This window comes from Dysidea avara, chromosome 11, assembly GCF_963678975.1.
Source record: "Dysidea avara chromosome 11, odDysAvar1.4, whole genome shotgun sequence".
Lineage (NCBI taxonomy): Eukaryota > Metazoa > Porifera > Demospongiae > Dictyoceratida > Dysideidae > Dysidea > Dysidea avara.
In genome coordinates, this window is record NC_089282.1 from 3,435,311 (window position 1) to 3,723,668 (window position 288,358).

The 288,358-nt window shown below is 36.9% G+C and overlaps 19 protein-coding genes and 1 long non-coding RNA gene across 40 annotated transcripts; 7 read left to right on the forward strand and 13 right to left on the reverse strand.

The window, feature by feature from the left end:
- Nucleotides 1-834: 834 nt before the first annotated feature.
- Nucleotides 835-2,382, forward strand: LOC136239292 (uncharacterized). The gene is made up of 3 exons (XR_010693407.1): nt 835-1,420; nt 1,474-1,717; nt 1,769-2,382. It is a non-coding gene; the product is annotated as an uncharacterized lncRNA (long non-coding RNA).
- A 6,360-nt stretch (nt 2,383-8,742) lies between these two features.
- LOC136238594 (ectopic P granules protein 5 homolog) lies at nt 8,743-51,679 on the forward strand. 6 transcript variants are annotated; one of them, XM_066029152.1, is made up of 16 exons: nt 34,428-34,537; nt 34,892-34,939; nt 35,060-35,112; nt 35,452-35,566; nt 37,989-38,139; nt 38,292-38,483; nt 40,858-41,002; nt 41,600-41,760; nt 42,199-42,339; nt 48,223-48,285; nt 50,702-50,753; nt 50,799-50,975; nt 51,032-51,184; nt 51,234-51,302; nt 51,351-51,447; nt 51,497-51,679. In XM_066029152.1, exons 2-7 carry the CDS (start codon nt 34,912-34,914, stop codon nt 40,901-40,903), a joined length of 585 nt encoding a protein of 194 aa, XP_065885224.1. In that variant the 5' UTR covers nt 34,428-34,537; nt 34,892-34,911; the 3' UTR covers nt 40,904-41,002; nt 41,600-41,760; nt 42,199-42,339; nt 48,223-48,285; nt 50,702-50,753; nt 50,799-50,975; nt 51,032-51,184; nt 51,234-51,302; nt 51,351-51,447; nt 51,497-51,679. The 6 variants fall into 6 exon arrangements, with proteins under 6 accessions (XP_065885220.1, XP_065885221.1, XP_065885222.1 ...); XM_066029148.1 differs by lacking the exons at nt 34,428-34,537; nt 34,892-34,939; nt 35,060-35,112; ... (2 more) ...; nt 38,292-38,483; nt 40,858-41,002 and adding exons at nt 8,743-8,758; nt 47,883-48,156 and having other exon boundaries at nt 50,444-50,753; XM_066029149.1 differs by lacking the exons at nt 34,428-34,537; nt 34,892-34,939; nt 35,060-35,112; ... (2 more) ...; nt 38,292-38,483; nt 40,858-41,002 and adding exons at nt 8,743-8,758; nt 47,883-48,156.
- Nucleotides 9,957-34,050, forward strand: LOC136238601 (ectopic P granules protein 5 homolog). Of its 5 annotated transcripts, XM_066029158.1 has the most exons (9): nt 9,957-10,372; nt 11,712-11,763; nt 13,741-13,803; nt 28,168-28,685; nt 30,111-30,223; nt 32,242-32,334; nt 33,023-33,094; nt 33,376-33,512; nt 33,910-34,050. In XM_066029158.1, exons 4-8 carry the CDS (start codon nt 28,484-28,486, stop codon nt 33,394-33,396), a joined length of 501 nt encoding a protein of 166 aa, XP_065885230.1. In that variant the 5' UTR covers nt 9,957-10,372; nt 11,712-11,763; nt 13,741-13,803; nt 28,168-28,483; the 3' UTR covers nt 33,397-33,512; nt 33,910-34,050. The 5 variants fall into 5 exon arrangements, with proteins under 5 accessions (XP_065885230.1, XP_065885232.1, XP_065885231.1 ...); XM_066029160.1 differs by lacking the exon at nt 33,910-34,050 and having other exon boundaries at nt 33,023-33,136; nt 33,376-33,509; XM_066029159.1 differs by lacking the exons at nt 9,957-10,372; nt 11,712-11,763; nt 13,741-13,803 and adding exons at nt 25,062-25,166; nt 25,225-25,261.
- On the forward strand, nt 21,251-24,999 carry LOC136238596 (uncharacterized). The gene is made up of 6 exons (XM_066029153.1): nt 21,251-24,060; nt 24,105-24,281; nt 24,338-24,490; nt 24,540-24,608; nt 24,654-24,750; nt 24,802-24,999. The coding sequence occupies exons 1-6, from the start codon at nt 23,956-23,958 to the stop codon at nt 24,888-24,890; spliced, it is 690 nt and encodes a 229-aa protein (XP_065885225.1). The 5' UTR covers nt 21,251-23,955; the 3' UTR covers nt 24,891-24,999.
- Nucleotides 51,680-51,708: 29 nt separating the features above from the next.
- Nucleotides 51,709-105,682, forward strand: LOC136238591 (ectopic P granules protein 5 homolog). 2 transcript variants are annotated; one of them, XM_066029143.1, is made up of 54 exons: nt 51,709-51,847; nt 51,904-51,962; nt 54,522-55,053; nt 56,189-56,301; nt 58,140-58,232; nt 59,077-59,148; nt 59,312-59,434; nt 59,493-59,613; nt 59,865-60,001; nt 60,496-60,649; nt 61,312-61,420; nt 61,779-61,828; nt 61,951-62,003; nt 62,259-62,373; nt 64,199-64,349; nt 64,512-64,703; nt 66,129-66,280; nt 66,793-66,953; nt 67,370-67,510; nt 72,807-73,109; nt 73,272-73,603; nt 74,059-74,199; nt 74,356-74,476; nt 74,659-74,756; nt 75,424-75,526; nt 76,016-76,114; nt 77,174-77,311; nt 78,989-79,158; nt 96,427-96,591; nt 97,225-97,348; nt 97,597-97,738; nt 97,824-97,995; nt 98,059-98,149; nt 98,202-98,279; nt 98,476-98,618; nt 98,716-98,753; nt 98,951-99,069; nt 99,407-99,601; nt 99,774-99,905; nt 100,411-100,614; nt 100,663-100,846; nt 100,903-100,987; nt 101,152-101,246; nt 102,467-102,633; nt 102,691-102,782; nt 103,012-103,120; nt 103,442-103,503; nt 103,554-103,643; nt 104,046-104,100; nt 104,149-104,293; nt 104,364-104,537; nt 104,594-104,918; nt 104,968-105,174; nt 105,228-105,682. In XM_066029143.1, the coding sequence occupies exons 1-54, from the start codon at nt 51,784-51,786 to the stop codon at nt 105,574-105,576; spliced, it is 7,839 nt and encodes a 2,612-aa protein (XP_065885215.1). In that variant the 5' UTR covers nt 51,709-51,783; the 3' UTR covers nt 105,577-105,682. The 2 variants fall into 2 exon arrangements, with proteins under 2 accessions (XP_065885215.1, XP_065885216.1); XM_066029144.1 differs by lacking the exons at nt 51,709-51,847; nt 51,904-51,962; nt 54,522-55,053; ... (1 more) ...; nt 59,312-59,434; nt 59,493-59,613 and having other exon boundaries at nt 58,137-58,232.
- On the reverse strand, nt 79,622-81,218 carry LOC136238600 (uncharacterized). The gene is made up of 4 exons (XM_066029157.1): nt 81,103-81,218; nt 80,504-80,734; nt 79,907-80,104; nt 79,622-79,851 (listed from the first exon to the last, which is right to left on the reverse strand). The coding sequence occupies exons 1-4, from the start codon at nt 81,187-81,189 to the stop codon at nt 79,801-79,803; spliced, it is 567 nt and encodes a 188-aa protein (XP_065885229.1). The 5' UTR covers nt 81,190-81,218; the 3' UTR covers nt 79,622-79,800.
- LOC136238598 (uncharacterized) lies at nt 90,352-91,704 on the reverse strand. Its single transcript, XM_066029156.1, has 4 exons — nt 91,581-91,704; nt 91,104-91,331; nt 90,592-90,777; nt 90,352-90,537 (listed from the first exon to the last, which is right to left on the reverse strand). The coding sequence occupies exons 1-4, from the start codon at nt 91,674-91,676 to the stop codon at nt 90,472-90,474; spliced, it is 576 nt and encodes a 191-aa protein (XP_065885228.1). The 5' UTR covers nt 91,677-91,704; the 3' UTR covers nt 90,352-90,471.
- LOC136238597 (uncharacterized) lies at nt 92,336-95,884 on the reverse strand. 2 transcript variants are annotated; one of them, XM_066029154.1, is made up of 7 exons: nt 95,741-95,884; nt 95,329-95,529; nt 94,796-94,984; nt 94,155-94,734; nt 93,906-94,100; nt 92,811-92,990; nt 92,336-92,760 (listed from the first exon to the last, which is right to left on the reverse strand). In XM_066029154.1, exons 4-7 carry the CDS (start codon nt 94,332-94,334, stop codon nt 92,716-92,718), a joined length of 600 nt encoding a protein of 199 aa, XP_065885226.1. In that variant the 5' UTR covers nt 94,335-94,734; nt 94,796-94,984; nt 95,329-95,529; nt 95,741-95,884; the 3' UTR covers nt 92,336-92,715. The 2 variants fall into 2 exon arrangements, with proteins under 2 accessions (XP_065885226.1, XP_065885227.1); XM_066029155.1 differs by lacking the exons at nt 92,336-92,760; nt 92,811-92,990; nt 93,906-94,100 and having other exon boundaries at nt 94,539-94,734.
- On the reverse strand, nt 105,498-121,837 carry LOC136238593 (testis-expressed protein 9-like). The gene is made up of 16 exons (XM_066029146.1): nt 121,650-121,837; nt 121,534-121,597; nt 121,432-121,484; nt 121,350-121,380; nt 121,228-121,283; nt 120,780-121,084; nt 118,208-118,290; nt 116,759-116,845; nt 116,434-116,520; nt 111,980-112,044; nt 111,849-111,918; nt 111,661-111,795; nt 111,261-111,612; nt 109,731-109,937; nt 108,131-108,358; nt 105,498-105,780 (listed from the first exon to the last, which is right to left on the reverse strand). Exons 1-13 carry the CDS (start codon nt 121,781-121,783, stop codon nt 111,535-111,537), a joined length of 1,248 nt encoding a protein of 415 aa, XP_065885218.1. The 5' UTR covers nt 121,784-121,837; the 3' UTR covers nt 105,498-105,780; nt 108,131-108,358; nt 109,731-109,937; nt 111,261-111,534.
- Nucleotides 121,656-133,496, forward strand: LOC136238592 (UBX domain-containing protein 6-like). 4 transcript variants are annotated; one of them, XR_010693080.1, is made up of 13 exons: nt 121,656-122,102; nt 122,445-122,500; nt 122,659-122,799; nt 123,386-123,483; nt 123,726-123,801; nt 124,629-124,707; nt 128,428-128,552; nt 128,686-128,780; nt 129,760-129,893; nt 130,372-130,514; nt 132,050-132,359; nt 132,554-132,672; nt 133,258-133,496. XR_010693080.1 is itself a non-coding variant. In XM_066029145.1 (11 exons), exons 1-11 carry the CDS (start codon nt 121,871-121,873, stop codon nt 130,672-130,674), a joined length of 1,284 nt encoding a protein of 427 aa, XP_065885217.1. In that variant the 5' UTR covers nt 121,656-121,870; the 3' UTR covers nt 130,675-130,803. The 4 variants fall into 4 exon arrangements, 1 of the variants encoding a protein (XP_065885217.1); XR_010693082.1 differs by having other exon boundaries at nt 132,554-132,668; XR_010693083.1 differs by lacking the exon at nt 130,372-130,514.
- A 2,665-nt stretch (nt 133,497-136,161) lies between these two features.
- LOC136239070 (uncharacterized) lies at nt 136,162-147,045 on the reverse strand. Of its 2 annotated transcripts, none has more exons than XM_066029812.1 (2): nt 146,949-147,045; nt 136,162-136,836 (listed from the first exon to the last, which is right to left on the reverse strand). In XM_066029812.1, exon 2 carries the CDS (start codon nt 136,825-136,827, stop codon nt 136,240-136,242), a length of 588 nt encoding a protein of 195 aa, XP_065885884.1. In that variant the 5' UTR covers nt 136,828-136,836; nt 146,949-147,045; the 3' UTR covers nt 136,162-136,239. The 2 variants fall into 2 exon arrangements, with proteins under 2 accessions (XP_065885884.1, XP_065885883.1); XM_066029811.1 differs by having other exon boundaries at nt 146,939-147,039.
- LOC136239269 (trace amine-associated receptor 8a-like) lies at nt 138,556-139,566 on the forward strand. Its single transcript, XM_066029999.1, has one exon. It carries the CDS (start codon nt 138,556-138,558, stop codon nt 139,564-139,566), a length of 1,011 nt encoding a protein of 336 aa, XP_065886071.1.
- A 12,980-nt stretch (nt 147,046-160,025) lies between the features above and the next one.
- LOC136238952 (uncharacterized) lies at nt 160,026-171,470 on the reverse strand. Its single transcript, XM_066029673.1, has 2 exons — nt 170,862-171,470; nt 160,026-161,730 (listed from the first exon to the last, which is right to left on the reverse strand). Exon 2 carries the CDS (start codon nt 161,463-161,465, stop codon nt 160,326-160,328), a length of 1,140 nt encoding a protein of 379 aa, XP_065885745.1. The 5' UTR covers nt 161,466-161,730; nt 170,862-171,470; the 3' UTR covers nt 160,026-160,325.
- Nucleotides 171,471-172,585: 1,115 nt separating this feature from the next.
- Nucleotides 172,586-177,534, reverse strand: LOC136239500 (uncharacterized). Of its 3 annotated transcripts, XM_066030243.1 has the most exons (3): nt 177,454-177,515; nt 176,806-176,850; nt 172,586-173,268 (listed from the first exon to the last, which is right to left on the reverse strand). In XM_066030243.1, exon 3 carries the CDS (start codon nt 173,257-173,259, stop codon nt 172,672-172,674), a length of 588 nt encoding a protein of 195 aa, XP_065886315.1. In that variant the 5' UTR covers nt 173,260-173,268; nt 176,806-176,850; nt 177,454-177,515; the 3' UTR covers nt 172,586-172,671. The 3 variants fall into 3 exon arrangements, with proteins under 3 accessions (XP_065886315.1, XP_065886316.1, XP_065886314.1); XM_066030244.1 differs by lacking the exon at nt 177,454-177,515 and having other exon boundaries at nt 176,745-176,828; XM_066030242.1 differs by lacking the exon at nt 176,806-176,850 and having other exon boundaries at nt 172,594-173,268; nt 177,454-177,534.
- Nucleotides 177,535-184,494: 6,960 nt separating this feature from the next.
- LOC136239077 (protein NLRC3-like) lies at nt 184,495-192,619 on the reverse strand. The gene is made up of 4 exons (XM_066029818.1): nt 192,555-192,619; nt 191,939-192,263; nt 188,503-191,493; nt 184,495-184,708 (listed from the first exon to the last, which is right to left on the reverse strand). The coding sequence occupies exons 2-3, from the start codon at nt 192,243-192,245 to the stop codon at nt 188,876-188,878; spliced, it is 2,925 nt and encodes a 974-aa protein (XP_065885890.1). The 5' UTR covers nt 192,246-192,263; nt 192,555-192,619; the 3' UTR covers nt 184,495-184,708; nt 188,503-188,875.
- Nucleotides 192,620-195,256: 2,637 nt separating this feature from the next.
- On the reverse strand, nt 195,257-204,537 carry LOC136238704 (protein NLRC3-like). Its single transcript, XM_066029262.1, has 3 exons — nt 204,391-204,537; nt 198,616-198,843; nt 195,257-198,327 (listed from the first exon to the last, which is right to left on the reverse strand). Exons 1-3 carry the CDS (start codon nt 204,467-204,469, stop codon nt 195,566-195,568), a joined length of 3,069 nt encoding a protein of 1,022 aa, XP_065885334.1. The 5' UTR covers nt 204,470-204,537; the 3' UTR covers nt 195,257-195,565.
- A 3,864-nt stretch (nt 204,538-208,401) lies between these two features.
- On the reverse strand, nt 208,402-223,094 carry LOC136238730 (protein NLRC3-like). The gene is made up of 3 exons (XM_066029303.1): nt 222,938-223,094; nt 211,622-211,843; nt 208,402-211,327 (listed from the first exon to the last, which is right to left on the reverse strand). The coding sequence occupies exons 1-3, from the start codon at nt 223,008-223,010 to the stop codon at nt 208,575-208,577; spliced, it is 3,048 nt and encodes a 1,015-aa protein (XP_065885375.1). The 5' UTR covers nt 223,011-223,094; the 3' UTR covers nt 208,402-208,574.
- A 5,012-nt stretch (nt 223,095-228,106) lies between these two features.
- On the reverse strand, nt 228,107-229,310 carry LOC136238808 (uncharacterized). The gene has a single exon (XM_066029409.1). The coding sequence runs from the start codon at nt 229,290-229,292 to the stop codon at nt 228,378-228,380; it is 915 nt and encodes a 304-aa protein (XP_065885481.1). The 5' UTR covers nt 229,293-229,310; the 3' UTR covers nt 228,107-228,377.
- A 10,947-nt stretch (nt 229,311-240,257) lies between these two features.
- LOC136239042 (uncharacterized) lies at nt 240,258-242,497 on the reverse strand. The gene is made up of 2 exons (XM_066029779.1): nt 240,883-242,497; nt 240,258-240,362 (listed from the first exon to the last, which is right to left on the reverse strand). The coding sequence occupies exons 1-2, from the start codon at nt 242,432-242,434 to the stop codon at nt 240,352-240,354; spliced, it is 1,563 nt and encodes a 520-aa protein (XP_065885851.1). The 5' UTR covers nt 242,435-242,497; the 3' UTR covers nt 240,258-240,351.
- A 921-nt stretch (nt 242,498-243,418) lies between these two features.
- On the reverse strand, nt 243,419-260,796 carry LOC136239062 (nucleotide-binding oligomerization domain-containing protein 1-like). 4 transcript variants are annotated; one of them, XR_010693335.1, is made up of 5 exons: nt 260,629-260,795; nt 249,530-249,751; nt 247,556-249,235; nt 244,105-245,660; nt 243,419-243,759 (listed from the first exon to the last, which is right to left on the reverse strand). XR_010693335.1 is itself a non-coding variant. In XM_066029804.1 (4 exons), exons 1-4 carry the CDS (start codon nt 260,699-260,701, stop codon nt 243,692-243,694), a joined length of 2,043 nt encoding a protein of 680 aa, XP_065885876.1. In that variant the 5' UTR covers nt 260,702-260,796; the 3' UTR covers nt 243,426-243,691. The 4 variants fall into 4 exon arrangements, 3 of the variants coding, with proteins under 3 accessions (XP_065885876.1, XP_065885877.1, XP_065885875.1); XM_066029804.1 differs by lacking the exon at nt 244,105-245,660 and having other exon boundaries at nt 243,426-243,759; nt 260,629-260,796; XM_066029805.1 differs by lacking the exon at nt 243,419-243,759 and having other exon boundaries at nt 243,786-245,660.
- Between the last annotated feature and the right edge of the window lie 27,562 nt (nt 260,797-288,358).

Genomic DNA, 288,358 nt, shown 5'->3' on the forward strand with positions numbered 1-288,358 from the left:
CACCAGTAGTTACAAAACCCGTCTAGTAAAACTAAGGATCCTGCCTCTGATGTACCTGTTCGAGTTACAAGATATATTATTTGCAATCAAATCAATCAAGGTACAAACTAAACAGTTCAATATTCATGATCATATCAACTTCAGCTCAGCTAATACTAGATCCGGCACCAGCAACAAATTGATCATCCCTCATCATTTAAATAATGTATCTAGACATTCTTATTTCCATAGATTACCAACTCTCTGGAATGCCATGCCTATCCTTAACTTGAATCTAACGTTTCCTCTGCTAAAATCAAAACTAAAAACTTTTCTCTGGGATCATTTTATAACTAACTTTGAAGATAACAACAATTGCTCATTACACTATCTCTGTCCTTGCTCAAGATGCCACCAGTCACGTCCACCCACCTCAAACCTGAACTACTTGTAGAATCTGTATGTATGTGTGTATATAAGCAGGAGCTCATCGAGTCCGTAGGACGAGGGAGCATGTAACTCCGCATACTCACAACGTAAACAGCAAAATTCAAACATGGCGGACATATCTTAACATAGTATATTCCTTATATAGTAAAAGTTGTATCGTAGGGTAAAGAATTACGTAATAATCATGCCACAAATATGCAGCGCCTGGATTAATTCGTGAAAGAGATGGCAAGGAAGGAAACGTCGAGGAAAGGGACTCGATGAGCTCCTGATATAAGTAAGTAGGTAAATAAGTAATGTAATGTAATGTACTTTCGCGGCTGTTGGTACATGTTACCAACAGACCTTTGGTGTGTTTACACCATAAAGCAATAATAAATAAATAAATTAAAAAAAAAAATGTATTCCGAGATGTATTCTTGTGAAACTTCTTCCTGTTTTCATTTCCAAACACTCTGAAATGTCTCTGCACGGACTGAAAACATCTTGCTGTTTGCATAAACCATCACCAAAGGCTTCCAGAACGACGAACTTTCGAGAGTCGAGCAATTCACGTGATCGTCACCATGACAGTAACCACGTGATAGAAACGGCGGGAGCTCAGTTCAAACTGATGAAGACGTGGACGTCGTGCAGGATGTTTGCCTAAGCTTCACGAGGGTATTCTTTTAAGTCTGGGCGTTTTGATGGCATAAGTAAAGGAGATGTTATAGTTCTTCAGTGATGCCAGCCGGGATAAAACTGGCGGCACCAGAGAGGTAAGTTGCAATTGTGACTGAACGATGCGATTTAATCTAATTTTTATGCATACATGCACTTTCATTTGTATAACTGAAAATTTATTGTTAATGGTAACCCTATAGAATGGCTGCCATTGAAGTAACACAACAGGTGAGGTGATAGCTAGCTAATGCCTAACTTGTATGGTTGTCGAATGTAAAAATTTCAGGTTGTAGTGTTGGCTAACCAACTTAAGGATCCACTTCATCTGGTAAGCAAGCACATCAGTTCCTATTATTGTGTATGCATAGTATGTCATTGTAGTGAGTCAAAATAAAATCTATTTGGTGTGGGTGTACAAAAACCAGAAGAATGCTTTGATCTGGAGTGTATTTGAAACTATTGAAGTGTGTAGATGTTCCATCGAAGGAGTCTCCGTCAATTAATTTGTTGATGTTCCATTGAAGGAGTCTCCGTCAAATAATAATTTATACCCAAATGAGTGTTCTGAATAAAAAATCTAGAACAAAGGAAGGATTTCAGTGCGAAAAATGGTTGTCTAAACTTTGTGAGTTATTATTTAATTATATGCACAGCTGATTATATTATTATACTGCAGGGAAGAGCTATATTTCTGAGGCTATGGCCAATTTGCTGAAGATTTTTTATTCGAGCCACGCATTTGTAACAATTGGGATTTGTATGTGGAGAATTCTTCGGATGATCCAGATGGAACATTGTTGACTACTAAACAGACGAAACATTTGTTGATGATTACTAAACAGACGAAATGCTTGTTGATTTCTTCACAGATGGAACATTTGTTGATGATCACTAAACAGACGGAACATAATTTTATGTTGATCACTAAATTTGTTGATCACTAAGCAGATGGAACATTTGTTGATTACTAAACAGACAACACATTTGTTGATCACTAGACAGACGGAAATTCGTTGAACACTAAACAGATGGAACATTTGTTGATTACTAAACAGACAGAACATTTGTTGAACACTAAATGGACAGAAATTTGTTGAACACTATACAGACGGAACATTTGTTGAACACTAAACAGATGGAACATTTGTTGAACACTTAACAGACAGAACATATGATTACTAAAGGACAGGACTATAGCTATGTACTGATGCAGGACATGTTGTATCACTGTATGCTTTTAGTTTTGGTTGTATTTTTGTAAGTTTTTTGTGTCATGAAAAATTATAACAAAATTAGTAGTAAAACTGCAATGGGGAATTCTTCAATGGTTTTATAGAAAATTTAACAAATGAAATACAATAAGTTTGTCAGATGATTTGTGATAAGATTCACAGAAAAATGCATTGCAAATTCTATAAACAATTCTACAATAAGTATCACAATAGATTCCTTAGGTGATATTACTTGCTATAGTGTATTCAATTGGCCAACAATTCCATAGAGTATGTGGATAGTTATATTTGTTGTAAAATCTTGCATATTATTTATCAGTAACTTTTCCTGTGTGCTCAGCCTGTTCAGTTGAGCATTTTTTACCGAGGCAGCTGCCTCGGTTGCCTCAATGGTAGCTATGCCACTGCTGATGTTACAATATATACAACAAAATTATAAAGGGCTGCATGTGCAGTCTCACATATCAATGTTGTGTGGTTAGTTTTCCTTCTCAAACAGCTATGTATTCGATTACATGGTGTATATATATGATTAGTTGGTGCACTGTAAATTAATGACAGCTCATAGTTCCCTGGGGTCACTTACATACTTCAGTGCGACATACTAATTGACCACAGGAAGCTGTGATTTTGTGTGTGTATAGATGCTCATTGATTTTATTTGTAGAAATCCAGCAATCAGCTATAGCCATTCTTCCTTACAAGAGTTTAACAAGGTACAACTGATAAATCTAGAGTATTTCTTACAGATATCAGGGGCGGATCTATAGGGGGGTTTCTGATGTTTTCAGAAGTGTATTCAAGCATTCAAATAATCAAAATTATATTTTATATTGATTTGCAATGGTACAACAGTCCAGATCGAAATACTCTAATAGAGCAGTCAACCGCCCTAATAAAACAGTTACATTTTGTACCTCTTAACTTTAGAGAATTGTAAGTAGTTAGCTATAGCTACTTAATTTACCTGCATGTGCCAACTCAGTAAAAAAGTTTAAAATCTTATATCAGAGTGTTAAAATCTGAAAGGGCATGCCCCCACACCCCCAGAATACCAGAATAACATCATGTCTCTTGTATGCTTCAAACATCACATTGCCCTGTCCCTTTACTCTTTAGCCTGCACCTGATACTGTGCCAACAGAAGCAAGTACAATTAAGCAGCCTATACAGTTATATCATATTATATATATTGTTCCTAACATAATTATATTTTAGTCTGTTGAATATTACAATTTCAAATCACATAATTTTCTACCCCCATCATACCCCCCTAGATTTAAATTTGCATACAACAGGTTTAGAAACCAGTCACCAAAATTCCTAGGGCTGCCCTTGGATATAACTACAGTCTGTTAATTAACTGTTATTATTAAATGATGGAATTTTAAAGGACTTGTCATGCATAACACTGCAAAAAAAAACTTTAATTCATACAATCAAGGGTATATGTATATATAGTACACATGTATAATAGGCCAAATTTGCATCATATGTATGTGTTTGTGGAAAGATGTAAAATAGGTCAAAGTTGTGACTACAGCACATCATGATCACACAGTATTTTAACACATTTGCTTCAGTAGCATGTACATAAATGACATAATAATATATTTGCAACTTCACTACACACGTGTGCACATTGCACAGTATCTAGCAAAATACATTGACTATAATGTGCTGATCACCTACATGTAGTGCATAAAAGCAATTAAAGCATTTATTATTTTTTTTGCTGTGTATATATACGTTATATAGGCGTACTTTGACAATCCAATGAAGTTTAACCATACGTTTTCACAATGTTTCTTTGACTATCAGGCATCACAATGGTAGAACCACCTCCCTTCCCACTTTAATGACCACATTGTTAATGGTCAATATAAGCAATGATTATTATGTGTTTGTTAGATAAATTGTAAGTGTCCTTATTTTTATTTTCTATTATTTTCTGTAGATATTTTCATAGTATTTTTTGTGTATGTGTGTTTTTGTATTTTGTGAGCTTTAGTGTAGTATGAGTGTTTGTTGTTTTGTAGCTACCTTTTTAAACTCTTGTGAGGAAGCTAGAATGCATGGCTATAGCTGATTACTGGATTCTACAAATAAAATCAATGAGCATCTATTCACACACAAAATCACAGCTTCCTGGAGTTACTTAGTATGACGCACTGTACTTCTGAAGTATGCATGTAAGTGACCCCATGCAGGGAGCTATGAGCTGTCATTAATTTACAGTGCACCAACTAATCATATATACACCATGTAATCAAATACATAACTGTTTGAGAAGGAAAACTAACCACACAACATTGATCTGTGAGACTGCACATGCAGCCCTCTGTATTATAATTTTGTTGCATGTATATATTGTAACATCACTATATGCTGCAAACAATGCACTGATAACATACTCAAGATCTAAAATAATGATCATGCTAAACATATAGGGCACATATTATTTGCTTATACTTCTAAAAGCTTTATAAGTCATAATTGTGATATGACCTGTTATGTGATGGGGTGTAGTTTGTGCACACATGACTGGTTTTCACCGGCCACACTCAGTTAGTTTAGATTTTAGTACAGCAACTAACCAAAAACTCAGTCATTAAAAATCTATGGCTTTAGGAATGTGGCTACAATGGAACCCCTCTTAACAAACTCCCCAAAGTAAGGACACAATAGAAAAAAATCTCCATAATAAAGACAAAGATTTTGGCTTCAACATATACAATTTTACCTCTGAAAAGAGGACAACCTCTATAATTACAGCAAATATAGGCCTACAATTCTGGGTGGTCCCAAAGTGTCTGTTATAGAGAAGTTCCACTGTACACCAAGAACTATATATCCAGTGGGGCCCTAACCTTCTAACACATGCATAAGTCATGGCATCCCGTTGGTACCAATTGTGCATGGTATGTGGCCCAGTGTGTAGGATAATCCTATTACTAAGATCCAATGCATCAGTGATTGTACCTTGGAGATCCTGATAACAATCAATGCTAAGTGCCTTTAGGGATGGAAAGGGGCATGCATAGCTCCACATTTCAGCGCTTTCAGCAAAAGATTTAAGTACTCTAATAGAGCAGTCAATCACATTAATAGAACTGCCACACTGTAATTGGCTTCTTAATTTACCAGTTTAAAATACCATTTCAGAGCTTCTATAATTAGAAATTTTTCCCATGCCCCAGAATGGGTGTTGTATGTTTCAAACTCCCTTTGATTACCAAAGTTGGCCTACTCCTGTGATGTCTTAGGCATCAATACCCCAACACAGGGGATCACTGTACCTCTTGGGGTGTTTAGGGACCCGCCGATTATGCTCATAATTTTACCTATTATGCTATGCTGCACTGCTCAAAAATTTACCTATTATGCTTAAATTTATGCTCAATACTTACCTATTATGCTAAAATTATGCCCAATTATTTATGCCTCAGTTCTCATACTCTACTAATAATTTCCAGTTTATGGATAAATAATAAGTGGCTGAAGCACAAACTTACTTGTCAAAATGCGTATCACAGAAAAGATTGATATACTCTAATAGAACAGTCAGCTATGTGGTCGTTCTATTAGAGTTACTGACTGTTCTATTAGAGTATATCGATCTTTCTGTGATAACTATTTTAATAAGCAAGAATTCATACTATTACACAAATGTTCTACCTATTATGCTAGCATTATGCTCAATACTTTCAGGCACCTATTATGCTCATAATTATGCCAGCATAATCGGCGGGTCCCTAGGGGTGTTCACTTAAATAACTGTTGATCAAACTTGGGATCGGAGTAATGATTTCTTAACCATTTTATTGCAAATAGCTGATATTATAGCTACTGCTGACATTGGTCTAAATGCATCAACTATTTGACACTTAGCTAATAGTGGTCAGATTCACAATTGTCAAATAAATATTACAGACGGGGACTATGCTACCAGTAAGGTGGCATATCTGACTGACAATGTGTATTGTTGAACTATTGCCTCATTGCATACACCCTATATAAATGTTTGTCTCCATGCATTGTCTATCTGCAACTCTAGATCTGTTCCACAGTCATAAAGGGCTGCAGTGTTTCTTCTATCTTTCTCTTCGTTGTGGATCCAGGCAAGCTTTACAGTGGTGTACAGTGTTTAGACTATCTGGCTTGTATTTCAGGAATTCATTTTGGATTTTACACACTACTTCAGTGAAACATTAAACTTCAGGTTTTCAGATTAATCTATCATGAAACAGGACACATTAGTTAAGTAATACTTTCCCATGCAATAGCAACACTTGTAGCATTGTTCTGAACAATAATTTTGGTGAAAAATTGAGATACTCTAATAAAACGGTCAAGTAAAATGCTCTAATATAACAGTCACTTAACTATAGTGGAAACCAGAACCTCTTTTCAAAGTTACTGCATACATTCCTGCACAGGCTTACTGTCTGCTGCCAAAAAGCAGCCTAATAATTTAGGGGGTCTGGGGACATGACCTCTCTGTAGGAGATTTTATAATGCTAGGAAGGTAAATATTAACAGACATCAGGGCTAACAATTGTCAGACCAGATGGCTATTTGGTTGGCCACTGCTGAAGTTGATCTCACACATAGATATACTTTTTATAAGTACAATTATAATTTTACTGTGTTGTAATGTATACAGGTATTTATTTTAATTATGTAACACATAGATGAAAATGTAAAAGTGAAAGGATACAGTTTTGATAGATCCAGAGTTTGTGCTCTCCATAAATGTGTGGAGTATTATTAGTAGTTGTTAGCAGTTCTGTAAGATGGGAAAAAAATAGGCTTATTATCAGTCCTCGTACTGTCATCAAGCTTTTCCAAAAACGTTGTTCTTCCTTCAGTAACCGACTTTTTGACAAAGGTATTCCCTTCTGTAAACACTCAAATATCAAAGGCTTGAATCACAGATCAAGATCACCTGCTTTTGGTCAACCAGCTGAAGAACTGCTACATGGACATCAAAGTTGCTGGAATCAAGGTAACATTATCTGCATAAGCATTCACTGAATGCTTGGCAGTATCAGAGAAGACTTCCATTTAACTTTAACTGGTTCTGTCACAACCCCTAGCTCTTTTGGAGCATGGCTTTGACATCAATTTATTCAGTCACTATATGTGACCGGATTTGACAAAACCAGGCTTCCACACACATCCAATTCTTTGACTTTAATTGCTAATAACTTGACAACGCAGTATGTTATTGCCCTACAATTTTCACACAATGCTTTCATTGCTTTATGTAATAACAAGTCCAAATTTGAAACTGATAGCTCACTTTCATACTGAATTATGGTCCTTCAAAGTCGTAAATTTGGATGTGTGTGGAAGCCTGGTTTTGTCAAATCCGGTCACATATGATCATTATCTTCTCTATACAGGAATCACATTCATGGTGCTCCTCAACATGGGCTTAGTACCATCCCGGTAACTCATAATTATCCATTTCATTCCATTGCATGCAGTCAAGCATCAACAGGGGAAGCATTTCAGTACCCTTGATACACCTAACTGGAACCTGTAGCCAAAGGAGCAACTCAATGACTCTACTAATTTCCACAGTGGGTTAAACACTAAAAGGAAGACTATACTATGAGGGGAAGGATGTCTCCCTTAAAAACTTCCTGTTTAATTATGGTATAATATAGCTACTACTCATTATAAATTACTGAATATAATGTGCCGAAGAAGATGGTACCTTGACTGCTCTCAACATATCAAAAATCAGCTAGAGAATGCATTGGTAAGGGAAAGAAAATCATCATTTGTATTTTTTCTTCTTGTACCCCTTCTACCTAAAAATAAAAACAATCTACGTATATTCTGTTCTTGGACATCATACCAGGAACATCATCAAACAGTAGAGTAGGGAGGAAGTTATGTTCTCTAATTCCATTGAGTAGCACATCTAACAGAATCAGATTCCATTGGAGCGGATATATGTTTTGAAAGGTATTCACAGGCTTAAGCCTTCTCACAGGTCCCTAGTGGATAGCATTCACAGAATGTTTAGTGGCTTTAGAGTAGGAACCCATCGATTATGCTGGCATAATGGAGGCGCCTGAAAGCATTGAGTATAATGTTAGCACAATAGGTAGAATAGTTGTGCCATACTATAAATCCTTGCTTGTCAAAATACAAATCACGGCAAAAGATCACTAACATAGCTACTCTAAGGCAGTCAGTAACTTTAATAGAACAACCAGGCAGCCGACTGTTCTACTAATTACAGTATCAGGCCCGTAGCCAGGAATTTTGAAAGGGGGGTTCTTTTTGACCAAAAGTGGACCTTTACTTGCATGATGATTAATAAAGGTACTGAGACTGGGTGTGCGAAGCACACCCAATCTAGGGGGGGTCTGGGGGCATGCCCCCCCAGAAAATTTTTTGAAAACAGATACTAAAAGGTTGAATTTAGTGGCATTTCAGTCAATAAAAATAACATTTTTTTTAGGTAAGCTGAAGACCAGCTGTATGAATGATATCTGGAAAAATATCTCTACTGCTACTGTAATTATACCATCTGCACATGCATGTGTCTAAATATAATATATTGGAATGTCACAATGAATAAGAATGGGAAAGATTGAGCACTCTGCCATGATCAACAGGGGCAGTGTAGCAGAACAAAGGGTGTCTTAAACAATGAAATTTACACATTGCATGGAGTTAAAGCATGGATGCTATTCGTGGGCTCTGCATGGAGGGGCTTGTCCACCAAAATCTTATATTTTAATGAAAGCTCGGCTTAGACAATCTACATGTAAATTAAGTAGCTTTTAAAAGAAAATGTAATTGTGACTGTTTTATTAGAGTGGTTGTTCTATTAGAGTGGTTGACTGCTCTATTAGAGTATTTCGATCTTGCATTGCATTTAATGCAAGCACTGAATGAGTTACTCGGAGCACTTATTTTAGCCTCTTATTATAGTGGTATCTAGTAAACTGTAGCTAATGGACTTTTGCTCCTGAAAATTTGGACTTGTATACTAAAATTGTGGACCTTTTTGCTAAAATTGTGGACCTTTTACTGAAATTGTGGACCTTTTTTCCAAGAGGGCGGTTCTTCAGAACCCCCCGAACCCCCCCTGGCTACGGGCCTGAGTATATTGATCTTGTCTCTGAAATGCATTATAACATGCAAAGATTTATGGTCCCTACTCTGCTACTACTCAGCCACTTATTATTTAGCACCATAAAAGTGCACATTTATCTTAACATTAGTAAAGCATAGAACTGAGGTATAATTAAGGCCACTCCAAATAAATTCTCTGTTTCCCGTCCTGGACTCAGGCATATTTGCATGCGGGCAGGCGGTCCATTTCCATTATTTCATTATAAGATTGGCTAGCTTTTCAAGCCATTATTTGCCTGGCACTGCCAAAAAGGCTGCATAAAAGCATGCTTAAGCTTGTTCCTTCCTTTTTAAATTGCAAAAATAACACAAATGTGAAGTTTGTGCTGACTCGATTGCACTGCTGACACATGAGCTGACACTGTTTCAAGGTAGCTTTTAATTTAAAAAAAAAAAAAAAAAGACCTAGTATGGCGCCGCTCGCCTTTTTTGCGAAGGGGCGGGCGGCACCAGGATAATCAGTCTCACGTGATTTTTTGATGGGTGGTATTAATTGGAGTGTCAGTAAAAGAAGAAAGTTTGAACCAAATCGACAGACGTAAATAATAACATTCCGCTACTTACTTTGTGTTTACTGACTTACTTGCCCAGATGACAGTCCGAGGAGTGAGTCTTCCTACAAACCTTGTAATGGTTATCATTCACCGCTGAGGGTCATTACAGAACCTGGGAGTAGCAGTCTTTTTCTAAGTAATCAAATGCTGAGGGCTTGATATACCACAAATGGGGTTTTGAAAGTCATCATGATCAGACCTACAATCCTATGTGGATTATCACGCGAGATAATTGTATACACCTGTCAATGTAAAGGTCAGGGATGGTAGGGGATTGATTTTCCCGCTTTAGTGGAATTTGTCTTTACCAATGAAACTCACCAATGCAAGAGTGTATGTTTAGTAATATTTCAGTAGCTGCTTCATTTATATTACAGCCCATTTGCGTGACACACTACAAATTATGTACTGTATAGAGGGATACTTTGGAGGGGGGAAACTTTGTGTCGAATTTGATGATTTGCTATAAATTCGCCAAAGTGTAGTCCGCCAATTACTGGCATAGCACCTCAGATTAGCATCTATAGCTAAACATTGAGCTTGAATTTGCCAAAGTTTTATTTCGCTAAATGCAATTTAGCTTGCTATTCACCAAAGTTTACCCTCTATGTGGTATGCGTGTGATCATTATGTATGCATGATCATACAACTCCCTTCTGGAATAGGAGAATTTGACTGGGGGGTTCCATCCACAGTGTTGGCAGGGCTTATTTTAGTGGGGGGAGGGAGGAGGCATTTGCCCTTCTTGGAAACTGCTTGTCCCCTCTTTAAAGTTTAAGGATTTATGCTCTTACAAGTTCATTGTTTTACAGCCTAAGACATCTGATGTCATGATAGCTATTTTCAAAATCTGGTCCACCGTTTGGCTAGCACATTTAATCATTTGATAAAAAATTCTCACGATTGCTGTTTTACAAAGCACTATATTATCTGATTAAAATTGGCTCCAGATTCGATTTTTATACCATATATGTACAAATTTCCGAAGGACATAATTTTCATGGATTTCACGGTTGCTTGGCTGTCCACGGAATTTTCATCCTCAAAAATTAATGATTGTTAGGGTTAGCTCTTGCTTTCTCAGTGAAAAACGAGTGATCCTCAAAAATAAAACCACGAAATTCCTGAAATTTGTTGGGTTCACGAAAATTACGTCCCTCGAAAATTTGTATGTATACATGTATGTATACAGTAGATATTTTTTGAAAAATTTCCATGGGGGGCTATGTGCAGGACCCCTCAACTGCGTAGACCAAACCGAATCGGTAAAGTCCACAAAGAATTAATGTATTAATGCTGCCTCTTTGCTGCCATTTTTATTTCTAAAATAAACACTAGTTGGGGAGGGATACAAATCCCCACCCTCCCCATCTCAGTGTATATCAGGGATCCTCCTGGGGCAGCACCAGTACCTTGTAGGAGGCTGTACTATGTCTCAAGAACTGAGTTACTGGTACAGTGAAACCTCGACACCACTGAAATACCTGACATTGTTTGCTGCACCAATAAATCCTTTCTTGTGTAATACTAGAGCCCATGTGCGCTGCAAGGTGCAGGCTTCTGGTGCTTTGATGCCTTAAGCGCTTGCGAGGCACACTTATGGGCTCCTGGCAATACTGTACACCCCCAAAAAATGTATTGCTTTTACTCATGTTATTTTTCCACTCTACAGGAACAATGATGAATGATCATTATTAAAGACAGAAGTTACAATAGTATTTTAGGTATGTTATCTTGTATATTAATAGTTTTGTTATAACACTTAATATCTAATACAACACACACACACACCCCATGCACCATTTGAAAATTATAAATTTGCTTTGGTAAGAGATAGACTTAGTTTTGAGGTGTATTAATACTGTTGATTTGTGATGGTGATAACTGGTCCTTTATGGGACTGTTTTATTAGAGTATCTTGACCCCTGGCATTTACTTCCTTGTAACTCGGTAATGATCAATCTGATCAAAATTTGTTTAACATATACAGTGGTGTGGTGTACCAGCATTCTTGTCTGCATGTACTGCCGTGTGTCTTGATCTTCAAATATACCCAAGTGTCTTATACTAAGAATGTAAAGTATGTACAAGTTAAGCTGGATCCTGAAAAAACAGGTAGTATAAATTTTTTTTCTCAAAAGAGTTAACATTTCAGCCAACCAGATGATTAGTGGTAACAGCAAAGGTGTCAATAACAGACATGCACAGTTTGGTTCCATTACAAGTTTGGGAAAAGGTTGTAACGGACATTGCACTTTATGGCTTTATCACAGGAAATGTATGGTGAAAATTTTGATTGGCCATAAATATTGGATATTTGAAGGGAAAGATTTTGAAATATTTTTAGCGGGTCAAGCAGTGCTGCAAATGAGCCAAAAAATTTCAAGCCAAATTTCAAGATCATGTGTAATTGCATCCATGAGATATTAAATGTTTTTGACGATCCAGCTCAATGCGTACTACATACTATAGGATGTAGGGAAATTGTGGAATGTAAGTGTGCTAATCACATACTTCACATTAGACCAGTAACGTCAGTAATAGTCAGGCAGTTAATAAATTGCATTGGCAGGTCTTCCATACCAACTACTACCAAGTTTAGTTATTAAACGCTGTGGCTAGTGTCAAAAATCGATGCAACTAGTCAAGGATAGTCACTAATCGAGTGCAGCATTAGCAGCTCTTAAGTGCGGCAGTTATTTAGTATACAAATAAAATTGTTGTTATATGAAGAACATGTACTTGCTTGTATAATAGTGGTTCAAATGATGTGTACTAAAAGAGAGCAGCAGTTGAGAGGTATTACCTCCAGACACACAAATACTGCTCTATCCTTACTGAAAATATTACTGACTAACATTGCAGGCTAGACTACTTCACCTTTCTAACCCAAGGACAAATAGTTAACTATACGAGACTACAGTTGAGTTAAATAGTAGCATTGGTGTCTATTTAAGGGTAGCATTATGCTCATCTTTGAAGGCACAATGTGGCCAGTACTCAGATGTGACAACTATTAAAGGGGCAGCGTTTAACCGAGGGAATAAGGTATTCTGATTTGTGCATAGAGAAGGAAACTCTGCCTGCCTTGCAATGATGGAATGGTCACCATGATGGATCATAATGGACCATCAATGATTAATACCACCTTTAACGTCATCCAACTATTGTCAGAAAGCTTCTTTCCTCACACCATTATTGAATGGAATAATTTACCAAATGAAACAATTGAATGCTCTACCGTAGATGAATTCTCGTATCATCTAAGTTTTTTATGATCATATATAACTAGCGGCTGGACCGAACATTTAGACAATCATATATAACTTTAATTTACAATGTATTGTGTTTATCATTTGGGGTTGTGCAGTTGCACCCCTGTGTTGTATCAGCCGTATGGCTGTCTTACACAGTAATCAAATCCAAATAACAAATTCCAACTGTACATGGCTTTATGTGCACAGATCTTTGTATTCCTAAGACACAGCACAACCTCCTGCAGGTTACTAGTCTTGCCACCAGGAGTCGTATCACCTGAGTGGTACACAGGGGGGACCCCTGTATTCCACTGAGTAGGGTAGACCACATTATACCCATCAGATGAAGGTTTTAAATTGCTTCTTTTTTTTTTTCTTTTTTTTCTTTTTCTTTCTTTCTTTTTTTTGTATGTTTATACATATTATTTGTTGCTTATATTTTAGGGCTATTACTGACCTATGAAGCAGTCAACAATTGTCAAGGACACAATCAGATGACTTCACTGTGTAAGTTGATGTGTAATATAGTAACAAATTTTGTGTTTGGATTATAATGCTAAGTAGAGAAAAGTTTTTGTAAAATGATTTATTCTCAGCAAAAGTTTTTTTTTGTGTCCAATTTTTTCCTTCCATTTTTACCTTTTACCATAAAACATACTATCAACTCATTGTACCTATTAATGGTCATGGTAATTTCCTATAGCAGTATTTCATAAGATCATCATATAAAATTAAAATGCATCATGACCTCAAATTATTGAGTCCAAAATTTTCAGTTGGTTAGATGTCTGTTGTGTTGATGTAGTTTCAATGGCAAAGAGGGACACTTTATTGTGTTCTGTATATGCGACACCACAAAGTTCATTGGGTAGATGTTAACAGCACTTTTTATGGTGAACACTGTTAATGATATGGGGGGATTAATATGTGTGTGATTAGTTATCCCATCAATTAACAATATGTATATGTTAAAGCATAGCCGTGAGTGCTATATGAAAAATAATCTTCCTTACTTTGGCCCCTTTTCTGTTACACCTTATTCAGTCAGTAAGTTAAGTCACTAGGTCTAAGTCCTTGTAGGGTAGGTAATCCAAAGGCTGCAGCACATGTTGCTGTCAGACCTTCAGTGCTGGTCACTGTAAAGTGCTAATAATAAATACTTTAGGTTTAAGGAAGAAAATCCATCCCTCCCGGAGGAGGACTGAGTGTGGCCCCGACTAGACATTGGGTGACCTGCAGTTCGAATCCTGGGGTTGGAGGGATTTTTTTCCTTACTTTGGCCCCTTTTCTGTTACACCTTATTCAGTCTGTAAGTTAAGTCACTAGGTCTAAGTCCTTGTAGGGTAGGTAATCCAAAGGCTGCAGCACATGTTGCTGTCAGACCTTCAGTGCTGGTCACTGTAAAGTGCTAATAATAATAATAATAATAAAGTACGAGGCACACGGCTGAGTACTTTATTTTTCATATAGCACGAGCAAGGCTATGCTTTAAATGATTTATGGAACTTTCTACTCGTGTAGCTTCACCATACACTAGAACTATTAGCAGCCTGAACACACACAAACCAGTTTAACAAAGTAACTCACGCGTCATTCACCATAGTTTGGCATGGTAGACGTTCATCGCGTCCTTTGGCAGGTTTTGCTCGCAACCCACAATCGATTATATTATGAGTCACATGGTGAAGTATTTCCGTGATATCTCCAGGACTTGTCCGTTTACATTAACAAACGTAACTGCAACGTTGCCATCTCCCACCCATCATCGAAGCATTTAGGTATGTCTATAAAAGCAATCCAGTGGTAGAATTCGTATTAGCTGGGGTGATTGATCACTCAGCGTGGCGAGGCTATCAGCCCTCACCGGCTTGGGTTATTAGTCGTACTGGCGTGAGCCACTAAGGCACATGGGCAACTGTGCTTTATTGCCCACAAAGAGTGCTTTATTGCACCGCAAAGAGTGCTATATTCGTTCAATAAAGCACTCTTTGCGGTGCAATAAAGTACTCTTTGTGGTCGATGAAGTAGTTGGCCGGCTGAGAGTGTACGTTATGGAATTTAAAGTACACTTTTCCTTTGATCTCACCCACGCAAAGTTCTATAATTACTGATGATTTCACTTCTCATCATATTATTTCAAGTCCTGTAAACTGTTGTCAGACAACTCAGTTGACTACGTACGTACATACATGAGTGGTCCTAGAATTTTTACTAGCAGGTTTCCAACTCCAATATACTGCCATGATCATCCCTTTCTGACTAGTGCTTAGGTTACACCAACCTTGATTTATCGAGGTCCATCAATTTTTTGAAATAAGCATGACTTGTAAATTTAAATGATACGTACTCTAATACAACAGTCAACTACTCTAATAGAACAATCACCAATGTTAAAATTTCCTTGTGCGTTGTGTTGAGCAGTTTTGATAGCTGAGCGATTTTGATATTTCATCAGTGGTATGATATTGTTACTTGATATTGTGGCTATATTATCAGCAAGCAAAGAAGAGAACTATTAGACACTAGTTGTTGACATGATACTACTTCTCACAGCAGTGTACACTGCACATCATGAAAAGCATATGGTATTGGTAAGTTTCGCAGTTGCTTAGCCTCAATTTTTTTTGATGATTTAGTTTATGCTGTATGATAGGCAACTCATGTGGAAAATGAGCTATCCTCGACTGCAAAAAAAAAAAGAAAAGTATATATCCACACAAATATCATGTATCGTGGTTCATAATAGGGATTGGGACAAAAATTATCAAAACTCTCTAATAGAATGCACGCCAAAAGCAGCCTTCCGGACTTTGGATGTGTTTCAAAAACCTTCCAGACCTTCTTCTGGTGTTGTAAAGACTGATCTGGAAGTATAAAACACAAGGGAAGTGGTTTTGGGAGTTTTTAAAAATTTCCAAAATTGTTCTAATTCTCCATCTTCTTCTTCTTCTTATTTCATGCGTCTACAGCCCACAGGAAGTAGATATCAGTACTAAAAACATATGGTGTATTTTAAAATCATTCCTACCCAGGTCTTTGTGGTATTAAAATCTTTGTTTTCTAAGGCGATTGCAAGATATATAGCAAGAATCATGACTTTGAGACGCCATTCACTCGCAACGCCATACAAGCCAAGCAGCTTGATTTGTGTACATTGAATTTAATATTCCTATTTCGGCTTTTTATTTGAACAGTCGAAATAGGAATCTTAAATTCAATGTACACAATCAAGCTGCTTGGCTTGTATTGATGTATTAAGCAGTATTGTGAATCACCATCCCTATTACTTCTTGTTTACACAGTTTTTTTCAGAATCACAACTTCGATCCCTATTCTACTTGTTTAAAATTACAATTTTTTGCCCCCCTAGTATGTTGTTAGCAAGTGAAGCATAGCTAAGAGTGACAATTTGGTATTTGTTTAGGAAGTTCACTGTTTATTCAACTCTCAAATTGTGGAGCTGTACTAGTAGTTTTGGAATAGAAACAGTGAAAACCATGTTGTGTATAATTACATACGTAATTGGTCAATTCCGTGACACATGAAACCTCACAGTTAAAAATTAAACCAAAAGATTTTTAAACCATTATGTAATCATAAATAGTCATATGCCTTATAGTTTCAGTTAATACTATTGAACAATTTTTTTTTGTTCGAAACAGCTGAGTTATGGCGGTATTATGATGATCAATCTTTTGATGAAAAATTTCACCATTTTGACACTTCACAACTTAAATTCCAAATGATAAGGTCATTTTAGTCAATAATTGTTTAATGGATCAATTTTCACACGTTTTTCAAGAAATTATTGCAAAAACCTTATATTAATGTTTAGAGCTGCTATAAAGTGGTGAACGATTAGAGCAATGCGGTACCATACGTCCGTAATGCATATACACACTAAAGTTTTAGTAGCAGCAGATATACTGTTATAAATTTTGTGCCACTAATATACTTCCAATAAGGCACAACTATAGACCATAAAAATTCTGATTCTATGTGCTAGTACTGTTTGTACATCCGTAACATACATCCGTAACATGAATGGATAACATGTGGAAACCCACTAGTATGCTGCTTTTGAATATTGTACAACAGCTCTATGATAAACTTTGTTTCTTCTTGTCAACAATCAAGTACATAACTGAGTTCATCTCTCTTAAAGGGACAATGCGCTGTTTACATGCTGTATTATGTTTTGATGTATGGAAGCCACTCAATGCTTGTCCAAGACCAGCTGATTGCATTGTGTATCTTGTCAAGTTCATGTTGCAGGTGGTAAAGTACAAGAATCACATGATTTTGTTGGGCCCCAAAATAGTAAACAGTGCATTGTCCCTTTAACATGTGGTCATAGAATTCGAAGGCAAATTATTCTGGCTGGAATGATCATAAAATTCTTCCAGATCCACTAGAATCAGTTGGTAGCAGCCTTGTTGTCAACACTCTTTTAATGACAAATGAAAAGTAACTAAGCAGCAAATAAATGCAGTATTCAGGTGACCTTGATTGTAGATGTTTCTATACGTTATCTGCTGTTTGGCAGAGACTGGAATCACTGGATGTACAGGGTGTATCTCCAGGTTGTATCTTCAGGTTGTGGTAGTATCTGATCATGATTTGCTTTGAGAATTTGGGCTACCAACAGTTGTACAACATGCATTAGGACACTGTCATTGAATTCCCTCTTCAGCCAATGCTTTGATATTTTCAAAGAGGAGATAAAGGGAATGAACCCCTAATGTAGCCTAACCTGAGTAATCTGCCTCCCACCCTGCTTTTGAGATTTCTGTGTACATCAATTACACTACACTTTCTTGAACACTTAAAACTTGTAAAACTTTTTACAATATCCTGTTGTAAAATTATATCAGAAGTGATACAATGATGTGTGAATGTACGTCCGTAACAATGAAATGGACCATGCATATGTATATGTACATGCCACGTTATACTATAGTGTGCTTCAAATGTTAAATAAGTTATTCTGTGGAACATCTAATCAATCCCCCTCCCCCTCCAAAAAATAGCAGGATCAAGGATACAGAAGGGTACTGCTTTCAGTAATACTATATGAAGCTGTATGTATACAGCATGTACTTGTAGTACAGCTACACACAGCATCTGTTTTCATGTTTACACATTGTTCGTGCTTAGCAACTGTACAACATGTACTGTACAAGTCTTCACTAAGCACTGAGCATATAAATCTATTTTGTAAGTGAACTGAAATCAGAGCTGTACGTCCGTAGCATAAAATTTTTATGTCTGTAACACCATAAAGCAGTTACTAATTTCATATAAAATAAGAAACATAGTTCTTTTGCACTTAATTATAAAAGTCATCTCTATGGTGAGAATATCTTCAATAGTCATTGTTGAATATACTCCCATAGTTCACAGAATTTTAAAGTTTTAATCGTTGTATTGGAATTTGAGCAAGTCTTTTCCACGTACGTCTGTAATGCTTAATATTATCCTTTTCTTGTCCAGTTAAAGTAAGCGAAATGTGTTTACACTATGCTATGGTAGGCATATGTGTCCTTGTGATATTAGTATAGTGAAACAATATTATTATTATTATTATTATAATAATAATTGCAAGACCTCGCACAGCGAGTATAAATGCAATATACAAATCAAAATATATAGCTACAGCTAACTAATTACAATTTTACAGTTCATTTATAAGAAGGTTGTTAAACACGGTGATAGATGAAGCTTCAACAGTCTCTGGTTGCAAGTTGTTCCGTAGTATAGCAGTGGAAGGAAAGAAGCTGAATTTATATGTGTCAATTCTAGTGAATGTCAGGGTAAGTTTGTACTCATGACCCCGGGTAATTCCTCTATTAAAAGTGATACATTCTGGTAGAGTAAGGTCCACAATATGATGAATAATTTTGTACATCATTTGGAGTCTTAACATATTTCAACGATAATTTAAACTGTTCCATTTCAAGGTAGTTAGCATTTGTGTTACACTGCTGGTGGAGCGAAAATCTCCAATAACAAATCTGGCTGCGCGCCTTTGAACAGCTTCTAGCTTGTCAATATTACATTGGGTGTGAGGGGCCCAGACACAAGTAGCATACTCCAGTATGGGACGCACATACATCAGGTAAGCTTCAGCTTTCATTTCACGCTGGCATGAAGACAGATTTCTTCTCAGGAAGGACAAGGTATTGTTTGCTTTCTTACATACTATATTTACATGTGTGTTGAAAGTAAGCTTGGAGTCAATCATTACTCCCAAATATCTAGCTTCATTTACACACTTTAGTGGTTCATCATATAATAAGTACAACTTCTTGATGATCTGTTTCAGTGAAATGTGTAGATCTTCACATTTATTCACGTTTAACATCATTAACCACTTATTTGCCCAAAGCTGTAAATTATATAAGTCTTGCTGAAGAGTTTCTTGATCAATTTGATTGGTTATTGGTCTATATAACACACAGTTGTCTGCGAAAAGACCACAGGATGATGATATACACTCTGGTAAATCATTGATATAGACCAGAAACAATAAGGGACCCAACACTGTCCCTTGAGGTACACCACTAGTAACATTCACTGGGTGTGATATACAACCATTACATACAACTCTTTGACTACAGCCATTAAGAAACGATGAGATCCACTGAAGAGTGGTTCCCCTAATACCATAATGGTGCAACTTGTGTAACAGAAATCGGTGTGAAACCTTGTCAAAGGCTTTACAGAAATCCAAGAATATGACATCAGTTTGTACCTTGTGGTTTAAATTTAGAGCAAAATTATGGATAGTTTGTAGTAGCTGTAGTTCAGCGGAACGTTTTCCACGGAATCCGTACTGACATTCTGAAAGAATACTGAACGTTTCAAGGTGAGACATGATATTTGAATAGACAACATGTTCAAACAATTTACAACACACACTCGTTAATGATATTCAAAGGCTTTACAGAAATCCAAGAATATGACATCAGTTTGTACCTTGTGGTTTAAATTTAGAGCAAAATTATGGATAGTTTGTAGTAGCTGTAGTTCAGCGGAACGTTTTCCACGGAATCCGTACTGACATTCTGAAAGAATACTGAACATTTCAAGGTGAGACATGATATTTGAATAGACAACATGTTCAAACAATTTACAACACACACTCGTTAATGATATTGGACGATAATTACAAGGGTCATTTCGACTGCCCTTCTTAAATACTGGGGTCACTAAAGCAGTTTTCCAGTCATTAGGTAACACACTTTGCTTTAGAGAAGCACTGAACATAAGGCCCATACAGGGAGCAACCTCATTTGCCAATTCCTTAAGTAGTTTGGGTGGAATACCATCTGGGCCCATTGCTTTATAAGGATCTATTTCACCTAATAACTTTGCAATACCTGCAGTGTCTACTTGTATAGCAGGCATGTCTGGGTACTGGGCATTACCCATGTCTGGTAATATGGCATTATTATCTTGAGTAAACACAGAATAAAAATACTCGTTCAGTATATTAGCTTTAGCAAGATCTGTTGAATACATTTTTCCTTCTTTTTCAAGCATGGGGATTCCTCCTGGGTCTCTGCGTAATGATTTGACATGCTGAAAAAACTTTTTCTTTCTACCACTTTGGTATGAATCATAGATCATTTGGTGCATGTAATCATTGTAAGCTTTCCTACATTCTTTCTGCATCTGTTTTTTGAGAAGTTTGTAATCTCTCCAATGTACTGCAGATTTAGATCTCTTAGCTAAATTGTAACATTTTTGCTTTCTTCGCCGTAGTTGTTTAATTGATCTATTTATCCATGGTTTCTTACAGATCCCTGATACCATTTTTGAAGGGACGAATTCATCAAGAATTAACTTGAGGTTGTCACGCAATGAGATCCACAAGTTCTCAACAGGTGTGTCAACAGAATAATTTTCAATAAAACTGTTACTTAAAGTAGAGAACTCGTGACGTATCTGATCAAAATCTGCTTGGTTCCACATGTATAGTCTATGTTGCGTTCCAGGTGACTTCCTAATTTTACAGCATATAGATGTATGGATAATGTCATGATCACTTATGCCTGGTCCAATGTAGCAATGGTTTACAAGATTTGGTCTGTTTGTAAAAAAGAGGTCCAAAATGTTTTGGTTACGAGTGGGGGACTTTACCAACTGGCTAAAAGAACAATCTGCAGAAAGCTTCAATACTGATTGGTTGATAGACAGTGGATACCTGTAACTGAATATAGATTCACTATTCCAATCAATATCTGGGAGATTTAAATCTCCTGTACAACAGATAAAAGAGTTTGGATATTTCAGAATAAATTTGGTAGATAGTATCACACAAGCTTTCTACGTAGGAGTTATTTCTATCTGGTGGCCTGTACACACCAATAATTATCAATGACTGGTTATTAGGTAAGAGTATCTTGATTGCACAAAGTTTGCAGGAGTTACAACAGTGCTTGGCAATCAATAGAGTTATTTACTGCAATTAAAACACCACCATATCCATCAGCACGATCACAACGATATAATTTAAAATTTGATGATATAATTTCATTGTCACCAATTGATTGGTTAAGCCATGTTTCACAAGCCACTATAGTGTTAGGATGGTGATTGTCCAGTAGTTCCCAAAACACTTCTTTTTTATTCAATATACTTTGACAATTAAGGCTGATAATATTCAAACTGTCCCTATGTATGTTTTGTTGAGTGTTACATTGGTTTGTTAAAGTGGGATTGGAAGGTAAATTAATAGAGGAATCATTCATTACATTTACATTGTTCATTAATTCAGTAGGGTTGTCAGGAACGTTTAGCAGATTGATCTGAAACAGGACCAGTAGGTTGTGAACGACGGTTTATAACAACAATACTACCATTACGGATGGCCAGATTTTGTTCGCCATTTGATCTTCTCTGCTTCAATTCATTAACAAGTTTTTGGTGCTTTTCTCTTTCAAATTTAGTCCTATCAGGTGCAACGTACACATTTTTAAATTGATCATGGTTACAGAGCTTTCCAGATTGATACAGGATTGCATCTCGAACAGACATATCATCAAGACAGACCAACAATGGTCTGTGCTTGGTATCAGTTTTCCGACCAAGACGAACTGTTTTGCTTAGGTTTATAGTCATAACATTACTGAAAACAGTTGAGCGTAGTTCTTTGAATTTCTGTTGATCTGATTGAGAGTCAGAAGACTCTGGCATATTGTATACAATTAGGTTTTTCCGTCTACGCTCCCTATTAGTAAGTTCGTCAAGGATAGTTAGTGTTGTGCTGGTTGAAGGTATTTCAGAAGGGTACTGCTTTCAGTAATACTACATGAAGCTGTATGTATACAGCATGTACTTGTGGTACAGCTACACACAGCATCTGTTTTCATGTTTACACACTGTTCGTGCTTAGCAGCTGTACAACATATACTGTACAAGTCTTCACTAAGCACTGAGCATATAAATCTATCTTGTAAGTGAACTGAAATCAGAGCTGTACGTCCGTAGCATAAAATTTGTACGTCTGTAACACCATAAAGCAGTTACTAATTTCATATGAAATAAGAAACATAGTTCTTTTGCACTTAATTATAAAAGTCATCTCTATGGTGAGAATATCTTCAATAGTCATTGTTGAATATACTCCCATAGTTCACAGAATTTTAAAGTTTTAATCGTTGTATTGGAATTTGAGCAAGTCTTTTCCACGTACGTCTGTAATGCTTAATATTATCCTTTTCTTGTCCAGTTAAAGTAAGCGAAATGTGTTTACACTATGCTATGGTAGGCATATGTGTCCTTGTGATATTAGTATAGTGAAACAATACTGTGTGCTAGTAGAGTAATCAAATGAAGTGTGTGATTGTACGTCCGTAACAATGGAATTGATCAATCAAATCATTGTCACCTCTTCAGACCACAGATATCCAAGGTCGCTCATTTTTTGGGACCAAATACATATTTGGTTGCATAGAGAACAGTCACTTTGTCATTAAGTCAGGGCAAATGGTCTGGTCCCATTAGAATGCACACTAATGTTTTCTTCACAACATGTAATGAGAGTAATGTGACCGGCCACTGGTTGAGTGAGAAAAAGGTTCTAGTGAACATAAGTATTACGTGTGTTTCTTGTCAGTAAATGAGGCTCTGTCCTGCATTTATTGCTAATCAGAAGCTATACAATAGAGCCCCCAGGAGTCTTTCCACTGCAGAACTACAGTGGTATGTTTACCAGACTCTTTCCTGTCCACACACATGCACACAGAAAGGTGGCTATGCTGTATCATCATGCATTGCTAAAAAACAAGTATGATGGAACAGTTGAACTTTTTTATTTTGAGGCATATTATATACCTGGGTGCAATGCTCAAGTGTTCAATTCAAACACACCTGTTGTTTGGTGGGGATAAAATATTACGTAAGGTATACTGGAGTATCCGTATTTTTTTGTTTGGTATCATCACCTTGTTGTACATCACCTTGTTGTACATCGCCTGAAGGTACAAGACACCTTGCATGCAAGAGGCGTGGCTATTACCAAAAGCTACCCATGGTCCCATGCAGCTATAAATGCAGTAAACCGGTGGGGATTGTTCCAGTTGTTGGGTGTGCAGTCATTGTGTGAGATTAGTTGGATTTCTGTGATTGTTGGTTCTTAAGCTTGTTACCAAGATGTGGTGTTTACCAGTTTTGATGTTACTTGTGTGTACATTTTCTGTACAAAGTTATGAGCTACCTAAAAGGACACCGCTTCAAGCGAGAGACATCCGCCATAGGGTAAGTCAGCTATTTGACATGCAATTTTCTGAACTTTTGTTCAGTGTTGCCAGAACCATTGGACCAGATGTTGCAAGCGATACCCCTGGGAGGAGAACCGAGAGTCGTACCAAGATGACCGTGGCTCGGCAGCTGATATAATAGATGGGTCTGGTGTAATGAGGAACAACTCTGAGCCGCTAACTGATAAGCCGTACTGCCTCAGGTTCAGCAAGCCATTCGTAAGTCTATTACTGGTGTATGACGTGTGTGTGTCACCTTCGTTGTTTCACTGTAGTATAAGAACTACTACGGGGACATGTGTGTTAACAATTATGTCCTCTTGGCGGACGTGCGGCAGACTAGAAATATCATCGAAGAGTATCACAGGTGTGTGCGGGTGAAGGACCCCGAGTTCCTAGACCGCCTCGTAAAGCTGGAAGATGAACTGGTAAGTACGAAGCAGTATTAATTTAGCAGTGATCACCGATCAATTGCAGAGGCCGGGTGGGGATCGGTGCTGCAGAAAGCACGAAATGGAAGGATTGATTTTTGGCGTTATCTATTCGGTATGTAGCATTATACCTGATCGCTCATTGCAACTTCCTTTTCAGAGACTCAAACTAGAGGACAAGCTAGCTGCTTTACAAAGGGATTACGAAAGACAGACGAAAGGGCGGAGGGTTCCTTGCTTAAACTATGGTCATTGGCGTAAGTGTAGGACCGTGTATGTATGCAGTGTTTATATGTGTAACTATTTAGAGGCCATAGAGGATCGTATGGCGGATCTGGTGTGGAACATGGGCATCTACATCGAGTGCGCGGAGGAGTTGGAGTGCCCCAGATTTTAACCGGAACAATTTTTAGCTACTTAATTTTCAGTGAACTAGTAGTGTAGTATTAAGGTGTACACTATACCAATCTAACTTTTTTTCGTTTTTATCAAGTTGCAAATTTAAATTACGGATTGAAAGCGCGGTTGCATGTTTAGCTATGCTGAGCTGAAGCGCCTACTTCACCATGGCTTGAATCACGTGATGGGGTGGCATTAAATAGAAACATGATTAAGGTACAACGAAGAAGGTCGAAGGTTAAAAAGAGGAAAGCTAGACCTAAATCAGCAGACGGTAAAGAATTACATATTAGCGCTTAGTCATTTTCCGTTTACTGGCTTGCATCACCTAGATTTGAGGGTCAGGCAAACCAGGATTTAGAGCAGAAAGTGAGTGCTACAAACATGTTTGTAGTTGGCGTTCGCTTCCGAGCTCCCTTAATAACTGAGGGTGCATTGCAGAACCTGTGTGTAGCTGTCTGTAAGGGCTGTGGGCTCGATACGCTAGTGTCATTTTGCGTTGTTTGTCCAATGATTTTAGTTGGCCATGTGAGGTGAGGTATTTGCAGCTGTGAGTTACCTCATTGCTATTGGGTGGCTCTAGTATCCCAGAGTTAATAATGTATGGTGGTACCCTTAAGGACACTCAAATGGGGACACTTGCAACTGAACACCTGTCCATGATATCTTCTGTATGAATGTATAGAACCCTGGCACCTAAAAGATGTATGTGAAAGAATAATCATGTATTTTGATTCATGTGAGGTTTAAGCGAATTCTTATGGTTCCAAGGTGGCTCACTAAGTGTGTGTATATTACCTGGTCAATTAAGTTGTACGACAACAAACAAGTAAATGATTAATGGTAGGTTTTTGAATTGCCTGTACATACGTTTACGGGATCTTTGCAACACAAGGCTGCCAAGCGAAAACCGAAAACGTGATGCAACTACTTTGAAAATGTGGTGAATTATGTAACAAGCTTGCGTTTCCAGTGACTTCCTGTGTTGCATAGATTCCGCAGTCGTCTAGTAACTGCAGCATTGTTTATGTCTGCAGTGAGAGAAGCAAGCATTTAGTGTTGTGTTACCTGTTTCTTGTAAAGCATATGTAAACTCCATCACTGCCGAAGTCTCCAAAAAATTCTGCATTCAATAATCTGTGTAATGGACTCTTGAGGCTTGGGTTAACAGGCAGATAAAACTCAGAATATGAGTTTTAATCGACTAGCATGTTTTTGCAAAATTTGTCTTGCACGTTACACTTCCTATTTAGTAGTACTTGTACTGATAATGGTCACCAAACAGTCCTTCCATCGTCAGTCATACTACAGCAACTTGGAAGATGAATTGCAAATTAGCTAACCATGTACATTGATCCATTTTGTACAATCTATTAGTCCAGTACCAGTGGTATGATCAGTATAATTTCTACAGTAGAATCTAGGCTTCCTCACAAATATGTTAATAACGGCACATCTTTTCTGTAAAAGATCTGGCCACAATGTTTAATTTAGTGTAGTAATTTCTGCTATCAGCAAACTCTTATGACAATGAACTACAATTCTACTTAGCTAAGTATAATTTTGCTGCTATACCATATAGCCAGAAATTTTCGAGGGACAAAACTTTTTTGAAATTTGCAACTAATGATAGCTTTGTGAAACATTTTAGGTTTGTACACATAGCTATTAACTGTTTTCTAGACTTTCGTGGATTAAAAAATGTGAAAATCATATTTTACACAGTTACGTGAAAGTTTCATCCCTCGAAAATTTCCCACTATATGGTATGTAAGTCACCAACAATGATGTGTCCAAACAGCTTTTAAGACTTTACAAAGTAAATAAATGAAATGGTGAGGTATTATATACTAAGAGGTGATTGTTTGCTGCTTCAAAATACAGCAGCTAACAAGAAAATCTGCATGCTAATTTCCCCCAACCACTTACAACTTTGCCTGTTTCAGTTTGTGTCCCTCCCCTTGCCATCTCCTGGATCCGGCTTTGACCAAATTACATACATGTCTTATCTTCATAAACTGATTTCAGAGAACAGCTCGTCTGGTCCATCCATTGTAGTATCTCCACAAGCCCAGAAAGCAGGGTTGATCACATGTGTAACGTTTTAAATTGTCAGAAGTAACCAAAAAGATACTATCTGTTTTAAGACCAAACTTGTACTATATAGACACTTACCGATTGTCTGATGGGTAAAAACCAACACGGTTCGAGTCTTCAAAATGAACGCTCCAAACAAAGATGACCAGAAAGTACTTTTAAACAGTTAAAGCACCGCTACTCTTGTACAATATGAACATAAAGGCACCCAGGCTTGGTGTCAAGCCTAATATAGCACTCAGCTTCACTTTGTACTATATTAGTCTCTCACCCATGCCCCTTGTGCTTTTATACATGTGATGGTGCTTAACTAGTATTTGTGTGCAGCAGTGTACAGATGCCAGATTAATAATGGCCACTTGAGTTGTGAAGGAAAGCTTACATCTTTATGTCCTTACCAAATTCATGTATCAGTAGTACAGTCAGAGTAGAGTATATATCAATACTAGTACCAGTAGCATATTCTATAATATGTTGTATCAGGTTTGCTTCCAGAACTATTTCATGTGTGCATGCCCGACGCACATGTCAGATTTTTGAGGCGCAATGATTCAGCCTCTGAGTAGAGCCATCTCTAAATCCGTACAACATTTATGGTCTGGTGCATAAATAGTGAATTCTCTGTGTATTTCATCAAGTATTGTTGCCATTCAGGGAAGTTCAATTTTGTAAACCTAGAAAACATAGTTTGTGTAGCTAGTTGGCCATGAAGCTTGTTGTAGCCCAGTGACATTCCTTTCACCATTGAATGGAGATGGTTACCAACATTCTTTCAGTGCCTCATCTCATAATAGTACTCTACAGGGGGTGTTTTGGGCATCCCATAGTTTGTGGAATTATAAATACTCCAGTCAAATCCTTATTGGAATGTTAAAATTCTTCTGCTGCACCAAGAGGTGTGTCAACAAAAATTCTCTGTACGAAGCAGACGGCAATTCTTTACTGTCAGTCCCACTGCCACCAATAAAACGTGTGACCCATCTGAAGGTTTGTGAAAGGTTAGTACAGCATTTCACTGTGCTGATGTGTGTACCAAAGTGTTGTTATAGAGTTTAGTAGTACAATATTGGTAAACTACAAATTATATTTAGTATTAAAATTTTATCGAGTCACACTGTACTGTACTAAATGTGATTTAGGCCATTTTGTTATCCTGAGCATTTGATGTTTGTATATAGGCTATAACTAAAGTCACAGCTGATGATATTGAGAATCTACTACCCGAGTTACCGGAGGTGAAACAAGAAGGTGCTAGCATCACTGCCCCAGCAGAGGAAGATGTTAAAAATGATGACACGATTATGACACCTCTTGGTGAAGTGAAACAACAGTTACAAAAACACTCAAATAGAATTAGCTAAGCAACAGGATGAAACTACAGCTACTATTACTCCAGAAATCAGTCCTCTTGTTCGAAGCACTTCACCTAAACTCGAAGCAGCCATAATAGCAGACATCAGACCACAAGATGAAGCAGTTTCATCCAAACCAGAAATGACTGAAACTAAGTTAGAGCTAACTACTCCAACTGTGACAGATGATGTTGATATGAAGGATGAGGTTTTAGAGAGAACAGAGAAACAAGTAGTTGTCGCCAAGTTGGAGGTGTCAGAGAGTGTTGAAGTAGTAACTAATCCTGCAATGACTGAATTACCAGGCACTATAGCTTATCCTCGTTTGGACAGTTTGATAGCTGGTAAGGAAATTGGTAATGATGTAATTATTATGCAACACCATTACACAACATTGTGTGAATTTTTAAACCACAAACTATGAGCAGGTTGCACTTGCATTAAAACTTTTTTTTAGCAAATTAACTACAGTATTAGCTGTACAAACACTTTCAACTAGTACTGTATAACATAGTAATTTGATGGGAAAATTTTGACAAATTCTCTATCTCTTGAATATTGACAAAGAAAATATTGATGAATATCCTGCACCAGAAGTAACTAGTCATGTGGGGAAAATTTTGACGAATGGCAAGCATTTCGTCAAATTCGTCAAAATTCTTACACTGTACAGTAGTATATTAGTATATGCTCTGATGAGCAATATGTGGAATTCACCACTTGGTTATGATGTAATCCTCAGACTCAACTAGTTTACTAATTGCAACACTTCCTCTTCAAGTGGCTCCTAATATTTATTTTTACCATGAAGCCATATTATAGTGTGGTCATAGTTTAGCCTCAGTGATAAGCAGTTGATCTTTCAGTAAATGATGTCATAAAGTATTCCTTAGCTGTGTTTGACATTTGTCACTGTGTGGCCAGATTTTGCAAAACTGATCCGTGAGGAAAAACCAAAACTAACACTGCCAGTGGGTAGCTACAAGCCTCAGCATTAATTGAGGGGCCATTCGGGTGTCTTCTAGCTATAGGACCTGGCTTAGTTGCACTGGTGGGTGGCATGTTAAGTTAGTTAAATGTTATCTGTGTTGATTCTGCTACATACATATAAGCCACCATAGAGCCAGTACGGCCCTGTAACCTCGTGTCTGTGCTCCTACATTTTGAATTCTATCTCTCGCCTACCCCCAACTACTCATGATGCTATTCACTCATCCAGTTATTCAGATTTTTTCTTTATTATTTGGTTAGCTAGGGGAGAAGATTTGTAAATTTTCGCATTTTTGTAAAAAAAATTTTACAGACTTGCTGCAAATGAATAAATGTGACCTTAAAGAATCTCCTTTCAAGAATTTCAAATTGTGCCCTCCTCATGTCCGCAAGAGGCAGACTTCAACTATTTAGCAGCTTAATCACTTACATGATAAATTATATTGGCCAGTGAAAATATGCCTTTTACGATTAATAGGGCAGAAGCACACACTGTATGTAGTTGGTTCGTGTTCACCTTGAGCCCTTTTGTTGTTGTTTTTTTGTTTTTTTTCTTGTTACATTGGTCAGCTGCCCAAACATTTAGTAGCACTTTGAAGCCCTTTAAATGCTGGAACTAAAGCGCTTTGATATGAGCAAGTTATTAGCCTGTAGATGCCCAAACATGTCTACAACATGAAAACATACTTGTTCCAGTGCAAATCGATTGGGAGTGAACACATGTTCACCTCTTTGATATTACTGAACTTATATTACTTGCATATAATTGTATCACACAGTGGGTACTACTGATGTGGATGATACTGTACCTTACACTGAAGAAGAGTTAGCTGCCCTTTATCCTAATCCTCAACTTGATGCCAATGAGCAGTACATTGATCAGTTCATAAAGGTAGTTTGTCTGTGTCTGTCTGTCTGTTTGTCTGTCTCTGTGTAAGTAGTACAAGGTGTAACCAGGACTTTCTGGAAGGGGTTTGGATTTGGAAGTGGAATGTCTTGGGGGCCATTTTTGAATGAAAATAATGCTTCCACAATCTGCTGCTAGACAGCAGCATTAAAAGGTATCGTTTGTGCATCACTGTTGTTTATGCAGCTTGTAGACAATATACTGTAAACCTACTGTAATATACAAACTAATCTTTGCTTCCAGATTGGATACTGATGGATAACTTTAATCAGTGCCCTCCTCACTTAAGTCCCTTAGTTGGTAAAACTTTCTTTCGAGTACAAACATTCTTCTTGGTCAATGAAGTAACTTCAAATGTCTTGACTCTTGTACTCCAACATATTTGAATGCCCGAAACAAATCATATAATTTAGTATTAGCAAGAGTTCATAATATATATATATATATACTGAGGAGAGTATCCTACTCTCATATACCCCTATAGAAGGGCGTAGCGTGAAGTTATGATGTAGCACTTCTGAGTTTGCCCATTTTTCTTTGTATAATTAATGATGTCATTAGTTGAGCATGGTATCGATTGAATGCGTGCCTAACAACGTTGCTAGCAACCAAATTAACTCCAGCCCTAAACTTTTCTCACTGAACTACAATCGTTCCTTCATGGGTTAAGACCGCTTCATAGGCGTTTCTTGTTAAGCCGTTCACGAATACTGCTATCCTGAGTGTCGCAAGTGTGAAATGTTGCAAACGATTCTTGTACTTTTACGGCTTCCCGTATGTCACAAACCACAACGTCTTGTCATTATGTCATAACTTCACGATATGCCCTTCTATAGGGGTTTATGAGAGTAGGATACTCTCCTCAGTATATATATATATATATATTATGAACTATTGGTATTAGTGCAATGTGAGCAGAGCTGTGCCAGTGTGCTAATGGAGAGTTCTAGGGCTGTTAGTTTGGTATGATGTGTCCAATCCATCCAAACTACCTGGCTATGCCCTTTAGTGTAAACACTCAGTAGATTTTTCAGCTTGCATTTTTGTATGAACTGTATAGTGAGATAAGCACGTGTGTTACATGTAGAATGTTATTTTCTTATATCAAGTGTGTTATTCCCTGTAAGCTGTAATTGCAGAGATTTTATTTGGAAAACTGTACTATGGAAGCTATGTTGTGTTTTAATCGCATGTAAGAAGTGATTGTGGGTTTTGTAGATCAATACAATTTTCTGTGTGTAATGTGCCTTTCCTGAATGTACAACTGTTTGTAGGAGTTGATAAGGAATACAGTATTGCAGCAATGTTGTGTTTTAATAGCGTGTAAGAAGTGGTTGTGGGTTTTGTATATCAATACAATTTTCTGTGTGTGTGTGTTTCCTGAATGTACAACTGTTTGAAGGGGTTGATAAGGAATACGGTATTGCAGCATCCCATATGCTACCAATGGTACAAAAAGTAAAGAGCTAGGTGTCACTGCCTTATTTGGTGAAGTGGATCTCTGTTCTGAATGTCAAACAACATGACAGCAATCCATGGAATCTCTCCATTGCCCAGTCTGTTTCCACAATTATAAAATGCCACAGTATATTGACCAGTACACAGGAGGCTGGGTCTTGTAGTGTACAAGTAGTTTATCCTTTATGATTTTGGAATGCAGTTGACTTAGTTCTTGTTGCACATCTCACAGTAGGTAGACATGACCACTGGCCATATGGTTGGTCCTGTGATATGTTATTGGATGACATGTCTGTTTTGTGGAAACATAGTCTCTTATTCACATACAGTCTGTGGGTTACACTAACAGTTAAAAATTTCTTTGCTCCATAACTGTATGTGTCATCCTGAGTAACTCTTTCATGTTGTTGAGTGTGATGGTCTAGTTGGAATTGTATGTAAGTGTGACCTTTGCCTAAATATGGTGAGAGAAAATGAGGTGTATGTTTTGTTGTGCTTGGCATCCCATGTTAGCTAATAATATTAATATTTCACTATTCTGACAGGATAGCCAACAGGACAATCATGAGCTGTACCATCTTCTGATAGCATATTTGAGGCAGAGACAGTCAATTGTGGTGCTCCAGTGTAAAGTGGAGGTTAGTATAAGTGTGGGTGTTTGTGTTCAGTGAAACCAAGTCCTGTAATAAGACCACCTCATTATAGTGACCATGTCAAGTAGGTCCCAAAAATAGCTTGATGGCTTCAAGGCTGCCTGATTGTTAAAGCCATATTTTTGGTCCCAAACATGACCACAATATTGTGTAGCCAAGGTGTGAGCTATTGCTGAAGTTAAAGAGCACACCTGACTATTCTGATAAATTCCAGCAGTTGTTTACATTGTCATTGTGTTCCTGTGACTGGACCACCACTGGCTAAGTGCAGGCCATCCCTCCTTTTGTCTAGTGTTGACCTAATTTGGTAGCATTTTGTAAACACCATCCAGTGAGCCTGTCCCAGTTGTGACCAGTGTAGATGACCAGTGTAGATGACCAGTGTAGATGACCAGTGTAGATCAAAGGAGGTTCTTCCTTTGTTAGATGACCCAGTGTATCTACTGAAGTGAGGTCACTATTGAAAGGTTATCTGTCCACACTAATCTTTTGTAGTGAACCCCCCAAAATTCTATTGTGTTTAACCATGGCCACATGCTTAGAAAGTTGTGATGCATTGCAACCATTATATTGTGTGGGTGTGGTAGTAGTGGAACATCTACCTTTGTGTCCAGACATACACAGTGTTTACAAGTTGTACAGCAGCTTACCACTTTTTGTTTTCTTTCTGTAGGATCTCAACAAATCTTATGAGAGAAAGAAGACAGAGCTATGGAAGACAGAGAGCAGAACAATCACAACTCAGGTATTGCTATCCCATCATTGAGGGACATGACTGCTGTAGCTTGTGAGTATAATGTGTGTGTTGTGTAACACAGTATGTGCTGGAACAGTTGCATGCACGGTACATGTGCATGCACACACACACACACACACACACACACACACACACACACACACACACACACACACACACACACACACACACACACACACACACACACACACTACACAGCGCACTGCGCACTCAATGATACCACTTATCCTCCCAAGATTTCTATTTGTTAACTCAAATATTATCCACAGGTATTGTCAATGAAGGGATGAGCTCACCTGACATTGTCAAGTTAAGAGATTGTATATCAGTTCTCTTCATGTTTGAGAGGCGTCCCGTCGATGATGTTCAGTTTAAAACAGACTGTAGACAATGGTTGGACATGTTGGTCAGTCATTAGATTGTATGAACTTCTTTAATTGAAAAAAAGTACTGTTATGAAAGTTGTGTTTTGACATGGTCACTATAATGAAGTGTTTTGACATGGTCACTATAATGAGGTGGTCTTATTATTGATGTCATGAAGTACACCTTAGCTATGTTTGGGACCTTATTGACATGGTCACTATAATAAGGTGGTCTTTTAATTACAGTAACTAAAATCTTTGTGGCCTGGTTCCTTAAATGAGGTGGTCTTAGTAAAGGGTGGCCAGCAAGCGACTTTTCACTGTGCAAGTCAGAGAAAAGACCAGAGCACTATTATCCTAAAAATCTATGCAATTGTATCTCCTACATATATCAAAGGTTCCGATGCTTTTGTAATACAGTCATTCTTGTTCTCCTAGCTTGGTGTGTTACTGAGAGTTGCTAGCCTACAAGACCACCAGTTCATCCTCAATCACTTGCTGAGGTGTCCACCTGGTGTGGCGGAGTGGGGCACCAAGTACCTCCAAATGATCAGCCCCCTGGCTATGAATGACTATTCTGCACTATTTGCTGGTCAGTATAACTCTGTATACTATCAGGATATCTTGATACAGTATATATTTGTATTCAAAGTGTTTAATTGTTTGTTCATATTTTGTGTTTTGAGATTTACTACAACTTTGTGTGTATTGTTTTACTGTTTGTAATGGGATATTAGTTATTAGGTGGGGTTTGACCAATTACATTAATGGGATGTTATACAAACAGCATAATGGTACCACCTTTGTGTGTAGTATAATGTTATTGTCTACTGGTAAAGTGGCTTGCCACAGAGTAACTGTAGTGCATTGATTTTCACTTAATACAGAGATTGGTACTGTATGTGCTAGAATTAGATGTAGTTTAAAAAAAGATGTACATCACTACATATCTTATAGGGTCATATGACATTCAGGAAGGCATGGGTCAAGGACTACACAGAGACTGGGGAGGTCCCATACTTGACCACTTCATTACAATGTTAGCAACCTTGACACTCCCCATCAAGTAAGTGATCATAACTAACCGAATGTTTTGTCTGTTGCAACCACTTCATTCTGGGTGTTTAATGGCCTTATGATTTCAGGAATCTTAAATGATGCACACTTGTAAAAATAAGGACCATGGACAGTGACCTAGCATGCAATTGTAGTGTTTGGAGAGTACAATTACATAATAATGTGTGTGGCTTTTCCAGTAAAGTTTATTGAAAGACAAGTACAATATTTTTATAAAGAAGTTCTTCCCAGCCCAAGCTTCTTTATGAACCCAAGGGAATTAAGGTTAGACTGTTAGTTTTCACTCAACCCAAGTTTTGTACATACACACACATGTACACATGTTTTATACATGTACTTTTAGGGAGAGACAAATTTTTGTCAATGCTTGGGGTAGCTTCAACTGGAGCAAGTGAGTTAATCTATGTAGCAGTAGAATCTTCACATTTCTGTAGTTGTGTTGTTGGTTGTATTGTATACATGTGCAACATCTCTGCTAAATGTGTTAACATGTTTCTTTGCTTGTACGTAGTTTCAAGACAAAAGTCTACTCCATGGACATTTATTGAGGAAGATTTAGAAGAGGTATAAGATAATGGTACAGGCGTACGAATGTGTAGTTTTCTGCACACGCATGTGTGGTGTGTGTGTGTGCGCACGCGCTTGTTTGTGCATGCGTGCATGGCTTACAGTAGATCATGAAATATAGTGAAATCCATGAAATATAGTGAAATCTCAAAAATTAAGGAAAGCCTCCATAGTAAGGACAAAGATTTTGGATTCAACAGTTCTGGCTAAAAAAATACACTTTTACTATTGAAAGAGGAAATTTCGTGTTGCAGCAAAATAGCCAGAAACTCTCAGTCCTAAGGTGTCCACTATGGAAAGATATTCTACCTTATGTCATTTAATGTGTCGTTGTAGGAGGAGAATGAAGATCATCACTTATTATTGCTGAAGGAAAGTGATTTCACAGAATTTTTCGATCAGTTTCCACTCAATGACGTCTTCCAATACATACTACACATCACAGACAACGGTATGTGCCGTACTTCTGGAAAGAATATCATACTTGTAAACAAGAAATCTGCAATAATGTACTAGTAGCTAATTCATGTACTTGCAGTGTTAGTAGTTTTAAAGGTACAGGCATCTGTTAGCTGGCATCATCTTTGTCATTGAATAATTCTGAACAACCAAAACAATTTTCTTAAGTCAAATTGTTTGTAGCTGTTCTAGTTAGGTTTGCATCGATTATGCCGGCATAATTTTAGGGGATGAAAAGTATAAAGTGTACTTCTGACATAGTGGGGTAAATTTCCACCACAATAAGTATAATAACTTTTGTTGTAACAGTCACAAAGTCAATGTTTAGGACATCACGCTATGGCCGTTCTATTAGAGTGTTTGACTGTTCTATTAGAGAATCTTGATCTTTTTGAAATTTTAACCTCAGTCTTACTGCAGACCTGCAAAGACTTAAGCTATTTTCAGTATCCAGACATTTACTAGCTACTGACTCAAGACTAACTTTATTTATCATCAGAGCTTTCATCGTAGCTATTGTCTTACAATGACCATAAATATCATATCCATGTTTTATTCAAAATCAGACGCAACCAAATTCAATAACTGAAGCTCAATAAAACTGTCTTGCCATGCCTTGGTACTAGTTAACTCAAACTCACAATGAAAAGCATTCGTTACGTCGAGTGTGAACTGGTAGCAGGCTGTGGTACATTGTTTCCAGGAATAATTTCAGCAGAGAATGAGAACTATTTAAGTGTTTATCCCCAGGATACTTGGAATGATGCTGCAAGTGTAAGTTACATAATTGTGACCGGATTTGCGAAAAGGGGTCTTTCACACACATCCAATTTACGAACTTTGGTAATTCATAACTTCAGATTAGAAAAAGGTAGTGCTTTGAAATTTGGACAGTAGTGAGTAAAAACATAGGTTGATGAATGGAGAAAGTTTCAGATTTGTATCTTTCTTGAACACAAAGTTATGGTTTTCCAAGTTCATAGAATTGGATGTGTGTGGAAGACCCTTTCTTGCAAATCCGGTCACAATTATTATTCTGAGCAGTTTTTGTCCTTTTAATACCAAGTGCTACAACTCAGAAGATTGATCAGAATTGTTCAGAAACCATACATAATATTTTATTTGCATACAAAACTACTATCATATAATGCCTATAGCTTCTGAGGGACTATAGATATGCCTGCTCTAATATGCCAACTAAATCTAGAGTATTTGTTTTCTCTTTTCAAGCTATTGCTATTGTCTGTATGTGACCGTTGAAGTGACACTCCTCAATTCACATTTTGTCATATGAAGAATTTCTCTGCACAAAGAAAAAACACAAAATAAAAGCATAATGTATTTCAGAAAAGTATAATAGGCAGAAAATTGGGAAAATGCCAAAAAACAATAATAGGCAAATTTTGGAGCATAATAGACTCAAGCTTAGTTCTAGTTTGTACAAGTATACTCCCTAAACCTTTTGATAAGAAATCATTTATGAGGTGGTCTTCTGCTGCATAATTACACACGTATAAAGTGTTTAAGGTGGCGGCCACCCGATAACCCACGCACATAATAAAAATATTGGATTTTGTTTTTGCATGGGAAAGAAATTGTTGTTGGCTTCACTGTACCATTGTGAGATAGCTTTATAGTGAGTGAAGTTATCAAAGAAAATCTTGGTGCCAACTCTCATCCTATCCTGAGACAGAAGGGGATTTAATCAGAACCTTATTTTCTGAAATAACATGCCAACCCTGCTGGTTACAGTAGGCCTTTGAAACTTTTCCTAGGGCCTAGTATCATCATTTTTACCAGCTATATGGATTAAATATCAACGATCTGTCATTAGAACATGCAATCTGTCCACTTTGTGGAATCATATTTCTGATATGATACTCCAAAAGATTGATCCATAGGGCTGTGAAGATATTTTGTACCTGCCAATGCTGCCATCAGTCAAAGTTTTGATCGCCCAGTGTTGTTCTGGAGAGTTACAGTACTTGCTCTGATAGGGCCAATTATGTGCAATAAGGTTGAGAGTGTTAGGTGCCCGCTAATTGACTGAAGTCATACAAGTGCCATGGTGAATCTCGCTAGTGCAAGACACACATGGATTCGTGGCTTACTACAGTTACTTCTACTTGGTTATAAACATATCACAAAATCACTGCAGCAATCCTTTCAGAAGCTAGTTATGCTATCTTTCTTTTTGCCACCAATTTATTCATGGGAAGCCACAAACCCGACTTAAGGTTAACGTGGGCTACTGGGTAGCACTGTGTCGCCACCTTGATACATAAAGTACTGCAGTGCGTGTGTACAAATGGTACAACACAAGGAGGCGTGTCGAGAGACTAATACAGCACGAAGCAAAACTGAGCACTGTATTATTATCACATGTGTTGTTACTGTGTTTGTTCCTTTTTCAGACTATTATCAAGTGGAACTGACGTCAAGTTACTCCATGCTGAGGTTGATATCATTTAGTACGTGTGTGATAAGATTATTGGGGACGGCATTCTCTACTTTGAGGTTACAGCGGTACAAGGAGTTTAACAAGAGAATTGGTCGATGTATATGGTGTGTGACATGGTGCATGTGTACATGTATGACTACACTACATTACACACACACAACACACACTATACACACACACACACACACACACGCACACACACACACACGCACACACACACACGAACACACACATTACTGATCATCATTTCATACAGGTTGATAGTACAGTTTGTAGCAGACCACTGGTTAGCCTACAAGTCCTACCAAGTAGAACAGTTGGGACTACAAATGAACCAGTTCCCTTACTCAGTACTAGCCAATGAGCTGAGATACACTCTCAACAGACTACAACTTGAAGTGGACTATTTTATACTGAGAGCTACTAGATGGATTATGATGGGACACAAGTTAGTGTTTGTAGTATTCTGAAATGTGTACAGAGAATGCCTGCTTAATATGTGACTGAAAACTGTTGATCTACACACAATAGTGCTTTTGTAATAAAACACATTTTAAAACAATGAGTAAAAAACACAAGCTCCAGAAAAACTTATGCAAGTTTTTATCGCCTCACTGGTCGGTGAATTAATACTCCAATGGATAAATCCTGGGCATCATCGTGTTTGCTTGTTCATAGGGAGTTCACAAATCCTTGTTTCATCACCATACATGGGATGGTTTTTGAGTTACAGATGTTTGTTTACGTTGCAGTGACAGAAGAATTTTTCTTCAGTGAATTTGCTTTCCTTCTCAAACGCAGAAGCATACCTTGGGCAAAAGCTATACTCACATTGCAAACACAATGCGCCATGATTCAACTCCATACATATGTTGCTGTATCAGTAAGCTATGATGGTTTGTATAACATAGCGTAGGAAGGGGGGGGGGCAATAATTTGCTAGCTATTTCAATCATCTCTTAAGTACTCAACTGTCTTCTTACCACCAATGTTTCAGATTTCTCTATAATTTACCTTTCTTCAATTAGTAATCCGTAAAGAATTTATGAAACCATCAGCTTGCACAGTGACTCCTCAGTAGCATTTCAGATACACAATTATGACAAGCACCTCTAAAATTAATTTTCATATAAGTAATGTTGTATGGATGCTTTTGAGTAAGCATCAGTTGAGTTTCTGCAATGTGTGACATACAAACGTATACTTGTCATGGAATTTTAAAACATGCACTTCAAGTTCCAGCTGCCAATTTTGTGTTTGTATATGCCAGTGAGAGTTTACACCATGAAACTGAGAACTGATAAACTTCTATGATAGTGTAGCAAATGTACATGATATACTGTGGAATCTCAGTTACTCAGAATCATGTTTAGAGCTTTTTGCCAACGCAATTGTTCTGTTAGAATAGAAAAGAGTATATCAAGACACACAGTAGTGTGTTGTGCAGCCCAAGAAGCCAGCACGCCACACCGTGAGTATATTAACAGGAAGAAAGAAAATGCAATTTTCACACCTATGTAGCTCTGTGATCCCTAATCCGATTGGAACCAAATTTGGTAGAGAAGTGTCAGCCAGTTAGGGGAGTCTACATACCAAATTTGAAGAAAATTGCTCCAGCCATTTCCGAGATACGAGCGAACAAAATTTCGTTTTAATTTCTTCGTTTTCTTCATTTTCATTTCGCACACTTTGCAAAATCTGCCATACTATACGAATGCAAACTCGGATTGGGCTGAAATTTGGCACACATGAAGGGCTCATTAAGGCAGATCTCAGTACCAACTTTGGTAGGATTCCGATGAACATTCACGGAGATTATTTGCGTAAAATAATAGGTCATAATTGCCCACGTGAGCAAAATCGTTAAATGGAAAAGCAGCTTTTATGTCAGAAGTAAAAATTTAATGAAGTCTGTATTAAACTTCCGCACAGGTAAACTTTGTTCTGAGGTGGTTTCTTTTCGGCGGTCTAAAATACGGGTGTGGCGACTCTCCTCCGACTTCATGAATTACCTTCCCTTTGGGTTTTACAGGCACTTAACAACTGTACAGGCCTCGTAGACTACCAGGAATAGCCTATCCCTTCAAGTTGGAAGGGGGCGTATCCCCTACATACGCGAACGAAAATGAAGAGCGGCTTTGTCGAGAGAATTTGTGGAAAAAAACACAAGTCAAACTATAAAACAGTTTAGAAGATACTTCTGTGCGTAATGTGTTGATAAAACGGTTTGTTTAACAAGCGCTTCCTTAGCAGTGCATAGCAACGTAATTGAAGAATTACGAAAATTTCGTGAATTACAAAATACGAGAATTACAATAAATTAATTATGTATTATTGCGCAACCAAAAACCTATGTAATACATACGTCGAATACATATAGTTGGTTAATAACTTCATTTCAGATGAGTTAGCTAGCTGCATGGCGCCTGGTTTTTAGAAGTAGCACAACATCAACTTGTTCATCTTATTCAACCGATTATTCAACAGTTATTGTACAAGGAAAGTGTAGTAAGGACCCAAGATAACTCCAGTTTGTTCTTAAAAGCAGTGACACAAAAAAGTGTGTAGCCATCCACGCCTTCAAGAATCCACTTGGCAGTGCCAGAATTCTAACATTAATCATTTTACTTTAATGCCATCATGTTTTCACTCGGTTTAGTGGCCAAATTGGCAACCATTAACAGCAACATAATTGAACAATTGCTGAAATATCTGTGTTATCCTATGCAGTAATTAATTATGGGATAATATGCTGTTCGATACTTATTGCTATTCTTGAAATAAAGTATTGATGTATCTTTTATTGTCTATTCCATTTCCAGGTTAGGAGCATGGCAGTTTATGGCAGACATGCCGTACAGTGTATAGTGATGATGTGGCACATCTTTCTGATGCTCTATACTAACATCACTGACAGCTCACAAGACCAAGTGTGTGATATTAACTTTACCATACAGATACTAAAAGGTTTGTAGATAGAACAATTCAAACTGAATTTCTGTAGTGTAATTGTTTTATGTTAGCAAGGTACAGTGAAACCTCACTTAGTAGCCATGTCAGGTACTGTAGATATTAAACATTGCCAAGGTGTACTTCATGACATCATTAGTAAGACCACCTCATTGCTGAGTTCATATTATTTGGTTCCCTCAGAGTGTAGTGGCCCTGTTAAGGCAGCTTCACTGCAATAATCACATGGCCACTGCTAGAGCTTACCATGAGTGAACTGCAAAGGTTTTATCTCTTACTGTAATGATGTGTCATGGAGTTGACATTTCAGCTGGCATATTATTTTAACATCTAAATGCAGTGACTGCTCTATTAGAATATTTTCTAGGGGTTGGGCACTGGAACTGACTTGTACAGAAACTATATTAATTTTGTTCTTGCACAGTTATACAGTATAAACACCCTTCTATCCCAGACTCTTCTCTTCATTGTATTTTATGTTTTAGTGATAGTAGTACTCTTATATTACGTCTGTCTATCTAGTTTGCAGAGTGTTCGGTGCTGATAAATAGGCACGTGTCTGTCCCCTTGTATATTTGTTGATGTTGTCCACAGATCCTGCTGTATGAGAACAGTTTGTGGACCGCATGATGAGAAATCTCACTTCAGAGACCGTCTTTCTGTTAACCACGTTTGTCAACATGGCGTCAGCTTGTGCTGGTAATTCTGCTGAAGAAGTTGAGTTCATTAATAAAGTTGCCTCCGAGATTTTCAAGGTGTAGTATTTTTTCTTTTGTACTCATTTTTGAATATTTGTGTCTGCTTCTTAAAGAATTTCATTGTTGCTACATGCTACTCTTCAGTATGTAGAACCATTCACCCTATTAGAACTACACATGCAAATCAGATAACTACAGTCAGGGTTTTGGTAATACGTGATACACCTTTTGAATACTGCGATACTGTCTTTGCATACATTGTTTTTACTCCAACATTAATTTGTTGTTGTGCATCTGGTGACGTGTGCTATATATATATATATGTGTGATAAAAGAAGTTCTACATTTATTCACCAATTTAGACATTATTGGTTCTGAAATAGATTTTATTCCACATGGTTTTTACTCAAATATTGATATTTTTCCATCCTCTAGTAACAATTTGTGTTATTTTTATTCACTAGTTTGTGTACATCATCGTCTCTTCCCCTACAGTGTACACAATTGGTGGAGTTTGCTCGTGACGCCTACTCTGATACCGGCTCTATGTTACTGGACAGTATAGCCATCATTCACCCAACTGTCATCTCCACACTAGTACAGAAGACCAGGGATAATATTGGAGGAGCAGGGAAGGTGGGTGCTGTAATTCACTTTATTTTCATGCAAATATACTCTAATATATACTAGTAAACATTTAATCCCTAATCCAGTCATGGGTATAGACATATAATGGTATAATCTTAGAGAAGTAATGGATCCTAGAGAGAAGACGGGCTGGAAAGTAGATGTAAAATGGGTTGGTGTTAATTAGTCAGGTGACAGGTGCTTCATTATGGCTGGTTGTTTACAGGTGGCTTATAAATAACGCTAGCTAGCTAGTGTCAGGTTTCTCCAGCTCATCAGCCTATTGGAGTCATAACTTAGAGAGAGGGTGCTTGCAGAATAATGTAAGAAGGCTGGAAGTAAGTCTCTTATAAGGTAATGTACAATCGAGATACTCTAATAGAGCAGTCACTTAATTGTAGTAGGGCACACACATTTAATTACCCACAGTGTGCATTTGGTTACTGGTTAGTTATGTTATACTATTTACAACAAAGTGAGGTCGCTAAAGTAGTTAGTGTGTTATCTTGCAGACATTCTCTAATTGATATATACTCTAATAGAACAGTCACCTACCGTAAACTGTTGTAGCTGTCACATCTACAATTAGCTACCACCTCGGTAAAATCTATGTAGGTGTAATGTAATTGCATAGTACTGTTATATGACTGATGTTTATATAGTACCACTAAGAGTAGCTATATACTGTTTTATTATTGACTGTTTTATTATTGTCTTGGACGCAGTGTGCTAGCTACACATAGCTTGTCCCATTGGTTGAGTTGATTTGGAATTATAATTATTTTGATCGTGCCTTAACCACCTAATAACCTCACCAGGGGTTTGTCACGTTGGTGTATGTACTTGGTTGTATGTGATGTGGTCCTAGTAATTACATAACCAAGTACTAAGAATAATACGAAACACGGTTAAAATTATGTCATAAATAAATAAATAATTAATGTTTGAGAAAACTACGAGGCCTAGAGACATAAACTAACTGGGGATCGATTCGCCTGTGAACGAAGGCACAAAGGTATAATCGTTGCGCCTGATGACTTAACCATACGTGTAATTCTATATAACGCCCAGTACCACACCCTTACAGATGATTGCGCGAAGGAGAAGATTAGCGAATGTCTGTGAAGTGACTTCAGGAGAGCGAGAGGCCACTTTACACGTAAACAAGAAGATTACAAGTAAGTTTTTATGTTTGTAACATCTCAAGTCTCCATGCCAGCTGCCAGTCACATAAAATATTTAATTAATTAACAATACAAGAAAACATTAAAACATATGCCACGCTCTTTACAATATGAAATACAAGTAAACAATATTGTCTTGTGCAGCTGGCATGGCGAACTTCCTTTGTGTTGGTGTCAGGCAATTCAATACATGCTTAATCTTTTTTGCCTTCACCTGGCTTAGGCCACTCCAAATAAATTCTCTGTTTCCCGTCCACCGCCTGCATCTGGTTACTGCCAGCTCTACATATTCCATTATTCTGTATTCTTCCATTATTTTTTGGATATTCTTGCATACTAATAGGCTCAGTAAAAGCTATCTTGAAACAGTGTCAGCTCACGTGTCAGCAGTGCTATCAAGTCAGCACAAACTTTACGTTTGAGTCATTTTTTGCAACTTACAAAGGAAGAACATGCTTTTATGCAGCCTTATTGGCTGTGCCAGGCAAATAATGGCTTGAAAGGCTAGCCAATCTTATAATGAAATAATGGAAATGGACCGCCCGCCCGCATGCGAATATGCCAGTGTCCAGGACGGGAAACAGAGAATTTATTTGGAGTGGCCTTAGCTACTAGGTTCTGGCTGGCTTAGCTGTCTTCCTTTATCTGGTTCATCTGGCTTGCATACTCCTACAGCATTGTGTAGCTATCTCCTGCAAGTTGTGTATGCATAATTATAGTGTGTCACCCGTCACTGTGCCGTTGCTACACCACCGATGAACCTTATTTAGCTCTAGTTGATGTTGATACTTTACTGTATATTGGCTAATAATTTTTATCTGTTGATGTTGTATCTGTTGATGTTTCCTATAATGTATTGCTGCATACAATACTGCAACAATACATAGTTCTCTCCTGTACGTTTTGTATACGTAATTACATATACTGTGTACACATCACTGTGCCATTTCCACACCAATGATGTACTGGCACTTAGCTACTGGTGGCCTTTAGTTACGATGCCACTATTGTGTTGTATCTGTCACTACTGTGACATATTGAGTTGATTTGGGGATCGTGCCTTCACCACCTAATAGCCTCACCAGGGGGCTGTCACGTTGGTGTATGTACTTGGTTGTATGTGACGCGGTCCTAGTAATAATAATAAGTATAAGAAAAAAATAGGAATTTTAAATTAGAGTATGGACAGTGTACAGTGCTGCAATAAATGCTGAAACAAGCTGGATCGGAGTAGTACGTAATGTCCAAATACTGTAAAACAATAAGAAGTGAATATCCCTACTGTGCTACACTCAATGCACAGTAGGGATATTCACTTCTTAATTGTTTTACAGTATTTGGACATTACATACTACTCCGATCCAGCTTGTTTCAGTACTTTTTATTGCAACACTATACACTGTCCCTAATCTAATTTAAAATTCCTATTTTTTTCTTATACTTGTTTGTGATGTTTTTTTGCAAGCTCATGACCACAAAATAACCTGCTTTTCACAAAACCAGTCACAATACTTTAAGAGTTAATCACAGCACTATTATACTAGATTACGACTCATACAATAACAACTGATCAGTGGGCGTGGCTCTACATAAGCCTGCAGGCAATAATGGACATGGATTCATGCATACCTACAGAATGATGAATGGGCGTGGCTACCATATGTCTACAGACAAGTAATTTACATAAGTGGGTGTGGCTCACAAAGAAGCAGGGCTACGCTATGACATGTAGTAACACGTCCACATTTAGTTTAGCAAGTGGGATCAGACCCGAATAATCTGTAAAGCGGGATCTGGGTGACCCGACTTGGTTTAACATTGTTACTAAATAAACTATATTTATTGGCTTACACATTGCTATATAGTTCGCCGCGAGTTGCTCTCACTGATCAATATCAACAGCAAGTCACGTACGCGTGTATTCAAATAGTTTGATGCAATGTACACTGGTAGATGGAAGCCGTATTGTTGTCTATTAACACTCAGCGGTAGAACCTTGACTGATGGCCATGGTAAAGAAGGATAAAAGGTAAGACAATAGCACAAACATTGTATGTTTATCAATATACCAAAGGTTTTTTCTTAAGCAATCTAGAAACGTTTCTGCAAAAGAATTAGGGCTGTAGCTGTAGCCAGTTTTCCGCTACGTTTGACTGAAGGCGGCAGGCAGGCAGGCAGGCAGGCAGTAGAAAATTCCATTGACTAATTTTTTTTTAAAATTCTGTAGCAACTTGACAGAAACATTTCGGGTCAATCTGAAGACACTTTTGGGCTTGGTTTTACCTAACCAATACTGTCATGTCGTTGTGAGGAAAAATTGCAGCAGGTTTTTGGGTTATATTATATCACGGATCGCCCCCATAATTAATGTTGAGCATATAAATTGATAATTGTTAGCATAATAGGTAAAGATTTTTGAGCACCTCTCATAGGTAAAATAAAGGACATACGGCAGATCCCTACTTTAGCTGGGAGACCTAGTCTGGCACCCCCCCCACCCTTTTTGTGAAGGGGCTGGTGGCACTAGGATAATCAGTCTCATGTGATTTTTTGTTGGTTACTATTAAGTGCCAGTAAAAGAAGAAAATTGACAGACATAAATAATAACATTCCGCTACTACTTTGTGTTTACTGGCTTACTTGCCTAGATGACAGTCCGAGAAATGAGTCTTCCTACAAACCTTGTAATGGTTATCGTTCACCGCTGATGGCCATTACAGAACCTGGTAGTAGCTGTCTTTTTCTAAGTAATTATAATCAAATGCTGAGGGCTTTATACACTACAAATGGGGTTTTGAAAGACACCGTGGTCAGATCTACAATCTTATTTTGTCCTGTGGACTATCACGTGAGATAATTGTAGCTGTGACTTCCCTGTCAATGTAAAAGTCAGGGACGGTAGGGGATTTATTTTCCTGTGTTAGTGGGATTTTGTCTTCACCAATGCAAGAGTGCATGTTTAGTAACATTTCAGTAGCTACTTCATTTACATTACAGCCCATTTGAACTGACACACAACCCTAATCTACAAATTATGTACTGTGTAGAGGGAAACTTTGACAAGATTTGCTACAAATTCGCCAAAGTTTAGTCCACCAATTACTGGCTTAGCACCTCGGATTAGTATCTATATAGCTAAACATTGAGCTTGAATTCGCCAAAGTTTTATTTCACCAAATCAATTTAGCTTGCTATTCACCAAAGTTTCCCTCTAAGTGGTATGTGTGTGATCATCATGTATGCATGATCGTACAACTTCCTAAGTACTGGGAGAATTTGACTGGGGGTTCCATCCTCAATGTTGGCAGGATTCATTTTAGTGGGGCATTTGCCCTTGGAAACTGCTTGCCCCCTCTTTAAAGTTTAAGGATTTATGCTCTTGAAAGTACAAGTTCATTGTTTTTATAGCATAAGAAATCCAATGTCATGATAGCTATTTTTCAAATTTTGGTCAACCGTTTGGCTAGCACATTTAATCTTTTGATTAAAATTTCTCACAATACTGTAAAAAAGTGTGACGAAACCCCTCTGTTGAAAAAATTGGCGGAAAAAACTTAGGCGATTGAAATAATATTTGGCAAAGTTTTTACTGTACGGTATGTAAGGATAAAACGACAAGGTGTCAACTCATCAGTTAAGTAATGTAGTAAGCGTATAGGTAGCTAGCGTTGTTGTTGTAGCAGTACTTTGTAGCTACTGATCTAACGACCTGCTAGCAAAGACGTGCTTCTCTATCTCTTGCGATGCCGAGAGCGACTGTATTTGCTTTTTCAGTGAACTCCAGTAGCAGAGGTTATCAGTATTTGGCCAAATCCATCACGAGACGATGAACTAACTGACGTCCGAACTGGGAAGCCAGTTGGAAATGCTATCCCAAGGAGTGCTTACAACTGTGGGACGCATTCCTAGATCTCCTAAGTCAGCTCGATCTTTACTGCATGGTGGTAAGAGCTGACCTTCATCTCAAGTTCAATGTGCTCATGTGATCACCTAAAATAATTAGCAAAAAAAACTTCGGCAAATTGAATGCTATTCGCCAAAGTTTTTTACTATACGGTAGCCTTAGTTTTGAGGTGTAATACTGTTGATTTGGGACAGTGATAACTGGTCCTTTATAGAGTTCTTGTACAACTGTAGAACTTTTGTTTATAGGAGACTGACCAGCAAAATTGGCTCAGAGTTTAGGTATAGGGTATATCCCTGGTTTGAATCAACATTGTTTTTGTTTGTTTTAAATTCACTTTTGGGTGACTGTTTTATTAGAGTATCTTGACCCCTGGCATCTACTTCTTGTAACTCTAGATCTGTAATCATCAAACTGATCAAAATTTGTTTAACATATATATACTGGTGTTTATTCAAGGGCAGCATGATGCTCCATCTTTGAAGGCACAGTGTGGCCAGTACTCAAATGCGACAACTATTAAAGGGGCAGCGTTTAACCGAGGAAATACGGTATTCTGCAATAAGGTGGAAATAATGTGTGCACAGATCTTTGTATTCCTAAAACACAGCACAACCTCCTGCAGGCTACTAGCATATAGTTCTTGCCACCAGGAGTCATATCACCTGAGTGGTACACAGGAGTGTACACAGGGGGACTCCTGTATTCCACTGAGTAGGGTATATACATCAGGTGAAGGTTTGGAATTGCTTTTTTAAAAACTTTTTGTATGTTTATACATATTATTTGTTGCTTATATTTTAGGGCTATTACTGACCTATGAAGCAGTCAACAATTGTCAAGGACACAATCAGATGACTTAACTGTGTAAGTTGATGTGTAATATAATAACAAATTTTGTGTTTGGATTATAATGCTATGTAGAGAAAAGTCTTTGTAAAATGATTTATTCTCAGCAAAAGTTTTTTTTTTGTGTCCAATTTTTTCCTTCCATTTTTACCTTTTACCATAAAACATACTATCAACTCATTGTACCTATTAATGGTCATGGTAATTTCCTATAGCAGTATATCATAAGATCATCATTAAAATTAAAATGCATCATGACCTCAAATTATTGAGGCCAAAATTTTCAGTTGGTTAGATGTCTGTTGTGTTGATGTAGTTTCAATGGCAAAGGGGGACACTTTATTGTGTTCTGTACATGTGACACCACAAAGTTCATTGGATAGATGTTAACAGCACTTTTTATGGTGAACACTGTTAATGATATGGGGGGATTAATATGTGTGTGATTAGTTGTCCCATCCATTAACAATATTTACTGATAATTTCACTTCTCATCATATTATTTCAAGTCCTGTAAAATGTTGTCAGACAACTTAGTTGACTACATACATACATGAGTGGTCCTAGAATATTTACTAGCAGGTTTCCAACTCCAATATACTGCAGAATTATTGCCATGATCATCCCTTTCTGACGAGTGCTTAGGTTACACCAGCCTTGAATTTTTTGAAGAAAAAAAAAGCATACCATATGCTTTTTCATGATGTGCAGTATATACTGCTGTGAGAAGTATCATGTCAACAACTAGTGTCTAATAGTTCTTTACTGATAATATAGCCACAATATCAAGTAAAAATATTGATGAAATATCAAAACCGCTCAGCAAGGAAATTTTAACATTGGTGATTGTTCTATTAGAGTAGTTGACTGTTGTGTTAGAGTGTGTATCAATTGAATTTACAAAGTTATCATTAATGTTGCAGTTGCTTAGCCTCAAATTTTTTGATGATTTAGTTTATGCTGTATGATAGGAAGCTCATGTGGAAATGAACTATCCTCGACTGCAAAAATAAGAAAAGTATATATCCACAAAAAAATGTTGTTAGCAAGTGAAGCATTGCTAAGAGTGATAATTTGGTATTTGTTTAGGAAGCTCGCTGTTCGTTCAACTGTCCAATTGTGGAGCTGTACTAGTTGTTTTGGCATAGAAACAACAAAAATCGTGTTTATGTATCATTACATAATTGCACGTATCCAAGTTGTTGGTTGTGTCACCTCTTCAGACCACAAATATCCATATTTGGTAAGGTCGCCCATTTTTTGGGACCAAATACATATTTTGGTTGCATAGAGAACAGTCACTTTGTCATTAAGTCAGGGCAAATGGTCTGGTCCCATTAGAATGCACACTTATGTTTTCTTCACGACATGTAATGAGTAAGAGCAATGTGACCGGTTACTGGTTGAGTGAGAAAAAGGACATAAGTATTACTTGTGTTTCTTGCCAGTAAATGGGGCTCTCTGCTGCATTTATTGCTAATCAGAAGCTATACAATAGAGCCCCCCAGGAGTCTTTCCACTCAGAACAACAGTGGTATGCTCACCAGACTCTTTCCTGCCCACCACACACATGCACACAGAAAGGTGGCTATGCTGTATCAATGTATTACCATCATGCATTGCTACACCTCTCTTTTTATATTATGAACTCTTGGTATGATGAAACAGTTGAACTTCATTATTGAGGCATATCATATACCTGGGTGCAATGCTCAAGTGTTCAATTCAAACACACTTGTTGTTTGGGAATGATAAAATATTAGTAAGGCAGGGGTGGATCCAGGGGGGGTTCAAAGGGTTCCATGTAACCCCCCTTTGAAAGAGCAACTCGAGATACTCTAATAGAACAGTCACAGTAGTCTTTTGAGGAGCAGTGTAGCAAGCTATGTATCTAGTTATAAATAAGGAGATATAGTTGGTGAGGGCATCTATGGTGAGGGGCAGCTATTGTCAGCAGATGATGTCCTTTTTTTTTTTTTGGTCTTCAACTTACAGCTAGGCTGAAGTTGCAATTCCCTTTTTTAAAAGTCTGGATTCGCCCCTGTAAGGTACACTGGAGTATCCGTATTTTTTTGAACCGGTTCTGTTCCGGTTCTGTTTGGTTCCATCCATATATGTATGTCTTGTTTATTATCATCACCTTGTTGTACATCACCTTGTTGTACATCACCTGAAGGTACAAGACACCTTACAAGCAAGAGGCGTGGCTATTACCAAAAGCTACCCATGGTCCCATGCAGCTATAAATGCAGTAATCCGGTGGGGATTGCTCTAGTTATTGGTTGTGCAGTATTTTGTGAGATTAGTTGAATTTGTGAGATTAGTTGAATTTGTAAGATTAGTTGAATTTCTGTGATTGTCGATTCTCGTTTGCCAAGATGTACATGTGGCGTTTAGTTTTAATGTTACTTGTGTGTACATTTTCTGTACAAAGCTATGAGCTACCTAAAAGAACACCGCTTCAAGCAAGAGACATCCGCCATAGAGTAAGTCGGCTAGTTGACATGCAATGTTTGTAAAGTTTTGTTCAGTGTTGCCAGAATCATTGGACCAGATGTTGCAAGCGATATCCCTGGGAGGAGAACCGAGAGTTATACGAAGATGACCGTGGCTCGGCAGCTGATGTAACAGATGGGTCTGGTGTAATAAGGAACAACTCTGAGCCGCTAACCGATAAGCCGTACTGCCTCAGATTCAGCAAGCCATTCGTAAGTCTGTAGTACTGGTGTGTATAGCGTGTGTCACCTTCGTTGTTTCACTGTAGTATAAGAACTATTACGGAGACAAGTGTGTTAACAACTATGTCCTCTTGGCGGATGTGCGGCAGACCAGAAATATCATCGAAGAGTATCACAGGTGTGTTCGGGTGAAGGACCCAGAATTCCTAGACCGCCTCGTAAAGCTGGAAGATGAACTGGTAAGTACGAAGCAGTATTAATTTAGCAGTTGTCACCGTTCAATTGCAGAGGCCAGGTGGAGATCGGTGCTGCAGAAAGCACGAAATGGAAGGATTGATTTTTGGCGTTATCTATTCGGTATGCATCAATTGCGCTGTATGTCACTCGTTGCAACTTCCTTTTCAGAGAGTCAAACTAGAGAACAAGCTAGCTTCTTTACAAAGGGATTTCGATAGACAGACGAAAGAGCAGAGGGTTCCTTGTTTAACGTATGGTCATTGGCGTAAGTGCAGCACTGATGTATGCAGTGTTTTATATATCTAACTGTTTAGAGATCATAGAGGATCGTATGGCGGACCTGGTGTGGAACATGGGCTTCTACATAGAGTGCGCGAAGGAATTAGAGTGCCCGCGATTTTAGAACCTTATTTAGCTACTTGATTTTCAGTGAACTAATAGTGTAGTATTAATGTTTGTCATGATTTTTGTTGATTTTATCAAGTTGCAAATATTAACTATCAATTGAAAGCGCGGTTGCATGTGTAGCTATGCTGAGCTGACGCCTTCTTTATCAGCTTGAATCACGTGATGGGGTGGCATTAAATAGAGGAGAGGACTAATGGAGGTACAACGAAAAAGACCAAAGGTTAAAAGGAAGAAAGCTAGACCTAAATCAACAGATGGTAAAAACTTGAATATTAGCGCTTGGTAATTTTCGTTTACTGGCTTGCTCACCTAGATGACGAATTCGTGGAAATACAATCTGAGGGTCAGACAAACAAGGATTTAGAGCAGAAAGTGAGTCTGCCGCAAACATGTTTGTGGTTGTCGATCGCTTCCAAGCTTCCATATTAATAACTGAGGTGCACTGCAGAACCTGGGTGTAGCTGTCTAAGTGTTGTGGGCTCGACACACTTCAACTATTGGTATCAACTATTGTTTTTGTCCAATGATTTTAGTTGGCCATGTGATGTATCATGTGAGGTAACTGTAGCTGTGAGTTACATCATTGCTATTGGGTGGCTTTAGTATCCCAGAGTTAATGTACGGTGGTACCCTTAAGGACACTCAAATGGGGACACCTTGCAACTGATAACACCTGTCCATGATATCTTCTGAATGTATAGAACCCTGACACCTAAAAGATGTTGTATGTGAAAGAATAACCATGCATTTTGAGGTTTAAGTGAAATCTTATGGTTCCAAGGTGGCTGGGCTACACCACTATGTATGTGTATATTGCCTGGTCAATTAAGTTATATGACAACAAACAGGTAAATGATTAATGGTAGGTTATGAAATTACCTGTAGTAACTGCAGCATGATTTATGTCTGCAGTGAGAGAAGCAAGCGTTTAATGTTGTGTTAGTTGTTTCTTGCAAAGCATATGTGAACTCCAACACTGCCGAAGTCTCCAGCAAAAAATTCTGCATTAAAAAGTCTGTAATGAACTCTTGAGGCTTGGGTTAATTAGGCAGATTAAACATGAGTTTTAATCGTGTAGCATGTTTTTGCAAATTTTGTCTTGCACGTCACACTTCCTATTCAGTACTTGCAGATAATGGTCACCAACAGTCCTTCCATTGTCAGTCATAAATGCTGCAACTTGGAACATGATGAATTGCAAATTAGCTAACCATGTACGTTGATCCATTTTGTACAATCTATTAGTCCAGTGTGATTCAGTAGACTTACTCCAATAGAAGCTAGCTTCCTCACAAATATGTTTATAATACAAATGACAGCACATCTTTTCTGTAAAAGATCTGGCCACGATGTTTAATTTAGTGGAGTAATTTCTGCATGAACTGCAATTCTACTTTAACTAAGAATATTTTTGCTGCTATGTGTAGGTCACCAACAATGATGGATCCAAACAGCTTTTAAGACTTTACAAAGTAAATAAACTAAATGGTGAGACGTATTACTAAGAGGTGATTATTTGCTGCTTCAAAACACAGCAGCTAGCAAGAAAATCTGCATGCTCATTTCCCCCCAATCACCTACAATTCGCTTGTTTCAGTTTATGCCCCTCCCCTTGTCAGCTCCTGGATCCACCCCTACCCAAATTACATGCATGTCTCATCCTCATAAACTGGTCAAACAGGATTTCAGAGAACAGCTCACCTGTTCCATCTGTTATATCTCCACAAGCCCAGACAGCACAGCTGATCACATGCATAACATTTTAAATTATCGGAAGTAACCAAAAGATACTATCTGTTTTAAGACCAAACTTGTACTATATAGACACTTACCAATTGTCTGATGGGTGAAAACCGAGTCTTCAAAAATGAATGCTCCGAACAAAGACGACCAAAAAGTTCTTTTAAACAGTTAAACACCGCTACTCTTGTACAATATGAACATAAAGGCACTCAGGCTTGGTGTCAAGCCTAATATAGCACTCACCTTCACTTTGTGTTATATTAGTCTCTCACCCATGCCCCTTGTACTTTTATACATGTGATGGTGTTTAACTAGTATTTGTGTGCAGCAGTGTACAGATGCCACTTAAGTTGTGAAGGAAAACTTACATCTTTATATCCTTACCAAATTCACGTATCAGTAGTACAGTCAGAGTATACATGTATATCAATACTAGTACTAGTGGCATATTCTATAATTATGTTGTATCAGGTTTGCTTCCAGAACTATTTCATGTGTACATGCCTGACACGCTTTTGAGGCACATAGCTTTGTATACAATGATTTAGTCTCTGAGTAGAGCCATCTCTAAATCTGTTATGGTCTGGTGAATAAATAGTTGTACTGGACTGTGTATTTTATCAAGTATTGTCGCCGTTCAGGGAAGTACCTAGATAACATACAATGTGTAGCTAGTTGGCCATGGAGCTTGTGTAGCCTTCCACCATTGAATGGAGATGGTCACCAATATTCTTTCAGTGCCTCCCCTCATGTAACAGTGCTCTGGCAATAGGTGTACAATATAATGAGTGGGTTAAATCTCACTACAGGGGGTGTTACTTGAGCATCCCATAATTTGTGGAATTCTAAATAAACCAGTCATATTTCTTATTGGAATGTTAATTCTGCCACTGCACCAGAGGTATGTCAACAAAAATTCTCTGTACAAACGAAGCAAGCAGACAGCAATTCTTTACTGTCAGTCCCACTGCCACCAATAAAACGTGTGACCCATCTGAAGGTTTGTGAAAGGTTAGTACAACATTTCACTGTGCTAATGTGTGTACCAAAGTGTTGTTATAGAGTTTAGTAGTACAATATTGGTAAACTAAATTATATTTAGTATTAAAATTTTATCGAGTTAACTGTACTGTACTAAATGTGATTTAGGTCATTTTGTTATCCTGAGTGTTTGATGTTTGTATATAGGCTATAACTAAAGTCACAGCTGATGATATTGAGAATCTACTGCCCAAGTTACCAGAGGTGAAACAAGAAGATGCTAGCGTCACTGCCGCAGCAAAGGAAGATGTTAAAAATGATGAAATGATGATGACACCTCTTGGTGAAATGAAACATGACGAAACAACAGTTACAACTGAAAACACTCAAATAGAATTAGCTAAACAACAGGATGAAACTACAGCTACTATTACTCCAGAAATCAGTCCTCTTGTTCGAAGCACTTCACCTATACTTGAAGCAGCCATAATAGCAGACATTAGACCACAAGATGAAACAGTTTCATCCAAACCAGAAATGACTGAAACTAAGTTAGAGCTAACTACTCCAACTGTGACAGGTGATGTTGATATGAAGGATGAGGTTTTAGAGAGAGCAGAGGAACAAGTGGTTGTTGCCAAGTTGGAGGTGTCAGAGAGTGTTGAAGTAGTAACTAATCCTGCAATGACTGAATTACCAAGCACTATAGCTTATCCTCGTTTGGACAGTTTGATAGCTGGTAAGGAAATTGGTAATGATGTAATTATCATGCAACACCATTACACAACATAGTGTCAAGTTTTAAACCACAAGCTATGAGCAGGTTGCACTTGTAGTAAAACCTCTTAGCAAAACTAACTACAGTATTAGCTGTATTAGCTAGGACAAACACTTTCAACCAAGCATATTAGGTATATGCTCTGATGTTCCACTTAAAGCTGAGGATATGTGGAATTCACCACTTGGTTATGATGTAATCCTCAGACTCAACTTGTTTACTAATTGCAACACTTCCTCTTCATGGCTCCTAATATTTATTTATTTTTACCATGAAGCCTTACTGGTAGTGACCCCAGTGATGAGTTGAGTTGACCTTTTAGTAAAATGACATCATAAACTACTCCTTAGCTGTGACCAGATTTTGCAAAACTGATCTGTGAGACAAAACCAAAACTAATGCTGCCAGCTGGTAGCTACATTAATTGAGGTTTTAAGGCCCATTCAGTTGTCTTCTGAGTGGTGTGGCAAAGTCGAATAGCAATTTGTGGCCTTGGTAAGGATCTGTTGCACTGGCGAGTGGCCTGTTACAGTTGGCTAAATGCCTGTAATCTCGTGTCTGGATTTCAATAGTTGTCCCCCTCCATTTTGAAATCTATCTCTCGCCTACCACCACCCTTCTCTTTTTGAGCACTCATCCAGCTATTCAGATTTTCTCTTTTTTTGATTTGGTTAGCTAGAGGAGAAAATTTGTGAAATTTTTATTTTTGTGGTAAGATTTTTACAGAACAAATTATTGTGGCCTTAAAGGATCTCCTTTCAAGAATTTCAAGTTGTACCCTCCTCCTCATGTCCACAAGAGAGCAATTCACAGACTTATACACAGTACATGTATGTAGTCAGCTCACATTCACCTCGAACCTTCATAATAACACTTGTTACATGGGTCAGCTGCCCAAACCTTTAGCACCACTTTGAAGCCCTTTAAATGCTGGGAATTGGTTATCAAAAGCACTGAACAAGAACCAAGTGAGTTAAACATTAATTTTAGCATATGCACAAACATGTTTAGAACATTAAAACATACTTGTTCCCATTGGGAGTGAACACTTTGATATGACTATGGTATGTGACTTGCATATAATTGTATCGCACAGTGGGTACTACTGATGTGGATGATACTCTACCTTACACTGAAGAAGAGTTAGCTGCCCTTTATCCTAATCCTCAACTTGATGCCAATGAGCAGTACATTGATCAGTTCATTAAGGTAGTGTGTGTGTGTGTGCGTGCGTGCGTGCGTGCGTGCGTGTGCGTGCGTGCGTGTGGTGTAATGTGTGTGTGTGGTGCAAGGGCGTAGCCAGGACTTTCTTAAACGGGTTTGGATTTGAAGTGGAATGTCTTGCGTTAAAAGGTGCTGTTTGTACATCACTATGGTCTATACACACGTAGTGTATACCTACTGTTACTGTAATACTAGTTATAACTAATCTTTACTTCCAGATTGGGTACTGATGGACAACTTTAGTCAGTGTCCTCCTCACTTCCGAGTACAAACATTCTTGGTCAATGAAGTAACTTTAAATGTCTTGACTCTTGTACTCCAATATATTTGAGCATCCGAAACAAATATACAAACATAATTCAGTATTAGCGCAATGTGAGCAGAGCTGTGCCAGTGTACTACTGGAGAGTTCTAGAGTTATAAGTTTGGTGTGAGGTTTTACAGTGTGTATTTTAAAATTTCTGCATTATTTTGTACAATCCATCCAGGCCCCCCTGGTTATGCCCTTGTAGTGTAAATAATCGATAGATTTTTCAGCTTGCAATTTTGTATGAAATGTATAGTGAGATAAACACATGTGTTATATGTAGAATGTTATTTTCTTATATCAAGCGTGTTGTTGCATGACACAGCCCTGTAAGCTGTAATTGTAAATATTTGGGACAATTTTACTGTGGAAGCTACTGTATGTTGTGTTTTAATCACATGTAAGAAGTGATTGTGGGTTTTCTATATCAATACAATTTTCTGTGTGTGCATTTCCTGAATGCACAACTGTTGATAAGGAATACAGTATTGAATATGCACAGCAGCATCCCATTTAGCAATGCTACAGAACTACCATTGGTACACTGATCAACAAGAAGTAAAGAGCTAGGTGTCACTGCCTTATTTGGTGAAGTGGATCTCAGTTCTGAATGCCAATGGTCAAACAATATGACACTAATCCATGGAATCTCTCCATTACACAGTCTGTTTTCACAATTATAAAATGCCACAGTGAGTACACAGGAGGCTGGGTCTTGTAGAGTACAAGTGGTTTATCAAAATTTTATCAAAATTCTTCCTTTATGATTTTGGTATGCAGTTCTTGTTGCACATCTCACAGTAGGTGGACACCTTTATAATAAGACCACTGGCCATATGGTTGGTCCAGAAGAGAAGGCCACTTCAACTAAATTTCTTGTTTCTCGGACCCAACCGACCCATAAAATTTGTAAATGAAATGTTTTTGTTCATTTTTGATGATCACGTGTTCGATTGCGTGAGTTTGTGACGTCAATGTATTGTTGGCCATCCATATCTGCTATGTGTGGGGCAAGCTTGGTTAATACAAGAAGAGTTATAAAAACAGACTTTGGATGGACGTTTGATCACTAACTATAACTAATAGTTTGTCATCAAACACGATCAAACGCCATAGTTACACGTGTTGCCATAACTTAAGTTTTTTTTTAAATTATTACCACCTATTATTATTTTATTTATACCTATCGACCCATTTTTCAACTAGTTTCAGTCTGAGGAACAAAAGATTTAGTTGAAGTGGCCTAACTGTGATATATGTCATTGGATGAATTTGTGGAAACTTTGTCTCTTATCCACATACAATTTGTGGGTTGTACTAACAGTTAAAATTTCCTTGCTCCATAACTGTGTCACACTGAGTGACTCTTTCATGTTAATTAGTGTGATGGTCTAGTTGGAAATTGTAGGTAAGTGTGACCTTTGCCTAAATATGATGAGAGAAAATGAGGTGTATGTTTTGTTGTGCTTGGCATCCCATGTTAGCTAATAATATTGATATTTCACTATTCTGACAGGATAGCCAACAGGACAATCATGAGCTGTACCATCTTCTGATAGCATATTTGAAGCAGAGACAGTCAATTGTTGTACTCCAGTGTAAAGTGGAGGTTAGTATAAGTGTGGGTGTTTGTGTTTGTGTTCATGTTCAGTGAAACCAAGTCCTGTAATAAGACCACCTCATTATAGTCACCATGTCAAGTAGGTCCCAAAAATAGCTTCATGGCTTCAAGGCTGCCTGATTGTTAAAGCCATATTTTTGGTCCCAAACATGACCACAATATTGTGTAGCCAAGGTGTGAGCTATTGCTGAAAATACAGCAGTAGTACTAGTAAGCCTGAGGCTATAACTATTTGCTTTGAATAATTCTGTTGTTAGTGTGTACCATGATGAGTTGTACACTTGTATGTTGTGTATTCAGTTAAAGAGCACACCTGACTATTCTGATAAATTCCAGCAGTTGTTTACATTGTCATTGTGTTCCTGTGACTGGACCACCACTGGCTAAGTGCAGGCCATCCCTCCTTTTGTCTAGTGTTGACCTAATTTGGTAGCATTTTGTAAACAACATCCAGTGAGCCTGTCCCAGTTGTAACCAGTGTAGATGATCAGTGTAGATGACCAGTATAGATGACCAGTATAGATGACCAGTATAGATGACCAGTGTAGATCAAAGGAGGTTCTTCCTTTGTTAGATGACCCAGTGTATCTGCTGAAGTGAGGTCACTATTGAAAGGTTACCTGTCCACACTAATCTTTTGTAGTGAAACCCCCCAAAATTCTATTGTGTTTAACCATGGCCACATGCTTAGAAAGTTGTGATCCAGGTTATGAGCATTGCAACCATTATATTGTGTGGGTGTGGTAGTAGTGGAACATCTACCTTTGTGTCCAGACATACACAGTGTTTACAAGCTGTACAGCAGCTTACCACTTTTGTTTTCTTTCTGTAGGATCTCAACAAATCTTATGAGAGAAAGAAGACAGAGCTATGGAAGACAGAGAGCAGAACAATCACAACTCAGGTACACCACTCACTCACTCACTCACTCACTCACTCACTCACTCACTCACTCACTCACTCACTCACTCACTCACTCACTCACTCACTCACTCACTCACTCACTCACTCACTCACTCACTCACACATACCAGTATTACTGTTTAATATTTGTATTGTACTAATAGGGAAAATGTAGTGACAATAGTGAAGTGAGTCACTCACACACATACAACATGGCCTTGTTCAACAGAAATAGCTTGAACAACATCAAGACCATTTTACAGTCAATGAGAAAACTATTGGAAGAGGTGGGGACATGGGATGGTAGATGAAGTTGTGTAGCTAGTGTTCTGTATGATACTGCAGGAGTTGTGTTTGAAGCTCTACTCAACTCAGTTGGCTAAACTACACATAGACTATTACCTCTATCAGATGTGTATTGCTATCCCATCATTGAGGGACATGACTGCTGACTCACCTGTAGCTTGTGAGTATAATGTGTGTTGTTGTGTAACACAGTATGTGCTGGAACAGTTGCATGCACGGTACACACACACACACACACACACACACACACACACACGCACACACACACACACACACACACACACACACACACACACACTACACACACACACACACTACACACACACACACACACACACTACACAGCGCACTCAACAATACCACTTATCCTCCCAAGATTTCTATTTGTTAACTCAATCATATTATCCGCAGGTATTGTCAATGAAGGGATGAGCTCACCTGACATTGTCAAGTTAAGAAATTGTATATCAGTTCTCTTCATGTTTGAGAGGCGTCCCATCGATGATGTTCAGTTTAAAACAGACTGCAGACAATGGCTGGACATGCTGGTCAGTCATTAGATTGTATGAACTTCTTTAAGTGAAAAAAAAACACAACAAAAAATAAATTCTGTACTGTAATAATAACACCACTAGATCATGAAAGTTGTGTTTTGACATGGTCACTATAATGAGGTGGTCTTATTAATGAGGTCATGAAGTACACCTTAGCTATGTTTGGGACCTACTTGACATGGTCACTATAATGAGGTGGTCTTATTAATGAGGTCATGAAGTACACCTTAGCTATGTTTGGGACCTTATTGACATGGTTACTATAATAAGGTGATCTTAATAATTACAGTAACTAAAATCTTTGTGGCCTGGTCCCTTAAATGAGGCGGTCTTAGTACAGGGTGGCCAGCAAGTGACTTTTCACTGTGCAAGTCTTACTTCAAAGAGAAAAGACTAAAGCACTATTGTTCTAAATATCTATGCAATTGTATCTCCTACATATATCAAAGGTTCCAATGCTTGTAATGCAGTCACTCTTGTTCTCCTAGCTTGGTGTGTTACTGAGAGTTGCTAGCCTACAAGATCACCAGTTCATCCTCAATCACTTGCTGAGGTGTCCACCTGGTGTGGCGGAGTGGGGCACCAAGTACCTCCAAATGATTAGCCCCCTGGCTATGAATGACTATTCTACACAATTTGCTGGTCAGTATAACTCTGTATACTATCAGGATATCTTGATACACTATATGTGACCGGGCCTGCGAAAACAGGGCATGTGGGCACAAACTACACCCCGTCACTTTACAGGTCATAGCTTAGTACTGGAATAGACTATTTGCATTCTGTAACTTGCATCCTAAAGCCAATTAAATGTTTACTAATAGTTAAAAATTGCATTGCCATAGCACTATGGTACAAAAAGTTATGAGTGATGAAAGGTTGAAAAAGTAGGCAAAAATCATGTGCCCACATGCCCTATTTTCGCAGGCCCAGTCACATATATTGGTATTCAAAGTGTTTTTTGTTTGTTTGTTTGTTTGTTTGTTTGTTTGTTGTTTGTTCATATTTTGTGTTTTGAGATTTACTACAACTTTGTGTGTATTGTTTTATTGTTTGTAATGGGATATTAGTTATTAGGTGGGTCTGACCAATTACAATAATGGGATGTTATACAAACAGCATTAGAATAATGGTGCCACCTTTGTGTGTAGTGTAATGTTATTGTCTACTGGTAAAGTGGCTTGCCACAGAGTAACTGTAGTACATTGATTTTCACTTAATGAAGAGATTGGTACTGTATGTGCTAGAATTAGACGTAGTTTAATAAAGATGCTGTTATCTGTACATCACTACATATCTTATAGGGTCATATGACATTCAGGAAGGTATGGGTCAAGGGCTACACAGAGACTGGGGAGGTCCCATACTTGACCACTTCGTTACAATGTTAGCAACCTTGACACTCCCCATCAAGTAAGTGATCATAACTAACTGAATGTTTTGTCTGTTGCAACCACTTCATTCTGGGTGCTTTAATGGCCTTATGATTTCAGGAATCTTAAATGATGCACACTTGTAAAAATAGGGACCATGGACAGGTGATCTGGCATGCAATTGTAGTGTTTGGAGAGTACAATTACATAATAATGTGTGTGGCTTTTCCAGTAAAGTTTATTGAAAGACAAGTACAATATTTTTATAAAGAAGTTCTTCCCAGCCCAAGGGAAATTTTTTGAACTCAAGGGAATTAAGGTTAGACTGTTAGTTTTCACTCAACCCAAGTTTTGTACATGTACACACATGTACGCATGTTTTATACATGTACTTTTAGGGAGAGAGACAAATTTTTGTCAATGCTTGGGGTAGCTTCGACTGGAGCAAGTGAGTTAATCTATGTAGCAGTAGAACCTTCACATATTTCTGTAGTTGTGTTGTTGGTTGTATTGTATACGTGTGCAACGTCTCTGCTAAATGTGTTAACGTGTTTCTTTGATTGTCCGTAGTTTCAAGACAAAAGTCTACTCCATGGACATTTATTGAGGAAGATTTAGAAGAGGTATAAGATAATTGTACAGGTGTACAAATGTGTAGTTTTCTGTGTGTGTGTATGTGTGTGCACGTGCGCGCGTTCATTCATGCATGTGTACATGGCTTACAGTAGACCATGGTCCCAACAGTTCTAGCTAAAAAAACACTTTTGCTATTGAAAGAGGAAACTTCGTGTTGCAGCAAAATAGCCAGAAACTCTCAGTCCTAAGGTGTCCACTATAGAAAGATATTCTACCTTACGTCATTTAATGTGTTGTTGTAGGAGGAGAATGAAGATCATCACTTGTTATTGCTGAAGGAAAGTGATTTCACAGAATTTTTCGATCAGTTTCCACTCAATGATGTCTTCCAATACATACTACACATCACAGACAACGGTATGTGCTGTACTTCTGGAAAGAATATCATACTTGTAAACAAGAAATCTACAATAATGTACTAGTAGCTAATTCATGTACCTGCAGTGTTAGTAGTTTTAAAGGTACAGGCATCTGTTAGCTGGCATCATCTTTGTCATTAGTAATTCTGAACAACCAAAACAATTTTCTTAAGTCAAATTGTTTGTAGCTGTTCTGGTTAGGTTTGCATCGATTATGCCGGCATAATTTTAGGAATAATATGGGATGAAAAATGTAATGCTGGCATAATGGGGTAGAGTTCCGCCACGATAAGTATAATAACTTTTGCTATAACAGTCACAAAGTCAATGTTTTGGATGGTGAAATGATTCCTGGAAACAATGCACCACAGCCTGCTACCAGTTCACACTCGACGTAACGAATGCTTTTCATTGTGGGTTTGAGTTAACTAGTACCAAGGCATGGCAAGACAGTTTTATTGAGCTTCAGTTATTAAATTTAGTATTATCTATTGGTCTGATTTTGAGTAAAATGTGATATGATGATAATAGTTATTGGAAGACAATAGCTACGATAAAAGCTCTGATGATAAATAAAGTTAGCGTTGAGTCAGTAGCTAGTAAATGTCTGGACATTGAAAATAGCTTAAGTCTTTGCAGGTCTGCAGTATGACTGAAGTTAGAATTTCAAAAGGATCAGGATTCTCTAATAGAACAGTCAAACACTCTAATAGAACAGTCATCACATGTGATAGAGAATGAGTAAGTGTTTATCCCCAGGATACTAAAATGATCTTGGCATGGTGTTGCAAATGTAAGTTACGTAATTATTATACTGAGCAGTTGCTGTCCTGTGAATACCAAGTGCTGCAACTCAGAAGATTGATCAGAATTGTTCAGAAACCATGTATAATACTTTATTTGCATACAAAACTACTATCATATAATGCCTATAGCTTCTGAGGGACTATAGATATGCCCACAGACCCCCTGCTCTAATATGCATACTAAATCTAGAGTACATGTTTCCCCTTTTGAAGCTATTGCTATTGTTTGTATGTGACAGTTGAAGTGACACTTCTCCATTCACATTTTGTCATATGAAGAATTTCTCTGCACAAAGAAAAACACAAAATATAAGCATAATGTATTTCTGAAGAGCATGGAAGGCATAAAATTGGGAAAATGCCAAAAGCATGATTGGCAAATTTTGGAGCGTGATAGACTCACTAGTTTGTACATGTATACTCCCTAAACCTTTTGATAAATCATTTATGAGGTGGTCTTCTGCTGCAAAATTACACATGTATAAAATGTTTAAGGTGGTGGCCACCCTATAACCCACATACATAATTAAAGATAGGTGGTGGCCACCCGACTTCAGTCAAAGTTTTAATCGCGCAGTGTTGTTTTGGAGAGTTATTTGCTCTGATAGGGCCAATCATGGTCAATAAGGTTGAGAGTGTTAGGCACCCCCTAATAGACTGAAGTGATACAAGTGCCATAGTGAATCTCGCTAGTGCAAGACACACATGGATTCGTGGCTCACTACAGGTACTTCTACTTGGTTATAAACATGTTATATCGCAAAATCACTGCAGCAATCCTTTCAGAAGCTAGTTATGCTATCTTTCTTTTTGCCACCAATTTATTCATGGGAAGCCACAAACCCGACTTGAGGTTAACGTGGGCTACTGGGTAGCACTGTGCCGCCACCTTGATACATAAAGCACTGCAGTGCGTGTGTACAAATGATGCGTGTCGAGAGTCTAATACAGCACAAGGCAAAACCAAGTGCTGTATTATTATCACATGTGTTGTTACTGTGTTTGTCCCTTTTTCAGACTATTATCAAGTGGAGCTGACATCAAGTTACTCCATGCTGAGGTTGATATCATTTAGTACGTGTGTGATAAGATTATTGGGGACGGCATTCTCTACTTTGAGGTTACAGCGGTACAAGGAGTTTAACAAGAGAATTGGTCGATGTATACGGTGTGTGACATGGTGCATGTGTACATGTATGACTACACTACACAACACACACACTATACACGCACACACACAAAACACACACACACACATTACTGCTCATCATTTCACGCGCGCGCACACACACACACAAACACACACATTACTGCTCATCATTTCATACAGGTTGATAGTACAGTTTGTAGCAGACCACTGGTTAGCCTACAAGTCCTACCAAGTAGAACAGTTGGGACTACAAATGAACCAGTTCCCTTACTCAGTACTAGCCAATGAGCCGAGATACACTCTCAACAGACTACAACTTGAAGTGGACTACTTTATACTGAGAGCTACTAGATGGATTATGATGGGACACAAGTTAGTGTTTGTAGTATTCTGAAATGTGTACAGAGAATGCCTGCTTAATATGTGACTGAAAACTGTTGATCTACACACAATAGTGCTTTTGTAATAAAACACATTTTAAAACAATGAGTAAAATGCAACGCAAGCTCCAGAAAAAATTTATGTAAGTTTTTATTGCCTCACTGGTCGGTGAATTAATACTCCAATGGATAAATCCTGGGCATCATTGTGTTTGCTTGTTCATAGGGAGTTCAAATATCCTTGTTTCATCACCATACATGGGATGGTTTTGAGTTACAGATGTTTGTTTACATTGCAGTGACGGAAGAATTTTTCTTCGGTGGTAAGAAGACAGTTGAGTTGAAGAGATGACTTGAAATGGCTAGCAAATTATATTCCTACGCTATGTTATATAAACCATCATAACTTACTGATACAGCAACATACGTATGGAGTTGAATCATGGCACATTGTGTTTGCAATGTGAGTATAGCTTTTGCCCAAGGTATGCTTCTGCGTTTGAGAAGGAAGGCAAATTCACTCAATATTTCAGATTACTCTATAATTCACCTTTCTATTCAATTAGCAATCCGTAAAGAATTTACGAAACCATCAGCTTGCACAGTGACTCATCAGCAACATTTTCAGATACACAATTATGACAAGCACCTCTAAAATTAATTTTCATATAAGTAATGTTGTATGGATGCTTTTGAGTAAGCATCAGTTGAGTTTCTGCAATGTGTGACATACAAACGTATACTTGTCATGGAATTTTAAAACATGCACTTCAAGTCCCAGCTGCCAATTTTGTGTTTGTATAAAAGCTATAATGCCAGTGAGAGTTTACACCATGAAACTGAGAACTGATAAACTTCTATGATAGTGTAGCAAATGTACATGATATACTGTGGAATCTCAGTTACTCAGAATCATGTTTAGAGCTTTTTGCCAACGCAATTGTTCTGTTAGAATAGAAAAGAGTATATAAGAGTAATTATCCCACGATTAATGATTGCGTAGAATAACATGGATTTATGAAATGGTAATTTGAAATGTGTGCAAGGCAACAGATCCTTTGTTCACCAGTTTTTCGTGTTATTCAACCAATTATTCAACGGTTGTTATACAAGGAAAGTGTAATAAGGACTCAAGACTTAAAACAGCAGTGACACGAAAGAGTGTATAGCCATCCACGTCTTCAGGAACTTGGCAGTGTCAGAACTCTAACATAAGTAATTTTGCTTTAATGCCATCATGTTTTCGTTTGGTTTAGTGGCCTAATTGGCAACCATTAACAGCAACATAATTGCTGAAATATCTGTGTTATCCTATGCAGTAATTAATTATGGGATAATATGCTGTTCGATACTCTTGGTTATTACTATTCTTGAAATAAAGTATTGATGTGTCTTTTATTGTCTATTCTTTTTCCAGGTTAGGAGCATGGCAGTTTATGGCAGACATGCCGTACAGTGTCATCTCCATAGCGATGGTGTGGCACATCTTTCTGATGCTCTATACTAACACCACTGACAGCTCACAAGACCAAGTGTGTGATATTAACTTGACCAAACAGAGGCTAAAAGGTTTGTAGACAGAACAATTCAAACTGAATTTCTGTAGCAATTTTACCTGCAATTGTTTTATGTTAGCTTGTCAGCTAGTAACGACGGTTTATGGTAAACATATCAGGTACTGTAGATCCTAAACATTCCAAGGTGTATTTCGTGACCTCATTAATAAGACCACCTCAGTGCTGAGTTCAGGTTTCAGAGTGTAGTGGCCCTGTCAAGCAATAATCACAAGGCCAATGTTAGAGCTTAACTGTAATGGTTTTATCTCTGACTTGTCATGGAGTTGACATTTCAGCTGGCATATTCAATTATTGTTCATCTGAATATAGTGACTGCTCTATTAGAGTTTTTTCTAGGGGTTGGGCACTTGTACAGAAACTGTATTAATTTGTTCTAGCATACTTGTCAGTTATCCCAGACTCTTCATTGTATTTTAGATGTCTACTATCTAGTTTGTAGAGTGTTCAGTGCTGATAAATAGATACATGTTTGTCCCCTTGCATATCTGTTGATGTTGTCCACAGATCCTGCTGTACGAGAACAATTTGTGGACCGCATGATGAGAAATCTCACTTCAGAGACCGTATTTCTGTTAACCACGTTTGTCAACATGGCGTCAGCTTGTGCTGGTAATTCTGCTGAAGAAGTTGAGTTCATTAATAAAGTTGCCTCTGAGATTTTCAAGGTGTAGTATTTTTTTTCTTTGTACTCATTTTTGAATATTTGTGTCTGCTTCTTAAAGAATTTCATTGTTGCTATATGCTACTCTTCAATGTGTGGGACCATTCACCCTATTAGAACTACAGATAACTATATTCAGGGTTTGGGTAATATGTGATACACTTTTTAAATACTGCGATACTGTCTTTGCATACATCACGGGCTTGTGTTACTCCAACATTAATTTGTTGTTACATCTGATGACGTGGTTCCATATAATTTTATATTTTGTGTGATAAAAAAGTTCTACACTTAATCACGTATTGGTTCTGAAATAGTTTTTTATTCCACAATGTTTTTACTCTAATATATATTTTCATCCCTTAGTAATAATTTGTGTTGTTCATGAGGTTGTGTATGTCATCATCTCTTCCCTTGCAGTGTACCCAGTTGGTGGAGTTTGCTCGTGATGCCTACTCTGATACCGGCTGTATGTTACTGGACAGTATAGCCATCATTCACCCAACTGTCATCTCCACACTTTTACAGAAGACCAGGGATAATATTGGAGGAGCAGGGGAGGTGGGTACTGTAGTTTCGTGCAAAAAAATTTCATGATAAATATATTTGTAATAAAATATTTTTACATCATTAATACTGAACAATTTTTTTCACATGACTGCTCTATTAGAGTATCTTGTAACACTGGTAGCTGTAGTGGTATAAAATAAATAGCTCATGTTGTTTGATGCATCTTAGTTAAAAGCAGTAGTTACAGTATTAGAAACAGAGCTAATGTTTGGAAGGAAACCTTACATTGTGAAACGGGCTGAACATAGCTGAAAGCGAAGCATAATGGCCACTTTACTTTCGAGTCAGTAATTGATGGATGGGATGCACAAATTGTCTGTATTTTTCTTGGTGACTGGATTGATTGCAGAGCACTCTACTGTCCTTCATTTGTAGCACTGTTTAACAGACTGAACGTAGCTGAAAGTGAAGCATAATAGCCATTTCACTTTCGAGTCAGTAATTGATAGCTAGGGTGCGTGTTCAGTCACAACCATTACCTCTGGCATCATCCTTTCTTTTGATGCAGTATGCGAGAGTTCACCATCATAATAATGTTACAAAAAAGTAAACAAACAAGTATAAGGAATTCAATTAGGTATTGCAGAAAAAAGAGCAGAGAAATAAGGGAGGTTGTCTACACCTGCAGATATACTAGTGGACATTTAATCCCTAATTCAGTCTTGGATATAGACTAAATCAGGGATTAAATGTCTACTGCAAGTGTAGGCGACCTCCCTTATTCTTTTTTTCTACAAGCACAAAAAAGTTTGGAATTTTCAACTAGAGTAGGGACCATAGTACATCAATAAAAAATACTGAAACAAGCTGGAGAAAGTTCACGATACTAAATCACAGTAAAACAATAAGAAGTGTTATATCCCTACTGTGCTCAAGATATCATAATGGAAATGCACAGTAGGGATATAACACTTCTTATTGTATTACTGTGATTTAATATTGTACACTACTCCAGCTTGTTTCAGAACTTTTATCAATGTGCTATGGTCCCTACTCTAGTTGAAAATTCCAAACTTTTTTTTGTGTAGTTTGTAAAAATAAATTTTTATAACTGGTGAACCCACGCATACCGCATCAAAAGAAAGAAACGGTGCCATGTGCCCTAGCTGCCAATTATCATCTGAAAAGTGAAGTATCCATTACACTTCGTTGTCAGCTACACTGTATGTTCAACCCGTTACACAGCATTATGAATCAAGAACTGTTCGAAAAGCACCTCTGCAATCAAAGTAACCACTATGAAAAAATATGGACGATTTCCATTACGGAGGGAACCATGCATCACATGCTACCACTAAATCGACACCTTTTGCTGTCAGCAAAGATGAATGGGGCACAAAGGAGGACACTGGTAAGTCCATGAAGAATGCATTGTACGTAGTCAGTCAGTCAGTAGAAAATTCATTTTAATATATTTTTTTAAATTCTGTAGCAACTTGTTGAAAGTGTTTCGGGTTGATCTGAAGGCTTTTTTGGGCTTAGTTTTACCTAACCAATACTGCCTCATCATCGTCAGGGAACACTGAGGCTGGTTTTTGGGTGATGTTTTTTCAAGGGCCACGCCTACACCTTTGTGGTCCCTACTATACAGTACTGTATGGTGATTCGTAAAATTCTTAATTTTTCTTTATACTCGTATTATAAAAATCATTAATTCAAACAGTCCAGTTGACAACTTTTGCTATAAAATGTGTTGCAGTTTCAAGGTCATTTAGTGATAATATATCTAGATACAAATGTGATTGGCTCTGTTGGATAATTCAGGCACTACAATTACATTTTTGCAACTGTCACCTCCATGCATTCATACAGCTACTGCTTAATTGTTCCTAAACGTATTCATGTAATTCATGTAATTCATGATGCTAGCACTTCAGACACTGTAAGAGCATAGCATGAAAGATCACCATTCACTCCTGGAGCTGGTTATACAGTATACCTCTCAATCACTGTTATTGGTGGTGTCAGTTTTAGTCAGAGAACAAGAAAAGTTGATGGCTTGGCTTACTCTACTCTTCATTGTTATCCTTACTACAGTCAGTGAGGTAACATCACTTCACTGTTCTGATCAACAACTACCAGCTAGTGGTGATGATGACTCCCAACAAGTCACTACCCTACGATACTGCCTGTTTGATAACTGCACCATCAAGAGGATTGATACTGGAGAGAAACTGGATATTGTCTACACTACCGATAGTCTCATTGTTACTACCCCAACGGATGGCCACACTTCTACAGTGGTTGCCAAGAAAGAATACGAGTTTTCTTGTGATCATGGTAACCATCTAAAAGGATTTGGCCTTGTACTAGTAGTGGCATTTCCCTCGTTACACACGGTAATAAGTGTCATCCTAATTGTCATAATCTCACTGTTCAAAGAGTTCCGTACGGTAGTTGGAAATCTACTATTTCTATACAACTTGGCTGTTATAGGTTACTGTACCAGCATCACAGCTGTAATAGCAATGGAATTCGTCATATCGGTCAACTCACACGCGGTCTGCTACATCATCTCTATTGCCAGTATCCTATCAGGGATCAGTATTGATTTGTACGGTACTTGCATCCTTCAGTACACAGTGTACATCATGTATTGTAGCCACAAGCTAAGACGAATTACACCAGAGCAGTCAACGGTATTTCAGAGATATTACATCATTTATCACCTCAGCACTATCGTGATTGTCTTTCTCGGTATGGTAGGTTACGATATGGCTAAATACAACTACAACAGTATAATCCTACCAAACGGGCACTGCATTTATACTAATCGGCACCAAGACGATACGTTTCAAATTCCAATTGCTATTGATGGCATCAACAAGATAGCTCAATTAACACTCTTCATTGCTTATCTCTACTATATTTACTAGCTGAACAAGGACATCAGTAACCCTGCCATCTTAGAGAGACAGCAATCTCTTGCATAAGATCGCTCTAGCCATGGGAGCAGTTGTCGGCTTGTCATATATGGTTTATGCTGTTAACGTCATAACACGTTTAGACACAGTACCGTATGTTGCACTTATCGCTTCCCTTTTCCTCGTACAACAAAGCATCATCATTGCAATCTTCCTGTGCTCAAAGAAAATGCATCGCAAATACAGAGGGTGCCTTGCTAAAGAACAAACTGGACAGTAACAATAACTAAACATGTCAGTAAAGTTGTACATATAATCATTGTCTAGTGTGTACCAAGGATGTAGGTGTATTTATTACAAAACAAGTGTGCATTACACAAGAAATGAAAATCGATTTTCATGCATGAATTCAAATTCTTTGATGGAAAAAAAAAAAAAACTTGTGTAAGATACTGCACTTTTTTCACTAGTACGATCATACAGCATGATGTACCACATACAGATGAAATATGATGTTTGCATCAGCTGCACCATTAAATAGTTTGTGCAATTAATCAGTTACAGTGTGAAATATTTCAACTGTCATTTCTGTTATAATTGCAAATGTAAACGTACCTAGCGTAAGTGACATATTATCGAATGGTACCTATTATTGAACATTAGAATCACGAACATTAGAATCACAAACATTAGAATCACGTAACGTATTCTGAAGTTTACAATATTATTCTGCATACTCGTAAGGTGTTTATAATGGAGAATTCCAATGGTGTAGCCTATTCTTAATGAGCTTTCCATCCTTTAGAGTTTATGTGTGGACATCACAGCAGTCTTGATACTCATCGCCACCAACAAAGAAATCAAGAAAAAGAACACAGAAATCACCGTGAAAGAACTACAACTCGAGCGTGACTTTGGCGGTAGAATTGGCTGACTGTTTATCATTTTCCTGAGTAAAAGATGTATCCACAAAGACTGTACAGAAAGGGGTTGTTGTAAACAAGGACGATAAGACTGTGTTATGTTCGTAATGTGCCAATTTTTTACTGTACGCATTTAACACTGAACGATTCGCCGTTGTAACTCACAAGTGCATGCTTGTATCAAAACTATACTTCAGTTACAGTATCACGGTACTTCAGATAACACTACAGTATCATGGTACTTCAGATAACACGTTGATATAATAATCAAGAGTGTGTAGGGTGCACTGAGGTCACCAGAGTAGAATAGGTGCAAAATGTTCGATAATTGATCAACAGAAATTAATGGGTGTTTGATAATAGGTACCGGTGTTCAATAATTCGTATCATACGGAATGCAGAAATCCACTCATAGCACGGACACTAATCGGACACTATTGCTCAAACTTGCGTGAGGTATTCTACAAGAAAGGCGTTACCTCCTGGTAAAAATTCGAGGTTGATACTACTTTCCTGGAGATATTTATAAAGTAAAGTATAAACCTTGTTCAATAATTGGTCACTTATGTTACATACAGCAGTAAAAATGGAAGTTTAAATTTGTTTGTGCAATAGTTAGTCAACTTGCATTTGTTTATCATAAGTCATGGCATAGACTGGTAATTTTGATTTCTTCCTAATATTTTCTATTAATACAAGTAAAAGGGATTTATAAGGATTTGGGATTAAATGTCCACCAGTACATCTTCAGGTGTTCCTTCCTTTTTATTTCTTTGGTCCCTAATCAAACTTAAAATTCTAATTTTTCCTTGTAATTGATTAATTCATGAAAATATTGGTGATTTAATCATTTGGTGACCTGCTAATTTGTTGAGTTAGCCATAGCCATAAAGAGTGGTAGAATCGCCAGCTAGGAGCAGTCACTGTGTTCATCTGTCGTCATATAGAGCACTTAATATAAGTTTATGGTATTTTTTGATCATTTCATATATGGTTACATAGGACATGTATAAGTATAGTTATTTACTGATCTCACAATCATGGTAGCATAGTGGGCAAGCTTCACTGACAGAACATTTGCTTTGATTGGGTTAAGTTCTTAAGAATTTTTGTAAGGCCTTTATGTAAAGCAACAATGTAGCTAATCTGAACACCAGGGTAGTATGGCACTCCATGTTAGAGACAAAATGACCAGTCACGAAAAATTTGGACCCCCCTATTTTGGTTCCCTGGTCCTATCGAAATATTTGAGCCCTCCAGAACAAAAATGTTGAAATATATGGACTGGGATAAAATATTTCAAGAAAATGTGGACCAGGGGGTCCACTTTTTTGGGGAGTCCAAATATATTGTTTCAGATGTCATAAGTTGGACCAGCTTGGCTCAGAGTATAAACTCTACACAGTAGCTGTTGTGCAGACAATAACTGTACTTCATGTATATTTCATTCATGTTTCATGTGAAACACATGATCTCCATATAACTTTATTCCCAATACAGAATTGTCTAATGGTGTTCAAGAGGTTACCACTCCACTTGTGGACACCTTCACAAGATGACATGGAAATCATTAGAGACTGGTTGATCAGCTTTCCCCTGTCATCCTCTGAGACTACACTGGCCATGTTGATATTGAGTAATATGAACTGGGGAACAAGGAATGTAGCAAAACTAGCACTAGACTACTCCCTTCACAAGAAGGTTGCTCTGTTACTGGTTGAAGCACATGCCAGACATCTGCCTACCCATCCTGGTGGAGTGGAGTTTGGTAGTGGCTTAAATCCTGACTTGAGTCTGACCAAGGTAATAGTCACCGCTATTGTGAAACATCCTGACAACAGTGAACCTCTGTGCATGTGTGTAGTGTGTTACAGACGTAACAATTTTTGGATCAAGATGTACTTCCTTATTTCTAAAATAATGATATTTCCTGGTATTTATTGAATTAACTTATGTGTATTTCAGTATGTGACATCATTGGGAACAGGGATGAAAGAAGACCAATCTAATTTCTCTCAGTGGACTTGGGAGGTCTCCTTGATGCTGAAGCTTCACCCAATGCAGCAACCCAACCCAATACTCCAGCCAATGGGATTGCCTGAAGCTGCACCTGCTGCAGCCCCGCCTTCAGCCAAATCCCTGCAGTCTTATTCATCATGGACACCTGGTAGTAGTGCCATGGTAGCAAGTTTGCCGTCTTTGGCACAACCAGAGTTTATTGAGGTGCAGAATGCTGTGGAAAGGAAGGGTCTGCTAGCATCCTACCTTGCCTTCTGTCTGTCTAACATTGGAACGGAGTAAGTGTGTGTTGCGTGTATAGCGTGTGTGTGATTTTGTATGGGGCTTTTCTGTGCCAGAATAATGTTAATGGAAAATGGAAACAGAAAATTGTCCAATCTGGAAATTTAACTATTAAATTTGTTGATTTGTATTTGCTTAAGTAGTGATTGTTTTCCAAGTATGTGATACAGTATCTATTAGCTTTTCACATAGTATTGTTCAGTAAACTATTGTGTGCAGCGCTGAATACATCGACAACCTGGCTGCTCTATTAGAGTAATTATGTAGCTGTATACTTTTAGTGTACCAGATGGTTGCAGTAAAGAAGTTAACCTGCTTAATGAATACAAGTTACTAGAAAGAGGGTAACATAGGAAATTAGAATGTCCTTGTCCAATGAATTTGTAGCTGTGTTGTAATAGACTTTTAGTAAGTTACACTAATATTACTATATGCCATGTTGTATTAACAGTACTGATGCGTTCATGGAGTTTGGTGTGCCACTATTGTATGAATTAGTGGAGCAAGGCTACATCCTGCCTGCCATCAGAGTACTGGCTAACATCACACCGAGATTCTTTGGACAAGAGAAAGTGCTGCAGAGACAACAGAAGTCAGTGGAACTTTGTAGGCTGGCTGTTCTGTCAAGTGTGTGTGTGTGTGTGTGTGTGTGTGTGTGTGTGTGTGTGTGTGTCCATCCGTCCGTCCGTCCGTCCATTTGTCTGTTCAATCATCACTTATGCTACCCATATACATGTCTATTCCACAGGTTTATGGACATATTGTTCAAAATTGCCAACGCTGATTTTCGTAATGTCTCACTGACAGAGAAGGTCACCAATAACTACCCACCACCAGTATACCTTAGGAACCTTCTAGCTCTCATACAAGTAAGAAGTCAAGTATATAGTGATGAAGCACTTTTAAACTGCTTTGTAGAGGCTACGCATTATCTCAGTGTGTTAGTATCTGTTGTTTTGTGTAGTGTAACATTTTAAACTGTAAAAGAAGTATTTTGTTTTGTACTCACTATGCTGTGCACACCAACTAATTCACATCATCTGTTCACTAGACTCAGATACATAAAGCTACTGCTCCAGGCCATTCCATCAGTGAAGCTGTGTTAAACTTCTGGGTCACTTTGTGTGTGTCCTACCCCAACTGGTACAGGTTAGTGATATAGGTAATAGTAAATGAGTAAAACTTGACTAATTGTGTGGACTAAAAGAAACCAATTTAAGCTGAATTGAATTGGTTACATGCCAAATATATCCACTTAGTTTAATGAAGTGCTGGTATGGTAGGGGACTTGCAGAATGGACGTACTCACAGACTGAGCTGGAAACAGCCTCTTAACAGTAATCATGCTGGAGACATGGCTTTGTAGGCTGGTACATGGTATTCCCACATGGATTAGCCATAATTTATAGTGAATGTATACCTGCAGATGGGTATAATATTCAATATTGAGTAGTTAGGTGACACAAAACTACTTGGCTGTGCAACTAATAACACTTTCTGGCTGGTGCTAAATACTGGAACAGCAAAAGAATAAATCTGTTACAACAATACTCTCTGTCACATGAGTGCATGTGTTTTGTAAAAAATCTAATAAATTAGTGCACATTAATGATCAGTACGTGTGCATGCTATTTTGCTGTATATGTGCTGATAAGCTGCTTCACTGAAGTCATTGAGCTTGTGCAGGGATGAAGTTGTCCTCAATAGAGCCGTAATTCTGATGGCGTGACACTAGTTAATAGTATGAGACTGAAGCCTGCTATGGCCTACAGTTTTAATTTTAACTGGTATATACTCTGTGGCTTATTTTCTGCAGGGAGAGATGTTTGCTCTACCTTCTTGATGGACTATCACAAGTTGCCTTCAAGTTTCCAAAGTGGCAGATGATTATATGGGAGGTTTTGTTAGTATCCTACCTGGTAGGTGATGTCTAGTATGTGTGAGGGATAGAATTACTTAACAATGTCCACAGAATCTTACCATATTTCTCACATTTTTAATACACCCGTCACAACATGTTGTGTAGGGGAACTACTTGACATAGCCGTATTATGAGGTGGCCTCTTGTATAAAAAGATGGCTGCTAAGTGAGCTTCCACTGTATAGTGACGATACATATGTGTGTATGTGTCATACACTATTACTGTACGTGTGACCTTAGTTACACCTCTGTATTGAATCTCATCAGTGGAAGAGTTCTGAACAATGTTATTAGAAACTGGTGTATGCTCTATTAGAGTATTTCAACAAAGTATATAAATGTATCGTATGGGGTTCAGTTATCCACACAATTCACTTATCTGAACACTTTTATAGACCACTAATACACTAATGTTGAGATAATAGAGGTTCCCCTGTACTATCTGTAGATTGTGTTGTTACATTACATCACACATGTACACTTACAGGAAATACAACAGACACAGCCTCAGAAAAGTGGTCTGTTATCAACTCTGTGGTACCTGTGGGGTCAGGAGGGAGAACTACCGTCACTGTTTAGACTTGTAGTAAGTTACTTGTTGTGCCAACAGTTGAAAAGTAATATTGTAAACTTGAATTCTCGGTTATTGGCTATGCTTTTAGCTGGTAGAGATGTGCGGCTCCAAGTACATGCATGACACTAAATGTTGTTTATAAAATTTTTGAAGTTATGGTCCTTTACTTCTTGTAACATTCAAGCAACTATAGCACTACTTGGTTAATTGATAGTGTTGTAGTGTTAGCTGTGGAATAAGAAGTAGTTGAAGTAATTTCTTCAGAGCTTGTCAGCCATTACCAACTAGATTCCCAGTAGATGAAAAAGAGTTAAATACCTTTTAAAGATTTGTAATTCTGCAAGAAGATTAGCGGTATAATGAAATGATACTCAACTGTAGTTGTAGTGATTCTATTATTATGTATTAAAACCACACACTGTTCTTATTGAGATTCAATTTGTATGTGATCAAAGATGTGGTGTATATATACATATATATAAGTTTTTCCAACAAGTGCAAGATGATATCACTATCCTTAGGATACCAGAAAAAAATTTGTTCAGGATACTGAAATAGTAAAATCGCTAATACAGGGTTTTTCCCAGCAAAATAGAGTACTGCTCTATTGCTCTTTAAGGAAGACTCTGCAATAGTTGTTTCAGAATTAGTGTGGTCAATTGTCTATGGAATGAGAGGATCGTCTACAAGAGCTACAAGACACAAGCTAAGCTATAAGCTACACTGTGCATACTAATAGCGGGAATGTATCTGTTCACAGGTGCTTTTATGTTGATCAAGAAATAGCATAGAAGCATGCCAATTGTTCTTGTGGTCTCACAGTAATTATAAAGTGTTCACTAGTAATTGTTAGGTGTAAGTGTTAGTGTACACATGTTAGGGGTAATTGTATAATTGTATTGGAGTCATATCAGATTAAAATAATCTTAAGGAGTAATTGATTCTTCAGTGGTATATGTACAGGGTGTAATACATAGTTCATTACATGGATATTTTGATTTAATTGTTATAGTTACTATGTTTCTGTTATTTCTGGTATATTTATGCTCTATTTATTATTGTCTACACTAGCCATTAAAAGAGTTCCCGTATTTGGCCTATGATGCATTGTCAGCAGAACAGATGTACGAGCAGAATGAAGGTTACTGGACTGCACTACTGAGACAGCTAAAGAGCAATCACAAGGCCACCGTTGATGCTGCTTTAAAGGTGAGAGAAATGTCTGTGTGTTAGTGAGGCTAGCTAAATTGCACAGTGGTATGCATAAACTTTGGAAGTTGAATGTGTGTTCTTGTTAAGGTGTCTAAGACTCTTGATTTCAGGGGCTTAAATGTGTGTACACTAATACAAATATGTCATGATTATCAAGGTGTCAAGAGGTTTCTGTGTAGAAGTTTTTTTTCTGGGTGTTTTTGTTTTATAAGTTTGCGGCGTTCCTTTGCAAGACTTTGGATTCTTCTATAACTTCAGCTGTTTACTTCAGTTTGGTATTTGATGATTAAGGCATATCATTCTTATTTGAGTTTGATGTAGACACCTTACAGAACTTCCATTAGTGTAGTATGGTATTGACTGGTACATCAGCTGATAGACTATCCACCCTTAATAGCAATTATGTTGTCGGCATTTGTACATGTACTGTAACTGTTTGAAGAGAAGAATTTATTCACCTCACAAATTGACAATTTGTTCGTCAAAATGTTTAGCAAGGGCTTGTGAGAACAGCTTGTTCTGTTACTCTCTTTGTAATAACTTTGATGCACTTGGAGGCATTTATCCCATTGCAATGTATGATAGTTGCTGTACTGGTGTTATGCATGTCATATAAAGATTTTAAAATTTCCAGCTGTGTATATTAATGTGGTGTATTGGTCATGCAGCTACAAATCATGAAGGTCTCACATTTGTGCTATTCAGAATGCGTGTAACTCGATAGTTTACAGTTTACTATAGATTCTGTAAGCTTGCTATATGTGACCATCTCAGTGAAAACCTGTCTAGTTCGCACAACCTCCGATTTTTTTTTTCAAATTTCTCAGCATTCTCTGCATTGTCCAAGGAATGGTTCACCAAAGTTTCAGTCGATTATGGCGAGTAGTTTTAGAATTATAGTACTAGAAAATAAGAAGAACAAGGAAATCGATTTGTACAGTGACTATACTAAAAATAAACTACAGGCGCTTACATTCGCAGCCATAACTCCTATTTGGATTAGTTTACAAAGCTGGAATTTGGCTTACAATGTTCACCATGGATTGGTAGATCAACCAAGGTATAGTTTTAGCCCTGGAGTCATTTGCGCATAGGAGTATGAAGGCAGTTTTGTCAAAGAAACAGCAACGATTTTGTTTACGTCTACCGCATCGCACATGATACGCAAATCATTGAGGCTACAGAAATGAAGCAAAGATTTTCAAACTCCCCATGAGTAGGCGAATAAGATGGTGTATAGGTTTAATCGATTTAATACTTCCTTTCCTGAGTAATGGCTCGATTAAACCTTGCATTAAAAAATTTTTTTGTAACACGTATAATTTCACCAATCTTTTTTTTTATATTTCATTTTTCTCAAAACACATGCTTGTGTGAACTAGACAGGTTTTCGCTGAGACGGTCATATATAACAGTGCAATGGAGTAGTGTGTAGGTACTGAACAAGGAAGTCTACTGTTAGTCTATACACTTTTTAATTTCTTAGTACGATATATGTAATATCATATAATGATACATGTATCGTATTGTCACTCTATACATAGTACTGATAGTAGTGATGTATTGTTTGCAGTGTATCATGTATCACTATTCTGTATAGTGGCTTGTACTGATAATTTATTGGGTTTTTTTATATTTCTAGATTGATATTATTTATGTGTTGAATTCCTGTAGAGAGCCTTGACAGAGATGAAGAAGCCTGGTGGCTCGTTTCTGTGTAATCATTTCTGTATATACCGATGGGCCTCGTTTGCATCACAGTTGCCTCCATCTCATCCCATATTGCCTCTAGTGTGGCAGAGATTCTTCCTGCTCTATCTGCAACGACCAATATTGGAATCAAGGTGCTGTGTTTGTGTGTATTGTAAATTATGTTCATATGTGTGTACGTGCATGTGTGTACGTGCGTGTGTGTGTGTAGTATGTGTGCATGCTATGCAGATATGCGATGGTAACTAGAAGAGTCACTCAATGTGCTCACGTTGTTTGTCTCTTATCAACTTACTGTGTGTGTGATTAATTTCCAATAACTTAATCATCTTGTGAATGTGTTCAGTGTAGTACATGTTGTAGTAGTTAGTTGTTACCAGCCACTCAGCCCTGTTGATATGTGTAGTAATGTCCACTACTAATTGTACAACAATTTGTATATCAATATTGATAGCTGTGAATGTTGTCAATTGTTGTTCCAACACAAACCAAACCCTTTGATGTATTGGCTAAATAATCTACTATCTCATGTAAGTTGGCTCGTTACCTTGCAGCACAGTGAACAGCTGTTCTGTTCAAGAATGTCATTATAGAGTTGAATTACATATTCATATTTATTTCCATTCAGACTTACATGTAGTTACAGGATTAATCTTTACTACAAGGTATATTGAAACACGTATACATTACACTCTTACATACAGGTTACATAGTATAGATACAAAGCACTTCTTCACATATAAAAATGATATTTGGTAAGTAGAAATAAATTGCAGTTAATACTTTTTGAAGATCAACCGAAGCACTGCTATGGCTCCTAGCACAAACTGCAAAGAAATATGTGATGTATTTATCGACATTAGTAATCAGTCGTGATCTTACCCAGCCACCAAGACACACAAATCCAAGTATCGGTACTGCTATAAATCGTTGATCTTTTGATCCACATTTTTCACCATTATCCTTCTTCAATTCACAATACTCCCAGTATAATTCAGTCAGTAGTGCACTACTGATGGCCCATAAGACAATAGTGATTGCCTCAAATATTACTGATACGGATAACACCAGTCTCTTCCACTGTAACATAAGAAATTCTATAGTTACTTGTATGTGGTTTAGGTCAATGAGCAAACCATCATCAGGAACATTAAGAGTGGTGGATTGTAATTAGAATAGCCATCAACTTTAGATGATCACATGAAATATGTATAAATCAAAGTAAAATCTTATTTAAAGACCACCTCCTTAGTAAGACTACTTGGCATTGTGGAGCAATGCAATTGCGTACGAGTTACTAATCATGTTATGTACAAACACGTAACAAATTTCTCAAGGTCATATCAAATAGGGCCACTCAACAGTGACCTCATTAATAGGACCACCTCATTATAGTGACCATGTCAAACATGATGTAGTTCCCAAAGTGTACTTTACGACCTTAGTATGGTCACCTCAATACTTAATCGTACAACTTACAGAGTTACTGATGAGACAAGGTCTCAACACTTCTAGTTGTAGCACAACGGCTGCAGTAAAGATGGAGGTAATTGCTGTAGCTAGTCCATTGTTACAAACACGAGGAGCTTCTTCACGTCCATTATCATCACCATCGTCCATTGTGGGATAGGCAGCATTACAGACCCTCTTGTTCTCTGACTGGGAAAATCCCTCCTCAACTATCGCAGCTACTGCTGCAGCTGATGCAATCTAAAGCAACAGAGAGAGAGTGATTAAAATATTTCTTATTTTTCTATGCATAGAAGTGTGCAGGTTTGCTGGCTTTAAATAGCAACGACAATCTTGAAAGGATTTGTGGATTGATCTTATTTGCAATATTTTAATTTGTTCAGTTGAAACTTTGTTAGATTCTGTAACCCAAAACTGTTTGTCTTCCTTTTTAGTAAGAAATACATATGATGCTAAGATAGACAGTTGGAAACCTCAGTATGGGCTGGCTACTTAGCTGGAGACTTGAGAAGTACACTACTCGTAAGATTCTGCCATGCATAGCTAATCCTATTACAGCAGCTGGAATCACCTATCCTCACTAAAGCATACAATGTCTCATGACCTACCATTACTGCTATCTTTAGAATGAAGTCTGCCCTGACCAGTAGCCCTCTAATATACTTGGTAACACTGGGTAACATCAGTTCTTCCATTGTTAACTTGTCACAGAAGGATTGTGACCTAGTTTTGGAGACTGGTGGCTTTTTATACCGTGTAGCTGGTGATTATACAGCTGAGTTGATCAGTGTGTGGCTTCTGTTAATGGTTGCTTTGTTGTGGTGACTCTAACTGCTGGTATTCTATTGTAATTAGACTTATTTACATAAGATTTATTTGATTTCATTGCTAAAAGTATTGGATTTACAATTCTTGTTTGAATTATGTAGCAGATGTTCTCTGAATTAGTATGGTTGTAAATTAACTGTAAATTAAAATTAGTTGGCTAGGTAATGGGTGTTGGCTCCCAAGTTAAAAGGTTGCTTGTCAGACCAGTTTCTTGTACTAACTACAAAATGTGTTGGCTGAATTGGAATGTTACATCAATCACTCCACCTAATTTCATTTTAAATAACAGAATTGGTGTACCTTTCATAAAGTCAAGTGCTCTTTATTTGCAACTTTAAGAATATAAAGCGATTGCGACATATTTTAAACCAGGCGCATGCCCTACAGCCACCTTGTTACTGTAATTGTTTTGTAAAAAAAAAATGTCTGCGTGTGTGTGTACTTTTAAGCGCGATAGTCAGCACACTTCCCCGTAGTGATTCCCGGTAACGCGACCAAACAGTCAAGAACAGTTTTGTTGCGGTAAATTGCTGACTATTATGATCCCCCCTGCAGGTTTGCACCGTGTGGTGCAGACCAGATTGGACTTGGTGCAGACCAGATTGGACTTGCTGGTAACCCATCTTGGTGTTGTGAGCCAGGATGGAGTACCTCAGCACAAGAGAGTATGCAAGAAACATAGTGGCTCTTTTCACCTGCGCCACTGTAATAACTAACTTTGTGTGTGAGTGTGACTGTGAGAGAGAGACCCACATGAGCTAATAGTTTTTTGTGTCAAAAGTAGCCTGTATATGTGAAATAAAGGCTTTATAAATCTTTTATTACACTTTCAAGAACCTAAGCTTTATGTTGAGGCCGCTATTTCAAAAAAGTTAAACAGGTTAAAGAACACATTGTAAACAACTTTCGTAATGGGCTATGTGGATATAATATCACCAAAAGAACAGTGTAATAAGCTTTGTAGGATACCAGAAGTAACAAATTCCTTTGAAGAGAAAGGGGCATGTCCTGTACATACGTGAACAAAAATGAAGGACAGTTTGAGGCTTTCTCTAAACAATTTGCGTGAGAAAACATGATAGATACACCATAAAACAGTTGAGAAGATACTTCTGTGTATAATTTGCAGTTTAAAGTGGTTTGTTAGAGTTATGCTTCATTAGTAGTGCATAGCAATGTAATTACCAAATTACGATATAATTCATGAATTATGATATACGCTAAATTACAGTATTTACAAATCTGACTATCCAGCTGAATTAATAATAGCAATAGCATGGATATAAATACATGGTTGATTAATTACCTATTTACAGTTAGAATGGGATAGTATTAACTGCATGGGTGCCTGGTGTTTAGAAGTAGCATAATATCAACTTGCTTCTCTTGAAAATGTAGGTTATCAGTTGTTTAGTTCAACAATAAAATTATCATGCCTTCTAATTGTTAACTTTGTTATTAGAGATTGTTTGTAGTGAGTGTCATGCTCAGCTGAATTCTCTCATGATCGTTGTTGTCAACTAACTTGGTAGGTGATAGAGATACGATTGATATAAACATCCTCTGCATAACTATTTCAACATTTATTTTAGAAAAGGACTATTCTCATTGGTTATCAGATCATGTAGCCTAAAGGTCATTTGGTTTAGGACTAATATGATCTAATTGTGTTACCTCATATCCACCTGGTTTAGTGGTCAAACTGTTAATATGATGGGTTATGGATGGTTGTTGAAAACTGATAGAACAGTAGTACCATCTCATTTGTAGCATCTGTCAGTAATTATTTTAAGCAGTTACAATAAAAGTTGGTTGTAGATGGCAAACCTTCATTACCTTCACAGGCTTGTCTCCTACTAGAAACGAGTACGTTTTCACTAATTTTGTTAAAGATTATGCTCACATTTTTTAATTAAAGACATGAAAATGGTTTACACTAACAGTATCAAAGCCCAAGTAAAGCTAGTGCTTAATCACACACATGTGAAATTCTGTTCTCTACTTAATGCTCTACAAGAGTATATTAAAACTTTTGTTATAGAGTTGTTTAAATAACTCACACTAGCAACAATGTACTACCGTATGGAGGGAAACTTTGGTGCCATTAAAATTTGGTGAATTTGACGAATGACCATGAATTCGCCAAATTTTCCCCATCCGAATATTTTGCTAGTGAAGAAAACAGCAAACCAAGTCTCGAACTATTACAATTTTCTACTCAACCAAGGGCTACTGGGCCAGGCATCAAACTAGAGCCAAGCCTGCCTCGACTACTTCACTAGGTGGCTAGCTGTATCCATGACCTCACCTCGAAACGGGCATGACAAGTATATATAGCGAGTGCGAGCGAGTGCTACCATATCAAGTACAATATTCACTATTCCAGAGGGTGTAGATTTACGGTCTATATAGTATTACCTTTTAGTTGATCGCCTACTCCAAGTGCCAAAGAAGCATGGCACTCCAGATCCTTGCTTCAAGCACAGCGATTAGTAATCTAATTAATTAATTAGGGCGTGCACTTTGCTAACAATTTGCCAATTTTATTTCACCAACAATGATATTTTGCTTGATTCGCCAAATTTTTCCTCCTCCAAAGTTTCCCTCCGTACAGTAATATTGACATGTTTTGGCAAGTCTCAATTTTGTTTCTGGTCTGCTAGGCCAGCCATTTTTAGTTACTAATGATTTTTTATATCAAGTGATACAATATTACATGGACAAGTTCAGTAGTCATTTATGCCCGAGTTAGGGTTAATTTTCAAAAGCAAGCGATAGTAGAGAAGACGTTCCTCTTCTTGCCAATGGTGCTTTTACTGTTCGGCAACCTGATGGCTCCCAAGCAAGATCATTTTTTTTTAATTTTGCTGTGTAGTACTTGGTGGTTGTAATGGTATTTATTCAGTGGTGGTCTGATTTTTATGAAGCACCAGTATTTACCCCACAGCTATCTCTTAACTTGATTATGCTAATCTTATTATAACCCAATGTCTTAGATTGACATACCTAAATACCTAAGGATTCTGGAATACTGTTATATTCAGTATGCAATATGGTTTCTGTCTTAAGATTGTATGTAAACAACTACAAAGTTATGTTAATGATGTGAGTATGTTTAGTGTTCATCATGTCTTGTCCTAATCAGCCATACCAGAGATATCAACCCAACATGGATCTAGAAATTTTAAAAAAAAATTATTAGTACATGAATTTTACAGTAGTAGCTTGCCTACCCATAGTAACATGTTGACAAACCCAACTACAGGAACAGCGATGAAGTCATCTTCACTGGATATACACCTGTTGTCGGAGACACCTATTTCACAAGCATCCCTGAACAAATTTGCTAGCAAGGAGCTTGTGATCAACCAAAACACAGCAAGCATGGTTGAGAATATCACCAGTCCAGCGTTTGCCAATCTCTTCCACTAGTAAAAGTACTTTAAAATGATGCAAGTTTCTTTGTGTGGGAGATTACCTTTAAATACCCAATACACGGTATAAGAAGATCCAGCTGTATTAACACAATGGAAACAAATGAAGATCCGAGGCCTGCAGCCATTCCTATGAAACATATTCTCTGTGTTGTCTTCGTTATCAGCATTTTTGCCACTGCATAAATTTTCGATGAAAACTTGAACGGTGACATCAGTTAGTGCAGTCACATTACTGCCGTCAGCACGGACAAATTGTGACGTCGTTTCTCTAGTGGTTATCACCTCTGTAGTTCTAACACTTTCAGCCAGTATCATTACAAAGCAAATCAAGGAGAGAAGCTATAGAACAATACTTGTAGTATATATTACAATATAATAGAGTTTCTACTTACAAATATAGATATTTTCATTATGGTTGAAGGAGAGAGGATGATGTGTCTGATGTATGCAGTGATTTCAGGCAGTTCCAGATACTCAACTTTCTTGTTTGCTTCTTCAGCTCTGTCTTCCTCCATCTGTTCTTCCTGCTTGCCACAACATAGTTCCCAAGTTGTTGGCATTTTAGCTCCACTCCTCTTGAGGGTATTATCTCTGTAGATTTGCTAATGTAATGTTGGGTGCCGTCTAATATTTGTAGTATTTATGTGTGGATGAATCTCACCGTGGTATTGTCTCACAAAAATTCTCTATTCTTAACTGGCTGCCTTGTTATCATATTTGTAATATGAAGGCAGTGTCATGGATGAAAGTTTTACAGTTGTTTTGTGTTTGTTGATTATTTATTACTTTCTTTCTCCTTTTCGCTATGTGGTATTAGTTGTCAGTACCAAATTTTAAATGGATTTGATTGTATGCACAATGCTCTGAAGCCACATTTTATTACTGTCTATGAGGTATACATGTACTAGTAGTGTGTCGGGATAGGTGTCTGTTGACCATTACAATATAAACAAGTACACAGAAAATTTTTGAATTTTCAACTAGAGCAGGGACCATAGCACATCGATAAAAAGTACTGAAACAAGCTGGAGTAGTGTACAATATTAAGTCACAGTATAACAATAAGAAGTGTTATATCCCTACTGTGCATTTCCATTATGGTATCTTGAGCACAGTAGGGATATAACACTTCTTATTGTTTTACTGTGATTTAATATCGTCCACTACTCCAACTTGTTTCAGTACTTTTTATCAATGTGCTATAATTCCTACTCTAGTTGATAATTACAAATTTTTTGTGTACTTTGTTAACTTTTTTTGTAAACAATTATTATGACTGGTGAACCCATGCATATCGCATCTGAAATGGCACCGCGCGTCCCAATTATTGTCTGAAAACTGAAGTATCCATTACGCTTTGTTGTCAGCTATGTTCAACCCATTACACAGCATTTCAAATCAAGAACTATTTGAGAAGCACTTCTGCTATCAAAATAGCCACTATGACAAATACGGATGATTTCCGTTACGAAGGGAAGCCATCACGTGCTATCGCCAAATTGACACTTTTTGCTGTCAGCAAAGATGAATGGGATACATAGGAGGATACTGGTAAGTCCATGAAGAATGCATTGTACGTACTGCGGTATGCCAAAAGGCACCTGTCAGGCCGAAGCAACATCGAACAGTGAAAAAATCAATCCCGTATCCTTAGCCGTTATCGAGTTACACTTGTCTGAAGGTATCAGGCCGGCAGGCAGTCACTAGAAAATTTCATTAAATAAATTATTTTTAAAATTCCGTAGCAACTTGTTGAAAGCATTTTGGGTCAATCTGAAAGCTTGTTTTACCTACATCGTCAGGGGGAAATTGAGGCTGTTTTTGGGTGATATTGTTTCATGGGCCACGCCTACTCCTTTGTGGTCCCTACTATACAGTAACTATCGTACTGTATGATATCAGGAGCCCAAAGCTTACCTGTTGGGTGGCAGCTACATCTCTACTGGTGTTTGGTGAATGGTTACTTAATTCTTAAAATGACCACTTCATATTCCACTGTTATTTTGAAGATTCATGTGCTGCACCCATGCATGTACCAATGAGTGTTAGGAACCATTGGACTTGGAGTTTAATATAAACATTTACTCTCAAGTTTGACTACACTATTGTGTTTAATGTACTAACTGTACACACATCTTAATCACTTGGGCACATAGTGAAACAAAGCTCAAATCAATAAAACCTATATATCATCAGATTTGCCTGAGAGTAAAAAAAACCTTTATTACGTGTTTGTACACACACTTATTTATGATATGGTAGAAATAGAGTTTACTGTCATCATTCTATTGTTGAAATGGCCTTCTTTTTTGTGCACATGGGAAAAGCACTACACCATGATGGCTTTGTCAGTTCATAGTGAACAGATTGGGCCAAGTCCCATGTTTGTGGTTTGTTTCAGTCATGAGCTATGATTGATTAAATGAAGCACTTGTAATTTATTTGCCATATTGTTGCTGTACAAATTGAATTTTTTGCTGTTCCAAATGTCTAGCACTATAACTCCAAGACTATTCATCGTAAAAGACTGAAATATTGGCAGTCCTCTTACTAAGATAGCAGAGGAGCTATAAAATGAAATTTGAAGAATGTACAAAACAATTCAGCCAGCCACATCACTAACGTACAAGTGAATGTTCTATTAGAGTATTTTGTTGCTATTGTATGTTTCAATCCTAGCAATGATAGGTATGGTCCGATTGACATTTTCCTGACAGCAAAATGTTCATTCATCACAACAGCCATCTGCATGGAGTCTAGTCACATACACAAGATCTTCATCCTCCCCCACCCCCTACCCCCCACTACTAAAGTGACCAGTTTGATTTGTTTACAAGTTACTAACCTGAACCCAGGACCATTGAAGAACTTATCTAATAAAGCAAAGCAGTGACTGTTATTATTCCAAGTCTAACATTTTAAAGTAGTGCTTATAACATTTCCACTCTCCTCTGCAGTCAAGTATACATTTATCATTAGCATCCTATCATTTCTGTGTCACTAAAGTAAGACTGTCAATACAGAGTGAATCACGTAGCCCAGCATATGTCGATTCGATTTCTACTAGCTGAGACACATGTCCTTGTACTCACTGGAAGTACAGTATTGATTTGACGTTTTTTTTCCTTGATCCTACATTTAAACTACTCTAATAGAACACACATGTGGTTTTGCCACTTTGGTAACTGAGGTTCTACTATAATGCCAATCAGATTTCTTGCTTGCAGACATGTTGCCCTTGTATAGCTAAATGTGCTGGCATTTAGTATGTTTGTTTGGAAACTGTCCTTTGTCCTCACATTAAGGTAAGGTCCCGTTTAGCCATCGTTCCTAATCTGTGTAAAATTCTGTAAGAGTCTCTGAATATTCTTCCACTGTAGAATATATGAGTGTCTACTCTACAGTACCGTAGAGAAGATAGTGTATGAGTGGTACTCTACAGTACCGTAGAGAAGATAGTGTATGAGTGTCTACTCTACAGTACCATAGAGAAGATAGTGTATGAGTGTCTACTCTACAGTACCGTAGAAAAGATAGTGTATGAGTGTCTACTCTACAGTACTGTAGAGAAGATAGTGTATGAGTGGTACTCATACATTTGATGTGTGCTCTCCACACACTTACTATGTGCAACATACACACGTGCACACAATAAAGCAAAACACATCTGTGCGGACACAGCTATTCCTGCAGCACTGGGATACCTGTGTACCTCTTGAGTTTTGTGCAGACAATTACTCCTGGGGCAACACTAGTTAACCTCAGGAGGACTGACCAGGTCTCATGGAGAAGCCAAAAATACTAAACAAGACAAGGACAGTTGGACATTTGCTTCCGTAGGGTACCCATTGATGTTACAGTTAGGTGGGCTGCTTTCATCACCAGTTCCCCATCGTACAGCTGGGTAGATTGAAGCAATGCAAATAAAGTTCTTGCTTAGGAAAACAACAGAAACTTGGCATAGCCAGACACCAAACATTTAGTTAGCCTTTCCTGCCATGTACTTCTACCAACAGCTTAATTTGCTGTCACCTGAGGAATACTTTGATCTTGTTTGGAGATAAATAGGAGCAATAAGGGAAGAGTTTTGTGAGAATATTGTGTTGCTGCAAATAAACACTATTGGGAGTGCCTAACATTTGCACATTCTTTACTGGACACTTTACAGTACATCTCCAGATTTCCTGATAGTGTATAATTGTACAGCAATTATTACAGTACTGCTCAAACGCAATGTCGTCTCATGAGAGCGATTAAAAACACTTGCTAATTAAAGAGTGTGACACCCACAAATATTCATCCCATTTCATTTGGGACTAATACTCGCAAGCAAAACAGGTTCCATGCCCTTTAATTAGCGAGTTTTTAATTGCTCACACTCGCGAGGTGACGTTGCATTTGAGCAGTACCATATATATATACCCTTTTCTCACTAACCTGTTTGTTACCACACATTGTGCCAAAGTCAACATTGATGATATGATAATGGAGTAGATGTTACACTGTACACATGTCATACTACTAGTGCACATCCTCTCGGCATGATATCCCATAACATAGCCAATATGATTTTGTTGGGAATTATTGTTTGTTCATCATCCTCGACCATTACTGATGATGAATTATATAGCGTGAAACAATTAGAATATCCATCTGTTGAGGTCATACAGTACCATGCCAACAATCTTAATGAACAACTTGGGCAGTAACAGTAGCCTACATTGACAATGTTTAATAGTAGCACACAAGCATCTTGATAAGATTAAAGAGGAAACTACTTAAGATCTCTTGTGCTATACAGTAGGTGTAGAAGCCATGGCTTTTAATGGACACTCTACATCACTTAGATTATTATGAAAGTTACAAAGTTACCATGGTGACTGAGTATATTTGATTGGCTTGTGCCAGGGTCTTCCTGGTACAGCAAGTGGACATTTTTGTGTACAGGATATTGCATGGTATCTGTGATGTATTGTGATGTTGGGCCATTGATAATTTACAGTGTAGTTATACTGATTCACCTCATCTCCAGAAAGTTGTTTTGTGGTAGCATGGATGTACATTGTTAAGGTGTTGCTAGTGATGTGTGTCTAGCAATTGATAGTTATTGAACACATTAGCTCTTGTTCTGTTGTGCACGTAGACTTAAAGAACAGTAGAATTAAACATTTTACTACTCTTTGAACTAGATTGATTTATGCTGGTTTATTGTTTCAGCACCGATTGATCGTTCAGAGGAGGTATGACACACTCACATGTTAGGTCATAAGATTTGTATAGAATGATAAAAAAAACTACTTTAGAGGGTTTCATTGAAAACTAAGTGTCAATCAAAAGCTTTTCTTGTGCATAATGTAGGGACAAAATTTTCATGAATTTTATGAGTGATGACAGCTTCGTGGTAAGTATAATCGGTTAGATAGTATCACCATTGGCTGTTTCTGGAATAAAAAAGCACGAAATCACTTTACACATTTCATGTATGTTTTATCCCTCGCTATATTCAGATAATTGCATGGATTTGCTCAGATAAATGAAACCCAACTTTAGTTACTCTATGGTACTAAAATACTCTCATTGTACAGTCATTAATATATCAAGGTGTTTGAACAAGAAGAATCTCATGACAATTGTACTACACTGTATGTATACACATCTTGGAGAAGTCAAAATTTAATGTCTATGTTTGCAACACATATTCAAAATTGTCATTCACTTTTTTATCGAGTTAACAGCCTTCTTAATAGCTCGTAGTATCGGTAAGATTACAGTAGAAATCTGTATGGTAATAAAGTCTTCATCTTAACAAGCATACGTACATGTAATACTTACCCACACTAGTGCACATATTCCACTAACTGTTAACAAATAATAGAATGGGCTGTACTTGTTACAAGTATCATCCACTTTGTCACAATAGTCGATGAACTGTATCAGTAACAGTACACTGGAGACTGTCCATATTATGGCCATTATCAGTGATGTGATTGCTCCAGTGATTGTGATTAATTGTCTCCACTGTAAAATAGTATACACTGCGTAAATCTCTTTGTGAAATCTTGTAGTGTTTTTACTGTGTGCAAATTGCGAGAGAAGATGCTTGTACATGCATGCGTTCTAGCAAGTTTAACTATTTGCGAAGTTTATTATCACCAAAAATTTGTTTTTTTGGGAGCCATTGTTAATATGAGCTGTAATAATGCCATGCTACATTTGGTGAAGTGTACTAGAGTGATGTCTCAACTGGGTACCAAAGAACGTATAAGCAGTCCTCATTTTACCAGTGAAAATAATGCCCATCAAAATTGTGTGTACATTCATATAGTAATTTGGACACCACTCACTGATGGAGTTATAAAACATGGCGTGGTAAGATCCAGTATTATCAACAGTACAGCCACCAGTAGTGACACAATACCAGTAGCTAGCTCACTATGACACACTCTGAGGTGATTGTTGTATTCCTCTATGGTTGATCCATAATAACAGACAAGATTTGGATCATCTTCAAATGGATTATCAGTGTTGATGCCTTCCTCCGTGATCAGGATTACTGCAGAAGCTGACAGGGGCTAGAAACATAACAGTATATATACCTTGTTTTTTATAAGAGTTGTGCTGTAGAAAAGTAACTTGGTAAGCTCATTGATAAGCTGCGGCTTACCAAGCTAGCAACACTCCATATGGGACCAAAAGTATAATGCTGTTTTTTTGTTTTACTAAACTATTTTAAATTATTTGTGGACTTATCTTAATTCTTCCAAGTTTCTATAGACTTCACCTCACTATCCTGCTTGATATGTAGTGTACAATTGACTTACCACACTGAAGAGCTTGCTTACAATTTCTGGAGCAAAGTACAATCGTTTGTAGTAGGATCTCACTGATGGCACCTCACAATGAATTCCAGCTGTCATTTCTGTTATCCCAAGTGTCAACTGACTAAGTTATTGTTACTGTACTAATACTTTTATGCTTACAGATATACATTACGAATCGTTGTGGAGTATTATGTTCAGTTTCCTTTGCTTGTAGTGTTGTTGAATGTTATGTTGTTACTGTGTGTGTAGTTTGGAAACTTGAGGCAAATGAGTTGAAGTTGCATGGATGAGGAGTTTGCACAGGCTTACAATGTACCTCGGAATTGTCAGTCTTATTTAGCAGCGGTGATGCCACTTCATCACATGAGGAAATATTGAGTCCAGACTGTCTAGACCAGACACTAGTTCACTTTATATGCTGTTCAAACATCTTGCATTATTGCAAATTAAAGAACCGCACCTTTCTGTTTTGTGTAACATAGTTCCTGTGTGGTTTATACTCGTGATCCAACAATAAACTAAGTATTACCATAAATGATGAGTGTTAATGGATATTATTACAACCCAGTGTGGGTGTGTTACCAAAGTTCCCTGGTTGATTATGTACCCACAGTTATGGTCAATGAGTGTTTATTGTATCGCTACTCAGTAAAATATAGCTCTGTTTAACAAACATATGTTCACTTTCTCATTGAGTGTTTACTGCAAATATATATGGGTTTATAAGTTGACATGTAACACTTTCACACCTCAGATTGAAGGAGCCACCCGAAATGTAGACCAGGCTACAACTGGGCAGTGATTATATAGACATTGCGGCCGAAATGGATTGTGGGGATCGATTAATACTCACGTTATTAGGATGCACGACTTGGATTTCACCATGAAAACCATTCAGACGGAGAGAGTGGTTCAAGTTTGAAAGTCAATTTTTTTAAAACAAATGCCAAACAAGTTATACAGTATTCACTGCTAAGTAGAACCCTAGTCTACTACTCTATTGTATTATTAAGTTGTGAATATAATAAAACCTGCATTAGAACATCGGTAAATTACAGTCTGTCTTTGTGTCTACTATTTACGTTAGCTCATCATACTGCTGTCTTGTTTTATTACATTTTCCTTCATCACTTGTTTACCTGCACAATAGTTTCATCATACTGACCAGGGTTACCAAGAACTACAATACAACTTCATCATTTAAACACTCAGTCATTACATCATACTTACACATAAGGTAGCAGCCGCATATGCCATCATTGGGATCAGAGGAAATGATTTATCAGTGCAATTGTCATTACTGCAAGCAGTGACGTAGTTATCCGTCAGAAGACAAGTGGAGATTACTACTAGCCACACTGTGATGGCTGCACTGCATATGATGTTAACTATCCCTGCAATCTGTTTCCACTGCAGAGGAATAGTTATATAGTACAATAGTACTGTATAGTAGAGATCATACGTTTTGCACTTAGACGTTTATCATCCCAAAACCAGCCTCACTACTGTTATGATTGGTTGGCATTCACTACTGTTATGATTTGTTGGCATAAGGCTAAATTAATGGTTCGATGAGTCTCTGTTAAATTTAAAATATAAAATTTTCCAATAATGGATGCTTTCAGCCAAGCATTCTTAGAAGGTTATAATAGACTTGATTTCTTTACTGTTCAATGTTGCTTAAGCCTATGCCATGCCTTTTCACCTACCACAGCAGCAACCACCGTGTGCATCATGAACCACCTTTTGTCCTCCTTTTCTTTCTACACTACCACGTAGGTGTTGATTTGCAAGTAGCACATTTATGGTTTCTTGTGTTGACTATATCATATTTGTAATGGGATTCATCCATGATATTTGTAGTATTGCTGAGGTACTGTTCTTTACTTGTAGCACTTTGTGACAGGTGGCATATGCTATCATGTTACAAAAATGTGATCAAAAAGTGCCAGGAAAAATTTTAGTAAGTATCATAGCAATAATGAAAAGAGATTGCCTACACCTGCAGTTATAATAGTGGACATTTAATCCCTGCTTAAGTCATAGTTATACGATTGACAAGCTATATAACTGAAGTAGGGATTAAATGTCCACTAGGATAGCTGCAGGTGTAGTATGTACTTTTTATTTCTAAGATCTCTACAATTTCTGCCATTAGGCACATACGAAGCCATTCTGATTAGCTCAATTATTTGGGATTACTATTTGAATTTGTTGGTCATTACAATGTGCACTTTCTAGTAATGAGAATCCTGTAGTTAGTCCACATGACTTGAATACAATTTATTACTGGAGAATTGTATAGTATTCCTGACCATAACTGACCTCTTGGTTACCATACCACAACTGAGCACAGTCAAACAACATTAGCAAGATGGACGACAAGATGGCATGTATGTTAGAACTAATGAAATTGGTACACAACCTCTCAGCATGATATCCTGCCGTAACTCCATTACAATATGGTCCTGTGGTGAATCCCAGCTTGATCATCAACACCAAATTGACTCCAATGACAAACTGTTAAAGTAAGGTGAATGAAATAATAAGAATCAACTCCTTTGTGAAACTTACCATCACCAAAATCTTGATGTACAATTCAGGGAGGTGCAGTGAAGCATGTAGGTAATATTTAAAAGATTGTAGCTTGCCATCCTCCAACATGATACGTCTTAAGAAGAAATGAATGTTGTTTGAGTGATCTTCAGTTATTGTACAGGAAACATTGAAGCCATGAGCTGTATTGGATACCATAGTGTGGTAGACTAGTATGGTAGGAATCACAGCTAGTTCATCAAATCCTTGACAGTTTTGGTGAATATTTCTATACCTGCTGACCTTGACATGTTTTCAATTGGGTATTTCATGACATTCCAATTGAGGTTTTATGTGTTCAAGTGTATCAAGAAAATTGTTTATGATTTTGGTAGTCCATTCTAGTCCAAAGTTCGTATCATTGTTCCAGTTATTTACTGTATATATCAAAAATATGTTTGAATTTCAACATGGTTACAAAATTATGAATAAATTTGAAATATGCACAGCAGAAAATAATATATGAAATGAATTTTGAGAGTGTATGCATGTCATCATCTTTCTATCAATCATCTTGACTCAATAAGATTCTCAGAAAACTGGAAAAGGCGATTATCAGCTAAAATAGAATAGAAGAGCATTTTAAATTCAAATCAGTTCTTTAAAAAGGCGTGACTTACATAGAAAATAGCTGCAATGAATCCCACAATCGGGACAGCAAGGAAACGTGTGTCTACAATATCTGTACATCTTGCATCATTCTCACATACATCAATGTAATTTTTTAACAGTAGAGCTGATGACGCCAGCAGGTATCCAGCCATGGGTAGTGATACTATCAACACTAATGCTCCTACCATTTGTTTCCACTACAGAAGATTGAAGTCTTAACATGGTATCTGTGTATCAGTGTTTTACCCTCAATGGGTTTTGTTAATTAACTAAATTACTGAATAGGTTTTTATAAAATTATTGTATAAGGTTTGTTGTATTGTTAGGGACTTTATACCACACAAATTCTGAAGCCGTTGACTTGTCAGTTATGTGCATATGTTGTGGTATGTGTTCTTGGCATATTTTAGAAAATTACAGCTGTTTGGTAATTTGCCTGAGCAGGCACACTACGCACACATACACATACACACAATACACGCACACAATACATACACACAAACGCACACTACACAAACACACACTACACAAACACAGTTACCTGTCTGTTGTCAAGACATGCTCTTGCCAAGTCAATAAATATGAGTACCCCAGTCACCAATATGATTACAGCGTTACAACCAATGTTGTTAATACAATACCTAAATGCAATCTCTCCAGCACAGAATGTCTCTGGTATCAGTGTTATTTCATAGTCAAACCCAAACTCAAATGTCAGTGCTATACCAACAGATGACAGTATCTGCCAAACAATAAAAACTCATTTATCTTTAAGACAATAACCGCACAAGTATTCTACTGGATGGAACATCACGTGTGTCTAGTTTTTCCTCAAGTTGTGTACAGTATATATGTTGTGTTTCATTTATCAACAGCTAAATTAAATTAATTTCAAATGTCTTATATATTTTTCCTTTCAAGAAAGTGTTAATGTTCAATTATACAGTACTTACCAAGATGACAAACTTGATAAACAACTCTGGAAATACCAACAGTTTACAAATGTATCTCTTCACAGTTGGCAACTCAAAATCAACTCCCATCTTCACTAACTACTACCACTATAATATTTTACTAACTGAACTAACCATGCAGTGGTGTATGTTTTGTGGAATGGAAGATATACAAGTTGTAGTGTTTAGTAGTGATTCAATGACTAGGCTTATCCTATTATCCAGCTATGGTTTGGGTGTATCTGTACATTACCTATTGTAGTTAGTGTACTAACAAGACCTATTGGAGACACACCCAACTGTTAGCTACCTGTGAAATCAATGTTTGGTCTAGTTAGTAGTGCGAGCCCTTGTCTGTGTCAGGGTGTGCATGGGTGTGGGGTACAAGCTATTCCAGAGTGGAATTTCTTTCATAAAAAGCTCACCTTGTAAAGAACATTTGTTTTTTACAGAAAGTACATTTCATCTTTCTGTAAAAAACAGTTCCTATATACCTCTCAACAATACAGTTAATAATAAATTAACTCTCAGTTGTACCTTTAAAAAGGACAACCCCTCAAATTTATTTAGTGTCCATTTTAAGTTTTAAGGTGCGTATAATTTGTGATGATTTCATTTAGTAGCTCATTGGGTGTGTGCGGATTAGCTAACTGTTAATTCACAAACTAATATTTTAATTCTCACAGGCTTGCTGAGAGTGACAGCTATGGGAAGAGGTTGATGGAGTATTATGGAGATGTTAAAACATTAAAGTGTTCATTGTCACAAGCGACGTCTTACCATCAGAAGCAGTCCCAAGCGGAAGATCTTGATGAGTCACCAGACAAGGAGCATCACCGAGACTTGGCTAAGTGAGTGATCTTGTTATGTAACTCTTGAGGCTAATAATATGTTTCTAATTGAGAACTTACAATTTTAAGTATTAAGGTATTTATTTGGAATTCAGTGTATATATATAGATGAGGCATGTTACAGCATCACTCAACATGTATTGACAAGTTCATTATGATGTTTCATATCAGAAGCCCACAAGTGTTTCAAGTTGTACCTAGTGGTGTTCATGGGCTCCTGTTCATGACATGTCAATACCCAAAAAATGAATACTACAAGTCAGTCTTGTAATGTGATCAGTAGAGTACACACCTTGTACTGTTTTACTGGGTGTATCGGTCATGTGGTGCTGTTATCAGTACTTATCACTTGTTATATAATGGTTAGACACCAAGACCAAGGGAACTAAACAATTCTGTAACCCTGAAGGCCCGAGGCTGTAGCATCCCAACTGCAGCAAGGGTGTTACTACGGCTTGAGGGGTTACTAAATTGCTTAGTTCTCTTTGGCTGCAGTATCTTGTTAGTAAACTTCTAAAAGAACTGTTATATAGTCCAATACAGCATGTACAATGACCAATTGTGTATGTAGTGTACATGTATGTGTGTAGTGTGAGTGTACATATGTGCTTGTATCTGTGATTATACCTGCAGAGTTTATCAGACATTCTTGCGATGGTTGGAGGAGCCAATGCTGCATGAGAGCACTCTACATCTTCCCTCACTACCTCCCCAATATGACACTGAGCGTCTTCAACAATTGTTCAATTATGACAATGTATGTCTTGTACATGTGTTAAGTTAATGCTCTACAGTCGCTATAAGTCATGCAAATGTGTCAAACATTTGTACATTTACATAAAACCGAAACATGACCATTGTATTCCCTTTGCGTACAGTTTATTAGTCTTTTTAACTAGAAGGTTGTGTTCTTTCATAGATCTGGTTAAGACAGCGCTTACTTTTAAGTCTATACACATCCATACTAATAGTGTGGTGACAGTTGATCCTGTGGTGTCATTTTAGGCACAGCCATGGTTGGATCTAGTTCCAATGTGGAGGATTGAGAAAGAGACTTTAGAGTTTGTCTCAGACTGGGTGAAGGTGGCAGCATTCCAGAAACAAAAGCCATTTGTAACCCATAACAAAGTGCTGAACCCTGATACAGGTAAGATAGCAGTACAGTGGGACCGCAGGCACCTTGCGACCACACTGAAGTGTCCTTGTTATACATCTTGCGTTTGGTTTTACAGCTGGTACAAGGATTATAAAGAGACTACACAAGAAAGTATCAGGAGTTAAGCCACCTCCACTGGTGTTAGCTAGTAACCCACTGCCAGTGATCAATGAGCAAATATATGCTTCACGAGAATTGTTGGTGGCCACTGTAGCACGAGATATTGCAGTTGTGACACAAGAAGCCAGGTATTGTATGTTACAATGTAGTATAACAGCTTACTGTAATGTAATGTATGTAACATTTATTAGGAACTTCAGTGTAAAGACAAGTGCTGTTACACTATTGGATGAAGAGTACATTGAACTCGCTCCCAAACTGTACAAGAATGAAGCCAGACAGGTTAGTGAATCATTGTTGATGCTGCAGTTGTCGTTACTTCTTTTGTGTGCAGTTTCACGTTAACGTGCCGTGTAGAAAACGATTTAACAGAAATCATGTGTGTGCTGGTCCAGCTATACTAGTGTTTAGAGTAAGTGTGGGTGTGTGTGTGTGCGTGCGTGTCTGTGTAGTGCATGTATGTAAGTGTGTGTGTGCACGTGCGCATGCATGCGTAGTGTGTGTGTGTATGAGTTTAGACTGTGTATAAGTGTACGTGTACGTAGTTTCTGTATTTGTTTGTAGTGTATTGTGTGTGTGCTTATGATGTAGTATTCTTGTGTTCACAGTTTGAGGAACAGGTAGCAGTGACACACTGCCAGAAGTCAGCTGAACAAAACAGGAAGGAACACAAGGAGACAGTGACTGCCCTTCGATCCTTTGTCTCACATGACTTGTGTGTTATAGTAGTGAAGTTTGAGCACATCATAAAGTGAGTTAGATCTTATGTAGATGATCCGTCTTGATATTGTGTGATTCATCTTGATAGCATGTGTTTATGTTATTCTTTCGTTGTCTTCTTCGTGTAGTGAACTTATTAGACTAGCCAATCAACAATTAAGCAAACGTAAGTAGTGTGTGTACATTGTAGCCTCATTTGATGTACTAGTCCTGCCTCAGACAACATGTACCAGTTAGGTAATCATGCAACAGCATCAGATGAGGGCTTTGCAATTTATTTGTGTGTTGCGTGTGCATGCGTGTAGTCCACTTGCTTATATACATAAACTGTGTTCTCAAAATACATGTGTGTATCACATGCAGAAGCTGCTGATGCTGCTATTGGACTATTTTATGAAATGACAAAGTACATTTCAGTGGAGAGCAAACATTATGGTCCATCTTCACAATTCTTCACCTCTATTATTGAAATTCTTGGACAGGTATGTGTGCTACATGTGCGTGTGTGTGTATGTGTGCGTGTGTGTGTGTGTGTTTGCATGTGTGTGTTTGTGTGTGTGTGTTTGTTTGTGTGTGTGTGTTTGTGCGTGCGTGCGTGTGTGTGTGTTTGTGCGTGTGTGTGTGTGTGCACGTGCGTGTGTGTGCGTGCGTGTGTGTTTGTTTGTGCGTGTGTGTGTTTGCTTGTGTGTGTGTGCGCGTGCGTGTGTGCATGCATGCGTGTGTGTGTGCGTGTTTGTGTGTGTGTGTGTGTGTGTTGTGTTTTGTATAGTATGCCATACCAATACAGAATTTCTGGTTGTAATTTGTTCTGTATTTTAGGAGTTCATCCAGCGAGATCCGTTGCAGACTAGAGTCATCCTGGAGACGATGATCTCAAGTCCTCATCTGTGTGGACTACTTGCTCCATTGTTTAAGCCAAACCTCTCACCAGACATGTTCCTTGAGATGTACAATACCACCATTGAACTAGCTGTCAAGGAAGGCCCAACTATTGCATTTCAGTTATTCACTAAGGTACTATATGTGTACGTGTGTGTGTTTGTGCGTTCACATCAGCATGTGTGTACGTGTGTGCGTGCACTGTGTGTATTGTAGCTAGTGTGGTGTGCTGTTTACTGTAACGTTAGGGTTTATTTTGTACTGCTATGCAAGTTCCAATGATTAGTCTCTTTCTCTCCTCCTACAGTTCAACATTCAAGAGTTTTTAGACACAGCCGGTAGTAGCAGTAAAGAACAAGAGGAATTACTGGCTGCTGTCTACCAGGGACTACTGATGTGTGGCAGTGGTACTGATAGTGGAGCTGATGTGTTATTAGAAGTGAGTGCTACAATAACATACTGTGTGGATGGATTATATAGTTGTTGTACACCATTTAATCTGGTCAAGCATTTTTTTTTTTTTTTAAATTTGGTGGGGAGAGGGGTTGATACCCGTACTTGCTCTGAGAATCCCGTTCATGGTAACAGTCCGTTCAATCCCGTTCACATGTGCATTTTGAATAAGAGTCATAGTGCATTCTTGAAGTCTATACCACTCACCAATGCTCAAATAAGCATTAAGTCTGCCACTGACTTGGCCATAGGATTCCGGATATTCAGTGATGAACAGGCAAGCTACAGTATAAATGCTCACATGTGTAGTAACAAACACATGGGCCACAAACTAGGAGCAATGGTGGAAGTGTGTCATACCAAGTGTGGGCCACACCCAACCAAATGACAAAAAAAAGCAGTCTGTATTCTTCAGTATTTCCCTACATTGAGTGCTTTTAACTCCTACCAATTTATGCTTGTTTATTGTATGTGGTTTTTTTTTCCTCAAGATCTTCAGGCGACATTTCTGTGATGTTCTACGCTTCAAGTTCCCAAGATGTTATCACCTATCAGTGAAGGCAGTGTTAACTGGTACAGACAATGGAGGAATCAGTGCTGCTTGCTGGTACGACCTCCTCAAGTGTATCAAGAACAGCAACGAGAATACAGATAACAGCTCTGGTTGTATACAAACAAACTTGACTCTCAAACAAGTATGAAGACAACTCATTCTTTCAGATGTTAACATCATTTTGTTTTAGTTGCAAGAAACTGTTAGTTGGTTTGGTACCCACTTTGCTGAACAGCGCAAGAAGAAGCCCTCCTTGTACAGCTCTTATAAGAACTATATTGTTACAATGGCTGATTTCCATAAGTTCTTAATTCAAGCAATTTGTACTCGATTGTCTTCCATGGTAGAAGTACATAGCACAAGTGTGGATGAAGGTAACGTGTGACATGCTGTAGTGTACAGTCTTATTATGATCTGTTGTTTCTTTTAGCAATTTCTGTTTGTTGGCAATCGTTGCTTCACCTGTACCAACCTTGGATCACAACTATTACAGATCCCAACAGGCCTGATGTAAAGTAAGTGTGTGTGTGTGTTGAATACATGATGTACGTTGTAGACATCTCAGCACATCTGAGTTTGGTGTATAAGGATGTTACGCCTGTTTAATAATAGACAAAATAGTATCCTTCTTAAAGTAATACATGTGTGGTTCTTGATATCAATATATTCCCTTCTTTAGGTTTCACCCATGGTTGGATTATGAGGCTTCATGTGCTGAACATTTTGTGGACAGTTTTGTAAAGTGTGCCATCACCATGCAGGCCAACTTGAAAAGTTAGTTTGTATTGTGGTAACACCTCTATCTCCCATAAGATTCTTATTGTTGTGCATAAATTCGAACAATTGTTTTGCATTATAATAAACATGCCATATGAAAGTTTATGGACAAAAGTAATGTATGTATGTTCTATTAGATAGAATAAGCTGTGCTACTATGCCATAAAATAATCAACAGTTAATACAATATGCACATACATACATACATATGTATGTACAAGTACACAAAAAAAATTTGGAATTTTCAACTACAGTAGCTAGACCATAGCACATTGATAAAATGTACTGAAACAAGCCAGAGTAGTGCACGATATTAAATCAGTAAAACAATAAGAAGTGTTATATATACCATTTCTTGTTTCAGTACTTTTATCAATGTGCTATGTATGGTCCCTACCTAATCAAATTCCAAATTTTTTTGTGTACTTTGTTAACTTGTTTTGTAAAATAAAATTATTATGACTAGTGAACCCACGGTATACCTCATCAAATGAAAGAAATGCAAAAGATATGGTGGCGGCACACGCCCCAGCCACCAATTATCATCTGAAAAGTAAAGTATCCATTATGCTTCGTTGTAAGCTATGTTCAACCCGTTACACAGCAGTACAAATCAAGAACTATTTGAAAAGTACTTCTGCGATCAAAGTAGCCACTATAAAAAATACGAACGATTTCTGTTATGAAGTGAAGCCATCATGTACTACCACCAAATTGACACCTTTCGCTATCAGCAAAGTTGAATGGGACACAAAGGAGGACACTGGTAAGTCCATAAAGAATGCATTGTACATACTGCAGTATGCCAAAAGACGCCTATCAGGCTAAAGCGATGCCAAACAGTGAAAAAATCAAGCCCGTAGCCTTAACTGTTATCGAGTTACGCTTGTCAGAAGGCATCAGTCAGTCAGTCAGTCAGAAAATTCCGTTTAATAATTTTTTTTAAAAAAATCTGTAGCAATTTGTTGAAAACGGCTTAGTTTTACCTAACCAATACTGCCTCATCATCAACAGGGAAAAGTGAGGCTGGTTTTTGGGTGATATTTTCACGGGCCACGCCCACTCCTTTGTGGTCCCTACTATACAATACTATCATACTGTATGATTAGTAAAATTTGTTTGTGGTTGACACTACTGGCCTTCACAAGTACACTACAAAATGGAAGGTATCTTGTGTGGTAGCTCTCTTTATTTGTTTTCTTGTTCATTCCATACAGCTCCTAACTACTCCAACTCGCCGGTGGCACTGGTGTGGAGTTATTATTGTGAATACTTGTCAACAGCTACTGCTGATTATGTCATATCTGTTTATCATGATAAATTTGTCAAGTTACCATGGGAAGAATTCCTTCCTGACCTTGCCAGTATTGAACACATGATCAAGGTGTGCTTATAACACTACTGAGCATATATGTGTGGTTATGTGTTGATTGTCCGATAGTTGAAGTTGAAGGACTATCACCCATCATCTTTCTTATTCCTGGGAGAGATCTCGTCTAGTATTGACTGGCTGGGTGTAGTCCAGTTGTACAAGTTAGTGTCACCCTTGGGCAAATAGAGAGAAACTGTGAGAGAGGAGTCAAAATGGCCACAGTAAAAAATGTATTCTGGGAATCGATATATGTATCAGTTTACCGTCAAACAATTTGTAGTCTTTAAAGTTTTGATCAGGAAAGAGTTTGTGACAAGTCTATTCTTCTCCACTGGTTCCCTCTATACAATAGTTCTTAGTAACACATGTTGTCATGTCATGTTCCTATAGCAATACAGAGCCTGAGTCTGACAAGATCACTACACTTGCTCCATTACATGACCTGCTACTACAACTCTTTGTCATGTTGTCCAATGAGTGTGGGAAAGTGTCTAACTCAGTAAGTTATCTACAATATAGTGTACAAGTAACTTAGTATATAAATATTCCTGGTTTTATGCAGACTTAAACAAGTACTAGCCAGACAATACTAGTATTTGAGAGTATTGCAGGTGCTCTAGTGGAGGCTCAATAATCTGACTCCCTGGGGGGACTAATGGGTTAACTGACTCGGAGGTTTTACCGTATAGCAGAGCACTCAGCTGCTCTAATAGAACAACCTACCTAATATAGTAACACTGGTGTTCAATTAACTAATCTATGAGTTGACATTTAATTTTCTCATCACAATTGTCAATGTCAACTATTCTGTTCCTTACAGACTGATATACTACATGTTCTTCATAAAGCACACAATTTCTACTGGCACTACCTGGACTCCAAGTATGTGCAATAGCACTGTACACCTATCACTTGGTCATATCCTGCCACAGGTCATTCGCTAATGTAACTGAATGGTTGAAGGTGTACAGTGAATCTTCACTGGTGTTGTTTAGTGGATCGTCCTTATCAGCATCCTTGAGGTTACTGGTTTTGAATTTATTTTGTGAAGACTGTGTTTGTGTGCAGTGTAACCTGTTGGATATTGCTAAAGTGCTCTTAGTAGTGGAATGTTGGTGTGCATACTGATATTTTTGTCAGCGTTCTAATCATGTAACGTCATGTGGAGCTGTCAATGTGATGGCAAACTCAGCCTTTTGTGCTTACTTTTGCGGTAATGACCAATGCCTACAGTCATGCTGACGCCCCACACAATTTGAATGGCTGATGAAAACGTCAGTACTAAATGTTACCATGAGCAAGTGTACTGATTATCAGTGTGTCCGCATTTTCACAAAATTCAGAGTTTCTTTTTCAGGGAGTTTTACTATAATGTGTGTTGTACATATGCATGTATGCAAACTTTGTGTTTATTTGTATTGTAGACTATTAAGGGTAGCTGCAGGATTCCCATCAAAAGAAGACTTGCCTCTTCATCCTGTAAGATAAATAGACATCTGACTCAGTTTATTGAATGCTCACATTCAGGAATCTTCTGACAAACAGAAGAGTTACATTGGACTGCTAGTGGAGTTAGTAAGCAAGTGTTCTTACCTACCAAACATTGAGCAACACCAGTATAGCGAAATTGTATCACATATGTTTCAACTGTTGGTAGATACTGCAGCATCAGGTTAGAACTGCAACCCACAAAATATTAACCCTAGCATTGATAGTGAAGGCTTTTTTGCATTTTCTTGTAGACGATTCTGAGTCAGGACAACAGCATGTGATAAAATTGTTAGAGGATGTATTTAACTTGCTCAACATTTGCAACCACTCTAATAATTCAGTTAATGGTTTTATAAACATTATTCATTCTGTCTATGATGTGTTACCTAAAGTGCACTTGATCTCTCTACTGTCAATCACTGCTGGTAAGATTGTGTAATTTGTATATACACATTCTAATCTACCCATGATCTTATTATAGCTTGTAGAGCTATTGCTGCCATCCCCACGATGGTCGATATTATAGAGAAATCAATTGAAGCATATTTTACATCACTGACAAAACCTGTTGATATTGCTAGTGGAGCTGCCCCAGACACTAATGGATATGGTTGGTACAATGTTGTCGGCTCCATGATAATTCCTGACACGATAATGGCTAAGTTTCGTGGTGATTGCGTGATCAAGTGTGCCTGTTTGACATTACATGCTATAATGCTACAAACATTACCAACTTGCCAGAACTTCGCTCAGGAGAGACACATGCTTGCTATGGTAATGGATTGGTGTATGCAGATTAAACTTGAGTAAGTTTTTAAAAATATTTTTAGATTGTTGAAATTGTTCCTGTTTCAGAGCTGCACACGAATACAAGATGTTTTTACTATGGGAGAAAGTGATGGGGCTATTACTGAGACAGTGTAGATACCAGGGTGGTTCGTCAGATCTTGTAAACAGTTTCTCTAACCTTGTACAAATGTTGGTGAAGTTTGGAGAAGACAAAACTTCAGAGGGATTTTTAGGAGCTATTGGTTTAGGGAAAAAATCACAATACACTATCAAGTGAGAGCAAAAAAATATTTTGGCTAAGGAAATATTTTCATTTTTTCTAACAGGTTTCGGCTCATTGCAAGATCTCTTGCAGCATTTATTAGTGTCCAGATGCCAATGGATGCATCACACACAACACAGCTAAGATTAACACCTATTGCCCCTGGTCATATTAAGGGTCAAAAAGGTGGTATCTCTCCTACAAAACAGGCCGAACAAATCCACACAAGTTTAGAATCTCTTCAGAACAATAAGCAATACTTAATGTTGAAAGAGCACATATTTAGTGCGTGCTTATTTGTTAATGAAAGCAAGAAAACGCTGATGGACATGAATGACATTTTCATACATTTAGTGGCATCTTTGTATTCAGAGTATAGATCCCTAGACTTAATACGAGTACAAATAGCATAACAAATTGTCTTTGTTTATTGTTTATGTGTGTGTTCACACCTATTGTGTGCTAATGTGCAATATGCTGTTTACAAAATACACTATAAATATGTTAATGTATGCATCACCACATATGTTGAGTTTGTTTTTGAGAAGAGGTTACTCCTTTTCTGAGCGCCTCCTTGAGAGCACCATAGTCACAACTTGGCAGAATATTGCTCCCACCTATATGAAAATACACAGTTAATGTATATAGTCTCACTACTTCAAAATTGTTTAAAATGCTATATACTGTAGTCAATTGTGGTTACCCACAACTATAATAGTACTCAAGGTCACGTTAACCATATGTATGTGAATGTGTAGACTATAGTAATGTATTCATGGTTGAGGTCTTGAGGCTGATTAGCATAACTTCATGACCATGCATTTGTGTTGACAATAGCATGATTATCCATTAGACACTTTATGGTTTCAGTGGCACATTTTCAAATGTACTTTATTCTACTTTTTCTGTGCATGTCATGTGGGTGTAATGACTCCATTGGTGATTGTTGTGGATGAGGCATGGCAATATCAAGCAGCATAAATATCACTATTACAACATCATTTGGGATGAATATAGAAAGGCAGGGAAGATAAGAACAGAATATTAGGGAACCCTAACAAAGAAACAACCACTGTAATACTTAATAGTTACATTAAGAGAAAGATAATAGTTTTACAGAACTAGTGCATAGTCGGGCAGTTTTAACTTGAGGATCACACCCAAAGTTTTAAATTCTAATTAATGCCCATTGTATAATAGTATTAAACCTTCCAAGACTACATGCAGAATTTGAACTAACAAGAGGTAATGATAGTAGTGATAACAGGACAAATTCCAATGAAGAAGCAAGGAATTGATTAGCTTCTTAGATCAATACTCTCTAATAAAACAGTCTCTTTGTAGTGAATACACTAAAAAAGCTTTCACTGATTAAACTTTCCAAGGTAATTGTAAAAAATGTTGCTAGCATAGTGAGCTATAGCTATATAGCATAAAGTTAGCTAAATAAGCTAATAGTAAAGCTAATCATTTAAAGTAAGAATTCAGTAGATAGATATACCTATATCCTAGACATTGATATCAACTGCATAACTATTGGTCAGCTAGCATTAACTATAGTAGCCTGGTTAAAATTAATTTTGCAGGTACAGTGAGTAGCTAAAAGGGCAGCAAATGACTTTCATCAGTAGTCAAGATACCATTGTATTTCTGCATTGCAGAAATTCCAAGAACCACCTAGAAAATGATGGCATGAGATGATGGTAGTGAGGATCAATAGACTAAAATTTGAGCATTGTAAAGTTAAAGCCTTGCACATCTGGGGGTGCCTGCTACCACTGGAAACCCCATGTTAGAAATCCTAGATTCACCCCTGCAGTTAATACTGATGTTATCTATCAGAAAAATGTGGAACCAAGCTTGATTAGATATTACTGAAGTTTTGTGACAACAAATTCTAGCCTCTTCATTAATATTCAGCTGCAGATGTGAGAGAAGTGCTTTGTTCTCAAAATTAACTATGATATTAGTGCAAGCATTGGGGTTCGTAAAATTGAACATTATGCCTCCAAGCAGTGCTCTATCATGCTGTCCATTATTCCCAAAATCATGCCACTATCTTCTTTATCAAGTTTCTATTGTTCACTGGTTGCTATATTAGAGTATTTCATTCTATTGGGCCATTCTTTTAGGGTCTCTGACTGCTCTATCAGAGTATCTCAATTTTTAAAACGAAATGTTAGCAGATTTATCTTACTGTTAATTAGAAGTGGCTGGGAACGGTTTGTATGGCTTCTTCATAAACTCTGCATGTCCTGAAACATGCAAGTTTAGCCCTTCACAGTAAACGCTTTGCTCAATCTTTCTGTTAGACACCATTTACCTGATTATCTACCATTGTGTGGAGCTACTTTTCTTATCAGGTCTTTGGTTCACACATTTGTTCTACCAATGTTGCACAAAGAAATTTTTTTTTTAATTGCCATTACCAGCTGCAGGTGGAGGCAAGTACAAAAATCAGCTTCCGTACAAATGTAGCTTATCCAAAATTCAGTGTGGACGCTTGTAATGATCTTGTTAAATGCTCTGTGCTTACATAACATAATTTATTCATTTGCAAATGACTGGAACTGGTGGTCAACCACAGTAATGAATATAGTTCAGCTAATATTATGCTAACTGGTAATAACAAGCATTCACTTTATTGTGCTTCAATTCAAACAAAAGCATTGTGTTGCCAAGGTGATTTGTGTGTAAACATCATTATTGGCTACCACCAAATTTGAGCGCTAGAAATGATTTAGTATCTGTATTTCACCAGACCCTTACTTTTCGTGAAGGGGTGGGTGGCGCCAGACTACCATTAACCATTTCATATTATTATTATTTCACCATAAAAGTATTTAATGGCTTCATTAATGCTACACTTGCTCCTTTCTATACTGACTAGCATTACCAAAAAAGTATTACAAATTCTGACAATAACAAATCCTAGAATTCTGGCCAGCTAGAAATAACAACACTCACCCAGAGTACAGCAATGATCAACCCTATCACAGGGATGGAGACGAAAGAGTTGTAGTTCACAATATCATCATCTTCAAGCTCTTCACAAGTGGTATCACCAAAGGTTTCATCTTCAATATCTTTACAGAAGGTGGTGAAACGGTTGGCAACTCCTGCCCCACTGATTAGCATGTATATTCCAACAACTGACTCCACAAATATGTTGAAAATGTGGATCATCCATTTCATCTAGAAAATCACAATTTTACTCTTAGTAATGAAAGTTAACAGCATTGATTACTGCAAATGACAAAAGATTGGCGTAATTAGTTTGGAGAAGTTGGCAGAAATTCACTAAACTTTACTAATTTTGCAATTAGCTATATATTATTCAACATTAGCTGCATGGTAAATTCGCCGAACTTTTATCTACCAACCTACTGCTTAAGTCACGGGGAAGAAAAGGGGGACAATGAGTCAGATGCCCCATACATCGTTACTATTAATAGCAATACATGTGTGAAAGGTGCTGACGAAACTATTGGAGTTGCAGTTTCTATCTGGCAGCATCAGAAGCCCATCACACCCACCCATACATACACCTGGTAACCCAAGGTGAACAGGGCACAGGGAAGCTGTTTGACCAGGATTATGCTCACCACAATAAATTGTGATCTCATTAATATTATGTAATGAGCACAATCCTGTTCATGCTGGGTTACCAGGTGTATGCATGTTTGTATGGGTGGGTGTGATGGGCTTATGTTGATGCAGAATGCTGTCCACTAATTTGATCAGACACTTCATTTAGGCACATTCTGTGTTGCCAATGTTTTTACAACGCCAATTATGCACCAACACAATAAAACGTTAAATTATGGTTTAGTGGAGGGCTTCAGAAACCTTATAATTCGGAACTGAAACAGTTAGAAAAGTTCAATTGATAACCACTCAGATATATATAATTCTGAAGTCACGCATGATCTCTATTTGCAGTGGAAATGTTATAATAATATGTTTACCATTAGGTGAGCAATAATAACTAATTGTTCACATCACGATTAAGCTCCATTAATGCATTCCTATAGGAGAGCCACATTGTTGTGTGTCGATGTCAAAACCTAGCAGTTTATATACATTAACAGATTCCCATAAAGCATGCAAGTGTGTTCCTGTACATACAGTGTTCCAAAATAGATAGCATGGGAGCACTAACTAGTATAAAATATACAAACATGATCAAATTAGTACTTCCAATATAAAGAGGGTAAGCACAACTGAAGAACAGATTGAGAGGTGTTGCCACTCGATCTTCTAAGGGATAAGAGCCATTCTCTTATTACACAAAATTAAAATCATTTCTTTTTCTATGGGTTGCTCTCTACAACGCAGCTGGGTGGGGTAGAGGGATCTGCAAAGTAAAGTGAGTTGTGGCTTTTGGTGAATACATAAAAAGTGTTTAGGAGACAATTATCACTCATATTGAATATATAGTGTCATCAGATGATTACTAGTGAACAGAAACCATTGAATGCCTGTCTCAATCCAGGTTGAACTCATTTTGGGTGTCCATGTGAAAGCAGTGTTAACTACTTTGGAGGACATTAAGGTATCAACTTACCCTGTGGTCATTAAAGCAGGGAGCTAAAGCATCCAACTGCAGTAGGAAGATTGCAGTAAAGATAGATATGATCCCGGCAGCGATGGAGTTATAGCACCACCTGCGTCCATTGCCATCATCAGACTCACAGATCCTACCCCATCTTGGATCAGACTCTCCCTCAATACCTTGTTCAATGGTAATTGCTGGCAGGACCAGTGACAAGATCTGTAATAGTGAAATACATCAGTAACAACTTGCTAGTAAATCAGAGGGTCATGCATGAATGCACAAACAAACTGATGTGATACCCAGAATTGGTGCTGGCACTTTGAAATCCTTTTGTTACATTTGTACACAAACATTTTTCTCAGCTATCACATGAAGTGTTGGTTGGCTGAAAGAAGGGCTCTGACAGCTATGACATGTACATCATATGCAATCATCACTTTATATTGATACTGAGGTGTCCGGGTTTTAGCATTTCTTTGAGATCATGAGACTATATTAGCTGTAAATTTTCAAGGGACAAAACTGTAAATACAATTGTTTCACCTTTTTTAATTCACAAAAGTCTAGAAAACATTTTTCAATAGTAGTGTTCAACTCAAACATCACATTGCACGAAAGTTTCGTCCCTCAAAAAATCCTGGCTATACTGGTATTTGATGTGTTGACATGGCTTGTGGATCACAATGAGATTATATCATGACTGAGGAAGCTAGTTGACACAATACAACTAAATACCACTGGTTTGGGCCTACCACGCCCAATAGTTGTGGATACAATGTAAACACTGGTATTCTTTGGCTCACCCGTGCCCACACACACACATAATATACGTAAAGTATACGCACTGCATATATGGCTAAGGTCATTGTGTTGGGATAATATCAAGTGTTATATAGCTAAGCCATTTGGCATGTAGCCCTATATGATAAGTCGGCAAAGGAACAATAAACTTTCAGCACTAGTTGGGTACAATCAAACAAGGGCTGGAGCCCTGCTAGCTCCATGAATCTATCAGTCAAAAGTCTTAGTAGCCCTGGTATTCATGCGGGGTGTAGCTACCTGCATCGCACTTTATTTTCTCCAGAAAAGCCGTACTTTATGAATAAAATCATTAGCTATCCGGACGGTTTTTGTTGCGTTTGACACCATTGAAATGATTTTTTTGATGTACTATCAAATGACTGAAATAAATAAATAAATAAGCCTGCTCGCCAAATATTGCGACCTAAAACGCACAAACACAAATTCGTAGTAACATAGATTATACAATCCCTACCTAATAACGAGGCAGTGACGACGCTAGCGGCTGAAAAATCTCAGTAGCTATAATATTAAAGTCGATCATGCATGCGATCAATAAAATAATCTACACGGGCAAAATTTAACAACAAACGACACAACGCAGTCACACTACAGTACGCTTGCACAAAAGCCAATTCCAGCATAGGCAAGCAATAACGATCGCTTCTTCTTGTACCTGAGGTTAGTACATCAATGCTTGCACAACCAGTAATTACACGATAGCTAGTTATAACTTACGAAAATCACAAGTTTCACATAAATCTGTGGAGAAAGGATGAGACTATAAAGATACGTGGCAGCTTTAATGTTGATCGCCATTATTGCTTGCAATTACTCAACAACTCGATTCCCTCGCCTTTCTTTTTCAAGCTTAGAACGCCACGCCCCAGATTCCGGCACTTACGTGTTATAGTTACCACCAAATTGTGACGTCACAGGAAGCTCATGTGATATAGTAAACATGTAAGATACAAGTGATATGACTGCATTATATAATAATCAAGGTGTTATTTTATGATGGTGCCCAATCTAGTGCTTTTAAAAACTCCTCTTCTGTAAATGACAGCAACTTCGCTGCTTCAAGATGCATCTGTAAAGTCATTAAAACACATTTGCTAGCAGCCACCATATTTCTAACCTTTTGCCTTTTAAGAATGTCAATTAGCTTCACTTGCTTTTTGAATGCTATCATCAGTTCGTTTTTCTGTTTTTCAAGTTTCTTGTTTTTGTTATTCAAATCCTCTAATTTCTGTTTGTCTTGTTGTCGTGTGTCCTACACGATTCCCAAAGTACAGTAAAACAAACAAACGATGACCATATACTGACCGTCATATCAGCTTTAGCTTTCTGTAATGCATCTTTGTATTTCTCTGTTTCTTCTAGAGCACGATTCAACCTAGTACAGAAAAGAAAACACCTCTAAAAATGATAGTATAAAGTTTTAATAGCAGATATACCTAACTTCCACGGCTCCGTGCTCTGCTGACGTTTTATTGTGGGTTCTCTTCATTGATTCCAGCTCCTACAAAGGAAGGTTCACAAATACAACTATACCATTGAGAAAGCACGGTTGTGACTTAATCAGATAACAGGTAAATGTGATGAGATAACATAAGAGTTAACAGCATTACAGGGGTGCATAAATGAACATGTATAGGAGTGTTTCCTCCTAATGCATTACTGGTGAATAACATTGCAGTCATATTGGATTAGGAAGAAAAATTCACACACTATAAAATCCCTATACACAAAACCCACACTGATCATGATCACATTATTGTAGGGTGTCAGGAGCAGTAAGGATCAAATTTCATTTGATCATTATGATGCTGTATTGATCATTGTGATGCCATATTGATCATTATGATGCCATATTGATCATTATGATCTGTTTGTGGATATGAGTATATGTAAACTCACATGTATGCACCATGCTTATCTACACACACTTTTGTACGTATCTACACAAGCACACACTCACTACATAATCACGTGAACATACGATTCCACTCTTGCATGTGACACACACACACACACACACACACACACACACACACACACACACACACACACACACACACACACACACACACACACACACACACACACACACACACACACACACACACACACACACACACACGCACGCACACACTACTACTACTACTACCACACACACACACACTACTACGAATTTTCATAAAATTTCACATGTACACACAAAAGTACAGTAATTAATATGATATACCGGGCATACAGCCTAGGATAATCATATGCTCAGTCCTCGAAGGATAGATGTTGTTCCCAGTATAACGGCCATCTGCAAGGAGGCAAAAAGTCTGTCTTCATATGCTGGGATCTTCTTCAAATACACCCTCTGATTCTTCGAGGCCATCCCCGTAACTCCAAAAACAATAGGTATTACTTGTACAGGTTGGTTATATATTTGTCTCATCTGTTGGACAAGTAGCTGATATTTAGTGATCTTCTCTTCATAAGAATGTTCATGTCCGCTGGACATGAGACTTCCAATAATAGTATACCAGTAGTGCCCTCCTTTAAGAACACCACTATAACTGGACAGTTACTCCCAACTACTGTTAATGTCTGAATACTAAAGTCCCATAAGATCTTGGCTTGCTCATTCTCCACCACTGGTAAGGGCTCATGAGAATGCCAACTTGCAGCAGCAGGCAAACCAAAGGCAGAGCACAGATGCCAGTGGAGAGCCCGTGCTACCATATTATGCCTATTCAGATAACTAGAAGGAGCCAGCACTGGGCAGCCAGCCAGCAAGTGCTGAATGGTCTCCTCATGATTGGAACACAATCTACACATGAGGGTAGGGACATTTAACTTCATGATTTTCGCCTGATACACCCTCGTGGACAGCACCTGATCCTGAACAGCCATAATTGTGCTCTCAGTCTCACTATGCACTGACTGACCGAGCCAGTGGAAGCTCCGAGATATTTCCACATCACTGGAGCAACACCAGGAATAGAACTTGCCATGCAATGGCTTACTACAAAGTTGGTCACAGTGAAACTTCTGCTGTTGGCTACAAACAACACCCTTTAGCTCACTGATGGTAACAGAGGCAACTTCAAAATGTAAAGAAAGAGAAGCAAGAAAGCCATTAGCCTTGGCAACACCAGACTTACGAACAGGCATAGAGTCCAGCAAGCGGCACATCTTGACAAAAGTGTCTTCTGAAGTCTGTAGGTGGTGCAATAATAAAATCACACGACGATGGTGCAGATGTTCAATACACAACATTCCTCTACCACCCTGATTGTGTGGGAGGTAGACACGCTCAACAGCAGATCAAGGATGCAAGCTACAAGCCTCTCTCATAACTTTTCTAGCTAAAATATCCATTCCCCTCAACTATTCAGCGGTCCATTCCACTACGCCAAAACCATAAGACAACAAAGGCACACAGAAAGAGTTTGTAGCCTGCACCTTGAAGTGTCCATACAGAAGACTACCCCATATCAAACGAAGTCTGCGTTCAAACTCAAAAAGAACAACCTTCTTGCAATGCTGGTGATCCATTCCACCAGCCTCAGGAAAACCCAAGTAGCGATACACCCCAGAAACATCCAGCTCCGGGATTTCCAAACAATCAGTTAAAGGTAATGGTCCAGTTTGCCTACTACTACTACTACTACTGCTACTACTACTACTACTACTACTACTGCTACTACTACTACTACTACTTCTACTACTACTACTACTACTGCTACTACTACTACTACTACTACTACTACTACTACTACTACTACTACTACTACTACACACACACCACACACAGTGCACACTATACCAAACATGACCACTAAGTAATGAACAAGATGAAAAACAAACAACATGAATTAAGAGTTGACCACATTTCCCTTCTCTTCCAGCTGACAACTCTGCTAGGAGATGGGTACATACTACAGCAAATGTTGCTATTAACATTTATCAATCACCATGAAGTGATTGGTATTTGTGAAGTGATTGGTATTTGTAAAGTGTGTACAAGAGATAGTTGTTTAGAGAGATCAGTACAAAGTACTGCACATCAACTAGTTAATTAGCCAAACAATATAACCATATATGGTCCTTCTTGACCACATTTGCAATGGGCATATAACGTCACAAATGAATCTGGTTCCCTATACAGTAACACACAAAAGAGTTGGTGTGTATATAGCAACATCTGCCATGTTGATAATGCATATGGAATTAGTGTATATAAATGGGTAGGAACTGGCTGTCACTATTCAAAGGACTACTGGAATGGACTGACACATTTTAGGCCTTGACATATCCTATGGTTGAGTTAATTGGGAGTTTTGCTACTAAAGATCTGAGCAACAGCCTGCTGCAAGCCAGCTGTTAAATGCCGAATACAAGCAGTGGAATAAGTGAAAACCGTCTTCTTACTTTTTATTACACTTATCCCAATGCTCCAGGGATTTGATAGCGACGGTTAACCAGCAATAGAGTGTTGAGCCTGTAATCCTAATATATTTGGTCATACTGTAGGTCTGCTAGCAGCTAGCTATCGCAGGCAAATTATGCCACAAGAAAAGTTAACAAACAAGTGTAAAGAATTGTATACACCAGTAGGGATGGATCATTACAGTAAAGTGCTGAAACAAGTGAAATCATTACCTAAAGTGCAAAATTAATCCCTACTTTAGTATAACCATATAATCACAATGTTTACAGTTGGTCAGAAGGTACAATTATTATGATGAGTCTAACAAGCAATCACTTGCATTTACGACAAAGATGACTACAATAAATGGAAGCGTCCTTACATTTCCCTATTTTCCCATAATGCAGGAAATAGCTACAACTAATAAAATTAATGGCCCCAGCACAGGTGTCAGGATTTAAGCTACATGTTGTGAATACAAAAATTCATACAATTGTACATACATACACACACACACACACACACACACACACACACACACACACACACACACACACACACACACAAACATGTACATTCGCACCAAGGAGTGGTGCTATGTTTTGTCATTAAGTACATGGTCATGATGGATTATTGATCTTGACTCAGTCTTTGTTTACCATTACTGCACAGCATGTAATGTGAGCTGAGGATTACACATGCTGAATAGTGATGAGCAACTAGCCGGTGGGTGTTTTGGATCTACCGGAAGCACGGCACCTCTTGTGGTATTGTAGTTGTGTTGTACAATACATAGAGTATAAAATACTTCTGTATCCACATAGATATAACTATTTGTTGATATGATATGGCCAATGATGTAGGGGAGGCCAGACACGGTATTTAATGAAGTTATGTGTTGATGGTTTAGTGGTGGCCATAGTAATCTATGTATTGCCAGCCATAAAGTGCCATTGATGTCAACAAGACTCCCTTACTTGTATTATTATGAACTCTTGATGTCAATCAATGCAGTTACAGAGTAGAAAAACAAGTTTCCTCACAGCTACTATGTATCCACATGTCCACACCTTTAGCAAAGAGCACCATCACCAACCAAACTACTGGGATATAGTGACTGGAAAGTTTTACTATTAATTTGTCTAGACATCGTATCCATTTTCAGGATGCAATGTTGGCTGGCATCATTCACATTTGGTAATGGATTACTTACCAATTCAGACAATCTCCATCAGGGATTTTTTTTTAATATGACTACAGAATGTGTGTGCATTTGATGTAATGACTTGTATGGACTCTTCTATATCTAAATCATACATGCCAGGTGCAAATTATGTGCTCCTTTTGATACCACTCTAGTGCAGTTACCATACACAGAAATCATTTGACTGCTACAATAAAATGACTTCTGTGTATACTATGTACATAGATACACTAGGGTGGCATCAAAATGATATAAATATACAATGCATCACTCACTTTTTTCAGTGTCAACACTTGTGCTTCAAGGCCTTCACTTTTGCTTTTCAAGTCATCAGCAATGTTCTTGTACTTTTCCATCTGCACCTGTAAATATACAGTATGATCACATGATCTGTGTCATGGATCACATGATAATGCATTTTGGATCACATGATCATAGATGGTATACACAAAAGCTTTGATGGAAAAGTGATTAATATGATAGAGCCATGAGCCAGGATAACTGTTAATTCTACAGTCAATTTCTGAGCATTTTTGCAAACGCACTTTAAGTACAAACCTGGCTACATATGTATGTATACATAACATTTTACATATGTACTTGGTTTCCTTGCTGAGATTTCTTCAATCTACCAACTTCTTCTGTTAATTCTTTAACCCTAGCATCTGATGTAGCTAGTTTCTTGTTCTGTATAAAGACACAAATCCAACAAACTACATTCAGGTCTTCTGCTTCATTAAGCAACAGTACACTATACTAAATGCTTATATCAAACATGCTTGCAGCTGTAAAACTTAAGGAAACAATGATCTGATGGATGTTACAATGCAATCAGAATTTTTATAAGTTTGCTTTAAGTTACCATGCAACTAGTGCAAGACAATCAGCAATTCATATCCTTTTTTCAGTATAGAATTTCACTCGTCTAAACTCTTTACTGCGTATATAATAATCTATAATAGAGATTTGGGACCCAGAATTTTTGCCCATTTTTGTTTTTCAGATATAGTTAAAACCTTCATCTTATTACAGAGGGTTTTTAAATTGTGTCCACAGCTTTATGCTATGGAGCTTGCCTATGATCAATACGCAAAAAGTCTTGTAGTTGGCACACTTGATAGCTCATAACATAAGGTATATAAGCAACTCAAGTATCATAAACAATGTGGCATTCAAGGCACGGAGAAGTTGAGTTATAAACTATGTAGATAAAGGATATAGCTATATGTACTTTACACTGTCTTCCGGTCAAAAATAAAAATATTCATTGGGCAATGAATTCATCATGGAACCCATACCAAAGTACATGAGCTATAGATGAATGTATAAAACAAAGGATAATTAAATAACACATGTTGTTCCAGGAAAAACTACGGCAAACACACAAGTCCATCCATGGGTACCGCCAAATTTTCCAATAGGTCCAATGTATTTTAGCCTTCTCTTTCTATGCATGTTTCTAGGGCATAATACACAGTATTGGTGACTGCTGTGTAGCTTTATAAACTTCGTACGTAGTAGTACAAATAAATCACTGAAAATTAGTTGGGGAAGCAACACAATGCTTGTTAAAATTTCACCACTAAGTGCCTACCTCATAAAAAAGCTCTTATCTTGCTTATTTTTGACTTTTAAAAAATGCATACAATGGTGTCATAAATATAACACGTCACTAATATTGCTGCATATTATCTTCATTAGTGGTCCCAGTGCTATCCAACAAGTGGCTCAGGAATCTTCTGAAAATTCATAATTGCTACACCAAAGTATATGGATTAACAGCTAATCAAAAGTGATGTCAAAATACATTGGAGCCTACGGAAACAGGCTTTCACAGGAAAGCCGTACAAGAAGCCAAAAATTATAGCTATATTCACATGGTAAGCATGCTGTCACACCACATACACACACCAATATGTGGGGGAGTATAATACAGTGATCAAGTAAGAATGCAATATAAATCACTCACAAAACAACACCATTGCTTCTATCCACCAACATCCAATCACCCATATCACTAACCCAGCCCTACTGTTATCACTTGCTCACCTTAGAAGCCAGTTCTGCACATAGCCTATCTAGTTCTTCTTGCATTACTCTTAATTTTGCCTTCAGAAACCGAATTGTTGCCTCTGTAATAAAACACAATACTAAAACACTGAATACAATAATATATTCAGGCATTTATTCTGTATGTTCTGTAAGAATGTTTAACAGACTTTATACCAATACCTGTATGTCATCAACAAGGTGATTATTACCTATCCCATAGCTGCTAGCGCTCCCACTTAATTAACATTCACATGCGTACAAACATTTGAGGTATTACACACCCACGTGAGTCATAGGCTTTGCATGAAGAAGCTATCTTGGGAAGCTATCTTGGGAAGCTATCTTGGGAAGCTATCTTGGGAAGCTATCTTGGGAAGCTATCTTGGGAAGCTATCTTGGGAAGCTATCAATAAAAAACATGTGCCCCAATAGTTTGATATGTGTGAACATTTGGAGATGTTGTCATCATACATTATGGTAGTACTGTATATTAGCTGGGATCATGGAGGTTTGGGTTTTTCTGGCCAAAAAAATATCACTACTTCACAATATCATCCTGGTGCCTTGGCAGTATTGATTAGGTATAACCAAGCCCAAAAGTTCCTTCAGTACGACACTATGTAAGTGGTTCCAGTAGGTAGCTACAAATTTTTTTTTTAATTATTCAATGGATTTTCTACTGACTGACCAACTGCCTGATGCCTTCAGACAAGTGTAACTCAATAACAGCTAACGCTATGGGCTTGATTTTTTCACTGTTTGACATCACTTCATCCCGAGATGTACCTTTTGGCATACCACAGTACATAAAATGCATGCATCATGGACTACCTTTGTCCTCCTTTGTGTCCCATCTCTTTTTGCTGACAGTCCAAGGTGTTGATTCGTGGTAGCACAATGTGGCTTCCAATTTGTAAATAGGAATCGTCCATATTTTCGTGGTGACTGGATCGATTGCAGAGGCGTCTTCATTTGTAACACTATGTAACGGGCTGAAAATAGGTGAAAGCGAAGCGTAATGGCCACTTCACTTTCAAGTCAGTAATTGATAGTTGGGGGGAACGAATCATCCTTTTTTTTTGTGGTGGCTGGATTGATTGCAGAGGTACTTCTCCTGCTGTTCTTCATTTGTAGTGCTGTGTAACGGGCTGAGCATAGCTGAAAGCAAAGCATAATGGCCACTCAATAATCGATAGCTGGGGCGTGTGTTCAGACAAAAACATTAACTCTGGCACCATCCTTTCTTTTGTTGCGGTATGCGTGGGTTCACCAGTCATTAAGACTGAAGTATAGGGATTAAATGTTTACTAGTATATCTGCAGGTGTAGGCAACCTCCCTTGTTTCCCTACTTTTTTCTATGCTCCCTAATCAAACTTAGCATTTCTAAGTTTTCCTTGTACTTGTGTAATGAAGAACTTGCTTTATAAAATGGAGAAAAAAGAAAGAAAAGGCTACTGAAATCAGTTTCAAAGGAGTATATGATAGCATTCTACGAAGCCTGTTTAGATAGTGTTCATTTTGTGTCACACCTTCTCTATACATGTCTATTATGGACACCATGTTACACATACATACCGTATAGCAGGTTTTTACTGCGCCTATAATTGATCACGAATCTTAAAAGTGTGACACAAATTTCCGCGAATGCAGCTATCCACGAAAATAAAATCCGCTGATTATTTTATTTTGATTACTAGAAACGCATTGAAAGAGGATATGGAAGCGTTGTTAAGCAGTTATATACATGGCTACCACGTTATAGTCATTTTGGACTCTAGTCATTGGCGAGAAACTTACTTGTATTATAAAAAGTGGGGATGTGTGCTGCTGCATGACAACCCAACAGTAGTGGGGCACTTACTGCGCACCCTCTCAAGGATATGCAGTTCGTTTTCGTTTCATGGTGGCACAATAATACGTATCGAGTTACAGGCAAGAAGATACAAAAAATTGAAAACACGCGAGATAAAATAAGCACAAATTTAATTACCGCGGCTAACTACTGTTCGTGAAAATAAAGTCTTTGCGGTAAAAACCCGCTATACGGTACCTAATTATACAATACAAATATACATATAGTACAAGTATAAGGAAAAATTAAGAATTTAAAGTTGATTATATAGGGATCATAGAAAAAAGTTAGTGAAACAAGAGAGGTCACCTACACCTGCAGATATACTAGTGGACATTAATCCGTGAGATTCAGTCTACCTCCCTTGTCTACACCTGCAGATATACTAGTGGACATTTAATCCCTAATTCAGTCATGGGTATACTACTATACAGTATAGGTAGACAGCCGAATTATTTATCTAACAGTACTACAAGTGAACTATAACTTTTTAAAACATAAATAGGCTACCCCTTGGAAAAATGAGTATTAATGGGTTTACCTTAACTATGCTTGGACATGGTCACTATAACTAAGGTGGTCCCAATAAAGAGGTGGACGTTCAGTGAGTTTCACTGTACCATACATATATGTACATGATATCAAGAGTCATATAGAGGGAGGGAGTTTATCTCTATATATTATGGACTCATAGTGTACCTAAGGTATATACTTGCCTTGTCCCATTTCAGCTGCAGCTTCAGGAATGAGGTCATCGCTATAATCCTCTTCAATACTATCAACACTCTCGAGTAGTCCACTGGTCACAATGCTAGTAGCTGCTGCTCCAGCAATATCTGACTGGCCCACACCTGGGGTTCTAGTCCTCCCCATGATATCACTGTCAATATCAGTCTGTACTGACATGGCACTGGAAATGGATCTAGTTTTTGACTGTGGGCGGTTGTTAATAGGTGGTCGTTTCTTTGATGATGCTAGTTTAGCACTTGTCGCTGGTCTCTTAGCTTCTTGGCTATGAGCTCTAAACAGCAAGAATAACAAAGCAGTACACCAGAACCATTTGGGTCACAGAAATATACAACACGCGTGCACCATCCATATATACAACATGAATATAAAAACAAACATGGTTCAACTATACAATTATATTACAAATAATTTGACCTGTTTCCTCGTGGTACTGACTGTGGTCTACTAACTGTGAAGTGTCCACTCAGTTCCTGTGTATACACACCATGTACTACACATGCAATATGGTACAAGATTATGAACACACATGCACACACCTCTTCCATGTTCAGCTGTAACTGTGGGTCACTGTACAAATAACACTAGTGATGGTTACTAGGCAGCTAATATGAAGCATACCTTGTAGAAACGTCTGCTTCATTTCCATTGTCTGACAAATGTGAAACATGTTCCTACACACAAATCTACATAAAGTAACACACGTACATCAACTATAAATACCAATATATCATCTGCCTCTCGTAGCAGAGAAGCTGCTTTTGATTCCAATTCTTCATTAAGCCGTCTATAATTCGAAATACCAACAAATTACACTTAAATATTCAACACACACACACCTGTATTCTTCTTCTTTCGTTTGTAGGTCGACCTTTTCTTTCTTAGCCTTCACTTTACGTTGTATCGAAGGAGGTCTCGAAGTACTCACTGTTCCCGTACTTGGCCTTGACTTCTCCTTCGGGTTACTACTCATACCTCCCGCTTTGAATTTATTCTAATAAATGTGCATTGTTCCAAATAATGCCTCCCATATTCTAGAAAAGTACTGTAACGAATCAAAATGAAGAAGTTTTTCGAGAAGAAGAAATTAGATTACAAGTTTGCTAAGGCTGGCTCTGGCCATACTCTAGGAGAGACGCCTCCCCAACAGCAAGGTCCTGCTCAACCATCACCGCCTAGGGAGCGACATGTTCCCACTCAAGCTGGGCAGTTGGCGGGCACTGCTGCTCTAGCCAGACTTGATTCACAACCAAGTGGTGGAGCCTGCAAGCCAAAATTGAAAAATACAACAAGTAAGAGCCCAAGAAGAGTCATTTACTAACAGTCTAGATATGTCACAATGATATTGGGGCAAATTGTGTGGTAAAGTTAAAGTCTGATCCTCTCCAGAAACAATCTGCCTATGTAGTATTCTTAGCAAGAGTTTCAGGTCATAGCACACTAGTTTAGAGTACTTTCTGAGTAATACAGTAGCTAACATACCCCAAACTACCATATCAATGCCCCATATGCAGTAAGTTTTGGTAGAGAAAAGTAAGGCAGAAATGGTGCTGTGAACAGGAAACCCAAAGGAAATGGTGATAACTCATGGAGTGTTAAATGTAATGCTTTTATTTATTGCTTGTTTATTTCAGTGTACAAAGAAATGGAGGCTGAGGCCAAGCAGATAGAAGAAGTTAAACAGAAACTGGTGTGTTTTGTGTAACGTGTGTGTGTGTGTGTGTGTGTGTGTGTGTGTGTGTGTGTGTGTGTGTGTGTGTGTGTGTGTGTGTGTGTGTGTGTGTGTATGTATTTGGTTGTTTGCTTGTTTACATGAAGTCATTGAGGTGGTCACCTTACTATGTATAGCGACAACAACATTCACAAGAACAACAAGAAGTCACTTTAGTCACATCTCACAACTTGTCAGTCAACTTAATATGTCCTTTGTGTCATCATGTTCTACCCTATCATGAGATGAATCAACATCTTACAGTGTGTCTACAACAGGTTAGCTGTGATACATGTATTGAACAAGCCGGTAACCTGGTACAGTATTGTAGTACGTTGTTATGACAGATGGTGGTGTTTACTTACTAAGGATCTTAGCTAAGCTGTTTTGCATTGAGCAACTCAGGGAGCCCATTCATATCCTACCAAAGTGTTGTGAAATTTGTAAAGAGATATTTTAAAGGAATGGCTTTGTATCACTACTTCTGAACAGTCTGATGCTGAGAAATAACAATGAATGGAGCTGTGTGCATGTTTAGGGCTGGAACATTGCTCAGTTGTAAGCCCTTAAACATTTTAACAAGCAATCATTCTAAAGCATGAAGTGTCCCACTTACTGTATTGAGGAGGCAGTTAAAGGTCTAGATTGTGTGGTGTTACAATAGTGTAACTGTAATGTTTACTTCTGTTACTCCACATACTGGTGGTAGCACTTAATCCTTGGTAATGTTGTCCAAATGCCTTAATTGTTAATCAAGAGTTCTATTGTTGTATTGAGGTGCACATGCAGTTATACTGTACACACGTGTGTGTGTGTGCATGTGATTATGGTACTGTCAGTACAATATCTTGGTTATTATCATAGGAGTATCACAAAGAGCCGTTGTCTGGTTCTGTTAATATGATACACACACTATGTCGTGACTTGGACAAGAAAGGAGCATGTATTGATATTATCTGCAAGTGAGTAATTGTATTGTACCCACAGTCTATTGTATTCAACAAGTAGTACATGTTAGAACACCAGTTTAGTGCTACAATCAACAGTTGAGTAGTTTCCCAGACAATTTTGATGACATACATGTATTTTCAATGAGGGAATATAATGCTAGCTTAGAAAAGATGTCTGTATTTTCAATACTACTTGTCTTTAGTACTCCAGTTATATATGTTATATGCAATGTATACTACTTACACTGTTGCAGGTACTTGAATAATCTAATAGAAAACAGTACAGAGGAGAAGTACCGGAAAATTAGAATGAGCAATAAAACATTTCAAGTATGTGACGTGTACAGTATTAGTGATGTATCAATCAATAAAGTTACACAATGTTTACTTCATTATTTTTTGCATGCTCTCAACGAGTGGCCACAAATTCCATAGTGGTATGCCTGTAGTGATATTTTAGTTTGAAAATTTATTGGCATCTAAGTAGCAAAGTTTGAAGAATCTTCGAGTGTGTTACTGTGCAGCTTTTGGTTTGCTGCTCCTTGTAATCAACTTCACTATGGCTAACCCTTCAGTGTTACTAAACAATTACGGTTAAGTCTTCATCTTTACTTGGTACTTCTACAGTATGCAATTTTTTTTCATATCAGCTTTTATTGAAAATTAAACCCCCTTTTTTTCACAACTTGGCTATGTTAGTGTAGATAGATATCGCTTCGTGTATTTGCAAAGCCCCAAAGCTGGTCTTTAGAAAATGTGTCTTTAAAAATATATATCTTCCTTCATAACTGTAGACTATTGCTGCTCTAGAATCTTCAGTGCCGCATGAAGTTTCATGAATATTTTGTAGTGTGTTAGATGTGTGTGTATATGTGTACAATATAGAATGCTGGCTGCCCTTATGCCCTTGTTTCCTGAACAATGAGCTCCATGCTGATTCCTCTATTAGAGTAGACCAGAATTTAGTTGGACTAGCTTTTCTACAAATATCTTTACTTTTCAAAAATAAAATATCTCTTAGTGATAAATATAACCACAGCGTTAGGGTCATGGATGGACTCCTCAGTTAAGTGATCTTCAGGGTCTTAAATTTTTACTATAAATGTTTCACATGTGTGTTATGTACTACGCACCATTGTATGTGTTGTTTACAATAGGAGAAAGTTGCTAGTGTAAATGGAGCAATATTATTTCTGGAAGCAGTTGGTTTTGCACAGCAGTCACTACCCCATCAAGGTGAAGTCCCTGTATCATATGTATAGACATTATGGACCTTGTAAAACAATACTAACAGTAGATGTAATGGGCTTGTAGAGTAGTTCTGTGTGATGTCATGGGTATACCATTCATCTGTAACACACGTGTGGCAGTAGTGTGTGGCCCTTTGTACAGGGAAAATGCACATTTCCTGCTGTAGAACATGCCCAACTACTACTATCAAACAGTACGATAGTACTGTTTAAGTAGGGATTGGGGTGGATTTGGCGCGCGCCTCAAATTTCAATCCCTCAAAAATCATCCTAGAAATATCTCACACAGCAAATAAAACCTTTTACTAAAGAGTCTTCAAGTTTCTAACTTTATTTCTAGCATTATATATCAGGAAACGACTAGAAAAGTGCTGGAATTTTATTTCTAATAAATCGCTAAAACAGAAATTTTCGTCAGCCTGCCTGCCTGCCTGACCACATTCGCAAGGCTACAGGCCAAACGAAGCAGCGAAGGATCACCATTCTTTGCCACAATATTTAACTCGCTGCTGGGATGTGCCTTTTCGGGTTCCGACGAGTGTCTGCCTTCTGCGCTTTGCCTTTCCTTTTATCTTTAATTACGGATCGTCTTCTTCTTTTCCAGTCACGGAGGCGTTAATAATTCGTATCGACACTTTCCTTAGAGCAGCCGTATTCGGACGCCACAAAACTAATAACGGATTCCGTACTGTAAGGGCAAGTAGATGCCTGTATAGCAACACTTGCAAAGCGATTTAACAGCCTAGTGAAGTAAGAACACACTGCCACGCCCTTATCAATCAGAGTGCGCGCTCGTACTTAACGATCAGTGGACCATGCCTATTATTAATGGTCCAGCTGTAACTAATTGTAGAAAACAGGAGATAGAAACCCTGCATGCCTTTCAATTTAGTAATTGAGCAGCTTGCGTAAAGCAAGCAGCAAGATCGAGATACTCTAATAGAGCAGTCAGTGCCAAAGATCAATAATAGCTACATACCTATACCAAAAAAAGTTAACAAACTAGTGAATTTAAAAATTGTTAATTTAGAAATGGAAGTAGGGATCAAGCGATAAAAACTACTGAAACAAGTGATTTGAATGATGGCAACTATTACAACATAGCTTTGTGGGGAAATCCCTACTTTGGCATTGAACATATATGGTGACGTGGTGAGATGCCAATGTAAGGATTTCCCCACAAAGCTATGTTGTAATAGTTGCCATCATTCAAATCACTTGTTTCAGTAGTTTTTATGGCTTGATCCCTACTTTCATTTCTAAATTAACAATTTTTAAATTCACTAGTATATATATATCACCTATTATTACAGTAGGTGTTAGGCTATCTAGCAGCAGGATCGATTAATATGCATTTTTATGTATTGTGGCAAAGCCTCGCGCTGTGTATCTATAGAGCTTATTCAAAGGGTGTGTCTGTCAAGGTTGAACGTGCAGTAATCTAAAGCCTACCAGCCATTTTGAGTGAATAAACAACTGAGTGTATAAAGAACATAGCTGAAAAGTGTGACTGACAACACAGTTCAGTATTCTAAATATTGTGAAGAACTGGATAGCAATGCGAAGGCAAACACAAGGAAAAGATAAGGATGACTGGCCTTGTAGATCCCTATTGCCACCTAGAAAGTAATGTCAACTGCTTCAATGGTAGCCACTGTGGAATGGTGTGAGTGACCTGAAGTCATGTAACTTTTTAATCAGTGCGACAAGCTACTGCTGAAGGCATACAAAAGTCTAGAGTATTCAGTTTTCTTGTCAACCAACATAGATTTGAGTGGCTACAAGAAGTTATATGTGTACATTGTTCCTGTATGGCTGGCTTGGGAGAAGCCTGTCTCACATTGTTTCTTTGTTGTTTGTGGCACAAACTAACACAGAGCTGAAAAGTTAGTTCACACACACATTGCTTTGTTAGCTTGTTCGTGGTTGCCGCCATCATTTCTATCAATACCATTAGCACAAATTGACTTTTCATCTTCATCACAGAAGCATAAACGCTTGGTGAAAGCCAGTGTAGCTGACAGTTCTTCTAGTAGCGATTAGTTGCTGCAAACAAAGAAGGTAGCATCGATAGTGTTCAAGCCAAATGAAGAAGACAAGCATGCTTTTTGAAGAATTGTCACAATCTAGAGGTAGCCCTATTATTTTATCACTGATTGTTGACTATAATGAGGCATACATACCTTTTGTATGAAGCAGGGAAAGTGATGAAACCACTCACAGAAGAACTACACTCTGTAGTAACTTTGAAATGAGAATTACTTCAGAAGCGTGAGGAAATCTATGAAACATTTAACTTTTAGCCAAGTTGAGGGGATGACTAGAACACAGGTAGATTCTTAGCTGTGCCTTTTGTAAACAGTGGGATGTGAACCTCCGCACAGTATAGTACAGCAGATTCCTGAATAGTGAATCCTCTGTCTGCTAAGATCATATCACCAACTTCTTAAGTAGACCACAGTTATCAGTCAAGTGAAAATCTGACACTCTTCCTTCCCATCTCTTGGAGATGAATGCCACAGAACCTTGGGGAGTGATCCCAATTATAATTTTCACCATTATGTTTCTTCTAATTTGAGCACATTTGTGCCCTTGCCAGTAAGTTGTTCAATAAACATCTCAAAACAATCGATGATTATGGCACATTATCTAATGTGTTTTCGGAAGCATGGTTTTCATGAGCTTTGGGCGTTCAGGCCAACGGACGAGAAAGGGCATTCTGGTGTACAGGACATCTACCCATTTATGGATATACCTTGAAACGCTAAGTTGAATAATTCCCAAATCTGTAAGCCAGGTCTACGTTGCCAACATTTAGCTGCAGTTTTACTATCGTTAGCAGATGCTGCTGACTTGGGTAACTCCTTTACAGCCAAGTTATAAATAGCCTTCAACACTGCAAAACTTGACAGCCCTGTACCTTTTTTGCATCATCTTTCTTTGATGTTTTATTTAGATGAAATGCTACCTTTTTATATGCATAGCTTCCTTTTCTCCTTGCTAACTTACATTTGTTGTTTCAAACCAGCACACTTGGATACAAGCTCTTCGTGGCTGCTTTCAAATTCTCTGATTGTCTCGCCGTTTCACTAGTTTGCTGCTCCTCCAACTACCTTGCTTATCCCGAATGCTCACTTTTCCTCTGCTCTTCTTCAGCATTGTGTCTTTCTCTTTGTATTTCTTGTAACTGCTTTCTCTCTGCTTCTTTAATTTCTCTCTTCTTTTTGCCTCTCACATCTTTTCCCTTGCTCTAGTTTCCTTTGCTAACTCTTGCCTAGATGCTTCCTCAATCCTTATTCTTCTCCAGTAATCAGATTATCTGCTTTCCAAGGTTCGTTTTAGTGGGCTTGGTATGTGTTTGGGGCTAGAGGATCATTACTCTCTTTCTTCCAGTGACAAAATGTTTACCACATATGTACGTGTGTTCATTTGGTGTCCAGTTCTTCCTGTTCTCCGCTGCAATCCATCACCTCCTTCAATTGGGATCTATAGGAAAAGGGTGACAACTAACCCCACATCCCTAATAATGACAATAGAGCAATCAGCGGCACAGCAGTTCTTTAGCATCAATACACTCAAAATGGCATCAGTAAACTACGTGGTACTTTGGGGAGATAGTTAATACTCCAGCTCTATAGTGTAATTATTTGTGTAACCACTGGATACCTTACAATTTCTTATTGTATTACCTATGTACCACTAATAGATGGCGAGGAACAGTTTCTAGTGATACCGGAGGCAACAGCTAAGGATACTCAGACACTAGAAACCTGTAAAGAATTGCTAGAGACTTCACAAGCTCTGGTGCCTTCACTAGACAGGAATGCAAAGGTATGCACTACACAGTATACTCTGTTGTGTGCAACGAATTTACTGTTAGGAATCTAGAGCAAAATGTTTAAAGTACAAATCCATTGAAATTCTCTATGTGGACCAATGTTAAGTGTTGTGTATGTTATTGTAGCTCTTCAAGCCTTCATCCAAGGCTACTCATTTTGATTTACCCAACGATTTCTACAAGTTGAAAGTGGAAGAAATTAAGAAAGAGATGAAAGCCAGGTATTTTACATGTGAATACAGACACGTCAGTGGTGTGTATATTTAGTGCCATTAGTGGAAGAAGTTTTCATCCAGTCAAACTTTTACATGTTGTGTGATTTTATGCAATTCACTAAATCAGCTTTCATCTGCTATCCATGTTTATTAGAAACAAGTTGATGTTGTGCTACTTTTAAAAACCAGGCGCCATGCAGCAAACAAACCTAACTGGAATTAATTAACAGTGTACTAAACTATTGAGTTTTGCTTTGTTGCTATACATACACAATTGAATCATAGTAATTTGTATGTTGTAATTGATGAAATATTTTGTAATTCTGTAATTACATTGCTAAGGAGGCGTACCTCGAACAAAATGCTTTAACCCACTAATAATGCACAGAAGTATCTTCTTAACTGTTTTATAGTTCGTCTATTTTCTTATGCAAATTCTCCAGGCATAGCCTCATAGCTGCTCTTCATTTTCATTTGCGTATGTATGACACGCCCCCTTTTCAACTCAAAGGGATTTGTTATACCTGATAGCCTAGGAAGCCAGCTGTGTTGTTTTTTGGCTGTAGAGCCCTTTGGGTAAGGCCTTCACCGCATCCTTATAAACTAGTTTCACCTATATTTCAGACTGGCACATAATAACTGGCTTAAACCAAAGTTTACCTGCCCGGAAGTTTAATACAGGCTCTATATGGCCTTATTTATCACACAAAGACTGTTTTTAGTGAACAAAATTTTGCTCATGTAGATACGGAAAGACAAACAAATATACATACATACATACATACATACAAACACACACACACATGCTCTTTTCGGAAAACAATTTCATAAACCAGGCGTGCGCCCACAGCCGGCAGTGTGGGCGTGCGTCTGGTTTAACAACAAGGCCATCCACAATTTACTCCTTGGCAAAATAAGTTTCTGGATTTACAGTAGTGAAAATGTGCACAACAAGTTATATACCTTCCTACCTGTACTCTTGTAGGAGTGAAGCTGTTGAGAAGGAGCTACAGTTGAGGACTAAGAAGATGAGGGAGAGAGATGAGATGAAGATGACTGTTAGACATTATCGATTTGTGTTGTTAAGAATTAAATTTCTTGATGGTATAATATTACAAGGTGTGTGTGTCTGTCTGTGTGTGTGAGTGTAGCGTGTGTGTGAGTGTAGGGTGTGTGTGAGTGTAACGTGTGTGTGAGTGTAACGTGTGTGTGAGTGTAACGTGTGTGTGAGTGTAGCGTGTGTGTGAGTGTAGGGTGTGTGTGAGTGTAGCGTGTGTGTGAGTGTAGCGTGTGTGTGAGTGTAGCGTGTGTGTGAGTGTAGCGTGTGTGTGAGTGTAGCGTGTGTGTGAGTGTAGCGTGTGTGTGAGTGCGTGAGCGAGCGAAGGAGTGTACACATTGTAGTGTGTGTTTGTCTAGTTTCTTTACTAACTCATGGAGGCTACAAAATATCCTAATTAAACAGTCATGTGTTATTTGACTACTCTTGTGCCCAATGTGGATAATTTGAGTATCCACTGTTTCATGATGCTTATGTTAGCTGGCAGTAATATTTTTCAGCTCAAAGTTATGTCTGGGTACAAATGGTTATTGTATACAGGAGTATTTAAACCACTGGAGACCATATTTGACATCCGACAGTTTGTAACGAGCAGTTTGGAGCGTGAAGAATGTCCATTTTCTCTGTCAGCATATTCCAAATCTCTTGATGATGAAAGTATGAGTATTGCTCAAAGTGGGCTGGTGAGTTACAAATAAATGATTATATTGTTTGCATATTCTTATGGTTCATTTTTAGGCTCCCGCTTCAGTAATAAATTTAGCATGGTCTACTCCCGATCTTGTTCCCAAACCTCCATACTTCAAAATGGACCTCTTGCAAACTTTAGCAGAATTAACTTAGATATTTGTGCATATGGCTAGCTACATGTATTGTACAGGTTTAGATGTGATGTGTTTGCGCTAAGTTTTTTGTACACCATATTCTCATGATTGCATTTCATTTCACTTTGCATTAAATGTGTTCAGTTGTGTTGTGAGTATACAGGGAGGGGTTTTAGTGTAGTGTGTTTCAGGTAATGGTATTGTGAGTTGCTCATTCATGCTATATAGCCAGTGTCACATTCTTGCTTTTGACATTTTGTATTTTCAGTGCCAAAGTTTGAGAACATTATGTTTATTGTATACTCCCTAATGTATATGATTGACCACCCCTCATCGATTCTATGAGGAAAGCTTGGCCCTTTCCACTGTGTAAATGCTTAAAACACAATACACCCCATACAGTTTTTCTTTTGACATACACTATAACTACATAGCTATATAGTACCGTATAATGGGAAATTTTTGAGGGATGAAACTTTCGCAAAAATGTAAAATATGATTTTCACATTTTTTAATTCTAGAAAATGGTTTTATTAAGGTAATAGCTATGTGTGTAAACCTAAAACATTTCTCGATTACATTTTCACGAAGCTATTATTACTCAAGAAATTCACAAAAGTTTCGTCCCTTGAAACTACACTGTATATAATTTGGGAAGAGGGTTCTTCAGCACCCCAACTACTTTCTGTTCTACAACTACTCTTCACTTGCCATTAATACAGTGTGGATCGTGTGCACCTTGAGATTGTATAAAATAATCATTAAATGCAATATTGTTGCGGCATGTGTAACCTAAATAAAACCTGTTCTTCTAGAGCTTATTTATGCTTGTACTGCTGTGCTGAGTATCTTCCATCAATTTCTATGCCATTTCTTGCACAGATCACAATATTACTGATTGGTGCATGCTGTTAAACAGTTCATAAAACTACTCTGTCAGTTTCAGCTATAAACTTGATGCTTATTGGATTTAAATGTTACAATTTTCCCTTTCCACTGTTAATAAGTGATGAAAGTCCCTCCTCTCTGTTATTATTTTATCTTGTGGACTCCAAATACCAAGTAAAAGCAGTGTGGCTTGAATTTTAAAAGTTGTGAGACCAAAGATAACAGCAAAGAAATGGTTGCAATAGTATTGACACAGCTTAGCCATCATTGCAGCCACTTCTCGGCTGCTATGCACCTTTGATCTCACAACTTTTAACACCAGACTATTGTAGGTCACGCCCTTTTTTTACAGCTTAGCTGTTTTTGCTAGATACAGTGTACCTTATTTAGTTATGTTTGGGACCTAACTACACTGTACATCGTATGCTGTACTTGACTAAGATGATCTGGTCTAATATGATCTGATCTTAATTAAATGAAGTGTTACTATATTCCTAACACTACAGGCAAACCGGTTACTAGAGGCAGAGATGGAGGTTGTAAAACATGGCATGAACCATGGTGAGATCTCACTGGATACATACAGCACTGTATGGGAGGAATGCTACAAGCAAGTACTGTTCATCCCTGGTGTTAACAAGTACGAGCCTCCATGGCCAGTATTAAAGATCAGCTAAAGCCCTTGGAGAAGAAACTAGATTTAATGGTGACAGTTGATGTGTATGTGTTTAGGATAACAGGTCACTGATTACTAAGGAAGCTAAGAAGGCAGCAATGTTGGAGAAGAAGCTCAAAATACTTACAGGTGGTTACCAGGTATGCACAACATATTATTTTGCACACAGTGCACATGCAAGTACAGTAGTGTGGACAGAGACAATACATACAATACACACTTGCAATGCAGTGCATACACACGTATGCATGCATGCACAAGTCACATGTATTCAGGTACATATATACGCACTGTTTGTTTTACATATTGGGTATTTCTAATCTCGTGCTACCAGACTTAACAAACAGATAGCAGATGTACGTACATGAACAAGTGGTGCAGTGTTTTGTGGAACCGAACACTTTTGAAGGTCTGCAAAGTCAAGAACTACAGGTTATCCCACGAAGAATGTAGGTAATAACTTGTGTATGATATGTAGTGAGACCTGTTCACTGTGTCACTAGGGACCCGCCGATTATGCTGACATAATTATGAGCATAATAGGTGCCTGAAAGCATTGAGCATAATGCTAGCATAATATTTCAGCCATACTACAAATCCTTGATGGTTAAACTATAGAAAAAGATCGATATACTCTAGTAGAACAGTCAATAACTCTAATAGAACAACCAGGCAGCTGACTGTTCTATTAGAGTATATCGATCTTTTCTGTCACATGCAGTTTTAAAGAGCAAAGATGTGCTTCAGACACTTATTATGTGCCCATAACTGCAAATTTATTAGCAAAACATGGGAAATGCTTGAGCATAATTTGAGCATAATAGGTAAAAATTTTGAGCAGTGCAGCATAGCATAATAGGTAAAATTTTGAGCATAATAGGCGGGTGCCTATGTGTCACCTGTATAACCAGCCAACCAGAAAATCATTTTTTGTGTACAGCAACCCACCTAGTACTGCCACTAGCTTAAAAATTCCATCCTTTATTGGACAAGTTTCAATATGTTACATACAGTATATATCACATTTTCTTGTTACAGCAATTGAAAGAAGAGGTTCAAAGACAGATGATCAACAAAACCAATTACAAATGAAATATGCTAATTTCAGTATGGACAAACAACACTTGTTTATACAGGGACATATACAGTGTAGCTTAGATGTACAGTGTACATAACTCTATCAGTGTAGCTTAGTGTTTGTAACAGTGTATGTTACTATGTATGTAGGTTTCATGTGACATTTCATCTTTGGTATATATGACAGATCACAGCGATGAAACTCATGAAAGATCACCTATTTCCATGATAAACTATCACATAGCAGTGTTCCCAGTCTTGTAGAACCATAGTAACAACACTTTTGTCACTAAGACTTTCTAGATACTGAAAACAAAGTCACTGGAGTCTTCTGCCATGCTAAAGTTGCTTCTTTCTGCCTTACAAAACGGTGAATCCCCACAAACTATATATGTGAAACAGGTGAATACAGGCGATTATCAGATTTGCCTAGGTTTAGTGGTCATGCTCTATGTTAGGGTCCACCAATCTGAAAAATCAACTTTTACGAATCAATCCCCCTGCCATTATGGAATGCTCATTGTAGTATCCCATTGCTCTAAAGAGAAGCAGTATAACTATACAGTATAACTATACAGTATAACTATACAGTATAATTATACAGGGTGGAAGCTAGAATGCATCACACAAATGCTGCAGTAACACGTGTTCTTAAGTGAGGAGAGTCTGGGATTGTACACCCAGAAACTAAAGGACTTTTTTTTCAATTCTAAGGTCTTAAAATTGACAAAGCCATAAAATATAATGGACATTCAGGGGCGTACGGAGGGGGGCCCCTTTGGATTTTACACAGTACTTGAAACATTAAGAAATTGAAACTTCAGGTTTCCAGAATCTGAAATCTGTTATGGAACAGGACACATTGTAAACTTTTATCCTAGTTAAATAATAGTTTCTCACGTGACAACAACACTTATAGCATTGTTCTGGTTTTGATGAAAAGATTGAGATACTATAATAAAACAGTCAGGTAATTATAAACTACTCTAATATAACAGTCACTTAGCTGTATGTTGTGTAAACCCCTTTTCAAAATTCCTGCGTACGTCCCTAACATTCATATTCCTTCTCCATAATATTTTCATATACTGCAAAAAGATTTTGTGGTCTTAAAGGGAAGTGTTCATCTACTGTGAAAATTTAAAACCGAAACTTTACCATAATAGCTGGAAGTTATGTCGCAATACAATAGCAGTCAATTAGTTGTAAACCTATCAGCAATCACCATGAACAATTCTTGTTCTATTCAGCTATAATTCAATACTTTGGTGTGTGCCAACAGCGTCTTATAATATAGCTAAACACATATATACACACTATATGTACTGCTAAGATGTGAGAAAAATCTTCATTCAGAAATTTGTTAAATAATTGTAAGGATTACTATGATGTATCTTTCTAAGTGTCTAGCCATCTGAGTAGCTATATCATTGTACAGCCACTGCATTATAGTATACAGACCTGTATGTTGTTGTGTTGCATAATGTTAAACCACCATGTGGCACACCCCAGTACCAATTAATACATGAAGCATGCAGCAATCAGAAGCATAGAGTTAGTAACGGTACTAAAGTCAGTTGTTAATTTTACGTGTACTCCACTACATCTAGCAGTGTCTAGTGGCCAAGAGGGTTGTGTACAAGTGCTGTTAGCTAATTGCAGATACTACCAGTGTTGATGAATATGGCAGGACACCTACCTACATGGTTAGTGAAGTACTGCTAAATATGCTATAGTAAACTATATACGCAGGTCAGCATATATTTGTGTGTCATTGCTTACATTATTGTATTTTTGTAGAAGAGCAAAACACTAAATTTTGTTAGTTTCCTAGGCCTGATGCACAAAATAATCAGTGAAGTCATATTTCAAAGAATTTACTTGGACAAATTGTTGGCAAGAACTACTATATTGTCCAGTAAGGTGTTAAACACCAAATGGGCAATGTTGGCAATCAAAATGCAGAACATGTTTATGCAAGCTGATTATGAAGCCATACACATCAAAGTGTCCACAGTATTGTACTTGGATGTAAGCCAGTTATATCACAGCAGTCATAGATATTAACAGTACTGTTGTCTTTGGCTGTATATAAAGCCACAGGGCCACCATTTTACTTGGATATAAGCCAGTTACACAGGAAGTCGTAGAATATCTTGGTTATTAACACTCATCCTCAGCTTTGCCTCTCCGACTCGTGTCAATGACTAAGATATTCTGTGATGTAACTATAGCTTATAGCTACAGGTGATATAAGTTTAAATCAGTTACACATAGTATTTCCTTATCCTCCAATACTCAGTATAGCATTGCAGGTGGGTGGATTTTAAATTTCATGTTTCATTAGCTAGATAGCTATATAGTGAATTAAGACTCAGAATGCCATGTTCTTAGACTAGTTATATACCAATTTTAAAAAGGTGACTGCATTTCAGCCACCAATGGTAAACGGTAAGAAAGATGGCAATACAGGTGGGGATGAGAAACTAATTCTCAGTACTAACAAGAGTTCATAACGTTGTAGTGGGGGGCCCATTACAACTTTCTACCAGATGTAGTCTGTGAAATGTTATAGCTATATGAAATCCTCCTAAGGTTCAAAATTCATTTTTCTACTCTTATATAATACAGGGGGCGATTCAAGATAATTCTAGGCATGTACTGAAAGGAGATGTCCCTGACATTCAGTTTCATATTATTATGTAGGCTTGATTGTAGCTTAAATTATACACAGTGTAGCACCGCAGTACTTTAGTGATGACACACTATGTTAGCCACACTCCTCCCATGCTTTCTGGATCAGTCTCACACTTCAAGGATTTGCCACAACACGTTTATACCAATTGACTAAACCCTTGTAGCTATCCATTAATACACTATGCAGAATAGTATATGTTTAATCAACTAGCTTATAAATAGTGATAAAGCTACAAGCAAATCATGTTATTTTAGGTTTATAGCAGCATCAATGACAACTGCTAGGGAACGATCTTTTGTTTTAACTTTACTCATCACATTCTCCCACGTGAGGGAAAGATCATCATGATATAAGTGATGCATCACGTCAATACACCTGATGTAAGGGTCTTCACAATTTTCCTCTATTTTATTCCTCACATCACTGGTAAGCTGATATATCTTACTGAATCTCAACCATGCATCTTCTATCTCTATCACTATACCCTCTATAATGGTCTCCTTAGTGAGGTCATTACATGGTCCACATAGCTTACACTGATCACCACCAGCATTAGGACAAGCCGGGCAATTGGAGACCAAGTCACCAACACCAGCACCGTCGTTCATTTCTATTAGTTGGATATTCACTTCATCTTTAAACATCTCAGTAATAGGTTTATGACAGTGTTCAAGTGGAGTGTCATCATTGTAGAGCTCAAACTTACAACGTGCATATTTAGTCGTGACAATCCCATACAGCTGATTTGCTGTTGTGTTCTTTGACACCTTGAACACCTCTGGTGGTTTTGAGCTGTCGTCATAGTAACTTAAATGTACAGTTATTTCATCCATGTCATCCACCTGTAATATATAATACAATACTGATACTTCTTGTTTTATGTATGAATTGTGAAATATTTCATACCAGATCATATTAAGCAGTTTACACTTATTTTCAGGTAAGAGTTACATGCCGCGTGCTCACACACACACACTACTAAAGTATACCCATGTCAGTGTTGAATTTAGGGGAGGGTCAAGGGGGGCTTTTGACCCCTCCTCAAAATTTTTTAGCATACATGTCAATTTTGCTGTATGTCATGAAAATCTCATCCAGTGAACTATTTGTGACTTTTACCTGCATAAACAGTCTCTATCATAATTATAAATGTTGTACTCCCAACGGCCAGCCTTAATGCTAATTTAAACCCACAATTAAATATGTTTGAATGTTGTATAAGTACACAGCTAGCTATGTGTATGCATATGAGTGACAGTGTATATAATCACAGTTTCCTTTGATTGTTATCTATATAGCTACACACACACACACAAAAATCTGTTAAATGTATAAATCTTTGTGAGTTTGTTCAGAATTTTCAAGGGAACTGCATTCTAAGATCCTATCTAGCTACTATTTAAGTGCACATAGGTGTGTAGCTACCGTGAAGAACTGCTGTACAGGCTGGCTCAGCAGGAGGGTAGCTGGAAACCCTGGCCTGTCAACAATTGTGAGGGGGCATAGGAAAAGGGACCTATAGAGACTTTTTAAGTCAGTAAATTTCCGTTTATTGTTAGGTAATTATAGTAAATTACATACATTAGAAAAATACACTTGTATTTAAATTCTTCGTAACTTGATGAAACAATTGAGTATTGACTTGAAATATGAATAGTTGGCAAGCTGTAGAATTCTTTGATTAGCAGAACTCAAATTCCATGTCTAACTGCTATAGGTCCCTTTTCCTATGCCCCCCTCACAATTATACACAATATAAACATCAAAATCAAAGATACTCTAGTCACCAAATATACAGCACTGTGCCAGGAAAATATTCAGTAATAGTAGCTACTCTAATAAACTGCTGAAATCAGCCACACACATTCAATTTTCAGAGGGGTTCAATGGGTATCATGTATTTAGTTCGCTAGTCAAGAGGTTACCATAAGTATGAATATTAAGATACCCTAATAGAGCAGTCACCTCTAATGCAACAGTTGAATAAAAATTGTGATAAACCCATACTGAAATCACTCATCTTAGAGGGTCTAATTTTCAAAAACTTCCTGGAGGGCATGCTTTGCATGCTAGTGTTCTTTGCACAGTAAGGTGTGCTGTCCCTGTAGTGTCATTTCATTTTGACACCCCAAATGTCTGGATTTACCCCTGGCTCATGTTAATGCAGAAAAGCAGCAAAGTGCCACAGATCTCCTTTTATTGTGCCATTTCTTGATATACAATTTGAACTGAGTGGATCATGTGATCTTAACAAGTATATGAGTACCACTACTGCTATCTGAATTCCTAAATCTAGGACAAATGCATAGTTGAGTATTTGCAGCATTTGTTTCAGCAATATGATGACTGTAAGGTTATGCTAACCATCACATTCTACGTGCTATAACTATAAAGGTTTCCTCTAGCAGTAATATAATACTAGTCGGCACTAGTGACACTTCAGTTTAGTGAATAGTGTAGTGTAGTGAACGGTGTAGTGAATAGTGTAGTGTAGTGAACAGTGTAGTGTAGTGAACATAGTTCGAGGAATATAGTGTTTGTAGGTGGATCAGAAAAGAGAGATGAGTGGAATGGATTCCTCTGGATCAGGAACCAACTTGGAGATAGATGATCAAGGCCCTGTTCTTCCAAGATATGTTCCTTACCTATCTTTGGTGTTCAAACTGATTGCTACAACAGTCCACCTGCTGCTAGCTTCCTGGGTTGTCTTTACCATCAAAGCCACAAGAAGTTTACACAAGTCTCACAATATATTCGTTGCTAATCTACTGATATCTGGTGCGATAGCTACCCTGTCAGCCTGTTTGACTGCTAGTGCTATGGTAATCAGTTTCCAACTTGGGGCAGAGTCATTCATTGGCTGCACTCTATTCAAGTGCCTCTTACTCCCACTTCATGTCAACATCATGTCATTGGTGATAATAGCAGCTGATAAGGTGTTAGCAATAACTTCTCCTTTCAAGCACAAAAGAATGATGACACCTCGTGTTGTAGCTGCTGTTATCAGTGGATCATGGCTGTTAGCTGTCATACCTACCGTCTACAGTATTATTACAGTGAGCAAGGGTATTGAAGTGTTGGAGTATGGTGCTTGCATACTAGAAGAAAATTCATTCGTTGCATTTGTTCTGGCTTTTCTATTACCAATGGTAATATCATCCATCATAACGGTAATCCTCAATGTAAAACTAACCATCAAAGCCTATCAAGTCCACAAGCAAATTGAAAAGGAAACAAGGTTGTTTGGTCAGTCTGACGGCATTACAGCTTTGAAGAAGAAACAACGCAACATCAGACGGAACAGGAAACCGATTATCACACTACTTGTAGTCATTTTTGGCAGTGTATTCATTAGTATAATCATTACAGTACTTTACATTGTAGGAGGATTATGGATCACCTCACCAGCTTATCACGATCTAATGAAGTATGTCATTGCTCCAAACATTGGTTTTGTATCACGACTGTTCCATCCACTTGTATATGGGTTGTACTTCAAACAAGTTCGTGAACCAATGATGAACTGTTTGAAGAGATTTTGGAGGGTCAATTCAGTTGCCCCACAACCATAAAGGACTGCATGGACGTGACTAAGTATTTTATCATCATGAATGTATTCTAATAGTTATAGTTTTGCCACTGTTGTATATTAACCTAACTCTTGATCACATCAAGAGTTCATAATAATTGTATACAAATATTATGAACTCTAGATCACATATAATTATTAAGTAAAACAGGCCTGTACTATTTATGCATGCCAGGTCAAAATGACTTGGTTATAAACAGTTTGGTATATCCAGACCCTTGGGGCTTATCAGTTAGAATATATAGTCCTCTGGAAAGTATGTACCAGAATAGTTAATACAAGCAATTGGATTAGAAAAGTAAGCAATACAGTCGAAATGCAACCATTAAAAAATGGACGTTTTTAGTTGCATGCACAACTTATGAGAGGTGTAAAATAGCATTCAAGACGTGCCACCTGGATGAGAGAAATGGCATTCAACCAGTGAACTTCAGGCGTGCTTTCAGACAAAAACATTTTAAGAGATGATTTACGAAGATAATTATGCAGTTTATTTTATGTTGAAATGTGCAGGCTGAAAGTATTTCCGTGTTAAAGAAGAATTTAGCAGCTCTCAATTTCACTTTGCTGTCGTAAAAGAGGAGTGCACAAAATCTGAGTCAACAAGAGTAACAAAGTTTGTATGTAGCACGTCTGGTAGTTGTTTGAAAGTGTATACATTTGAGAAACAATTTTTTTACCGTGTTAATGTATAAGAGGGTATTATTCAGTATCCGGTATGTACACAATAACTCATCCACAGTACCATAAGGTAAGATATCTTTTGCGATATTAAATTTTTGCGGATTACCAAATGGTGGTAACTTTTTGGAACAAATTTCATGGTTTAGACATCAATCCAGTGGCTGGCATACCGTATAGCCTAAATATTTCGAGGTTGAGCAATGTTGCTAAAAATAAAATTTTCGCAGATTTACAAACACTCCCAAAATGTATTAGACTATATGGAGGTCTAAATATTTCAAGGCTAAAATTTTTGCTGATGACCCCCAAAACTGTGAAATCAGCAAAAAAATTTCCCCTCGAAATATTTAGGTTATACAGTGACCAGACTTTTTTGCCATGCCCGAGCATTGGGCGGGATTGGTTTAGAATTGCAGCTTATTTACTACTGCTTGTCCATCAAAAATGTGACAGTCGTAGCTTGAAAAACCAGCTAGTGGTTCCATTGTTGTACTGAGGCTAGGTAATCTTGCAGTGATGATCTGTGTTTACGTCACATAAATTCAAGTTTATTCATTTGCACATGACAGCTAAGATCTGGTGGTCAACCGGCCACAGCAATGAGATCATATTTAAGCTTCACTGCTAATGTGATAGCTAACATGACACTGTTGAAACTGATCTGAGATCTCGTTTCTATTTATTGCCTCCTACTATGTATACAATCGAGTTACTCATAGGAAAAAAGCCCTTGGATAATGTCATCTGTCCATAGAAAGAAAAGCATTGGTGAAAATAACATGATTAGTGTTGTGTAAGTTGTGCTACTTATTCTTGTACAATATCCAGCCCACATCTTTAGGTAGCTGATGGTAGGACAAAGAAGTGTGATGCCCTGGGTTTGGCTACACCACTGCATCGATCTCAATTGTTCTACACAAATTGTAAATGAGCTGTAAATATCATTAAAACTTGTGGATAAGATGCTTGTGATATCCTTTATCCCATTGTTACCTTTAGACCAGCAGTACAGTATACCCTTTCATTAGGATGGCTTAATCCAGGTTAACAATCCCAGTGGTTTTTGCAGTGCTATGCTGTACTGCTTGTTTTGTTGTTCATAACTTGTTTGTATGTTTCCCCTTCATCTACTAATAACATGTCAAATTTACTAAGCAAGTCCCATATGCCACCAGTGACATAGTTTAAGTTCGCTGCTGTTAGGAAATTGTGAAATTGTTTAGTAACCATGCGTATTTGTGACATTTTAGAGATATCTTGATATTTCTTTTGAACTTATCTTGATTATCTAACATACCTCGATAACTGAAACAATTATTTATTTTAGTAAACTGCCAATATTGTAACCAGTAAAGTGAGCAAATTGTAATTTGAAGACTATAAAAAAGTAAAAAATGTTAGTCTTAACACTGTTCCCAAGTGGTAGGAGAGTTGGAGCCCCCAGGAGATGCCTACACCATCACGTATAAAAATAATTTACGGAAGTTTACTATTAACTGGATTAATAAACCTATCATCCTTATAAGTCTTATGATATCTCGATAATCGAATATATCTAGATAATCGCACATCTCTAATTTGTACTGTAGAGAGACTTAGGCCCCAGTTTGTTAGAGCTGTCAGAATACACTGCTGGGATCTGATTGTACCAGCTGCAGTGTCGTGCCATGATAATTTTTGTTGTTGGAAGGGAAGTAGCAAGGACTTGGCTACAACTCAGTATCACTGATAAAATTATTTAGGTAAGTTGGTCAGTGTTGTGAGCTTTCTTTGTAGCTATACTACTACAATGTGTGCTGCTACATCGTAGTATACAGTCATCTGGTGATAATGTCAGTATCTTTGATGAACTTTGAAACTATTACAGGGCTGGGACTTTGACGATAGAACTGTTGACCTGCAACTCCACAAGTGAAGCAGTATTGAGCAGGATTAATTTTAAAGACGATAAACTTCCCTGGAGACAGGAGGAACAGATGACAAAGGTAAGTTTTACAAGTTATTGTTGAATTTGTTGGTACACTTGGAATGTATACAGGATTTAGGAAATGCTTGTATACTAGGAGCGTTCTTCCATTTCCATTTTGGAATGTAGTCAGGACTATTGTGATAGCATTTTGCTTCAATCCATTTGCAAATGCAGCTATCTTCAGAAGATGTTCACATAATTTTTTGTAGTTGTTAAACTGCTATACCTTGTTAATTGTAAATTGTTGGATCACTGTTGTTTCCATGTAGGACACAGAACTTTGAAGTTTCACCTCCAGCTAACTCGGGAGTAGTGGAAGTTCTGGTACAAGGAGTCACTTCCTGATGACTGATTATACTATTGTCAGCAATTACTGTATGTGTGAACAGCAACCACAGTGTGCACAACTTATTAAAGCGTAATCAAGTTTGGGCTTTTGTGTAGCTAATTAAATTAATTTGCGACACTACTATGGCTTGAAACAAATTTTTACCACACCTCAAAATCACCTTGTTATATCTCACCATGTTTGTTCAATGCTTTGTAACTCATTGCTAACTTGTTGCAGCTGCCAGATTTGGTTACTGTGGGAGAGATAAGTGACATGTTGTTGCGTGATGCACAGTTCAAATGCAAAAGAGTGTTGCATCTGGAAGTTATAAGTGCTTGTAGTATGTGTTTTACTGGAAGAAGCGCTGGTGTCTTTGTGGGAAAGAAGCCGTACAACTAAATACACATAATAAAGCATAATTTTTGACGGTTGCGTTTCAACTGCAATAGACTGTTTTCTTGATTCAAGTGTGCATGTGCTTCAAGTTCAAGTTGTAAGAACTCTGCAAATCCTATATGGAGATTACAACTGAATGCACACCTTACTGAAACATGAAGTTTCAGCTATGTTCCACCCAATACATGGTGCTACAAATGAAGAACTTTAGGAGAAGTACCTCTGTAATCCATCCAAAGAAGTAAAGTATTGATGTGCTCCCACCAAGCAATGTACTTAGTTACGTGGTAGTGGAGAAAAGGTAAGTCCATGATGCATGCATTATATTTGCTGTGGTTGGAGAAAAGGCACACCTTGGTTGGAGAAAAGGCACACCTTGGTTGGAGAAAAGGCACACCTTGGTTGAAGTGATATTAAACAGTGAGAAAACCAAGTCTGTAGCCTGATATATCCATAGTGTTGTTATGCTTGGCAGGAGGCATCAGTCAACTAGTCAGTTAGCAGAAAACCTCAGTTAAGCAAAAACAATTTGGAAAGGTTTGGAGTCACTCTGAGGACATTTAAGGGCTTGGTTATTCCTAACCGATACTGTGCCAAGCTGTTAAGTGCAAATGGTTTTTGGGTGATTGATATTTAGCCCAACCTCCATGATCTTTACTATACAGTACTACTGCATACAGTATGAAGTGTTATTGTACTGTATGCATGCATCATCAACAGCACATGAATTTCCATCATATAATATTGCACCTAATTCAGTCATTAAAGATCTATTAGAGCGGTCATATATACTCAAACAAGTAGAAGAGAAAAATAAGTTGGATTAGGGATCAAAGAAGAAAGTAGTGATCACTAGTTTTTCTTCTTTGATCCCTAATCCAACTTCCTAATTTTTCCTTCTACTTGTTTGTTTACTTTACTATGACTACTGAGCCTTGCATACCACATCAAAAGAAAGAATGGCACTAGACATGACATAAAGTTAATTTTGTATCTGAATGTGCATCCCAACAATCAATTACTGAAAAGTGAAGTGGTCATTATGCTTTGTTTTTAGTTATGTTCTGCCTGTATCCGGCATTACAAATGAAGAACAGCATCTCTGCAATCACCCAGTTGTTACAGCACGGGTGATAAGCATGATAGCTAGTCAACACAGCCACAGGAAAGTCATATTGCACTATCACAAATTGATCGTCAGTGGGACACAAAGGAGGACAAAGGGAAATCCATGATGCATGTATTGTATGAACTGCAGTTGGCAAAAAGGCATGTCTCGGGACAAAGCAATGTTGAACAGTGAAGAAATCAAGCTCGTAGCCTTACCCATTGTTGAGCTATGCTTGGTTGGAGGCATCAGTTAGTCAGCATAAAATTCTGTCAAATAGAAAATGCATAGAAAAAAAAAATTGGAAGGGTTTAGGGTTGCTCTGAAGGCATTTATGGGCTTGACTATGTAAAACCAATACTGCCAAACTGCTATAAAGGAAAGGGAAAGCTGTTTTGAGTGATACTGTAGGGCAAAAAAGCCCAAACCACCATGATTCCTATTATACAGTATGACTGTACTATTATACAGTACAACTGTACTGTATAATAAAACAGTCAGGTATATTCAGTTGAAATTGATCCTAGAAAGGGTATATTTTTAACCTAATACTAGAGGGTAAATAATCCATTAAACTTTTGCATGCCTTACAACATCTGTAAGTTGTTAGGTATGGTAGCTACAGGAGTGAGGGGTAGGTAAGGCCATACCACTTGTTGCTCAGATATATTTTACAACACAATGGGTTGGTTGGTAGGTAAAAAAATGTAGCTAGCTATTGTAAAGTAGCTAGCTACATATATATAGCCCAATGAGTGATGGACAACACTAAACTATAATATATGTTAGCCAAGAAGTATAGAGGTACACTTGCTATAAGGTAACTATGCCCATATAGATAATCTTACCTTTCAAGATTTTACATACTGACTGCTCTATTAGAGCATCTTGATCTTTTTGCACCAATTGCAAATCAAATTCTGGGTGGTTTGCAATTGGTGCAAAAAGAACCTTAACTTAGAGAAGTACAAAGTGATGCATATAGGTCAAAGCACAGGTGCAAATTATACAATGGAAACTTTGGGATCTACTGTGGAGTTGACAAAAACAGATTTTGAGAAAGATCTAGACATATGGATAACATCTTCTCTTAAACCTTCCTTGCACTGCGACAAAGCTGCAGCTGCTGCAACCAGGATCCTGGGAATGCTTAATAGAACGTTTACAAAATTCTCTAAAGAATTGTTTATCTTCCTGTATAAAACTTATGTTAGACCACAGCTAGAATATTGCATCCAGCTTTGGTGCCCATATCTAGCTCGGGACATAGATACTCTAGTAAATGTACAAAGGCGAACCACTAAACTTGTGAATGGACTAGTCAAACTACCTTATGAGTCAAGGTTAAGAGAACTTGGACTCTATTCTCTTTATTGTTGATGGCAACGAGGGGATCTCATTGAAGCTTACAAGCTTTTACAAGGCTAATATGCTATTGACTAGTGTTGCACCGATATCCAAATTAGCCGATTATTCCGATAACCGATATTAAGCAACAGAATTAGCCGATACCGATAACCGATCCGATGTACACCAATAACACTAACACTCATCCTCATCATTATTAAATGGCTCATATTAGTGACATAACCATTGATATACAGCTCATTCTAGGCTAAAATGTAAAGTTAGATGTATACCACAAGTAAAAGTTACTCATGGTAAACAGGTTTTAAGTACATTTTACTACTGCTATATACAGTTGAGACAAGTGGCTGGTACTACATAGAAACCTAAAAACCTCAATTTATTGTTGGGCATGGCCTAAACCCTGACAGTTTATTATGGGCATGGCTTGTAGTCACCGCTAAACCATTCACACATAACTTAATTAAAATGCCAAATAACTTATGTCTAGCCTCCCCCACATCATTATACTACACAGCACAGTGGAGATTAACATCGGCCTTGATTTAATCAAAACCGATTAATCGGCTAGTAACCAATAGCTGATTCGGGCAGAGTCTCAGTTTGCCGTGGACTAAGAAAGTCCCGGTTTGTCCAGCACAGGCCATTTATGTGCTGGGGGTGGTAGGCAAGGGCAGTCCATCAAGCCCGGGTAAAAAAATTATTAAAAAAAATAATAAATAAATAAAAAATATATATATATATCGGCCCGATACCGATTATCGGTGCAACACTAATATTGACTGGTCAAGGTACTTTACTCTTAAGTTCTGTGCATCACACAAGAAGACACTAAATGAAACTTTTCAAAAAACCATCATCTCTACTTTTAAGGTCGAACTTTTTCACCCAGAGAATGATAAATACATGGCCAGCAAAAGTTGTTTCAGCACCAACAATCTCTACGTTCAAAGCAAGTCTTGATAATTATTAAAGAGTATGGATATGAACAAAGGCCTAGTGCCTAAACTTTATTTTTGATCCAAACTTTATATTTGTAACCCTGTTTGTATATCCATCCATTAATAATTATAATAATAAAATTCTAGGTGTCATGTGATCTAATTTTTTTTTCTTTTCTTAATTAAAATCTGTGCAAAATTGGGTCAGTCGGGTCCGAGCAACAACTTCACAAATAGGTATGGCCTAACAAGCTAAAATCGTCACGAACTTTGAAATATAGAAAGACGACCAGTGCGGTCCATTTCAAGACATAATTATTTCAGTTCATATTTCTCGTAAATTCCAAAATTATTAAATATTTTAGATTTTTGTTAAACTTCCGTTACATCTCTTTGATCATCAATTGCCAAAATTCAGGTCGTTATACCTACGGGAGTGGCTTCTTCAGTTTAATTAAAGAATACAGCACACAATTATGAATAAGAGTTTAATATTCCACACAAATATATCTGAATCTTGGTTACTACAAAGTACATCTCCTGTAGTCTAGACTATACCTTTTAATACCTTTGTTACAATCGGTCGGAGCCTATGCTGTAACCCACTCCAGTAACCGCTGTTCTAAAGGCGCTTCAGTAAAATTAATTATGGCGGCGCACCATTTAGTAAATTTTAATACACGCTAATTACACTTAGCGACGAACGACGTTGCAGCTCGCGTTGCAGCCCGCGTTGCAGCCACTTGAGACTCATCTCATGGAGCGAATGATGGAAGTAGATGTTGGAGAGCGTTTAAGCAAGTTACTAACTCTTCCTACAGAACTTTTGGTTCTAATATTCTCTCTTCTTCGTTCAATTCGGGATAAGGTCAAAATTCGTTACATTTCCCGCAGGCTGCGAAGTGTCATTGAAACACCATCACTATGGCGAGAGTTTGTGTGGCCCTATTATGATGATCGAGAGGAACTTTGTATAAATAACGTGCTGGAGACATGTGGAGAATATGTCAAGAGGATGTCCTTCCCAGATCACGTGACACCATCTAAATTAGTGGAGATGCTACAATACTGTAATGGTGTGACACATCTTAGTTTGCCAAAAAGAACAAAATTTAGTCCATGGCGACTCAAAGGAGCTGTAGAACACATGGAACGATTGGAGTATCTCAATGTCCATTGGGGGTATGATGATGTTAAACCTTTATTACTGATTGGTACAAACTTGAAAGAACTTACAGTATATGTCAGTGATACAGGTGGAAAACCTACGCCATTGGATTCTTGGCTGCAGGCATGGATGGAAGATGGTTTTGTACCACAAAATTTAAATCTTGTTGCTAATGTCTCTATTTATTTCATATTGAAATTGATAGATGATTGGTCACAATGTAATTTACAATTTTCAGCCAATCACACTGCCACCCTTAAGATTTATACAAGCCTAAATGTACCGCTGAATCTTATTCCTCCCACACCAATACTTCAATTACAATATGGCCCTACAGCAGCTCTTCCATTCACAAATGCTAGTAAATTTGGAATACTAGGACTGAAGAAAGATTTGCTGCTACTAACTGATAGTTGTAATGGTGATAAGGTGGTACACAAGGCGGTGACCATGCTGTCAACCAGGATCCTTGGAGAAGTTCAGTTCGATTTGTCGCAATGCAAACTTATTGATCTAAAGTTCTTAACATGTTTTGAGGCTACAATTTGTAGGGAATTTCTTTCTGGCCATCTTGAACAACTTTCCATTGCTTGTCCTAATCTACAGCAGCTAAAGCTTCTAAGGAATTCTAATTGCTTGAAAAGTTTGCAAGGTCTGCAAGGTATTGCTGATCACTGTAAGAAGTTAGAAGGACTAAACTTGTTAGGTATACCAGTTGGTAATGTGGAAAATCAAGTACAATTATGGGAAATACTCAGTAATATGAAGCTAACTCATCTAGCTGTGGATTTGTGTATGCTGAAACACGATAAAGTTGTTAAAGAAAGAATGTGTTACTTGTTCCAACAATGTTCTGTTCTTCAAGCCCTAGAAGTATACAATGATGACCTCTCCTGTTCTGAATGTGGGGAGTTTGTAAGTGGAGACCTGATACAGGTCTGTTACTTTCCAGTGCTCAGTTATTGTAAACTAACTCGGTTCCACTTCCAATGTTCTGTTGTACATGACATTGTCGCTAGTTGTACTAGGCTCAGTACTTTGAGTATTCACTGTTCTCTATATCAATCTCTATCACCGACACTTACTTTGGCACATAGTTCCACCTTGAAGCAGTTATGTCTATCATCACACTGTGCTGTTGTCTTGGATGAATTTATGGAGGCAGTGTCAGCTCATGGTGGACTGGAACATGTTGTTTTTATAGTGCAGGTGATCACGTTTGGAGGAATTGTTGCGTTAGTGAAAAATTCTCCAATGTTGATTACGTTCCGAGCTGCAGTAGTTCAGGCTCTTGAGGAAGATGGGATACCCAACTTGAGGATCCTGAAAGCAACATTGATGGAGATGTTTCCACATAGAAAGGTTTTTACTATGGGAAGTTACCTATTAGAAGAGCATGAAGACCTCAAGTATCTAAATTATGACTTGTTGTTTGGCACTGATTTCAAATCGTCATTATGGCCAAAATCTCTTGACTACTTGTAATGATTGTGTAAGTGTATTATAACTTGAACAATTAGTAGTAGTTGTGTATACTTACTCATCTGATCTGGTAATGTTGTTAATACAGTAATGATGGGAAATTTACATAGTCCAGTGCTTTTGCACTAAATAGGCCATAGATTTGTACATGCAATGACAGATCTAGGTTGGTATCTGGGGTTTTGACAAATCCCCTTTTAAATTTAGTTTAGTGGCAGTCTAACTGCATGGCAGGTGCATGCTGTATTAACATTTTAGCACAGCAAACGACTATGTACTACTGTACTTCAGTAGCAAACATACAATTGCACATTAATTATACCATCAGCAACACTTTTCTTTACCACCACTGCATCAAAAACAATCGAGATACTCTAATAGAGCAGGCAAGTAACTACTCTAATAGAACAATCAAAGCTACAGCTTATATATAGTCATAGACCTGCAGTTAGTTTAGTAGTTCCCAAGTATACTCAGTATCTTAAATGTAGCTTGTTTTCAAAATAGTAGACTTAACTCTCAAAACTGTCCTTAAATTCAATCTCAGAAAGTGTAGCTTTAAAAATTGCTTAAGCCAGTTTGCTTTCAAGCGCAGCCAGTAGAAATACCCTTAGATTTAATCTCAGAAAGCCCCAATGTCAATAAAAAGATCAACACTAGTGTACATGCATGTGACTCCTAGTTTGGCAACTATTTCAACTGTTTTGTGTAGTTGTGAACTTTGAAAAGTGGATTTTCATTTGGTCACCCCCCAAATTTCTGATCTTTCTCCCCAAAGGAGAATAAACACTGAGTTAGTTTGTTTCAAAGTGTAGAATATTGTGATTGTTGACCTAAACTCAAATCTCAAAATTTAAAAGCTTCCTGGAGGTATGTCCTCAAATACATTAATTTTTTATTCCTTGTCTACACTTTGCATTAACTTTCAGAAACCCTGGTCCCTTTTTGAAACCCTAGATCCAATGCTCAGAGTTCAGCTACAAATAAATCATCATAGAGAGAGTTCACCCATGCTACAAGTACCCTCTGGAGAGTTCAGCTACAATACATAGCACCCTAGGTCAGAAAATTCAACCGCAAACAATTTCACCCTGTAGAGAATTTTCTGCAAAACAATTCACCTTGTATAGAGTTCAGCTATGTACATTACAAGCCACCCTGTAGAGAATTCAGCTGCAGAGAAGTCACCCCAGTTATAGAGAGTTGATGCAAGCCATTAAATGGGTATTGAAAGATCATTGCCTTAGGTTCATACACAGCCGGATTGCTGTAAACTACCAGCTTTAACTGTGTAAAGTATCATTGAGATTCTATACTTTATTTTATTTTCTTGTTTAGATGAACACAATGAGTATGTGAAGAATAGTGGTAAATGGAAATTGTACTTTTAGACCACCACCCTGAACATGAAAAGGTTTTTATGTGTATGATGTGAATGTGGATAGTCGCAGTGGAAAGTACATTCAAGCCCATGGTCAATGAAAGATCATTGCTTAAAATGTAAAAGTGCATGCCTGTAAACTATACCAAAAATGTTATTTGCCAGATGCCATATATAGACACAGATGATCTGGAGTAGTGGAAATTGAGTATTAGTACATTAACCACCACCGGACCACCACCAAACCCATGGCCAATGACAGATCATCATCTGAAATTCAGAGATGTCTAGGGTGCACCTGTTTTACAGTCAAGGTTGTATGGTTAAAAATACAACTTTGGTAATTAGTTGTATTAACACGGATTCTTGGCTGCTCCAGATATTGTTACCAGCTATTTTTACTTTCGTGCTTTTAGCAGTTTTTACACTGGGTTACAGGTACTTGAATGCACCTTTTTTTACAGTGAAGGTAGGGGATTATACATATGCCATTAAACTTAACGTAACTATAGTAATAATTTGTCAGACCATGATAATCAAAGATGTCATTAGAAATCATATTAATTTAATATGTATACCAGTATAATATATATGGTCCAAGTGGGATTACCAGAGCCAGTCACTCCATCCAGCTATAGACCCTACTCAAGACCAAATACCCACCTGTACTCTTTCCTACATGTCATATTACTAATTTAGATAATGTAACTAGAAGAATTTTGGTTTAGTTCATTCTGTAAATTAGCGTGATATCCTTTAGGGCTTTGCTAAATACACACAATACATTACAACACATACTAGTTAGATCTCACTCTCAATTTTATAAGAAAGGAAGATTTCTCATCATCACCTGGAGACTATATTGTCACTTTTCAAATGAATTAAGTCTAAGATATTATATATATGCTGTATATAGTTACGTACCAGGAAAATGTGGTTGTAAGGAAGGTTGGTAAATGCATGGAGATCATTTCTTAACAATACAGTGGAACCTTTCTGGCTATAATAATGGACACTCAGTTGGGACCCAGATATTTGGACCCATTTTGCTGGAAGTTTTTCCCAGACCCGTTGAGACCAAAGCATTTGTCCTTTTTATTGAGGTTTCTTCTCTCCATTGTGTCCTTACTTTAAAGCAAGGCTCCACTGTAGCTATGTCTATCTGCCAGATGCTCCCAAAATCTATAGGTACATAGGCAATTAACTGTGCATGTACCCAACCTAGCCAAACCAAAAATTAGTTATAGTATCACCTGAATTTGACCATTATGTCTGATTCTACTCCACTGTATTATTATTGTATACGCATGTGTATGCACATACTATGAAGTACTAACCTACCATCTGTTAAACATCTTTTATGACATGGTAAATTCACCTCCTTGTTACATGTTATACAACTCATTTAATGGATAGTCATGCACATGCAGTGCACAATAGTAATGAACAAGTTAAGGCACCAGCCTATCATGCTGACATAATTTTGGTGCTTTACAGCATCATTCACATGATAGATAGCTAAACTGTTCTATGAATAATGCATGTAACAGAACAAGTTCAAAACACTCTGTTTATATTTTCGTGTAGTCAGACCTCTATGCTTTCCTATATACTTTCCCTTCCACACACAAGTGCTTTGGCTCTGCAAGAGTATACTCTATTTATAGCCTAGCTAATCATGATCAGTATAACGTTAATGACTCATATAGCCATTTAACATTAGAGTTCATAAAGTAATATATAGGCTTCCAAATGAAAAGACCGACTTTTTAAAGTTGCTCATAATCCAAACTTATTATTATTCATTCAGAAAGCACAAATTAAAAATTAATTGCCTATCCAAAAAGTTTGAGCATAATTATGAGCACAATACTGTAGCATATGTAGCATGATGGGTAAAATTTAAAATGTAATAGGTTGGTACCTCATTGCAGAGCTCAAATGTGATCCAGTCTGACAAAACCGGGCTTATCGCCTATTTTAAAACTATAAAAGTATCGAGAAATGCTGGTTTTAAGTATTTAGTGTGTTACATGCAGCTTGCCAATGGTTGAAGCTAGCTATGTGTACCAAATTTTCACACGTTTTACACCAATCCCTTACCTTCCAGAGCATCCACTGTGCAAGTAGCCGACAACTAAGTTTCCGCCATTTTAGATAGTTTTTAAACCGAGGTCACTGTATCAGGCAAGCTGCAAATTGGGTGGGAGGCGGGGCCCTGGAAGGCGAGCTGCAAATTGGGTGGGAGACGGGGGCCCTGGAAGGCGGGCAAGATGGCGTTAAGAATTAGATGGTGTTCAAAAATTGAATAGGAAGGCCAAGGGATGGGCCAAGTTTTGAGCCAATGAGGTCTCAAAACTGGCTAAAATGAAAGGAAACTCACAGCAGAGGTACTTATTCAACACCACAGAGCTGTACAGCCACACACAGTCATTCCCAGGCTGACCAGAGCTCCACTAAGGCCCCACACCACACGCCAGTACGGATTGCCACTGGGCTTGGGAAAAGCAGCCAGCAGGACCCAGGGGCGGATCCAGGGGGGGGCACGGGGGGCACGTGCCCCCCCCCCCCCCCCCTTAAAAAAATGTATATAAGATCGAGATACTCTAATAGAGCAGTCAATCACTCTAATAAAGCAGTCACAGTGTTCATTGGGAAGTGTAGCTTACTTAGGAAGGTATAAATAGGATTTTATTTTACATAACATACGTGATATAATATATTTGGTAAAGGATAACTAGCTATTATTGTTGTGACCTTTTTTTTTTTTTTTTTTTTTTTTTTTTTTGCTCTTCAACTTTTTTCAGCAAGGTGCCCCCCCTCTTTCCAGACTCTGGATCCGCCCCTGAAACCAGACCACTCAAGTCTAGCTTATTTTAAATGTGGAATTAGATAGTTTATTCATATAGCTGTGTGTCCTGGGTGAAAAATCGAATCTGCTGACATGGGCGATAATTTAAGACCGGTTTTCTCAGACTGGGTCACAAATTGAGAGTATATGGTGTATGGAGTATATGAAATTATGCCACAGAAATAATAATATATACCTTATTAGTTGCTTGTTTACCAAGTTGCAGTAAAATATAATGAAAAAGTTTTCTGTAGTTGATATCACAAACTGCTGACTATAGAGAATCCCATACCAGTAGGAGAGGACATTCTCCCCAGATCTATATACTCTAATAGAGCAGTCATGTAGTTTCCGGCCAAAATTATAACCTTCTACATGTATAAAAATGACCATACTGTATACTATTTGAGAGAGTACTGTTGAAAGTCTTATAAATGTTAAGGCAAATATCACATATTTTTGTACACATGCATAACATTGATGTTGTAGTTTCAACATTACAATGGTATATTTATTGTTATGTGTTGACTTTAATAGTACATATATAGTTTCAGTTTATGTATGTTTTCAGTGATTATATTCAAAGTCATCACTAACAAGTCCATCACGGTATTCACTATAATTGTATGTTGGGTCAGGAATATTGAGTAAAGCAAGGTCATTGACATTTTGATATTCATCAATTTTTTTACTGAAAAGTTTAATAAATTTCTGTTTCCCGGTCTGTAATGCAGTCACAATGTTACACTGACATGTGTAGATGAGGAAATGATACAACACAATTGTGCAAAATTGAATTAAAGCCAAACTAATCATGACATTTGTGACAATAGAGAAGATAGCACCACTACTTTGATAGGACACTGCATACATTATAGTGAGGTTTAGTAGTAGTGAGAGTTCTTGGATGCAAACCAAACCATTCTTGTATGGACGAGAATACCCATATAAAGTAGTAAACAGAATAAGGATAATGGCTGTAAGTATTAATCTTAGTTGCATTTGAAATGCATAAAAGCCAAAAAATACGCTTCTCAAAATAAATTGTACTCCAACCCAGTAATAGTATCTGTCTTTGTATGATCCTTGAAATGCATCCAGTAAAGGTTTAAACTGGTTTATTATCCTGAACTGTGATAAGTACCTTGTAAACAACAAAATGATGTTGAAAGGAATTAGTAGTACAAACAAGACAAGACATATGATGAACAGTACGATAAACTTTAAGCCAAACAATGGAACACTGGCATCAATAGACCACACTAACTGTTGATGACCACTTGGTAGTTGAGTTATGGTAGAATAAGAGAACAAGACAGTTAATACAGCTCTGAGAACACTATTGTAGGATAGCAGAAACAATGTAGCTAGTACGGGAAGAGATCTAGTATATGTCCATCGTAGTATTCTAGATGAGTGACGACTTACTACAATAATTGAAGCAGCAATGACAATGAGATAAAAAGGGAAGAACAACTGCAAGAACATCTTAGCATACCCATCCATTCCATTGTAGAAACATGTCTCAATACCCAAATCCAAATTGGCAAAAGAAATAAATACTAGCAGTGGCTGAAACACCTTGACATTTGTCAAAAATACAGAGTCATTAATGCTAATTATGTTAGCATAAAATATTATTCCATTAATGGTTCCAGTAGTGACTGTGAGGTTGAGAAGATAGAGTAAGACTACCAAAACAATTCCTGCTACTATTATTATGAGAGTAACGAGGACATATATATTAGGACAGTGTATACACCTTGATGATCCAAATACCATACTAAGTGAATGTTGACACTGTGAACACAAGATACCAGTCCTGTTAAACTGACACTGTAAATCAGCATTAAGTAAATTAAGATGTGACGAGTGTGGTAGACAGTAATCCATTGGACAATTATGTGATATTAAATATTTAGTTTTATTAAAATAATGAGCAGTTATCCAAGTGTTAGCAGGACGTGTGATAGTTGATTGGTCAATGGAACATGTGTCAATGTGAATGTTACTGTTACTAAGATAAGGATCACAATCACATACACCATCATGTAGCATGAACCCAACTGGACAAGGTAATATTTCCACATAAAATGCTTCATAAATATCATATATACAAGGTGATGCTGTAATGAATAGTTCACACCTTTCCTTCTCTTCAGTAACAATGGTGAAGTTAAATGTAGATGAGTAGCTTTTGATAGTTTGGAGCAATTGAGCTTGGTGAGCAATCCTACATGCTGAAGCAGGTAAAAGCTTGTTGTGTGTTTCTACATATAAAATAAAGTGTTCATCACCATTTGGTGCACAAAGGTCTACTTGTAACACTTGGCCAGGATACACAGGTCCTAATACATCAACACTGCAGTTGGTTATGTTATGTGAACAGTAACATATAAAAGTATGTTGACCTAGTCCATGTTCATCAGTTTGTAGTATTTGCTGATTTATTACTGCAGGGTTATAGCCATAGAACACTGTTGAAGGTATCCATCTACAATGAGAAGTAAAGTGATAGATATTGGGATTACACTGATCACTTGGAAGTATTACAGCATTTTGGAGGTAGTTGTTCATAAAAGTGATATTGTAGTGAGCTATCAAAGCAACATGTGCAGTTGAAATATTCCTTGATGTTGTGTACTGAAAGCCACAAAATAAATAAGGTTTGCCATTGTGAATTGGTTGAAGGATGATCAGTTTAATAAAATATGAGTTTCTTGTAAATTCAACATTTGAATACTCTAAAAATTGTATGTAATGTTCCTCTGAATATAAAACAACTACACTACTGCAGAAATTTGAAATAAATGTGATATCTTTAGCAAATACAAGACTACAAGCCTGACAGTATATAATTTCACCTGCATAATTGTTGGATACAATCACTGGTCCATCCAGCTTCATAGTCACAACAGCTACACTGATAACCGGGCTACTTAGTATGGGAACAGAATTACCATTTACTAAGCTAGGACCGCTAATAACTATATTTAACATACAGGAAGAATTTATATCACCAAAAATGCGCAATATTGGACTCGCATTGTTTACAAACTTGCAACCTTGCAAGATAACATTGGGTATAGTGGTGCAGTTAGTGTTTTCTGGAAAAGCTTGCAAAGCATCTATTGCTATCAGATAATCCCAATAATCATTTTGATAAAAATGGCAATTCAAAAAAGTTACATCTTTATAAACTGGCTGAATTAAAATCTTAATCATTGGTGAAGTATTCACAAATTGATTTGTCAAAAACGTGCAATTTTCAATCCGAATTTGTGTAGCAACATTTGCAGTAATTGTTATAACTTTATTTAACATCTTATAGAATAACGAATTACTAATTGCAATAACTACATCATATTTCGTTTGATTTAGAAATATTGAAATTTCTCTCATACCAGTAATTGAGCTATCAATTATTTCTACTGTGTTCACAAAGTATTCACTATCCCATAGTTCATCATCATAAAGCAATTCTATTGCAAAATTATATAAATAATTGGCTGTTAGTACTTGATGATGCTCAATGCTAACATTTTTGATAATATAATTTCCAAAAGCATTATGCGTAATAAATCCACCTTGCAAAAAAATAATGCTTTCTAATTTACAGGAAATGCATATTCCAAGGAGCAAGTATGTTATTTTAGTTGCAGTTTTGTAGTGCTTAAATGTTATGTTACCAATTGTAACATTCTGTGAGCATATGATAGCAATCTGGAAATATGGATTGCTGGAACAACTAATCAAAATCACAGGTGATGACACATCACTTTCAACCCCAACAAATGAGACATTGCTCAAATACTCTAGTGTCATTTTAGTATGGAGTAGATGTTCTCCAGGTAAGAAACGATATTCAACATTAGACACAATAGGTAGTGTACCATTATTATCCAGTAAGTATTGACTGAGTGTAGCACAAGGTTGAGATGGACAACTGACATGTGTTGATTCATCAGGCAAGATATTAAATACCTTAGTAGCTGCGGATAACCAAACTTGAATTGTTACTAGCAACAATAACACACACAGAACATCCATCTTAGTTTATACATTGAAGACGCATACACATTAAGGAGCACAATCACTTGAACTGTGCACCGCCAAATAAATGAAAATAAGTCACTGGTGAGGGATAAAAGTCATTGAAAGTGTTTACTTTAGAAGCCATAATATTATGTACAGTTGCTAAATGATTGATGTTTGTAACAAGGCATCATGTGAATAGTTAATCGATTGTGCTGTGAACTGTGAACTGACATATAGTCTGGCATAGCCGACCTGTGTGTATCGGCTATGCCAGACTGCTGTGAGCAAAGTCAAAGAACTACAGTGCAGTACTATTTGAAAGCCTTCTAAGGTTTTTTAGTAATTTTTGCAAACCATTACCCCCATGGCACGTGTGGAGTCTGCGTGTCCTCCGTCTTCTAGAGTATCTGGGATTGAGTGAAAATCAGCCAGTCTAGAAGAAGAGCTGGTTGAGGGCAGACATGTACTAGATTTCGTGTTAATAATCTACATGCACTAATTATGAGGTTAATTGCCAGTGCATAACTTACATTTCTTTAATTGCTATTAAAAGATGACACAGTTGGTTGTAAGGCTCCCAGGTTTCAGTAGTAGTTACCTTTAATAAAACTGTTCAGTGACCTTTACAGGCAATTTAATGTTCAGAATGTTTTGTGTCTATTTCATGTTTGTATGATTCAAAATCCACAAACTTGGGGTCAAATTGAAGCTTTTACCCTAAAGAATAAGTTGGTTTTTACAGAAAGTCTATAGCTTATTCTGTTCTAGTTACAATAATATTTGTGGTAAAAAAATACCATTATTTTCTCCCGCCCATGCACAAGTTTGAAATATGCACAAAAAAGCTTCCTTTTTCAATATTTATTCTGTGTGACAATTTATATTACCATGTTTAATAGGCATGACTCTTAGGGATAGATCAATGAACTACCATGGGTTACATACCCATGTCATTATTCTGAATGGCAGGTTTTGCTATGTATGAGGTCAAATTTGTGTGAATTTTGCAAATTGAAACTTGATTCACAAAATTTTATATGAATTCGCACATTTCGACTAAGCATTCTGGATTCTAATTTTATCGAATCGTCATAGCAAAGACATTAATTTTGCTTGAGTTCTGTAGTTTGCATGCAATTGCAAAACTTTCTGCTGTGGACTATTTAGGTTACTATATTTGATTTATATGTACTGGTATATCACTAATGTTTAGTATCTATCACTGAAGTCAGTTCTCATACTGGTTTGGATTTTACTTTGTAACTCTGTAGCTGTTATTATGATTTCTTTTTAATCACCAAAAGGCAATGGTATGATGGTTAACCTATAGCAAGACTGATTTTCAGTTATTTCTATTAGCTTTTGCCATAACAAAATAGAATATGTTTTATGCAAAAAAATTGACCATGACACTGGGTGTTTTATTTTCACCAAACTTGGTATTTGAATTTGTTGTACTAACAATTATTCTTGGTAGCACCAGATATCAGCTGTTTTTGTCATTGCCCATGCAATTACTGTACTTACTTACGTGTACACACTCTTTTTGTATAGCCAAACTAATTTTGCACACCTTTATGTATGCCACATTTTAAGGCTATCAAGTTATGTGTTTTGTTTAATAGCATTTTTAGATTTAAACAGCAACAACAAAAATTTGGTAACTGGCAAGGGGAATAACGAGAATATAATTTTTGCTCAAAATTATATGGTGTGTATGATCTGCCCTGCAGCTCCCTGCAAAGTTTGGAAAAGGAACAACTGAGCTATACACATGTATGAGAAATTTTTGTTACCTCAATTCTTGCACAATAGTGTGGCATGCCAGCTTTCTTTGTTACACAACACTACAGTGACATTACCATGTGTCTTGTAGGCATATACCTTTTTACATATAATGTTTATTCTAGGGCTGTTAGGAGGGGAACCCCCCTAAAATCTCTGACTCATCCCCTAAAATTGTGAGTGGCTACTACACTAAAGCTTGTTATTAAATGGCGCACAAAACTTATCAAAAATACTCTCAGATTCAATCTCAGCGTGTAATCTATAAAATGGTTAAAAGTTGCGAACACAACCTTCAGATTCAGTATCAGATCATTTAGTTTATAATATAAGGTACAAATACAACTAACATGTGTATATAATTATAGCAATAGCTATTCACTATCTGAGAGCCCAAGTTTACCCAGGTTCTTGGTTGTTTTTTTCTAAATAGGTTGCTTAGCTCTCAAAAATGCCCTTAAATTCAATCTCAGGAAGTGTAATTTCGTAAAACTTTTTAAGCCAGTTTATGTTCAAAATGGCATGCACAGCCAGCAAGATTTAATCTCAAAGCCTGATTTTAAAAATTTCCATAATCATGAAAATACCCTAATGTTTCAATTTCAAATAGCCTAAGTTTTTGGAAGATACCCACCCATATTTCTAGTGCTTTGTGGTATCATGGTCAATACAATATCTCAGTGATCTCACACAAATTGTTTATTCAAATAGTTTCAACATACATATGCAGTGCACTATACTAATAGAATAATTGTGGACATGAGGTACACATGGTTGTCCTAGATATTACATCATTATGTCATCACTACTACACTCATACATCAAGCTCTACCAACCATAGGATCTAATCACAAAAATCAAAATCAACACTCATGACACAGCCTTAAGTTTCACCACTATTTCAACTACATTGGTGCGAACATGGACAACTATATGTAGACTTTCACCTGGTCACCCCCTAAATTCTTAAATACCCCTCAAAGGAGAATAAACACTGCCTTTACACTCAAGAAAAAAAAATCTTCATATAATATGGCAGTGGCATGTGAATTATACCAAATATTTAATAATGTATTTACTGTTACCATGTACACCAATGTTAAGACTTAATTACTACAAATATTCTAGTTTGTGACAAAAGCAAGCATACAGGTCAATGCGTCTGCTGCCATAAAAAAATGTGCATGACATTGTGCTATTGATATTAAACCTATATGGTATCCTACTTATACATCATATTCTAATCATCAAGCTCAATTTGTTGTCGAAGTACTTCCATTTTTGCCTCAATTTCTTTTAATGTTTTTATTTTGTCTTCCACATCTCGGGATGCTTGGTTTTTATGCTTTTTGGCTATCTTTTTTGCTTCCATTAGAGCATTGTAAGCATCTATAGCTACTGAGACAGCAGCACCAATATGACTTACTGATTTTATGACTGTCATCAAGCTCTGGAATGATGGCAGGGCAACATCATTTATCAGTCCTTTTAGATTTCCTTTTGTAATCTCAGAAATTATTTTTGCAAACCCTAAAGCAATTTGTTTCTTTTCTTCTCCATGTTTTAGTGGAGCTCTTATAATGTCTGTCGCTGAATATATTGCTTTAGGTGGCTTATAAACTAGCCCACACACACTCCAAACAAAACTCAACATACTATCATTGCTATATTTTCTATGCAATTCTGGACACAAGCTGCACAATTCAGTAGCAAGCCCTTCACATGATTCTTTTAGTTCCTCATAAGTGTCACGTGCAGTTTCATAGTGAGTGTTCATGTCTTCTGCTAATCTGTCAGCAATGTCACGATAGGCAGCACATCGATTTGAAGTAATCATTTTGTTTGCAATGTGTGCACCACCACTGGCTGCACCAACTACTATACCAGCAACACCAAGGGCAGCAGGTATAGATGTACCTCCTGTGAACGGGGCAGCTACAAAACCTACTATTGTGCATAACCCACCAACTATTGCACCTATCCTTGTAGAAATTGATGTGAACTGTGATGTTTTATGCACACCATCAATTTTTCCTTTAATGTTCTCAAGTTCTTTGATAAGTGGTGGCAAGTTATCTTTGATGTATACGAGTTCATGTTTCATCTTCTGGTACAGTTCCACAAGGTGTTGTATCTTACGTGACACCTGCTGGATTTGTCTTCTGTCAAGGTGTTGAAAATGAGTGGCCATGAAATTACTTAATTCTTTTTCATTGCTAGCAATCGCTCGTAGTGTTGTAATATTTATTTTTATGGTTGCCGGTACAGTTGCAGTAGTAGTTGGTATGACTGCAAGACTTCTCCCCGAATGGTGAAAAGAACCTTCCTTTGTTTTAACAGGGAGGTGATAGTTGGTATCATAAGTATATTTGTCATCCATTGGTCTGCCTCTCCTGTTAGTTGAAGCATATGATAGCTGTCGTGGTAACTGTGGTTCTGTGTAGTAATAATCACCATCATCATACCACTGTTCTTCAATTTCATATTCCTCATCACTTTGTAGTGGTTCAACATCATGAAGGTGTAAATTGTTCAAACGTGTCTCTATACACACTCAAAACAGTGACATGAAGAAAGATGAGCATTGAGTGCATAGCCAGTTTGTCTATAGTTTTCTTGTTGACTTGTTCCATAGTATGTGTTGCCTATGAAAATTGCAAACAGGCATAATTCAATTCCATACAATAATGGTAAGTAATATTCGGAGATTTGAGGTGACAACCAAGATATGATAGTACTTTAGCAAGAACTAACTCTTTGACTTAACTAAGTGATAGTATATTAGCCATATAATTGTCAAAAATTAAATTTATTGTAATGTATGTGCATACACCACCTTGAATTTTACTTCTTATATATTCCCTTACAAAGGTAGCTATTATGAATGCTTTTCAGAGTTAGGAAAGTTTTTGATCCAGTGCAAATAAAACTTGTACATAGAGCAAGGCCTCACCAAAGTCAAATGGCACTGTATATTATGTGTCAAGTTTGATGCTTTTCTCACAAAGTGCCATATGTGCTATGCCGCTTTACAGCCATCTTTATGTTGAAATTCATCGTTATTGTCTTTATCTCCCTAGGACATTGTTTTACATGGTTGAAACATGGTTTCAAATTCTCTTGCTGAAGAGACAACTTGGTTTTATTTGAATTCAATAGTTATGATTATTTGTATCAGTCATGAAATTCTTTGAAGTTACCAGCCCATTGGTAATTTATATTACACCCCTAGGGCAGATAAATTAAAAGAACTTTATAATTAATATAATTTTGGAGTAAAATGAACTTAGGTTACCAAAGGTCAAATCTGTGATGACACTACCTATCATACAGTATGATAGTACTGTATAGTAGGGACCACAAAGGAGTATGCATGGCTCACAAATAACACCCAAAACCAGCCTCAATTTTCTCTGATGACAATGAGGCAGTATTGGTTAGGTAAAACTAAGCCCAAACAAGCTTTCAGATCAACCTGAAATGCTTTCAACAAGTTGCTACGGAATTAAAAAAAATAATTTAACGGAATTTTCTACTGACTGACTGACTGATGCCTTCAGACAAGCGTAACTCGATAACGACTAAGGAAACAGGCTTGACTTTTTCACTGTTCGATGTCATTTCAGCCCAAGAGGTGCCTTTCAGTATGTACAATGCATTCTTCATGGACTTATATTACCAGTGTCGTCCTTTGTGTCCCATTCATCTTGACAGCGAAAGTGTCAATTTGGCAGTAGCACATGATGGCTTCTCTTCGTAATGGAAATTGTCTGTATTTTTCATAGTGGCTACTTTGATTGCAGAGGTACTTTTCGAACAGTTCTTGATTCATACTGCTGTGTAACGGGTTTAATATAGCAGACAACGGAGTGTAATGGATACTTCACTTTTCAGATGATATAACTGGATAGCATGGCACCATTTCTTTCTTTTGGTATGCGTGGATTGCAGAGGTACTTTTCAAACAGTTCTTGGTTTGAAATGCTGTGTAATGGGGTGAACATAGCTGACAATGAAGCGTAATGGATACTTCACTTTTCTTTTCAGATAATAATTGATATAGTTGGGTCGCACGGTGCCATTTCAGATTATTATTATTATTATTATTATTATTATTATTATTATTGTTACTGAGCAGACAGCACAGCTGATATGCTCAGGAAAAAAAAGCAATCATAAAATGAATTTAGCTACGTAGTTACAAAGATTACAGTTATAGAGTTCCATACAATGTTTGCAGTTCCGCTGAAAAAGAGTCAATATTGTTGCTCTCAATGATGGAAGATGGTAAGTTGTTCCAATCCTTAATTGATCTGGAGAAAAAGCTCTGTTGGTATGAATGGGTAGATGAATTTGGTAGAATAAAACGATGTGGGTGATATAGTCTGGTGGATCTTGTCATTGAAATAAAATGAAGAGGAATTGACAGTGAATAATCTTGATGTATAATTTTAAAAAGTGCTTGTAATCTGGATATTTTACATCTCAGCTGAAGGCTTGGCCAAGAAAGATGCTGTAACATAGCTGTGACTGAGCTGAATCGATTGAAATCATTTAGGACCCATCTAGCTGCCCTACGCTGTACTTTCTCTAGCTGTTGAATATTGTTATGGTGGTATGGGTCCCAGATGACTGCAGCGTATTCCATTGACGGTCGTACTATCGTAAGGTAGGCTGTTGCTTTGATGTTAGATGAGCAGCAACTCAGATTGCGTTTCAAAAAGTTTAATGTTCTATTGGCCTTAGCAGCTATATTACTAATATGTGGAGACCATGATAGTTTGTTGTCCAATATAACACCAAGGTAGGAGTGTTGGTTTGACGTACCCAAGTTGTGATTGTTTAGCTTGTAGTTGAAAATGATTGGTGATAATGATCTGGTAAACCGCATAATAGTACATTTGGTTACATTGAATCTTAATTGCCACTTAGTTGCCCATTCGTGTAGTTGATCAAGATCATGCTGAAGTTGAATGGCATCCTCCTTGGTGGTGATAATTCTGTAATAACTCTGATAATTCTCCAGATGCGGTATGTGTGGGTATACTGTGCATTTCCATTATGGTATCTTGAGTACAGTGGGATATAATACTACTACACATAGACAATAATCAATGAAATTTGCTATAAGCAAGAACCTATCAATGTCATTGTCCCCCCCCCCCCCCCCCCTGGAAGTATGGGGCACCACAGGGAATTTGACATTCTAATACCAAATTCCCCTGTCAATACTATGGCTAAGAAGCAATCCCCTGCCTCCTATGGTTTCTACAGTAGGACTTCCTATAGAGGATTTGATTGATCTCTAAAAATAATTTTTGCCTTACCAAATTGCTGTCTCATCAAAGCCACAGGGGTGGGGCAAGGGATAGATGTCATATCTGTAAACGTACAATAATCTACAGAGATTAATGTATTAATGATGGTACTTCATGACTACAAGGAAGCTATATGAGTGTTTTATTGCAATTATCACACCGCCTATCTATTTTACTAGTACTAACAATTGTTAATTTAAAAAAATGAAGCATGCAGAGTTCCAGAAATGAAACAAGATATTATGAATGATGATAGCTATTGGCTATGTACGAAAATCCCATATACCACTAGTCCACTATATTTGTTGAGTAGGTGTTTTTCTTTCATGTAGCTATAGGTTTTTCACTTATGATACATTTCCATAATGGTTTTTACTGACAGCATTTCAGCAGGCACCATTTATTTTAGGGGGAACTCTACTAAACAGTACTACTGTATTGTTTGACACATATTTTTGTGCACGGCATCACATGTAATGCGTAACAAGCTATACCTGTCTGTGACTGGATTTGTGAAAAGCGGTCTTATAGCCTTTTCAATTGCACGTACTTGGCAATCCATAACTTGACTTGTGTGTATGGCACCAGCTAGAAATTCAGCCACTTTACATTCCTAGCATAGCACTATTTCTGAATTTTAAGACAATCTAATCCAAAACAGCCAAGCTGTAAAAAAACAGTGCGGCCCTCAGAAAGGCTATGGTGAAAAAAGATGTGAAATCCAAGGTGGCGGCCAAGAAATGGCTGTGATGGTAGGTTAATGGTAAAAATTTTAATAACGACAATTCAGGTGAATTTTGTGCCGCTTGGTCTTGGCACCAAATTCACCTGAATTGTTGTTATTAAAATTTTTATCATTAACCTACCATCACAGCCATTTCTTGGCCGCCACCTTGGATTTCACATCTTTTTTCACCATAGCCTTTCTGAGGGCCACACTGTTTTTTTACAGCTTGGCTGTTTTGGATTAGATTTCATTTCTTTTTGTATTTGTATACCACAATATAGGCCGGCTTTGGGACTTTTCTAACCTGTCTTTTTTCTTTACCACAGGAAGAAGAAAAGATGAAGCAGATGTACTTTAAATATTTCTGATTTTATCAGTAAATGTGACTGAATTTGACAAAACCTGGTTTCGACGCACAAAGCTTCTTTAGGAGATATGGCGATTTTAAGTAATCATTGTGTAATAACTTCCCAGTGCCTACAGCTGGGCAAACAAAATTTGCACCAAGTATGCATCTATTTACTAGCTATCACTGAGTGGGTGTATACATTTCTGATACCCAAAATTAGCCCTGTTTTGGGCAGCTTAATTTTCTCGAGCGGGTACATGGTTTTTCAAGCTGTTGGATGTTTGTTTCTTCCTTTGACAGTGTGATCTTCCAACCCCTTGAAGACTTACTTCATCAACTTTTTATCCAGTGGTAGTAATAGGGTGGGAGGGAGGGTGGGAGGGCGGTGGGTGGGAGGGTCGGTGGGTGGGAGGGCCGGTGGGCTCAACAATATAGGGGTATAAAATGAAGCAAGAAGACGATTGGACTCCAGAGGCCAAGTTTGGGCTCTCCATGGCCCTCAAATCACTCCAAATTGACTGAGAACACTATTGGCGAGCTCTCTGTGAAGTCCCAGCTCACTACACACCATTATCACAAAGCCATGGCCATTCAATGGTACCAATCTCCCACTCGTGGCTTTGACAGGGTCGGAAGAAAGCTGCCACAGAAACCAGACTTGCCAGTCCTGAAGGAAGTACAGTGTGGAATATGATAGTATAGAGTAAAGTATCAATTATCGGACAATATGATGTTCGGACAGCTGCCATTCACTTCCTGGGAATCCTGCAGCTTTGGTTATTGTACCAAAAGGTAGGCTACAATAAGCAATAATTATCCTCCAATAATCAGCTTTGCATGATTAAAAGTTTAAGAGTTACAGCCAATAGTATGCTTAGTCCGATAAAATCTATGCTCGGATAAAACTATCAGTTGTCGGACTTTGATTTTTACTACCAGTAAACAATGTCCAATTTATTTCAAATTTGTATGCAATATACCTGTACTCATTAGCTATTAATGGCCAAAAAATGGTTTCGTTATCTTTAGCATAGATGGAGTACGAGCCCCCCAAGTTTTAGCGGTATTGTCGGACGCCCTCCGCTTTAATTTAGCCATGCCCACCAACAGAGTTCATGCTTTTTGCAACAAATGCACCAGTGCTAAACCACAGAAGAAGGTAAATAAATATCTTTCAAGAGTAGAGGTGTGTTTTAAAGTTGATATTCAGGATATTTCTATTGGAACGCAGTATTTTTGGCTCCTAAATTAAGGAGATGCACGCTAGGTGGAAAAATGAAATTACGAGGCACAACTTTCTGACCAACCACATTTGTTAGTCTTGGTGCCTCAATCGCGAATACCACCTAGAAATGAAAAGATGTTCCATTTTCTACCTTCTATGGATGCACAAAGCAACATTTTCGTCCTTTTTGTTTCACCCATATAAAGTAGAGAAAGAAAAGCCTTTCAATTTTCGTGACAGTATTTGTGATAGGACACCAAGACTAGCATATGTAGGTGGTCAGAAGGTGGTTTTGCATAACTTCATTTTTCCACCTCGCGCGCATCTCCTTCATTTAGGAGTCAAAAATACTGCGTTCCAATGGAAATATCCTGAATATCAACTTTAAAACACACCTCTACTCTTGAGAGATGTTTATTTACCTTCTTCTGTGGTTTAGCACTGGTGCATTTGTTGCAAAAGCATACAAACTCTGTTGGTGGGCATGGCTACATTAAAGCGGAAGGCGTCCGACAATACCGCTAAAAATTGGGGGGCTCGTACTCCATCTATGCTAAAGATAACGAAACCATTTTTTGGCCATTAATAGCTAATGAGTACAGGTATATTGCATACAAATTTGAAATAAATTGGACATTGTTTACTGGTAGTAAAAATCAAAGTCCGACAACTGATAGTTTTATCCGAGCATAGATTTTATCGGACTAAGCATACTATTGGCTGTAACTCTTAAGCTTTTAATCACACAAAGCTGATTGTTGGAGGATAATTATTGCTTATTGTAGCCTACCTTTTGGTACAATAACCTAAGCTGCAGGATTTCCAGGAAGTGGGTGGCAGCTGTCCGAACATCATATTGTCCGATAATTGATACTTTACTCTATTAGGCTAGCAATCCATTTCTGGTAAAAACGTAAGTTTGATTTTGTGTGTGTGGAAGCCTGGTTATGTGAAATCCGGTCACAAATGTACAAATTATATATATAATAGATATATTTATTACAGAACTCTCCATGGTGGTTTCTTTGTAACTGAACACTCTACATGCAAGGTGACTTCTTGCTGCCCTCTCTACAGGGTGAATTGTTAGTAGCTTAACAATCTACAAGGTAACTTCTTCTAGCTGATCTCTCTACAGGGTGATTTGTTTGTAGCTGAACTATTTACAAGCTTAAGGTAACTTCTTCTAGCTGATCTCTCTACAGGGTGATTTGTTTGTAGCTGAATTCTGTGCAGGTGATTTGTTTGCAGCTGAGCTCTTTACAGAATGGTTTCTTTGTAGCTGAACTCTCTACATGGTGGTTTCTTTGTAACTGAACTCTCTACATGATGGTTTCTTCTAGCTGATCTCTCTACAGGGTGATTTGTTTGTAGCTGAACTCTCTACAGGTGATTTCTTTGCAGCTGAACTCTCTACATGATGGTTTCTTTGTAGCTGAACTCTCCACAAGGTAACTTCTTCTAGCTGATCTTTCTACAGGGTGATTTGTTTGTAGCTGAACTCTCTACAAGGAAACTTCTTCTAGCTGATCTCTCTAAAGGGAGATTTGTTTGTAGCTGAACTCTCTACATGGTGATTTGTTTGCAGCTGAACTCTCTACATGGTGGTTTCTTCGTAGCTGAACTCTCTACAAGGTAATTTCTTTTAGCTGATGTCTCTACAAGGTCACTAGTTTGTAGCTGAATTCTCTACATGATGGTTTCTTAGTAACTGAACTCTCTACAAGGTGATTCCTTCTAGCTGATCTTTCTACAGGGTGATTTGTTTGTAGCTGAACTCTCTACAAGGAAACTTCTTCTAGCTGATCTCTCTACAGGGAGATTTGTTTGTAGCTGAACTCTCTACAGGTGTTTTGTTTGCAGCTGAACTTGCTACATGATGGTTTCTTTGTAGCAGAACTCTCTACAAGGTAATTTATTTTAGCTGATGTCTCTACAAGGTCACTAGTTTGTAGCTGAACTCTCTACATGATGGTTTCTTTGTAACTGAACTCTCTACAAGGTGACTCCTTCTAGCTGATCTTTCTACAGGGTGATTTGTTTGTAGCTGAACTCTCTACAAGGAAACTTCTTCTAGCTGATCTCTCTACAGGGAGATTTGTTTGTAGCTGAACTCTCTACAGGTGTTTTGTTTGCAGCTGAACTCTCTACATGATGGTTTCTTTGTAGCTGAACTCTCTACAAGGTAATTTCTTCTAGCTGATCTCTCTACAGGGAGATTTGCTTGTAGCTGAACCCTCTACAGGTGATTTGTTTGCAGCTGAACTCTCTACATGATAGTTTCTCTGTAGCTGAACTCTCTATAAGGTAACTTCTTTTAGCTGATGTCTCTACAAGGTCACTAGTTTGTGGCTGAACTTTCTACATGATGGTTTCTTTGTAACTGAACTCTCTGCAAGGTGATTTCTTCTAGCTGATCTCTCTACAGGGTGATTTGTTTGTAGCTGAACTCTCTACAAGGAAACTTCTTCTGGCTGATCTCTCTACAGGGAGATTTGTTTGTAGCTGAACTCTCTACAGGTGATTTGTTTGCAGCTAAATTCTCTACATGATGGTTTCTTTGTAGCTGAACTCTCTACAAGGTAACTTCTTCTATTGATCTCTCTACAGGGCGATTTGTTTGTAGTTGAACTCTATACATGGTAGTTTCTTTGTAGCTGAACTCTACAAGGTGATTTCTTCTAGCTGAACTATCCCTTTACATGCCTTTTGTGTATCCCTTTAAACAATTTGATGATAATAATAATAATAATAATAATTCGATAGTTGCATGAACTCCCTATAAGGTAAATTTTTCTAGCTGATCTCTCTACAGGGTGAATTGTTTGTAGCTGATCTTTCTACAGGGTGACTTGTTTCTAGCTGATCTCTATACAGGTTACTTGTTTCTAGCTGATCTCTTAAATTCTCTTCAGGGTGACTGCTCTATTAGGATGACTGCTCTATTAGAGTATCTCGATCTCGCACTTGCTACACCAAGTTGGATTTCGTGTTATAACTCCGTTGCTTTAAGTCTGATTCTTCTGTACCATTGAAGAGCCTTTCTAAGATGATTACTCCTTCTATACAGCGATTTTCAAAGCATTCGCCCTAGCGGTTTATCTGGTAGGCGTGGCAAGTAGTCGCTTTTTTATTAGCTAATCTCAATTGCGTAATTGTTACACACTGTTGGTTTTTTCGTTGTACCTTCCTGGTTTTTAGCTCGATTTCTTTCAAACCACAAAAGGTTTGAGGTTCAATAGTTAACCTATTTACCCACCGATTTTCAGCTTCTTCCCATACGCGGTTTACCCTGTAGGCGTGACAACATATTGGTGTTATTTTTCGTGAATAATTGATCATAACTCTTTTCCTATTTATCGTATCCTAGCCAAAGTTGGTACAGAAATGCGCCTTTATACCCCCTTTCTGTGTGCCAAATTTCAAGGCAATCGGGTATAGACCTTATTCATTTAGAACAGTAAGCGCCCTCTGATGTCACGCGAAGCCATACAAGGGTCCCTATTTACCATGGTGATAGCTTTTCGGACGCCATTTTGAGTTCTAAAACTGGGCGAGCACAACGGTTGCTATCATGTTACTATAGTTATGGTACTGCAAATGGCGAATTTAGCGGAGAATTGTGATGTTACTATGGTTTTGGTACTGCAAATGGCGAAGTTTGGCGGACATCTCCTTCGCAACGAGTTATAAGCGCTATGAAATCAATTCAGTGAATAAGGTCTATAGCGTTCGCGTTTTATAGCAGTTTTTGTAAGTGTGCGAAAAAGGAAGAAAAATAAGAAGAAAAAAAAACGAAGAAACTAAGCCAATTTTTGAAGTCGCATATCTCGGGAACGCTTGAAGCGATTTCGCTCTAATTTGGAATGTGGAGTGCTGAATGTGGAGGGAGTGTCCACAGCAAAAATCGTCTTGTTTCATCAAGGCAGCACAGAGCTACGGAAGTGCGAAAATTGCGTTTTCTTTCTTCCTGTCAATATACTCACGGGTGTTACGCGCCGACTTCTTGGGCCGCACAACGCACTACCGTGTGTCTTGATAGGTTAAACACATGATGAGTTATGACTCGTCAAATGTGGAAATTTGGAAATGCTATAAGACCTCTTTTCGCAAATCCAGTCCGGTTACATATTTTATTCACAAATATAATTTTATACCTGAATCATCACTCAAATCTGGGTAATTTGAGTTTACTCTGTTGAAGCCATAGTGAACATTGTAATCTTCTTCACTATAATTGTTTAGTGAACTCAGGGGAGTCAAATTGTAATTGTCATTGTTAGTGTAATCAGTACTAGTGCCATAGAAGTATGCTTCTTCATCTCTATATCTCGTTTCTTCATCACTTTCATATAATATTGAGTTTTCTTCTTCATAGTAGCTTAGTTCATTGCTCTGATAATCATTATACGATGGATTTGTATCAAATATATGCATGTTTTCGAATTCATCTGGGTAGTATTCACACACTTGACTAGCTGCAGATGGATAAATGAGTCCCCATTTTTCATAGTTATTGGTTGGTGTTGCAGGAAAGTTAGTGGCAAATGTTGGCGGTGCGCTAACCTGTTGGAGACTTGGACTTGGTTGATAATATCCCCATCCATTGTAAGGTTCTTGATTTCCACCATAGTAAACTTCAGGCTGCATAGTTATGTTACATGGCATATAATTAAAATTTGCCCTTCTAATCATTGTGCTCTACAAACTGATATACAAATAATAAACTCAGTTGCACATAGTTAAGCTTTATATATGCTGTCTAGTTGAATATCAGGTTACTTCCTGTTAATATACACAATTCTGAGATTGAAGTACTAATATGGTTTAATTATACTATTGTTGACTCTTGTCTGTTTGTATAATAGCAATTCTGGGTAAAACATGTGACCATACCACAACAATTCTTGTGGTTCACTTTATTTGGGTGTGGTCATTATGAAGAATACAAGTAAGAAGTGAACAGTTATTAAAACATTGTATTTGCATTTACACTACCTGGTAAAAGATCAAGTCACCACTGGGACTAATTTTTCTTCTGCATTCAACTGTGTTTTAGTGTCAAGATTCCTTCATGTACTCGGTTTTATACCCTTCCTACAGGGACCTATATAGTTACAGACAGAGTTGGTCATAAGCCTGTGCTTGATAACCTTTGTATGTATAACACATATTATACTCAGAGATGAGAACTGTACATAATATTATGTACATTTCCTGAAAGAAACATTATTTTATGTGGCCATTTCAGCAACTATTTTTCTATCTGCTGGTTACTCAAGCTGAATCATAAGGAACAGTACACAGAATGTGTCTACTTAATGTGGTTGTAGTATGTATGGTGCAAAAAATTGAAAGATTGTTCTGGCTTATTATTAAAGCATGAATGCTATTATAGTAACTATGTCACTAGTTACCATTGTAACTTATTTACTTTATGGACAGTTATTCCTAGTCACAACGTACTTAGTTGTTTAAAAAGTAATCATGTGGCTATAGAGTAATCAAAAAGTAACTAGTTATTACACCCAACTCTGTTTACCAGTTAAAACTACCATTGTATAATTCAACACAACTAATTCTGTTTTCAGTGATGAATCTATTGTGTAGCACAGGTACTAATGGGTGTCTAATACCCCTTTAAAGCAGTGTAAGCACTTCAAATATAGCTTTGTCAAGAGTAAATATGAACAAACAATTAATGCATTTAGAAAAGTTGCTGGTTTACATGGACAGTAGCTTTGCAATGTTATAAATGGCACTCAGTGCTTACACGCTATAGAAATGCTGTTCAGGTGTTACCACACTCCTTTACGATCAGCACCTTAGGGACAATTCCAAGCCCTGCAAAACTATTATTACACCAAATGTCTACAACCAAACACAACTAATTATATATCAATTAATACACTATACACATATCTATTATAATAATAGATAACCAACTATAAGCTATAAGCAATCATGTTATTTTAAGTTTAAAGCAGCATTAATGACACCTACTAGGGAAGGATCTTTTGTTTTAACTTTACTCATTACATTCTCCCATGAGAGGGAAGGATCATTGTGATATAAGTGATGCATCACGTCAATACACCTGATGCTGAGGTCTGAACTATTCTCCTCTATTTTATTCCTCACATCACTGGTAAGCTGGTATGCCTCACTGAATATCAACCATGCATCTTTTATCTCTGTCACTATACCCTGTATAATGGTCTTCTTAGTAAGGTTGTTACATGGTTCACATAGCTCACACTGATCACCATCAGCGTTAGGACAAGCCGGGCAATTGGAGAACAAGTCACCAACACCAGCACCGTCATTCATTTCTATCAGTTGAATATTTACTTCATCTCTAAACATCTCAGTAATAGGTTTATCACAGTGCTCAACTGGAGTGTCATCATTGTAGAGCTCAAACTTACAACGTGCATATTTAGTTGTGACAATCCCATACAGCTGATTTGCTGTCGTGTTCTTTGACACCTTAAACACCTCTGGTGGTTTTGAGCTGTCGTCATAGTAACTTAAATGTACAGTTATTTCATCCATGTCATCCACCTGTAATTAATATAAATGTTACTGAAATGTAAAATTTATAATTTTTCTATACACTTGTATAGTGGTAATGATCAAGTACTCAACTAGTTGTGGCTATCTTATGTGAGTATAAATTGTGACATGTTTTATACCAGATCATATTAAGCAGTTTTCAGGTAAGAGTTACACATACACACACACATACACACTCACGTACGCGTGCATGCACGCACACACTCACATGCACATGCTCTCTCTCTCTCTCTCTCTCTCTCTCTCACACACACACACACACACACACACACACACACACACACACACACACACACACACACACACACACACACACACACACACACACACACACACACTCACTCACGTACACGTGCATGCACGCACACACTCACATGCACATGCTCTCTCTCTCTCTCACACACACACACACACACACACACACACACACACACACACACACACACACACACACACACACACACACACACACACACAAACAATTGTATTAAAGTATACCCATGTCAGTGGCAGATTTCGGGGAGAGTCAAGGGGGGCTCTTGACTCCCTCTCCAAAATTTTTTAGTATACATGTCAATTGTGCTGTATATGTCATGAAAATCTGATGTTTCATCTTCCTATTTGTGACTTTTACCTGCATAAATATAATTATAAATGCTGTACTCCCAACAACCAACCTTAATGCTAAATAAAACCCACAATTAAATATGTTCGAGTGTTGTATAAATAAGTGTGTACGCATATGAGTGCACCTGCTGCTAGCTTCCTGGGTTGCCTTTACCATTAAATGCACAAGAAGTTTACACAAGTCACACAATATATTTGTTGCTAATCTACTGATATCTGGTGCGATAGCTACCCTGTCAGCTTGCTTGATCACTAGTACTATGGTAATCAGTTTTCAACTTGGAGTAGAGTCTTTCATTGGTTGCATTCTGTTCAAGTGCTCTTGCTCCCACTTCATGATAATAGCAGCTGATAAGGTGCTAACAGTAACTTCTCTTTTAAGCATAAAAGAATGATGACATCTCATGTTGTAGCTGCTGTTATCAATGGAGCGTGGCTGTTAGCTGTCATACCTACTGTCTACGGTATTGTTACAGTGAGCAAGGGTATGGAAATGCTGGAGTATGGTGCTTGCAAAAAGAAAATTCATTTATTGCATTTGTTCTGGCTTTTCTATTACCAATTTGAGAAGGGAGCATGGAGCTATATATGTATGTGTGAAAACCGTGTTTTGTTTCTTCCTGTAAACATAGAACTCACAGCGTGGAGTGCTGGCTTTCTTGGCTGAACAACACACTACCGTGTGTCTTGATACAAGCAATTGAGTAAACAATACTTGAACAATAGACTGTTTTCTTCATTCAGGTGTGCACACGCTTGAAGTTCAATGTTGCAAGAGTCCTGCATGGAAATTATAAGTGAATGTATGCCCTGACTATCAATTACTGAAACACAAAGTATCTCAGTTTCAGCTATGTTCCGCCCACTACAGAGTACTACAAATGAAGAACTATAGAAGAAGTGCCTCTGCAATATATCAATCCACAGAAAGTACTGAAGCTATGATGCGTTACTGTCAATCAATGTACCTAGCTGCGTGGTAGGTAAACCCATGATGCATGCATTGTAGTTGCTGTGGTTGATGAAAAAGTACGCCTCAGGCCAAACAGTGAGAAAACCAAGTCTCTAGTCTTATATATATATCCATAGTCCAGTTATGCTTGGCTGGAGTCAGTCTTGTTGGAAGGGTTTGGGGGTCACTCTGAAGACATTTATGTGCTTGGTTATTCCTACCTAATACTGCCAAGTTATGAAGGGAAAGTGTGAATGATTTTTTGCCCAATCTTCATGATCTCTGCTATACAGTATTACCACATTGTATGATGTGTGGATAATACAACATATTTGTAGATACCTGATAAGTATATTGGCTTTATCTGCTATGTATGTAGGTATCAGCTAATATAGTTAGATAGATGCACTGTATGGAGGAGAATTGAAGCATATTATTGTTCCCACCAAGTTTCTCAACCAGGAAGCTACAAATGCAAGTTACTCTAATATAGCAGTCAAAACTGCCCTTGCTGGGCTAAATGTTTTTGGACAAGGCTTTGAATTTTATAACATACAAGAGAAATTGTTACATACGTAGTTAGTAGAGGACCCCTACCATCTGTGGAACACAATTCTAGTAGTCAAAAGTTAGGGTTTGGGTGTGGGTTCAGCTGGATTACTGTAGGCAATAGCTAGACCATTAGCTATTTATACTGTCTTGCAGTTAAAATGGTCACAGTGCTGGTATCTAGCAGCGCTAGCACAGTGGATAGCATTTCCCATAATTTTACCAACATCTAATTAATTAAGCTTGCTTTTTCAATACATGGGATTGTTGTTAATCTATAAAAGCAGCTTATAATTCAGTATTGTGGCACAAATCGTAATGAAAAATAGCCAAAAAGCTGATTTTTGACAGTCTTTGGTTAATGTGGCCACAATAAATTGTTCACATGCATCAAAAAATCAAGATCATATGACACCATGATGTTACAAATCATATTGCAAAAAAACTTTTATTGACTTTTTAATGCATAGGACCTTTCATTAAAGCAGTGACTTTGTAGAAAAAGTATTTTCCGCCAAGTGTATCATCACTACCCACAATTTATTAATGTATAATAAATATATTTCCTTAGGCCATTATTTTTAATGTTTCATGGATGTGGCAAATCCGTGCATATTTTGAAAAACTAGAAAGTAAAATCACGTGACCCCTTATAAAAAGTGCTAATATGCATGGCTGTAGACTGTTGAATATCAAGAAAGCAGTCATAGCAGCAAGCGGAAGGATTTGGAAAATCGTTTTCATTTCAAAAATGCTTTGCTAGATCTGCAGTATTTTCTCAAGCAAAAACAGTTGGATATAGCTGAAATTGATTCCAGAAGGGATATACTTTTTTGATTATTTAGTTTCGACCTGCCGGAGTAGTAATCCAAGGAACATAGCTATGATTGATTTGACAACATCTGCATATAAAATTTTGGGTATGGTAGCTACTTTAATTAGGCCACTCCAAATAAGTTTCCCATCCTCCCACTCAGGCATATTTCCAATCTTTGTACTTACTTGAGATAGCCACTTGCCTATGTGTATATATTCACCATTGTTGCAGCACATATGCTCACCACAAAGTCTGTATGTATACATAGATTGCGGCTGAGATCCAATAAACCCTTAAGTTATTCTCATTAGGCCATCATTATTTTATTCCTTGTTTCCTGTCACTGTGCCCACATCAATTTATAGGTAGCCGCACCAAATTTGATTGTTGATCACGTTAATACACTATTAGTATGGAGGGAGGCACAAAATGACTACTCAGCTGTTAAGGTAAACACATAGCAGTATGGTAACTATAAGGGGTTGGAGTCCCTCCTCTCTGGCTGATATAATCTTGTACCTTTCAAAATCGAGATACTCTAATAGAGCAGTCAACTGTGTAACTAATAAGTAATAATCACCTCTTGCCCACATCAGTTTTTGCTGCACTAGATAACGATGCTGCACTAGATAACGAGAAACCAGCAATACAATAATTTACAGGTACAAACTTGCAGCTAGAAACAACTGCAGTTTCAAGACAGTCCAGGTTGCTAGATGGACTCAATTGTACTTTTAAAATGTATGGGGAGACCAGAGAAAAAAATTACCTTTCTAGTTTTAAAGCATTGTGCATGCCAAACTAGTAATTCCAACCCAACAAACTATACATTTCTGAGATCAGCAATCAATACTCTATCTATTGAGCATATAAAAAGGTCCATTTTCCCAAAATGTAAAAATCGGCTCACGATGGGTTGGAATGCCTAGCTACTTGATCTTCACAAAAATGCAAATTTGTGCCAAGTCGATGGCACACTGACACGTGGGCTGACATTTGTATTGTACTCATGCTGTAAAGCCTAATACATACAAATATTGTTTGTAATAAGGCTGTACAGAATGCAAGAAAAATCGGAAGAATACGATGTTTTAGTACTGACGGGAAACAGCTAGATGGGAGTGGCTTCTGGTACAAAGAATACAACACACAAATATCTGAATCTCGATCTAAAATTATTGGTTCCTATTTACAAAGTACATCTCCTGCAATGTAGACTATACATTACCTTTGTTGTATCAGTCAGGGTTCCACACTGCAAGCCATACAGTAACGTAACCTGTCCTGATGAGGCGCTTTAGTAAATTACCACATTAACTTTTAATACACGCTAATTAAGTTGCAGTGTTGCCATGCTGTGAATAAAGTTCATAGATTTATGAACTTTTTGTCTTGTTTGTGAACCTGAAATAATCTATGAACTTTTTATGAACTTTTGGCTGGTTTGTGAACCTGAAATAATCTATGGACTTTTTTATGAACCTGGAGTAATCTGTGAACTTTTGGCAATTTTAGGTGGTAACCTTTTCTTTGCTCTTCAGTACCCTACTAACCCAGAGATCCACCTATTTATAATGTGTAAGCTAGTTTTCGGAAAGTGACTATGGATTTATGAACTTTTTATGAACAAATTTATTTTTTCACATGAACATTTGGAGCAAATCATCTGGCAACACTGTTAAGTTGCACTGAACCACGGTGCATAGTAGACATGGAGCGAATGGTGGAGTAGATGTTGGAGAGCGTTTAAGTATCTTGCTAACTCTTCCTCAGTACAGAACTTTTGGTTCAAATATTCTCTTCTTCATTCTATTCCGGATAAGGCAAGGGATAAGGTCAAAATTCGTTACGTTTCCCGCAGCTGCGAAGTGTCATTGAAACGCCATCACTATGTGAGAGTTTCTGTGGCCCTATTATGATGATCAAGAGGGACTTTGTATAAATAACGTGTGGAGAACATGCCAGATCACGTGACACCATCTAAACTAGTGGAGATGTTATAATACTGTAACAATGCTGTAATAATGTGACACATCTCAGTTTACCAAAAAGAACAAAATTTAGTCCATTGTGACTTAAAGGAACTGTAGAACACATGGAATGATTGGAATATCTCAATATCCATTTGGGGTAGCTATGATGGCATTAAACCTTTATTACTGATTGGTGCAAGTTTAAAAAAACTTACAGTATATGTCAGTGGTGGAAAAAACCTATATCATTGAATTTTTGGCTGCAGGCATGGATGGAAGATGGTTTTGTACCACAAAATTTAAATCTTGTTGCTAATGTCTCTATTTATTTCATATTGAAATTGATAGACAATGTAATTTACAATTTTCAGCCAATCACACTGCCACCCTTAAGATTTACACAAGCCTAAATGTACCACTAAATCTTATTCCTCCCACACCAATAGTTCAATTACAATATGGCCCTACAGCAGCTCTTCCCATTCACAAATGCTAGTAAATTTGGAATACTAGGACTGAAGAAAGGTTTGTTGCTACTAACTGATAGTTGTAATGGTGATAAGGTGGTACACAAGGCGGTGACCATGCTGTCAACCAGGATCCTTGGAGAAGTTCAGTTTGATTTGTCGTAGTGCAAACTTATTGATCTAAAGTTCTTAACATGTTTTGAGGCTACAATCTGTAGGGAATTTCTTTCTGGCCATCTTGAACAACTTGCAATTGCCATTGCTTGTCCTATTCTACAGCAGCTAAAGCTTCTAAGGAATTCTAATTGTTTGAAAAGTTTGCAGGGTCTGCAAAGTATTGCTGATCGCTGTAAGAAGTTAGAAGGACTAAACTTGTTAGGTATACCAGTTGGTAATGTGGAAAATCAAGTACAATTATGGGAAATTCTCAGTAATATGAATCTAACTCATCTAGCTGTGAAATCTGTTAAAGAAAGAATGTGTTACTTGTTCCAACAGTGTTCTGTTCTTCAAGCCCTAGAAGTATACAATGATGACCTCTCCTGTTCTGAATGTGGGGAGTTTGTAAGCGAAGACCTGATACAGGTCTCTTACAGTACTTTCCAGTGTTCAGTTATTGTAAACTAATTCGGTTCCACTTCCATTGTTCTGTTGTACATGACATTGTCACTAGTTGTAATAGGCTCAGCACTTTGAGTATTCACTGTTCTCTATATCACTCTCTACCACCGACACTTACTTTGGCACTTAGTTCTACCTTGAAATAGTTATGTCTATCATCACATTGTGCTGTTGTCTCAGATGAATTTATGGAGGCAGTGTCAGTTCATGGTGGACTGGAACACGTTTTTATAGTGCAGGAGATCACATTTGGAGGAATTGTTGCATTAGTGAAAAATTCTCCAATGTTGATTACATTCCGAGCTGCAGTAGTTGAGGCTCTTAAGGAAGATGAGATATAGTCTGGTAGATATAACTGAAAAAAGGGGTGAACCCAGAAAAAATTCGAAGAAAGCTGAATTTGGTATCATTAAAAAGCAAATTTTTCATAGAATAACATATCCAAAATCCTCTAAAATCCACCTCGGGGGAAAATTTTTTATGGCCAATTTAGTATTGAGGCATATATGACTGGATCCAGGAAAGTGGATCTTCCATGCATATCCAATTTACCAACTTTGACAACTCATAACTTCAGATTGGAAAATGATATTGACTTGAAATTTGATCAGTAGTGAGCACCAGCATCACTTATTAGGTGGAGAAAAGTGCAGATTGATATTCAACTTGAACACTAAGTTGTGGTTTCTCAATCGGATGTATTTGCAGACCCATTTTTGCAAATCTGGTCATTTGTGACCAACAAAAATGTGCTATCCTTAAATTATTTTTTCACAAGAAACAGTTTCCTTAGCACTTCTGCAACTCTCTCCTCCACATTTTGCAACACACTAATAATCCATGTTTGCAACACACTAATAATCCATGTTTGCAACAAGAGCATAATATTACTACCACATGGATTTGCAGTGGAAAGCTGGAATTTATACTGTACAAAATTAATTATATGATCTATGGGACTGGTCCCATGTCTATCATCATCGGTTGCAGCCTTAGTCCTTCTAGTTTCCATCCCCATATTAAGTTCCCTCCAATTAATAACTTCTTGCATCAGCTAAAACCATTGATTCCGAAAGCTCCATCTAACTGCAAGGGTTAGCACACTTTCACAGCTTGCATGTGTAATAACTTTCTGATGCCACCATTTCCATGTACTTTGTTTTGTATACCTGAGACTCCTCAATAAATCAGACTGATTTCCGTCAAACTCCAACTTTTTCAACATGTGCAATTGTTGCATTATATAATCTATCATTAACTTTTCAATTGTTTGCACATCATTTGATTGCTGATTAGGCCGACTTTACCTATTCAAATGTTGCGGACATTGTATCACAGCCACCCAGGCATGTGAAAAGAGGACCTACATATGTGCCCAATAATGTCATCATTTTTCCAGATCCTCAAATGTTTTACAACCTCTGAATGAAAAGAGATATGTACTTGTCATGTTCTGCTTCCAGCGTGCACCAGTAGCACAAAAACTTCATTGTTGTCATCAGCTACAACATTCACTCTATTTCCTTCAATTACAAAATTGAAGTGTGCATTGGACCATCAGTATGTCAGAATCTCCATGTGTGCAATCAGTGTGTAGGGCTGGCAGCATCCCCAGGTATGTTATGGTACGTATGTGTAGGTGTAGATATTCAGTCAAGTGAATCTATGGAAGCATACAAAAGCCAGGAAGTTTTCTTGCAAATGAAAAGAGCAAACATCAATTGATTGTCCAATATCTGAGAGATGATGGCCAGGTTGTGCATCAGAGTAATTTGGAAACTGACACATTGATTGTTCAATGTGCACTTCAATTTGCAATTGAAGGAAGTACAGTGTGTTGTAGCTGATGACAAGAACGCACCAGAACATAGCAAGTATATATTTTCTTTCAGAGGTTGGGAAACATTTGAGCATTGGAAAATTAATGACATTATTGGGCACATAGGTCCTATTGTAACGTCATAATTACATCTTCTCTTTTCGCATGCTGGCATGGGGTGGCTGTGATACAACATCTGCGACATTTGAACAGGGTAAAGTTGGCCTAATCAAAAAGAAAATGATGTGCAAATGATTGCAAGAACAACACACTTTCACAACTTGTATGTGCATCTACAAGGTATTCATTAGAAGGAACTTAATGACTAACTTGATCCATTACCATAATGGAGCTAGAAACTAGAAGGATCGAAGCTGTATGCAACTGATGATAACAGACATGGGACTAGCACCAGAGATCTTACTTAAATTTGTACAATATAAATGCAAGCTTTCTACTGCAAATCCATGTGGTATATAGCAACATTATGCTTTCAGTGTAATCATGGATTAAAGTATGTTGTAGCATGTGGCAGTTGCAGGGGAGAGAGTTGCAGAAGTGCTGAAGAAACTGTTTACAATAATCGTGACAAATATATTTGTTCAGAACTTACATGATAGGCACCTTTTTATTTCTATAACTAGTTAGTCTTATCCTTATTTCATACAGCTAATATTGATTGCAATGAATTTCTTATGAGAAAATATTTTAAGGATAATATGCATTTTTGTTAGCCACAAATGACCAGATTTGCAAAAATAGGTCTACCAAATGCATTTAATAAAGAAACCACAACTTAGTGTACAAGGTGAATATCAACCTGAAATTTTCTGCAACTAATACGTGATGCTGGTGCTCACTACAATGCAAGTCAATACCATTTTCCAATGCAAGTCAATACCATTTTCCAATGCAAGTCAATACCATTTTCCAATCTGAAGTTATGAGTTGTCAAAATTGGTAAATTGGATATTTGTGGAAGATCCACTTTCCTGAATCCAGTCACATATGCCTCAATACTAAATTGGCCATAAAAATGTTTCCCCAAGGTGGATTTTAGAGGATTTTGGATATGTTATTCTATGAAAAATTTGCTTTCCAAAATCAGCATCAGCTTTCTTCGAAATTTTTCCGGGTCCAACCTTAAATCTACCGGACTAATACCCAACTTGAGGATCCTGAAAGCAACATTGGTGGAGATGTTTCCACATAGAAAGATTTTTACTATGGGAAGTTACCTAGTAGAAGAGCATGAAGACCTCAAGTATCTAAATTATGACTTGTTGTTTGGCACTGATTTCAACTCGTCATTATGGCCAAAATCGCTTGACTACTTGTAATGGTTGTGTAAGCATATTATGACTTGAACAATTTGTGTATTACTTATCTGATCTGGTGACATTAATGCAGTAATGATGGGAAAGTTAAATAGTCCAGTGCTTTTGTACTAAATAAACCACAGATTCGTACATGCAGTGACAGATGTAGGTGGGTATCTGGTTTTGACAGAAACCCCCTTTTAATTTTAGTTCAGTGGCAGTCTTATTATAACTGCATGCTGTATTAACATTTTATCACAGCAAAAATCTATAATACCACTGTACTTCAGTTAGCAAGCAAGCAATTGCATTATAGCTACTAAACCATCAGTAACACTTAAACCATGCACTGCATTAAAAACAATCAATAGAGCAGTCAAGTAACTACTCTAATAGAACAATCAAAGCTATGCAGCTTAGTTACAATATTTGCTAAGCAGTTTACAGTCAGATCTTTATCCAATTTACTCTTTTTGTAGCATGTTCTGCAAATTCTTATATCTTGACTTTCCTAGCAAATAAAGATGTAGATTTTGTAACCACCACACCTTTTAGAACAATAATTTTACAATCATATAGCAAATTAGGGATTTCTTTAAATCAACTGGACATTCGATGCATCTAACTCATTATGCAGGTAATACAACTCCATTTCAATTTACTTGTGCATGCAGTTTAACGTTTTCTTATCTTGCCATGGTTAGCATACACTTCAAGTGCATCAGAAAGTGATGTGATTGAGTGAATAATACTGCAACTGCATACATGTAGAATATAGTAAAAAGAAAATTTCAAATTGCTGAACATCTTATCATTGGTCTATTTGTAAGGAGTTTTTTTAGCAAGCACCGTTTCACTAATATCTCAATTTATTCTTTTTAGAGGCATACTTTAAGGAGTAAATACTGTATACACATATTGTACTCCTGTATTGTGAAAAACTTCTCAAACTCTTGGTAAATATAATCTTTTAGATTTTCTGGTGTCATTAACTTAACTATCCAACAGCAGAAACCATTCCTTTGGTGTTAATATCTTCAGGGATCCCTCTAATTAATTTTTATCTTGTAAAGTACTTAAAAATGTTTCAGCAAGGTCCACACCTGCATGATCTACTGACATGTCATTGCAATGTTAATGTATAGCTAGAAACAGTTAATTTTGTAACTGCCACATGCAGCTTTTGGAAGAACTTGCCACATATTCAGTCATGTAGCAAAAGGATTTCTTTTAGATCAACTGGACATTCATATAATATATATAAATATATATATATATGTATGTATGCATCTCTCTAATTAAATTTTGGTATTGTAATGTACTCAAAAATATTTCCACCACACCTGCATAATCTACATGTCACTGCAATGCAGCTACATGTTGAACGTGTAAATCCACAAAGAGAAGACTTAAGCTTGTAATAGAAAGCCTTTGTGTATTGAGGGGCGTATGCAGGAATTTTGAAAAGGAGTTTCACTACAGCTTTGTGACTATTATATTAGAGTAGTTTATATTGCCTGAATGCTTTATCAGAGTATCTAGATCTTCTCACCAGCATTATTGGACAGAACAATGCTACAAGTGTTGCCATCATGTGAGAAACTATTACTTGAGTAAAATAAAAGTATGTCCTGTTCCATGATAGATTTCAGATTCTGGAAACCTGAAGTTTTAGTTTCTTAATGCTTCAAATACTGTGTAAAATCCAAAAGGGTTTCTTGAAACAGAAACCCCCTGGGTATGCTGCTGTGTATTGCTTTATAACATGTATACTATTATTGATGCATTACATAGCTACACCTGTCTGGTGTATATATGCTGAGCAGGATGTTGCCATAGCAATCGGCGTGCTAATAGCTGTTCATAATACAGTTTGCCTATTGAGTCACATAATGTAGCTATAACTGAGATTGCAGACTTTCCCATATATGTATAACTATTTATCATCTTAATTCAAAAGGAATCACTGTATCACCATGTAATTTCTCCCTTTGCACAGCCTCATTGACTTAGTATTCACAGTTTTAGTTGGTATTACATGCACATGTAATTATAATGTGTGTAATAGTTACAAATGCAAATATACAAATCGTATAACATGCAAACAGTTCATATTTTGAATTCAAGAACAGGTGTACTTTTGATAATACTCTAAAGATACAGTTAACTGTCTAGTCCAATTAGTGGCTCACGAAAACGATCATACTGGTATGTTACATCAGGAACTGTATCTCGTAGTGGTATATTTTGTAATCTCCCAGGTTGTGACATTGTTGTCCTCCACCTGTTAACAATAAATTCTTTTATATTATTTGATGTCTTTGCAATAAAATTGTTGCTTGTGAAAATGCTCTTTATTACTGATTTACACTGAAACAGCCACACATGGTGGAGTAGAATTATAGCAAAGTGAATAAAAGCTATACCAACAGATGCATTTACTATGGCAGTGTTTGGTCCATGGTATAATGAAAAAGTGAACAGTGTTATGAGGTTGAACAGTATGAAAAGCTCCTGAATATTTTTATAATGGCTTTTGAACGGTTGCACATATCCGTGAATTGCATTTATTGCCGATAATGACACGATTCTATTATGACACTGATGTCTTTATTAAGTGCTGATATTGCAAAGAAAACTGCTCTTATTAAAAGCTGCAATCCTGGCCAAAAATAGTATCTGTTTTTGTAAGGTCCTTGATAGGCATCCAGAAATGGCTTAAAATAATTAATGCAGTTAAGTCTTAATAATACTCTAGTGAAAATCAATAATATATTAAATGGTAATATTATAATAAATAATAGCAGGCAGACGGTAAAAAGTGTAATAAATTTTATTCCAAATAATGGAATATTGGCATCCACTGACCACACTAGTGTAGTGGTTTTGTTAGGAAGACTAGTTATTGTGGAATAAGAGAACAACACACTGGATACAGTACGTAATATCTTAGTATAGGACAATAGGAGGAGTGTAGCAAGTACTGGTAGGGCTCTGTGTGCAGTGAGTCTCTGTATTCTAGTAGAGTATCGACTAGTTATGATGAGTAATGTAGCAATGAAGATGAGGTAAATGGGAAATGCCAGTTGTAGCCACATTTTAGCATAGTCATCCATACCATTGTAAAGCATGTTTCAATACCCAAGTCAAGGTTGGCTAGTGATATAAACACATAGGTAGCTGAATAATGCCTTAAAAGTACTGAGCTGTTAATGCTTAAAATGTTGGCATATAATATAAATCCATTAATAGTTCCATCGGTTACTGTTAAATTTACCAAGAACATCACCAAAACTAACAGGGTTCCTGCTATTATAATTGGCATAATTATGTACAGATAATTATTAGTACAATGTTTACACTTTGAAGTACCAAACACAGTACTGAGACCTTCTTTACATCTTCCACACAACAAACCAGTCCTGTTAAACTGACACTGAGAGTCAGGATTAGAGACATTAAGGTGTGACGAGTGAGGTAGGCAATAGTCAAATGTACAAAGTGAGGATGCTTCATACACAAAAGAATCATTGTGCACATCAGCAGATATCCAACTGTTAGGAGGACGTAATATAGTCTGATCATTAATGTTACAACTGGCGATGGATATGATTGTGGTTGACGTCAAAATAGGATCACACTGACAATAACCTTCCACTGGGTGTAGAACAAAACTTAAAGGACAAGGCAGCAATTTAACATAAAATGCCTCATTAGCCTGTGACAAAGTTGAAAGAAACAATTCACACCATTTTTCAGTGTGATGAAATGTGTATTGAACTTTAGTACAATTATTGTATATTACTTGACTAATTTCAGAACTCTTGACTACCCTACATGATGTAGGTAGAGCACTGTTAACTACAACAAGTTCACTGACAGTATTCATGTGTAATAAATTGAACTGTACAGTTTGCCCTGGATAGATATTGTTTATTTCATCAAGCAGACAATCATACTGATCATCATCAATACAGTAGCATATTTCTTTCTCATCTGAAATTAAATCAGTGATTCTATTCTGATTACTCAAATGAATAAATCTTTGGTTAATGTCAAGGGGACTTAACGTTTGAAATAATGCACTACTGTGCCAACTACAATGAGATGTGCAGTATTTTACATTGCAAAGAAATTGGAATTCACTTTCAGTTATTGCTATTAAAATATCTGAGATTTCATTACTTTCATCAGATCTGGAAATTTCATTTTCACTATAATACTGCAGCACACATGGTGGGTAGAAGAAATTTTCACGATATACTTTTATTACTGACTCCAAAATTAAGCTTTTTGTTATATTAATTGTTGTATTAAGGTACACAAAGGTTATTTCACTGGCAATTACATTAAGCACGACAATATTGGAAAGTTCTATATAATTTTTAAATGATATTTTTGTATGATAAGCTCGCATTATGGAAAATGCATCAATGCTGGTAAAAAGTACAGGACCTTTAAATGTCAAAAGTGCATGATATGATTCTAGCACAGGATCAAAAAAAGTTATTATGTGTATAAAGGTGACATTTTCAAAAATTACTGACATAACAGGTTGTACAGCATTAGTGTTCTCACACCCAAATTTTAGAATAGAAAAGTTTCTATTGTTTTGAAATGTACTATGAGTAATGCGTATATATATAGTATTATGAAATTAAAATCTTGTGAGTCAGTAACACATGCTTCTATCATATTTGAATTCTTTGTCTTGTATTTAGTGTTGTTTGTGAAGTGACAATCTAATATTTCAACCAAGTTTCTCCTTCTGTTAATGTTACCACATAAATTTGTCCCAGATTCTACAAATATAACTGAAGTAAGAGAATGTGATTTAATATTTGAAAATTTACAGTTGTAAATCTTTAGCTGATTTAAGCCAGAGCAGGTAAGGGTTTTAATGGATATTGCATTTTGTACCAGAAATTCAATGTGTGAGAGCAATATTTCAATATGATAAGGATGGTTGAACAGTATTATTTCTATTTTATACCACTCATTATTATTATTATCAGGGTGGTAGTCAGTGATCACCAATTTGTGTTTGGGGTTTTGTGCAACTGTGTCATAGCCACTGTACAACACCAGTATGCTTTTAGAAAACACTCCACTTAAACTTGAGTTTGAGAAGATATTGTCTAAAATTATGTCATAGGTACAAGTTGTGAGCATGATTAATTGCTGTACAATAATAGAATACGAATTCTGTATCAGTAATGTATTCGAAATTGCAGAAATATTTTTATGCCAAAGTATAGTTTGTATATTCGATGAAAGGAAATCTTTTAGTTGAGTTGTGCAATTGTTTATAATCAAATTTTTGATTGTAGTAAATGTACTATTGCTAATGATTATTCCACCTGCTTGTCCTGATTTATCACACTTAACAACAGTATCAATTGTACCATTAGGTGTTAGTGTTCCACTCAATGAAAAGTTGTCAACATCTTGTATTGTTATGGCCATGTTGAGGTGGTGAATTCCAGATAGTAATTTCAACTGAGTATGTGAAGTCAAATACTGTGCTGAGAGAGCCACACAGTAATTCAAGCAATTAGTGTTGTTGGATGTGTTGCCACTATTAGGAGTGATGTAATACACAGATGAAAGTACTACATTGACTGATGATGATGACAGTACCAATAGTAGAAGAGCTGTTGACTGGATATGCATTGTATAAGTAGCTTTGCTGCAAGAAAGCATAATAGAAACTAGCACTAATTTACTGCCACCTGTATACACAAAGCATAATTTTTGTTACCTATGTTATGTCCTCAAGAACCACCTGGTGTTCAGCAAACTGAAAATCCGTAGTATTTGTGTAACATTATTGTAACCGTATGATCATATATCTGACTTAACTACAGACTAGTGTGAAGAGTCATTGAGAAAATATACAATATAAGTGATGGTATATATGTGTATGGAATTTGATTGTACTGCAGTTGAGATTAATACTTTCTAAAGCCGTCTATCCAGCAACACATAGCAATTTAAGTAAAATATCTCAAAGCACATCCATAGCTAAATATTACAATTTAAAATAACTTACACCAAATACTATTGCATATAACTTACATGTATGCTGTGATGTTATGCTTAGCAAAATGTCATTGTGTGTTATAATATACAACTAAAGTATATAGATGTAAAGCTATGTTTGCAGGCAGTCATGAATAGTTTATGGTTATACTGTATGCATTTAACTACGTATTATTGCATAAATTACATTTTCAATATAAACAGTTCTAAATACATAATTGAACTAGGCATGTTGGTGTACTTCAGTTTCCATTCTGCTATAGACCATCAAAGCCTAATCAAAGTTGAGCATATGTTGTGTATAGCTATTTACTGAAAGTATTATCAACAATGACATAATGAAATTACCAAAATTCATGTAGCAACAGAATTTCTCATGCTCTTGTTGTTTGTCTTTATTTATGGTTGATTAATTATAATATTCTACTTTAATAGAGCTAACACGATGTTTCTTTCTGTGTTCGTTAACTTCAGTTACTATTTCATTTAATTGAGAAAACTTGGTGCATTTTGGTAGACCCAACCATGTCAAGATGTTGTTTTGATATAAAGCATTTATAATGGTCAAGTTGAAAGAAAATGGATCAACATGGTGAAACTGTCTGAGATCAAGAAAACAAATGCATTGATTCATTTCCAGGAGACATATAATCTTGTCAGCTGATGTAATATTATTTCCAGACATGTTAAGATGTTGTAATGTAGAATTGTGCATGAGAGAATCACAAACAAAATCAGCGCCTACATCTGATAAGCCAATACTTGAGATATCCAGTAATTTTAGTGAAGATTTTTCTTTTAGCATATCTGAAAGTGCTTGAGCTCCAGAATCACCAAGTCCATTATGGGAAAGATTCAATACTTCAAGATTTGAACTAGGGAAAAGTGCAAGCTTACTTTCAACAATTTTACAAGCTCCTTTACTGGAAATACAATTCCAAGATAAATCCAATTCTTTTAGTTTTGTGTTATGCATAAGACCTCTGAAGATAACTGCTGCACCATCATTATGCAGGTCATTACGTGACATCTTCAAATCCTTGAGAACAATGTTATTACAAAGAGCATCTGCTATCAGCTCAGCTCCACTACGATCTATGTTGTTGTCAGATAAGTCCAGTGACTCAAGAGTTATATTAGTTTTTAAGCAAGCCACAATTGCTGCTATTCCATCAACTACAAATTTATTGCTAGATATGTCAAGTGTTCGAATAGTGCTGTTTTCTGAAACAGCACTGGCCACCTTTGTAACAAACTGGTCACTCAGTTTATGTTTTGTCATGTTAAACTTTTTAAAATGTCCTTTCTGGATGATATAACAATAAGAATCATGAATAGAAGTCAGATCATTACCAAATATATTTATTTTCTCAATCATAGATGTCTTTGCCTTGTAACGTTTTCTACACAGAAATTGTCTCAATATCAACATCCCTCTATCACCCATGTGACAGCTTTCTAGGTTTATTGATTTCCACTTTGGTGGAGATTTAGCTATAAACGTGGTCAGTGAAAGAACATGATAAGGAAGCAATGTTAAGCCTTGTAAAGTGATATGATTATCAGTAAACAATCCTGAGATAACATCTGGCAAAGTTACATCAAAGCTGTCACCTTCCAATATGCACTGGAATAAATGTAAGCTCTTCCTTCTGTTCATTACAGTATCACCAGATGCTAACTCTTGCTGCTTGCTAAGGAACTGTTGAAAAGCAGTACACCGTATACCAGCAATTCCAACAAACATCATCCACATAAATGTTAAATGTTCCTTCCAGAATGTCTCTATCTCTTTTACCTGTTTCTCACGAGGAAGACTGGACACAAAATGAGCAGCCAAATATTCTTGTATGGTAAGATGCAAAAAGTTAAAAGATGTAGTGTGACCTGCTGCACACTTCCTTAGAGGATAATGCTTTACACCTTGTAACAAGCCATACCCATTAGACATCTCAAATATTTCTGGACACACTTTTTTAACATCACTGCTTGTAAACACTAGTTTGTTTCGCTGTAGTCCAATATAGGCCAAAAGAGATAATTTATGTATGATAGCATATACTGCTTCAGGAAAATCTGTGATTTCAGTAAGATCTCCAAAACACTTTTCTCCTTTTTTACTCATGTAGTGGCATACAGTATGGATGATAAACAGTTTATTCATTTCAGTTAAAGTTTTAGGCAAGCTACCTTCTTCAAATAAATATGCAAGAATACTTAAACAAAGAGGGATGTGACAAATGCTGCTAATTATGGGATGTAGATCAAGATACTCCAGCAATTTAGTTTTAGATTTCTTATCAAGCGATTTAATGTACTCCTTTTGTTGTTCTTCTGCAAATCCTAATATCTCAACTTTCCTAGCAAATAAAGAAGTTGAAGTCGTAGGTCTTGATGTAGCAACCACCATTGCCTTTGGAAGAATAATGCCACGTATAAGACGGTATAGCAAAGGGATTTCTTTAAGATCAACTGGACATTCATCTAGCCCATCTAGTAAGAACGCAACATCCTCACCCCCATTGCGATTAATGTGCTGGTTGACTAGATTAACCATTTCTTTATCTTGGTTAGCATACATGTTGAGTAGATCAGTAAGTGACATGATTGACTGAATGTAGTCATCACGCATGTAGACCAATAGGAAGAAATTCTTTTTGTCAAGTATCTTACCAATGGCCCATTTGTAAGCTGTTTCTTTAGCAAGCACAGTTTTACCAATACCAGGAGCACCTTCAATCAAAATAGTCCTTGGTGGAATATTGCTTTTAACAGTGGGATCTGGAGTAAATATATCAGCTATGTTCTTTGTTACTCCTGCAGTGTGAAAAGCATCCCCTTGGCAAGTATTTTCCTGAAGCTCTTTTCCCCTAGCTTTTCTGTTGTGATGAACTATTTCAACAGCAACAGCAATTCTGTTGGTGCTGGGTGGCCACTCACTGTCTTCAGGGATCCCTCTACTTGTAATGTATGTGTCTCGCAAATTTTTTCTAAATACTTTAACAAGGTAGTCCATACCTACATCATCTGTATGTCATTGTAATATAAATAATATTCAGCTAATACAACAAAACAATTAGAATATAGGATAATACATGGACACAGATTCTTTGCATGCTTGCAATCAGGGATAATTTTAAGCCCCAGTATACAGGACACGTGTTCTCATGCATATTACAGTAAATGTGTAGGTGTAACTTAATTGAGCTAAAGCCACCACTGGCGGCACTGGCACTTAACATGTCCTTAACAATTGCTGAAATAAACAACGCTACCTATACTTATCAGTAAACTACTTCAGCAGATAATTAACTGATTGATGTGAGATTGACCCATTGCCATTGATGATCATGCAGGTGAGCACAATTAATAATAGTACTTAGGTTTAAGCTGAAAGGAGGGGTATAGAAATTGAGTTGTAACTAGTATCATATATGCAGGTACACTAGTAAGATTGTGATTAATAACTGACCTGACATGCATAAAGATTGACTGATTTCCCGAGACAATCTCTTCAATGGTTCACTAAATTCTTCCATCACAAACAGTAGTCTTTTGAGTGGTTCAGTGTCATCACATAATAAATAACATTCAATTGCTTTCTCCAGGAAGTGTGCTACTGCTTCTGCTGGTGTTGACTTTGCTATTACCTCAGCCTTAAGGTTACCAAAGAAACGTCCCCGCTGAGCAAGGCGTGCTATAAATATAGGATCTTTCATTGGCAATGCAGAGACTAGCTGAGGACTGTAGTCATTGAACACTTGCCTTCCAGTCATCATCAATGGCTACTGGGGAACCTATATATACAACAAAAGGAGAACAAGTGTGCTATGCATAGTACGTAGATAGACATACATACGGACAACAGCACTATAGTGTAATTGTATGTAAATGTAATGCCTAGATATGGTCTAGAATTGACATGCTATCACTACTGATAATGAGTTGTAAGAACTGTGTTAAGATAGCTATATACCATATACGTTATGCCACATATGTTATTTTTGATTATTAAAAATTACCAACACAAATTTCTTTCCATAAATGGTGCACATGCTTTGCTACAGTACACATTATACTTCACTCACTTCAACTACAAACAGCCTGCACTTGAGAAAGAAAGTACACATACAAGGTCGACATGGTGTATGGATTGTATGTATGTGTATAGGTATACTATTGTAGCTATATATAAATTAAAATGAACATTGAACATTCATTATCCATTGTAGGAAGTGAAAATTTGCTCCTTTAAGCAATTGTGTAGTGCATGATGATAACAGAGTGGTTACTTTCACTAAACAATGTGGACATGTATAACTCAAAGACATGTTGAAAATGTTGACTGACTATCGAAAGATGAACAGTAGCACTTAAGTACTTGTACAAAACCTATGGTAGTTGTATGATGAAACACTCCAAGCATGCACAAATTATTGGTGATCACTAACTATAATCATACAAGTATGATAGTGCTGCATACAGTACTGTGCAAGTAATGTATAGTAGAGACCACAAAGGTTTGGGTTTGGCGCATGAAAACACATCTCCAAAAACCAACCTCACTTTTCCTTGACGATGATGAAGCAGTATTGGTTAGGTAAAACTAAGCCTTAAGATTGACCCGAAACGCCGGCTTTCAACAAGTTACTATGAAATTAAAGAAAAGAGTTGAACGGAATTTTCTAGTAACTGACTGACTGACTGACTGATGCCTTCAGACAAGTGTAACTCGATGATGGCTAAGGACTTGATTTTTTCACTGTTTGACGTCGCTTCAGCCAGATACGTGCCTTTTGGCATACTGCAGTACATACAACGCATTCATTCATGGACTTAAACAATGTCTTCTTTGTGTCCCGTTCATCTTTGCTGACAGTGAAAGGTGTCGATTTGGTGGTAGCATGTGATGGCTTCCCTTTGCAACAGAAATCGTTCATATTTTTCATAGTGCCTACTTTGATTGCAGAGGTGCTTTTCAAAACAGTTCTTGATTTGTAGTGATATGGTAATGTAAGGCTTTGGATTTCCATGAAATTTAACAGTTTGGGTCCTCTCCAATATGTTGGAATCAGTCCAGCAATTACTGTATAACAGGTTGATAGCTGATAATGAAGCATAATGGATCCTTCACTTTTCAGACGATAATTGATAACTGGGGTGCATTATGTTTCTTTTGACGTTGTATGCGTGGGTTCACCAGTCACAATAATTTTAGTTTACAAAAAAATTTAACAAACAGGTACACAATTTTCAACTAGCTAGCACATCAATAAAAAGTACTGAAACAAGCTGGAGTATGTAGTACATGATATTACAATCACAGTAAACCAATTAGAAGTGTTTTATCCCTACTGTGCTCAAGATACCATAATGGAAATGCATAGTAGGGATATAACACTTCTTATTGTTTTACTGTGATTTAATATTGTGCACTGCTCCAGCTTGTTTCAGTACTTTTTATCGATGTGCTATGGTCCCTAATCTAGTTGAAAATTCCTATTTTTTTTGTATACTTGTTATGTATAAGGTTATCTTTGTATCTATAATACAATTTTTAAAAACACTTCATTAATTGCTCTCTAACATGTAGCAATCTATAGTGAATCATTTAGATGACTAAAAATAATTTTTCTTCGTAAAAATTTAAACAGCAGCCTCATGTATATATACCTACAAGTTTTAATCATATAATGTAACTAGTCCTGTGGCTACCTATAAGGTACAATGTGACTGTGATGCATGTGATGATGATCAGGTATAATTCAGCTGAATCAGCTCTGAGATGACCAAAATTTCAAGTAATTATAACCATACCCATTTACATTGCACGTTGAGAAGTTATATATATGAAATTGTAATACTAATATAAACAGCTGGATTTCGGTTTATTTAGCTACACACTACACTGCATACAAGCAAGTACATATGATTGAATGTTGAAGATCTATAGCTAATTGAAGCAGGTTTTTAAGTAAATTAACCTACCTATTATTACATTTGGACTAGACATTTTACACACTCGACAGTGATGTGTAAAAGTCTATAGGGTTAGTGTTTTAGGCTATTAGCTTATACAAGTACTTGGTAAAAAGCATCTGTCAATTGCGAAAGACATCAACAATGTATACTGATAATAGTAACGCCACAAACACCAGACAATTAACAATCGTTGGTGTGGATTTCCCTAAACTATATTACAGATGTCCATAAATAACTATAGAAAGTGTTTTGTAGTTGTTTGTGGTTTACTTAGTCACAGCACAATAGTCAATACTACTGTCTTACACTGTAAGTAGCTAGTTACAATTTAATTTTTTTGTCTTGCTATAGGGTTCCAGTTATCACATTTTTTAACTTGGTAACCCTGAGATTAGACTCCTGACCCCTTGTAATTGTTGAATTATTATGACATTTATCTCTCAACAATGCTATTGATAATAGAATATCACAAGACCAGACAATTAACAATAGTTTGTGTGGTTTTCACTAAACTATTACAGATGTCCATAAAATAACTAGAAACAGTGTTTTGTTTGTGAATTACTTAGTCTTACACTGTAAACAGCACATACTGTATGCAGAGTGCGTGTGGATGTCTTCACCTTAAAAGGCTCATCTTACTTCTAGCTATCTGTCCACTGATGGAGAGAAAGAAATCAGCTAACAGTTATACTGGATAGATTGCAACTATGATGGAATTTGCATGTACGTACGCCATACCAGAACACAAACATCTCAACTAGAAAAGCATGCAGCTTTGAAATGAGATTGCATTAATATACCATGGTGAGTCGTATAGTTAGATTAACTTCAACAAGATTCAACATACATGCATAAACATCTACATAATAGATCTACACATGTACATTATTCGGTACAAATCAAATTGAGGCTACAAATAGTTACTAAAATATCTTACATGGTACATACAACTGTACATTACCACCACTAAATCAACTATGACAATGTGACAAAAGTATTCAATGAGAGTCAAAATCATTAGTACACTACAATACAACAGTGAAAGTACCAATAAGCGTGCATCTACACAAATAACAAATTATGTATATAAATGTACGTACATACAGAATTCTCATCAGTTGTAGTACACTACTGTAATAGCACGAATGTTCTGATGGCTTCTAGATATATTTATTTCTGCTATTGCTTCATCCAATTGAGACTGTTCAGTGCATTTGGGTAAACCCAACCATGTCAAGACATTATTTCTATGTAAAGCATTTAGAATTGTTGAATAAAAAGACAAGGGTTTAGCAGAATAGTGTTGTATACTAAGAGTTGTAAGATACTGATTTAATTCCAAAGCACCTGCAATCATGTTGGCTGAAGTGACATAGTTTCCAGACATCTTCAGGTGTTGCAATGTAGTATTCAACACGAGGGAATCACAAATAAAAGCAACTCCTTCGTCTGTTAAGCCAACACTGGAGATGTCTAGTACTTTCAGTGAAGAATTGACTTTTAGCATAGATGACAGACATTCAGCCCCATCATTACCAAGTTTGTTGTGGGATAGATTTAATACTTCAAGATTTGCACGGGGTTGAGAATTGGATTCATTTTCTTGATGGCTACCAGCTGCGCCTTCTGTGGGGGTATTTGCATCATTTTTAACACCTAGGGAGTGAGCTATTTCGCTGGCTCCCTTACCAGAAATAGAATTCCATGACAAATCAAGTTCTTTTAGTTTAGTACATCCAAGACATTTCACAATAACTGCTGCACCATCATCATGCAAGTCACTACGCGACACCTTTAACTCCTTGAGAACAGTGTTGTTATAAAGAGCACCTGCTATGAGCTCAGCTCCTCTGCGACCAATACTGTTGTCCGATATGTCCAGTGACTGAAGAGTTGTGTTAGTTTTTACACAAGCCATAATTGCTGCTACACCATCAACTCCAAATCTATTGTTAGATATGTCAAGTGCTTGAATGGTGCTATTTTTTGAAACTGCACTGGCTACTTTTTTAACAAACTGGTCACTGAGTTTATGGTTTGACATCTTAAACCTTTGAAAATACCCTCTTTCAATAATCTTACAATAAGCGTCATGTATTGATGTCAAATCGTTGCTCAACAAATTTATTTGCTCAATAGCCGATGTTTTTGCCTTGTAACGCTTGTTGCAAAGAAAGCGTTTCAATATGGACGTACCTGTATCACCTATGTGACAACTTTCAAGGTTTATCGACTTCCATCTCGACGGAGACTTGGCCATAAAAGTGGTCAGTGAAAGAACGTGATAAGGAAGTAATGTTAAACCTTGTAAATTGATACGGTCTTCAGCAAACAACCCTGAGATTACATCTGGCAAGGTTACATCAGAGCCACTACCCTCCAAGATACACTGGAACAAATGCAAACCTTGTTTTCTACCTAGTACAGTTCCACCAGATGCTAAATCTTGTTGCTTGCGAAGAAACTGTTGAAATGTAGCAGACTTTACACCAGAAATTCCTACATACATCATCCACATAAATGATAAGTGATCTTTCCAAAATTCTTTTATCTCTACTAACTGTTGATCAGGAGGAAGATTTGATACAAAATAAGCAGCCAAATATTCTTGTATTGTAAGGTGTAAGAAATTGAAAGATATAGTGTGCCCTGCACCTCCGCTCTGGGGATGGTGTTCCACATTTGGCAACAAGCCATACCCATTAGATGCTTCTTTACTGCCAACAATTTCTGGACAGACCTTTTTAACTTCAGCTTTTGTAAACACCAACTTATTTTGCCGCAGCCCAATATATGCCAACTGTGACAACTTGCGTATTATAGCATAAACTGCTTCAGGAAAATCTCTGATGTCAGAAACACCTTCAGATAATGCTTCTCCTCTTTTACCCATATGATGACATATAGTATGAATTATGAATAGCTTATTCATTTCAGTTAAAGTCCTTGGTAAGCTCCCTTGAGTCCCTTCTTTAAACAAATACATAAGTATGGCTAAACACAGTGGTATGTAGCAAATACTGTTGATTATGGGATTGTTATCAAGATACTCTAACAATCTTCCTTTGAATTTTTTACTTAGTGACATTTCAATGTATCGATTTCGTTGCTCCTCTGCAAAGCCCAAAATTTCAACTTTTTTAACAAACAAAGAAGTGGAAGCAGTTGGCCTTGATGTAACGATCACCATAGCTTTTGGAAGAATTTCACCACGGATAAGATCAGATAGAAAACGAATCTTTTTAGGACATTCATCATATCCATCTAGCAAAAATACAACATCTTCACCACCATTTCGATTGATATGCTGGTTGATCTGACTAACCATTTCCTTATCTTGGTTAGCATACTTGTCAAGTAGATCAGAAAGTGATTCAACTGATTGAATGTAGTCATCCCGCATGTAGAACAGTAAAAAGAATTTCTTGTTTTTAAATAGCTCACCGTTGGCCCATTTGTAAGCAGCTTCTTCAGCAAGCACAGTTTTTCCAATTCCAGGAGCACCTTCAATTAAAATAGTTCTTGGTGGTATATTAGTCCCAACAGTAGGGTCTGCAGAAAATATATCTGATATATTCTTTGTTATTCTTGAATTATTAGGTGGGTCTTCGCCATAGTGTTGCATTTTTGATGACAATTTTTTGAATGGATCTTCCTTGGACAGTGCCATCTGATCAACAATTGGGCTTCCAATTTTATGTCGATGAACGACCTCCATTAGTTCCTTCTGTCCCTTCTTGCCAGTGTGGTGTATTACCACAACACTAATAATCATTTTTGGCTGGTTTGGTGGCCACTCATTTTCTTCAGAGACATCTCTGATTGCTTTATATGAGCCACATAAATTGTCCCTAAAGCTGTCAACAAGGTCCTTACCTGTAAAAGCAACACAAATATGTACATTAGTACAAGTACGACAAAAGCTACCAGGACTTAGTGCTTAAACTATACAAAAATAGCCCATTGTTTAGTTCTAGTACAGTAAACTCTTGTTTATCTTATCTGTATTCTTGAAATTGTAATGACTGTTCAATTAGAGTATTTAGAGTGTGTGTGCAAGTTTCTCAGTGTACTTTAGTAGTATTTGAACAGAGCTCTGTTAAATAAACAGGATACTTATATAAACACTTTTAACTACAAAAGAAAACTGCATAGAGTACTTACATGCACTCTCAATGGCATCAAAAACTTTGCTCCATGTAGCATTGTGATCAGTATCACGCCATAAAGCAAACATCTGGTCACAGCATCGGTCCACATACTTGTAATCACATTCAATAGCGTTAAGCCTGCCCTTCTCAACATTTAAATGGATTCCAATTTTCTTCCAGTAACTTGAATATCTTGGTGTGACATATTTTGCAAGGTCTGCTAAATTTGGCTGTGAGACCACTAGACATGAAGACATAGCATTAACAATGCAATTAATGGAGTGCTATAAGTATGTTTAAATCATAATTACATGTGTATGTAATTTTGTTAAGCTGATATTTTATAGTAATAACGTAGTACCATAGCCAGTGTACCTCACCACTACTGTGAAGGCACCATGAAGATGTTGTGAGGCTGGTTTTCTAGTCAATATTTTTTGTGAAGAAGCACAACCTCTGTGATCCCAAATATACAAACAAGTACAGTAGACCTATCAAATGATTGGAGTATACCCTTGAAATCAGCAGAAAAAATTAAATATCTTGGAGTTTACTTGAGCAATAAACTATCATGCCACTATCACATTGACAACATATGCAACAAAACAAATCAATTACATGGTCCCTAAGACGAAATTTACATTCCTGTCTTAACCACTTCATAAGAATATGCCTACAAACAATTTCTGCTACCATCTATTGAATATTGTTGTGCCATCTGGGACCCACACCACCAAAATTACATCTCTAAACTCGAAATGATTTAACATCGAGCTGCTAGCTTGGAACAGACACCACTGTTACAGTATCACAGAGATGTTAAATGAACTAAACTGGCCATCTTTCCAAGAATGTAGAAAGCAAGCATACCTCATCTTATTGTACAAGATAGTAAATCACATATTACTTGTCCCAAATCGCTGTCTGCCATCATTAAATCAAACTGGTACCCGAGCTCATCATGATCAGAAATTTAATCATATACAATTTTCAGCAAACACTTATCTCTATTCGTTTCTACCCAGAACTATTCCCCAATGGAATATCTATGTGTCCCTAATCTATCTAATATTGCATGATCTTGAAACATTTAAACAATTAACAACTCCTACTTTGTAATTGTAACTTAGCACTTTGGCCAAGCAAACTTGATTACTTGTTTCTCATCCACAAAAAAATGGATTTCCATGTGGGCAGGAGGTCATTTTTTATAAAAGAAAATACTCTAAACCAAGCTGTCTGTTCACTGTTAAAACTGTTCACTGTTAAAACTGTTCACTGTTAAAACAGAGGTGTTTCTTTAACACCTTTTTCTAACTGCTGTTAATTGTGGAGGGAGGCATAGCAGATCAGTGATCAATGATGAGATCTGCAATGCTACTCAGCACATCAATGATCAATGGTGAGGTGTGCTGTGTGTGTTCACTCCCTCAACTGGAGGTAGGAGGTCTCTAATCATTTTAGAGAACCTCAAGGTCTCTAACCATTTTATAGAGGTCTCTATTGGATTTTAAAGACCTCATTATCTCCCAAAGATCAAAGTGTTTTATGCATACCATTTCCTAAGGCTGTATTGGGCTTTTTAAAAAGAAATTCTTTGTGAGGGTCTTTGCGGTATCAACAATGTTGCAAACATTATCACATCTCTAAGGTGTCACAATCATCAAAGTAAAACACTGCAATGGAAATGTAATACAATATAAACTCAATACACTTACATCAATGATCTTGTTCTTCTTTACCACTAAAGGTTACCAATTTATATTTATAATCTAACGACCAAGTGTATATTTCAATTGTGGTTTTGATAAAGTACACCCTATTGGTGTGCTACAATACCCCTAAAATGCACAACACACCCTTAGAACACCCCTAAAGGTGTGGGTGTAGTAGAACACCTCTACTTGGGTGTAACTGAACACCTCCCAGTTTTAACAATGTTACTATAAAGGTTACCTAAAGTCTTAGTTTTAAGAACTATAGTACTTACATTTTACCACCGTTTCTGAGATGCAAGTGACATTTTACTATGCTGTATATGAGCCAGCCTTCTTATCATCAAAATATGTGTGCACGTGATTGATAACAGCAATAAAATCAGAGGCGGTTGGGTAAAAAAGGGATGCAGGTGGGGATGAGAAACAATTAATCAAGCCTGTTTGCCTAGCCTTATTGTAAGGCCAGGCAAAGTTAATCGCTAGTTTCCCGCTTCCGCCCATATGCCTTAATAGAAGTGCTACATTATATGGCTACTTCCACCGCATGGATTTTTCAAATATTCACAACAGCGTTGTAAGTGGGTCAGTATTGTTGACCCGTTTGACCCACTGACCCGAATAGTAATCCGGATGGGACCCAGGTTTAATTAAAATAGAGGCGTGCCCCAAGAGCTACATTAAAAGTCCACAAGTTCCACTAGTCAGCCCTACATTTTTTATACTATAAAATTGTCTGCAAGAAGTGAGTAGCTACGTATTATCAAGTGGGTGTGGCTCCACCTACGTATTATTACGTGGGGGTGGCTCCACATAAGTTTACATGCAGCTACAGAATTTCCAGAAGTTAGTTACCTACATTTCAAGTAGCAACATGGATCTGGTGATGCATGCATGCACACAGAGCAATGCTAGTACAATTTTGATAAGTGGGCGTGGCTCTATATACCCCGCACAGACAGCGAAGCATATTCCTGAATGGTGGGTGTGGTTCCACGTAAGTTTCTTGCATGTTTACAACTGCATTTCCATCAATGCAATCGAGCTTGTTAACTTATAGTCACACGTGAGCTCATCCAGGTCAGACCCAGATATTTAGTGAAGTGGATAAGACCCACTTGACCCTGTGACCTAAATGACCCGGCCCACTTACTACGCTGATTCACAATAACTTCATTATTGTAATAGTGAGTTTATTTTAGTGTTTTCTTCAAGGTTTTAGCCATAATGAATAATGAATAATGACTTTCCGCCTGCATGATATTTTGAAAATCTTGAAACGGGAAATTAGCAATCAACTTTACCTGGCCTAACTTAGCACTTTTTTTTTTTTTTGAAGAAAGAAGAACCGGCCCAAGTTGGCACTCCCATCCACCACACTCTACTCTACGCTAAGATGTTCTATAAAATGGGTTTAGCCTATTCCTACACCTACAGAGCTACTGAAACAGAACCTACAGAACACAGAATAGAAAAAAAAAGGAAATGGGGCTTAAACGGCCCCAAGACGCCCCTCCCCCAGTGCAAGGTCAACTGATGCTGGAACATGACCCTTAAAGGGATGACCAGAGGAGGAGCGAGAACCCCTTATGCACATGATGGCAGAGTGCAATAAGGAGAAGCCAAGACGGCAGCGAAGCCAGCTCATCACCCTACAGTACGGTGATTTCCACTTACAAGATAGGAGGAAGGCCAGGTGCTTGTAAGCCACAGTGGTGGAGGCACCCATGCCTCCAGAAGTTGAAAAAACAAGAGGACTAAAATTACCATGTTCCATCTCTCGCACTCTCTCCTCATACTGGCGGCGCTTCGAAATTTCATGCTGGCGATAGGGATTACAACGGTTTGAAGGGGCATAAGGGTTAAATATTCTAACATCAAAAAAAGTAGGTTCAAACCGAGAACCGTAGAATCCAGAAGCCTTGATGTCCAAGCGAGCACCGACATCTTGGTTAGCTGTATGTAGGGAGAGAGATTCACTACTCAAGGGCTGAAGGGGAGGTTCAGTAGATACATCATGACAAACCTCTGACATTAATTCTGCAGTCAAATCTCGGATGTCATGCGGGCGGATGTCATCAAGGTTTTAGCCATAATGAATAATGAATAATGACTTTCCGCCCGCATGATATTTTGAAAATCTTGAAATGGGAAACTAGCAATCAACTTTACCTGGCCTAACTTAGCACTTATTGTAACCTAGCACTTACCGTAGGCGGGGAAAGTTACGCGTGGGAAAAAGTTTTGCGAATTTCGCGATTGCAGTAGCTATCGTGAAACTTTCACGCCGGTTAGCTTCTACATGCTTGTATTTGTACAGTAATAAATTAGTATGCAAAATCAGCATCGCGAAACTTTTACGTCAGTATACAAAGTAGAGTGCAATTCGCGAAACTTTTCTCACGCGTAACTTTCCCCGCCTACGGTATTGTAACTTAGCACTTATTGTAACTTAGCACTTGCTGTATTGTAACTAACACTTATTGTAACTTACAATACATGTAACACTTATATATGTGTACGTGACGTGTATAGCTATACATTAAAGTAAGTAATTAAGGGGGTTTCCGGACAGCTGGGTATTCCGGACGCTTCGTTTTAATCCGCTACTGAAGGATGGAATAGAAACTAATCAGGCTATGGCTTCAGTACATAAGTACCCTATACTTGTATACTATAAAATACTAAAGTTTTGTTTCGATAGCTTTAAGGATTGCTGACAATTTGCTTGCGCATGTAGTCTCGAGGTGGCGCTTATCGATTAGAGATTATAAACGGTCCAACTCTTGCGCTTATCTTTCGGGGTGGCGCTTATCTATTAGAAATTATAAGCGCCCCCTCCGAAAGGGTCTGATGAAATGCCCGTAACATTTTTGTCCGAGAAATTGCCAACTCTGGCGAGTGATAATTGGTGTTTAATAACTACACAAGAGGTGACGATTTGAGGTAAGCTTTGCTTTTGTAAAGTCTGTACTGCGCAGCCACAAAATGAATACTGAAATGTTTTTTCACCAACAATTGTCTAGCATAACAAGAGGACACAGTCTCAAATTGTTCAAGCCACGTGCAAGATCTGTTCGAAGTAATTTCTTCTCTATAAGATCAATAAATGCTTGGAATAGTCTACCTAACAATGTAGTGTCAACTATAACTCTGTAAATAGCTTAAGATTTTATGTGATAATATATCTAATGATTATTTTCTTTTTGTACATGAGCAGGACTCACAGGCTAATCGCTTATGCCTTTTTTTCCCCTGTGATCATATCATATTGCGCGTGTAGAGTATTTTTGTGTAAAAAGGTTTCACTATGCATGTTAACAGGAGATTGAGGGCACCGCCGGTTCGCAATTTTAAGCAACCATATAGGCAGCATAAATGTTCAGTGAACGGATATATGATTTAGAAATATTACAACTGGATTCCAAGCCCATTACCTGCGACGTGTTAACTGGCACGCGCAATCGACAGAACCAGCATCCCGGAGAAGCCCCAAACAAGGATCCGCTACTATATGTTGTTTCTGTGTTAAGGCAAGAACTGATACCGATTTCCAGGCAGTAGATCAAATGTCGTATCTTCGAAATTGCTGCAAAACACTCGCATGGTCCGAGCAAGGCTGGCAGCAGTTCTGCTTCTTAATACACTCAATAGAATGCAGCATTTCCCATAACAATGGCAGGGTACGCCTTTTTTTAGTGGTGTCCGGAAACCAGCCACATAAATTTTTGGCAATTTCTCAAAGTGCAAATTTAAACTGCCCTTTCTCCTAGCACCCTACACAATTTATACCACCAATAGCCTAGTTCATTAGCTACAATTCGGCACTAAGCATTGTACAATCCGTTTTTTTCTCGAGGAGAAATGAATAAATTTCTAATGCGTGTGCAAACTTTGTCCGGAAACTCCCACCCCTACCTTAGCGTTCAACCCTGCTGGGTGATTCAGTTGCTAATTTAAATTTAAATAAAATTAGCTTAAGTCTTTTATAACCGATTTTTACGAGTGCTTCGACAGCCTATACTATCATGATGAATACTCTGGTTAAATTACTGTAAAGTAAGTTAACTTGCATTGCTCTTTGCTTTGAAATCGCTTTAATTCCTCGTCCGCTCTGGTGCGCTGCTCTCCCGATTGTCCTTGATGTGCCATGATGATTGCACGATGGTTAGATTGCAGAAGGTTGGGTACACACACACACAACGTTGGGCGTTCCGAATTTCTTGTAGACCTAGCAAGCACGTGAACATTGCGTGGCTTTCACGCGATCGATCTGCATGCATCATACGGGCGGGCGGTCCATTTCCTTTATTCCCGGCCTATTATCTAGTCTGCACGAATATAGCAAACTGCATAAACGCGAGAACCTCCACCAAATAAGAAGCTCTTTCTCAAGTTCATGTATGATGACTATTTCCCCATCAACAGAAATTAAGTCAACAACAACGAAGTACACTCACTATATAAGCCGATAAGCAGGTGGATCATAGTGGATAGTGGATACATTGAAACTGACACAGTAGCAATGGCCCAAAGTAAGACAACCAAAAGAAATATCCTGCTTTCAAGATTGGCAAAAGACATTCTAGGAGTATGTCTTTCTCTGTGCCTACATGTTGAGAGACTCTTTAGCATTGCAGGAAAGGTTATTTACTTCCAAAAGATTTCACCTTACCCATGGCAGATTTTCACAATTTTATTAGATGCAACCAAAACTTCATAAAGTGAACTTAAAATTCTTAATTTCTCCTTATACTAAACCCTCAATAACTCAATACATAAATTTCGCTCATTCAGTACTGCTTGACCTTTCAAAATCTTTTCATTCAAATGTCTGACACAATATTAATTATGACCAATTTATTTTCACCATATACACATACATTTTCTTTCAAATCTTGTTGAAATCTCTCCTTTTGAAATCTGAAAATTGTTGTATATTTCCTGTATACTTCCATATTTGCAGCGTTATGTATGCTACATCCAGCTTCCCCTCAAGTTTGTAAGAACTCGAGAAAGAATTCCGCGTATTTCCGTATACTACGTATCATGTGATGCTATTATTCCGGATATCTAAGATTTCAAATGTTCTGAAATCTTGCCATAATTACTTGAAATCTTTAAAAATCGCAAAAATTTGAAATCTTGTACAGGATTTTTTGGAGTTGCGGACCCCTTGAGTACATCATTTGTTGCATTCCTTTCCCGGACTTGTATTGTAGCCAAACTACACATGTATACTCTTTACTGTCACTACTAATCCTATCAAGAGTTCATAATATTTGTATGGTGCCATACAAATAATTATTATGAACTCTTGATCCTATGGTTTGGTGAAATCCACTTTTCTTTTTAGCTGTTTAATTTCTCAGGGCTCAGCTCTCTGATTTGCAGCAAAATATCATAATTTTTATTATGACTGTGATTATGACAAATAAATGGTTGAGCTACAAAAAAACTACTAGAATACCAAAACAATGACTGTTGTGTGGGCTATAGACACAATATAGTATCCCACAGTGCATGCATTTACCAGCAGTTAGCCCATTTCACGGTACTGATACTGCTGAAATAATGTAAGGTAAAAACACAGGTGCAGTATTGCACAGCAACAAATTGCGTACACTCCTACACCCCAGCTAACTATGTATAGCACATACAAAACCCCATGAGAAATAAATGTAGGTGAAGCTAGACATAGCAAGCGAAACAGTACCAGCCATGTGTAGGACTTTATTGTCCTAGTTTTATTTCAGTTTCTTAATGACTAAAAAGCTACTACAGGTATAAGTATCACCCTTAAAGCAATGCATGCAAACAACCAATGACATGCATGACAGTCAGAAAATTAGATAGACACCAGAACTGTATTGTCTGTATTTCAGTGAGGGATCATAGAAAAAAAGTAGTGATACAAGGGAGGTCGCCTACACCTGAAGATATACTAGTGGACCAACTTCAGTCAATGCCCACCTGGACTGAATTAGGGATTGAAAGTCCACTAGTATGTATATCTTTGGAAGCCTCCCTTGTTTCACTATACTTTTTAGTTGTTTGTTTACTACTATGCATATAGTTACTGTCACGGTATTAGAGGAATGGAAGGAATGGTGCCAGGCTCATTGTTTTCGTCTGAACACGTTCCCCAACTATCAATTATTGAATAAGTGAAGTGGCAATTATATGTTTGTTTAAATACTGTGTAACATAGTTGAAAGTGATGGCGTAATGTATTTCGCGGACTGGACTCACGGACTGGACTCGCGGACTGGACTCACACACTGAGCTGGAAACAGCTTTTAAACAATAACCCAGGAATTATCCATCTCTTGCAACACTGGAGACACCACTATCGAGCTACCACTGCTGATACTACTCTTCCTTACAGGTAAACAAACTAGCGGTGCACTAATTAATTAGAATACACTTACGATACACGAGTACTAGCAGTGATAAAGTGTGATAAAGGCTATTGTTGTAGCTTAGATGTTTTTCCTTTGTTGCTCCAGTACTTAGCACTAGTGTTAGGACTGTAGGGATGAGTCAGTTTATTTGCATAGCCCCATCACCTCGCTGGGCAGTGCCACCTATGGCTACCCTGCTAAGAATGCTCATCTCTACAACCCTAGTACTAGTGCTAAAGCAATAAAGGAAAAACATCTAAGCTACAACAATAGCCTCTACCACACTTTATCACTGCTAGTACTCGTGTATCGTAAGTGTATTCTAATTAATTAGTGCACCGCTAGTTTGTTTACCTGTAAGGAAGAGCAGTACCAGCAGTTGTAGCTCGATAGTGGTGTCTCCAGTGTTGCAAGAGATGGATAATTCCTGGATTATTGTTTAAAAGCTGTTTCCAGCTCAGTGTGTGAGTCCAGTCCGCGAGTCCAGTCCGTGAGTCCAGTCCGCGAAATACATTACGCCATCAGGCAGTAGAAAATATCACTATATAAATTAAAAAAATTGCATTGGAAACATTTCAGGTCATACTGAAGACATTTTTGGGCTTGGTCACCAAACCAATACTGTCAATGCCATGAAGGTATTGTGAGGCTGATATTTTTTGGCCAGAAAACTTCATGATCCCTAATACTGTACTGTACGATAAGTCTGTAACCATGTATGTGGAATAAATACCTTACATAGCTATGCATATTACACTAGTAATAGCTACAGGTACATGTCAATTAATTGTAAAGAGCAATTAAAACCCTAAAATGTTTAGTACTTCAGAGGCAGTGTCAGTGTAACACAGAACAATTCTTTAATAACTTGGTTAGCATACTTATCATTCTAACACCCCTTATGTACAGTTGCTTAACCCTAGAGTGGTGGTGCATGTGCTTTTTGATAGGCCATGGCTACTACGTTGAGTAGCTATTATTGTTGACTTATAATTATTTTAAAAGACTATACTCAGCTGCATGATTATATGATAAGTTGCTGGAGAACCTGCTATACATGACCACACAATTGTTTGATACACTTATTTTATGTACAGCAGATATAGTGTAGGTGCCATGGTCTCAGCAAGAATAGACTAAGTATTGATGTACAAAAAAGGACATGGTTGATGATCTGAATGACTAGGATGAAGAAATATTTTTAAAGTGATAAAAACATTATTTTGAGGATGTTACCATCACTACTTAAGTAGCAGCATCAGCAACACTGTATGGTCACCTTCAAAATTGCTACATATTTAACACAATGTGCATGTGTGAAGAGGAGTTATTAATGATCTCATGTCTATATCACAAGGCTGAGTTGTAAAGACTGGCCCTCATATACAGAAGTAATATTGCCATTTGATTGCAGCTGATTTTTGGCTTTCAAGGGAGCATGAGTTCAATACCTTAATAAAGGCAGAACCCATGAAGCCACTGACCTATAGAATGACGACATGATACTTAATAAGCTAATTGTATGTAAATATACAGATACAAATTAATTTTATGGAAAATACACAAGCAAGTCATACATAAAATCCACGGAGCCATATTTTGCATTCCTCAAGCTTTAGCACAGGCCCAGCATTCTATATGAAGGTCTGGTTTAAAATACCAACTGAACAGTTATTTTTTATGTCTTGCATATAGTACGTACATGGCTTCATTGCCACCACTAAATTAACTGCAATAAGAGAAAAGAGCATTCAATGAGAATTTCAATACCATTAATCACTACTGTACTGCATACAAACAACTAACTATATACATGACTACAGATAAGACGTACACAATTTCAAATATTACCACTAATTGTAGTACTCTACTGTGATAGTGTGAATGTTCTGATGGCTTCTAGATATATTAATTTCTGCTATTGCTTCATCCAATTGAGACTGCTCAGTACATTTTGGTAAACCCAACCTTGTTAAGACATTATTTTTATGCAAAGCATTTAGAATTGTTGAATAAAAGGATAAGGGTTTAGCAGGATATTGTTGTATATTAAGAGTTGTAAGATACTGATTTATTTCCAGAGCGTCTGCAATGTTGTTGGCTGAAGTGACATAGTTTCCAGAAATCTTCAGGTGTTGTAATGTAGTATTGAACATGAGAGAATCACAAATAAAAGCAACTCCTTCATCTGTTAAGCCATTACTGGAGATGTCTAGTACTTTCAGTGAAGAATTGACTTTTAGCATAGATGACAGACATTCAGCTCCATCATTACCAAGTTTGTTGTGGGATAGATTTAATACTTCAAGATTTGCATGGGCTTGAGAATCGGATTCATTTTCTCGATGGCTACCAGCTGCACCTTCTGTGGGGGTATTCGCATCTTTCTTAACACCTAGGAAATGAGCTATTTCGCTGACTCCCTTACCGGAAATAGAATTCCATGACAAATCAAGTTCTTTTAGTTTAGTACATCCAAGACATTTCACAATAACTGCTGCACCATCATCATGCAAGTCGCTACGTGACACCTTTAATTCCTTGAGAACAGTGTTGTTATAAAGAGCACCTGCTATGAACTCAGCTCCTCTGTGACCAACATTGTTGTCCGATATGTCCAGTGACTGAAGAGTTGTGCTAGTTTTTACACAAGCCATAATTGCTGCTACACCATCAACTCCAAATCTATTGCTAGATATGTCAAGTGCTTGAATGGTGCTATTTTTTGAAACTGCACTGGCTACTTTTTTAACAAACTGGTCACTGAGTTTATGTTTTGACATCTTAAATCTTTGAAAATACCCTCTTTCAATAATCTTACAATAAGCGTCATGTATTGATGTCAAATCGTTGCTTAACAAATTTATTTGCTCAATAGCTGATGTTTTTGCCTTGTAACGCTTGTTGCAAAGAAAACGTTTCAATATGGACGTACCTGTATCACCTATGTGACAACTTTCAAGGTTTATCGACTTCCATCTCGACGGAGACTTGGCCATAAAAGTGGTCAGTGAAAGAACGTGATAAGGAAGCAATGTTAAACCTTGTAAATTGATACGGTCTTCAGCAAACAACCCTGAGATTACATCTGGCAAGGTTACATCAGAGTCACTACCCTCCAAGATACACTGGAACAAATGCAAACCTTGTTTTCTACCTAGTACAGTTCCACCAGATGCTAAATCTTGTTGCTTGCTAAGAAACTGTTGAAATGTAGCAGACTTTACACCAGAAATTCCTACATACATCATCCACATAAATGATAAGTGATCTTTCCAAAATTCTTTTATCCCTACTAACTGTTGATCAGGAGGAAGATTTGATACAAAATAAGCAGCCAAATATTCTTGTATGGTAAGGTGTAAGAAATTGAAAGATATAGTGTGCCCTGCACCTCCCCTCTGGGGATGGTGTTTCACACTTGGCAACAAGCCATACCCATTAGACGCTTCTTTACTGCTAAAAATTTCTGGACAGACCTTTTTAACTTCAGCTTTTGTAAACACCAGCTTATTTTGCTGCAGCCCAATATATGCCAACTGTGACAACTTGTGTATTATAGCATAGACTGCTTCAGGAAAATCTCTGATGTTAGAAAAACCTTCAGATAATGCTTCTCCTCTTTTACCCATATGATGACATATAGTATGAATTATGAATAGCTTATTCATTTCAGTTAAAGTCCTTGGTAAGCTCCCTTCTTTAAACAAATACATAAGTATGGCTAAACACAGTGGTATGTAGCAAATACTGTTGATTATGGGATTGTTATCAAGATACTCTAACAATCTTCCTTTGGATTTTTTACTTAGTGACATTTCAATGTATTGATTTCGTTGCTCCTCTGCAAAGCCCAAAATTTCAACTTTTTTAACAAACAAAGAGGTGGAAGCAGTTGGCCTTGATGTAACGATCACCATAGCTTTTGGAAGAATTTCACCACGGATAAGATCAGATAGAAAACGAATCTTTTTAGGACATTCATCATATCCATCTAGCAAGAATACAACATCTTCACCACCATTTCGATTGATATGCTGGTTGATCTGACTAACCATTTCCTTATCTTGGTTAGCATACTTGTCAAGTAGATCAGAAAGTGATTCAACTGATTGAATGTAGTCATCCCGCATGTAGAACAGTAAAAAGAATTTCTTGTTTTTAAGTAGCTCACCGTTGGCCCATCTGTAAGCAGCTTCTTCAGCAAGCACCGTTTTTCCAATTCCAGGAGCACCTTCAATTAAAACAGTTCTTGGTGGTACACTAGTCCCAACAGTAGGGTCTGTAGAAAATATATCTGATATATTCTTTGTTATTCTTGAATTGTCAGATGGGTCTTCTCTATAGTGTTGCATTTTTGATGACAATTTTTTGAATGGATCTTCCTTGGACAGTGCCATCTGATCAACAATTGGGCTTCCAATTTTATGTCGATGAACGACCTCCATTAGTTCCTTCTGTCCCTTCTTGCCAGTGTGGTGTATTACCACAACACTAACAATCATTTTTGGCTGGTTTGGTGGCCACTCATTTTCTTCAGAGACATCTCTGATTGCTTTATATGAGCCACGTAAATTGTCCCTAAAGCTGTCAACAAGGTCCTTACCTGTATAAGCAACACAAATATGTATATTAGTACAAGTACAACAAAAGCTACCAGGACATAGTGCTTAAAATATACAAAAATAGCCCATTGTTTAGTTCTAGTACAGTAAACTCTTGTTTATCTTATCCGTATTCTTGAAATTGTAATGACTGTTCAATTAGAATATCTAGAGTGTGGGTGCATGCTTGTCAGCATACTTTAGTAGTATTTGAACAGAGTTCTGTTAAATAAATGGGATACTTAACTGAACACTTTTACCCACAAAAGAAAAGGTACATATAGTACAGCACTTACATTCACTATCAATAGCATCACAGACTTTGCTCCATATTGCATTAGGATCGGTGTCAAGCCATAAACTAAACATCTCATTACAGCACCGGTCCACATCTGCTGGATAATTAGATTCAATAGCATCAAGCCGACCTTTCTCAATTTTCAGATAGATTCCAATTTTCTTCCAGTAGCTTGAATAGTTAGGTGTGAAATGCTTTGCAAGCTCTTTCAGATGTGGCTCTACATGTGGATGTATAGACACAAAGATTACTACATGTACCCAGCATTGTTGTCAATGTTTCCAGTTGTTCTCTTTCTGAACTGGGGATATACGTATACAGTGTACACTAGGCACTATAATATTAAGTATGACTTTGGTACCTAGTTGTGATGAGGAAGCTTTAAAATGGAGAATACCACCCTGTATACTAAGTACCAATTATCAGATCAAATTAAAATATAGTAGTGACATAGGACAACTGTACACTAATTATACATGCATAGGATCAAGTACATGAGCTCCAATATGTTTATTAGGTTAAACTAAAAGGCTGCAGCACAAGTTGCTGTAGACGATCATTGTAAAGCTCTAAAACAATAAAATGAAGTACTATTGTGCAAAACCCTCGGGGAAATTGAATAAGCATATGGATGTACTATCTCCAGATCTGTAGTGTCAGGTGACAACACGTGGATCGGCTTTGCTGCTTTGTCTTGTTTTCTATAGCAGGGCCACGATTATCACCCCGACTAGCACACAAACAAGGTATACAAATGCAATTTGTACCTAATGAACAGATTAGTAGCTTTGGCTCCAATTTGCACAAGCAACAGCTAATAGTGTAGTAACTTAGTCTTTGTGTGACAACACATCGGACAACACGTGGACCTTAGTCCCATTAGGCATTAGTCTTTTATAGCGTACCCCATTTTAACCATATACAGTTACCGACCACATGACCTGTGAAGGCTCGTTAATTCAAAAAGCCAAGAAGCTTCTAGTCTAATCCGAGGGACCTGGCCTGAAAAGCTGTAGATCGCTGGCAAAATCTGGCACAATAATTAAGATCTTATGGAAATCTTGAAATCTCATTAGAAGTCTTAAAGATTTCGGGTTATGTCGAGTTTGTCGAACCCTCGTCTGAGTGAGCGGAGTATCGCTAGATGTAATACACTACTATGGTTGAAAAGAATTTATTGCTACTATTTTTGTACATCGAGAGTTCATCAAGAAGCTATGACTGCAGTACTACTAATGGGAGTGACTGCATGTATGTCTACAGACAGTGCTTCCAATAAGTGGACATGGCTCATGAAAGTTGGGTTTAGACTATGGCATGTTAATACACTTCCACACCTTTAATTTATTCCAATATGGGTTAGATTCGGATGTTGGATAATCTGTAAAGCAAGTCAGACACGGGTAAAATGTGGCCCAGTTGACTGGGTGACCCATCCCAGGTTTAATGCTGAAACACTGATATTAAAGCTTAGTAAACTATGAAATCTATTCTATCAGCAGCTTAAGTAGGGCATAATGGACAAACACTATGCCCCTTAATTATTATATTAAAATGCAGAATGAACTTGATCAAAATAAATACTAGTTAAAGCACTAGTGCTATTTTTTTCCATATTGCACAAGCAACGGCGGTGCTTTAACTGGGTTTATAGTACTAAAGTAGTGACTACGAAGAGTGGGGGTGACGCCAAGTAGCAGGAGGTAAGTGCCTATCCGCGTTAGTTCGAGACCGTGTGTATTGCAGTGATTCAGTGTGATGAAGCTAGCTAGCTAAGTAGCTTTAATTGATTTGAGCTGCCAAGAGCGACAGTAAGTGGCCAACTGCTTGTTCCTCAGTTGAGGCCTGGCTTAATTCCCATGAGTAAAGTCTGTGACTTTGTTATAGAGAGGCTTGCTATCATGTAGCGGGTGAGAGTGCATTTATAGAAGCCATGGTGTGGCGCTGGGAACGATACCACGAAGGCAACTGGAAGCGAATTCGCTTAATGTGTTCCACCTGACTTTACAACTTTACAATGTGGACAGGAGTCACTTTGTAGTGTTGATAATGCCATCTGCTCTGTTCCCTCGCTAACTGCATTCGCTAAGAATGGCTTTCAGGGTAATTCGCCCACTTGTGTTTAGGTCATGACATTGTTTTGTGTTTATGATACGTTATAATTGTTGAATGGCTTCATAACATTGCAGTGGTTTGGTGAAAGGAATGTGATAATGTGTGTGGCATTGGTCATGCTTTGGTCAACTTGTTTACTGTTTCAACAGTGCTGTATTGGGATCAAAGGGAAAATACAGTACACTTGGGCAAATACAGCACACTGCCAGCTTTGAAGTGTGCAGCCAGGTGTACAATATGGAAATAAAAGTACACTTTTCACTTTGATCTTTTCACCCAAAGTACAATAATAAGTGTTAAATAACACAACAACTTTGTACTGGTCCCTTTTAAGAGCATCATTCTGCTGCATGTTCACATAAAGCCAACCTGTACCTTTCATACTTTTACAGGCTGTGATCCCATCTCGTATCAAGTTTCCAAACAAGAGGGCTTTCTCTGATGTGGCTTATTTGAACCAGGGTGTAATTCAAGCTTCTGAAGGCATGAAAAGGTGGTATTACCCTGTACATAGCAGAGTAACTAAAGAGGGCCTCGTTGGCTACCAAATATATAGTGAATCCCATCAAGTGAAAAAAGGACATCTCCCTAGCTTCAGTTTGGGAATATAAATCTTAAACACACGTGGGACAGTGAGGCTGGCACCAAAATCAAACCTCTTTTGGAAGGAACTGTGATTCCTCACCTGACCAGTGTCAGAGGATTGGAAATGCTATCTAGCAAATCTGGGATAAAAATATCACATAGCAATTGGCAAGCAAGCTTCTGTACAGACAGACGTTTGTAAAACAGATTGACATTTTCCATTACTATGTTGCTCACATTCAGCATCTTCCCTAGGACATAGGATATTACAAAATGACAATTATGCATCTACTACAAAGGTAGTACCAATAACCAATGACCAAATCATTACACTCAAGAGTGCTATGATAAACGTTATCATACAGCGTTATAAATGCAACACAAAGATGAACATGTACTGGAATCCACAAATGTACAAAAAGTTGCTTAAGCAAGAGATGTGATATGCACACGAAAGCTATAAGTTTTCAGTATGTAATTTGATACATAATAAACATACCAGCTGTTACTTCTTTTACAAGGGGTGGACTAACACCAGAAAGTGAATACATACAGCTGTAAAGTTTATCTTGTATGTGCAACAATGTTGTAAATAGATTAAAGTACAAGCATTACAAGGTAAATGGAGATAACTCTGTGAATATTTTACATTCTTGCTCATAACTTACGATCAACAAAAGCATTTGCAACGTAACTTGACTACAAACAACTTGGTATGTTCAACTTGTGAGTTATCTGACGTAGCCATGAAGATACAAACTACTGCATCTGTCAGTGTTAAAAATGCATACAAGGTAACTTTGTGGATTTCTATTTTCAAACTATTCAAGATAACGATCTTACTTTGGCACAGAAGAGGTTATAAAATCAGCCACAACTATCTTGTAGCATTACAGTTTGTTTAGTCTTGATATCACGTGAGTTCAATGTGCAATTGCATTGGTTGGGTCGTGGGTAGTTAGTCGTGGTGCGAAATTACCAAGGCTAAAAAAAATAGCCGAATAGTTAAAATTTAGTGGTGTCTGTATTTTCCATGGTGACTGGATCAATTGCAGAGGCGCTTCTCCTACTGTTTTTCATTTGTAGTGCTGTGTAACGGGCTGAACATAGCTGAAAGCAAAGCATGATGGCTACTTCACTTTCAAGTCAGTAATTTATAACTGGGGTGTGTGTTCAGATGAAAATATTAGCTCTGACTCCATTCTTTTGATGCAGTATGCGTGGATTCACCAGTATAATAATGTTACTAAAAAGTAAACAAACAAGTAAATGTTCACTAGTATATCTGCAGGTGTAGGTGACCTCCCTTGTTTCCCTACTTTTTATCCCTAATCAAGCTTAAAATTCTTATTTTTTCCTTATACTTGCAATGCATACAGAATTATTGGTTTAATACTAAATGTGACCAGCTGAGAAAAAGCAGCCGTTTGTGCACATTCCTCGAATTCCATTTTATTGCATCTCTGCAATCTATAGTAACAAAAGATTGGACAGTCAAAGTTTCAGCCTACTATGATGAATGGTCTTGGAGTTATAGCGTTTGACAGTTGGAACGGTGATAAACTCGATTTGTACAGCGACAATATGGAAAGCAAATTACATATGCTTAGATAATCGATCATAACTCACGACTGAAACAAGCTACAAAGATGGGACTTGGCTCAATCTGTGCACCATGAACTGACAAATCAATCAAGGTATGGTGCTTTCCCTGTACTCCTCCGTGTTGACAAAGAAGAAAGCCATTCCAACTAAGAAATAATGATGGTGAATGTTTTTTTTTTTACTGTACCGTAAATAAACACCCATAACTCATGTATCCTTTGCTGTGTGAACACGAAACAATCCATAAACAGGCGAATCCAGTGGTATATGGGTTATATTGATTTGGGCTTAACTTCAGTGCATAGGAAAGTGTTTAAAGCATGCGTAAATTTTTCATGCAGCACGTGTATTTTTACCCAGTGTATTTCAATATGGTTTGATGGCAAAATAGAATTTTGTGAAAATGGCCGGTTTTCACTTAGTGGGTCACAAATTCAGTTTTTCACAAAGAATAATAAATGATTGGAACAGTTTACCATGTGACGTTGTATGTATCACTAGTACTTATTTTTAAAACTAAACTAGATACATTATAACCACTGTTTTATTTTTTGTAAGACTACTGTCTCTTCCCTATCACCAATTAATAATATAGTTATTGTAATTTTGTGTTTCACAAGTACACAAAAATTTTGGAATTTTCAACTAGAGTAGGGACCATAGCACATTGATAAAAAGTACTGAAACAAGCTGGAGTAGTGCACGATATTAAATCACAGTAAAATAAAAAGAAGTGTTATATCCCTACTGTGTACTTTTTGCTATGGTCCATACTCTAGTTGAAATTCCAAATTTTTTGTGTGTACTTATTTGTTAACTTTTTTGTAAAATAAAATTATCATGACTGGTGAACCCACGCATACGCATCAAATGAAAGAAATGGCACTGTGCGCCCCAGCCACCAATTATCGTCTGAAAAGTGAAGCATCCATTACGCTTTGTTGTCAGCTATGTTCAACCTGTTACACAGCACTACGAATCAAGAACTGTTCGAAAAGCACCTCTGCAATCAAAGTAACCACCATGAAAAATACAGACAATTTCCATTACGAAGGGAAGCCATCACGTGCTACCACCAAATCGAGACCTTTCGCTGTCAGCAAAGATAAATGGGACACAAAGGAGGACACTGGTAAGTCCATGAAGAATGCATTATACATACTGTGGTATGCCAAAAGGCACCACTTGGGCTGAAGCGACGTTGAACAGTGAAAAAAGCTGTAGCCTTAGCCATTATCGAGTTGCAAGCTGTAGCCTTAGCCATTACCGAGTTGCACTTGTCTGAAGGCATCAGTCAGTCAGTCAGTCAGTAGAAAATTCTGTTTAATAATTGGTTTTAAAATTCCGTAGAAACTTGTCGAAAACGTTTCAGGTCGATCTGAAGGCTTGTTTGGGTACACTTTTACCCAAGCAATACTGCCTCATCGTCGTCAGGGAAAAATAAGGCTGGTTTTTGGGTGATGCTTTTTCATGGACCACATCCACACCTTTATGGTCCCTACTATACAGTACTATCATACTGTATGATAACTAGTGAAATATTTTGTAATCCTCAAGGCTGCCTAATTCTGTCGCAATTTGTGGCCGGCTGTGGGTACATGCTTGGTCTAACAGCATATTGCTGTTAGTTCTATGCCAACAATGTAATACTAAGTGATTGAGTATATAGTTCATTAATCACTATAGTGTACACAAAAGTGTCTATAGACACTGAAATATCAATTACAATGCCTTTTCACCATAAGCACTGTCAGTACTGAGATATACCGTACGCAAGGAAATTTTGATGTCAAAAAAATTTGACGAATTGGTTTAATTCGTCAAATTTAAATTCGTCAAATGTTTATAAGTGCCCTTACAAGTACAAGTTTTGCCTACAATTTCTTGATTTCCGTCAACATTTTATTCGTCAAATCTGCTGAAGTCTGAATTCGTCAAATTTTTCTTACGTCAAAATTTCCTTAGGTACGGTAGTTCCTCTTTACAGGTCGAACACAAAGTACCAGCCCAGACCAAAAATGGAATATTTGACACAGAAACATTCTTAACCACTAAACCACAGCAAGACAAATAATGGAATATGAAACAATTCTGGGTTGAGCCCTGCTACTTCTAAAAATCAGGTGCCCATGCAGTTAGCTATACCATGTAGCTAAATAGGGGATTCATCAACTATTCAGCTATTTACAAAAGCCATGCAATTAACTATTATAGCTAACTATGTAATGATACTGTAGCTACAGCATGTTATTGTAATTGAATGTATTTCACCATTTACTAATTAGGGGTGGTCCACAATTTTCTGCTTTTTCGCAAGCGTACAAAGAGTACTCTTTTTTCTAACCCCCCCCCCCCCCCAGCCCAAAGCGTACTGTATAAATGTTGATGTATTGTATAGCAGAACAAACACATGGATACTTTGTAATATTGCAAAATTCATGTATGGTATTTGTTTTGTCTTTTAGACATCTTATGCTTTTGAAGCTGATACCCTGAAAGAAACATCCCTACACATAGCAGGAATTAGTACCTGCAGCTGATGCACATTTGCAAATATGTACATACACATCATAGAAACAGTTCTTGGCTATTTTCAACATGTTCATACAAAACCATCCCAACACTGGCAGTAGCAACAGTAGTACAGACACTTTCCTACTCCTTGCAAATTTTCAAATCAAAAAGCATGCTCATGTGACCATTAAATAATTGTTAGCTTGAGCCTGCTGAGCTCTAAGGTCGCAGTTGCTGTACAGGACGAGTACAAGAGGCAAGGTACATAGTATTTGTAGCATTGTGCTATTAAATGATCTTGTGGATAATCCAGTTAGCGAGATAGTTTCTCACGAATTACGCTTTATGAAATATGCTTTACGGATTTAAATTGCAAGTTGTTGTAAAGTGTCTGTACTAGTTTGTTAGGTATTCACCATAGTCTGAGGTGGAGTGGAGTCAGGAGATGTGGGTGCACACTGCAGAGCGGACAGGTTTTCTCTATAGGCAACCCACAACTACCACAACTATGTAGTCTAAACAAATTAGTACCCACTTAATCCAGCCTCCCTAAACCCACAACATCTGCAGGTAGAAAACAAAAGCAGCAAGCAGTGTAGCTACAAGCTATTCAGTTGTAACCGTTTATCAGTGTTACTAGATTGCTAGGCTAAGACTAAAGAGAAAGAAAAGTAAGCGCTGTTATAAGCCTGTGGTACGTGTTATCACGGTGATAAGCGTCTTACCTGTAGATTCAATAAGCTTTATCTTTCCTTTAGTTTATAAAGCTTCTTTTCATTGGTAGCTAACCCTAGCTATAGCCTCAGTGTTTTCCAGAGTTCACCGAAGCACAATTTCGTCCAATCATGTGTTGGCTTGGGCCTATGCATTAACAGCATCAGCTCACTTTAGACCACTGTTTACACTTGGACACTGAATAAGTAGCAGTAGAGGTTTACTACTAGAGCCTTATCACTACATTCGGATTTCTCGCCAACTCACGTGATTGACATTTTTAAAAAGCGTACATGCAATTTTACCCCCTCCCCCCTAGTGTACAGTTTGTACGCTTGCAAAAAAGCAGAAAATTGTGGATCACCCCTTAGTTTGTAATTGATTAATTACATCGTTATACTCTGCTAAGGAAGTGTAATTTAACAAGTCTACAAGTTACGCACAGAGTGTCTATTGCTTCCCTCCATTTTCATTTGCACAAGTATGGGACATGTCCTCTTTCAATTTGAAGGGGTATATATGCTATCTCTGGTAGCTTATGAGGCCTCCAAACATTGTTTTCCATATTTTCCATATGTAGTGCCTTTCAGTGTTACAGTGCATATAGCACTCTTATTCGTTTGATCTTCACCCACACAAGTGCTTTAATTCATACATTATTTAGCCCTTACTTCTGACATACTGGCTACTTTTACCATTTAATGGTTTTTGGGTGCGTATGGACAAACATAGCTAGATAGGCAGATAGGTAGGTAGGTAGGTACACACACACACACACACACACAAAGACAACACACACACACAAAGACAACACACACACACAGACAACACACACACACACAGACAACACACACACACACAGACAACACACACACACACAGACAACACACACACACACAGACAACACACACACACACAGACAACACACACACAGACACACTACATACATGCACTACACAGACACTAGGGCTGAGCGATACTGCCATTTTAGTATCACGATCGATACTAAAGCCACTATTCACGATACCGAATAGTTCACGATACTTACAAATAAGTCAATCATAGCTGGTGCTACATAGCATATTGCTCAGCATCCCTGCAGGAAGTCCTTATAGGTGATAGCAAACTAGCCACTATCATCATTGTTTACAGTAACAGTTATTGTAACACATGCTTTGAGGTTGTTATGGTGTTCACACCTCTCTGCAGGGGAAACCAGATGGGTGGACATTATCATTTCCAAGGATTCTTAGCCAAATACTGCATAACAAATGGATTTTTAATGACAGTAATGTACAGGCATGGTATCACGATAGTTAATAACAAAATATTGCGATATCGATACTTTCAAAATATCGTGATATATCGCTAAAACGGTAGTATCGCTCAGCCCTAACAGACACAAACAATTTTTATAGAAACAATTTCAGTAAACCAGGTACACGCCCACAGCTGTCCTTTGGCCATCTATGGGTGCACACCTGGTTTAATAATGGAATATACACATAATTTTAACTAGGACTATTGGTGTTTACTGCCAGTGTTTATTCTAAGGCTTTTTTTTGTTTGGGGGGGAGCTTTTCCTCCTTGAAATCTAAGACCCCCAAAATTGTGAGTGACAACTGCTATGTACACTGATTTTAAAATAGTAAAAACTACCTCAGATTCAATCTGACAGTCTAATACGTAAAATTTCCAACTTAAAAATTGTACATATAATCTTAATTCTTTCAGAATGGTCTAATTTAAAAATGTCCAAGTGCACATATACAATAGCAGAAATTCCTACATACTGAAATTTTTGTAATTTTCACGGATTTCATGGTTGCTGAGTGTTCCGCCAAATTTTCATCATCTCAAAATAATGAATATCTCTATGCTTTCTATTTTTCTAATAGATAACCTCAATAAAAAAATAGCGATCGTTGAAAATAAAACCACAAAAATCTTGATATTTGCTGAACCACAAAAATCACATACTTCAAAAATTTGTACGTATATGGTAGTGATGGCTTTCAGTATGTGAGAGCCCAGTTTCTTTGATTAAGCTTGTTTTCAAAACAGCACACTCGACTTGTCGCTAAAGTCATCCTCTGAAAGTTTAAATTGTCTAAGCCAGTTTGCCTTCAAAATAGCATGCAAAACCAGCAGAAATACCCCCTAATGTAATCAGTCTCAAAATGCTTGTTTTGTGAATGGCTGTTAGTGGATAGCCTTGGAAAAATAATCTCATGTTCAATCTCAGATACCCTATTTTAATTTTTTTTCTTGAAGATATTCACCCTGATCTTATAGATTGTCGGTGTCTTGTGGTATCATACAGTCAATGCAATGCCTCACACAATTATTTTTATTCAACATGTTCACATACGAAGTGTTCTACTAAGAGAATTGCAATGTGAGCAACACTCATGTATTAAACTCTAGGATCTGGCTTTACCCATTCACTAAAAATCAGTACTCTTAACACAGACTTGACTAACTAGTCTGGCAGTTATTGTAACTGTTTTATGTGGCTGTCATCTTGGATAAGTGTAGTAGTATATAGGCTCGCACTCAGTCACTTCCTCAATAAACAAAATTCTGAATAGACACTGGTTTGAGTCTTAGCAATTATAAGATACAAGTGTTGTAAGGGAACTTGATTAACCTAATGCCTAATGCAAATAGTGGCAAGAAATTAAAGTTTTAAAATCACTACACTACCTTAGCCAGAACGATATTTACAGCAAACAGACCAGAAATTACTGCCTTGGTAGTCTGGCGGCACCTGGCTCTTCAAGGGTCAGGTTAACATAGCATACACAAGTTGTGCTTTACAGCCTGTTTGATACTAGCAATCCAGTTTGAACTATCTTGAATCAGAGCGATTTCCAAGATAGTGTAAATGTGTACCATATCACACTGAACCGCTTTGAAATGGACCTGCTAGGGATGTGGGCCTAGTTGATCTGGAGAACTACAGCTAAAATGGCAACTGTAATGATGAAATGAAGCCAAGTATTTAGGCGATGATACGGAAGGACGGCCTCAAGAACAACATAAGGACTCAAGAACAACACAAGGACTCAAGAACAACACAAGGACTCAAGAACAACACAAGGACTCAAGAACAACACAAGGACTCAAGAACAACACAAGGACTCAAGAACAACACAAGGACTCAAGAACAACACAAGGACTCAAGAACAACACAAGGACTCAAGAACAACACAAGGACTCAAGAACAACATAAGGACTCAAGAACAACATAAGGACTCAAGAACGAACAGGTACAAGTAGTCAACCAACCCAGTGCAATTGAGAGGTTATCATCAACACTTAAGACTTTGTCATGCCTAATAACCTGATGATAATACAGTGTAGAAATCCTTTACTCCATCAACAATCTCTACTTTGATGAAAATTATGATTGTGGGTTTGTATGGACTGCCAAGAGTTAAAATGGATTTTCGATTCTGATTGGACAGTTGTTTCTCCACAACTAGTGTATGCTATGTTCACCAGACTACCAGCACAAATCATTGTACCCTGGTATATTTTCAGTAATTTCGTGGTGAGGTTAGAATAACAATTAAGAAGTGACATTTTTTTACTCCAAGTCAATTACTGGTGAGCTTTAATTAGAATTCACCAGTACAATTGCAGTCACGCCTAAAGCGTTAGCAGTATGTACGAAAGCAAACTGGAAAATCAACATTCCTTGTTTTGTTGGGACTACTACAGGACCTACGCCTACGTCAGCAAGATATACACACTTATATACACTTAATTCACTTACTGCCTCGAAACTTTAGTGTTTCACTGTCATCTACACTAGGAAGTTGTTCTCTTGGTTGCCCCTCATGTGCCATGTTCGTGGCTCAACGTAGGCGGTATTCAAAATTTTCTTGGAAATCGCTTCTCAAATCACGTGTACACAACGTGTGAGACCTTATCGTAATCACTGCATGATCAAGTCGATCGGATCAAGTACATGATTCTAGCGTCTAAGTTATATATGGTTGCAGACTTCAGGTTTCAAACACCAGACCACAGACTTCGCGTCAGTGCCGTGCATGCCGTGTAAGGGGGGAAAATATGACCGCCCATCTTGCATCAGTAGTGCGGGCGAGACTCAAGTTCAGGGGCGTAGAGAGGGCTTCCAAAGGTTTTGGAAATCCCCTAACTGAATTTAAATTCAAAGTTTCAGTAGGACCTCATACACCAAGTCAAAAGTAGCTATACAGTGCATCACGTGACAGTCTGTACTGAGCTAGTAGTACATTTATCTCTCAGGGAAGGATAGATGGGACACAAGTACTCTTGAAAATTTTCAAGATATTCTAATAGTGCCAGCACAGGTTGTTGGCAGACCATCAATACACTTGTATTGTACTGAAAGAATTAATGATTAAAAAATTAGTGGTAGCACACACATGATGTGCCGGTCTGAGGACTCACTTGCATTTAATTTATACAAAATTGTCATCATTTAATCATTGATGTTTTCTCTCAGCAGTCAAGTATATCTCTAATAGAGCATTCATATAGAAATATCTGCATAAAAGATTCATTAGCATGATAACTTTATTCATGTTGGAGTGAAATGATGTCGCTATATTGTATCAGCGTATCCATTAAAGTTGAGGTTATGATTGATAGATTCACTACCCTTCTTGGCAAAGCTGTTGACAGAGTGTGTTTACAATCAGAATACAAAGTGTGGAATTACATTGTTTCCATTATTCGTTTTCATCTTGCAGTAGATTGTGGTAGTCCATCTGCTATCACAAGGATGGAGAATTTGGCACCAAATACCTTAAACAGTGGCTTCATTTACCTCGAAGTGTTTCCAGAGTCATTCTGTATGATCTTGGAGCATGCTCTTCCAGTCATTGAACATTGCAAGCTAAGCCTTTTGGCCAATGTTTCACAGTCATCTGATCCAATGCTTCAAGAGTTGGCTTTAAAAGTTGACCTTGCATGGTTCTGGATTGCTCCAGATTAATGATAATCATTGTGGGATTCTTATCCAGGCCATCAACCAGTTAGTTGCCACCCCTTCTGCAAAGAAATTGTATCAGCAAGAAAGTTGCTATTGATAAGTAAACAGCTCAGTGTAGTCATAAGCAGTGTTCAGTGTAAATTTAAGGATGCTGCTTTTCTTGAAGCATCAAGCCATTTGTAGAACCGAGGTGTTCATCCTGACCAACTATCTTCATATTGCATGCCTCCTGTGATACCCTTCTGACTTCTATATGAATTTACGTGGTTGGCAAATTCAAGCAGGCTCTGTTTGTTACCTTTGTAAATCTCCCGAACTACAACTGCATATATTTTAAATGGCTTTCCTGTTGCATTTCAACAAGGCATATACACTTACTGGCATGATGAGGTTATGATGTGTTTATTGTCAGATATTCAGTTACACTGTGGAGATGCTGTATTTTATGCTGATATTGATGGCTATAGAGCTCACATCTTGTATTATTATCATCCTGATATTTTTATCTATAATGAGCAACATCATAGGATTCAACTGGTAGAGCTAATATGTCCATTCAACACCACTGATCACTTGTGAGCACAAATTTAGTACCTGAGTGTCAATTATTAATTTTAGAGCTGGATTATTTAGGGTACAAAACTCTATACTCGACAATTGAAATCGGCTGCTTGGGCCATTTTCTTACTCAGAGCTTTGCAAGATACACTTGAACAGTCTGTAGTCACTTATAAGTCTATCGTGAGCAAAGCTGCTCAGAGAGCTATCACTTCATCACAACGCATCTTCTTAACATGTGATTGTCCTGAATGGAACACTTGATTGTAGTTTAGTTATGTCCTTATTTAATGTTATAATTTCATTCATATGTCATGTTCTGGTTTATTTTTGTACTTTCCTTGCCATGTTTGTACCGTGTATTTTGCATGTATAGTCACATGTGTCTGATGTATATAATATAATTATAATTGTGTGTTTAAACATCCTAATGATGGTTTTTCTCTCTCTTGAATTTCAATGTTTTCACTAAAGATATTTCTAGACCAGGCATTATATAGATGTGAGTGAAACAAAACTGAGCATGAGCTTATCGCTACCATTATAATAGTCTACAGCTTTGTAGTCATGGGAATAGATAAACCTCCAGAATTCTGTATTAACTTTATATACACCTGGGTGTACAAGCACATCCTCGATACACTTAATGGTAGTTAGAAATCAAGACAATCAATATTCAGTTGATTATTTTACAAGTCATTTCATTTTTTCAGTGGATGTAGGTCTGTATGTGTAAGTACACTAGCCACCAAGGATACAAATATAACTGATTCACTATCATATTTAATGTACTAATTCATCTGTGAAAATGAGTTGAGTTTGAACCATTGCATACAATTCTTGGATATTATTTCAGTTTTTAAAACCAGTTTGACAAATTTATTTGTTAAAAACAACACAAGATTGCTGTTATTATAACAAGAATTTTTGGTCAAAATAACCTAGCAATCAGTTTTTAACCAGGCACATGCTCTACAGCTGCACAGCTTTGCGAATGGTTACTGTAATTGTGTGTGTGTGCACACGCGCACATGCGTGCACGCTCATGCTTGTACATCTGTACACTTTCACCCATGTGAGCAAAATTTTCACAGCAAAAAAGCAGCCAGTGTGAGTTCTATGAATTCTCTAGTAAATTTACTGACAGGTAAGCTATACTTTGAGGTACATGCTTTGTGCCATATATGTAGTGACTTCTAATGTAGCTGAGCTCTCTACAGGTTCACTTGTTTATAGCTGAACCAGGGGCATATCCAAGGTAATCCAGAAGCTGGTCAAGTATATTCAGGCAATTATGCAGTGATCTGCAAAGGTACAGATCAAAATACTCTAATAGAGCAGTCAACTACCCTAATAGAACAGTCACATTTTGTATTATTTTTTGGTTAAATATCATATCTCAGAGTATTTAAGACCTGTAACAGATGATTGTGCAGAAGCTAAATTGCTCCTTTTCTGTGTAACATATAGATTTCTAGCATTTATTCATTTCCTGACCACAACCAGTTTAGTCACACAGTGAAGAATGTTACCCTACTGAACCAGCAAATCACTGAAGACTGAGCAAGGATATATAATGGACAGTGCTCCTTCAATTATGAAATGTTTGAAGAGAGGTTTCACTTGTTAACATGGTAATGCAAGGTTGGGATGTAGTTGAACCTTCCGAGCGCTGTTTTGTCAGCATTAATTCAGACATGCTAGGAATTTCAAGTTTGATTAGGGATCAAAGAAATAAAACATGCCTGTATCTGAAGATATACTATTGCACATTTGATCCCTATATCAGTCTCATGACTGACTTATGGAGTAGATGCTAGCTAGTATATCTTCTAGTGTAAGTGAGCTCCCTTGTTTCACTAATTTGTATTTCTTTGATGCCTAATCTAACTTAAAATTCCTAGTTGTTGTTTGATTACATTATTATGACTAGTTAACCACATTATAAGAAACAATGGAGCCAGGTTTATTGTTTTTGCCTGAACGCTCACTTCAATTGTCAAATTTTTGAATTGCGAAGCAACTATTATGCTTAGTTGTCAGTTGTGTTCAGTCTATTACACAGCATTACAAATGAAGAACATTACAAGAAGGAGCTCTGCAATCAATTCAGTCCCAATGGAAAGCACGAACAATTCCCATTACAAATGTAGGGAAGCTATTACGAAAACTACACAGATTGACACTTTGTGCTGTTGACAAAGATCAATGGGACACAAAGAAGGACACAGGTAAGTTCACTGAGAAAGGAATCCTACGTGTGACTTGCATAGCTGAGATAAATGTTATCGAATTTAAGATAAGATGCTTCACAAGAAACTAAGCTGAAGTCTATTGAATTAGTGAGCTACATAGCTAATTTGATCTTGTGGTTAGAAGTATATCCTTCCATTAAAAAAATCATACTTTTAAAACTATTAATATGATGATAGCAGCTGTCTCTGGCAGTGTATTTCAAAGTTATAATTTGTAAAGAAATTTTGGTTGGCATCTTCATGAAGTATTGTGTGACATGTGTTTATAAATAATCACATTACTAATACTAACTACACACTTATCTCCATGGCAATGCACATACATCTCCATGGCAATAGCTCCACCTGATTAGTATAACTCAATCAATCTTGCAGTTTGAAAGATTCAGATATTGTACTAAGTGAATGCTCTTGTTGAGAAAGTGCTTTTGTCATTGCTTCAAGCTAGGCTGCGTGTGCTTCGTTATCTCACAGTATGACCGCTCATACTCTTCAACAATAATGGCATTAATAAAATAAAAATTGCAGTTATAAAGATGCTCTTAGCTTAAAAATTGTGATGTACATGTAGTGATATTTTGGCAATACTTTAGATGATGATCACTATAAAAAAATATGCTGTTTCAGATATAAGTAATGGTATACTGTTGACTTTTACCAATAGCAGTAAAGGACTTCACCTTAGTTTATAGTAAATGTTTTCTGATCTCCTCAAACAGTTCATTGGGACATCTGAAGATACAGAGTAGCTATCTATTATAAGGTGAGACTTTATGTTAGGTTTTGACATTTTACTGGGATCAGAGAAAATTACATTGTCCCTGCACATGTTTTATTGTAATGTAGATTTATACAATTCACATCTAAACCTAGAATGAATTTTGCAATTTGAATAAATTCATGTTCTGGTTGTTAATATTGGCCAATGCCAGGATTATGGTTTAGACTTATATGGCTACAGTAGCTTGTTAGATACAGCACTTATAATAATGAAGTGTGTCAATTTCAGTGTGCTGTTGGCATTATCATTGTATGTAAAATTAAGTAACCTGTCAACTGATATAGGTTACATTTGAGTAACAATTTCTTGTAAATGGTAGCATGCTATAGCTATACACTCTGTTTACCGGTATGTACAGTAGTTCAAAAAATTATGATGAATGTTTTTTTATGTAATAATGTACCAGTTAAATTGCAGTAACATGGAATAATCAACAGTGACACAAACAGTAGAAAATCACTATATGTACTACATCCTTTTGAAATCATTACACACGTGTAGGTGTTTGTTTTAATGCTTTGTGATTATTGTATTTAGTTACCTTAAAAGTGGTTTATAATACTACTATCTTAGTGGGTGATGTCGTACTAAAGCAAAAAAGTTAAACACAGTAGACAATGAAGAATGGTCTGTAAACTAATCACTTGACATACAGTTCAAGCTGTTCCAGTGTAACATCTTCATCATAATATCCCTGATCCCTGCAGATCCTCACTTCGATATACCCATTTTCAGGTTTGGGGAACTGACGATAAAACCATGGCATACCAGGTTGATAACAGCAACTGTTTTCATAAAGACAACCAGCTCCATCCCACAATGGGTCCTCAGTGTACAGTTTGTCTATTTCATACTCTCCATTGTTACCAGACTCACAGTAGTAATGGTCATGCACAAACACAGGAGGATCTGGTCCAGGATATTTAGCACATGGACAGTTAAAACCTAGATAGTTGTAGTCATCACTAAGTCCAACTGCATAAGTCCATACATGTTTACGTGGGCTACCAATAGTAACTGATATTCCATCAACGTATACTCCATCCAAAGACTTTGACATAATGTCAGGTAGATAATTGCCAGTAAACCTTCCATGAGCTCTTGCAGATGGATAAAATCCGTCCATACTTCCTTTCTGATATCCAATTATCTTTCCACACATTTTGTTGTAACTTGTAGAGAGTGTATCAAAGATAGTAGAGTAACAACCAGCACCATTGTAATTTGATTTACAAGAATGGTGCTGAGAACTTTTCACCCATCCACTAGGACATTGGTCTCCTCTTCTAGTATCAATATCAGCAATCCTCATCCAACCTCCTTTGGTACCACCACACTCTAGTTCCATATCACAGTAGGCAAAGAAGAGATGACCAGTTTTGATGACATAGTAGCCAGACTTTCCATGACTTTCAGGGTTCTTGTAGTATATATCAGCACAGGATGATCCAGGGAGGTCAATATCAAATCCATATCTTGTGCTGCAGGTACCATCTTCAGCCATCACTAGTGAGTTCACCAGTACAGCTAGTACTGGTATGACAGCAGACATCATAATTGCAACTGTCCTGTGTTGTCAATTGCTGGTAACTGCCATCAGTACAGGCTGTACTCCAATTTATAACTTTTAGAAGAGACATTATGTCATAGCTACATCATTCATTGAGCAGTAATGTAATAATAACAAATAGGACAATACCTGATGTATTTGGCATTTAAGGAATGTAAATTTGGTTTAAGATAAAAGCTATAAGCATAAGAAATATAATTATTGGGATGCTTAAAGAAAGTTTGGCTGATATAGAGTCTTGATCACAGGGGATGTGTTTAGCACTGTATGCAAGTACTTCCGTACCAAGCATGCGCACATATAGCAGAAATATGCAGTGCTCCAATTGCAATTTGACTTAACCGCATTTCCTAAATTCATGATACATATGATGTTATGCTGAAATAGTACCAGTGATTGTGCAGCATCACAGGGTTTCCTGAAAAGAAAAAAAAAACAGGGGTCAGGGAAGTAAGTACGAACCAGAGCCCCCCAACATAATTTGTTTATATATGGTAGGTGGATATATCAATAGTGTGCAAAGCACACAGTATGTGTAGCATGCTCAATCCGACATGCTAGGGGTCCGGGGGCATGCTCCCCCAGAAAAGTTACAGACACAATATGCCTATCATACAGTATTTACAAACAGATTACAGTCATGCCAGTCAATGTAAATGATCAGCTATGAAGTTGAAAATAAATAGATAGTAAGCAACAGTTCAGCTTAGTGGTGGCAATTGTAGAGCTGGAATACAGGGAGGGGAGTATGCAACATAAATATTGTAATATGGCTATAGAATAAAGTAGAATTTTAGAAAGGGTGTGAGGATGCAACTTGGTAAATTAACACAGCACAGTCTTATACATAATATATATATACAGTATTGTTTTTAAAAAAAAAAACACTGAGAAACACAGCAGTCTTATAGAACCTTTTTATACCTATAATATGTCAAGTACCATAATAGTGTTTAAAGCATTTGACTGCAAAGTTGCAATCCTAGCAGACCTCTTGATCTGCCACTGTGATTATGTCAATAATATTAGCATCCTACATACCACACCATAAAATGCAATTTGCTGTATATATCTCTATAATATCAAGCATCTTACAGTTGCTGATTGTATGTAAGTAACAATATGCACGTGCCAAACACTACGAATTGTATTATTACAAACAAACTGAGAAAAAATAAAGTCATAACTATAAGGCTAGCTACACATGTATACAAATAATTAGAGGAAGTATAGCTATATAGAAACACAGCATTAATCATTGGTTTCATACCTGACAATATTCCCCCAGCAATTAGTTATGCATAATAATATTAATGTACATTGTAATGTTGTAAGTACATATATCACTGTACAGCAGACTATCAATAGATATACATGATACTCCCACTTTTCTTCTACTGATTTTGAATTAGGCCACATATTTTAGAAACATAGTATGGTGCATAATTGTAGAATTACATGTAATCATGCTGTTACAGCTTTACAGTGAATTATTCGGTTAGCCCAGGTGAATATTATATGTACAGTTGCATCACCACAGAAGACTTAGTTACATACTTAAACACATTACAAAAAACATTATGTTATCTAATGAACAGGTGGCAACTAAAATTACTACAAAACATATGTAATGGAAGCCAGTATTATTGCAAGCACTTGTGTAATATCTGTGTTATTTACATTCAACCTTGGGCTTCACTCTCCACCCTTCTTGTCCCTCCACGTCCTTGTAATATAACACTGACATCAATATCATATAGCACACTCATGCCATTTCTTGACTATGTAATATGTAGATTTAATCTGCATGTATGTATATATAGTTATATATACAAAATATCTTGTCAAGTAATACTGTGTGTGTGTGTGTGTGTGTGTGTGTGTGTGTGTGTGTGTGTGTGTGTGTGTGTGTGTGTGTGTGTGTGTGTGTGTGTGTGTGTGTGTGTGTGTGTGTGTGTGTGTGTGTGTGTGTGTGTGTGTGTGTGTGTGTGTGTGTGTGTGTGTGTGTGTGTGTGTGTGTGTGTGTGTGTGTGTGTGTGTGTGTGTGTGTGTGTGTGTGTGTGTGTGTGTGTGTGTGTGTGACAGTGTGACTTAATATTTCACATACAGGTGAAGATGACCTGTTTTGATTTTTCTAGGTTGGGCCAATGAGAAAGACATTAAATTGCTGGGTGTATTGTATACTTGTATTGTCAGTTGTGAACACATAAAGTATATGAATGACAGTTTGCAACATTGACAAAGACTTTCAGCTAGCACAATATTTTAATCAACCATCCATGATGAGTCTTATTGGAACATATATATATATATATACTTGTCTATACCAGTTTTAATTAATCTAATAAATTTCTTTCTACAGTGGTGCTAATATGGCTATGCAACCTGAGATGTTCTGTACAATATAATTATACATTCCCTATCCAGGTTTGAACAAAACATGGGCAAATTTAAATATCTAGTGGCATTTGTAACATAAATAATCACTCCGGGAATCCTTCCCTATAGGCACATTATAGAATTATATTTTATGTGTTCAGCAGTAAATGAAGTTTACTGCAATGATGCAACATATATGTACCTGTACTCGTGATATTTCTGGGGGATATATAACCAGGTAGTTTAACGAACAATTAAATAGCATACTTAGTTTCTAAGTCTTCCACCTTTGAACTCATATTCATTGGGATAGTAGCTGCTGTTATTGACACTCTCCTAGGATTCATTTACTCCTACTGTGATATAGATTTTAATGTACAACATATCCATAGCTACTTGGGAAGGAGATGCTATATATATAGGGAAATTTAGGAAAAGCGCATACTTCCCTTATCTGGAAAATGCATAAAAGTATCAGTAACATTTTGAAGTACAAAATTTAAATAAGTGTGCTTTATTTGCAAGAAAGTGAATCACTTAACACTATATGTGCTCATTAGCTGATTTGCACTGGTAAAGTCCTTGAGCCAAAAAATTTACATAGCCTGAAAACATATGTATTCCCAAATTCCCCTAATACTATACAGAAAATATGCATTGCTGACCACTTTGATCCATGCACTTTCAGACTTTATAAGACACTGGAAAGACAACACAACTGTATAGTTTAAGTTTCAACTATATAGTCTAGGTATGTGTAGCTATTGAGCACACACTTAACTACACATACGTATCACTTTCTAAACACAGTAAAAAAACAAGTCATCATCAAATTGAACAGAACTCTACATATCTATAGAGTTCTGTTCAACTACTCTAATAGAACATACACTTACTTGTTTACCTTATGATGTAATACTCTAATAGAACAGTCACTTACACTGTTCGGATAATAGAGGTCCTACTGTACCTTGATCTTAATCCATGTAATGCACATTTTGCATTGCAATTGAGACATTGTACATAAGTATTTAAAATATATTCAATTACTACAGTGATGTTCAAGTTTGCACAATTTTATGATTATTTCCAGGGCCCCTGGACATGCATATGTAATATCTGAAATATTGAACATGTATATGTATATAGGCTATGTACATGTATGCTCCATGTTTGGATAGTTACGCAAATTAGTTAGTACTAGTAGAGTACACATATTTTTTGTTCACATCCTTTTTTATAACAAACATATCTATTTGAGCATTAAAGAGTGTATATAACTGAATTGAAATTGACCTGGATGCACTGAATTAAAATGATGGTAAATATATGAATACTCAACATATTATACTGTTGGAGTTATATAACAGGTTTTGAAGTACGTATAATGCAAACATGTCATTCTTAGAAATACTGCTTCATAATGTATACATTGATTATATATAATGAAAGTTAGTTACAGTTTACAGTCAGGTGTTCTACTGCAGTTGTCCAGGAGTGATTAAAAGAACCAAGAAGTAAAAAGTACTCTTAATATTCATACGTATATTGTTGTTTTGGATATATTGACAGAACATTTGCATGCAGCGTATATAAATGTTCGGTTAATATGCTGTAGAAATGGTTGGCATGCATAGAAAACAAGTAGAAGTCATTCCTACTGCATGAATACATGTACAGCTGTGCATCAAAATATTGAGCCAAATAAACAATTTTCATCAAACACATCTTTGATGTACTGACTCTCCAACATCATAAAACACTTGCTATGTAATAAGTATAGTTACGTATACATATATTATCATGTTATGTAAAATATGTATAATTACAGTATGTAAGATGTTGTTTGCTTATGTACTGTTTACTGTGTTGTCTTTTACATGAAGAATGATTGAGTTGTCTGCAATATCTTTCTTGGTGCTGATAAGCTGTGTTGTCCATGGCAATATCTATACTGTTGTACCTGATGATGACTGGTATACTAGTAGTCTGTGTTATCACTGTCATAGTCTACAACATTACTTAACAAATGCCACTAAATATTTAAATGATAATACTCAACTACAATTCCTACCAGGTGTGCATTACTTACATACAGATTTGATTTTGCAAAATACTAACAACTTTATGCTAAATGGTACTAATTATACTAATGATGGAAGATCACACACTGTCATTCAATGTGTCAATCCATCATCACTTAAAATGATCAATAGCACTAAAGTAACAATTCAGTATATAACTTTTGCCAACTGCACCAAATCTAGATCACCCAACTCCTATATATTTCCATACTATTATGGTGTACATACCATACAACTATATCACTGTAGATCTGTTATTGTTCAGAATATTACAATTCTGTCAAGAAGTATTTATGACAGTTTGTTGAGCATTAACACAATTGGAGACTCAGCTTTCAATCACTTTATAGGTGCTGGAATAAAAGTAGAATATCAGGACATTGAAATAGTGTCTCATTTTAAGAATAATATGAGTCATTTGTATATTGATAATTACAAATTTCTGTGTGACTTGAAATGCCCTCCAAATTCAAAGATTGCATTTGTCATGAATCAAACTACATACAGTGTACATGTGGAATTGGTAAACACAAATTTGTGCAATGATAACATTGTGTATTTAGTCCACATTTCTGTTTCACAATGTAGCCAAACTATTGTTAAAGTTATTCACTGCTCATGTAGTGGTGAAATCAATATGCCCAGTAATTCTGTAAGGAGATTATTTGAAGTGGATGAAGTATGTAATAGCTGTAGTGATAAAGTTGGAGTGAACTCTGTGGTACATTTTAAAGACTGTCATTTTACTCATATAACATCAATGGTGCATGAATTAGTTGCAATAAAACTAACAGCAAAGCAATGTACTCAACCTGACATCCATGCTTTAATACCTATCACTATCACTGGCTGCATTTTTAATAACACTACAAATGTCATTGCAATTCATTCAACATGGTTTGATTTTCCTTTTGATCAACATTACTCACGGAACAAAATTTTCATTACAAACACAACCTTTTTAGCCATGAGTATTTCTACTTCATTCTCTATGATAAATTTGCTAAACAGAATAGTGGTGTTGGAAGGGCCAATAAAATTTTATGGAATTGCAGCAGACTCTTTATTTGAAATTTTGCATTCAGTTTTCTATTTACATAATCATATTGAAGTTTCAAACTGCAGTTTAAAATTCTTTACAACTAACAACGGTAATATTCATATGATGCTCAATTACCCAATGACATTAAATTTCACTAATAATGATATGAGATCTTTTATGGATCCACACACAATAATTGGTCCACATCGACCATGTTTGTTTCAATACTTTAGTAATAATACCAATGGTGAATTGCTACTAAAGTATAAAACAGTGGATTATCATATTGTATTTAATGGCAACAGCTGGGTTTATCCATTAGGTCAGTATATCCTACTTTCTCATTGTATTTGGCTTCCAGGATCAGCATTTAATGAAACTTTACCAAGTGATGTGAACCAAAAGTTTGTGACATTCGTAAATGAGCCATCTTATGTTGTTGAAAGAGATTTGTGTTACTGTACTGAGTCAGGTCAAGAAGATTGTTACATTGATCAGTTAGGACCCATTTATCCTGGGCAAACTTTAAATGCAATGTTTTCATATCCTGGCAAACTATATGAAGTACTCATTCTTGACATTAATGATGAAGAGTTACCTGAAACTGCTTGTAAAGTAGCTTTGCTACATGAAACAAAACAAATTGTAGGAAAAAACTGTACTAACTTGAATTTCACTATTACTCAAACAAATGATTACTACGATTGGTGTGAATTGATTTTTCAACATCCTATAACACCAGGTAATGCATATTACATTAAATTCTTCCCTTGCCCTGCTGGGTTTAAAAAATTACATGGAAGTTGTGAATGCGATCCCATTATGAGGTCAGATATTAACATTTGTGACATTAATGATCAGACCATATTACGTCCTGCTAACAGTTGGATATCTGCTATGACTACAAACAATACTCATTCATATTTGGTGTCATTGAATTGTCCATTTGATTATTGTGTTCCTCACTCATCACGTATAAACTTGCCAATGACTTCTGATTTACAATGTCAGTTTAGTAGATCAAATGTTTTGTGCGGACAGTGTTCTCATGGTCTCAGTACTGTATTTGGTTCTTCCAACTGTAAAGAATGTTCTAATTTTTACTTACTGATAATCATACCTGTTGCTATAGCAGGGATACTACTAGTCTTATTGCTCTTCTTCCTTAACTTGACAGTAGTTGATGGAATGATTAATGGATTTCTTTTATATGTAAATATTGTCAGTATCAATTGTGACATTTTTTTTCATCCATCTCATGTTTCTGCTACAGCTTATGTATTCATTTCCATAGCAAATCTTGACTTGGGTATTGAAACATGCTTTTACAATGGTATGGATGACTATGCTAAAATGTGGCTACAACTGATATTTCCCATTTACCTCATCTTCATTGCTACATTACTCATCATAACAAGTCGATACTGTACTAGAATACAGAGGCTCACTGCACACAGAGCCCTACCAGTTCTTGCTACACTATTCCTATTGTCCTATACTAAGATATTACGTACTGTATCCAGTGTGTTGTTCTCTTATTCCACAATAACTAGTCTTCCTAACAAAACCACTACACTGGTGTGGTCAGTAGATGCCAATGTTGCAAGGTTTGGAATAAAATTTATAGCATTGTTTGTAGTGTGTTTAATCCTCTTCCTAATTTTGATACCATTTAACATTACTTTGCTGTTTACAAGGACCCTAATGAGGTACAGAATAGTAAACTATTTTAAGCCCCTACTGGATGTGTATCAAGCACCATACAACATCAACTGTTATTACTGGGTTGGTCTACATTTACTGACGAAAACATTATTTTATGCCCTCTCAGCATTAGATGAAAGTAGTAACCTCACCATTAGTGCAGTAATGCTATATGCAATTGGAAACTACGCTGGTTATTTACGTCCTTTTAAATGTTGGATACACAATTGCAGTGAGTTAGTTCTATTGTTCAACCTCGGTACACTGTACATTACTGCCTTGTCTGCAAAAGTTGACACAGTTGCTAATGTTATGTATGCATTAGCTGCAGTTCATTTCAGCTTCATTATTTTATATCATATGATTGAATATACCATTGGAGACAGTTGTAAAAGTAAAACACAGTTACATGTTGGTACCCTTGTTATATACATCAGTAATGCTAAACCATGTTTATATATTAGCATGCTTGTAAAGTGGATTAGTATGAGGTACAATAAGACATCACCTGATGACAATATTAAATGTCATGGTGTGTTTACTAGTGATATTCCAGATAAAACTTATGATTACAGCAAATACCAAGAATTGTTATTGGGTGTAGACTGATCGTAGACTCAACAGTTGCAATCATGCACACTTAACATAAACATTCACACAAGCACATGCACAGTTTAGCATGCACAGCTATACATTTATGTACTGTTCATACTAGTTTAATTAATGAACTTTTTGCTGCATATAATTTATAATTAATTGGTCAATGCATGTTAATTACGGCAGCATGCAGAATTTGCTAGCAATGTATGCATCAATAAAATTATGCAATGAGGGGTACTTCATGTTCCATATATGTATCAGCTAGTCTAAATTGGCTGGTGACTAACTATTATGTGAAATTCAATTGGGAGCTACGTACATCAATGTAGCTATAACACATTTTTGAGATACACCATCTTCTGCTCAATCTGTAATGAATATGATTTTCCCTAGACAATTTGTAAGAATACAATGTATGCCATCATATGTAGTTATTATGTACACAATGTACTACAACATATACGTATCACCTCCCATCATACCCCAAGGTGGATACAAGTCATTGTTTATACTGCAAACATTAACCACCTTATTAGGCAACTGTCTAATAAACTACATCCATTATTCAGTTAAAATTCTAGCATACTTTTGTATGCCTATAACAAGGTACTGTATCTAAAGGAAGCATTATAGTATTTATTTGAAGATTTTGATAGTGTAGAAAGGTGACACTTTAACAAAAAGTGTTGTATTATGTTTGCGTGATATATAGTATCATTGCTGCCATTCACAGCTACTATACATACGTAGGATGATATATTCATTGGTAAGAACTAGATAACATAAAGTAAGACTGTATAACTTAGCTAATAACTGAGCAAAAATAACCTATGTGTAGTAGCAATGCAGCTGATAAGAATCAGATCTATATTGTTATTTTGTGGACCTTATATTCTATCACTATACAGATTGTAGCAAACTTGTTAAACACATTAATCAATAAATCTGTACACCAATCATTTCTTCAGAAACGAAGACCAGGATAGGACCATCCAATATGAATGAGCATAGTGAAAGCTGGATTATACTTTATTTTCCACTAGACAGACTTTATGAAGGAGTAAATCTTTCCAGCTTGCTCAAAGCTTTAGCTATAGACTGGTCATGAGTGGAGAAGTAATAGTTTTTATCTTTTAGATATCCTAAGCATTCACGTTATATATAGTTAAACATGGTCTATATATATAGTTACAAAATTATCATGGCCAGTGAATGAATACTGAATATGATATAATATCCTTGATAACAGTGTGATTACCCTTTAGATTATATTGTATATCAAGTTTTTTCTAGCAGTTTATAGGACATCGTAGCTGAATATAAATATGTACAGTATGTATATTTATCAAGGCTTATGGACAACAGCAATACTGACACATTTATTTCAATATCATTAATGAAATTTAGTAGTAAAATTTATTATAACTAATGTGTATAATATGTTATGCCAGGGAAATATCCAGGATTTTTCCGAGGTGGCTTCCAGAATTGGTCGTGAGTTTTAGGTGCAGAGGTCTGGGAGTACAATCCCAAACCCCAAGCTGCTGACAGATTACGTAGATTAAAATGCTTCACAATTTACTAGATTTATCTATACATGTCCAAATTTTCCAATTGAAGTGAAAAAGATTTTATGTCTGGTCAAGCATTGACAATAGTCATCCAAATACACTGTACATGACCAAATTCTCCAATTGAAATGAAAAATTGAAGATTTAGCTGTTAAATTTTAAGCTTTACGTATATTATTTTTTAATACCATTTTAAAATTGTGCAGTTTTGAACATTCCATGTTCTATTAGAATACATCTGATTGCTCTATTAGAGTGCATCGATCTTTATAAAAATTTTCAATAGCTACATACCCTTTATCCACTTTTGAGGAATCAATGCAAGTTTCCTATTATACTGTAGCCATATACTGTCCTCATTTGTTCTACGTGTTTGTGCTGCCAAACTATGACAGTGTTCTTACTGCAAGTCAGTTAAAATTTTAGAAGGGGTTTCCTGAACCCCAGAAATACCTTAAATACACCCCTGTTATGTTATGTATATATCAACAGTGCATTGAATTGCAATACAAAATCATGAATATTATTATGATACATTATGGCTATCCACTACATAGCTATCAAAGTCATCATTTGTGACTGAATTTGACAAAACCCGGCTTTGACGCACAAAGCTTCGTTAGGAGATATGGTGATTTTAAGTAATCATTGTATAGTAACTTCCCAGCGCCTACAGCTGTGCCAACAAAATTTGCACCAATTATTCATCTATTTACTAGTTACTACTGTGTGGGTGTATAGGTTTCTGATGGTGGATGGGGGGTGGTGGATGGTGGATGGGTGGTGGTGGGTGGATGGGTGGTGGTGGGTGGGTGGGAGGACTTAATATAAGAGTATAAAATGGAGCATGAAGACAAATGGAATCCAGAGGCCAAGTTTGAGCCCTCCATGGCCCTCCATGGCCCTCAAATCACTCCAAATTGATTGAGAACACTATTGGTGAGCTCTCTGTGAAGTCCCAGCTCACTACACACCATTACAACAAAGCCATGGCCATTTAATGGTGCCAATCTTCCACTCGTGGCTTTGACAGGGTCGGAAGAAAGCTGCTGCAGAAACCAGACTTGCCAGTACTGAAGGAAATACAGAGTGGAATATGATAGAGTATTAGACCAGCAATCCATTTCTGATAAAAACATAAGTTTGATTTTGTGTGTGTGGAAGCCGGGTTATATGAAATCCGGTCACATTTTACTACACTCACAGCCAGAAATTGTGCTTAGACTTAGCAACATGCTCAAACCAGAAGTTGTCTTCTCTACAACATTACAGCACAACCATAACTAACATTTCGATTCATGTACACTAATGAACAATTTGTATAATTAAAAATATGTACATCATGATTGCAAGTCTGTACACCAATTGGTACAATACTGTATGTATACGTGTCTTCTATATATTGCATGTAAAAGCAATTGTGTGGGATGTACACACACAATCACTTTTTTAATGTGCTAAAAAGTCATAATTATGTATGTAGGTTTAAGACCAATCTTCACCCAATAAGGGTTCTTGATATTTGCTGTAATCATATGTTTTGTCAGGAATATTACTACTAAATTTGACACCTTCAAGTTCAATGCTGTAATCTCGTGATGCATTGTCACGTCTCTTCATGATCCATTTGACAGGCACATTGAAATATGAACATGGCTTAGCCTTCACAGTACGTCTAACAAATGCACTGATATATAATTGTATCTTATCTTCTCCAATTACATAAACAATTATATGATATACAATAATCAAAATGAACTGAACTACAGCAAGCGCAAACATTGCATTAATGGCTACAGGGGACATTGTAGACAATGAAACAGCATACACAATGCTAAGATTGAATAACATGATCATTTCACTAAAATTCTGGATCCAGTATTTAAAAGGACGTAAATATCCAGTTCCACTTGCAATTGCATGTAGCATTATTACACCAACTGTGAGGTTAGTATTTCTCTCTAATGCTGATATAGCATAAAACAAAGCTTTCACTAGTAGGTGCAAACCAACCCAGTAATAACACCTGATTTTGTATGGTGCTTGATACACATCCAGTAGAGGTTTAAAGTAATTCACAATTCTGTATCTAGATAAGGTTCTTGTAAACAACAAAGTGGCATTAAATGGCAACAAAATTAGGAAGAGGATTAAACACACCACAAACAATGCTATAAATTTTATACCAAACTTACTAACATTGGCATCCACTGACCACACCAGTGTAGTGGTTTTGTTAGGAAGACTAGTTATTGTGGAATAAGAGAACAACACACTGGATACAGTACGTAATATCTTAGTATAGGACAATAGGAATAGTGTAGCAAGAACTGGTAGGGCTCTGTGTGCAGTGAGTCTCTGTATTCTAGTACAGTATCGACTTGTTATGATGAGTAATGTAGCAATGAAGATGAGGTAAATGGGAAATGCTAGTTGTAGCCACATTTTAGCATAGTCATCCATACCATTGTAAAAACATGTTTCAATACCCACATCAAGATTTGCTATGGAAATGAATACATAAGCTGTAGCAGAAACATGGGAGGGATGAAAAAAAATGTCACCATTGATACTGACAATATTTACATATAAAATGAATCCGTTAATCATTCCATCAACTACTGTCAAGTTAAGGAAGAAGAGCAATAAGACTAGTAGTATCCCTGCTATGGAAACAGGTATGATTATCGGTAAGTAAAAATTAGAACATTCTTTACAGTTGGAAGAGCCAAATACAGTACTGAGACCATGAGAACACTGTCCGCACAAAACATTTGATCTACTAAACTGACATTGTAAATCAGAAGTCATTGACAAGTTTATATGTGATGAGTGAGGTACACAATAATCAAATGGACAATTCAATGACACCACATATGAATGAGTATTGTTTGTAGTCATAGCAGATATCCAACTGTTAGCAGGACGTAATATGGTCTGATCATTAATGTCACAAGTGTGAATGAATATTGTATCTGACCTCAAGATGGGGTCACATCCACATCTTCCATCTATGTTAATGAACCCTGCTGGGCATGAGTGAAATCTTATGTAATATACATCTCTCAAGGATAATGGTGGTTGAAAAACCAATTCACACCAGTCATAGTTTTCATTGGCTTGTAGAATAGTAAAATTTAACTTAGTACAGTTTCCATCAACAAGCTGTTTTGTTTCATGAAGAGAAGGCACTGTGCAAGCAGTAGTTGGTGAGTCTATGTCATAAACATCCAACATGATAACTTGTTTGTGTTTTAGGTTTGGAATTGTTAATGTAGCACTGAGCTTTTGGCCAGGGTAAATAAATCCCAGTTGATCAACATAACAATCTACTTCATTTTTTTTATGTAAGCAGACGCAAAGTCTCTTTTTTGCAATAGAAAATGTCTCATTTACAAATGATATTAATCTTTGGTTAACTTCACTTGGCATTGTGAAAAGAAATGCTGTGTCCATTATCCATCTGCAATGAGCAATATTTAAATTGTAAGTATTGAGGGAATGAACCCATTTGTTGGCATTAAATATAATTGAGTAATTTAGTTTTCTCTTTTCACTAAATATTAAATCAAGATTATATGTACTGAAATACTGAAAATAGCATGGATGTTCATTTCTGTGCCTCGGTGAAACAGATATTGTTTCGAAAAAGAATTCCATTGTATTGTGGTTAACACTAAAGACTGTCAATGGTTTAAGTACAGCATAACATGCTTCATTAATACTAACTGCTTTGGCATAACACATTGAAATTTCAACATGATTGTGTAATGTAATGATCACTTGTGACAATTTAAAGAGTGTAGCATACTCACTTAGTTTTATTGATTTAAATAGTATTGGACCTTTTAGTGTCAAATCTCGATGAGATAAGGAAATCAGAGCATCACATTTTCCTACAGTGATATTTGCAAATGAAGTATTTTGTACCAGAACTTTTCTTTTCAAATATGAGTTGTGATACCATTGTGGATATGAGTTTATAACAGCAACATTATTAATGTTGTAAAACTGGCAGCCAACAATGTTAATGTTTGTTGATATAATCCCTTCTTTAAATTCCATTAACTCTATTACAGTCAATTTCTGACCTCCAATGCCATGCACATAAATATCTTTGAAGTGACAGTTAGTAAACTGTACAGTACTTCCATCAATAATTTTGCCATTGTAAGCACCACGTGTTTCATGTATTATAAATAAGGTCTGATGGTGTAGAAGGGTGAATATACCAGTGCATATGCAACCCACAATTTCCACAAAGTTTTAGTGTGTGGGTCAACTTCTATAACAAATGAATGTAAGGAATATTGGCATAAATTTGTGTACATCACTGTTAGGTGCATTTTATATAATGTCTGATGCATTTTAACTGAAACTTTACTCAAAAGATTAGTGTCATTAATATGAAATTGCTCATAGTTGGTTATCAATAAGTTGAATGTTTTGTTTACAAACATTTTAGCAATTTCATCATCACTGTAAACAATGAGTAATTGAGCACTTTTAATATTTTTGAGTACTGAATGACCAAGAGTGTTGATGCTAACCAAACTGTCATAACTGTTTTTTGGAACTATAATTAAATTTTCAATCACAACATCTATACAGTGATCCAAGTATGGATACCATATTGGTATGGTAACACAGTGACACCAGGTGATATGTTTATACCACAATTTTTGATGGTTATATTTTTAATTGTTAGCTTGATGTTATTAACCAGTATGATACGCAGCGATAATTTGATGCAGTGCATATCAACTGAACCACCGATACCAATAAGTGAAATGTTGTAACAATTTTGTACAGAGAGGTTAGTATGGAGGTAGTGTACCCCATGAAGAAGATACATTTGAACATTGTTAGTGAAGTACTTGTCCTTGTTAGACAAGTAATATTGTAAGTTGTGACAATCACCATGATGTGGAATACCATCAGGAGAGCAGCCATTATCAGGTATCACAGTGTAGATGGTGCACATTACAATATTTATTGTCATTATCATGAGCAATCCTTTTGAGATGGTGGGCAATCCTTTTGAAATGGTAAACATGTTAATCTTGCAGTAACTGCAAAACATAAAAACAATATACATAATTGTAGACTACTGTTATTACTACATGCATATGTGCCTGCCCATGCATTTGTATAATATGAAGGGGTCAGTGGAAAAAGGGGACATGTGCCATTTTAAATTTTCCATAAATTAGAATTGTCTGTTTTATCGAATGATCTTGTCACTAAGTAAACAACAGAATTTACAAGTTCATGACAGTCTCAAATAAATTTTTGCAAATACCACAATAATTCAATTATGTCCCTAAATTCTGTTTAATGCCCACTGTGTGGTCACCTAAATTTTCAAATGGCACTTGTCCCCTTTTGCCGCTGACCCCTTCAATTAGATAGCTTACATATGTACTCTCTGTCTATCTCTATCTTGCTCTCTCCCTCCGTTAACAAAATCCTCATAATATTATACGTATACCTTCTTCAAGCATGTACAGCGTTTTCTTATATGGCTAATGTAGAGAATTGCAAAAAGTGCCTGCAGCTCATTGATGGAATAATGATATATTGCGGTGCTACAATACACAGTGAAACATGTTTTTATTGATTATGCTTTTTTCAGTGCATTAATATATTATATAATACCCTTGTGTACAGCTATATGTAATATTATTGAGTCACATGATGAGCTTGTTTACCCATTATAACTTTAGGGTGGGGTGGTACTTTAACCACTCAATCACACACAAGTACATTAGATAGAGCACACGAACACCTGCATCAATGCATGTATAATATATACAAATGTTAAAAAGACATGGAATGGCAGTAACTATTAGATGTATTTAATAGACTTGATCTGTGATCATGAAAATGATATGTCATATGGATGTATCTGCATGTGAGCTCAAGACAAAATGGAGTTTATCTTATGACTTTCTTAATGGCTAACCTAGCTTCATAATCAAAAATAGTTTGTATGAACTGACTACCAGAATATATTTACAGCTAATGAATCATTGCATGCTCTTGACAAGCTGCTAGCTACATACTTAATGTACGTACCATTAATAGCAATAGTTACATTACTGTATTTTATATAAGCAAAATGTTTGCCAATACTGACATAATGCCACTAACTGCTATATATGTACTGCAGCAAATTCTAAGGAAAGCAATGTAGCTAGTGCAAGTAATCATAAACTTCCAAAATGTCACACTGAGGGTTTTCTGTCACATAAAGCCACCTAAGTTGGAACAGGTGTTCTGTACACATTTTTTTATTTTTACACAAAAATTCTAATTCTCTCTACTTTTAGAGCACCAAGTGTATGCTTATTAGAAAATCATGTTTAAATTTTTTTACAAGTTTGGGTGTGTCTGCTAACTGTTACTGGAACTCAAACTAGCTATAATTTGAACAGAAATTTCCACTGCAAAACATTTGCAATTAGAGAACATGATACAGCAGTGTCACAAAGTTTAAAATTCTGAAGTTAACAAGACAACCAAAAACTAGACTATAAAATACCTTCCACACAATTGTAAATCTATTAGTATTATAGAGCCGTTCTATAGTTTGGAGCAACCAAAAATGTTTTTATTCATTACCTTATGTATCTAATGCAAGTGACAGCTGCCATATCTCATAGGGGATGTTGCTGCTTTCTGCATTACGGCTAACCACATGGTTATAAGTGCATGTTTGTATATTGTGTGTGTGTGTGTGCGTGCGTGCGTGCGCGTGTGTGTGTGTGTGTGTGATAAACTCCTTTTAGATGACTCAGAAACATCTGTGTTACAGTACATTTAATGCTAGCTAGAGCTAGAGAACTTTTCATCTGCTTGACCACATGTATCTTAGTGTGGGTGTGCCCCACCCTTGCTAGTTTCTAGTGTGTATTCAGCTGTCTCAGGGCAAGGTGTCCATTGACTGTCAGTGTTTAATCTTTGACACCGTCTAAAAGATATCATGGCAAGTATACTGATAATAGACACAAAGTAGCTACCATCAACAGTAGTTACAGCAGCTATTACAAGGATGCTACAAGTTACTGAACCACCTATGCATGTACAGCTTAGTCTTTCATATCATCTGAATTATTTAGTAATAGTACGGGTAGCAGTGAAATTTGGGACAAATACCATGAGCATTGCATTGAAATTTCATTTTAACAAGAAACAAGAGTGCATGCTATTCCAAGTTAATATCATACTCATTCTTTGGTTGCCAAGCAACAATTGTTAGGGTCTGGTTGTTATGGCTTAAAAGGAAAATCAAATCACAATAGCCCATAGCAACTGATACTAGGCAAACATCAACACAGGAAACTGTTGCCATGGATACCATTTCTAAGGTAAGATGCATTTTGGGCAATAGCAACCATTGCTAAGCAACAACACTACACTGTAACATTTACCCAATGAAATTGCAATTACAACTTTTCACTGCTACCAGATAAATTTCACTGCGGGTATAGGGACTTTTGTGTGGGCAGTGAAACAGGTAAGGTATTATATTAGTTATGACATGGCAGGTACGCAAAGCACCATTAATAATAGATGCAATACTATAAACCAGCTCTTCTGTAAATATTACAATCTGAATGTGGTACAACAATGGTGTAATCCAATATGGATTTATAAAAAAAAGTAAATAAACTGGATAGCTAAATAAAAAATTGAAAATTAAAGGGGAAATAAGGATCACTGAAAAAAGCAACAAAACACGAAGGGATCACTGGGGTGGTAAACCACAAATCCTCCCTTATTAAATGTTTCTTTGATAGCTTTGTCAACTCAAAATAGGGATTTTTGGTTTACATTACCACCCTAGCAACCCCTTCTTGTTTTGGTGCTTTTTCAGTGATCTCCATTTCCCCTTTAAATTTTAATTTATCATACATATGTTCACCAGTTTAAACATATGTACTTGAGCTTCAAATATCTTGGTTTTCAGCTTTACAGCTATACATTAATAGCATGTCACAGAACTGATGTCACAACTATAAATTGGTCATACTGATGTTTGACTGGATTTGTGAAAAGGAATATGTACCTTTTTCACATGTTTTACATGCTAGCAAACAAATTATTACAACAGTTGACTCATTTTGCTAATTAAGTTTCTTGCAGTTTTACTAATGTGTAGCCAAATATTGTAGCTTCAAAGCTAGAAAGTGCTAGAAAGTGCTAGAAAGTGCTTGCACATACAGTTACATCATAGAGAAGTTATGTATTGTTAGCTACAAATGTATTAATATTGTACACTACAGGGGCAGTACCAGGATATTGCTAGGGGGAGAGAACAGAGAACAGTGTTGCTATAAAGAGACAGAGAATAGCAGGTGCTCTTTAACAGGTGCTATTGACTTCAGCTTTTGTAAAGCTATGGTGAATAGCAGGTGCTCTTAACAGAGAACAGAGAATAGCAGGTGCTCTTTATAACAACACTGTTCTCCTTGAGAACAGTGTTGTTATAAAGAGCACCTGCTATGAACTCAGCTCCTCTGTGACCAACATTGTTGTCCGATATGTCCAGTGACTGAAGAGTTGTGCTAGTTTTTACACAAGCCATAATTGCTGCTACACCATCAACTCCAAATCTATTGCTAGATATGTCAAGTGCTTGAATGGTGCTATTTTTTGAAACTGCACTGGCTACTTTTTTAACAAACTGGTCACTGAGTTTATGTTTTGACATCTTAAATCTTTGAAAATACCCTCTTTCAATAATCTTACAATAAGCGTCATGTATTGATGTCAAATTGTTGCTTAACAAATTTATTTGCTCAATAGCTGATGTTTTTGCCTTGTAACGCTTGTTGCAAAGAAAACGTTTCAATATGGACATACCTGTATCACCTATGTGACAACTTTCAAGGTTTATCGACTTCCATCTCGACGGAGACTTGGCCATAAAAGTGGTCAGTGAAAGAACGTGATAAGGAAGCAATGTTAAACCTTGTAAATTGATACGGTCTTCAGCAAACAACCCTGAGATTACATCTGGCAAGGTTACATCAGAGTCACTACCCTCCAAGATACACTGGAACAAATGCAAACCTTGTTTTCTACCTAGTACAGTTCCACCAGATGCTAAATCTTGTTGCTTGCTAAGAAACTGTTGAAATGTAGCAGACTTTACACCAGAAATTCCTACATACATCATCCACATAAATGATAAGTGATCTTTCCAAAATTCTTTTATCCCTACTAACTGTTGATCAAGAGGAAGATTTGATACAAAATAAGCAGCCAAATACTCTTGTATGGTAAGGTGTAAGAAATTGAAAGATATAGTATGCCCTGCACCTCCCCTCTGGGGATGGTGTTTCACACTTGGCAACAAGCCATACCCATTAGACGCTTCTTTACTGCTAAAAATTTCTGGACAGACCTTTTTAACTTCAGCTTTTGTAAACACCAGCTTATTTTGCTGCAGCCCAATATATGCCAACTGTGACAACTTGTGTATTATAGCATAAACTGCTTCAGGAAAATCTCTGATGTCAGAAAAACCTTCAGATAATGCAGCTCCTTTTTTACCCATATGATGACATATAGTATGAATTATGAATAGCTTATTCATTTCAGTTAATGTCCTTGGTAAGCTCCCTTGAGTCCCTTCTTTAAACAAATACATAAGTATGGCTAAACACAGTGGTATGTAGCAAATACTGTTGATTATGGGATTGTTATCAAGATACTCTAACAATCTTCCTTTGGATTTTTTACTTAGTGACATTTCAATGTATCGATTTCGTTGCTCCTCTGCAAAGCCCAAAATTTCAACTTTTTTAACAAACAAAGAGGTGGAAGCAGTTGGCCTTGATGTAACGATCACCATAGCTTTTGGAAGAATTTCACCACGGATAAGATCAGATAGAAAACGAATCTTTTTAGGACATTCATCATATCCATCTAGCAAGAATACAACATCTTCACCACCATTTCGATTGATATGCTGGTTGATCTGACTAACCATTTCCTTATCTTGGTTAGCATACTTGTCAAGTAGATCAGAAAGTGATTCAACTGATTGAATGTAGTCATCCCGCATGTAGAACAGTAAAAAGAATTTCTTGTTTTTAAGTAGCTCACTGTTGGCCCATCTGTAAGCAGCTTCTTCAGCAAGCACCGTTTTTCCAATTCCAGGAGCACCTTCAATTAAAACAGTTCTTGGTGGTACACTAGTCCCAACAGTAGGGTCTGTAGAAAATATATCTGATATATTCTTTGTTATTCTTGAATTGTCAGATGGGTCTTCTCTATAGTGTTGCATTTTTGATGACAATTTTTTGAATGGATCTTCCTTGGACAGTGCCATCTGATCAACAATTGGGCTTCCAATTTTATGTCGACGAACGACCTCCATTAGTTCCTTCTGTCCCTTCTTGCCAGTGTGGTGTATTACCACAACACTAACAATCATTTTTGGCTGGTTTGGTGGCCACTCATTTTCTTCAGAGACATCTCTGATTGCTTTATATGAGCCACGTAAATTGTCCCTAAAGCTGTCAACAAGGTCCTTACCTGTATAAGCAACACAAATATGTATATTAGTACAAGTACAACAAAAGCTACCAGGACATAGTGCTTAAAATATACAAAAATAGCCCATTGTTTAGTTCTAGTACAGTAAACTCTTGTTTATCTTATCCGTATTCTTGAAATTGTAATGACTGTTCAATTAGAATATCTAGAGTGTGGGTGCATGCTTGTCAGTATACTTTAGTAGTATATGAACAGAGTTCTGTTAAATAAATGGGATACTTAACTGAACACTTTTACCCACAAAAGAAAAGGTACATACAGTACAGCACTTACATTCACTATCAATAGCATCACAGACTTTGCTCCATATTGCATTAGGATCGGTGTCAAGCCATAAACTAAACATCTCATTACAGCACCGGTCCACATCTGCTGGATAATTAGATTCAATAGCATCAAGCCGACCTTTCTCAATTTTCAGATAGATTCCAATTTTCTTCCAGTAGCTTGAATAGTTAGGTGTGAAATGCTTTGCAAGCTCTTTCAGATGTGGCTCTACATGTGGATGTATAGACACAAAGATTACTACATGTACCCAGCATTGTTGTCAATGTTTCCAGTTGTTCTCTTTCTGAACTGGGGATATACGTATACAGTGTACACTAGGCACTATAATATTAAGTATGACTTTGGTACCTAGTTGTGATGAGGAAGCTTTAAAATGGAGAATACCACCCTGTATACTAAGTACCAATTATCAGATCAAATTAAAATATAGCAGTGACATAGGACAACTGTATACTAATTATACATGCATAGGATCAAGTACATGAGCTCCAATATGTTTATTAGGTTAAACTAAAAGGCTGCAGCACAAGTTGCTGTAGACGATCATTGTAAAGCTCTAAAACAATAAAATGAAGTACTATTGTGCAAAACCCTCGGGGAAATTGAATAAGCATATGATATACTATCTCCAGATCTGTAGTGTCAGGTGACAACATGTGGATCGGCTTTGCTGCTTTGTCTTGTTTTCTATAGCAGGGCCACGATTATCACCGCGACTAGCACACAAACAAGGTATAGAAATGCAATTTGTACCTAATGAACACATTAGTAGCTTTGGCTCCAATTTGCACAAGCAACAGCTAATAGGGCAGTAACTTAGTCTTTGTGTGACAACACATCGGACAACACGTGGACCTTAGTCCCATTAGGCATTAGTCTTTTATAGCGTACTCTATTTTAACCATATACAGTTATCGACCACATGACCTGTGAAGGCTCGTTAATTCAAAAAGCCAAGAAGCTTCTAGTCTAATCCGAGGGACCTGGCCTGAAAAGCTGTAGATCGCTGGTAAAATCTGGCACAATAATTAAGATCTTATGGAAATCTTGAATTCTCATTTGAAGTCTTAAAGATTTCGGGTTATGTCGAGTTTGTCGAACCCTCGTCTGAGTGAGCGGAGTATCGCTAGATGTAGTACACTACTATGGTTGAAAAGAATTTATTGCTACTATTTTTGTACATCGAGAGTTCATCAAGAAGCTATGACTGCAATACTACTAATGGGAGTGACTGCATGTATGTCTACAGACAGTACTTCCAATAAGTGGACATGGCTCATGAAAGAAGTTGGGTTTAGACTATGGCATGTTAATACACTTCCACACCTTTAATTTATTCCAATATGGGTCAGATTCGGATGTTGGATAATCTGTAAAGCAAGTCAGACACGGGTAAAATGTGGCCCAGTTGACTGGATGACCCATCCCAGGTTTAATGCTGAAACACTGATATTAAAGCTTAGTAAACTATGAAATCTATTCTATTAGCAGCTTAAGTAGGGCATAATGGACAAACACTATGCCCCTTAATTATTATATTAAAATGCAGAATGAACTTGATCAAAATAAATACTAGTTAAAGCACTAGTGCTATTTTTTTCCATATTGCACAAGCAATGGCGGTGCTTTAACTGGGTTTATAGTACTAAAGTAGTGACTACGAAGAGTGGGGGTGACGCCAAGTAGCAGGAGGTAAGTGCCTATCCGCGTAAGTTCGAGACCGTGTGTATTGCAGTGATTCAGTGTGATGAAGCTAGCTAGCTAAGTAGCTTTAATTGATTTGAGCTGCCAAGAGCGACAGTAAGTGGCGAACTGCTTGTTCCTCAGTTGAGGCCTGGCTTAATTCCCATGAGTAAAGTCTGTGACTTTGTTATAGAGAGGCTTACTATCGTGTAGCGGGTGAGAGTGCATTTATAGAAGCCATGGTGTGGCGCTGGGAACGATACCACGAAGGCAACTGGAAGCGAATTTGCTTAATGTGTTCCACCTGACTTTACAATGTGGACAGGAGTCACTTTGTAGTGTTGATAATGCCATCTGTTCTGTTCCCTCGCTAACTGCATTCGCTAAGAATGGCTTTCAGGGTAATTCGCCCACTTGTGTTTAGGTCATGACATTGTTTTGTGTTTATGATACGCTATAATTGTTGAATGGCTTCATAACATTGCAGTGGTTTGGTGAAAGGAATGTGATAATGTGTGTGGCATTGGTCATGCTTTGGTCAACTTGTTTACTGTTTCAACAGTGCTGTATTGGGATCAAAGGGAAAATACAGTACACTTGGGCAAATACAGCACACTGCCAGCTTTGAAGTGTGCAGCCAGGTGTACAATATGGAAATAAAAGTACACTTTTCACTTTGATCTTTTCACCCAAAGTACAATAATAAGTGTTAAATAACACAACAACTTTGTACTGGTCCCTTTTAAGAGCATCATTCTGCTGCATGTTCACATAAAGCCAACCTGTATCTTTCATACTTTTACAGGCTGTGATCCCATCTCGTATCAAGTTTCCAAACAAGAGGGCTTTCTCTGATGTGGCTTATTTGAACCAGGGTGTAATTCAAGCTTCTGAAGGCATGAAAAGGTGGTATTACCCTGTACATAGCAGAGTAACTAAAGAGGGCCTCGTTGGCTACCAAATATATAGTGAATCCCATCAAGTGAAAAAAGGACATCTCCCTAGCTTCAGTTAGGGAATATAAATCTTAAACACACGTGGGACAGTGAGGCTGGCACCAAAATCAAAACTCTTTTGGAAGGAACTGTGATTCCTCACCTGACCAGTGCCAGAGGATTGGAAATGCTATCTAGCAAATCTGGGATAAAAATATCACATAGCAATTGGCAAGCAAGCTTCTGTACAGACAGACGTTTGTAAAACAGATTGACATTTTCCATTACTATGTTGCTCACATTCAGCATCTTCCCTAGGACATAGGATATTACAAAATGACAATTATGCATCTACTACAAAGGTAGTACCAATAACCAATGACCAAATCATTACACTCAAGAGTGCTATGATAAACGTTATCATACAGCGTTATAAATGCAACACAAAGATGAACATGTACTGGAATCCACAAATGTACAAAAAGTTGCTTAAGCAAGAGATGTGATATGCACACGAAAGCTATAAGTTTTCAGTATGTAATTTGATACATAATAAACATACCAGCTGTTACTTCTTTTACAAAGGGGTGGACTAACACCAGAAAGTGAATACATACAGCTGTAAAGTTTATCTTGTATGTGCAACAATGTTGTAAATAGATTAAAGTACAAGCATTACAAGGTAAATGGAGATAACTCTGTGAATATTTTACATTCTTGCTCATAACTTACGATCAACAAAAGCATTTGCAACGTAACTTGACTACAAACAACTTGGTATGTTCAACTTGTGAGTTATCTGACGTAGCCATGAAGATACAAACTACTGCATCTGGCAGTGTTAAAAATGCATACAAGGTAACTTTGTGGATTTCTATTTTCAAACTATTCAAGATAACGATCTTACTTTGGCACAGAAGAGGTTAGTTATAAAATCAGCCACAACTATCTTGTAGCACTATCACGTGAGTTCAATGTGCAATTGCATTGGTTGGGTCGTGTTAGTCGTGGTACGAAATTACCAAGGCTAAAAAAAAATAGCCGAATAGTTAAAATTTAGTGGTGTCTGTATTTTCCATGGTGACTGGATCAATTGCAGAGGCGCTTCTCCTACTGTTCTTCATTTGTAGTGCTGTGTAACGGGCTGAACATAGCTGAAAGCAAAGCATGATGGCTACTTCACTTTCAAGTCAGTAATTTATAACTGGGGTGTGTGTTCAGATGAAAATATTAGCTCTGACTCCATTCTTTTGATGCAGTATGCGTGGATTCACCAGTATAATAATGTTACTAAAAAGTAAACAAACAAGTAAATGTTCACTAGTATATCTGCAGGTGTAGGTGACCTCCCTTGTTTCCCTACTTTTTATCCCTAATCAAGCTTAAAATTCTTATTTTTTCCTTATACTTGCAATGCATACAGAATTATTGGTTTAATACTAAATGTGACCAGCTGAGAAAAAGCAGCCGTTTGTGCACATTCCTCGAATTCCATTTTATTGCATCTCTGCAATCTATAGTAACAAAAGATTGGACAGTCAAAGTTTCAGCCTACTATGATGAATGGTCTTGGAGTTATAGCGTTTGACAGTTGGAACGGTGATAAACTCGATTTGTACAGCGACAATATGGAAAGCAAATTACATATGCTTAGATAATCGATCATAACTCACGACTGAAACAAGCTACAAAGATGGGACTTGGCTCAATCTGTGCACCATGAACTGACAAATCAATCAAGGTATGGTGCTTTCCCTGTACTCCTCCGTGTTGACAAAGAAGAAAGCCATTCCAACTAAGAAATAATGATGGTGAATGTTTTTTTTTTACTGTACCGTAAATAAACACCCATAACTCATGTATCCTTTGCTGTGTGAACACGAAACAATCCATAAACAGGCGAATCCAGTGGTATATGGGTTATATTGATTTGGGCTTAACTTCAGTGCATAGGAAAGTGTTTAAAGCATGCGTAAATTTTTCATGCAGCACGTGTATTTTTACCCAGTGTATTTCAATATGGTTTGATGGCAAAATAGAATTTTGTGAAAATGGCCGGTTTTCACTTAGTGGGTCACAAATTCAGTTTTTCACAAAGAATAATAAATGATTGGAACAGTTTACCATGTGACGTTGTATGTATCACTAGTACTTATTTTTAAAACTAAACTAGATACATTATAACCACTGTTTTATTTTTTGTAAGACTACTGTCTCTTCCCTATCACCAATTAATAATATAGTTATTGTAATTTTGTGTTTCACAAGTACACAAAAATTTTGGAATTTTCAACTAGAGTAGGGACCATAGCACATTGATAAAAAGTACTGAAACAAGCTGGAGTAGTGCACGATATTAAATCACAGTAAAATAAAAAGAAGTGTTATATCCCTACTGTGTACTTTTTGCTATGGTCCATACTCTAGTTGAAATTCCAAATTTTTTGTGTGTACTTATTTGTTAACTTTTTTGTAAAATAAAATTATCATGACTGGTGAACCCACACATACGCATCAAATGAAAGAAATGGCACTGTGCGCCCCAGCCACCAATTATCGTCTGAAAAGTGAAGTATCCATTACGCTTTGTTGTCAGCTATGTTCAACCTGTTACACAGCACTACGAATCAAGAACTGTTCGAAAAGCACCTCTGCAATCAAAGTAACCACCATGAAAAATACAGACAATTTCCATTACGAAGGGAAGCCATCACGTGCTACCACCAAATCGAGACCTTTCGCTGTCAGCAAAGATAAATAGGACACAAATGAGGACACTGGTAAGTCCATGAAGAATGCATTATACATACTGTGGTATGCCAAAAGGCACCACTTGGGCTGAAGTGACGTTGAACAGTGAAAAAAGCTGTAGCCTTAGCCATTATCGAGTTGCAAGCTGTAGCCTTAGCCATTACCGAGTTGCACTTGTCTGAAGGCATCAGTCAGTCAGTCAGTCAGTAGAAAATTCTGTTTAATAATTGGTTTTAAAATTCCGTAGAAACTTGTCGAAAACGTTTCAGGTCGATCTGAAGGCTTGTTTGGGTACACTTTTACCCAAGCAATACTGCCTCATCGTCGTCAGGGAAAAATAAGGCTGGTTTTTGGGTGATGCTTTTTCATGGACCACATCCACACCTTTGTGGTCCCTACTATACAGTACTATCATACTGTATGATAACTAGTGAAATATTTTGTAATCCTCAAGGCTGCCTAATTCTGTCACAATTTGTGGCCGGCTGTGGGTACATGCTTGGTCTAACAGCATATTGCTGTTAGTTCTATGCCAATAATGTAATACTAAGTGATTGAGTGTATAGTTCATTAATCACTATAGTGTACACAAAAGTGTCTATAGACACTGAAATATCAATTACAATGCCTTTTCACCATAAGCACTGTCAGTACTGAGATATACCGTACGCAAGGAAATTTTGACGTCAAACGAATTTGACGAATTGGTTTAATTCGTCAAATTTAAATTCGTCAAATGTTTATAAGCACCCTTAAAAGTACAAGTTTTGCCTACAATTTCTTGATTTCCGTCAACATTTTATTCGTCAAATCTGCTGAAGTCTGAATTCGTCACAAATTTTTCTTATGTCAAAATTTCCTTGGGTACGGTAGTTCCTCTTTACAGGTCGAACACAAAGTACCAGCCCAGACCAAAAATGGAATATTTGACACAGAAACATTCTTAACCACTAAACCACAGCAAGACAAATAATGGAATATGAAACAATTCTGGGTTGAGCCCTGCTACTTCTAAAAATCAGGTGCCCATGCAGTTAGCTATACCATGTAGCTAAATAGGGGATTCATCAACTATTCAGCTATTTACAAAAGCCATGCAATTAACTATTATAGCTAACTATGTAATGATACTGTAGCTACAGCATGTTATTGTAATTGAATGTATTTCACCATTTACTGATTAGGGGTGGTCCACAATTTTCTGCTTTTTTGCAAGCGTACAAAGAGTACTCTTTTTTCTAACCCCCCCTCAGCCCAAAGCGTACTGTATAAATGTTGATGTATTGTATAGCAGAACAAACACATGGATACTTTTGTAATATTGCAAAATTCATGTATTTGTTTTGTCTTTTAGACATCTTATCATTTTGATGCTTTTGAAGCTGATACCCTGAAAGAAACATCCCTACACATAGCAGGAATTAGTACCTGCAGCTGATGCACATTTGCAAATATGTACATACACATCATAGAAACAGTTCTTGGCTATTTTCAACATGTTCATACAAAACCATCCCAACACTGGCAGTAGCAACAGTAGTACAGACACTTTCCTACTCCTTGCAAATTTTCAAATCGAAAAGCATGCTCACGTGACCATTAAATAATTGTTAGCTCGAGCCTGCTGAGCTCTAAGGTCGCAGTTGCTGTACAGGACGAGTACAAGAGGCAAGGTACATAGTATTTGTAGCATTGTGCTATTAAATGATCTTGTGGATAATCCAGTTAGCGAGATAGTTTCTCACGAATTACGCTTTATGAAATATACTTTACGGATTTAAATTGCAAGTTGTTGTAAAGTGTCTGTACTAGTTTGTTAGGTATTCACCATAGTCTGAGGTGGAGTGGAGTCAGGAGATGTGGGTGCACACTGCAGAGCGGACAGGTTTTCTCTATAGGCAACCCACAACTACCACAACTATGTAGTCTAAACAAATTAGTACCCACTTAATCCAGCCTCCCTAAACCCACAACATCTGCAGGTAGAAAACAAAAGCAGCAAGCAGTGTAGCTACAAGCTATTCAGTTGTAACCGTTTATCAGTGTTACTAGATTGCTAGGCTAAGACTAAAGAGAAAGAAAAGTAAGCGCTGTTATAAGCCTGTGGTACGTGTTATCACGGTGATAAGCATCTTACCTGTAGATTCAATAAGCTTTATCTTTCCTTTAGTTTATAAAGCTTCTTTTCATTGGTAGCTAACCCTAGCTATAGCCTCAGTGTTTTCCAGAGTTCGCCGAAGCACAATTTCGTCCAATCATGTGTTGGCTTGGGCCTATGCATTAACAGCATCAGCTCACTTTAGACCACCGTTTACACTTGGACACTGAATAAGTAGCAGTAGAGGTTTACTACTAGAGCCTTATCACTACATTCGGATTTCTCGCCAACTCACGTGATTGACATTTTTAAAAAGCGTACATGCAATTTTACCCCCTCCCCCCTAGTGTACAGTTTGTACGCTTGCAAAAAAGCAGAAAATTGTGGATCACCCCTTAGTTTGTAATTGATTAATTACATCGTTATACTCTGCTAAGGAAGTGTAATTTAACAAGTCTACAAGTTACGCACAGAGTGTCTATTGTTTCCCTCCATTTTCATTTGCACAAGTATGGGACATGTCCTCTTTCAATTTGAAGGGGTATATATGCTATCTCTGGTAGCCTATGAGGCCTCCAAACATTGTTTTCCATATTTTCCATATGTAGTGCCTTTCAGTGTTACAGTGCATATAGCACTCTTATTCGTTTGATCTTCACCCACACAAGTGCTTTAATTCATACATTATTTAGCCCTTACTTCTGACATACTGGCTACTTTTACCATTTAATGGTTTTTGGGTGCGTATGGACAAACATAGCTAGATAGGCAGATAGGTAGGTAGGTAGGTACACACACACACACACACACAGACAACACACACACACAGACAACACACACACACACAGACAACACACACACACACAGACAACACACACACAGACACACTACATACATGCACTATACAGACACTAGGGCTGAGCGATACTGCCATTTTAGTATCACGATCGATACTAAAGCCACTATTCACGATACCGAATAGTTCACGATACTTACAAATAAGTCAATCATAGCTGGTGCTACATAGCATATTGCTCAGCATTCCTGCAGGAAGTCCTTATAGGTGATAGCAAACTAGCCACTATCATCATTGTTTACAGTAACAGTTATTGTAACACATGCTTTGAGGTTGTTATGGTGTTCACACCTCTCTGCAGGGGAAACCAGATGGGTGGACATTATCATTTCCAAGGATTCTTAGCCAAGTACTGCATAACAAATGGATTTTTAATGACAGTAATGTACAGGCATGGTATCATGATAGTTAATAACAAAATATTGCGATATCAATACTTTCAAAATATCGCGATATATCGCTAAAACGGTAGTATCGCTCAGCCCTAACAGACACAAACACTTTTTATAGAAACAATTTCAGTAAACCAGGTACATGCCCACAGCTGTCCTTTGGCCATCTATGGGTGCACACCTGGTTTAATAATGGAATATACCCATAATTTTAACTAGGACTATTGGTGTTGCCAGTGTTTATTCTAAGGCTTTTTTTTGTTTGGGGGGGAGCTTTTCCTCCTTGAAATCTAAGACCCCCAAAATTGTGAGTGACAACTGCTATGTACACTGATTTTAAAATAGTAAAAACTACCTCAGATTCAATCTGACAGTCTAATACGTAAAATTTCCACTTAAAAATTGTACATATAATCTTAATTCTTTCAGAATGGTCTAATTTAAAATGTCCAAGTGCACATATACAATAGCAGAAATTCCTACATACTGAAATTTTTGTTATTTTCACGGATTTCATGGTTGCTGAGTGTTCCGCCAAATTTTCATCATCTCAAAATAATGATTATCTCTATGCTTTCTATTTTTCTAATAGATAACCTCAATAAAAAAATAGCGATCGTTGAAAATAAAACCACAAAAATCTTGATATTTGCTGAACCACAAAAATCACATACTTCCAAAAATTTGTATGTATATGGTAGTGATGGCTTTCAGTATGTGAGAGCCCAGTTTCTTTGATTAAGCTTGTTTTCAAAACAGCACACTCGACTTGTTGCTAAAGTCATCCTCTGAAAGTTTAAATTGTCTAAGCCAGTTTGCCTTCAAAATAGCATGCAAAACCAGCAGAAATACCCCCTGATGTAATCAGTTTCAAAATGCTTGTTTTGTGAATGGCTGTTAGTGGATAGCATTGGAAAAATAATCTAATGTTCAATCTCAGATACCCTATTTAAACTTTTTTTCTTGAAGATATTCACCCTGATCTTAGATTGTTGGTGTCTTGTGGTATCATACAGTCAATGCAATGCCTCACACAATTATTTTTATTCAACATGTTCATATACGAAGTGTTCTACTAAGAGAATTGCAATGTGAGCAACACTCATGTATTAAACTCTAGGATCTGGCTTTACCCATTCACTAAAAATCAGTACTCTTAACACAGACTTGACTAACTAGTCTGGCAGTTATTGTAACTGTTTTATGTGGCTGTCATCTTGAATAAGTGTAGTTGTATATAGACTTGCACTCAGTCACTTCCTCAATAAACAAAATTCTGAATAGACACTGGTTTGAGTCTTAGCAATTATAAGATAAAAGTGTTGTAAGGGAACTTGATTAACCTAAAGCCTAATGCTCTTCCATTATTTACTCTTGCTAATGCAAATAGTGGCAAGAAATTAAAGTTTTAAAATCACTACACTACCTTAGCCAGAACGATATTTACAGCAAACAGACCAGAAATTACTGCCTTGGTAGTCTGGCGGCACCTGGCTCTTCAAGGGTCAGGTTAACATAGCATACACAAGTTGTGCTTTACAGCCTGTTTGATACTAGCAATCCAGTTTGAACTATCTCGAATCAGAGCGATTTCCAAGATAGTGTAAATGTGTACCATATCACACTGAACCGCTTTGAAATGGACCTGCTAGGGATGTGGGCCTAGTTGATCTGGAGAACTACAGCTAAAATGGCAACTGTAATGATGAAATGAAGCCAAGTATTTAGGCGATGATACGGAAGGACGGCCTCAAGAACAACATAAGGACTCAAGAACAACATAAGGACTCAAGAACAACATAAGGACTCAAGAACAACATAAGGACTCAAGAACAACATAAGGACTCAAGAACAAACAGGTACAAGTAGTCAACCAACCCAGTGCAATTGAGAGGTTATCATCAACACTTAAGACTTTGTCATGCCTAATAACCTGACGATAATAGAGTGTAGAAATCCTTTACTCCATCAACAATCTCTACTTTGATGAAAATTATGATTGTGGGTTTGTATGGACTGCCAAGAGTTAAAATGGATTTTCCATTCTGATTGGACAGTTGTTTTTCCAATTGGCTCCACAACTAGTGTATGCTATGTTCACCAGACTACCAGCACAAATCATTGTACCCTGGTATATTTTCAGTAATTTTGTGGTGAGGTTAGAATAACAATTAAGAAGTGACATTTTTTTACTCCAAGTCAATTACTGGTGAGCTTTAATTAGAATTCACCAGTACAATTGCAGTCATGCCTAAAGCGTTAGCAGTATGTACGAAAGCAAACTGGAAAATCAACATTCCTTGTTTTGTTGGGACTACTACAGGACCTACGCCTACGTCAGCAAGATATACACACTTAAATTCACTTACTGCCTCGAAACTTTAGTGTTTCACTGTCATCTACACTAGGAAGTTGTTCTCTTGGTTGCCCCTCATGTGCCATGTTCGCGAATTAAGGGTGGCCCAACGTAGGGAGTATTCAAAATTTTCTTGGAAATCGCTTCTAAAATCACGTGTACACAACGTGTGAGACCTTATCGTAATCACTGCATGATCGAGTCGATCGGATCAAGTACATGATTCTAGCGTCTAAGTTATATATGGTTACAGACTTCAGGTTTCAAACAGCAGACCACAGACTTCGCGTCAGTGCCGTGCATGCCGTGTAAGGGGGGAAAATATGACCGCCCATCTTGCATCAGTAGTGCGGGCGAGACTCAAGTTCAGGGGCGTAGAGAGGGCTTCCAAAGGTTTTGGAAATCCCCTAACTGAATTTAAATTCAAAGTTTCAGCAGGACCTCATACACCAAGTCAAAAGTAGCTATACAGTGCATCACGTGACAGTCTGTACTGAGCTAGTAGTACATTTATCTCTCAGGGAAGGATAGATGGGACACAAGTACTCTTGAAATTTTTCGAGATATTCTAATAGTGCCAGCACAGGTTGTTGGCAGACCATCAACACACTTGTACTGTACTGAAAGACCGGAATTATTGATTAAAAAATTAGTGGTAGCACACACATGATGTGCCGGTCTGAGGACTCACTTGCATTTAATTTATACAAAATTGTCATCATTTAATCATTGATGTTTTCTCTCAGCAGTCAAGTATATCTCTAATAGAGTATTCATATAGAAATATCTGCATAAAAGATTCATTAGCATGATAACTTTATTCATGTTGGAGCGAAATGATGTCGCTATATTGTATCAGCGCATCCATTAAAGTTGAGGCTATGATTGATAAATTCACTACCATTCTTGGCAAAGCTGTTGACAGAGTGTGTCTACAATCAGAATACAAAGTGTGGAATTACATTGTTTACATTATTCGTTTTCATCTTGCAGTAGATTGTGGTAGTCCATCTGCTATCACAAGGATGGAGAATTTGGCACCAAATACCTTAAACAGTGGCTTCATTTACCTTGAAGTGTTTCCAGAGTCATTCTGTACGATCTTGGAGTATGCTCTTCCAGTCATTGAACATTGCAAGCTAAGCCTTTTGGCCAATGTTTCACAGTCATCTGATCCAATGCTTCAAGAGTTGGCTTTAAAAGTTGACCTTGCATGGTTCTGGATTGCTCCAGATTAATGATAATCATTGTGGGATTCTTATCCAGGCCATCAACCAGTTAGTTGCCACCCCTTCTGCAAAGAAATTGTATCAGCAAGAAAGTTGCTATTGATAAGGAAACAGCTCAGTGTAGTCATAAGCAGTGTTCAGTGTAAATTTAAGGATGCTGCTTTTCTTGAAGCATCAAGCCATTTGACCGAGGTGTTCATCCTGACCAACTATTTTCATATTGTATGCCTCCTGTGATACCCTTCTGACTTCTATATGAATTTACGTGGTTGGCAAATTCAAGCAGGCTCTGTTTGTTACCTTTGTAAATCTCCCGAACTACAACTGCACATATTTTAAATGGCTTTCCTGTTGCATTTCAACAAGGCATATACACTTACTGGCATGATGAGGTTATGATGTGTTTATTGTCAGATATTCAGTTACACTGTGGAGATGCTGTATTTTATGCTGATATTGATGGCTATAGAGCTCACATCTTGTATTATTATCATCCTGATATTTTTATCTATAATGAGCAACATCATAGGATTCAACTGGTAGAGCTAATATGTCCATTCAACACCACTGATCACTTGTGAGCACAAATTTAGTACCTGAGTGTCAAATATTAATTTTAGAGCTGGATTATTTAGGGTACAAAACTCTATACTCGACAATTGAAATCGGCTGCTTGGGCCATTTTCTTACTCAGAGCTTTGCAAGATACACTTGAACAGTCTGTAGTCACTTATAAGTCTATCGTGAGCAAAGCTGCTCAGAGAGCTATCACTTCATCACAACGCATCTTCTTAACACGTGATTGTCCTGAATGGAACACTTGATTGTAGTTTAGTTATGTCCTTATTTAATGTTATAATTTCATTCATATGTCATGTTCTGGTTTATTTTTGTACTTTCCTTGCCATGTTTGTACTGTGCATTTTGCATGTATAGTCACATGTGTCTGATGTATATATTATAATTGTGTGTTTTAAACATCCTAATGATGGTTTTTCTCTCTCTTGAATTTCAATGTTTTCACTAAAGATATTTCTAGACCAGGCATTATATAGATGTGAGTGAAACAAAACTGAGCATGAGCTTATCGCTACCATTATAATAGTCTACAGCTTTGTAGTCATGGGAATAGATAAACCTCCAGAATTCTGTATTAACTTTATATACACCTGGGTGTACAAGCACATCCTCGATACACTTAATGGTAGTTAGAAATCAAGACAATCAATATTCAGTTGATTTTTTTACAAGTCATTTCATTTTTCAGTGGATGTAGGTCTGTATGTGTAAGTACACTAGCCACCAGGGATACAAATATAACTGATTCACTATCATATTTAATGTACTAATTCATCTGTGAAAATGAGTTGAGTTTTGAACCATTGCATACAATTCTTGGATATTATTTCAGTTTTTAAAACCAGTTTGACAAATTTATTTGTTAAAAACAACACAAGATTGCTGTTATTATTACAAGAATTTTTGGTCAAAATAACCTAGCAATCAGTTTTTAACCAGGCACATGCTCTACAGCTGCACGGCTTTGCGAATGGTTACTGTAATTGTGTGTGCACGCGCGCACATGCGTGCACGCTCATGCTTGCACATCTGTACACTTTCACCCATGTGAGCAAAATTTTCACAGCAAAAAAGCAGCCAGTGTGAGCTCTATAAATTCTCTAGTAAACTTACAGACAGGTAAGCTATACTTTGAGGTACATGCTTTGTGCCATATATGTAGTGACTTCTAATGTAGCTGAGTTCTCTACAGGTTCACTTGTTTATAGCTGAACCAGGGGCATATCCAAGGTAATCCAGAAGCTGGTCAAGTATATTCAGGCAATTATGCAGTGATCTGCAAAGGTACAGATCAAAATACTCTAATAGAGCAGTCAACTACCCTAATAGAACAGTCACATTATGTATTATTTTTTGGTTAAATATCATATCTCAGAGTATTTAAGACCTGTAACAGATGATTGCGCAGAAGCTAAATTGCTTCTTTTCTGTGTAACATATAGATTTCTAGCATTTATTCATTTCCTGACCACAACCAGTTTAGCCACACATGAAGAATGTTACCCTACTGAACCAGCAAATCACTGAAGACTGAGCAAGGATATATAATGGACAGTGCTCCTTCAATTATGAAATGTTTGAAGAGAGGTTTCACTTGTTAACATGGTAATGCAAGGTTGGGATGTAGTTGAACCTTCCGAGCGCTGTTTTGTCAGCATTAATTCAGACATGCTAGGAATTTCAAGTTTGATTAGGGATCAAAGAAATAAAACATGCCTGTATCTGAAGATATACTATTGCACATTTGATCCCTATATCAGTCTCATGACTGACTTATGGAGTAGATGCTAGCTAGTATATCTTCTAGTGTAAGTGAGCTCCCTTGTTTCACTAATTTGTATTTCTTTGATGCCTAATCTAACTTAAAATTCCTAGTTGTTGTTTGATTACATTATTATGACTAGTTAACCACATTATAAGAAACAATGGAGCCAGGTTTATTGTTTTTGCCTGAACGCTCACTTCAATTGTCAAATTTTTGAATTGCGAAGCAACTATTATGCTTAGTTGTCAGTTGTGTTCAGTCTATTACACAGCATTACAAATGAAGAACATTACAAGAAGGAGCTCTGCAATCAATTCAGTCCCAATGGAAAGCACGAACAATTCCCATTACAAATGTAGGGAAGCTATTACGAAAACTACACAGATTGACACTTTGTGCTGTTGACAAAGATCAATGGGACACAAAGAAGGACACAGGTAAGTTCACTGAGAAAGGAATCCTACGTGTGACTTGCATAGCTGAGATAAATGTTATCGAATTTAAGATAAGATGCTTCACAAGAAACTAAGCTGAAGTCTATTGAATTAGTGAGCTACATAGCTAATTTGATCTTGTGGTTAGAAGTATATCCTTCCATTAAAAAAATCATACTTTTAAAACTATTAATATGATGATAGCAGCTGTCTCTGGCAGTGTATTTCAAAGTTATAATTTGTAAAGAAATTTTGGTTGGCATCTTCATGAAGTATTGTGTGACATGTGTTTATAAATAATCACATTACTAATACTAACTACACACTTATCTCCATGGCAATGCACATACATCTCCATGGCAATAGCTCCACCTGATTAGTATAACTCAATCAATCTTGCAGTTTGAAAGATTCAGATATTGTACTAAGTGAATGCTCTTGTTGAGAAAGTGCTTTTGTCATTGCTTCAAGCTAGGCTGCGTGTGCTTCGTTATCTCACAGTATGACCGCTCATACTCTTCAACAATAATGGCATTAATAAAATAAAAATTGCAGTTATAAAGATGCTCTTAGCTTAAAAATTGTGATGTACATGTAGTGATATTTTGGCAATACTTTAGATGATGATCACTATAAAAAAATATGCTGTTTCAGATATAAGTAATGGTATACTGTTGACTTTTACCAATAGCAGTAAAGGACTTCACCTTAGTTTATAGTAAATGTTTTCTGATCTCCTCAAACAGTTCATTGGGACATCTGAAGATACAGAGTAGCTATCTATTATAAGGTGAGACTTTATGTTAGGTTTTGACATTTTACTGGGATCAGAGAAAATTACATTGTCCCTGCACATGTTTTATTGTAATGTAGATTTATACAATTCACATCTAAACCTAGAATGAATTTTGCAATTTGAATAAATTCATGTTCTGGTTGTTAATATTGGCCAATGCCAGGATTATGGTTTAGACTTATATGGCTACAGTAGCTTGTTAGATACAGCACTTATAATAATGAAGTGTGTCAATTTCAGTGTGCTGTTGGCATTATCATTGTATGTAAAATTAAGTAACCTGTCAACTGATATAGGTTACATTTGAGTAACAATTTCTTGTAAATGGTAGCATGCTATAGCTATACACTCTGTTTACCGGTATGTACAGTAGTTCAAAAAATTATGATGAATGTTTTTTTATGTAATAATGTACCAGTTAAATTGCAGTAACATGGAATAATCAACAGTGACACAAACAGTAGAAAATCACTATATGTACTACATCCTTTTGAAATCATTACACACGTGTAGGTGTTTGTTTTAATGCTTTGTGATTATTGTATTTAGTTACCTTAAAAGTGGTTTATAATACTACTATCTTAGTGGGTGATGTCGTACTAAAGCAAAAAAGTTAAACACAGTAGACAATGAAGAATGGTCTGTAAACTAATCACTTGACATACAGTTCAAGCTGTTCCAGTGTAACATCTTCATCATAATATCCCTGATCCCTGCAGATCCTCACTTCGATATACCCATTTTCAGGTTTGGGGAACTGACGATAAAACCATGGCATACCAGGTTGATAACAGCAACTGTTTTCATAAAGACAACCAGCTCCATCCCACAATGGGTCCTCAGTGTACAGTTTGTCTATTTCATACTCTCCATTGTTACCAGACTCACAGTAGTAATGGTCATGCACAAACACAGGAGGATCTGGTCCAGGATATTTAGCACATGGACAGTTAAAACCTAGATAGTTGTAGTCATCACTAAGTCCAACTGCATAAGTCCATACATGTTTACGTGGGCTACCAATAGTAACTGATATTCCATCAACGTATACTCCATCCAAAGACTTTGACATAATGTCAGGTAGATAATTGCCAGTAAACCTTCCATGAGCTCTTGCAGATGGATAAAATCCGTCCATACTTCCTTTCTGATATCCAATTATCTTTCCACACATTTTGTTGTAACTTGTAGAGAGTGTATCAAAGATAGTAGAGTAACAACCAGCACCATTGTAATTTGATTTACAAGAATGGTGCTGAGAACTTTTCACCCATCCACTAGGACATTGGTCTCCTCTTCTAGTATCAATATCAGCAATCCTCATCCAACCTCCTTTGGTACCACCACACTCTAGTTCCATATCACAGTAGGCAAAGAAGAGATGACCAGTTTTGATGACATAGTAGCCAGACTTTCCATGACTTTCAGGGTTCTTGTAGTATATATCAGCACAGGATGATCCAGGGAGGTCAATATCAAATCCATATCTTGTGCTGCAGGTACCATCTTCAGCCATCACTAGTGAGTTCACCAGTACAGCTAGTACTGGTATGACAGCAGACATCATAATTGCAACTGTCCTGTGTTGTCAATTGCTGGTAACTGCCATCAGTACAGGCTGTACTCCAATTTATAACTTTTAGAAGAGACATTATGTCATAGCTACATCATTCATTGAGCAGTAATGTAATAATAACAAATAGGACAATACCTGATGTATTTGGCATTTAAGGAATGTAAATTTGGTTTAAGATAAAAGCTATAAGCATAAGAAATATAATTATTGGGATGCTTAAAGAAAGTTTGGCTGATATAGAGTCTTGATCACAGGGGATGTGTTTAGCACTGTATGCAAGTACTTCCGTACCAAGCATGCGCACATATAGCAGAAATATGCAGTGCTCCAATTGCAATTTGACTTAACCGCATTTCCTAAATTCATGATACATATGATGTTATGCTGAAATAGTACCAGTGATTGTGCAGCATCACAGGGTTTCCTGAAAAGAAAAAAAAAACAGGGGTCAGGGAAGTAAGTACGAACCAGAGCCCCCCAACATAATTTGTTTATATATGGTAGGTGGATATATCAATAGTGTGCAAAGCACACAGTATGTGTAGCATGCTCAATCCGACATGCTAGGGGTCCGGGGGCATGCTCCCCCAGAAAAGTTACAGACACAATATGCCTATCATACAGTATTTACAAACAGATTACAGTCATGCCAGTCAATGTAAATGATCAGCTATGAAGTTGAAAATAAATAGATAGTAAGCAACAGTTCAGCTTAGTGGTGGCAATTGTAGAGCTGGAATACAGGGAGGGGAGTATGCAACATAAATATTGTAATATGGCTATAGAATAAAGTAGAATTTTAGAAAGGGTGTGAGGATGCAACTTGGTAAATTAACACAGCACAGTCTTATACATAATATATATATACAGTATTGTTTTTAAAAAAAAAAACACTGAGAAACACAGCAGTCTTATAGAACCTTTTTATACCTATAATATGTCAAGTACCATAATAGTGTTTAAAGCATTTGACTGCAAAGTTGCAATCCTAGCAGACCTCTTGATCTGCCACTGTGATTATGTCAATAATATTAGCATCCTACATACCACACCATAAAATGCAATTTGCTGTATATATCTCTATAATATCAAGCATCTTACAGTTGCTGATTGTATGTAAGTAACAATATGCACGTGCCAAACACTACGAATTGTATTATTACAAACAAACTGAGAAAAAATAAAGTCATAACTATAAGGCTAGCTACACATGTATACAAATAATTAGAGGAAGTATAGCTATATAGAAACACAGCATTAATCATTGGTTTCATACCTGACAATATTCCCCCAGCAATTAGTTATGCATAATAATATTAATGTACATTGTAATGTTGTAAGTACATATATCACTGTACAGCAGACTATCAATAGATATACATGATACTCCCACTTTTCTTCTACTGATTTTGAATTAGGCCACATATTTTAGAAACATAGTATGGTGCATAATTGTAGAATTACATGTAATCATGCTGTTACAGCTTTACAGTGAATTATTCGGTTAGCCCAGGTGAATATTATATGTACAGTTGCATCACCACAGAAGACTTAGTTACATACTTAAACACATTACAAAAAACATTATGTTATCTAATGAACAGGTGGCAACTAAAATTACTACAAAACATATGTAATGGAAGCCAGTATTATTGCAAGCACTTGTGTAATATCTGTGTTATTTACATTCAACCTTGGGCTTCACTCTCCACCCTTCTTGTCCCTCCACGTCCTTGTAATATAACACTGACATCAATATCATATAGCACACTCATGCCATTTCTTGACTATGTAATATGTAGATTTAATCTGCATGTATGTATATATAGTTATATATACAAAATATCTTGTCAAGTAATACTCTGTGTGTGTGTGTGTGTGTGTGTGTGTGTGTGTGTGTGTGTGTGTGTGTGTGTGTGTGTGTGTGTGTGTGTGTGTGTGTGTGTGTGTGTGTGTGTGTGTGTGTGTGTGTGTGTGTGTGTGTGTGTGTGTGTGTGTGTGTGTGTGTGTGTGTGTGTGTGTGTGTGTGTGTGTGTGTGTGTGTGTGTGTGTGTGTGTGTGTGTGTGTGTGTGTGTGTGTGTGTGTGTGTGTGTGTGTGTGTGTGTGTGACAGTGTGACTTAATATTTCACATACAGGTGAAGATGACCTGTTTTGATTTTTCTAGGTTGGGCCAATGAGAAAGACATTAAATTGCTGGGTGTATTGTATACTTGTATTGTCAGTTGTGAACACATAAAGTATATGAATGACAGTTTGCAACATTGACAAAGACTTTCAGCTAGCACAATATTTTAATCAACCATCCATGATGAGTCTTATTGGAACATATATATATATATATACTTGTCTATACCAGTTTTAATTAATCTAATAAATTTCTTTCTACAGTGGTGCTAATATGGCTATGCAACCTGAGATGTTCTGTACAATATAATTATACATTCCCTATCCAGGTTTGAACAAAACATGGGCAAATTTAAATATCTAGTGGCATTTGTAACATAAATAATCACTCCGGGAATCCTTCCCTATAGGCACATTATAGAATTATATTTTATGTGTTCAGCAGTAAATGAAGTTTACTGCAATGATGCAACATATATGTACCTGTACTCGTGATATTTCTGGGGGATATATAACCAGGTAGTTTAACGAACAATTAAATAGCATACTTAGTTTCTAAGTCTTCCACCTTTGAACTCATATTCATTGGGATAGTAGCTGCTGTTATTGACACTCTCCTAGGATTCATTTACTCCTACTGTGATATAGATTTTAATGTACAACATATCCATAGCTACTTGGGAAGGAGATGCTATATATATAGGGAAATTTAGGAAAAGCGCATACTTCCCTTATCTGGAAAATGCATAAAAGTATCAGTAACATTTTGAAGTACAAAATTTAAATAAGTGTGCTTTATTTGCAAGAAAGTGAATCACTTAACACTATATGTGCTCATTAGCTGATTTGCACTGGTAAAGTCCTTGAGCCAAAAAATTTACATAGCCTGAAAACATATGTATTCCCAAATTCCCCTAATACTATACAGAAAATATGCATTGCTGACCACTTTGATCCATGCACTTTCAGACTTTATAAGACACTGGAAAGACAACACAACTGTATAGTTTAAGTTTCAACTATATAGTCTAGGTATGTGTAGCTATTGAGCACACACTTAACTACACATACGTATCACTTTCTAAACACAGTAAAAAAACAAGTCATCATCAAATTGAACAGAACTCTACATATCTATAGAGTTCTGTTCAACTACTCTAATAGAACATACACTTACTTGTTTACCTTATGATGTAATACTCTAATAGAACAGTCACTTACACTGTTCGGATAATAGAGGTCCTACTGTACCTTGATCTTAATCCATGTAATGCACATTTTGCATTGCAATTGAGACATTGTACATAAGTATTTAAAATATATTCAATTACTACAGTGATGTTCAAGTTTGCACAATTTTATGATTATTTCCAGGGCCCCTGGACATGCATATGTAATATCTGAAATATTGAACATGTATATGTATATAGGCTATGTACATGTATGCTCCATGTTTGGATAGTTACGCAAATTAGTTAGTACTAGTAGAGTACACATATTTTTTGTTCACATCCTTTTTTATAACAAACATATCTATTTGAGCATTAAAGAGTGTATATAACTGAATTGAAATTGACCTGGATGCACTGAATTAAAATGATGGTAAATATATGAATACTCAACATATTATACTGTTGGAGTTATATAACAGGTTTTGAAGTACGTATAATGCAAACATGTCATTCTTAGAAATACTGCTTCATAATGTATACATTGATTATATATAATGAAAGTTAGTTACAGTTTACAGTCAGGTGTTCTACTGCAGTTGTCCAGGAGTGATTAAAAGAACCAAGAAGTAAAAAGTACTCTTAATATTCATACGTATATTGTTGTTTTGGATATATTGACAGAACATTTGCATGCAGCGTATATAAATGTTCGGTTAATATGCTGTAGAAATGGTTGGCATGCATAGAAAACAAGTAGAAGTCATTCCTACTGCATGAATACATGTACAGCTGTGCATCAAAATATTGAGCCAAATAAACAATTTTCATCAAACACATCTTTGATGTACTGACTCTCCAACATCATAAAACACTTGCTATGTAATAAGTATAGTTACGTATACATATATTATCATGTTATGTAAAATATGTATAATTACAGTATGTAAGATGTTGTTTGCTTATGTACTGTTTACTGTGTTGTCTTTTACATGAAGAATGATTGAGTTGTCTGCAATATCTTTCTTGGTGCTGATAAGCTGTGTTGTCCATGGCAATATCTATACTGTTGTACCTGATGATGACTGGTATACTAGTAGTCTGTGTTATCACTGTCATAGTCTACAACATTACTTAACAAATGCCACTAAATATTTAAATGATAATACTCAACTACAATTCCTACCAGGTGTGCATTACTTACATACAGATTTGATTTTGCAAAATACTAACAACTTTATGCTAAATGGTACTAATTATACTAATGATGGAAGATCACACACTGTCATTCAATGTGTCAATCCATCATCACTTAAAATGATCAATAGCACTAAAGTAACAATTCAGTATATAACTTTTGCCAACTGCACCAAATCTAGATCACCCAACTCCTATATATTTCCATACTATTATGGTGTACATACCATACAACTATATCACTGTAGATCTGTTATTGTTCAGAATATTACAATTCTGTCAAGAAGTATTTATGACAGTTTGTTGAGCATTAACACAATTGGAGACTCAGCTTTCAATCACTTTATAGGTGCTGGAATAAAAGTAGAATATCAGGACATTGAAATAGTGTCTCATTTTAAGAATAATATGAGTCATTTGTATATTGATAATTACAAATTTCTGTGTGACTTGAAATGCCCTCCAAATTCAAAGATTGCATTTGTCATGAATCAAACTACATACAGTGTACATGTGGAATTGGTAAACACAAATTTGTGCAATGATAACATTGTGTATTTAGTCCACATTTCTGTTTCACAATGTAGCCAAACTATTGTTAAAGTTATTCACTGCTCATGTAGTGGTGAAATCAATATGCCCAGTAATTCTGTAAGGAGATTATTTGAAGTGGATGAAGTATGTAATAGCTGTAGTGATAAAGTTGGAGTGAACTCTGTGGTACATTTTAAAGACTGTCATTTTACTCATATAACATCAATGGTGCATGAATTAGTTGCAATAAAACTAACAGCAAAGCAATGTACTCAACCTGACATCCATGCTTTAATACCTATCACTATCACTGGCTGCATTTTTAATAACACTACAAATGTCATTGCAATTCATTCAACATGGTTTGATTTTCCTTTTGATCAACATTACTCACGGAACAAAATTTTCATTACAAACACAACCTTTTTAGCCATGAGTATTTCTACTTCATTCTCTATGATAAATTTGCTAAACAGAATAGTGGTGTTGGAAGGGCCAATAAAATTTTATGGAATTGCAGCAGACTCTTTATTTGAAATTTTGCATTCAGTTTTCTATTTACATAATCATATTGAAGTTTCAAACTGCAGTTTAAAATTCTTTACAACTAACAACGGTAATATTCATATGATGCTCAATTACCCAATGACATTAAATTTCACTAATAATGATATGAGATCTTTTATGGATCCACACACAATAATTGGTCCACATCGACCATGTTTGTTTCAATACTTTAGTAATAATACCAATGGTGAATTGCTACTAAAGTATAAAACAGTGGATTATCATATTGTATTTAATGGCAACAGCTGGGTTTATCCATTAGGTCAGTATATCCTACTTTCTCATTGTATTTGGCTTCCAGGATCAGCATTTAATGAAACTTTACCAAGTGATGTGAACCAAAAGTTTGTGACATTCGTAAATGAGCCATCTTATGTTGTTGAAAGAGATTTGTGTTACTGTACTGAGTCAGGTCAAGAAGATTGTTACATTGATCAGTTAGGACCCATTTATCCTGGGCAAACTTTAAATGCAATGTTTTCATATCCTGGCAAACTATATGAAGTACTCATTCTTGACATTAATGATGAAGAGTTACCTGAAACTGCTTGTAAAGTAGCTTTGCTACATGAAACAAAACAAATTGTAGGAAAAAACTGTACTAACTTGAATTTCACTATTACTCAAACAAATGATTACTACGATTGGTGTGAATTGATTTTTCAACATCCTATAACACCAGGTAATGCATATTACATTAAATTCTTCCCTTGCCCTGCTGGGTTTAAAAAATTACATGGAAGTTGTGAATGCGATCCCATTATGAGGTCAGATATTAACATTTGTGACATTAATGATCAGACCATATTACGTCCTGCTAACAGTTGGATATCTGCTATGACTACAAACAATACTCATTCATATTTGGTGTCATTGAATTGTCCATTTGATTATTGTGTTCCTCACTCATCACGTATAAACTTGCCAATGACTTCTGATTTACAATGTCAGTTTAGTAGATCAAATGTTTTGTGCGGACAGTGTTCTCATGGTCTCAGTACTGTATTTGGTTCTTCCAACTGTAAAGAATGTTCTAATTTTTACTTACTGATAATCATACCTGTTGCTATAGCAGGGATACTACTAGTCTTATTGCTCTTCTTCCTTAACTTGACAGTAGTTGATGGAATGATTAATGGATTTCTTTTATATGTAAATATTGTCAGTATCAATTGTGACATTTTTTTTCATCCATCTCATGTTTCTGCTACAGCTTATGTATTCATTTCCATAGCAAATCTTGACTTGGGTATTGAAACATGCTTTTACAATGGTATGGATGACTATGCTAAAATGTGGCTACAACTGATATTTCCCATTTACCTCATCTTCATTGCTACATTACTCATCATAACAAGTCGATACTGTACTAGAATACAGAGGCTCACTGCACACAGAGCCCTACCAGTTCTTGCTACACTATTCCTATTGTCCTATACTAAGATATTACGTACTGTATCCAGTGTGTTGTTCTCTTATTCCACAATAACTAGTCTTCCTAACAAAACCACTACACTGGTGTGGTCAGTAGATGCCAATGTTGCAAGGTTTGGAATAAAATTTATAGCATTGTTTGTAGTGTGTTTAATCCTCTTCCTAATTTTGATACCATTTAACATTACTTTGCTGTTTACAAGGACCCTAATGAGGTACAGAATAGTAAACTATTTTAAGCCCCTACTGGATGTGTATCAAGCACCATACAACATCAACTGTTATTACTGGGTTGGTCTACATTTACTGACGAAAACATTATTTTATGCCCTCTCAGCATTAGATGAAAGTAGTAACCTCACCATTAGTGCAGTAATGCTATATGCAATTGGAAACTACGCTGGTTATTTACGTCCTTTTAAATGTTGGATACACAATTGCAGTGAGTTAGTTCTATTGTTCAACCTCGGTACACTGTACATTACTGCCTTGTCTGCAAAAGTTGACACGGTTGCTAATGTTATGTATGCATTAGCTGCAGTTCATTTCAGCTTCATTATTTTATATCATATGATTGAATATACCATTGGAGACAGTTGTAAAAGTAAAACACAGTTACATGTTGGTACCCTTGTTATATACATCAGTAATGCTAAACCATGTTTATATATTAGCATGCTTGTAAAGTGGATTAGTATGAGGTACAATAAGACATCACCTGATGACAATATTAAATGTCATGGTGTGTTTACTAGTGATATTCCAGATAAAACTTATGATTACAGCAAATACCAAGAATTGTTATTGGGTGTAGACTGATCGTAGACTCAACAGTTGCAATCATGCACACTTCACATAAACATTCACACAAGCACATGCACAGTTTAGCATGCACAGCTATACATATATGTACTGTTCATACTAGTTTAATTAATGAACTTTTTGCTGCATATAATTTATAATTAATTGGTCAATGCATGTTAATTACGGCAGCATGCAGAATTTGCTAGCAATGTATGCATCAATGAAATTATGCAATGAGGGGTACTTCATGTTCCATATATGTATCAGCTAGTCTAAATTGGCTGGTGACTAACTATTATGTGAAATTCAATTGGGAGCTACGTACATCAATGTAGCTATAACACATTTTTGAGATACACCATCTTCTGCTCAATCTGTAATGAATATGATTTTCCCTAGACAATTTGTAAGAATACAATGTATGCCATCATATGTAGTTATTATGTACACAATGTACTACAACATATACGTATCACCTCCCATCATACCCCAAGGTGGATACAAGTCATTGTTTATACTGCAAACATTAACCACCTTATTAGGCAACTGTCTAATAAACTACATCCATTATTCAGTTAAAATTCTAGCATACTTTTGTATGCCTATAACAAGGTACTGTATCTAAAGGATGTATTATATAATTTATTTGAAGATTTTGATAGTGTAGAAAGGTGACACTTTAACAAAAAGTGTTGTATTATGTTTGCGTGATATATAGTATCATTGCTGCCATTCACAGCTACTATACATACGTAGGATGATATATTCATTGGTAAGAACTAGATAACATAAAGTAAGACTGTATAACTTAGCTAATAACTGAGCAAAAATAACCTATGTGTAGTAGCAATGCAGCTGATAAGAATCAGATCTATATTGTTATTTTGTGGACCTTATATTCTATCACTATACAGATTGTAGCAAACTTGTTAAACACATTAATCAATAAATCTGTACACCAATCATTTCTTCAGAAACGAAGACCAGGATAGGACCATCCAATATGAATGAGCATAGTGAAAGCTGGATTATACTTTATTTTCCACTAGACAGACTTTATGAAGGAGTAAATCTTTCCAGCTTGCTCAAAGCTTTAGCTATAGACTGGTCATGAGTGGAGAAGTAATAGTTTTTATCTTTTAGATATCCTAAGCATTCACGTTATATATAGTTAAACATGGTCTATATATATAGTTACAAAATTATCATGGCCAGTGAATGAATACTGAATATGATATAATATCCTTGATAACAGTGTGATTACCCTTTAGATTATATTGTATATCAAGTTTTTTCTAGCAGTTTATAGGACATCGTAGCTGAATATAAATATGTACAGTATGTATATTTATCAAGGCTTATGGACAACAGCAATACTGACACATTTATTTCAATATCATTAATGAAATTTAGTAGTAAAATTTATTATAACTAATGTGTATAATATGTTATGCCAGGGAAATATCCAGGATTTTTCCGAGGTGGCTTCCAGAATTGGTCGTGAGTTTTAGGTGCAGAGGTCTGGGAGTACAATCCCAAACCCCAAGCTGCTGACAGATTACGTAGATTAAAATGCTTCACAATTTACTAGATTTATCTATACATGTCCAAATTTTCCAATTGAAGTGAAAAAGATTTTATGTCTGGTCAAGCATTGACAATAGTCATCCAAATACACTGTACATGACCAAATTCTCCAATTGAAATGAAAAATTGAAGATTTAGCTGTTAAATTTTAAGCTTTACGTATATTATTTTTTAATACCATTTTAAAATTGTGCAGTTTTGAACATTCCATGTTCTATTAGAATACATCTGATTGCTCTATTAGAGTGCATCGATCTTTATAAAAATTTTCAATAGCTACATACCCTTTATCCACTTTTGAGGAATCAATGCAAGTTTCCTATTATACTGTAGCCATATACTGTCCTCATTTGTTCTACGTGTTTGTGCTGCCAAACTATGACAGTGTTCTTACTGCAAGTCAGTTAAAATTTTAGAAGGGGTTTCCTGAACCCCAGAAATACCTTAAATACACCCCTGTTATGTTATGTATATATCAACAGTGCATTGAATTGCAATACAAAATCATGAATATTATTATGATACATTATGGCTATCCACTACATAGCTATCAAAGTCATCATTTGTGACTGAATTTGACAAAACCCGGCTTTGACGCACAAAGCTTCGTTAGGAGATATGGTGATTTTAAGTAATCATTGTATAGTAACTTCCCAGCGCCTACAGCTGTGCCAACAAAATTTGCACCAATTATTCATCTATTTACTAGTTACTACTGTGTGGGTGTATAGGTTTCTGATGGTGGATGGGGGGTGGTGGATGGTGGATGGGTGGTGGTGGGTGGATGGGTGGTGGTGGGTGGGTGGGAGGACTTAATATAAGAGTATAAAATGGAGCATGAAGACAAATGGAATCCAGAGGCCAAGTTTGAGCCCTCCATGGCCCTCCATGGCCCTCAAATCACTCCAAATTGATTGAGAACACTATTGGTGAGCTCTCTGTGAAGTCCCAGCTCACTACACACCATTACAACAAAGCCATGGCCATTTAATGGTGCCAATCTTCCACTCGTGGCTTTGACAGGGTCGGAAGAAAGCTGCTGCAGAAACCAGACTTGCCAGTACTGAAGGAAATACAGAGTGGAATATGATAGAGTATTAGACCAGCAATCCATTTCTGATAAAAACATAAGTTTGATTTTGTGTGTGTGGAAGCCGGGTTATATGAAATCCGGTCACATTTTACTACACTCACAGCCAGAAATTGTGCTTAGACTTAGCAACATGCTCAAACCAGAAGTTGTCTTCTCTACAACATTACAGCACAACCATAACTAACATTTCGATTCATGTACACTAATGAACAATTTGTATAATTAAAAATATGTACATCATGATTGCAAGTCTGTACACCAATTGGTACAATACTGTATGTATACGTGTCTTCTATATATTGCATGTAAAAGCAATTGTGTGGGATGTACACACACAATCACTTTTTTAATGTGCTAAAAAGTCATAATTATGTATGTAGGTTTAAGACCAATCTTCACCCAATAAGGGTTCTTGATATTTGCTGTAATCATATGTTTTGTCAGGAATATTACTACTAAATTTGACACCTTCAAGTTCAATGCTGTAATCTCGTGATGCATTGTCACGTCTCTTCATGATCCATTTGACAGGCACATTGAAATATGAACATGGCTTAGCCTTCACAGTACGTCTAACAAATGCACTGATATATAATTGTATCTTATCTTCTCCAATTACATAAACAATTATATGATATACAATAATCAAAATGAACTGAACTACAGCAAGCGCAAACATTGCATTAATGGCTACAGGGGACATTGTAGACAATGAAACAGCATACACAATGCTAAGATTGAATAACATGATCATTTCACTAAAATTCTGGATCCAGTATTTAAAAGGACGTAAATATCCAGTTCCACTTGCAATTGCATGTAGCATTATTACACCAACTGTGAGGTTAGTATTTCTCTCTAATGCTGATATAGCATAAAACAAAGCTTTCACTAGTAGGTGCAAACCAACCCAGTAATAACACCTGATTTTGTATGGTGCTTGATACACATCCAGTAGAGGTTTAAAGTAATTCACAATTCTGTATCTAGATAAGGTTCTTGTAAACAACAAAGTGGCATTAAATGGCAACAAAATTAGGAAGAGGATTAAACACACCACAAACAATGCTATAAATTTTATACCAAACTTACTAACATTGGCATCCACTGACCACACCAGTGTAGTGGTTTTGTTAGGAAGACTAGTTATTGTGGAATAAGAGAACAACACACTGGATACAGTACGTAATATCTTAGTATAGGACAATAGGAATAGTGTAGCAAGAACTGGTAGGGCTCTGTGTGCAGTGAGTCTCTGTATTCTAGTACAGTATCGACTTGTTATGATGAGTAATGTAGCAATGAAGATGAGGTAAATGGGAAATGCTAGTTGTAGCCACATTTTAGCATAGTCATCCATACCATTGTAAAAACATGTTTCAATACCCACATCAAGATTTGCTATGGAAATGAATACATAAGCTGTAGCAGAAACATGGGAGGGATGAAAAAAAATGTCACCATTGATACTGACAATATTTACATATAAAATGAATCCGTTAATCATTCCATCAACTACTGTCAAGTTAAGGAAGAAGAGCAATAAGACTAGTAGTATCCCTGCTATGGAAACAGGTATGATTATCGGTAAGTAAAAATTAGAACATTCTTTACAGTTGGAAGAGCCAAATACAGTACTGAGACCATGAGAACACTGTCCGCACAAAACATTTGATCTACTAAACTGACATTGTAAATCAGAAGTCATTGACAAGTTTATATGTGATGAGTGAGGTACACAATAATCAAATGGACAATTCAATGACACCACATATGAATGAGTATTGTTTGTAGTCATAACAGATATCCAACTGTTAGCAGGACGTAATATGGTCTGATCATTAATGTCACAAGTGTGAATGAATATTGTATCTGACCTCAAGATGGGGTCACATCCACATCTTCCATCTATGTTAATGAACCCTGCTGGGCATGAGTGAAATCTTATGTAATATACATCTCTCAAGGATAATGGTGGTTGAAAAACCAATTCACACCAGTCATAGTTTTCATTGGCTTGTAGAATAGTAAAATTTAACTTAGTACAGTTTCCATCAACAAGCTGTTTTGTTTCATGAAGAGAAGGCACTGTGCAAGCAGTAGTTGGTGAGTCTATGTCATAAACATCCAACATGATAACTTGTTTGTGTTTTAGGTTTGGAATTGTTAATGTAGCACTGAGCTTTTGGCCAGGGTAAATAAATCCCAGTTGATCAACATAACAATCTACTTCATTTTTTTTATGTAAGCAGACGCAAAGTCTCTTTTTTGCAATAGAAAATGTCTCATTTACAAATGATATTAATCTTTGGTTAACTTCACTTGGCATTGTGAAAAGAAATGCTGTGTCCATTATCCATCTGCAATGAGCAATATTTAAATTGTAAGTATTGAGGGAATGAACCCATTTGTTGGCATTAAATATAATTGAGTAATTTAGTTTTCTCTTTTCACTAAATATTAAATCAAGATTATATGTACTGAAATACTGAAAATAGCATGGATGTTCATTTCTGTGCCTCGGTGAAACAGATATTGTTTCGAAAAAGAGTTCCATTGTATTGTGGTTAACACTAAAGACTGTCAATGGTTTAAGTACAGCATAACATGCTTCATTAATACTAACTGCTTTGGCATAACACATTGAAATTTCAACATGATTGTGTAATGTAATGATCACTTGTGACAATTTAAAGAGTGTAGCATACTCACTTAGTTTTATTGATTTAAATAGTATTGGACCTTTTAGTGTCAAATCTCGATGAGATAAGGAAATCAGAGCATCACATTTTCCTACAGTGATATTTGCAAATGAAGTATTTTGTACCAGAACTTTTCTTTTCAAATATGAGTTGTGATACCATTGTGGATATGAGTTTATAACAGCAACATTATTAATGTTGTAAAACTGGCAGCCAACAATGTTAATGTTTGTTGATATAATCCCTTCTTTAAATTCCATTAACTCTATTACAGTCAATTTCTGACCTCCAATGCCATGCACATAAATATCTTTGAAGTGACAGTTAGTAAACTGTACAGTACTTCCATCAATAATTTTGCCATTGTAAGCACCACGTGTTTCATGTATTATAAAATTAATAAGGTCTGATGGTGTAGAAGGGTGAATATACCAGTGCATATGCAACCCACAATTTCCACAAAGTTTTAGTGTGTGGGTCAACTTCTATAACAAATGAATGTAAGGAATATTGGCATAAATTTGTGTACATCACTGTTAGGTGCATTTTATATAATGTCTGATGCATTTTAACTGAAACTTTACTCAAAAGATTAGTGTCATTAATATGAAATTGCTCATAGTTGGTTATCAATAAGTTGAATGTTTTGTTTACAAACATTTTAGCAATTTCATCATCACTGTAAACAATGAGTAATTGAGCACTTTTAATATTTTTGAGTACTGAATGACCAAGAGTGTTGATGCTAACCAAACTGTCATAACTGTTTTTTGGAACTATAATTAAATTTTCAATCACAACATCTATACAGTGATCCAAGTATGGATACCATATTGGTATGGTAACACAGTGACACCAGGTGATATGTTTATACCACAATTTTTGATGGTTATATTTTTAATTGTTAGCTTGATGTTATTAACCAGTATGATACGCAGTGATAATTTGATGCAGTGCATATCAACTGAACCACCGATACCAATAAGTGAAATGTTGTAACAATTTTGTACAGAGAGGTTAGTATGGAGGTAGTGTACCCCATGAAGAAGATACATTTGAACATTGTTAGTGAAGTACTTGTCCTTGTTAGACAAGTAATATTGTAAGTTGTGACAATCACCATGATGTGGAATACCATCAGGAGAGCAGCCATTATCAGGTATCACAGTGTAGATGGTGCACATTACAATATTTATTGTCATTATCATGAGCAATCCTTTTGAGATGGTGGGCAATCCTTTTGAAATGGTAAACATGTTAATCTTGCAGTAACTGCAAAACATAAAAACAATATACATAATTGTAGACTACTGTTATTACTACATGCATATGTGCCTGCCCATGCATTTGTATAATATGAAGGGGTCAGTGGAAAAAGGGGACATGTGCCATTTTAAATTTTCCATAAATTAGAATTGTCTGTTTTATCGAATGATCTTGTCACTAAGTAAACAACAGAATTTACAAGTTCATGACAGTCTCAAATAAATTTTTGCAAATACCACAATAATTCAATTATGTCCCTAAATTCTGTTTAATGCCCACTGTGTGGTCACCTAAATTTTCAAATGGCACTTGTCCCCTTTTGCCGCTGACCCCTTCAATTAGATAGCTTACATATGTACTCTCTGTCTATCTCTATCTTGCTCTCTCCCTCCGTTAACAAAATCCTCATAATATTATACGTATACCTTCTTCAAGCATGTACAGCGTTTTCTTATATGGCTAATGTAGAGAATTGCAAAAAGTGCCTGCAGCTCATTGATGGAATAATGATATATTGCGGTGCTACAATACACAGTGAAACATGTTTTTATTGATTATGCTTTTTTCAGTGCATTAATATATTATATAATACCCTTGTGTACAGCTATATGTAATATTATTGAGTCACATGATGAGCTTGTTTACCCATTATAACTTTAGGGTGGGGTGGTACTTTAACCACTCAATCACACACAAGTACATTAGATAGAGCACACGAACACCTGCATCAATGCATGTATAATATATACAAATGTTAAAAAGACATGGAATGGCAGTAACTATTAGATGTATTTAATAGACTTGATCTGTGATCATGAAAATGATATGTCATATGGATGTATCTGCATGTGAGCTCAAGACAAAATGGAGTTTATCTTATGACTTTCTTAATGGCTAACCTAGCTTCATAATCAAAAATAGTTTGTATGAACTGACTACCAGAATATATTTACAGCTAATGAATCATTGCATGCTCTTGACAAGCTGCTAGCTACATACTTAATGTACGTACCATTAATAGCAATAGTTACATTACTGTATTTTATATAAGCAAAATGTTTGCCAATACTGACATAATGCCACTAACTGCTATATATGTACTGCAGCAAATTCTAAGGAAAGCAATGTAGCTAGTGCAAGTAATCATAAACTTCCAAAATGTCACACTGAGGGTTTTCTGTCACATAAAGCCACCTAAGTTGGAACAGGTGTTCTGTACACATTTTTTTATTTTTACACAAAAATTCTAATTCTCTCTACTTTTAGAGCACCAAGTGTATGCTTATTAGAAAATCATGTTTAAATTTTTTCACAAGTTTGGGTGTGTCTGCTAACTGTTACTGGAACTCAAACTAGCTATAATTTGAACAGAAATTTCCACTGCAAAACATTTGCAATTAGAGAACATGATACAGCAGTGTCACAAAGTTTAAAATTCTGAAGTTAACAAGACAACCAAAAACTAGACTATAAAATACCTTCCACACAATTGTAAATCTATTAGTATTATAGAGCCGTTCTATAGTTTGGAGCAACCAAAAATGTTTTTATTCATTACCTTATGTATCTAATGCAAGTGACAGCTGCCATATCTCATAGGGGATGTTGCTGCTTTCTGCATTACGGCTAACCACATGGTTATAAGTGCATGTTTGTATATTGTGTGTGTGTGTGTGCGTGCGTGCGTGCGTGTGTGTGTGTGTGTGTGTGTGTGTGTGATAAACTCCTTTTAGATGACTCAGAAACATCTGTGTTACAGTACATTTAATGCTAGCTAGAGCTAGAGAACTTTTCATCTGCTTGACCACATGTATCTTAGTGTGGGTGTGCCCCACCCTTGCTAGTTTCTAGTGTGTATTCAGCTGTCTCAGGGCAAGGTGTCCATTGACTGTCAGTGTTTAATCTTTGACACCGTCTAAAAGATATCATGGCAAGTATACTGATAATAGACACAAAGTAGCTACCATCAACAGTAGTTACAGCAGCTATTACAAGGATGCTACAAGTTACTGAACCACCTATGCATGTACAGCTTAGTCTTTCATATCATCTGAATTATTTAGTAATAGTACGGGTAGCAGTGAAATTTGGGACAAATACCATGAGCATTGCATTGAAATTTCATTTTAACAAGAAACAAGAGTGCATGCTATTCCAAGTTAATATCATACTCATTCTTTGGTTGCCAAGCAACAATTGTTAGGGTCTGGTTGTTATGGCTTAAAAGGAAAATCAAATCACAATAGCCCATAGCAACTGATACTAGGCAAACATCAACACAGGAAACTGTTGCCATGGATACCATTTCTAAGGTAAGATGCATTTTGGGCAATAGCAACCATTGCTAAGCAACAACACTACACTGTAACATTTACCCAATGAAATTGCAATTACAACTTTTCACTGCTACCAGATAAATTTCACTGCGGGTATAGGGACTTTTGTGTGGGCAGTGAAACAGGTAAGGTATTATATTAGTTATGACATGGCAGGTACGCAAAGCACCATTAATAATAGATGCAATACTATAAACCAGCTCTTCTGTAAATATTACAATCTGAATGTGGTACAACAATGGTGTAATCCAATATGGATTTATAAAAAAAAGTAAATAAACTGGATAGCTAAATAAAAAAATGAAAATTAAAGGGGAAATAAGGATCACTGAAAAAAGCAACAAAACACGAAGGGATCACTGGGGTGGTAAACCACAAATCCTCCCTTATTAAATGTTTCTTTGATAGCTTTGTCAACTCAAAATAGGGATTTTTGGTTTACATTACCACCCTAGCAACCCCTTCTTGTTTTGGTGCTTTTTCAGTGATCTCCATTTCCCCTTTAAATTTTAATTTATCATACATATGTTCACCAGTTTAAACATATGTACTTGAGCTTCAAATATCTTGGTTTTCAGCTTTACAGCTATACATTAATAGCATGTCACAGAACTGATGTCACAACTATAAATTGGTCATACTGATGTTTGACTGGATTTGTGAAAAGGAATATGTACCTTTTTCACATGTTTTACATGCTAGCAAACAAATTATTACAACAGTTGACTCATTTTGCTAATTAAGTTTCTTGCAGTTTTACTAATGTGTAGCCAAATATTGTAGCTTCAAAGCTAGAAAGTGCTAGAAAGTGCTAGAAAGTGCTTGCACATACAGTTACATCATAGAGAAGTTATGTATTGTTAGCTACAAATGTATTAATATTGTACACTACAGGGGCAGTACCAGGATATTGCTAGGGGGAGCACACAGGTAGAAGCCACTCCACAGTGTGCAAAGTGCAATCCATGAAATGTGAAGCATGAACTTTCTAGGGGGGTCTGGGGGCATGCCCCCCAGGAAGTTTAACATTCTGAGATTGAATTTGGTGGCAATTTTGACTGAAATTTGTTGATAGTTCAACACTGGAAGTATGCATGGATGTTAATAGTATAGCTACTGAGTTAAATTCCAGAATTAGTATAGTGTAAATACCTAGGCTGCTCCTTAATAAGGAAATTTTGAAAATTAAATGATTGTTCTATTAGAGTATCTCGATTTCTAAATGTAGAGGGTGCTCTAACCCACCTAGTTCCCCTTGTGGGCCTATATGGTTACAATTTGCTAGAGATAGATTTATTATATTACACACAGTCATAATCTGCATAAAAAATGTTTGAATTATGTCTAAGATGCCTAGTTATGTTCAATGAGCAACACTATAGGGGGAACTGCCCCCTGGCCCTCCTATCGTGCCCACACAATTATACTTGTACCTTATGCACCTAATGTATGTATTGTCCCACTATGCTCCCTTGGGAACACATGGGTATAGTGGGGATTTGACATATCTGTCAAATGCACTATGGTAGGGAAAACCTATAGCATATCAAATACTTGGGCATTTAATGAAAAAGTTGTCAAATGCCCATAACAGTTTCATGTCAACTCCCCTTGTAAAAGCCCCAACTATGTCCAAAGGGGATAGTGGGACTATTAATAGTTTGGTGAATTACAACAACAGAATCACGATTACCATACACACATATTTTACAATTTATATCTTGCATTGATTCCAAGTGAACTTTTAAATTTCTAGGAGCTACACTGTTTGTTGTCCTTGTTGTAAGTCATCACAAAATTGTCTCAGTCACATCTCTTACTACAGTGACCCATAGCAAACCCATACCAAGAAACAGTATAATTTATGGAACAGTGCAGACTTTGAATCTATCAGTAGTTACAAGCCCAATTCGCTGATATCATTTTCAACACCTACAACACTATACTCCCTGTACTCTAGGATGAATATAATAACCATGCATGTATAGGTATTGTCCCATAGAGAAAGTCTGGCTTATAGTTACCCGTAATATTAAACAGCTGTCAAGAAGGAAACAGCATAGATATGAAAAAGCTTGCAGAACAAGTCAAGTAAATACTGGTCAGGTTATTAAGAAAAAAATCATAGTCCTCACAACAATTACATGCATCAGATCCCTTATTGATACTGAATCACAAAAAATGTACTAAAAATTCTGGAAGTATATCAAAAGTATGAGAAAAGAACAGATATCTATCAGCACATAATGGAGTGACAGTAAAACCAAAACTAATGTATTAAGTAACCAATTTGTATGATTGTATCAGTCTTTACTACCAACTCCAGACATTTCATAATTGACAAAAACAGCTTTGCTGGTATCTTTAAACTGTTGATAAAATTGACTCCCAATAAAGCTTGTCCAGATGGGATTCCCCTTAGATTACAGAAGGAAACAGCATATCAAATGGCTCCACTAGCTATACTCACGTATATTTTTCACCAAGACTGGAAATCAATACTTAAACCATCACACCAATCTACAGAAAAGGAGTAGAACAGATCAAGCCAACTGTACTGACTTACTGACCTATATTACTAACTAGAACTTGTGGTGGCAAAACATTAGAGTACATCATCATTATTTCTCTTATATATAATCCCCCCCAAAACATCTTTACTGTAAAAAAAAAGGCGCGTTCAAGAAACTACAAGTATCTGTAACCCCATGTAAAAACAGCTCAGCTGTAGAAGACTCCATGAAATTAACTGGTAACTGAAAGAGCTGATATCTGGAGCGGCCAAGAATCAATGTTACTACAGCTGACTATGATTACCAAAGATTTACCAAGTCCATGCAAAAATACCTTGGCTGTAAAACAAGTAACTGGCAACCAAAACAGCTGATATCTGAAGCGGCCAAGAATAAAAGTTAAGTTGATACAACTAACACTGAATCTTAATCATTCAACTGTGTTCTATACATTCACCCTTGCTACATCCTAAATTAATTCTTTGTAACTCTAATTGGCTGGTAATTTGGCCGCCTTTTTTTCTTTACACTGACTATTGAAAAGGCGACCAAATTACCAGCCAATTAGAGTTACAAAGAATTAATTTAGGATGTAGCAAGGGTGAATGTATAGAACACAGTTGAATTATTAAGATTCAATGTTGCAAGTTAATAATTGTAGCTAGTATTCAAGGGCGGATTTAGGGGGGGTGCTTGGGGTGCTGAAGCACCCCCCTCCAAAATTTTACCATGTGCAAGCTAGGAAGCTTCTAGAAGTTGCAGTATAGATGCAATTGCATCTTATATGTATGCATGGGCAATGAAAAGATGGAAAGAAAAGGGAGAATGGCTAATATTTACTTAGAATTACTAAGAGGAGTTCAAATTACACTGTGGTGTGAGACTTAACCTAAAAGCTGCTAAAAATTGAAATACTCTAATAGAACAGTCAACTACTCTAATAGAACATCCATCATAATGTTTTTTTTCAAGAAGTTGCCAGTGTGTTTTCTTGATCTGTACACTGTTATCTTAGCTACCATTGCTCCAAACATCCTGCCATATACTAATCACTTTCTGAGAACAACTTCTGTCAAATAGTTTAATATTATAGTGGGTATTTTCAATTGTTGCTACATTGATGCTTGGGTTGACATGCTTAAGTAAAACAGTTAATTTCTTAGCATGTATACAGTTAACAAGGCTGTAGTATCTGAGAACTGTTTGTTTTTGCTTTATCAGTACCGAAGTTCCATGCTGCATTTATCTGAATCTAGCATCAATTGAAGCTAATAAAATTTAATGTCATACAGGGTTTGCACTCCCAAACCCCTTGAAGCTCAACTTTATAAGCTCACATGATACCACAGCATTTATACACTGTCACATTATAAGGGGGTTAGTTGTGGCCAAAAACTAGTTGTATATGTGACTTTGGACTCTGGTTGTAAAAAATTAATATGGTGATGTGGCCATATAGTTGTAAAAAGTCAGATTGAAATAGTAACAGAACAGTCTGTGGCTATACATACTACAAAGTTGAAGTTATTTTTGTGTGCATGTTAAATCTCTACAGTGACCTTAAGATCCAATCCTGTATATGTCTTTGACAATCCACTATTATGTATTGCCTTATAATCCAATAGCATTTAAAAGTGTAGTTCTGTTTTTCTAAAATTGCTTACAACTCATCTTGTACCCCCACAATCTTTCAGTACAATAGAGTATTTGGTTAAAAATAGCTTCCAGATTCAATCTTGTGATAGCTATATTCCAAAAATTCTCCAGAGGGAGCATCACCCCAGACCCCCTAGCTGGAAAATTCTACTCTACACACTGCATGGTGAGTGTATACTTGCCCTCTCAAGCCCTCTCTTCATTGTTACTGTTTGGATGGTATAGTTTGAGCCATGAGACTGTAAAGCACATTAGCCATACCTTAAGCCAAGCAATACACTAAATTTAGCGATCTTGTATATTATTGATGGATTTACCATATAAATTTTACTTATTCGTGAATTGATGTAATCAATTAGCAAAAAACCAAACTCTAAAAT

What these genes read in the sequence shown, in the direction of transcription:
- LOC136238600 (XM_066029157.1), bottom strand. Translation starts at nt 81,189, where the DNA reads ATGGAAGAACTGATGTTACCCAGTGTTACCAAGTATATTAGAGGGCTA. An exon ending in TTCTAAAGATAGCAGTAATG is followed by an intron (nt 80,735 to 81,102) that starts GTAGGTCATGAG and finishes CTGTTGCTTTAG; the next exon opens with ATTGCATCAGCTGCAGCAGT. An exon ending in TTGTGTGTCTTGGTGGCTGG is followed by an intron (nt 79,852 to 79,906) that starts GTAAGATCACGA and finishes ATTTCTTTGCAG; the next exon opens with TTTGTGCTAGGAGCCATAGC.
- LOC136238597 (XM_066029154.1), bottom strand. Translation starts at nt 94,334, where the DNA reads ATGGTATCCAATACAGCTCATGGCTTCAATGTTTCCTGTACAATAACT. An exon ending in ACATCAAGATTTTGGTGATG is followed by an intron (nt 94,101 to 94,154) that starts GTAAGTTTCACA and finishes TTACTTTAACAG; the next exon opens with TTTGTCATTGGAGTCAATTT. An exon ending in ATGCGGCTGCTACCTTATGT is followed by an intron (nt 92,761 to 92,810) that starts GTAAGTATGATG and finishes GTTGTATTGTAG; the next exon opens with TTCTTGGTAACCCTGGTCAG.
- LOC136239500 (XM_066030243.1), bottom strand. Translation starts at nt 173,259, where the DNA reads ATGGATGAAATAACTGTACATTTAAGTTACTATGACGACAGCTCAAAA.
- LOC136239062 (XM_066029803.1), bottom strand. Translation starts at nt 260,701, where the DNA reads ATGGCACATGAGGGGCAACCAAGAGAACAACTTCCTAGTGTAGATGAC. An exon ending in AACACTAAAGTTTCGAGGCA is followed by an intron (nt 249,752 to 260,628) that starts GTAAGTGAATTT and finishes ATCCACATGTAG; the next exon opens with AGCCACATCTGAAAGAGCTT. An exon ending in TGATGCTATTGATAGTGAAT is followed by an intron (nt 249,236 to 249,529) that starts GTAAGTGCTGTA and finishes TTGCTTATACAG; the next exon opens with GTAAGGACCTTGTTGACAGC.
- LOC136238952 (XM_066029673.1), bottom strand. Translation starts at nt 161,465, where the DNA reads ATGGATGACAAATATACTTATGATACCAACTATCACCTCCCTGTTAAA.
- LOC136238593 (XM_066029146.1), bottom strand. Translation starts at nt 121,783, where the DNA reads ATGAGTAGTAACCCGAAGGAGAAGTCAAGGCCAAGTACGGGAACAGTG. An exon ending in TGCAGCTGAAATGGGACAAG is followed by an intron (nt 118,291 to 120,779) that starts GCAAGTATATAC and finishes GTTTTATTACAG; the next exon opens with AGGCAACAATTCGGTTTCTG. An exon ending in AAGCTAAAGCTGATATGACG is followed by an intron (nt 111,796 to 111,848) that starts GTCAGTATATGG and finishes GGAATCGTGTAG; the next exon opens with GACACACGACAACAAGACAA.
- LOC136238592 (XM_066029145.1), top strand. Translation starts at nt 121,871, where the DNA reads ATGAAGAAGTTTTTCGAGAAGAAGAAATTAGATTACAAGTTTGCTAAG. An exon ending in GCAGTCACTACCCCATCAAG is followed by an intron (nt 124,708 to 128,427) that starts GTGAAGTCCCTG and finishes TACCACTAATAG; the next exon opens with ATGGCGAGGAACAGTTTCTA. An exon ending in TGATGGTATAATATTACAAG is followed by an intron (nt 129,894 to 130,371) that starts GTGTGTGTGTCT and finishes TATTGTATACAG; the next exon opens with GAGTATTTAAACCACTGGAG.
- LOC136238598 (XM_066029156.1), bottom strand. Translation starts at nt 91,676, where the DNA reads ATGACAGCTGGAATTCATTGTGAGGTGCCATCAGTGAGATCCTACTAC. An exon ending in TAAGCAAGCTCTTCAGTGTG is followed by an intron (nt 91,332 to 91,580) that starts GTAAGTCAATTG and finishes TTATGTTTCTAG; the next exon opens with CCCCTGTCAGCTTCTGCAGT. An exon ending in CATGTTTTATAACTCCATCA is followed by an intron (nt 90,778 to 91,103) that starts GTGAGTGGTGTC and finishes ACTATTTTACAG; the next exon opens with TGGAGACAATTAATCACAAT.
- LOC136238704 (XM_066029262.1), bottom strand. Translation starts at nt 204,469, where the DNA reads ATGGCACATCAAGGACAATCGGGAGAGCAGCGCACCAGAGCGGACGAG. An exon ending in ATTTCAAAGCAAAGAGCAAT is followed by an intron (nt 198,844 to 204,390) that starts GCAAGTTAACTT and finishes CTTCATGTCTAG; the next exon opens with TGGTCTCACAGCCAAATTTA. An exon ending in TGATGCCATTGAGAGTGCAT is followed by an intron (nt 198,328 to 198,615) that starts GTAAGTACTCTA and finishes TTGCTTTTACAG; the next exon opens with GTAAGGACCTTGTTGACAGC.
- LOC136239070 (XM_066029812.1), bottom strand. Translation starts at nt 136,827, where the DNA reads ATGGATGAAATAACTGTACATTTAAGTTACTATGACGACAGCTCAAAA.
- LOC136238591 (XM_066029143.1), top strand. Translation starts at nt 51,784, where the DNA reads ATGGAGGTACAACGAAAAAGACCAAAGGTTAAAAGGAAGAAAGCTAGA. An exon ending in TTTTGTTAGTATCCTACCTG is followed by an intron (nt 75,527 to 76,015) that starts GTAGGTGATGTC and finishes GTACACTTACAG; the next exon opens with GAAATACAACAGACACAGCC. An exon ending in TAGCACAAGTGTGGATGAAG is followed by an intron (nt 100,847 to 100,902) that starts GTAACGTGTGAC and finishes TGTTTCTTTTAG; the next exon opens with CAATTTCTGTTTGTTGGCAA.
- LOC136238596 (XM_066029153.1), top strand. Translation starts at nt 23,956, where the DNA reads ATGTGGTGTTTACCAGTTTTGATGTTACTTGTGTGTACATTTTCTGTA. An exon ending in CGAGAGACATCCGCCATAGG is followed by an intron (nt 24,061 to 24,104) that starts GTAAGTCAGCTA and finishes ACTTTTGTTCAG; the next exon opens with TGTTGCCAGAACCATTGGAC. An exon ending in CTTAAACTATGGTCATTGGC is followed by an intron (nt 24,751 to 24,801) that starts GTAAGTGTAGGA and finishes GTAACTATTTAG; the next exon opens with AGGCCATAGAGGATCGTATG.
- LOC136239077 (XM_066029818.1), bottom strand. Translation starts at nt 192,245, where the DNA reads ATGATGACTGGAAGGCAAGTGTTCAATGACTACAGTCCTCAGCTAGTC. An exon ending in TCAATCTTTATGCATGTCAG is followed by an intron (nt 191,494 to 191,938) that starts GTCAGTTATTAA and finishes AATGACATACAG; the next exon opens with ATGATGTAGGTATGGACTAC.
- LOC136238601 (XM_066029158.1), top strand. Translation starts at nt 28,484, where the DNA reads ATGACTGAAACTAAGTTAGAGCTAACTACTCCAACTGTGACAGATGAT. An exon ending in TTTGGACAGTTTGATAGCTG is followed by an intron (nt 28,686 to 30,110) that starts GTAAGGAAATTG and finishes TGTATCACACAG; the next exon opens with TGGGTACTACTGATGTGGAT. An exon ending in GCAGAACAATCACAACTCAG is followed by an intron (nt 33,095 to 33,375) that starts GTATTGCTATCC and finishes TATTATCCACAG; the next exon opens with GTATTGTCAATGAAGGGATG.
- LOC136238594 (XM_066029147.1), top strand. Translation starts at nt 50,646, where the DNA reads ATGTACATGTGGCGTTTAGTTTTAATGTTACTTGTGTGTACATTTTCT. An exon ending in CAAGAGACATCCGCCATAGA is followed by an intron (nt 50,754 to 50,798) that starts GTAAGTCGGCTA and finishes AGTTTTGTTCAG; the next exon opens with TGTTGCCAGAATCATTGGAC. An exon ending in TTTAACGTATGGTCATTGGC is followed by an intron (nt 51,448 to 51,496) that starts GTAAGTGCAGCA and finishes CTAACTGTTTAG; the next exon opens with AGATCATAGAGGATCGTATG.
- LOC136239042 (XM_066029779.1), bottom strand. Translation starts at nt 242,434, where the DNA reads ATGTGTTATGCCAAAGCAGTTAGTATTAATGAAGCATGTTATGCTGTA.
- LOC136238730 (XM_066029303.1), bottom strand. Translation starts at nt 223,010, where the DNA reads ATGGCACATGAGGGGCAACCAAGAGAACAACTTCCTAGTGTAGATGAC. An exon ending in AACACTAAAGTTTCGAGGCA is followed by an intron (nt 211,844 to 222,937) that starts GTAAGTGAATTA and finishes ATCCACATGTAG; the next exon opens with AGCCACATCTGAAAGAGCTT. An exon ending in TGATGCTATTGATAGTGAAT is followed by an intron (nt 211,328 to 211,621) that starts GTAAGTGCTGTA and finishes TTGCTTATACAG; the next exon opens with GTAAGGACCTTGTTGACAGC.
- LOC136239269 (XM_066029999.1), top strand. Translation starts at nt 138,556, where the DNA reads ATGAGTGGAATGGATTCCTCTGGATCAGGAACCAACTTGGAGATAGAT.
- LOC136238808 (XM_066029409.1), bottom strand. Translation starts at nt 229,292, where the DNA reads ATGATGTCTGCTGTCATACCAGTACTAGCTGTACTGGTGAACTCACTA.